The 243,793-nt window shown below is 40.2% G+C and overlaps 3 protein-coding genes and 1 long non-coding RNA gene across 14 annotated transcripts; 1 reads left to right on the top strand and 3 right to left on the bottom strand.

Annotated features, from left to right (window-relative positions):
- Positions 1–1,425: 1,425 nt before the first annotated feature.
- On the bottom strand, positions 1,426–68,320 carry TJP2 (tight junction protein 2). 8 transcript variants are annotated; one of them, XM_026097767.2, is made up of 24 exons: positions 68,156–68,320; positions 55,541–55,661; positions 26,131–26,184; positions 23,957–24,081; positions 21,609–21,711; positions 20,255–20,828; positions 18,714–18,817; positions 18,407–18,560; positions 17,139–17,247; positions 16,903–17,042; positions 16,351–16,417; positions 14,104–14,254; positions 12,696–12,804; positions 11,702–11,912; positions 10,254–10,441; positions 9,052–9,147; positions 8,860–8,939; positions 7,526–7,736; positions 7,000–7,100; positions 6,391–6,603; positions 5,864–5,974; positions 4,572–4,907; positions 4,100–4,185; positions 1,426–2,330 (listed from the first exon to the last, which is right to left on the bottom strand). In XM_026097767.2, the coding sequence occupies exons 3-24, from the start codon at positions 26,173–26,175 to the stop codon at positions 2,162–2,164; spliced, it is 3,483 nt and encodes a 1,160-aa protein (XP_025953552.2). In that variant the 5' UTR covers positions 26,176–26,184; positions 55,541–55,661; positions 68,156–68,320; the 3' UTR covers positions 1,426–2,161. The 8 variants fall into 8 exon arrangements, with proteins under 8 accessions (XP_025953552.2, XP_064357820.1, XP_064357821.1 ...); XM_064501750.1 differs by lacking the exon at positions 68,156–68,320 and adding an exon at positions 66,661–66,681; XM_064501751.1 differs by lacking the exons at positions 55,541–55,661; positions 68,156–68,320 and adding an exon at positions 67,356–67,530.
- Positions 68,321–68,669: 349 nt separating this feature from the next.
- On the bottom strand, positions 68,670–82,829 carry FXN (frataxin). 2 transcript variants are annotated; one of them, XR_010386071.1, is made up of 6 exons: positions 82,648–82,829; positions 81,772–81,869; positions 80,287–80,407; positions 76,723–76,820; positions 73,125–73,330; positions 68,670–69,036 (listed from the first exon to the last, which is right to left on the bottom strand). XR_010386071.1 is itself a non-coding variant. In XM_064501752.1 (5 exons), the coding sequence occupies exons 1-5, from the start codon at positions 82,762–82,764 to the stop codon at positions 73,177–73,179; spliced, it is 588 nt and encodes a 195-aa protein (XP_064357822.1). In that variant the 5' UTR covers positions 82,765–82,829; the 3' UTR covers positions 68,670–73,176. The 2 variants fall into 2 exon arrangements, 1 of the variants encoding a protein (XP_064357822.1); XM_064501752.1 differs by having other exon boundaries at positions 68,670–73,330.
- LOC135324809 (uncharacterized) lies at positions 70,598–74,724 on the top strand. The gene is made up of 2 exons (XR_010386072.1): positions 70,598–70,867; positions 72,170–74,724. It is a non-coding gene; the product is annotated as an uncharacterized LOC135324809 (long non-coding RNA).
- Positions 82,830–86,510: 3,681 nt separating the features above from the next.
- Positions 86,511–199,512, bottom strand: PIP5K1B (phosphatidylinositol-4-phosphate 5-kinase type 1 beta). Of its 3 annotated transcripts, none has more exons than XM_064502800.1 (16): positions 199,469–199,512; positions 162,454–162,535; positions 160,314–160,409; positions 160,149–160,217; positions 146,904–147,034; positions 136,879–136,996; positions 132,348–132,500; positions 130,005–130,304; positions 117,757–117,968; positions 115,273–115,356; positions 115,116–115,164; positions 114,491–114,575; positions 109,492–109,647; positions 108,592–108,736; positions 94,146–94,263; positions 86,511–87,254 (listed from the first exon to the last, which is right to left on the bottom strand). In XM_064502800.1, exons 4-16 carry the CDS (start codon positions 160,215–160,217, stop codon positions 87,252–87,254), a joined length of 1,623 nt encoding a protein of 540 aa, XP_064358870.1. In that variant the 5' UTR covers positions 160,314–160,409; positions 162,454–162,535; positions 199,469–199,512; the 3' UTR covers positions 86,511–87,251. The 3 variants fall into 3 exon arrangements, with proteins under 3 accessions (XP_064358870.1, XP_064358869.1, XP_064358868.1); XM_064502799.1 differs by lacking the exon at positions 160,314–160,409 and adding an exon at positions 196,094–196,889 and having other exon boundaries at positions 199,469–199,505; XM_064502798.1 differs by lacking the exon at positions 160,314–160,409.
- Between the last annotated feature and the right edge of the window lie 44,281 nt (positions 199,513–243,793).

Below are 243,793 nucleotides of genomic sequence, written 5' to 3'. Positions count from 1 at the left end.
AAGCAGAGCAGGATATATTAGCAACATCTCATAAATTCTCCTCACCTCCTCAAATTCCTCCATTACTCTGGAGTTCAGACACCCTGATTCTCCAAGAAGAGCAAAAGCTGAACATTCCTCCCTTGAAACTCCACTGTTACTGTGAAGGAGTAGTAGTTTTTCTGCATTACATGGCACCTTAATAAATCTTCTGAAGCGAGGGAGCCAACAGCTATCCCTAAAAACTTGACTGAGCAAAATAAAGCCACATAGTGCCAGCAGTGTTTGTAGATTCCAAACTCAGGAATAGTTTAGGAGAAATGGTTCAGTTCTTTGCTTCTGATTTGTTCCCACGTAAATTGTACACTCCCCTCTACTATCAACCCCCCCAACCACTCCCTTTTCATAAGGACAGGAAAGAAAAAAAGAAAAAGAAGGATTTCCAAATTATTTTCTCTCACTCCTACACCAAAGAAAGCAAATAGGCTAGTTTCACATCAAGACTTAGTTTTGTGTTTTGCCCACTCTACAAACATGCTCTGAAAGTTTGTTGCCTAAAGTTTGTAGACCCACTTAGAAGCAAGCATGTAGTACTGTGTAATAGTTTGTTCAGGGAACACTATACTTCAGCAGACATTTCTCTCTAGAATTGCAGAGAAAATTAAGGCTGTTAGAGTGCACTGAGGATTTTGTTTAAAATTATGAAAAGAAAACAAATACCTATTTTTCTATTACTTCTTATTTGGGATGAATGATAGGGCCACATACTGGATACCAAGTAGAAAAAAAGAACTAAGCAATTGCCCGTTAAGTGAGAACTGTCCATGAACCGAATGTGGCCAGGATCCCTGGGGTAAGAACCTGATGATCGTGACTATGTCTTATTTTAGCTTTCATATTGCACAATCAAATTATATTCTAATGGAGGTAGTACTCAACCATTTCAAGGCATGAGTTGTGGGACTCAAGTTCAGAGGAATACACACTTAAAAGCATATAGCTGAAACACAAGAGTTTTCATGCCAACAAATTCTCTCCAGCTGAATGTAGAAAGTCTTAATGAAAGTAACCTATAGTGAGCAGTACAAGTTTCCTCCTCTGAGATGCATCTATTTCTTTGCGCCAACATGGAAATTGTACCTCTGTACTTTGTTTTAAGAGTGTGTTAGAAAATAATTTTTTCTATCACATAAGCAAACAATAAAAGAAGGTTCTTCATGACACTTTCAAGAATTTCTTTTCTATGTAGCAGAATAAGGGATAAAGAACAGGAATGGAGAGCCAGAAGTTAATGATCTAAAAGAGAAGTGTCTTACAGGAAGTCCATAGTCTGTGTTAGTATAGCAGAACACGTGACCTTGAAGTGAACATCGTGCCACTGTAAATACACTTATGAAAGCCAGAGGCTCTAGCAGACTATTTAGTGTTAAAAAAAAATGATTGAGATTTGTCTAGAATATATTCTTTATTATTTTGCAGTCTGTGTAAATTTTAATACATGATTGAATTTCTACATCGTTTTCTTAGTTTCAGGACATCCTGGTCTCTCCAACCCACTGAAGTGCACCTTTATTATGTACAGTCAGTATTTATGAAATATTGCATATGCTTCTATGAACTTATAAAAACAACATGAAAGGAAAATTGTTGCCATAAAACTGATCAAAAGTTAGGTAAAACAGTCAATCACTCTTTAGTGTGTTATGGCTTTGCACAAATATCAGATGTCAAAACAAACAATCTATGATGCTTTTTATTAAAGGCACTTACTGTCCTTCAGATACTCCTTCATATTTAACTGTCTTGCATTAAAAAGCATATCTCTTGGATCATACTTTCATAACACAGTCCAAAAAGGCAGTATTATAAGATGAAGAAAAGGGTTTTTGCATTAATACATGAAAATATCAAGAATTAACACACACTTTAAAATAGGTTTTGGTCCTTTTAAAATAGGCAATTGCATTCAGGCAATAGTGATTTCTATTCCTAGATGCTCACAAAATAGTATCCCCAAAAGTGAAGTCTTCCAGTTCCAGCGTATGGATATGTCTAAGTTGGGTAGATCACCCTCTAACCATCCCCAACAAAGATACAGCTTTTCAAAACTAACTAGTGTTCCACTTTGGCTGTGAAGGAAGAGAATCTCAAAACAGCATTATGTATGCAAATACTAGCAAGCCTACAATTCTGTGTCTCTATATCTGGATGGCTGTCCGTAATACCCCTTCTTGGAGTGGTCTGAGAGCTGCCGACGGTACTCCTCCTCCTCCTCTGCATCGCTGCCGTAACTGCTTTGTTTCTCTAGGTAAGGTCTGCTAGGAGGTTTCTGGGGTTCTGGAGGTCTGGAGCTGACAGCGAGAGAAAAAGAGAGAGAGAGAGAGATAAAGTTTACGTCCATTCTGAAACCTGAAAGAACAGTTACAGTCAGTATAGAGAGTATCTATTTTATTGCTGTGTATAACCTGGGAAGGCATAGAGAGTAAATGAAGCCTCTTCTAGCCCATTCTACCAAAATCAACATTTGTATAGCCATGGTAAGCCTATCCGGAGAGACACCTTACTGCTATAAGCAGAGCTTGATGATCCAAATCTGATTCACAAAACATACCTGGAAGAATTTGCAAACATTAAAAAAACCCATCCAACTCAAGAGTTTTAGAGCTTTTGGAGGCATTTCCTGAGCAGAAAGATGTCTTCAGGCATTGCTGCTACCCTAGTTATGACCAGGGCTGACTAATCCTTTCCTCATTCTTCTTTAAGCACCACGTTCTTTCTAAGCCTGCTTTCTCTTTTGTATCTGCAGTTTCCTGCCACTATGTGTGCCAGGTCTGAAGACTCCCCATGTGACACATTTCTTAAATTGGTACCCTTCTCTGCCCACTCAAGGCTCTCTCTATAGCTGGGCATACTTAAAGCTGGGCAGAAAAACCCCATACATTTACTTTTTATATATTGTGGTGCTACTCATTTAATGTGGCATGAAGCAGGTACATAAAAATAAGATCTACCAAGAAAAGGAAGGGCATTTCGCCAGTTTTGAGTTACAATTTTTCAGATCACATATTGTACAAAACCAAGATGTCACTCATCCCTCTCATATCCCCTCAGTGCTTGAACACTCTTCCTCAGTCAGTCATTAATGTTCCTCTAAAAAAGCAATACCACTGATTTCTGTAAGTAGTCAAATAGTCTGCATATCTGGTTAAACAAGACTTTTTACTACTTTCTAAAAAGCCTCTAAAGCTATATAAAAAACAGCATGCTTACTGTCTGGAACCTACCAAGAAAACCCTGAAATTATCCCTTTTTTGATTTCCATTTTTTCATTTTAGATTATATACCATAACTCCAAAGGAACTGATTCATTAGGAAAAAAAAAAGTCCTGTTTTCCTTGGCTATGACTAAGAGGCAAGAAAAAACAAGTTCTCCAGAACAGAAAATAGGACCAGCATATGGTGTATTAGCTCTTGCACAGGTGACATTCCAAGTCATACAAATACACGCTTCTTCAGAGTTAAGATGATGCACTGAGCAACCAGTTCAAAATGCCTTGAAATTTAATGAAAGACTCCCTGACTTTAATGAGACTCCAGTCATATTCAATAGAATAGAGTTCTCTCCCCAGCTGTGCCTTGATGAGTGACCTCAGGCAAGTTTCATACTCAGTTTCCCTACCCACACAATACATCTGTAACTGAACAAGTATTTTAAAGTAATTAAGTATTATTAAGTAATTAAAACAGCAACTATAGACTAACAATCACTGAGTCTCTAGAACTGAAAGAATAGGCATCAAAGGACATAAATGCCAAAAAGCTTCTGAGTGAGACTAACTGGGGCAAAAAAATGGCTCTGAAAATCACTCAGTAAAAGAATATAGTGTTTCTTCCTAGGTAATTCAAAAACTATAAATGAACTAAAAGAAAAGAGATCTTGAAAAACAAGAAGAGTTCTCTGAAATTTTGCCCCAATTTTAGAGCAATTTTTGAGGAACACCACAACAAAGCAATATACCAAGAGGTGGCAGGATTATTTGTATGAGTAAAAACTGGCAAGATCCTCTTGCTAGTGAAATAAGCAATCCAGGCAGAATGCTTTAAACTGGATGCACCTTACCTTATGGGCTGTGGCCAGTTCTGATCTGACTTCTGTGTTTTGACAGGGACAGCATAAATATCCGGGTGCTTCTGGGCTATTTCAAGCTTTAAAAGAAAGCAGAAGAAAATAACTATTCTTTTTTAAATCTATCCATCAGAAATCCTAGACTGACTAAAGTAGGTCACAGCTACATCTGAAACAATTAAGCCACAAAGTGCTTACTGATCCTACTTCTATTCTGACAAAGATATAATCTTCTGCTAGAGTATGAATTCAAAACACATGTGAAAACAATGGATTGCCAAAAGCAATGGGATTTTTAAAAGTTTGCTTGCTATAGCTACAGTAGGAAGGCTTAACATATGTCCTATTTTTTACATCCGCAGTCCTCCCTCCAGAAGTATCATGATGCAAGGGCTTGATTTTCATTCTCAGTGGGCAGGAAAGGACACTGGAAAGGACAGCAAGGGGAGCATGCATCGCTTCATACCCTGGCATTCTGGGCTTCTTGTAGCTCTTGCATTCTTTGCATCCTTGCCTTATGATCCATCTCCTCAAATATTTTGACTTTCCTCAGTACAGATTTTGGAGTGTTCTCTTGTTCACTTCCTTCCTCTTCCAACTTTTCCTCCTCCTCCTCTGTGGATGGGACTGCTGGTTGAGAGTTTCTCACGATAGGACGCCCAAAGACAGGTTTCATAGAAACAGGTGGTGGTACTGGTTTAGCTGATACAGGTGAAGCGTCACTGCTGACAGCTATGTTACTTGGTTTGGAATCATAGTTCTTGGGAAAATCATATAGATCCTCTTTGCTCTGTAACTTCCCCTGTAAGCATGAAAAGCACAAAGTTTCTATCAGCAATTCCAGAACCTTCAAATGAAGGTTTGAATTTGAAGTCAGTAATTTTGCCTATGTATTTAAACAGTGTCTATCTTTGTCCAAAGTAATATTTGAAAGGTATTTGAACTGCTACAACATTTTCTCCAGACAGTCATACACCAAATCTGATGTGCACATCAAACTGTAGAAGAGACATTTAGATATATTTGTCATATTCTTTAAAGATTTCCAGAACTACAGTATGTGGGAGGGGATAGCACAGAGAAGAGGTAACTCCTAGATGAAGAATAGATTTGTCAGCACTACTGAAAGTAGAATATCACCACCTGGAGTTTAGAAGTGCACAGAATCCAAGCCTATTTCTATTCCATCTTTATTTCCCTTACATGTAGTCCTACTCTGCCTGATCCCCATTGCCAAAGCATACCTGAAAGTATTTTGAACAATTGTGAACTGCAGAAGTAGAAGTTGGTCTCCAAGTAACATTAATCTTTTTTCTTTATCATTCCTGAGCAAGTTTTGAATAGCTAGTTTTAACAAAGTCTATTGACGGAGACTGATTTCAAAGATAACGGATTCTATTTTGTGCTGCACAATCATGGCCATCAGAAATTTTTTTTTGACAGTTAACCTAAGTTTGTTCTTGCTGCACTAAAAAGGTTCCTTTACATTCTTAACAGACACAGAAAGGAGTCTAATATCCGTATTCGCTGTAGAGATCACACATATTTGAGGAGAACTGTATTCCATTCAATTTTCTCTCTGCTGGACTCTGCAACACATTCATTCATTCATTCACTCACTCATTCTTTCTTCCTTTCTTTCCACACTAGTCATGTTTTCTAGTCTCTGATAATTCTTGGTGCTCTCGCTAATGTGCCACCCTGGAGGGTTCTCTAAACAGAAGAACTTTGCATTCAGATTTGTTTCTACAAGTGTACCTTAGGTGGTTCAGGCTTGAATGCTGGAGGTGGACTAGGTTCTCTGAGGATCTCCCTGCTGCCAGCCGTTCTCATCTGAACTCTTGGTTCTGGGCTAGATTTCTTTAAACTCTGTTAAGGAAAATAAATTAGAGAGAGAAATTAAGAGAGACAAATTCACTGCAGGATCCAGTAATTCAATCATTTTTGATCTGTTTCACGTTTACTATTTTGGGAACTGTAACCAGGAGTCAAATGACTGTCAGTATCCTGATCACAACCATTGGAGAGGTAATGGCAAAATTCAAGGTGACAAGACATCATCAGGAAACCTACAGAGTTAGGCAGAAAAACACAGCTATTATTACTTTTGCTCAACACAATGTACCTTTAAAATGCTATTAGAGGTAAGATAATACTGCAGCTAAAAATCAGATTGCTGTCAGCAGCAATTGCAAGAGGATCCTTCCCCTTTTATTTTTAAAGCATACACACAGGGCTTTCTGAAAATCCAAAGTGCAGCCTGGCTCATAATCCAGGCATCTCACCTCCTCATGATGCACGGGCTCAGAGGATCGGCTAACAGATGAAATCCTTGGTTCATCCAAGGTCTCATCAAGTTCATTGTCAGTGTATGCACCTCCTTCTCCATCTGTATCTTCTAAGTCACTGATCAGCCTGCTGTCACAACTCAAATAGTCAGCACCCATTGCAGTAAGGTAAGACATGCGATCATCAGCATCATCTTCCATACCATCCATCTGCAGAGAAGGAGGTAAGAATTAAACAAAAAAAGAAAGAAATTTAAAGATTAAAGAAATAAGAATTAGAGTCTAGCTAGGTCTTAATATCATGCTAAAGAACTTCTTAAGAAATGAAAGTGCAGAACAGAGAGAAACACTACTCCAGAATAGAAAAAGAAAGTCCTGTAGTCCTTACCACATTCTCCCCTAGCCACAGCATTAGTGATGAAAGCTCCAAAGTATAACAGAAAGAACAATAATAAATCAGTTTTGGTTACCAAGCAAGACATCAAGTGACTACTTGTCCAGTCTATCCAGCACAGGCAAACAACACTTTGAGCAATTATTACTGGTAAGAGATGATCTTCAGACATCTGCACAGCTTAGTACATACATTATGGACTGATTGCATACCTTTCCTTCCGATACCCATACTGCTTCACCTTGCTGTTGCTGAATTGTATCTTTTAGACTACCATACCAGCTATCATTGGCTGAATTCAAATTGATGGTGGCTGTAAAAATTGAAAGAAAAAGTATATATATGCAGCAAATGCAATGCAATCCTTTTTCTAGTCTTTTCTATTTAACGTTTTTTTGTTTTGGTAATGTGATGAACAACTATTCCATTTAAATCGCCGACAAAGGCACAGTATTTCTGTTTGTACTGTTTGTTCACTCCCAAAGCCTATTAAATCACTTATTCATCATCTTTTAATGACAGAATGCTGACTCCCAATCTCTTATATTAAAATATGGCAGGACAAGGAACTTTGAAAAGAAATCAGGGAAGAGATTACTCATGACCATGCCTTCATACCCCTTTAGTTATAGCCTACATATGATTTAATATGCAGGGCAGCAAGTGGATATCTCAAGACTTACACATTCACATCCACAGTTCTCTTGGTAAGCCAACTGGACACACATTCTTCCTTACCTGTAAACAGGTGGGAGCAAGTTTTCTTCAGCTTGTTTGCTTGCTCATAAAGCTTTCTTGAGCTCTTGTTAGATGTGGAACATAGCCTTTGTCTCATGGTTTTCACACCCTGCTTACTGTCTGGGTTAAAGAAGACTACAATTGGAAACCATTGGGTATAATTTAGGAGATCCACTGCTTTAGGAGTCACATCCAATAGAGCATGTTTGTCCTGTTAACAAGAAAACTCGCATCAGTGTTCTCCTTCAGGAGGACAAGAGGTGGTGATGAGATGGAGAGGGAATATGGTAGCCTAGGAAAACTAGGATATTTTCTTCCAAACAAGGCCATAACTAATTGGATTTTTTTTCCCACAGTTACATCCCATTCAGGAAACACAGCAGGCACCTTTTTCCCTTCAGATCTATTTTTCTGAATGGTTTTTGCCTGAATGTCCACATCATTGTGTTAATAAAATAACTGTTATGTTAATTAAAGTATACCTATTCTCCACCCTTGTTCTTTAAGTAGGAGGTGAACTCTCTCTGTACATGTCCCTACCACAGCTTCCACTGCCACAGCTGTTCTTTTCTGCAAACTTTCATCTACAGTAATAGATTGCTTCTGAGCTACCTATAGTGCCAAGATGGATGGGATTTTCAAACATGTGCTCCAGGGGTGCCTTCTCATTTAACTGAGCTCTGAAGAGATTTCTCTGTGACATTCTAATCCCTCTGGCACTGATTTTATTGGGCTTAGGATGATAAACTTCAGAATACATTCTTTTTGCCTAAGTTTTTTGGGTTTGGGGTTTTTTTGGCTTCTTTATTACCACCTATTTACTTGATCTCTAAACAGTATATTAAAAAGTATTTAAGACGGACAATGCAGTCACAGCAAAAATGACTTAGTTATCACAGTCATTTCCTGTTCAGTGAACATAGTAACAACTCTGAGGTAAACTAAAATGTTAAATTTTTGATGACACTACAAGCAAGTAGAGCACTAAACGATGATAAGGGCTACCCTGGCAAATTCAGAAAGTACACAACAGAGCACAGATGCCCCTCTGTTCAATTTTAGAGTAGACAAAGAAATAAGTTAACTTCTAATAGACAAAGAAATAAGTTAACTTCTAATATCAGGTTCACCCTCCCACTTGGAGGACACCTACTGAAATAATAAAAATTGTTGTTCAACACATTTCAGAACAGCCTCATCCTTAAGCCACATCTACTTAACATAAAAATAAATACAGTGAGTATCTAAGGACACTCCAAGTTTTAGGAGCAAACAAATCCAATAATATGCAGTTCAGTGTAAGCAATTTTCACAGAGATATATATATACTCTACCTGTTCAATGATTTGCCTCACAGTGTTCAAGCGCACTACCCCAGTTGACTTCTCTGAACCTGCATCTCTGGGTTCTGTCTCTGCAAAGACAATATTTTATCTTATCTAGAGTAGCTGTGAGGTTGTGATTCTCAAACTACCTATCCTCCCATTTAAAGATAATAAATAAGCTATGTTAAAAGGAGGACTTACTTGCAGTCTGGTACAGGTGAGGCAAGTCATTTGACAACTTCTCCATAGCTACATCTGCAATAGGGCCGAATATCACCACAGGTCTCTTAAAACCAGCTGAAAGAAAAATATTTAGAGAAAAGACAGTGTTATCAGACTGGCTTTATACATAGATATGAAGAGCCTCAATTACTGTAAAATGCTAAGGATACTTTAAGATATTCAAAACACCCATTTTACAAAGTTTTATCTCCTGGAAGTTTGTGTAAGAGCCTAACTCTTTTTTGTACAGAAAGCTATTTTTATCAGTGGAGAAGGCGTAAAAGATTGTTTTAATTAAAGAAATAGAGAAGGACAGAAAACAGAAAATAGATCAGCCTTCATATTCCATCTAATGATGATAGGCTGAGAGGACTCCACATTCTGAAAACACACAGCACGTCTTCAGTAGTCTTCCCATCTAGCAAAATAGGTTGAACCTTCTTTCAACACAGTGGGATTTGTGTGAATAAAGCTACAAATGCTTAACTAGCTGCATGGCAGCCTGCAGAAGCAAAGAAACGCAAATTCTGTTACGTTTTGTCAAAACAGGCTGCAATCACAGACCTCCTAAGCCAATGGGGAAGGCCATTCCATTGCTTAGTCTTTATCTTGGCATTTGGGAGCTCCCTGAAAATACTTCTTACTATTTACTTTGTTCCACAGTGCTGACATGTGCATATACCCAGGGAAATTATCTTGACCTGCCCAACATGACTAGTACCATTTAGAGTCACAGAGATGAACCACATCAAACTCAGTTACATTCAGACAATCTACTGAAGATACTTGGGTTTTATTTTTTCTGAAGATATTGTTGAATGGTGTTTATGAGCAAGCTAATGTCTCATGCATATGGATTGTACTTGCAGAGCCAGCCTAAGAGAGACTGAGAAAACAATAAAACCTTTTGTATTTTTCCTTTTTCATTTTAAATTCTGAAGTTGGCATATATAATTTGGAGGCAAAGGACAGCAACAATGTATGCTGTTAAAGCAGTCTAAAAAGCCCCAAAGCAATAACACCCAGAAATTTGCATCCTGATAAAAACATCGTTTCTTTCTGTTGCTCAGAATTAACCCTGAAGCCCAAGGTGTTTGAAAGCACTGACTTAGCTGACCAAACATTTGAGCACTAACACAACAAGCAATAAACAGGCAGCAGGTTCTCACCAGTTGACTTACCCTCACGCAACTGAACTCTCTCATAAGCTGGGAATTTTGTGCTCACAGATGCAATAGCGGTCAGATCTTCACGACTCTTCCTCAGGTTCTTTTTCGCTCCAGATCGCTGGCCACGTGTTCTCCAGAAGTCTGCCCTGTCACTTGAGCCATCCTTCTGGGCATTTTGAACGCTAGCCATCTGCTCAGCTCTGACAGAGAAAACACAAAGTTCATTTATACACAGCTAGTCAAAAAGGGCAAAAAGTCTCTCTCTGAAGAACTATGAATTTTGAATCCACAACAGATAATTTGGCAGGTAGGCAGCCTTATGTGGAGAAAAGAGTAGAGAAATCCAGGTTCTTTTGCCTTGAAGCAAACACGGTTAGAGTCAGCATGATGCTCTGACTCACTACACCTGCAAGACTGATGGGCAGGAATCAGTCCACAGCCCTTAAACTGCTAATACAAGCACAAATAAAAGAAGGCAGCTGCACAGAGATGGCAGAGTGGAACTCAGAACTGATGGCCTAAAAACTTACCCTCATCCTTTTCTCCATCAGGCTTCTTAAGTTAAGTCACTATAGCACACAAAGAAAGGCCTCTCTAGTCAGATCAATGTAACAGAGAGGACACAATGCACTAACCAGGAGAGGTGGTAGCATGGGAGATGGGTAGGAAATCAGGTAATAAGCATATTTCAGGAATTTCTGTACACTACAATTGAGAGATTTTTGTTAAAATCACGACCTCACTGAAGAACTTAAAAGCTACAGTCTAAAAATGCCTTTACTGGTTTTTTTTTGCTGATGAATTTTAATATGCACCCATTCAGTCTGTTTACTATAAACTTATAGTAATACCTTACATTAACTTTGACTGGAGGAGTGTATCTAAGCAAAAAATATTGTTTGTGTTTACTGCACATTCCACACAAAAGTAAGAACTACAGAAACAATGAAATGTTAGCCTTAAAAAACAAAAACAATTAAAACATTTTCCCTAAGAGTATACATAAAAAGCTGATGTACTAGAAGCTCTTTAAAACATTAATCAGCAGAATATCCTTGTACACACAGTAGTGAACTTGCTGGATTTTTTTTTTTTTTTTTTTTTTTTTTTACTGTTTTGAAGAAACAAAGCCTCCTGCCCCATTTTGTAGAATAGGAACTGAAGCAGTAAGTTGTCGAAGCTCAGCTGATAGCTAAGTCAGAAGCTCTAGCTCTGTGTATGCAATTTAGTGCACAGGTAACGCCATCTTCCCTCATCCACTCCTTACATAATGCCAGGGTTCTAAAATCTACAGTTTTACAGGCTCAATTGTTGTGAGAGTAAAGATAAGGCAATTTTTTCATTCCTGTAAGGGGGGAAAAAATGGAAGAAAAGTTGTATGAGATACAAAGCAAGAACCATTTGAAAAAAAAAGACAACTTACTTCTGAAAATAGGTTAGATGACAGGAGGCCAACTTACCTGCTCTTATTTGGAATGAGGCCTTTTTCTAGTTCATTTCCAATTCTCACTGCCAGCCAGTTTCCCAGTTTGCCATCATACAGTGTATCAACTACCCTAAAGATCTCCCCTCTGGTGAATGCTAAGCTCTGTGGTGACTCTTTTTCACACTCAAAGTGGCTCCTGATGAAGAATGAATCTCCTCTGCCACAGGCCATGATGTCTCTGTAGACTAAAAGAGGAACTGCCATTTAGTCTGTCCTTTTTTTTGTAGCCGTTCATCTGGACTGTAAAATACACAACAATGCTGAACAGCATTCTCCCCACTTTAATTTTAGGCTTAGTTCCCTCAGTATTTTACACTTGAAAGAAATAGCTTAAGCTGTCATTCTAGCAAGGAGTTTTGAAATTTCCCCCCTACATTCAAAAAGATAACATTCACAGCCATTACAAGAATGTTCCATATTCATATGCATACAGTGCTTATAGCTGAGGGAAGCATGTGCTTTCACTTGGATAGCCAAAGCAAAAGGCAGTGATGGTACTTCAGTAGTACGGTAGGCTGCACTTGTAAACAAGAAAGCAAGAATGCTTGCTCCTTATCTACTCAGTGAAACTGTCCACTTGCCAGATACTATCTGACTGTGAATCCCTTATGACTGTCAAGGCACAAGAGAGAGGGAATGCAAACAGCAGATCTCATGGATGCTAAACAGTGAAAAGCCGAAGTGATAAGCATTAAGCTGCCACTCTTCAGGGTTAAGAGACGATGTTTGCTGAAAATGAAAATGGTGGAGAAGTGCTCTGATAAACACACTGCAAATGTACCTCTCTACAACCCTTGTGAGATGGAAGACAGTTATTTTCTAAACTACTGAAAAAGAGGGCAATTAAAATGTTATCAAGAGTAGCAAGAGGGATCATTTGTTGTTTTACTGACAAAACAGAGCTTAACATCCTCCTGACACCTCCAAAGGCTTCGTGGATACATGCATGTTTAGTTAAAAGCACCTACCTTCATATTTGCTCTGAGCCAATATGGTCACTGTTTCACCTTTCGGAATTTCTAATAGGTATAAAACAGCATCTTCCCGAACCATGCCTCTGAAGTCTTGAGTGTTTACCTGATGTACAAAAAATTTAACAATAAAAGGAATATCCAAAGATTTTTATGTTTCATCTGAAAAGCTTTAATATTATACATCTTTTTTAAAGTCAATATAAATGTTTGTTGCAACAAGAAATATTTTAATCCATCCATTAACAGTAATCATTCTGGAAATAGCAAGGTCCTGGATGTGCAGTAATAGGTTATTTCTTCTAGGAAGCAGTAAAATACACCTAAATATGGAAATAGATAGCAATTATGAAGAGATCCATTTGAAAGTATGAATATGACTGTTGCTGCACATAATGGAGTACCGGCACTCAAGTCTTACCTATTCAACAGTGCCTGCTACCAAATGTGCTGATGTCTCCCTGCTGTTTCTAAAATTCAAGACAGTACTGTAATCCAGTTTCAGCATCACTGATTCCTTCTGGTAATGTATACTACACAGGAACATAGTCAGGAACACAAGCTCGGGTTCCCAGTACTGGCCCTCAGTGATGTTCATCCCTGATCCTTCTGACAATGTTCATTGCTACTTTCATTGGATAGAGAAATGGCTGCCACTCCTTATCAGGCAAATTAAATCCAATTAAAAGCATCTGTGCTTCCACGCAGCATGAACAGAAGGAAAGAATCAGGCTCTGAAGAAGAACAACTCTTTCAAAACCCACTCAGGACAATAACTTGAAGACAGGAAAAAGAATACGGAGCAGGGACCAGGGGCCTGAGCTAAGCTTCATTGTAAATCAACAGGAATATTTTAACTGGCTCCTAAAGGCAACAGAAATCAAGGCTATCACAAGAGAAAAATCAAACAGAAGAGAAAATGAGATTTTATCAGTGTCCTAACTGAATTTTGAGAAAAAAGGAGAACGTAAGACAAAAAAGGGCTAGATAAAATAATTTGGGAACTAGAAAAAAAAAACCAAATTGCACAAGTAAATTCAAGAAAGATGAAAGAAAAGAGAAAAACATGCTGGCCTCAATTTTCACCCTCCAAGAGCAGGAGGAAGCATTGCATGGAGAGTTTATTATCTTCCATCTTAAGGTGTTTTTCTTGATTAAAATTTCTGCTAGCTACCTTTTTACAGAATTAAAAAACAAAACCAAAAACCTAAAGCTTGATAAATAATTTGAGTTCTCCTTTATAAACTCTGATTTCAGTAAAATCCTCCTACCATACATACATACTTCAGAACCAACTCCTTGACTTCCTAAGAAAATAATTTTTCCCATACTTCCACTAAGAAGCAAACAAAAAAATACAACAGTAAGTGGTTTGAACTTCAGGGGCACATGTTTACACTGATACCTTAAGAATCTGGTCTCCTTCCTGCAGTCCTTCCTGATCAGCTGAAGTGCCTTCTTGAATTCCAGCAATAAATATCCCCACATCATTTCCACCAGCCAGTCGTAGACCTACACTGTCCCCTTTCTTGAATTTCACCATCTTCGTATTAGGACTACAAGATTCATGTGCAGAAAAAGACAGTCAGGCCAGACATTAGGCACATTATACTAACAGGTCATCAAGAGCAAAAAACCACAACCCTCTCAACAAAATTATCTCAATATTCTTATCCCCTTTGTCTCACTAGGCACAATATATTTACCCATGTAACTTCTCAGTGAGGGGAGAAAGCACAGTACCTACATTTTTCAGAGGGGAAACTGAACTGGAAAGAGACACTGAGTGACTCACATAGATTTGGAATAAGAGCAGGATGATGAATCCTAGTTCCCAAGGTCCTGAGACAATTTCTTACCTATTGGAACCCCTCTTACATGAACAGCTGGGTTTTTGTGAAAGTAGCCTGAGTTATAAATAATCCCACTCATTGTTTTTTCTCTATACACTTGAAAACTGTCATATAAATTAAATTTACACGTGTTTTCTTTGCAGTTTAATTGTTTGTCAGACCACAGGAAAGTCTTCAAGTTCCTTGCAATGAGAAATATGTCCAAAAATACTCTACTGGTACATTAACAATCATACCTTTCATATTCTAAGGAGGGAGAGATTACTGGACTAGGTTCAACTTTTTTCCTGCCAGAAAAGCTGTTTGCCTGAGTGACCTTCCAACACAGAGGACAGTGCTTATCTGTCAGCCTTTACTCAGTAATACCATAAGCCTATATTATAAATTCACCTTCACCAAAATAACCACTTGATTAATTTATATATCAGTGATAACATACGCAGGGTCCAGCACAGAGAAGATTCGAGAATATAATCCAGTCGAGAGAAAAGAAACTCTGAGCTACAGAGTATCTTCAACAGCTTATCTTTAGGCCACCCCTTACAGTCTCAGAGTCATCCCCCTTCAGTTTTTATATTTGGAAAAATTATTACAGAAAACACCATGGCTCTCATGTTAATAAGATTCACAATTTTTAGTGTCTTTATTCTTAAGGGACCAACATTACCAGATTCAACTTGACCATTTATAAAAATCTTAAAAAATGAAACATAAAAGTAAACATTAAAAGCAATATTTTGCTCATTTCCGAGCAGACAGAGACTAGAACTAAGTAGGGATGGCACAGGCTTCGGTTTTAGGGAAAGATGTATATTTCTATACAGAAGTTTCCAACTTGTACGTGCAGTTCTGGGACAGATGAACAGAAACCTGCACATGTTTGGCCCTGCCTTGCAATGAACGTGTCTCCAAATTCTATAGAGGACAGTCTCTGTGTACACTAATGTTGGGGGAAAGGGGAGGGTTGTCCTTTGTATACGTATAAAATAATGGAAGAGGTGTAAAATACATTTCCATAGAATTGCTTGGGTTAGAATGGACCTTTGGAGGTCTCTAGCTCAACCTTCTGCTCAAAGCAGGTTGCTCACGGCCTTGGCCAGTTATGTGTTTGGATATCTCTGATAGTGGACATACCATAACCTCTATAGGAAACCTGTTCCAGTGCTTAACCACCTTAATGGTAAAAGTTTTCTTCTTTATGTTCCATATGTCCACTGCCTCTTGTCCTACCACTGTGCCCCTCTGAGAAGAGTCTGTCTCTATCTTCTCCACACCCACTCATTAGGTAGCTGCAGACAGCAATAAGATGTCTCTTTGATTATCTCTTCTCCAGGCTGAACAAACCCATTTCTCCCAGTTTCTCCTCATATGTCACACGCTGCGGCTCCCTGACCACCCTGATAGCCCACAGCTAGACTCAATCCAGTATGTCAATGTCAATGTCTTTCCTGTACTGGAAAACCCAAAACTGAACACAGTATTCCAGATGCAGTTGCACAAGTGCCAAATAGAAGAGAATAAAAATGTAGAAAGATATACTATTGTATATGTTCCTATGCAAACACAGGGTGTTCTATAACTTTCAGGCAGAAGGTAAATACCTTCCAGGCAGATACATTTAAAACAGAATTTGCTCCAAATACAGTTGGATAGAAGCCACATCATCTCTTCTTGGCACTAAACTATGAAAGGAATATCGCTCCTAATGGCCAAAAAAGAAAGAAACCAATGCAACCATGAACAACCTACAAGTGGTTAGAACACTCTGAGTGCAGAAGAATACAGAGAAAGCCTCTTACCCATATATTGCTTCATCCTCAGGACTGGGTTTAAGAACCGTTCTTGCAGCTGCTTTTGGTTGAGACACTGTATGTAAAAAAAGACAACTGAAGTTACTGTTAAAAAAAAGGCATCAAAGGCAGCATTTTTAGTTATCAAATGGCAATCAAACTCCCCCATGCCAAAGATAAAAGCAGATTTAAATGGCCAAGAATCTCTTTGGCTAGAGTTGTATTTACTTCCCTTCTTTTCTCTTAAAAAATAACAAAAAGATCCAATGAAGGAAGAGACAACTCTTTCAGACAACCCACCCCAGACTGCAGAAAGAGCTTTACTTGGCTGCTTAGCCAAGTTACAGTGGGTGAGTTCTTGCTGTTGAGGTGGAAATTCTAGTAGGCAACTGGCTTCTGGTAGTCTCAGGTGTCTCTCTGTGGCACAGAGCAAAGACAGACCTGCCTGTGCAGCAGAATGGGGTAAACAGGAAGACTGTATGAGACACATGGACATGGCTGGGAGGATACATGCTCTGTGGGCAGGAAAAATAACTCTTCAGTGAAAGTTTCAACTCTGACCTGCTGCATCATCTTGGTATTTTGGTTCTTTGTTTGTGTCTGCAACTGTGACAGCATTAGTAGCTATGTCACCAGTTGATTTAAAAGGTGTAGGCATTGCTCCCATTCTGGACATCCTATTGGATGGATCATCTTTTGCACTAGAAGAAAGAAAAAGAGTTCAGTGAAATGAGGTAAGAATATCATATTTTCAGTTTTATTTGATAAGCAAAGGACCAGCAAAGAACACTTCCTACCTTGCCTTCTCTTTTAGCTTTTCGTTGGACGAATGTGAATCTAGATCAGAGTGATGTAATCTGTCATCTTGAGGGGAGAATGATCGGTTTGACTCTATTTCAGAAATATCTACAGAGAGATCAAGAGCACAAGAAATGAGGGATTTGTTTGTATTACCAGCAGATCTAATCGCCACACTCATTTACAGGGCTTTCACATATTTATATGCAGAACCTTCAAACCTATTTCCCTTCCAAGTAAAAAAGTGTTGTCTCCCAGAAAATATTTCAGGAAACTTTCACACAACCTTCAGGAAACACACACACTCACACCACACAGCTACTTTGTGCACACCCTGGACTCTCACTAACTAGTGTTAACAGCCTTTTTGTTTGAGCTCTCACTGGAGCTATCCAAACAGAAAATGACCTTCACACTAGCAGTTCTCACATTATCATTACAGTAAGGGAGGGCCAATATGTGTTGAAATAAGAATCATACAGACTGTAAAGCACGACAGAAGAAGTTAACAGCTCCCCAGATGCTTCCTCTCAACCTCCCACCTTAAGTATAGTGACTATTAGTCCGTGCATTAGCTCTTCAGTGAGAAAAAAAAACCCAGGATAGTCCTCAGATTTAAACCATATCTCAATCTTTACAGTAAAACCTGTAGAAAGTTGCGAAAGTACTCTGAAGTCAGAGAAACAGACATCTTGTACTAATTAACATAACATCCTGATTCCCCAAACATCCTGCACCCTTCCAAAAGCAAGATTATGTTGCGAGATGCAGCTGATAAACTGTGAGAGACCATTCGTATGAAACAGATACTGGAAACAGAAACAAGTTGTCTAGACAGACTTCATTTCCTCTTGTCCTGGCAATTTTCCTCTCCCATTGAATGCTGAAATGAAAGTTAATGCCCTCAGAAGGGGAGAAGAGAACAGTCTATTCCACTGTTTTGTAATTCAAGCTTTGTATTAAAGCAACTGAGTTTCCTGTTAAGAGAAGTAGGCCTGGTTTTCTCTCATCAGCACTGCTTCTTCCATCTCCTCCTCCAAAAAAGTTTAATCATATGATCACTGCAAAGTGATGCAAAATTCTTCTGTCACTTAAAGGAAAAGGGCTTGCTACTATTTTGGCTATTATTTAGGTTTGGGGGGGCTTGTTTTGTTTTATTTTCCTCCAGGGAACCGAATACCATTATACTATAGCAAAACACTATATATTATAAGTTCCATTTTTGCCTCTATACACTGTAGAACTTTTTATCCACAATAAACCTCACCATCCATTTCTGAGTCACTGTCATTCAACGAAGGGATGTTGAGCAGCGTCTGCTTCCTGTCCCTAAGGACAACCAGCTGGAGTTTCCCCCGTGACTTCTCAATCAATTTTCGGGCATCAGCTAAAGACATGTTCTCTGTCACTGTACCATTGATCTGGACATAAAAAGGCAACAACGTTACAAGCAAATAAATGAGCCCATATTGCACTCAATTTCAACAGTTGCTGCAGTGATAAGCATGTCCTATCCCAGACAAACCATTTTCTAAGGTACCTGCCATGCTGCTATCAGTTTAACTAGAACACACCTTGAGAATGATATCCCCTTCATGAAGGTTGCCATCTTTGGTTGCTAGCCCAGTACTGGTCATTTCTTTTATGAAGATCTGACTTCCAAGCCGCAGACCATATTCTGTAATTAGGGAAATAATCCAATATATCTCAGAAGGGCAAGCAAAGATGCATTTTTAAAAACTATACTGTGTACATGCAGCACACCTCATATACCACTAGAGACAAAAAAAAAAAAAAAAAAAAAAAAAAAAAAAAAAAAAGTAGAGACCCAGTAACCCACTTAACAGGCTAAATCTCCCATTTCTGTGCTGTCGCAGTAGTAAGAACAAGCAGTGGTCTGAGAACAATAAAGGACAGAACATCGGACTGCACCTTCAACAGCAAAACAACGCATTCATTCTAGAGGTGCTTGTTAAGGCGCTGGATTGGATTCTCTTCCTATCATATTTTGCATGGTATAGAACAGCACAGAGAAGGGTCAAAAGTATTACAAGAAGAGGTGGCTTTTTTACTACTTGCTCCATGCTAGCCCTGTCCTATCTGTGTCTCAGTAAGTGTCTCAGTTGTTTCAGGCAACAGGAAAAAAAAATGAAGTGGAATACTTGGATCAGTACCTTTACTACTTAAAAAGGTAACACTGGTTTTCAAACAAGCATGACCTAGAATAGCTGAAAAAGTAAGAGAATAAACACTGTTATCTGCATTCCAAAATCACAGCCTTTGAGAGAGACTGCAGAAAACCCAGAGGGATGGCAGAGACTATTATGGACTTACTAGCTACATATAAAACTGCTTAACAAAGCCACCTTAAATTTCTTTTTATTACTTTATACTTGTCTGCACCATCTTAACAAGCAGAAACATCACATGCAGGAGAAGAAGAGGAAGAAAGAAGAGAGAAAAGAGGTTTTCTCCTGCATTCAAAGCTTACAAGGGCAGAAAAATTCTTATGGATCACAACAGAGCAGATTCAAAAACACAAAAAGGAAGGACAGACACAACCCAATGTCAAATGCACTTTGCAGCACGACAGCGGTTATTTCATGGCACACTAAAGCTCATGCCTCTGGCCTCCATCTGCACAAACACTCCAACATTCAGCAAGGAAAGGCTGCTTCAGTGTTTGCTGTTCCAATATTCTTTAACTATATCCTGAAATGTTCAGAACCAAAGAATATTTGGAATGACCTCTTCAGTATAATCAAATTAAACCCACTATTAAATCACAATTCCACAGAATCATGATCAGGTCTGGGTTTTCTGCCAGAATCAGAAGGACAGGCAGGAAGAAATGGAGAGCCCTAGGACTAAGTAGCTCAAAAACAGTGAAATCATGTGGGTGAACGGAGTCCTTTGTTCAAAGGTAAGGCCCAAGATGCCATGTAAAAAAGCACCCAAACCTGGCCAGGGAGAATAAAAGAAGAACTTCTGTAATCAGCTAGGTAACTCAACATTTTACCTGTAAAAGCAGCAAATATCCAGCTCCCCTTCATGCTCCCGCCAAAATAACATATGCTGTGTTAAAAATCAGTTCCTCTACCCCCTGTCCACCTACCTTCATTATGTTTGCCTTTTGTTAACAGAACACTGATCGGTCCATCCTGATCCCGTGGTCCTAGGTACTCATGCTGGTGCCGTGTTTCAGGTGAAGGGCTTCGGGAACAAAGCCTGTCCCGACTTCGGCTCCTCACTTCCCTTCCATATCTAGGATCAGTTTGAGATCCATGACCGTAACGGGGTGGGCTGTAGTCTCCCCTGTAGTCCCGTTCATAGCCACCATCCCTGTCAATGCTCCTGCCTCTGCTCTGATCTCTTCTGTACTCTCGGTCCAAGCTTCTGTCAACGCTCCTGCCACGACTTCGATCTCGGCTGTAGCTGCATTCCCTACTGTGGTCTCTGCTTCGGTTGCGCCCTCTGTCCTGGTCACCTCTATAGCTCTGATCGAGGTTGTTCCCCCAGCTTTGGCTGCGCCCTCCACTATGCCAGCTTCTTTCACTGTAGCCACTTCGAGCACTTCTGCCATCAAACTCTGCATGGTCATCCATTACGTCGAAAGCTCTGTCCTCATAGTCAAGCGAAGGGCTTCTCCTCAAAAGAGCAGCCTGGACTTTGCGTGGTCTTTTCACTACCTGTCCAATGCAATATGAAACAAAGAAAAATGAAAATGACCACCTGAACGTAAAATTTAAGAGATGAAAAGTTCTTCACACCTCAAACGGAGGGGCAGGGAAGAGACCCAAATCCCAAATCACTTCACAGTAGCACTTCTTACTTTCCACTTCTTAGTGGAAACTAATCGATTTACAGAACAATCAGTAAAGGGGATTATTAAGGATTGCAGAAGAAACTTTAACTAACTGGGAGGATAAAGAAGAGCAGGAGAGTACAAATCAGATCAGCAACCGCATGTTGTTACAACAGTTTGCTGCAACAGTTCGAATAAAGAATATAGGTTTTCCTGTGTTAAGAAGAGTGCTAGGAAGTGTGTCAGCCCCCCCCCCCAGCTGCTCCTCCCCACCCCCAAAGTTTTGTATGCCTCTCTTAATTAAGGAAAACCAATCTGGACAGCGAATTCTTGCACAAGGTCTGAGCTTGTAAGATATCATCTGCTTCACAGAACTTTTCTATTTTCCAACTGCCATTCACTATTTGTTAAATTTAAAGATTGGGGACAGACATTTTATTTACAGTTTTTCCAGAAGATAACTTTCTGATACTGTCATTTAATTTCCATTTGCTTCTCTGTAAAACACAGGTCTTCGTTCTGGTTTATTTAGTTTGTCTGTTCTGTCTCAAAAAGGCTTGTGTTGCTCCATGCATTAATAGTACACTTTACAGAAGAAAACTACAGCCTCGATTGGTCATGGATATACCACACTGCACAGCAAATGGACCTGTAATTTACTTACAATGGTGGCCACTTTTCCACTTTTTCTAAGCTGTTGGACTGCAAAAGAATGTGGAACATTTTCCATTGGGGTCCCATTAACAATGACCACCCGGTCATTTTCTCTGCAAGAGGGGAGGAAAAAGAAAAAAGATTTAAGGAGAGTCTTCATGAAAACATTGAAATGAAATTTCATGTTTTTTGGGGGGGGGGGCAGGGGTGGGTTGACATACAACTAATTTCATTCGCTTTGATAGGGAGCTTTTCCTCAAAAGACATGTTTGTTATGTAAACACTATAATATCTTTGATAACAAGGAAAAGTTTTCAGTATGTTTAAAAATCAGAGATCAGACTGCGGTATATCCCTGTACCTATATTATGCACAGCTTCAGTACAGTGACAGTAACTTTCAGGAAGACTTTGTCTTTTAAAGCATATTCTTGCTGACCCTTAAAACTTTCTTTTTTTTTAATTTTTATGCTCTTAGTTCTTTTAGAATTCCTAGTCTATCACACCTCGTGGCAGGTTTTTCACAGCAACATAAGATTTTCAAGAAAGCTTCAAATTTCTGTAGTATTCAGACAAGTCTGGACAAAGGCCAGTGTGCACTTTCCTGAAAAAAAGTCCTCCCTGCCCTAAAACACAGGCCAAAACAGATTACAAGCTCATCTTTTCAGACCTCCTGCATTTCAGTCATCCCAGGAGACAGCCCCATAACACATGCTTAATTAAAAATTGTATCTACCAGAAAGACATCTCGGATCAAAAATGGCAGAGATTTAAAAAAATAAATAAAAAAGCACCACTTTTGTTACTAGTTTATTCTGGTGATGACTCAGTTACTAACCTTACAGTCAAAGCATTAGTTTGAGCTTAAATTTGCCTGGCTTCAGCAACCAATTACTCGTTGCCATGCCTTTTTTCTGCTAGATAAAAGAACTCTTTAGTACCCATTATTTTCTCTTCACTGTAATCAAGTCACCTCACAATCTTCTTATTTAAAAGAAGATTACATGCTTTAAGCCTCTCTTTGTAAGGCATTTTCTCTAACTCCTGAATAATTTTTGTGCCTCTTTTCCTACCCTTCCAGATCCTTTTACTGAATGACTTTGCCAGGACAGCACACTATATACCACTATCAGTTTCATCTGGGCTTTATATAGAGATAAAATAACTTTCCTCCCAGTTCATACATGCAAAAATGGCACTAAACTTAATACTACAGCACTACACCAAGAGCTCATACTGACTTGTGTTCACCCAACCCTAACAAGCTGTTCAAGGACTGAAGGATTGTAATGCCCCCACACTCTGAAGGTTGGACCTACATTCTCTAGTTCTTCAGAAGAACAGCTTTGCATTGTTTTCTTAAGAAGGTGTTTTATCTGAATGTGCCCAAATTGCTTGTCACTGTCCTGTCTTCATCCTTTTCTATTTACCCAGTCCCTTACATAATTTATGAATAGGATTTTATTTCCAGATCACAGATGATTATTAAACAGTATTGATCAAAGATGTGTTGCACAGGGATGATTGCTATTTAGATGAAGGTTTTTATGTCCATGCTTGAGAATTGTCTCTCACCTGCTTCCAAATACTCCTTTTATCTAGTACTTCATTAGCTATTCCCATGTCAGCTTCTTCAAAATTAATATCCGGCAAATGGCCAGAACATACCCTTTTGCTTTACTGCACAGCTTTAGCATTCTTCCAAATCATTTTGTCCTCATCAGACATTCCAGGTCAAAGGATAAAAAACTGATCAGCTGTTGGCTGAAAACTAACAATTTATTCCAGCCAACAGACTTAAAAATATTTGTCTGTGATAGATGTTATGTAACTAAGGAAGATGGTATCAGAAGGACCACAGAAGCACTTCATTTCCAACCTTGTTTCTTTCAAATAAAAAAAAAACATATTTAGCAAACACTTTTGCTTCTCTTCCCTTCCCCTGCTCCTCACACCTTAGGAGTGAAGACCAATAGTTCTTTGGACTATATGCCTGACTTAAGTAAATCTCTTCAAAACTAATGACTGATCACCTGTTCCCTGTAGGAGGAACGGGGAGTATGCTTAGAGATGCCAAGTATTTCTACTGTTTCTTTAAAAGAAATACAACCTTAAAAGAGACATACTTGACTATGGAAGCTTTTCAACACCACTGAAATTAATGTCCGTACCAAATAGCAAAGAAAAATATCCTGGTGTATGTTTTCATTTGAAACAGACATCCAGGTCTTAAAAGAAGCAGAAAATTTTGAATAGATTAAATCAATGGGGTCTCTATCAAGCCTGTATGAAGGCTTTATGCATTCTACAGCTATGGCCCTCAAAATATATTGGACAAGGGAAATAAGAAATTGCTTACTGAAGTAATCCATCTGCTGGACCACCTGGGAGTACATCTGAAATGACTATAGATGTTTCACCATTTTCAAAATGAGGGTTATCTCTGCCACCAGAAACTGCAATCCCAAATCCTCGTTTTGAATCCTTTGATGAGAAAAACAAATACAACAGAACTCAGTTCCATCCATAGGCATTCTGACAGGGAGAAAGAATATGAGTAACACAAATGTTCCTGTGATGGCACTCTGTTTGGTTGTGATTATTTAAAAAAATGATAGTTCTGTGCAGAGCTCCAGAAATATACAATACCTATAGATTTAAAAAAGAATGGAATTTTATAAACCATGCAGCAAAGATATATTCTGCTGTCCTCAAGCCTCAAGCAGTCTGTGATCTTGCAATGGTTAATAATTGCAAAAAAGACTCACTAACTTAGTCTGCATTTTGCGCCACTATCCCTTTGGTTATTCACACTAAATTAATTATTGGATAGATGGTTCTATTTTGTGAGTGATGCTTGGAACCCTGGAGCAGTTTTTCTAGCATCTCATGTTCATTATAATTACTACCTAGTTTGTAATTACTGCTTACTCCTTAAACAGACTACACAAAAATCACAGCTGATTACCAAAAGCAAGCAATGAACTTGTGAAAGGTCTATAATTATCCTCCCTCACAATCAAGTATTTTCACTAGGTAACTGATGATAAATCTGTCTTCAAAGAAATGTTAGATACCTAGAATCCCTATGTTTGGCATTCATAAAATCAGAGAAGGGCATGATAGGGTGTGGGAAGCATGCCTCTAATGCTACAGCTGAAGTGTTAGTATAACTGGACGGCAGACAAGGTGGTGTGCACAAAAGCACAGATTTAGTTAAAAAAATAGGTTTAATACTATCACCTATTTCATACAGCTAGTTACACCTCCTGTAGTTAAAACTACATTTAAAGAAAATACTTTTAACATAGTGACAGAGAAACTAATACTGCAGTGTTACTTGCAACCTTACAGTGATGCTTTTCCCCCAGCTCTCACTCACCACATGCATAACCCGCTAGCCTACATTTCACTAATGTCAATACTGAGTGGTTATTTCTTTGGGGAAGGAAGAGCAATGCAGTTCTTTAAAACAGTGTTTCACTTGCTAAGCCTTAGTTTCATAGGAGGGAGATTGATGCTTCAAGCCAAAACAATACAGAGTTAAAAAAAGCAGTAAGACAAAGTGGCATCGGTCAGCTTGTCAGGTCCAACAATCCTGTGCCACTAGTGTAGTGCAAGTCCGTCAGTGAGGCAAAACAGTAATGCTTATTTACAAGACATTCATGATCAGGAAAGTTAGAAAATACAGTAAATAATTACTACTTCTGCAATCCTTCTACCACCTGCTTCTGTAACCTAAAAAGCAATCCTTTCTCAACAATTCAGCACACAAAACAGGTTGTGTAGGAAAGTTGGCTGCTTTACACTGGGTCACCAACTTGAGGTCTTTGCAGAGCACATAAAAAATTTTAACAGCTCAGGACAACCTGTGGATTGAACCCATACCACCAGAGCTGCTGGAGAGAACACCACCACTATCACAGCACGCATCCCATACCACTGCGTGGCACCTTAGCTGCTAGACAACTCAAAAGCAACAGATCTACTTTCTTTATCATAGGGGTCTAGAGAATAAGGTATTTCAGCTTTTCTTAGATGAAGTGTTAAAAGTGACAATGGTTGTCCACATATTTTAAAAATCATGATGACAGTAATTTTCTACTAGATTCTAAACTGGCAGATGAGAAAGTATACATGAAAAAAAAATCAGTGGAAACATGTTTAGTGATGATTATAAAGCTCTGACATTAACCAAAACCTCTTGACAGAGCCATCTGCTTTGTCATTAAGGTTATTCAATGTTGAGTTCAGTTATGCAGCTAGTACATACTGTATTAGACTGTCATTACAAAGACCAAACAGTAGCAAATGTAGCATTTAAATGGTTAATTTAATTTACTCTGTCATTGAAGAGTCACACAGTTGTATGACTACCTAGCAATTAAGCTTTAAAATGAAACAAATATCTGATCTGGACAGTGCACTAATCATATTTTAGACTCAAAGTTGATATTAACACCTACTGCAAAACATACTTAGAATAAAAAAGTGCTCGAATATTTGAAAACTAAAAATATAACAGGCACTCACCTTTTGTAAGGTCACAGTGTACTGTTCCCATATCAGCTCTTCCATGCCTGGGGCCTGTTACACACAAAATCCAATTAGCGAGACAGAAAGCATACAACTATCTAAACTAAAATGTGAAATACTCCATCAAAGTACAGACATAAAAATAATACATATATTCTGATCATTTGGTAAAGCTAGAATAAAATGTGTGTATTTTGGTTAACAATGTTTAAAAAAAAAGGAGGAGAAAAATATTAATCCGTTCTAGGGTAGCAGCACCCCTTAGAATTTCACTAATTAGAAGCTTAGTCTCATTTTCAGGAAAAGCCTCATTCAACAAAAGCATTCCACTGACACTGCATTAGCATTATATAGCCCTGATTCAAGTAACACAGACTACTTAATGAAGACCTCCCCATTCCAATACACAACAAGTTCAGTAGTTGAACCTGAGGTCTTCAGAACCAAAGAGCTTTCATATCTTTTCCTTACTGTTCATGTGGATCCAACAAAATCTTAAATTCACTCTAGACTACACACTTGAATATTTAGATTCCCCTGAACAAATCTGATTTTACAGAAGACCACAGTGTATATAACAGAGATCTATCCATTTCTGTTTCTCAGAAACCGCTTTCTTTTATTTACACAGAGAGGTTCAAATTTCCAGTTAAAAACTGATCCTGAACTGACCAGTTTATCTTACTTAATATATCCTGAAATCTTTCCAATCTCACAGCTTAAAATATAATACACAATAATCACCCAGCTGTGACCCATCATATAGTACGTAGCCACCCCTTTAAGAGCCTGGCCTGCAAAAAGGGGAGAAAAATGAGCTGTGATATCTCATACTGTACAAACATTTCAAAGTGGAAAGCACCCACTTACAGATTCAAAAAACAAGCACTGTGTGGGTACATGCATGCGCACACTCAAGCCATGGGTTTATTTGCTTTACCTGCTAGAAGTGGATTTCTGTCTGGAAAGCTAAGAGTTTACACAAGAAAAGCCTAGAACTTCAGACAGGCTTTTTAAGAAAGCTAAGAGTTTACACAAGAAAAGCCTAGAACTTCAGACAGGCTTTTTAAAGGCTTTAAAGGGATGACTAGCAACAGAACTTGGAAACAACAGATAAAGAAGCGACACACAGAAGGCTGTGCCTGTATTTTGAAGCGTCCCTGTACCTCCAAAGCAAGTGCTTTCTGGCTGTTGATGACTCCATTTAGCAATGGAGTTGCTTTAGTTTCTTGAATGCAAAGCACCCCACGATGCATTCCCCCAGTGCATTCTGAGCATCCCAAAAGGAATTATTTACATTTTTCACTGCAGAGTCACCATATTAAAAAAAGAAACAGAAACAAAAACGTAAGTCCTACTTAGCATTCCTAAATGCATACCCAAGGTATTCACCATACTGAGCAAGAAATTTGCAACATAGAAACACATTAACGCACTGATATTGTTCTCACAGAGAATAGACAATGCTTTCCGGTTCAGAAGTTTGCTTGACCTTTTGGGTCTGGTTAAAAAATGTGTTTTAACATGGCTGGAGGAGAGGATGACCTATATTAAAATTAACACAGGTATTTTTAAATGTCTTACTTGCTTAGATGAGATGAGAATGAGTGGCATTTATAACTGCTGTTATTAAAATGTGTATGTCTTGGGTCAGTGAATTATTCCATTTGCTGAGCGCACAGTCAGTCCAATAATTTTCTCTACAATTCCCACATTACCAGTGAGATGTATAACCCTTCAGCTGACATTGAGCTGTCTCACTATGCTTGTTCCATCACACAGACAACCTTGCATAAGTAAGAACTTTCTCCTTGACTAAGTGCTTTTTCTGAGCTGCAGTGATGCAGTGGTAAATAAAAGTGACTGAGCTTGCTTGTCTGACATGTATGAAAATGGGTAAATAGTTTACCTGCTACTGACCCTTGGCTATATCATGATTGTCCTACTTTTCTTTATGGTATTTTTAAGCTCTGCAGAAAGCCAGTCTGTGCTAGAGAAGAGCCTCAGAGTCATTTAGATTCCAGCTGACTGCACTGAAGAGAGTTTTGGGAAAGAAAGACAGTACCAAACTATGGGTAGATCTAAAGGACAAGTGGCTGGTTTCAGATTTTGCAGAAACAGGGAGGATAGAAAACCTTTTCCATCCTTCTCACCGTATGAAAGCCTGAACAACTTACGTTTATGACACGAGCATCACCTAAATTCAGTTTCTTTTCAACACCACCTGCCAACCCAGAACAGCGAGCCCAGGCCTGTGCAGGCAGAGCAGCAAGGCAGGCAAGGTGCCACAGACAAGAGCCTGTTACCCTGGAGGACAGAGGGCAGCACGGTCACCTTGCTCTTCCAGAAACTGTAACACCACTTCTTTCAGTATGCCATCTACTCAAAGAAGGCCTGAGAAGTGACTGCACTCAGTGCAATGCCACAGAAAAGAGACTGAAGAAGGCACAGTAAAGATCCTGGGTGTGGATTTATGATACAAAACAACTAAAGTAACAGGAATTTCCTTCCAGAAAGTTAGGCTTTCATGAGTAGTGGCAAGTGAAACCCTGTGCACAACACACAGACACCTCATGTAGTAAAGCAAAGCACCTTAAACTAATACAGTTAAGTTCATTTTGCTCTGAGAAATAAGTTGTATACTATCTGGTTGCAAAAATAAGAAGTGAAAAGAAAATACTGCCTAAAGATACTGCAGCTGAGGCTGTGCAAGATGTTGAACCTATAGTATCATCTCAGCTTTGCCCAGGAAGAGGTCGTCATAGCACCAGTGACTGTCTCAGGTACCTCCTGTGTAAATCTTGGGGGGGGTTTTTTAGCTTGAAATTATTAGCAAACATTCAACAAAAGCTAATTAAGTAATTCCATTTTAAAGTCAAAAATACTTGTTAAAGTAATACATTTTTAGAAACTGCTCTTTGGGGAAACTGCCTCTCAGTTACTGTATGCTACATTAGCAAATGAAAGTACGCTATGTACTTGTAAAGCTGATTTTCTACATCATATTTACCAGGACAAAAGGGACTATTTCCTGCCATACTGATAAAATTACTCAGGCTGTGTAACACAGTTCAGAGAACTAAATGGTCACCTTGGTAGCCTATAAGGCACAAAACACATCTGTACTCCCTTAAATCTCTAAGCAATAATCTCTTTAACATCATAAAATGTACTGCTGCTTGCCACTGCTGAGATACTAACCCATACTGGCAGACTAATGGAGAAGAGAAGACTGAGGGGGAGGGAGAGACTACAAATTTTATAAATCACCACTTGAGGACTTGATCAAAACTAAAATCAAAGCCTCTCCCACAGTAAAATAATTCCTGCTATAACAGTATTCCAGGGCTAATAATATGACTCTCGTCCATATGCATCGAGCGATGGGTTACAAAAAGCCTCCCTCACCCCTGCCAACTTCCTCATACTTCATCCACAGGGAAACACAGAGGGATCCTGAGCATTTTGTATATCCCTTGCAGGACCACAATAGTTAATGAAGTAGCACATGCCAAAACACTGGAGACAGAAAGGCAGGCAACATGGTAAGAACACCATGGCCACTTACTAACAGTAACTGCTTTGCATGTCTATCCGTGTTTTATACAGATAGCAAGCTAGCTGCAGTGAATGCAAATTACTGTAACTAGCTAGTCTAAAATCATTACTGACTAAAGTCAGTCCATCTCTAACTAAACACAGTAGTCAGGATTTGCTTATATCTGCCTAATGCTCATATGCCAAAATGAAAGATGCTTTCTGTGTGCCCAAAATAGACTTTTAATAGGATCTTTGGCAGAAAACTGATCAGAGCCCTACAATCATTTCTGTGTTAGGAACAGGCAGCTGTTGCAACTCTCACTGACAGACATCAAGAGATTTATGCAATTACTTGCTACTGGGAGACCACCGTAGACAAGTTCATTCACACTAAAACAAAAAAAAACAAAACCAGACAACCTGCAACAACACTATCCGGCTGCAAAAGTGAGTTGGAGAGGGGAAGGATATACAGTGGGAGGTGGGGGGGAGAGCGACATGACTTGGAGCAAGAGGCAACAAAAAGCAACTCACGTGTCCTTTTAAAATCCTCAACATTTTTACTGCATGTGACCACATTCTCTGTAGAGCTTGAGCTGTCTTCATTGTTGCCGGATATAATCTGTTTGGGGACGCCGTGCGTCCCAGTCTTTTCATCTGTTTCTACCACTCAACATGGTTATGTAATTCTAATACAATAGTGGCCTACATACTCAAACAAATCCTGCTGTCAGTTTCACACAGGAACACATCAAAACCACAGTCAAGAAATCTCTTAATAGTTAAACTAACTCTCACTTTAAGATACCCCAGAAAAAAGCAGCAGAGTAACCTTAAATTAAAAAAAAAATGTCAGAAAAAGATTAATATGCAGCAAGTTGTTCTTATTCCAAGCACATATTGGTTCCCCCGCCACCAGGAACCTATTTGAAACTCTAAAGAGCAAAAGGGTTAAGATGCAAACCAGAGATTATTTGAAAATTCATGTTCCAATGATAACATTTGACAGTGAAAATTACCATTTGACTCCATTCTTGTGAGTGTTTTAAACTGTGGTTTAGTAACTTCTATCAAATCTTAACAATTCAGCTGCCGAATCCAGGAAATCCTTATGCAGAAATAACTGTACACATATGAGTAAGCCCTTTAACTCCATGTGTAAAATTATGCATAAATGCTTGCAAAACCGGGCCTTGGTTCCAGCGAGCAAAAAAGGAATGAGAAACAACATGAAAACAGCTGCGAAGTGCAGTATTCCCTATGCCCTCACACATTTAATAAGATATTCATAAGAATGATAAGCTAATCACATAGCCAAACAGACTTTACAGGAATATGTGTCAAGCTATCATTCCTATCTATGCACCATAAATGCTGTAAACTTTAAGACCTAACCAAAATTTCCCCCCCAGACTTTACAGAAGTAAGCTTCACCAACAGCTTAAAAAGCGAAACAGGTATGGACACATGCCAGGTTCAGCGCACCATGCTAAGCAAAAAGCCCATCTGTAGATCGCATTTTTCAATTTTTGTCAGATTTACTGAAGCAATTTTAACTGCAGAAGGCTAAGAATTCAGATAACAGTGGAAAACATAGAGGGTTTTTTTGTTGTTGTTTTTAATAAACAGACTGAATACAAGTTTCTGTCCTTTAACTGTGACCACACTGACCTCTCATCTTTCTCTGCACTAGCCAGAAGAGCTAGAAAAAGCAGGTTTGAGCCGTTTCAGCTCGGCTGTCAAGGGTGAACATCATTCAGTGCAAACATACAGTGGGGAGGGAAGAAGTGCACTAGTTTTGCCTATGACTGTGGTTTTCCACTCCAAGAGCATATGTACTGAAGGAAGCAATTTAAAAGATTATCATTAGAGTTTGGTCAAAATAGTTTAGAGTCTTTATCAATGTTGGTAAATAAAAACTTATTCCTCTCAATAGAGTCATATTCATAGTTTCTGAAACTGCTTGCTTTTTTTTTTTCCTTTGGCCACAAGCAGCAGGAAGCAAAAGCAAATGCAAGGATGCATTTGAGACCTATACTCTTGTCGTGGCTCCCCTGTTCTCTCCCTCTCTCTCTCCAAAGCTTCAATAGCACTCCAAATTGTCAATCAGAGAAACATGACAGGAAACAAACTGTGATGACACTGAGAACAAAAACACTGACACACTGTCCATGAGCTGAAGTGCTTATAACAGCAGGGACTCTTCTTCCTTGGTTTTGGTCTGTCCTTTTTTCAAAAGGAAAACAAGAAAGACTGATGGATAGACTCCACCAGAACCTAAAAGCATGCCGGAAAAAATTCAGGAAGTCTAGGAATGTTACTGCAGGTCTGGGGAGTTTTCTTGTGCAGTCAGGACAGGAGGTCCCAAGAGACTGATGAGTTAACAGGAGGGGCAGGCTCTTGGATTTGGACCTTTCACTCTGCAGGAAAACAACTTCTCCAAAATCAGAACTCCTCCAGCAACTTTTAAAAGTCAGATTGAAAGCAAACATTCTTTTTAAATTCATTGTCCTTGATGCCTACTTTCAAGGGTACAACACTGCTGTTTGACCTTCACCTTGCCTCTTTGCAAAGGCTAAAGGAAACTAACTGAAGGCTAAAAGCTAACTTCCCCCTAGCCTAGATTACAGATGCAATTACTTTGACATTTGAAATTTGACATTTGAGATCTGTTTGATATCTATTATCCATATATATTTTAGTCTGAACCTCTTTTTGAAAAAAAGCTAAACTCTGAGGAGAACCACACCTTGGTTCTTTGTAGGAGCCTAGCCAAACTGTAAAATATTTGTGAATCATGTGGGGAAAACAAATTATGAACTAGCCATGATGATCTGTTGTAGAAACGGGCACTGAGAGAAGAACAGCAGAGCTTCCTGAAGACTCTAAAGAGCAAGCTCAGAATGTCACAATAAAGCCTTACAACAGGACACTGCGTCCTTCCATTGACCCAGGTGCAAGAGCTTCCTTATTACAGCAGGGTCTCCCTAAAAGAAAAATTAGTTACAAGTCTTACACCTAGAACTGACTGCTTTGACCTTTTCCTGTCTAGACAGAGAAGTAAAAGGATCCGTTTCCTCAGATGTAATCTGGACAAAGCTACATAAATAAGCAGGAAGGAAATACAAGATGGTCATGTTGGATCAATTATAGAAGTGACACAAAAGAGAGGGCCTTCTTTTTTTAAAAAAAAAATTTATCTGGTACCATGGCCTTAAGCTTAAAAACCTTTAGAGTGGAGTCTGAGTTTTTCCTAAAGATAGACTCCTATACTGAAGATGACCAAAAACTTTAACTGAAAGTCATCCACCTGTAAAGGATGGGGACAGAGGCTATTCTGGTCACTGAGAAGGACAGCCAGCGAAGAGAATCCAGAACTGCATCAAGAGATGTCAGCAGCACTCTGAAGTTGCTGCACCCTAATGCACTTTTCGAGCAAGACAGTGAAAAATGAATGAAGAGGAATGGTACCTCTTCTGTAGTAGCAAAGGATGCTCAAATCACTCTGAAGTAGAAGGCTCCAATTCAAGTGCTTTCGTCAAATATTTGCATAGGTAAGGCAGATCCTTGATTAGGACCTAGAAGGGTGAAGAAATCTCTGTCTTTTCTGGACCTTTTACAATAAAACCAACATCTCATGAAAAAGGAGACACCTAATCTACTAATAAACCTTCTGCTCCAGAGGAACATTTCTGTTCAGAGGAACATTTCCTACTTTCTGTGTAGGCTCCTGCACCATTAAAGGAACCCCCGCCCTGTAACGCAACAGATGGTCATTAAGAAGCAGGATCCCAGAACAGTGAATGGCTCAGATTAATGGAAGAGAAGTGATAAAAAGTGGTTCTCAAAGGATATCCATTTAGAATTCACCTCTTCTGGTCACTAGGAGTAATATGCAATTGCTTTTCAACAAGGCAGACACTCCTTTTTTCCTAGTCTTATGAAGGAGAAACTCAATGAACAACTCCATGTTAAATGATATTCTGTATTTAGGATCATCAATTCAACTTTCTCATTCAAGTAAAGTAGCATCAAGATGGTTATATACCAGGATGCAGAAAGTTTTAGAAAAACATGCCCTGTCACTTACTAGACAAATAAGTATACCTACAACATGGCACTGGAATGACAGTCTTTGAAGGAGAAAATAATTTTCACATGGAAGAAGCAGTGTGGACTGTCCTTCCTTCCCCTTCCCTCCAAAGGAGAACTATCAATTAAAGACCATATATTTGATATAACCTTTGCTATCTCCTGAAATACTTCACAAAACAAATACCTTGCAAACAGGACATAGTAAAAGTATTTTGCTTGTAACAAGCAAATTCATCAAGCATTATCAGACTTTATTCTAGGTACATCTTTACAAAAACACATTTAGAACCAGTAACCTCGCAATACAGTTTCTCTGAAAAGATCTGTTTAAAGAAAATTTAAACATACCATAATGTCTCCATTCATTCTCCCAGATTTGATAAACTGCATGGCCTTACACAGAAACACATCAAAGTTGTTCTTAATACAAGAAAAGTGATGACTTCAAAAGCTTTCCCAATCATATTTCACTGAAAAATTACACTATTTACCTGCTAAGTTTTGTAAGTTTTACCTATAACAGTACTGGCAAGTGCTATATAACTACAAACACCCCTTACTCCAGGCATTCTCACAGCAATCTCTATTTCTTATGTTGCATGAAAGCTTCAAAACTATCAAATGAAAACTGTTCACTAGGCAGTAAAGAGAAGTTTTCTGACTTCTGTTAAAACAAATCTAAACTGGTATGATGACAATCACTACTTTCACTAAGCATTTTGCTTCCAACTAGCAATACTTTTTGCTTTTCAAAACCACCCAATCTCAAGGCAAGTCAATTGCAGAATCAGGAGCATAATTCAGACTTCTTGACTTCAAGTCAGGTAGCCTGACCACAGAAACATGTTGTGTCAGGAGGCAACCACCCAGCTACCCCCCTTTTCAATCATACAGGAGACTTGCACCAGAAGAACAGCCGTAATAGGACAACAGGACCCAATATTCTCCCAGAGTGGTCATCATAGCCAACCAACAGATAGGAAAAAATGCCAGGGCTGCAGAACGTACATCCATTTGTACCTCTTTTTGCATTATGGCACCCCAAACGCCCTCCAGACTGCAAACTGAACTACAAAGCAGTCCTACCACAGAAGTGAAGTGCTGAGTGAGAACGATACTGTCACCAGACTACTGGGAACGATTAGGTGACAAACACATGCAGGTCCCATTTGTACTGTAGCCCTGTTGCTGGCATGCACAGGAAAATGTCCCAGATACCCCAGGGCACAAAATTTTTTGAAAAAATTTGCTGAAGGAGATGGAAAAAAGTTACACATGCACACAAGATTTCCACTGATCCAGAGCTGTGACAAGTTGTGTGCTTTTTAATTCAAAATGTATCACTTAATCCTGCTCACAGCAGGTCTATGACATATGATGCTTAAACACAATGAGGGGTATCACACAATCTGCCTATAACAGCAGTCCCTGCACTAGTACTCCCAGAATGGTTAGCAGTGATGAAATTAAAATGGCATCTGCAGTGGAAAGAATTTTTGCAGACATTTCCCTGGACACAGGAAAAAAAATACATCAAAATAGAGACCTGGGATTTGTTTTTTGCAAACATTTATTTATTCTGCACTTCCATAAAACAAAAGTAATAATAAATAACGTGGACACTGCAATGAAGCCACAAGAGATAGTGGCATATATAGCATCTTTTTGCTGGATTACTTAGTGGAGCATATAATCTCTGAATTGTTTTACCAACTGTCTATTAAAAAAACTCATATATAAAACCGAGGAGGCTGTAACATGTAAATAAGTGGACAGTACACTAGTTAGGCTAACTCAGGAAAAATATTAGTTGTTTTTCCATGGACCTTTTTTCTTGCGAAGGCTAGCAAGACACAGTCTTGGGAAACTTTGTTTCTCAAATGTTTAAAACCTAACATTACCAATTAGATCAAAGACTTTCAGAAAGCAGGCCAAGCACTTTGAAGGGAAGAGGAGGATTATTTTCCAAAAACATTTTGAACTCAGGTCACAATTCACCTTAGAAATATGTAATAAAGAAATCAAAGCTTTTTCTCTTTGTTTATTTACTTGTTTTCTTAAGATGCTTCTCTTTTACTCAGGCTCATTAACATTTTTGTTTCCTTGCTTCTAGAAATGAAATCTTGAGAAGGTTCAGAGACAACCAACACCCCTTCTCATCTTTGGGAATTCAGGCTTCTCCTGTCACACACACATCCACCTAAATGTTCTGGGTAAGGTTTCACAATATACGCACAAAATAACTTCCTTCTGACAAAAACAATCTTGAGCCTCCTCTTGCTCATCATAGATGCTCCTTTTTGACTCACTCCAAGAATTTGGGTGTTTGACCCTTGCAAAAAGCTATAACAGCTCCCTAGAGCATCAAAAAGCTATTCACCTTTTCCCACTGGGTTACTTTATTGTCATTTTCGTGAGCTGAACTGCCCTACTCAGGCCAGTGAAAACCAGGAATGGAACAGGAGAAACATTACACTGTGTGCACTTAAGATCAGCTTAATCATCACAAGAAACCTCACTATCAAAGATGCATCAGGCTCATAAAGCTGGATCACACTGAAGGGACAGAATGTATACGCCTTTGTAGTATAGATGAATAGACGTAAGGTCAGCTTCTTTTCCCCTCATGCTAAGATGACATACACAGAGGATTTCCATCTCCAGCTGAATCTGCACGGCAGAACAGATGAGCAGAACAGGCAGGAAACCTCATCTTTCCAGAAAAACCCACCATTATTTCTGCATCGTGGGGACAATTCATGCAAGTTAGCACGCCACAGAGCCCAGATTCAGTGTACAACCCATAAGCAATTTAGAGAGCCACTAGATGGTGCAGTGATGCTGCAACAGAAGCCAAATTTCCTTGTCACATATACAGACAGATGTTGAATTAAGCATTTCTTTCTAACCTAAGAAATACAACTTCAGACCAATGCTTTGGCAGGCAGCATGGTATTATTGCTCTGAAAAGCTCAGACTCTCTGTTATAAAGTATCTTCATTTATTTATTTCTCAATCTGAATAGGTTGACATCTGAGTGTTTTTCATAAATTCATATAAATTAGATAATTCTGAGAAATGGGGCTTATTTCTATAATCAGTATAAACCCAGACAGAAAGAGCAGACAAAAGCTTGCAGTACTTAGGTTAATGTAAATTGAAAAAGCAGGTAGAAAGGTGTCTTGTTAGGCCAGAATTTATTTCAGTACACTTCTTCCATGCTGAAAAGGACAGGAAATACGATTTTAAAACAAAGTTTTTGTTTTTGTTTTGTTTTGTTTCTTTAATCTCAGTGTTTAGGAGCATATATCCTATCATCAGTCAAAGAGGCATTTGGGGGAAATTCTGGCTTTATTAAGTGCCTTTCCACCAGAATGATTTCAAGGATTAATTGCTCTTTTTAAATGAGGGAGATAAACATTTTCCCTGAGCAGTTTTATGTTCTGAAAAGAGAGAAATGTTTGAGACTTCAGAGAGATGAACGATGCACGTTGCTTATCAATCATAGGAAAAAATTCTAAATGAGAGATTTTTGATCCAGTACCAAAGGACAGTTGCACCTAGGGTTAGAAACACTGCATTTCGGCACTAATAACAAAGAGAAGAACTATAGTTAAAATTTTAGAGTAAAGTTTTTTGTTTCAGGCTACTTTTGACCAGAATATAGAAAGTCTGATACTATTACACTTGCAAAAGTACAATGAGGTCTTTAGGATACTGATTCTATGGACATAAAGGCATGGTTTCTCATTAAACTTGAAAAGTCAAGCAAAACATACACACTGGAATCATCTAAAATTTATTCACTTATATTCCACAGTACTTGTAATCTCTGCAATTAAGAACAATTGTTAATCATTTTAATTCAGTATCTAAAACCTATTCAGGATTATATATATATATATTTTAAAGACTGTGATGCTTATTGAACAACTATGTTTTTAAAAATGCCTGTTCCCTCTTTAACTGTTGAAAGGGGGTAAATATAAAAGCAGCCACCTAAACTACATAATGGTGTGCTATCAGGAGCAAGTCTTCATTCATCTTTACTGTGAAAAAACACAGTGAGAAGGGCAAAGAGACTTAGTCACCCCAAAGTGTAGCAAGTCATTCAGAACACAAACTCCACAACAGTGTACAACTTTGTCAAGCTAAAAAATTAAAATATATATGCAAAACTTCCAAACTGGGAGGGGGTAGAAAGGATAGTCAGAGCTGCTGTAATGCTACAGCTGCATTCTAATGAGTTTAGATGCATACATATGCATCACCAAAACCCAAAACAATATCCCATTACAAACTAAACAGAAGCCTATTCAAGATGGAAAAAAATGAAATTGATTGTAACCAGAACACAGCTGCAAGGCCCACAGGTCATACCTACAAAAATCATAAAATTCATAAAAATATAACTTAGATCTATTTCAGCAGCAAGTTCCCTGCACTGTCTTTTGCCCAGAGCTATAAGAACAGTCATTACCCTGTCAAAATTATGCTGCAATTGTTCCAGTGCTTCCCCCAACAGGAAACAACCAATTGTTCAAAATTTGTGCAGGGAACAGCTTCAATTGAAATATGAAATTACTTTTTCAGAGAAGAAAATATATCCTGTTTCCAAAAAAGAGCAAAAATGTTTTATTTTATTTTCTAGGCAGCAGTTTCTGCGTCTTTAGGAGTAAGCCTGTGGGAACTAACATTTTTTCATCAAAATTTTCTTCCCTTTCAAGTGCTGTTTCACAGAGGAAAGCCTGGTTTCCTGAGCATTCTGGGATGCACAGCATCCACTCTAATGGAGAAACCTTGAAAATGGTAATTCATTCTCCCATATGTGTTGTAGAGGTTCTAGAGAACTGAACGAATCCCACCTCTCAGACTTGGAGTATGCTCAGTCTTGCAAGAAGGGTGGTTTTCCCCTTTCTTAAAACCACTTTTTAAAAACACAGTAATACTTTAAGAGATAGAAAGCTGGAAGTCAAACAGCTTCAGATGAACATTAGAATTAACCTAGATAAAAGGCTGAAAGATCAAGTTTAGTTGTGTGTGCAGCACGTGGGGGAAGCATGCAGCACACAGGAAAGTGAAGAGATGATTTATTTTCCGTTTTTCTTTCGTGATAGTTTTGCTTGCTTTTCATCCTTTCCTACACCACCAATTAAGGTGTTATATTAAAATTTTTGTTTACACTATAAGGTAACTTGACTGAAGGGATACTAAGCTTTTAGTCTACCTAATCAAAAAAAAAAAAAAAAAAAAAAAAAAAAAGCTTTAACAGTTGTCTAACCTAACCATCTACATTCATTTCAACTGTAAACATAAAGCACTACTTTCCATTTGCCTCACTTCTGTATTTTCTGCTTCTTTAGGCACCCATGCAATCCAAGTCTGAGTGCCCAAATACACAAGCAGTTTGTGCAAAAGCTTAAGTTCAACAGGACCACTTTTTTGTTTGGCATTCATATGAGAAGTCTGCACTGATATACTTGCAGAATTGGAGACTGATGGAGATGAAAACAAAACACATTCGTTGTGCTTGATCAATCAATTTCATTATTCTGGATGGCTTAGATGTCTTTTACCAGTTTAACTGTAGAAAAACATGAAAAGTACAGCTGCCATTCTTGAAGTGTCTTCATTTCATTGCAGTTATTCTCAGCAGCCAAAGCATGGCTTTTACACTAGTATCTTAAAATATAAATACGAAAGGAAAAAACAAATGAAAGCATCACATCTATTGTGTGATTCAGAGCAGTGACTACAATTCTTATTGAACTACAGCGATATATCTTCTAGTGTTTCTGCTGCTAAATGCTTTGGTTTCTTTCCCCATGTTCAAATAGCAAATCAAGCATGAGAAGTGACCAGTTCTAGCATCAATCGACTACCAGACAAAAACTGCATTTCTACTGTTCCATGATCCTTACAGATTCTGTGATTACATAAATTTTGTTATCCAACAACTAAAGCTCCCGACTCTGAGAAAAACAAGCTGGGTATCTGCCTACTGCTTCATGTAACTTGTTTTTAAAAGGCCAATTCACTGCTGGGATACCATCCAATCAGGTCAGCATTTATATTTAATCATCCGGTCATAATGCAAGACAATTCAAACAAAGGTACAATTGTTAGTTTCTGAGCTTAGTCACAAACCAAATTAGATTTTTCTTTCCCTGTTAAGATTTCTAGTACCCTTTGTTCTAACTCTATTAGTAGAAGAATGATAGGCCATATTCTTGCAAGCATTTACTTTTCTTTAACATTCCTGTGGCAATAAGATTACGTATTGTCAAATTAGTTCTCTTTTCTTGACTGGTGGAAACAAACCTGAAGAAGGTTCTGTATGGTCCAGTAGTTTTGATGGTGTATTTGACTGCGCTTTAAGACTGAAACTCCATAAAATTCACAATAGTCGTTCATACGACTATTGATGTCCTGTCACAACCCTCCCAAAACATAAACATCATAGAGGAGGTCTTAGTCACATGAGGCAGATAAGTAAAAGCTTAAAGTTAATTTGAATGTCCATAATACTAAAAGCCTAATTCAGATTTCTGTTAAAAAAGCAAGTCAAAAACTGATGATTCTAAAAATCTCCATCAATTCTCTATGATTAGATTTATTAAAGTGAGTTAAGCAGTTCTGAGCTTGAAGTCCTATGTTCAGCATCATTCAGATTCGGGAAAAGGATGAGCAGTCACAACAAATACACAACAAAGGTGTATACCTTGTTTGATTTATTAGCAAAGTCTTATGGAGTTACCAATTTCATTATCAGCATGCACTGAAGCTATTGATTGTTCTGCAGTCTTTGTTTTAAAGGCACTTCCCACTTTTCAAATATCCCATCCTCAAAGGATTTTTACAAGTCTGTTTTCAATCATGTCTCCTCCTTCCCTTCTTTTTGCGATGATACTGCTGACCTCAGAGTCTTAAGCAATCCACCTTTCCTCACAAGATGTCTCAATTGCTTACTCTTTCACGCCAAAATTCTTTGCTAAATGTGACCCCTAAACTTTAACACAACATGCACATATTTAACATGAGAGTTAAACTGTTGCACAAGTTCAGCATTTATGCTGCCACCCGTAAAATTATTCCTGGGATTGCATTTGAAGGGACTGGGTCTGAATGCCTCATATGGACTGTCCTGCCAGTACATTTGGAAAAAGAACCAGGAACACACAAACAAACAAAAAAATCACTTAGTTTTGTCCCTGTCCCTCCCTGACGTATCAACTGCCGTGAGCTAATGGATTAAGCCAGCTGCACCTGCTTCAGTAACCCACATTCAGAATCCCTTTGCTCACAGTAGAGCTTCTACCTCAGGGCTTCCAAAGAAGTATAACTGCTTTTTCAAGCAATAAAGCTATGTGTAAATGCTCACCTCAGCCCTGAATATTTCTGGGGCAGCGTCATCAGCAACCTATCATCTAATATAAAGCTGAGTTACACAAACTCACCACTTACCTGATCACACTGATAAAAATGCTTTGAGATAAGGAAGCAATAGAAGGGCAAAAGAGAATGGAAAAATTCAAGTATTTTCCATTCCTTCTCCCCAGTCCTCTGGCAAGTGAGGAAGTGAGGCTGAATTCACTCTGCATTCTAGCACATGACTTTGCCAATGTCCAAGCACATTGAGACAGAGACCATTTCAACCAAAATGTAGAAATTACTACTGCCAATGGTTCTAGTGACTGCAGTCGATCAATAACCCACAACCAGCAAAATAATGGGGGAAGTGTGGAGAGAAATCAACTGCCCCTCCATCTTTTTTTTCCCCAAATATCAATGTAGTGACTTTCACTTGGTTGATTCATTCCCAAAGAACTAATTCAAGCTTATCTGCAGCCATTCTTACTTTACTTGACAGGATGCCAGCAGAACAATTTGAAACCAGAACTCTTGATGCAATCCGTTACCAGGCCAACACTTCACATGCATATAATGTCAATGTAAGGAACTTCAGGCATCTCTTCAAACGTTAAATGAAACTGAACTGTCACATTCTTCTGAGATGGAAAAGGCCATTTCCGCTGAACTGTAAACTGAAGCACATAAATGATAAACTGACCAGAACAAGATCGGCAAGTGACAGAACAAATATTATTCCTCATTTCCTGACTATTAGTCTCTTTCAAAAATCACATGAGGTTTTGAAAGAACTGGGAAAGAAAAACAAGAGAATCGGTCTGCGTGTGGCTGAAAAGGAGTTACAGGGTTCAGAAACTTCAAGACTTAGAAACTTTTTCATTAAGTTACCACTTAGGTATTGACTGAAAGTTCTCTCTAATCTGAAGTTCAGAAGGGCAAGCAGTTTGAGCAACATAAAGAACATTATATACTCAATGACCCTCTGACACACAAAGCAGAAACAAGCCATGAGGAAGTGTTCAGCTTTTCCCTTTTCAGAGAAAAAGAAGTTATACACCTGCATATAGACAATCAACCCTACAAAAAAAGTAAGAAAAAATTAAGAAAAATGTAATCCATTTTCAAATCAGTGTTAGCCAAGAGTTTTAGTCCTTTCTCATTATTGTAAAAGACATGCGCAATATCTACTGGCTTCTACAAGGTAAAACAAGAAAAGCAAGCTTAGAAAACAGTGTTAAATTGTTACAAGAGACAAAGAAGATAACTGATAAAATTCAACAGTTTAATACCATAGTGATATAAAAATTAGGAAGGCATAATAACCTCGCAAAAGAAAAGCCACACAGAAAATGATACAATACATCCTTGAAGAATCCCCATGTTGGACTGGATTATACATATTGCCAACAGTTTTGTGTGGGGCTTTTCACATCTGATAAATAGCTTGGTAAGTATGTCTGAGGCATGTGACATGAGATCACCTTCCCCCTTCTTACCAATCCTTAAACCTTAATTTTTAAGTGCACTGGGCACTGCACATGAATAGCTGGGGGAGTGGATTTGCCAAAGGGAAACTGGGCATATAGCAGCATTTGGAAATGCCAGTAGGTATAGGTATGCATCTGTGATCAATGATATGTCTTTAAAAATCCGACCTCAGGCCTTTTAAAGCATGATGTACTGTAACACATCAGCTTGAAGTAAAGCACACACAAATATCTGTTAACTCGGGAAGCAACTGATGCGGACTTCCTGGCAGAAAGGTAATGGGTCAGGAACAATATACCCATTTTGATGCTAGGCAGCAAAATTTTGGGGAAATTTTAAGTACTGGAAAGTAAAAATTTAAAGCCAAAGCACTTCTTTAACTTCAGCCGTTACCTAAGACCACAGACAAAACATTAAGTGTAACTTTTCACAGAAATAGGAGTTCTGAAGGCATGTCTAGGGAACACAAACACATTAGCAATCAGCTGAGCTAGTGCCATTCAGTTGCTGAAAAATGTTTTTCCACAATTCTGCAAGCAGAAGAATCCAAAACAATTGACCACTGTTTCTATTTCTGAGGGAAAAAAAATTATTCAGGGAAACAAAGTAACAAGTAAAATAACTTGTTTTTCATCACATTCTGCAATTCTTCAAAAATCTTCAGCCCTGGCCACTAGAAGAAACCACACTATCCAGCAGATTTTTGCAGCGCTGGAACACATAAAATAAGTGCAGTCAGTGCCAAGCACTGACCCAGGCAGCAAGCTCCACAGTTCAATCAAAGGTCAACAATTTGCCTCTGACAGCTCCGTTTGTAAAGCCTGAAATGACAGTCTAGCTGGGCATCCTGCATTCTGTTGGAAAAGTCCATATTGACTAAGAATCACAAGAAGCGAGCTCCTGAAATGCTTTCTCATCACAGCCTAGATAAGCATGTGCAAAGGAAAGACATGGCAGGCCGAATGCATACGTTATTAAACAATAAATAAATAATAGATAGGTGTATCATTTCTTGTAGCTGGATAAGGAAGCTGTTAGACCACAGCTGGGTTTTTGCAAGTCTTTCTTTTTTGATACTGTTGTTTTAAAAAGAATTGTTTATCCAAAACTGCTAATACCATATTATTAATCAGAGCTAGAGACTCAGCATATGTAAAAATCATATTGCTCTCTTACCAATTAACAGGGCACAGCACAAGGCATGCACACATGCGCACACACACCCCTGCTGAATGCTGCTGACCATCATCTGCCTGCTTAGTTAACTGTCACCACTCTGAGCCTCAGAGGGGCATTTTCATCTTTATTGTGTTGTTAAGTTACTGGACAGAAAAGCCTGGAGGATTCATGAAGGCATCTCTCCTGCTGTTTAATAGGTTAGAGGATATTTTATTCTTCTATAGCATCAAAAGTAATCACATGTAGGTATGTATGTAGTAGCTTCCACTGATCATTTCAGCTAAGATGCACATATTCAGGAACAAAACTCTGCCTTAAGGCAGCTATTTGTAGAAAATGTTTGTCCTACCAGCATGGGTCAGGTCTGAAATCTTGGTGAGTTCTGCATTTTGATGGTAAGAAATAAATTCCAAATAAAGTGTTAAAATATGAATTCCACTAACCTATTTGGTTTGTAACTCTCTTAAGGTGGCCAGTTCAGGTCATTTGAAAAGAGTTCTGCAGCATCACTGACATTAAACTCTTAAGAAAATACTGCAACTGACCACTTTCTACTACACCTAGGATTCCAAAAATGTTTCACAGATCAGCTGAATCCTCATTTGTTTTATCTTTCTAGCAATCACAAGCTGTGAAAAATGGATTTCCTTGAACTATAGCCATAAAATTTATCCTGTTTGAATAGTTTCATCAAGGAAAACAGAGAGGAAACTGCAAATCACAGCTGTAGTATCTCTCCATTTTTCTATCTTTTCCTACAAAACAGTGAACAACAGAAACAAAACTATGGCCTTTAATATCCATAATATACAAAATATAACCACTGCAGGAGACACACTGACAGTTTCTGCCTACTTTAGTATGAATATGATCCAAAAGAATGAGCTTTCTCACACTCTCAAATGCAATAGGTTGGAGGAAAGCTCAGCCCAAGCTTCCTTTCGCTGACGCTGAAACTGACACTGGATTGCTGGCCAGTATAGTCTACTTAAACAATGTATGGGTTCACAGTCGCATAGCATAAAGAAGCTGCATCTATCAAACCACCTCATTCCTACTTCTTTACATGAAAGGCAGAACCTACTATAGTTTTAAGAAGACCCATACATTCAGTAGAGACCTGAAAACAGACGACTTTTTTTTAAAAAAAAACACGCTTTTTCCATTCTTTTTCTCCATACGAGACAGAGATTGTGGTACAAACAGGGAAGTACAATAAAGGGCAAAATCACAGATCAAACCAAATCAACACAAGCTTTGCCATTAACTTCAAAAGGCACAGAATTCCCCTAATACTGATGAAAATAGGACCAATATATGTTGCCATTTGAGGAAAGGAGGGGGAGACTGACAGCATGGTCTCCCAGTCCATCATTTGGTGCAAATACACTGTGAGATCTCTTAACAGAGAAACCATTTCATTTTTCGTTTTGAATACATTCACTAAGATTCTGTTTAAACAAAGTGTCTAAACGATAGCTACACAAAATGTAAATTTGTAGATACAAACTCTGTAACTATTGTACCTGACACTGCAACAGTGCACCATCAGGCTTTCCACTCACCTCACATCAACACATCTAAACCGCTTCCTCATGAAATTTGTGTAAGACATCAATCCATTGCCATGGATATGTAAGTTTCAGCAGAAGTATCAGCAAATGACTGTATCTACTTACTATTTGTATAGCAGCAACAAAAGTGTCCAATACAACAGAATTTGTGTCAAGGAGTTTACAAGACTGACTTAAAAGAGATGAAACAGCCAAATGCAGTAGAGACTGAAGAGCAGAGGACAAGAAGGGTGGAGTGACAGTGGGACAGTTACCCAGAGCAACTGCACATAGTTTCATTGTGTTTTTTTCTTCATTTGTTTTTTTGTTTTAAATACACTCTGGAAATAATCACACAAAAGAAAGCACCAATTGGTAGTACACTGCTGGCTGGTAAATATGCATATTGCATATTACTTATAATATGGTTAACACACACAAACCCTGCACACCAGAAGCATACTTGCAGTACTAATAATCCCACAAGCCACAAAACAAATTATTGGGTGTAAATTACTTCTGTTTACTATGACTTCCATTCGTGTTTTAGCAGAGGGACTGTGTGTGTGTGTGTATATGTGCGTGCATGCATGTGTGTGTGTGTGTGCGTGCATATAGAAGATAACAAATAAATTCTGCTTCTTACTCACAGGCATGGAAACCACACAGGTTCTGCAGTTCTGCTAGGTTATATATTTATTGCTCAGGTGCTTCATGCTTGTATTAATTACTCCTGTTCAGCAATGGGCACAGGAAACATACTTTCCCATTAAAACTGCAGGTTTTTTTTCAAATGCTAGTGGGAAGCCAGGATTACACAAAAGCAAAACCACACATGCATCTGAAAACAAAACACTCCTTTGCTTTTGCTCACCAACCTGAAACTCCCAGCTCTGATTTAAATGAAAAGCCCAGGAGTTCCCTAATCTTCCAACTTCAACAACATCGACAGCCAATACAAAGTTGTCCCCAGTGGGGGCGAACCAAACAAACCTCACCTCCACGCTAACCACAAACCAAGCCTTCTTCCTTACAGTAACAGCTTTTCTGCTTAAAAAGCAGGTGGCCTCAGGGACTGTGCGTGTGCCACGCTGTGAGCAAGAGAAACCCGAGAAAGTTTCACCACCGGTGGGAACACAAGAGCATGGCCAGCACAACACTTCCTTCGGAAAAGACACTGCAGCAAGTTTGAATGTAACTTTGAAATACACATTTTTATGTCTACAAATAATATATATATACATAGGCTTCTCACACATATATATAGATGCATGAGTTCCTCATGTTTCACGCACCCCCTTCACACCCCTCACACACACCCTTCATCCCTCCATGCCCCTCCACACACACCCCCAACCCGCTTCATACCGCTCACACCCTCCACACACACCCCAACCCCCACACCCCTCACACCCTCCACACACCCCTCAACACTCAGACACCCCTCATGCCCTCCACACACACACAACCCCCCTTCAGACCCCTCACACACACCAATCCCCAGACGCCCCTCACACCCTCCATGCACACCCCAACCCCCTTCACACCCTCCACACACACACACACCGACCTCCTTCACACCTCAACCCCCTCCACACACACCCCAACCCCCAGACACCCCTCACCCCTCCACACACACGCAACCCCCCTTCACATCCCTCTCCCCTCCACGCACACCCCAACCCCCAGACACCCCTCACCCCCCCACGCACACCCCGACCCCCTCCACACCCCTCACACACACCCCAACCCCCAGACACCCCTCACCCCTCCACACACAAACCCCCCTTCACACCCCTCACCCCTCCACACACACACAACCCCCCTTCACACCCCTCACACACACACCGACCCCCAGACACCCCTCACCCCTCCACGCACACCCTGACCCCCTCCACACCCCTCACACACACCCCAACTCCCAGACACCCCTCACCCCTCCACACACACACAACCCCCCTTCACACCCCTCACACACACCGACCCCCAGACACCCCTCACCCCCCCCCCCCCAACGGCCGCCGCCGCGCACCTACCCGCCGGCTCCCCCCGCCCCGCCCCGCCCCGCCCCCCCCCGGGGGGACGCTACCACCGCCGCAGGGGGACAGGGGCGCAGCGAGGGGGCCGCTGGCCGGAGGAGCGGGGTGGGCGGGAGGAGGGGGGGTCCACCGACCTGCTCCGCCCCCGCTGCGGGTCCGCGTGGTTGGCTCCCGGCGGAGCCCTGCGTCGCTCCCATGGTAACATCGCCGGCCGCGCGCGGCCTGCGGGCAGGGGCAGGGGCGCCGCCGGCCGCCCTCGGCCCCGCGGCAGCTGCCGTCAGAGCGCCCGGGCCCGGCGGGGCGCCGCCGCCCGCCGCCGCCCCATGGCCCCGCGAAGCCCCGCGGGGCGCCGGCCGAGCCCGCCGCGGACAAAGCCGCTACTCACGCAGCGCCCGGCGACAGAGCGGCTCTGTGCTGGCGGGGCCGCCCCCGGCACCGCGCCGCCCGCCGCCCCGCGGGGCCACGGGGCGTTCGCCTTCTCCCCGGGAAGAAAAGCGGCGCTGTTCTCCCCGACAAGCATAGTCCTTGTCGTCCTCCCCTTGGCAGGCGCCCGCGGCGGGCGGCCGGGCCGCTGGTCCGAGCTCGGACAGCATCTCCGATAAAACCCGCGGCCCTTTCATCGAGCAGAAGTGCTGCGGTAGCTTACGTGTATATTTACACACACACGTATATATAAACATACACTTCAGTATGTATCTGCACCTTATATATACTTAAGAACTTTTCAGGTGTGTCCTGGCTTTCAAATCTAAGTCCTATATATAGTATTTTTTCAAAGAACTTTGATTTGAAAGCCCCTGACACACCTGAAAAGTTCAAGTCTGCAGCCTCAGTTGGTTTTCCTTCCCATCACCTAACATGGTTCATATCAGTCTTAAACTCACCCTTTTCCCCCCTCAATTCAAAGACTGAATTGACTTACTATACTTCCAAGGCCATAACTTTTTTTTTTAAGCATGCTATTCAGGTTATGGTATTTTCAGGAGCCTGCAGAAATGACTGGGCAGAAGCGCTGTAGCAGATGACTGGCAGTAGCTCAACCACACTGCTGCAGCCAGAAAGAAGGAATTTTTCCCAGCACTACTGTCTTCCTGGAGTCGCATTATTTTGGGTGGATGAGTCAACACCAGTAACTTGAAAGGAATCAGTTCTTGGAAGGAAAAAAATAAAAATTAGGATAAACTGCAAGGGAAGAGTTTTCCTAAGCCAACACTTTAAAAGAATGCAAACAACATGTTACTTTGTATGGCCTACTCTCAAATTTGAAGGGAAAGAGGCAGAAAAATGCCCAAGCGTGAACTTTGTTCTTTCATACACTCCTTCATCTCAGCGCTACAAGTGAGTGATAACTTCCAGCTTTGTCACACCACTAGCAGCCGGGTATCATGATGTGACCAAACACCAAGATCCTTTGGAGAACGAAGCACAGCGGGGCCAGCCCCCTCGCTTAAATGGGGCTCTGCAGAGCGAGGTACAACAACAGCATCTGGCATCAGGAATTTCTCCATGCAAACCAGCTGCCGCTCTGGGCACTGCTGAGCACTTCCACACACCTCAGATCTGGGGGCAGCTTTCCAAGGGAGTTAGCACTGGCTGGCAACATTAGCGTAGGATGTTATTACACAGCACAAGCAGAGAAAGACACTATCCAATACTTACCTCCCTGAAAAGAGACATGATGAAAAGAACATGAGCTAGTTTTCAACTTGATAGGCTATGGTTGGATTTTGCTGCAAATACATAGATCTAGAGGCCAGAATGGTTTTTGTTTGTAGGCTGAGGGCCACGTGTTTTTTCAAAGAGGGCAGGGGACGCCCAGTTGTCCCACAGAGTGCAAGACGGAAAGGAGAAGCCACTTGATGCCTGCAGATGTGTCCTCTTACATGCAGGTGTCAGGTTCTTGTCAACACATGGTAGAGCACCGCGCTCCCGCAGGGCCGTGGTCAGACAGCCGGCTCTCCCGGCTCCCCCTGCTCACACGCCACCCCCGCGGGAGCGCAGGCAGTGCCAGCCAGTGCAATGCATAGGCCTGCCTGTCCCAGAGCAGGCCAGGGAGGATTACTCTCATTCCAGGCAAAAACTGAGGCTTCAGGCTTAAGCCACAATTTTAACATACTTTGTGCCTTTATCAAAGCCACATGGCGTTATCACTAACAGTGGGGTTATCAGTCTGCACTTTGCTGGGCTCTAAGGCAGCAGCTGAGGCTAACACACTTGGCTAGCCTAAGGTGCTGCAACACAGATGTAGGAACTGACCACAGTTATGCAATCAAAATAGATTTTGTCTTTTAATCCCTTGCCACACATCACCTGGGAAGGGGCTATCAGTTTGTCTCCATTCAGTTTTCTGCAAGAGGGAAAACAATTCATTTGGACTTACCAGAATATCTCTTACAGTTGTCTATAAAACTAGGTTCGGTTGTAAGAGTACAGAAGGCACATTTCTTATGCCTGCTTTCTTATTTCTTTTCTCAAACCAAACAGCTGCTGAGCCATAATGTACAGATAAATTGTCTCGTGCCACCCTGGAAATGCAGACGGTAAGGGACTCCAAATGCTCAGGCTCACACTGGATCTTGGACAAGTGCCCAGATGTCTGTACTGCTGTTAAGGTCTGGGGTAACATTAATGCTATCATAATTTACAAGTTACTTATCCTGCAATTAGACCGCAGAGAAGAGACTTTATGGTCTTAATGGGCACCTCCATCTTCCCTTTAACTGGGCTATCCTCCCAAGATGGGATCCGGGGAGGCTGATGCAACTTAAACTGAAAGTAGAAGGATAGAGCACAGCAGCAGTCTGAACAGTGCCAGAGCTGCAGGAGCTCCTCCAGCACCACAAGTTAGAGCTGCTATGGCAGGGGTAGGAGAGCAGGTACTCAAAGCACCCTGTTCATGTAAGAGCTGTTCCTCTGGAGGACAGCATCCCCATCCTTTTTTCCCAGCAAGCTGTAGGTTAAAAAGAAAAAACAGCCCCCACAGAAATACCAAAACCCCAAACCACAGCTCAAACAAGCACATAGAGTGTGTAATTAGATCTATCCTTTCCTCTTGACTCAATTTCCCTTAAAAACCACATGGCCCTGCCCTATGTATCATGAGGGACTACGTATAACACCCACAGTCCAAGCCAAAACGGACCTGGGACACCAGCACAAGCAGAAGAGGGCAGGAGACCCGGGACAATGGCCTGTTCTTTCCATGCAGGCTGCCGTGTGCTTAGCGTGAGTGTTTGGAAACGGGGCTGCGTGTACCTCTCATGCAATGCCTAACTTTGAACGGGTGGTGTACGTACACTCGTGAGCAGCTCTGGAAGGGATACTGTAGCACAAAGAGTAAAGGTAGAGTGCCAATACCATTTCAAAACTAAATGAGGTTGGCTGTAAGTGTGCAGCACTGTCTGCTGCAGCGTTTAGGAGCAGCTAGTAGTCTATATGTGCAATAGCTGGACAAAGCAGTGTCACGTGCAGGGGATTTTGTTTTGAAGGTGTGGACAGACATTATGATCAAGAACTTCCATGGAAGGATTAATTGCCATTAACTATATGAGAACCATGCAAATAATTTCCAGTGACCACATTTCCCATTGAAACTTCCAACTTAAGTAATCAAGGCAGACAGCTCATCTACAATCAGATTCAATCTACGTTCTGTGCAGCAGTTAATTAAAAGAGATCGCTTGCTGCAGCCTGAGTCACACAAAACCTAGGATGTATTCTGTAAATTAATGCTACTGTGAATGAAGCAGTTGTGCTGCTTCCAGCATCAGCAGAGGGAACACCCATTTAACATTACACTACATGATGCAAATTTAAAATGAGCAGCTGCCTCCCACAGTTATTCCTGCCAACCAAGTAACTCCATTCAGCAGCTTGCTTGCAGCAACCAAGACTGGTTACTGTGCTGTCATTCAGGCTCTCTCTGCCTTCCCCTCCTCCCCCCACAATCAAACCTTTTAACTGGCCCCTCTGACAATCACATCTAATCTTTTCTGAAAAACATTGGAGTTCAACACTGAGTAGCGCTAGATAACGCAGCAGATGGGTAACCTCAAAGATCTGGAAACTGACTTATTTGGAGACACTGGGTATGTAGGATGCTGGTCCAGCTGTTGAATTGCCTGAACAGGAATGTCAGTTTTGCTTTTGTTTTTAAGCAAGTGTTTCTGATCCTCTGATGAAAGGCACTGTAGAAGTTTCTAAAAATACCGTGGTGCCAAACAGCCTTTCCCCCCTCCCTGCCAGGCAATCTCTTCAAAATACTGGTTCTCATCAGCTTGTAAAACTACACAAATCAGTCAAGCCCAGTCTTAAAAGATTCATAAATCCAATTATGGCTGTTTCTTTATAAAGCAATCTGAGCCCTAACAGATCCAACCTTCGGGATTACAGTACATGCGGGTTGCCGCCTTCTGACTCTTGAACTGCTCAAGAGCCGCATATGGTTCCAATACACAGCTCTCCACTGGGGCTAAATCACATGAAGGGCAGGGTAATCTTAATCTCTGGAGGAACTGGTGAAGAGAAGACGCCAATGCAGCCTTGGCACTTGGGGAGGAGTGAACTCCGCGGAGGGCTGCTGAGACGGTCAGCGGTGGGAGCCTGGCGCTGCGAGCAGAGGCTGTGGGGATGGGGCAGCCTTGGGGCACCGCTCAGCAGCTCTGGGCATGGATGAGAAGGCAGCTGGGAAGGTGCAGCTGGGCTCTTCTGGGATGCAAGAACGGGAGACAACAGGCAAAAGATGAAAACGAGAGGTTCAGACTGCATATAAGAGGTTTTTCACCCCCAAGGACAGCCCAGCAGTGGAGTCAGGGCACAGAGAGGCTGTGCCATCTCCATCTTTGGAGGTTTTCACTCTCTGACTTGGTAAAGCCCTGGGCAGCCTGGTCTGATCCTGACCCTGTGTTGGGCGGGAGGCTGGGCTAGAGACCCAAGATCTCCTTCAGCCTGCATTACCCTATCATTCCTACATTAATCCGTGATTCAAATGCCAGTGCCAGCATAAATGTTCCAGTGAGGAACATTGGTCATCTCTGGTCTGGGGTAGGGCTGTCCAAATACAAGCAATTTCCAGGTTTCAAAACAGCATTTCTAAGGCTGTTATTTTAGACTGCAGGTATGCACCTGGAAGACACACAGGGCCCAAAACAAACAAAATCCCGCATTTCATACATACTTCTGCTGGGATAACCAACAGTACAGAACCCTGCATGGCAGAGGTGGCCACCTATTTTGACCTTCATATGGTAAGGATTTTTTTTTTTTTTTTTTTTTGCAACCTAGACAGGCAGATTAATGGAGATATTTCATATCAATTATGTTTTAAAAATATGTATAAAGCTCTACAATAAAAAGATGCACATTTCTAAGCATATGCCAATCATAAAACCTCAATTTCAAGCTCACAAGAAAGAAAAAAAAATCACTACTGTGAGAAATGCTTCTATATGATGAACAATTAGGAACAACACTACAGAAGTGAACAATATGATAAGGCTTGACATTTTTACTCAACAGTTTTGAAATATTTTTGGTCATCAGTTCTACTAGCTCTCACATTAAGATCTCAAAGTTTTATTCTGCTGAAAAGCAACACAAGACACTTACTGTTTGCTTTATGTTACCACACCTTTGCAAAGAACATGCAAATTAGAAAATATACATATGTAGCATGTGTTTCACAGGATAAATACAATCAAAACCAAAACAAAGCAGCATGAGAAATATGCTGAGGGATCTGATAATAGTAAGAAAAATGATAGTGGAGAGAATAAAGAAATATAGTGTCCATTTATTCTGAATATATTCTCATCTGCACAGTGTTGTGAAGTACGCTGCAGAGTTTAAAAGGAGTCTGGTAAAGCAAGCAAACAAGATAGCGTGACCTGTTGCTGGAGTACGAGAAAGGGACTTAGTAGTGACTCTGCCTGAATTGCTCTCTTTTCTTTATAATCATTTGCAATGCTGTGCAAATTAAAACAACTTTCTCCAGCACAAACACTTTAACCTCCATTGATTTAACAAGCTATAAAAGCTAATAATGTTATTCTAAACAACGAAATAATGAAGTAGTTTAAGCTGACCCAAACCACATAAGTATGCACTGCTTTTCTCCTCAAACATCATAGAAAAATACATATACAACACTTCAAAGGAAACCTATTTCCCATCCCCAACTTTTAAACATTTTAAACAGAAAGCACTGCATGAATACATTCTATGAACGTTCATTTTGCTTACATTTCATTTCCTTCCTCTTGCCTCCATGTTTCTTGATTACTCTTTACAAGGCTGTGAAACAGAATCTTCTGCTTTTAGCAATTTATCTGTCTTCCCTTACCAGAAGGCAAGCTCTACGACATCAAAAACTTTACCACGGTAATCAGTTCTTATGGCACAAATTGATTAAGACATCACAGTACAGAAAACAAAGATCTCATTCTCATGGAGATCTTAGTAAGTATAATTACTTACTAAGAACAAGCAAAAGAAAATGCAGAATGCACAAGACATAACATACACAAAATTTGCTTATTCATTTTTTCTGACAGAAGTTAATTTAAAAAACAAAGCTCCAGACAGCACTCCTTCGGCCAACTTAGTCCTTTAGAGCATTAAAACTCTGCTTCAAAGCTCTGCCTCTCCCCATCCTATTTATACTAGCAAACCTCCTGCTGAGGAGCTCATTAAGAAACAAAGCAGTTATTCAGCCCTATTCAGCAACAGCAAGGTCTCAGCTAGGGCACGGTGCCTATTTTGGGTGCTACACTTCAGGAAAGACTGAAACTGGCTGGTGAGAGTCCAGGGAGAACACAGGGAGGCACCACCGGGGAGAAAGCATGGCTCGGAGACAGACGGACGCAGCCCCCCAAGCCTTTCAGTCGCCAGCCCACAACTCCTGGAACGCCATGGGTACATTGGCTGGATATAGCTTTGGAAGCACCTTTTCCTAGAGGATCTGGGTTCCAGGATTCTGGCTACTGGAGTTTTGCCCAGAGCTGGGCTTGCAGGTACCCAAATTCCCTAGTGTGAGGTTTGCATGGCATACATCACTCTTGAAAGGTGCTTTTTGAGGATTAATCTTTAAAATGACACCTGCTAGAGAGCACAACTGGGATGTTCCTACCCATCTATGTTTCACTGACATTCTCACATCATATTCCCTCCCCAACTAAATAGGGCTGTTTTGTTATTTTATATAATGCCAATGCATTTTTATGTCTTCTTATGGTGCCTCTAGAGTATGTTAACTAGCGTGCTCTCCCTTCAATCCCCAAACATTAAACTAACAGATGAGTAGCTTTAGTTAACAAGTACGTCACAGGTTAGAAAGACGGAACGACAGACATCCACATTTCGACGTAAATCTCTAAAGCAGCAGTAGCTATTCATCTCCTTAGAAATATAGTGAAGTCAATTCTACCTTTTCAAGATGTGCGCCTAAAGACTCTTTGCTCTCTTGAAATTGTCATGTTAATCACTTGAGAAAACAAGCCAAACACATTTGATTGACACGTAAAACAAAGCATGCATTTTATATTCTCCACAGAAGTATTTGAGAAAAGGTTTCAAATGCAAGGTTAAGAAGCCAAAAGGATTGTATTTACCTTAATGATGTATCACAAGAAAATATGCAGCAAAACAACTCTCTCTCTCTGTGGCTATTGTGTTTCCCACGGCTCTACTGAGTCACTAAGAAATTTCCATTAATATTACCCCTCTGTGCTTAAAGAAATTTATTTATCCCCAAATCCATGCTAAATATTTATATTTGCTGAAGCCACCATGGAATAAATTCATTCTTCAGCAATGTTTAGCTAAGAGATGAACTAGTCCAGGCCTGTGCATTATTATTTGCATAACTTCAGCAGAATAGAGTTCACTGCTGAAGTCTCTCCTCTTCAGGAGGCCTGTTGTACACCACCAAGCTTTCAGTGGATGTGCGTGAGCTCATTCTAGGTTGTTGTGGGAATCCAGAAGAACTAGTTCTGATTACAGCATAATACTCTATCAAGTACAGCTTCATAAATCCATTTACAACCATAGCTAAAAGGATAAACATTATAGTTAATACATGGCAAGAATCCATTGTTTTAAATTAATGGATTAGGCTGGTTCTAACTGAACTAATTGGATCAGTACCTTGTGAGGAATGTCGATTTTGGACAGTCTCTGTCTATTTCCTGTGAGATGTTTTGGGCTTGATGTACAGCCGTGCTCCCAGTCCCACTCACAAGGAGATGGCAGTGCAGTAGTTTGCTCCCTGAAAAATAAAGTCATGCATAACTTCAAGAGAGTGACTGTGAAGCCTGGAACCACTGAAATCCTTAAGGAAAAGAGGATTTAAAAAGAGATTCCCTGGTTAGTGCTTTATCTGTTCTGGCAGTCCAGCAGAAACAGTGTTTAAATAAAGGAGATACCCAGCAACATTTACACTAGCAGCAATCCAACAGTAACTTCAGGTCAAGCACCCTCCCTCATCAGGCATCCAGGCAGGCCTGCACACCAGGGAACAATGCATTTTTGCAAGCTAAATAAGATGTACACAGGAAGCATGCTTATCTTCCGTTTGTTGCACTAGTCTTTTCCCCAAGTCATTCTGGATTTGTTATTTTAATTTGGTCTTTCTTTTACACTACTCAGTTAAAACAAGATCATGCAAAGTTAAACTAGTAACAGCACAGTTTCTTGAAGCATATCCTCAATAGGAACAACTAGACACATGCTCTCTAGTGGTTTTAGTAGAGAAGTTAACAGCTCCAACTGCCAGGTGATACAAAAGAACTGCTTCCCAACACCATTTTCTGCTCCTTTCCCTCAGGAATAGCTCAACAGGCCCCAGCTGCACCTCTCTTGTGCAAGCGGCATATTAGCTCCCATACATCTTGTCAGAGGACTCCTCCTCTCCCCTATCCCTTATTATAGCCTCCTATGTAGGAGAACAGAAAAATGAATGGTTTAGCCAAGCTGAAGGAGGATTTTCTGACAGAAATAGATACAGAAGCTTTTTTCTCCCCCCTTTTTTTAAGCAACCATTCTGATAATCTCTCTTCACTTGTTTCAAAAAGCATCTTTTCAAAGTGTTCCATCTTTGAAGAAATAAGATCCTCTTCTAGGGAGATCTGACAGTATCTTATTCATACTTGTAACAGATTTGTGGGGTTCCCCCCCCCCAATTAATACATTCTTCTGATTAATAACTCAAAGCTCTTCTAGCTAGCAGGAGAGTCATAAGAAAGAGGCAGTAAAAGAATTCTGCAGAACTTCCTCAATTGTCTACAAGTCTACATTGCATTTTATAGATGTGCCTCACGTGTGGCACCCACTTTTCCCTGAGTACAGCCACAATGAAGTCCCAGGTTCAGAAAAAGAAGCTTAAAAGTTCTAAGATATTAAAAAATTAATTTAGTCTCAGATGAACTTCTTAAAAAAAAACAAAACCCAAAAACCTCACAAATGCAAGCACCTCCCAGACATCACATTAAGACGACAAAAGATGTCCATTTCAGTCTCTGCTGACTCTTCCACCGTCAATGAATCTTTCCAAAGGAAAGACTCTACTATTTTAAGCAAACACTTAAACATGAGCTTCCACTATCTTCAAAGAGCAGCAAAAGCTATGCATTATGTACAGACATCAGCTTTACTGCTCCAGGCTGTGTGCAGAATAACACTCTTTTCCAGAAAGCAGCAGAAAAGTTATACAAGAAAGTTAAAACCAAAATACTATTGCTGTCATCATTTTCACTCCCTCTGAAGATGCTGACAGTTACAAAAATCCATCTGCCACAGAAATCACATCATTATTCCAAGTAAAATGGAAAAATATGCTTTATAATGCCTTTGATACAGAAATGAAAATATATGCCTTATCCAAATAACACGCTTTTCTTCCCTGTCCTCTCTCACACCTGGGTTACTGTCAGTATTTTCACTTCTCAAGTGATGGCACTGGAGTTGGCATCACACTCTAATCACACTTTAATGCTGATTTTCATTTTAGGAGATGGTTTAACTTAAGCATGCATTTGAATTTGTGTGGTGAGGAGGAGACAGATACACCTTACATTCAGTATCAGCTTTTGGAAAGTGTCTCATGTTGAAAATTGGGGGAAAAAGTGGCTGGTTTTAAAACATTATTCAATTTGATTGGATTCTCTTTTATACAAACCCGACAGAGCACTGCTAAAAGGTTAATGACAAGCAGATGTTAGCAAAGTGAGTTATTAATTTGCTTATTCCAATTGTACAGACCACAGTGTGCAGCTGCGAACAGAACAGTGATCTTTTCTTCAAATCATGCTTCACTTTGTGGCAACTGTTAGCTCCCAACCTTTATTACTTGGAAAGATCTAATAAAAGGATATAAAGTGAAGTCCTAATGAAGTCCAGTGCCAAAAGCTTTTCTGCTTTTGTTGAACTGTCAGAATGGCAGTTCTGTGATCCAAATACATTTCAAGCAGTTAAAATTTAGAGTGAGTACAACAATTGCATCACTTTAAATCTCTGTGAAAGGAGTGAGATGACTGATTGATAATGCTGGAAAGAAAAGTATTAACAAGGTAGTATCTTTTTCATCTGGCTATTGACTAACACTCACTAGTAGATGAAAGTTAATCACTCAGACATTTAAGTTATAAAGCAAAAAAGAATGCATGCTAAAGTTAATATGGTCCATTTTAAAATGATTTGTTTTGAGCTGTGCCACTAGCCAAACAAAGCTACTTGAAGCACAAAGAGAAATTCTGTAAGAACATGCCATTACAGCCCAACACAGTTGCTCCAAGGATCGACAGCCGTCATGTAACCTTTTATCAACATGTAAAGAGTGGCTGCAAAATTCAGAGAGATCGGCATGCAGATAACTCACATGAAACAATCAAAGGAAGTCACAGTCAAGGGAACATGGGAGAGTGATGTCTAAATGCATTGTACTAAGGATGCCTTTAAATGAGCACATTTTAACAAAAAAGCCGAAAAGCACTCATCAATGCAATCCGAGAACCCCAACATCAACTTGAAGAATTCCTGTGTCAATAAGACAGCAAAAACTGTTGGCATCTACTTTTTTGCCATTTAGGTGGTGCAACTAAAAATCATCTGGGTGCTTTTTTTGAGTTGGCATTACTGTTGCTACCACCATTAGTGGAGGAGCTCTTGTGGAAAGATTATGAACAAAACCAGAGTTCAGTCAATCACATTTTTACACCAAGCTTTTCTTCGAAATCCTCACACGAAATTAATCAAACCCAGTAGAAACATGTCTAGTCCTTGATTTTGAACAAGTTTCTCAGATTTTGTACTCCTCTACATCCTAAAGAACAGCACATACAGAAAAAAAGTGTTTTTCTTTTCCACTTTTAGAAGCTGCTAGCTCTCCCATAATTAAGAATTAAAATACATATATTCTAACAAGGTGAGGAGAAACCCACACACAGCAGGAGTAAGCAATGAATACAAAATAACTATTTCATTTTCATTCCAGTATGTACACACCTGTTCATCTTTTTTATTCTTGAGCAAACTTCTAATTTAGAAATTACACCTCCTTCCAATTATCCTGCTAGCTGAGGACAGTATATGCAAAGAAATCTCTAAAGAAACCACAGAGCTTAACCAGAACTGTAGAAGATACACTGCTTGAAAGGTACACAAGGATTACTTGTTTGTGTGAATGACTTCCCCTTTTCTTGTAGAAGCTTTCAAATTGCATGCTTCAAGGTTAGCACAAGTTTTCCCACAGTTACTCATTTATTTCATTTGTAACACTTACCTGGGATGTTGCCAGAGGTTTGCATGTCTACCCTCAGGAAGCAGTTCCCTTTTGTTAAGGGGAGTAATACCTATTGCTGCTTCTAAAATAGTTATATATTTCTTGTACCGCATTCTGCCTCTCTCAGGAGCTCCACCACACTAAGTTGTCATCCAGATGCAGTCATGCTTCTTCACTTATATGAGCTGTTGCTTTTCAAAACATGCTGCTGGTTTCAAGCATAAAAATAACGCCTTCCTCCCTCTATCAGGCATGGAGAGTTAGTGGGAGAGAGAAACCAAAGAAAAATTCCTACCAGATTCCCCTGAAACGTCATTGTTACATAATTTGATCTTTGAATAAGACACTAATGAAAATGATTGAAGAGACAATCACGGGTCTAAGCCTGGCCGGATAATGCACACTCTCCAATTTACTAATCCTTGGCTAAATCTCTGCTGTTTATAATCTTCCAAGTACTAATGGAGCACTAGGTAACTTCTCTCTCAAATCAACTGAAGGAATGAGATCTGCACAGAAAAGTTGAGAATTTTTTGCATACTCTGAAAGATAATAATGGCTTTTGCTTCAACTTTTCTCCTCAGCACCAGGATTTATCTGTGATCTGATCAGAAGAGGAATGGCGAAACATTCCCTTACTTCACTTACGCAGAGTTAAGCAAGCTAAAGACTCCATTATGATACCTACTAGTCATCAGACGTGCCTCGTACAATGCCAGAAGCCACTTTCTGTGTCAAAATTGTTCCAGCCATGAGGTAAGTAACTGTACATGCCAATGAGCTCAGGTATTAGCTACAAGCATGGAGACAGATGTACAAGTTGAGGTAACAGTGACATTTTAGATGTGCTGCAGCACTGCCAAACTGCAGTATTGAGAGACTTGCTTGACTGCAAAAAGTCTAACAAAGGAAATGTTGTAATGCTACATAGACACTAAGACACTACAAACGTTTATATATAATTTTTTATGTAATATTTCTATTATTTTACAGCTATATTTCATATAAAAATGCAAAGAGAACAGATGGGACAAAGTATTTCTCCTAAAGATCCAGCCACAAGCACCTCTGCAAACTGTACATTTTGGCTATTATCTAGTACTGAAATGCCTATATTTCTGTTGTGGTAACTTTGAATGGAATGCTACACATTTAAAAACTTTTAAGATGGAAATCACAGCTTCTAAACTTATACTATAGAATTTTCACCTTGACACAATGAATTTTTGTATAGTTATTGCCGGGTCCTGTATTACTTACTCTTCTGTGTTACTTATGCCCTACCTAATGCTCAATATTTAGTTGAATTTGCAAGTTAAGTTCATGCACACAAGACACGTACACACTGAACCATCTTAAGTAAATTATTAAAATTCAATCTACTCAACTGATCTTAGAACAGCAATAAAAAAATTAAGCAGTTTACAGATTCAGGAAGTACAACTACAAATAACTGACAGAAAGAAATATCCAGTTTACACCTACCTAGCTGTACATGGATGTGTAAAGAATATGCAGTCTGGAAATTTGAGATGTATTAAGGAAAGCAGTTTCATATATTAAAACCATAGAAATGAAGTGAAGCTAAGTATTACTTTTGCAGGACAAAAAAAGAAAAAAAGAAAAAAAGAAAAAAAGAAAGGAGAAGCACCGAACTACAGCTTCAAACATCTGTAGACAAAGTATAAAGAAGCTTTGGTAAGTGAAATGCTAGTAGAAGTCTGCAAGTGCAGCTAACGTCATTGGGACTGCAGCACCCTGACTTTTGATAGCTTTGGCAGCCCTATTGCTCAGGCAGCATAGACTAGCAGTTCCCCCCTGCCCCCATTTCAGTTTTTAAACACCTTCTGAATGTAGTAGTTGAATGTATTCAATTTTGCTTAAGCAGAGAAACATTTTGATGAAATCAAATCTTCCTTTGAAGTTAGTTTTGTTATCAATGTTATCATAATTTCTCTTCTGTTTTGACACTTCTTTCCACCATCACCACCCCTTCACCCTTTTTAACCCTACATTTTCCTCTTGGAGATCTGAGGAACAGATTTTTTTCCTTACAAACACTTCCCAAAAGTACACTTAGAACCGCAGTTTTGAAAAAAAGTGTAAAACTGTTTTAGTGCAGCTCTGATTCATCTGTTCTTTCTTTGAGCAAAGCCAATTCTGACTAGAATAGGAGCCCCGTAATCCCGTGTACACAGACAGCTCATAAACAAACTCATAAAGTAAGCTTAAGTCACTCCCAAGTTCTCCTCTTAGCTAACTTGTTCATGGATCTTCAGATATCCAGAGGGAGTAAGACTGACTCAGAGGTTATCAATTTCCTTCAACTTTGTTTGAAAACAGAAATTCAAAGCTATTAGTACATCCATTGTTTGCTCTGCGAAAGCCATCCCTCAGTAACAAAGGGTCTAAAATATGTCTACGTCCATTGTTTCCTGTTGAGGAATATCATCCACTCCCCTTCTGGCTTTGTATTTTTTCAGGCAGAAAGAACACCAAGTTTTAATGGAAAGAACACAGACTATCTGGAAGCATATAAGCGAACAAAAATAATCCAATAATTAAGCTGTTAAAGAAAAACATTTGTGTCAGCTTCAGGAACTTGTGGTCCCCAGCCACGCTCACAAAGAGAACAGCCACGAACAGCCCTAAGTTCAGCAAAAAAGAATCTTTGCTTATTTACCATACTTGTGTTCTCTGCTCAGCCTCTTCTCACAACACTGTTAATTACTTACCAGTTTTCAAGATAAAAAAACATACGATAACATGCATTTCTATGAAATTGATATAATGCATTATGGCAATATATCAAAAGACTTGGAAACTATGCTGGCTATAGAGAAAGAGAACCCCGTGAAAACAGAAAGCTTTCTTTATGTCTGTTTCAAAGTCTCCTACTCTTTCCTCTACTTTCTTAGCTGAAACAGACAAAAATTTTCAGTCTTGTGGCAGTGATTACAATGCAAATAAAATCTTATAGTTGATATTTGCAAAAGCATTTCAGATATTAGCTTATTTGCATTCATTCTATACAAATTCTGGACTCTATTGCAGTGGATAGTTTGGCAAGTAAATCAGAGAAAGAGGAAAGAATGACAAGTGCTCTTTTCTGCATGAAAGAAACATTTATGAAATCAAAGTGAAAGTTTTCCTTTGCTCGATCCATGAAAAGAAAGAGTTATACTCCCTTAATTAGCTGTGGAGCATATTTCATGTAAAAGCTGGTGACAGAAGCATGATTCCCTCTTCAGCCACCTCAGACCCAATTGCAGAAGAGACAGCCATTGCCCAACATATCCACGAATTACTTTCCACCTTAGGAAACAGAAAATTCTTTTCTTTCTTCCCTCTCAACAAAAATATGTCTATAACACCAGCAGGTTAAAGAACTCTCTCCTGAGGAGAAAAAAGAAACAAAAGGATTTTCCTACATGCTTATTCTTGGCTGACAAAAATAATTATGACAGACAATGTTAACTTCCAGTATTACTTAAAGTGCACGTGTGTTTTCTTGTTTGGGCTGTATAGCTAAGAAACACACGTGTTAAGCTTGTTTTTTTGAAATAATTTTGAGGCAAAGGAGCACCAGGGATCAGATTTTTTTGTGGGAGAAGGGTAACATGGAAAGAGCAGGGGAGGACTTGGAAACTTTTTTCACACTGCTTCGCAGACAGCAGTAGCTTTCGGCTCCTCCCCAGGAAACATCCCTCGCCTGCACAGTCCATATGTTCCCGGAGATTCTCAGGATCAGCTTATACAAAGTTGTGCTAAGGAGGCTAGAGACACCAGCAGCCAGATCTGCTGGCTATTAAGCAGAGCGAGATGATGAAGCAGATGTTAGAAGAGAGAGTGCCAGCCGGAATACAGACAGCACTGCTGCTAGCACTGACGTGCGGGATTTACAGGCTTTCTGTGATGATTTCTCTTTAAAAAGTGGCTAGCAGGGGCAGGGCAAATAACAGACAGGTTGAACAAACATGTGAAACCTTGGCTTAGATGAGGCGGAACATTGCTGAGTTCAGGCCCAGTTTGTCAATAACGCAGTGCGGACTGATGTGAAATAGTTAATTTTGTCATGACGGAGTAATGACAACTAAACTCTTTTGAGAGACGTACTATTGTGCCAAACTGAGGAATAATCCAAACTGATCCAAAATACCTGAACAGATGCCCTGACTGGATAATGAAAACACACTTAAGCAAAGGTCCTGAATCCGACATTTCCCGTACATACACAGGCCACACCTGAGATAATCTGCAAGCCTTTAAGAAATAAAAAGAAGCACCATTTCTCAAAAGCAACTCCAGATAGCTGGTGGAAAACAGTGGCAAAGAAGACAGCACGGAAAGGAAGCAGGCACTGGGAAAAATCAGAGCAAAAAGCTGTTCTCAGGCAGACTTTATATTGTTCTCACACACTTATAATTGACCCCACTATTATGTCGCGAGGTGTTTTTGTTTGAAATGTTATACATATGAACTAATGAGCTTCCTTTTCTCCACAGCTCTAAATTAGGAACCTTGGTAATCTCTGAGGTGCCAAGACTCAGATACACAATGACAACATTGACCTAAATTCAGGAATACTTGAGTAACTTACATTTTCTAAAAACAAGGCATGCGGCTGATGAGTATATACCTGGGAAATACCAAACAAGATTTTCTCCCATGGCTCACTCCATTATTTCTAGGATTGGTTCACAGACATTCTTAATATGCTCAAAACTTCAAAAGAATCATGTAATGCTGGATAAAAAGGAGTTGCTGTGAAGTCTGCATTCTTATTTTGAAATAAAAAATCTAAAATATTCTTAACATTATGAATTTTCAAAAAAAGCAATTAACTGGTAAATAATTAATGTTTGGTAGCTTTGTTTGTTTTTAAGTTGTGACGTGACCTGTAGCAGTTACTGCTATATGAAGCTGTTTAATTCCCATACAGCAGTCAACACTGTGCAATTATGTATTAAGTCAAAACAACCTCAGCACTTTAACTGTTAAATGCATGTTTTTTGTTTTTTGGGTTTTTTTTAACCACTTTCCAAAGTGGGGCATAGCTGTAAGGAGATCCTTAGTACGGGTAAAGTATATTGACTGTTAAAGGGCAGCAAAAAGCCCTGAAGACTCTGGAGACAATAACTAAGCATGCTTTAGAAATGAACAGACATAAAGGATCCAACACAGTGCTCTTTTTTTCTAAGGTAGAGGCGAGGCTAAGATGATTGAGAAAAGCACCCCGTGGTAGAACAATTCTGTTCTGACAAAAGCATCGGGGAGAGAAATCTGCCTGGGTAGTAATTCTAAGCCTGAGCACTTCTCTGCGGATTCACAAACAGTTTCTATTATTTGGCCGTGGGACCGAAACCAAACCTTTAACTACGAAGGGTGGCAGGCACTGATGTGCCTTGCATCAGCACAGACAAGCAAATCTAGTAACACTCACCCAGCGCTGCAACCCCTGTTTGTAGCTCCTCATTTGTAAACATTCTACACTGTGGCAAGATCCACATCAGAAGACAGACCGAAAAATTACAGCATATATCCTCATTGTCATAAATGTTTATTTTATAAATCAGTTGTCTCATTTTTGAGAAGCCATCTAAAGTTCATTGAAGTTCACTGCAGTTTGGGATTAAGATTCACAGGCCTTATGCAGTTAGCTGATATTAAAGATCCATTGTCAGATTTAGTGAATTAATTTTGTCCCCGGTAATCTTAGTGCCTTCTTACCTCTTTGAAAATAAACCAAATCTGAAAATCCCTAACCTCAACAAACTGTAGCTGTTTCACTATGTCTATGCTTTGTTTTCCCTTTTACTAGAATGACTGATTCCAAGATTGCCACAAAAGGATGAAATTGATGCAGCCAAGGCATGGCACAAGTTAGACTGTCCTTGAGTATGCAAATACCATTATTTCAGCAATTAAAAAAGAACAGTCCTATAACAACAGATTTCCTTTACCCTGCGAGGAAGTTTTGGAGACAGATAACGCTGGCAACTATTAAAACACCCACACACTTGTTATGGTCTCAAGATGCTTCAAGTTAAATGCAGTTCTGAAGAAGTATTGGAATATTATGTCATTCCTCAGTTCCAGATTATGATCCAGAAACTTTCTGAAGCGTTTAAGCATCCATATTTTGTAACCGTGTAACACATCCCGTTTTGTGAACTATGCCAATACCTATGCGCTATTTCCATCATCAAGAAAGATTTCTTGGTTGTCCTTACAAGAACCAGGAAATGGAGGATTAAGCAATCAAAAAAGTATCTGGCACTTAATTACTTTGATGCTTTATTCTGAAGAGCTCTACTAAGATTACACTTTTATACAAAGTATCAGAATCACCCTAACCTCGTTGGGTAATTCACAGTACACATCCTTAGTCCTACAAAAATCCAGCATAGTCACGCTGAGTCCAGTTGCAGCTACTGATATTATAGTACAGGGCAATGCAGGAGGTAATCAAAGTCAGACCCAGTTTCAGTATGACTTTGGTTTATAAGGCAAAGAGGCACTAGAGTCACTACCATACTTGGGTGCGATGTTTGTGACAGAACAAGATGTTTGTGACAGAACAAGATGTTTGCATATAACAGTCTGCAAGCAATTACAGCAGTAAACTCACCTGAAAGTCAAACATATGCAGAAAGCTTCCTCAGAAGCTTGATGAAAGCCCACATAAACGCTAGGTTACAGAACTAAGTACAAGCCTTACTATCCATCTCTGAATAGCACCCATATGCATACTGCATGCAAATCACCTGCAAACCTTTTCAAGTCACCTGATGCCCTAGCAATGAATACAAACTTCAGCAGACTCCCCATGCTTTCTAGTCTGGGTGACAAGGGGCAGAGATCCCATGGACCCTGGCAAGGATCATTGTCTGGAAGAGTTTACTGACAGAGCCTTGAACTGTGAATTTTTCAGAAAAGAAAAGGAAGCAATTTTATCACTATAGCGTATGTGCCCCCTTTTTTTCCTGAGTCACAGTCTCAAATTATTACCTTTAAAATCAAATCTTACCGAGCAAAGCACAAGGAAACTCATTCCAATTTGTCTCAGCACCATCCCACATGGAGAATTACAACAGAGGTTAAAACAAAGCAGACCTTTGGTGGCCTCTGCTGGAGCAGAGCTGTGGGGCTTAGAGCTTTCTAATACCATCCTAGCTGTTGAATTCAACCTCAGTTTGTCAAGCGAAGCGAGGGAGTAGATTATTCAGAGATTTCAGCTGCTTTAAGTGAAAAACTACCAGCAAGCAGCATGGGTAGCAAGGACATTTTCAGAGGAGCAGCTCGGAAGGTCGCTATTTACGACTGTTCGCACAGGTAGGAGCCCAGGGAGTGCATACATCCCGGGGAGACACAGGGAGGAAACAGGTTTGAAGGAGGGGGAGAGAAGCAGGGGCAGAAAGGCCCCGCAGCACAAGCAGACCCGCTGGCGGATCAGCCTGGGCGCTCGCTCGGCGCCAGCCCGACGTACCTGGGCGGCGGCACCGCGGACGAGGGCGATGCCAGGGCGCTGGGCCCCCCGGCCGAGCACTTGGCCCCCGAACCGCCTGTTCCTTTGTTTTAGGAGACTTCCCCTGACCCAGTTAGTCGGAGCCCGAGGCACGGCTGGAATCCGCTCGGGACGTGCCAACATAAAGATTTCAGGAATTTTGTGTACAACAAAGGCGGCACGGACCCCCCCTCCCGCCCCGTCTGGGGTGCGTCTGCCGAGGGACCCGCCCCTCCCGCGGCGAAAAAAAACCGAGTAAACAAAAACCCTGATTCATCGGTGACATCTCTCCCACCTCCCACGTAGTATCGGAGTCGCCCGGAAAGCGCTCAGCATGGAAAAAAGACACCGAGAGCCGCTCAATCCTGTTAGAGGAAAGCCGATCCCCAGCCCCCCCCGGCCGGGCGCGCAGGGCCGCGGTGCCGCCGCCCCAGCTCCCGCGGACAGGGCGCTCGAAGTGCGCCCGGGGACAGGGGAGGGAAAGGGGAGCGAAAAGCGAAAAAAAGAGGAAAAAAGGAAAAAGGAAAAAATAAGAAAAAGAAAAAAGAGAAAAAGGAAAAAGAAAAAAGAAAAAATGAAAAAAACGAAAAAGGAAAAGACGAGGAAAGGCCAGAGCACGGCGCGGCGGCGGGTCGGCACCTGCCGGCGCGGGGACGGCCGCCCCCGCGGGTACTCGCCTGCTCGGGAGGCTGCGCGGGCGCGGGGCGGGGGGGGCGCGCAGCGGCGCGGAGCCGGGGCTGTAGCTGCGCTGCCGCCGCCCGCCGGGAGAGGCTGCGACTGCGGGGCCGGGCCGCGCCGCTCCCCGCGCCGGGCGGCTTCCGCCGGGGCGGGCGGGACGAGACGGGACGGGACGGGACGGGGCGGTGCGGGGCGGCCGACGGGGCGGGCTCCCGCCGCAGGTGCCGCCCGCGCCCAGGTGGGGCGGCCGCGGCCCGACGGGGCGGCGCGGCCCCTCCGCGGGCGCGGCTCCACCTGCGGCCGCACCCCCCGCCTCCCCCCCCGCGCACACCCGCGCGGCTGCGGGCAGGAAATACCGGTCCCGCCCGGGCTGCGCGGCTCCGCGCCCGCTGAGTCACCGGACGGCACCCGGGAGCCCCCCGCCCCTCACCGCAGCTCTGGGCTCCCCTTGCCGCCCCGCCGCTCTGTTTCCCACTTTCCATCCACTTTTCGTTAGCAGCTCGGCACGATTTCCCATGCTTTTCAAAAAAAAAAACAAAAACACTTTAAAACGCGCCGCGCGTACTTCTGAATCTCTATTTTATTTATTTCCTGCATTTCAGCGCAGCACAACCACGGCCATAGCTTCCCTCAGCGTTACTGATGAGCCCTGGCAGCTCTCGGGAGCTGGGTGTTCACATCGCTGCTCGCAGCTGAAACACCCGAGATCAGCAGAAGGCTGAGCAGCTCCATTTTCAGGCCAAAACACGCGGTGTCACCCTGCGAGTCTTGCCCAGACGGTCCTGAAACCTGAACTTACCGAAACTGAGCTATCCTTCAGGCTGGAATTCCACAGATATCGGCTTTCTGGGATCACTGGTGTCCGAAAGGGGCAAGGCAAGGCCAAACAGCCCTAACAGGATTCTTTGGAGTCTTATTTCTTGCCCACTGTAAAGCACTAAAGTCACAAAGAATTCCTTATCTCCTCACTTTTGCGGTTAAATCCGATGCGAGCCTCGCTGAAAGTAAACTGTAAAACTCCCGCAGTATCAGAGCTGTGAAACAAAGTCACTTTCAGACTCACAAGTTTTTTAATAATTTGTTAGTTATTAACTATAGTTAATTATCAACTACTAATTATAATTTAGTGAGAAAGGGCAATTATTTTTCAGCAGTTGCTAAAAATTTTAGGTTCCCAAAGCATTCTTAATTCAGTCAGTTTTCTTCCCTGTTAGGTGAATGGTATGTTAGTGCAATTGCCTCATACAGAAACTAAGATAAAGAAGGCAAACAGTGCTCTTCGGGAAGTCGCTGGACTTTGGAAGGAGGCACAGTGAGCAGAAAGAGCTTATTTTATTGACAGCAAACACCAAAATGCATTCAAATGTTATTTTGAAAAGGCCTGCTTGTAGCTCCAGTTAATAATTAACATGCATGTGCATACACCAGTCTTTCAGTGAGTTACAGACTGAGAGCCCCAAAGAGGAAAAAAAATCTGAGCTATAAATAGGATCTATGATCGATAAGTAACACAATATTACGGCATTCAGGCAGAGTGAATCAAGGCATGAGGAGTGGAAACTTAGTCTTACTTCCAGGTATGTGTCTTTTTTTTTTGTTTTACGTGGTGCTTTGCTTTACACGGTGCTGGATCTCTGTTTCCTTAATGAATGTTTAAAACTTCATGTATTACTTCTCTCGCTACAAAAAAAAAGAAAAGGAAAATATTTATTTTCGTAATACTGACATTATGATGCTTAGTTAATGGTTCTAAAATACGCTAAAGAGGAGTGATACTGTTGACATATTTCAGGTATTTCTTTCTTTGTTTTTAGTAGAATAGTAGAGAATATTGATGAATAACAGAAGAGCCTAGATCTGGAAACTAACAATGCTTACAAAATTACTCATTGTAATACTGATCACATAGCATAATTACCATGACTAAAACAATTTTTAAAACAATTCAGCAAATTAGAGAAGGCAGCAACAGCACAAAGTGGCTTGGTTTAAATATCTATTGTTTCCCTTCCTAAATTTTGTCACCCTTTAGCATGAACTCCAAAAAAAGTTTGTAATTAATAACAGTTTAAAAATCCTCCTATTTGTTCACAGGTCTGTGTAAGGTAAGGAGCCTGCATGGGTCATCTTCTGTGGAGGTCATGAATCCTCTCTTTGTTCCACAACTGCCAACCATGCAATTTACATAAAGGAGAGTTTGGGATAAAGGGGAATATCATTCTGAACTTTTTCGTATCTTTAAACAGGAATTAAAAAAAAAAATCTCAACAGCAACCCAGACTGGAACATCCATGTTACTGGTTACAACTCTAAGTAACAGTGTGCAGTAAATCTAAAATATCATCCCCTAAGGTGCTGAGACATGCTGCAGCTTGCCCTTAGCCTCTTTTCATTGCCCTGCCAACAACACCAGCCGTTGGGCACTGTTAATCTCTTCCTGATAGCCTTTTCTTCTGCCACTCCCATGCTTCCTCTTTTATTTTGAATGTTCTTCCAGCTATTTTGGCAAGCCTCTGCCTTTCTTCCAAGGACTCACTGCTGCAAGACTCCCACACATTTCAGAACCAAGTTCTGAAATCACACACAATCACCATGTTAAACCGCTAACTAAAAGCTGAAAGGCAAACCTGAGCCAAGTAACCAAACACAAACCTTTCTCCAAATCCCCCTTCCCTTCTTCAGCTACAAAGACCTTCAGGACAGGTCCTTATCCTATTTACTGAAGCAGCTAAAAGACTTAGGGATTTATGAGGAAACAAGTTGGGATGATTCCATTATCTGCAGCAGCCTTTCACGGAGGAGGTAAAATTCCTTGAAAATTGCTGCAATTAGGAAGGAAAAAGAACCAAGGAACACCAGACAAACATTTAGGGACACAGGTCCCATGAAAAAACAAAAGTAGGTTTGTGACAAATGCAGGCTGAGAGCAGCTGTGAGCTTAATTCAACTACATGGATCAATGAAAACGATCAGCAGAGCTCACTGGCACGCAGGGAATGAGGGACTTTAGCTTGGGAAGAAGTGGTAAGACCTTCACACTGCAGGACAGAAGCAGACAAATACAATCATCATCTGCAGAAAGAGGCTACAGAGAGCTACTGGTGAAGAAAACTAGTACACCTTTAAAAACTCCACTTTCTCCACTGAGTCCCTCCTTTGAATATCCAGTATAGCTACAAATGTCAACACTTGCCTTTCAAAGGTATTCTGTGTGTTTCCCTTGACTGAAGATGGAGCAATTTGTTTTGTAAGAATAAACGCTGCCAGAAACGTGACAATTCTCCTTCTTACTATTTGTAGCAAATATAAAAAAAATTTCTTTCAGCTACTTCTTTTGAGAGAAGCAAAGCAAGAAATTACTGTCGTGATGTCAAGTGCCTAACTATGGAGCAATCTGTTAATACAAAGAAGACACACCAGTATAAAACAGTGCGGAAGACTTACTTGTCTTGGGACAATAAGCAAAATCTGACATCAGGATCAGAGCTCCTCTTGTGCCTCCACTGTACAGGTATGAAGACTGATGGAGTCTTTGCCCATACTTACAGCTTGATACAAGCATTAGGACAAAACATACTTCCTGCCCTAAGATTCACATTGTACCTTGAGATGAAATCCTCTAGTTCTGGCTTACTGATGACATTCATCTTCATCACCTAAACTAAATCCATTTTTTACTCAGCTACCTAAAACCAGGAAACTGTTTGCATAAATAACAGTAACATTATTGTTGAAGGGGAAAGCATTTCAAAAGTGAAAGTCTAAATGCTCGTATAAAATTCATGTTGACAACCGAATTTTGAACAGATTCCTGCAATAAACATTTTAAGAATGCAAAAGAATTTAACACAATATACATGGCTGCAGTGCTTTTCCTTTATCATCATAGACTTAAATATCACTTTTATATAATGAATTCCAAATTCCACATACAACTTTATTGTGGTGTAAACAATCATTCAAGATGAAAGGGAATGGCGGATGAACCTCCAAATATGTGTCTGATGTACATCAATGAATATAAGTTGCATGCACATCACATAAGAAAGTAATTTTTGAAAACAATTACACAAGTTATATGTGAAAAAAACAAAGGAAGAATCAGGAGGAAGTACCCTCGCTTCAAATATCAGTTGATTACTGTCTAAAAAGATGTGTCTAAGTAAGTGCTAATTTTAATTTTGCTTGTAAACTGGTATCTTTTAGTCTCTTTTATTCATACCAGTTGCTAGTCATTGTAGTCACCTCATCTGGTAGAGATGAATTTTCAGGTAAGTGTCATCTTTTTTATTTTGATTGAAAAACATGCAAACACTGTGTGCACAGTTAATCATGACCTGGCTCCAGTGAAACATTACTTTTGTTCTATTTAATGTTGGGAAATAGCTGGTAACAAGACTTGTACTTTAAATGCAAGTGCTGGGCAAAGATACTATATAGCTATTGTTTCTCTATGACAAATTATTGCACCTGTAATAATTCTAGCTAGCCAGAAAATCATGCCAAGCTAAACACAAGCATCAGAGAAATCAAGAACCAGAGGGAAAAAAAAAAAGTAATAAGAAATGTCTGCACCGGACATCTTTTCATACAATGATAAAATTTAAAAGAATATGGTTTAACCATTTCCTCAAGAATTAGTGAGTAACTTTGTGCTCCTATTTAACAGACAATTTAAGCCAATTATTGGTGATACTACAACAGTGCCAAGTGTTATAGTGTTCTTCTTGCATTTCACAGTTTTTTTGAAAAGCTTTTTTTTTTGGCTTAAGATCTGCAGTATATAATTTATTTCATTCCTATTTCTTAACAGTCTGGAACAGATTCAACTTCAGTAATTCTAAGAGGCAAAAGGCAAATGTTTCTGCATCAGCATGCTACTAACGGAAACCTCATTGTATTATGGTCGGAAAAAAAAACAAAACTATATTCAGTTACCAGGAGATGCATCAGTACAAAAATTAATGCAAATTTTTGTTACGATGTGAGGATCTTCATTTTGCTCAACTAAAAAGAAGTCAGTAAATTAAATTATGTATTTTTACTCTTCAAAGAACAAAAGCAGGAAAAATTCACAGTAACAGAATAAAATGTTTGTAAAGTTTTTGCTGCACAGCTTAAACACGATCAACCAGCTTTTTCAGTTGCATATACTGCTTACAACCACAGAGACATGCATGGAGCTTAAAATTTAGTTCAAAAGACAACTTTAAAGAAACCAGGAAATTGGAGAAGAGATGAAATTCTGCAATACTGAGAGAAAAACTCTTACTATATTCATTACGCAGTATGAAAAAACTCTACCTGCCACACTCATTTCCTTTATCATGTGTTCAATTAGACTGTGACGCCTTATTCATTCTCAATTGCACCGCACTCCCTTCACTAGCCTCAAGTTTTAACACAGCCCATTTACAGTACCACAACTCATGCCAATGCAAACCACTAGTATTTCTTCTTTTGGGTGAAGGCCCCACCACTGTTGGGTGGCAATTGTGCACTGGTCAGACATCACCAGACAGGCCAGTCCCTACATCCAAACAGGGCTATGGATGACAGGAATTCATGACTTCCTTCCTAGCTAAGAGTAAGAAATGCAGTGATAGAAATGGACACCTCAACCATCTGTACTACATGGGTACAAATTCTAGCAGTGACACAGAAACCCAAACACTGAGCACTAAAGAAAAATATATTATTTTCATATTGTTACACAACATAGAGATGCAAAGAAAAACAATAGAATTGAGCTCAGATATTTCAGAAACCTGGGAAGGGCTCCTGGTTAAAGTCTTTTAATTTCCATGAGGTAGAAAATCATCAAGTATCTTCTTTCCCAGAATATATTAAGCAGGACAAATCTAGTTTAGTTTTTAATGCTGTTGAAAATTCTTTTGATAGCAGTTCATGAAGGGATACTCTGTCATGAGAATACACCCAGTTCCGTCCTGTCCAGTCATAGCGCTTGGGCCCACTGGAAAACAAAACACACAAAATTTAAGTACAGATTATTGCTGGGGGGCTGCTGGGAGCAGTATGCATACTGCAACCTGGTGAATACCCAGGAAAAGAAAATAGACTGCATGGAGAAAGATGGGTGGGCAGTGTGGGGAAGTGAAACAGGAACGGCCAGGCCTGCCAGGAGCTGCTGAGCCATCCTACAGATGTATCTGAAAGATGACAAGATGTATCAGTCATTCCTGGCAGGCATGAACTCCTTCCCCTACTTCTTTCTGCACCGAGTTTCTTCCCCTACCCTCTTTTTCCCTCACCCACATAATTCTGTTACACGCAAGCATTAAAAAGAATATTTGTAAACAGCTGAATCAATGCTGTTTATTAATTGTTACAGCAGTATTACATGCAGATACACTAAACACAGAGCAGAACACAGACCAAAATTCTCACTTTCCTTTCCAATGAAATAAAGTCATTTGCTAACTGAAAGCAAAGATATTCCCAGGTTGGAGATTTGACTTTAAAAGCCTAATGTCCTCTGTGTGGTCATAAAATTGCTGGCAGGTGAACTTGATCCTTCCAGCCTACGTTTACGTATCAAGAAAGAAACTCAAACAAACTGGATTCCACTCCAGACCTTCCTACACACTTAATTCTCCACTTGTAAAACAGGAGCAATGATAGAAAGGCACTCAGTGCTGTTAACATTGGTTAGAGAAGCTAAGAAAAGAGAAAGGAACGAAGTGCTTGGCACAGCAGGGGGGTACAGGTGACCCATTCTTCTTGCTTGCACTTCCAGGAAAAAATGCCTTAGAAGTGGGACCAGCCAATTATCATGACCTCTAGGAGACAGACCACCCCCTTGTCCACAAACAACAAAAGCACTAGCTGAACGTCGAATATCCTGAATTATTCACAATATTCAAAGGAGTAACTTTCAAACCACTAACCCAACTATCAGAAGTCACAAATGCAAAAGTAAATCAAAATGACTATCAGCTTCCACTGAAATCTCACCTGCTGTATGTGAACTGATAACTGTTTTGAATCGAGATTATGTCTCCAGTTACTTTATTATGCATTTCTTACTCTGTCCTTGCAACAAAAAACATGTTTTCACTGTCCTACTCCTAGAAAATGACAGAATGGGCTGAAACTACGAAAGAAAGTGAAGCTAAGACAGGCCATTTAATCAACACATATAATGAAAAAAATGCAGTAATAAGACATGTGAACTGTTTTTGAACATTATTTAGTAACTATCAGTGATATGATCAACATATTAAATAACTTAGTTGTCTGGATCTTCAAAATGGTGTACAGATATGATGTCATTTAAATTTATCATGTCAGCAAGGATCTTCTGTACTCTAACAAATGCCTACAAAGGTTAAATATAGAATAAATATATTTCTCATGGAAAGTCTGAATATCTTTTTAAACAATAAAAGAGAAGAAGTAAAATGGCACATGAAGATATTATTAGAGACATTGTGTAATGTTTAAAATGCCTTTTTAGTTAAAGGAGCTACAAAAAATTAATGCAACCACAGTAATGGTAGGTTACACATCGGTTTTTTTTGGTCAGCTAAATAAAGTTTTACCAACACAGGCTTAATTTCATGTGAGTGTATGCAACAAAGTAGTGCAAACCAAAGGTTAAAAGGATTGAAGAGAATTTCTGTTTCTCCCATCTGAAGCAATTGTCTTCCTCAGGCTATGTTCATAAAGAATCAAGAATTCTACATTTACTGTACAGCTTTCCCAGATATAACATTCAACTCCCCGCCAACCCCAATCACCAGCACCAGTGTTTGTTTCTTTCACTTTTTTGAACATTGCATGTAAGAAACATGTCACTCTGGACCATACAGTATTTGCTGGAGTTGCAACATGCATTTTCAGAAATTAGGAAATACATGAACATGTAGCATTTTCTTCCCGGAAGCACCAATGTTTACCATATTACCAGTTAAGGAAGCACAAAACTGGATATTTGTTGGTGAATCATATCTCATCACAGACATCGAAAAACTCCATCAGAGAAAGTTCAGTTTATTTATTTTATCGTGCGTTTTCCTCAACTGCAGGAGCAATCAAAAAATGAAAACAGCTGACATTTTTCGCAAATCCAGTATTCTGAGCTAGGGTTGGCTCCAAACATATATAAACTCTCTGACTTTAAGTTTCCAAAAGCAGATGAAAACTTTGTGTCAATGAAACAAAAACCCTATAGTCTACTTAGGCAGAATCAAGGTTCTTGAATTATACTTGAAAAAAATACGGAGTGAATAAATTATGATATGCAGTCTACATCTGTCCAAACATAAGTAAAAAGGTTTATTTATTTACTAGGCCACTGCCTTGTCAAGTCAGATCCCTGTTAAATAAATTATTTAATATGAAAAAAGATTCTGGGCGGGGAAAGGAGTTAGTAGTAGTGAAAAATAGCTTACCTAATATGCTGTGCCAGTATAAAAGTATACTAAGACAGAGTTCAAATTTTCTTCAGGTAAACTTTATTTTCTGTAATTGTAATTTCCTCAAAATTGTTTATCTTAGAATCTTAAATTCCACTGAGCTTATCTTTTCCATATGAATCCTACTTTGAAATTGTACCACTGAAAAACCACTCCTGGTTTAGCAATTAATACGCAATTTCTGAGGACCTTTAAGAGATACGCCTCATAGTTACTGTGAATGCTTATAGTTTCCAGCTAGGCGGTTCCTTTACCAGTAGCACTGATAGACTCCCTCTGTTCTTTCCCCAGGACAGTGGAAGAGAACATAAATTTTGGGGGAGGCAGCTACAACACTTTCCAATGCATGTGGCTGCCCTCCCAGCTGAAACCAACCGGAAAACCTGGAATGGATCGAACCACAGTATTAGAGAAGGTAGAGGGAACGGCTAGCGAAGGCTCTCATAAAGCACAGCAGCTCGACAAAAACAACTGTTCACAGAGAGAGCACATAAACACATAAAGCAGGAAATCCCACAGGCTTAAAGGGGAAGGAGACACCCTGTTTAAATACAAAGAGTGGTTTAGATCATAACATCATCATCTCTCTTTTTCCAACAGAAGTTTTGGGTTGTTCTTTGATTATGACTGTGGTTTTTTTTTCCCTATGAATAGGCTATACTCCCCTGTATAGTGGTTTTGCCCTGGATGTGAAAATTCTGTATTATATGTTTACTGGATTAATTAGGCTATATAAGTACACTGCACTGTGTCACAAACCAACATAACAAACCCTTATCACACAGTTAGAATAGATCATGTTTTGAATATACAGTGAAGGAAAAGGTTATTTTTGAAAAGGATATTACGAAGTCCATGGCAGGCTAAGAGAAAAGAGGAAATACATTTCAACCCAGTCTTCAGGCATTACGTATGACACATAACTTACCTAGTGGGTGAGGAGAGCCAAATCTGCCGGTTTGGTGTTTGCTTATTGATTACATACGTTCCCATGTCTCCACCTAATTTAACTGTTAGAACTCCACTCTTAAATCACAAAGGAAACAAACAGATGAGAAATTAAGTAAAGTTTGTGTCCTATTGCTTGACAAGAATTACATCATCTACGATAGGCAAACAGAAATTTACACCCCTGCATCATATTTTCAATAATTTTCCATAAAAATAATAGCTTGGAAGAATTATCATCAGATATCAAACATTTGTGACAACCTGCCTATCTTTGAGTCTGATCTAGACTTTAAACCCTTCTGGTCAGGGTATGATTTAGTGTGTTTGCACTACTCACAGCACCACTATTTAAACAATACTCTTCAACTTTGAACCGTCATCTTGAAAGGTCTGCTAACTCATTTTGCAAAGACCACAACATCATAACCAGTAACAAGCCTTTCTGTTCATGAACAAAGCAGAACCGATGCGGTTCAAAGTCAAGAAGCTTGGTGTGTCATTAGTGAATTCCTGAGCCATGCAGTTTCACCTAACTTTTTTTTAAGAGAATAAACAAAACTCTTTGTGCAGTAATTCTGATAAAGTGCACAGATGCTGAATTACTCCTCAAGAATGTTTCTCATCTAAACTCCTCGAGCTCTGCTTTGTTTTAGTTTTGCCAACTTTAGACCATTATGCTAGTGAACATTTGTTTTCTCTTTCTTACTCACATTTCTTAGCCACAACATGATTAATACGTCTACAGCATTTTCAGAAATGTATTTTGAAGAGCAGCTATAACTCTGACAAGAATATTTCTATCCTAACTTGAAGAGTAGAACAATGATGCTACTTGGATTTGAGTTAACCTGCAGATGATCTGAAATATGCTAGTTAAAAGAGCATCTCTACAGAATGTAATTTGATGACTCAGGTAATAGGTTAGTCACATTTAATCTACAGTTTCACAAATACATTTCACCCTACGGCATGACACAGCACATTTTTGAATCCATACCCTCCCCCCCTTAGTCAGGAGATATTATTGTTAGAGCTGCAATTATTGCTAGGGCGATTTTCTATGTATAAACACTTAACTGTGGGGAAAAGATATTTTCATTTCTGACTACCTACGGCCTGCGATCTTACTTGGTAGCACAGGCAGTAGCTTAGGCCTTCGTTCCCCTATGAAGTAATCCAATGTTACTGGTTTCTGACATATCTCAAGAAGTATCACCAGTGAAGTAACCCTCTCAAGATCTGAATTCTTTACTCCACTCTCAATGCTGTTGCTGTGCTTGATAATGGATTTACAGCTGTCAGCAATAAAATGGAAAAATTAAAGGCATCCCTGATTAATAGTGCCATCGGATTGTTCTGCTGGTTGTACTAATTGGATATTGGTTTAGTCTAAAGAAGGACAAAACCAAACTACTTCTCTGATTGCCATGAATCCAATCTTTACTATATCTCAGCAGTCTCTGACCTGTAGAGATACAGCAGAAAAAGAGCATGTTGGGATCATTAACCCTGAATAGCTGCATAATGGTGTCAGTATTCTTTTATGTGCTAATTAGAGCCACTTGTAGAAATTCAATGTGATTAATGTTATGCCATACATTAAATAAACACTACAAGTAAATAGGTTTCCAAAGAGTTAATGAAAAAGTTATATTATTGCTTATATTATATGTCAGCCATTGGAGAGCACTGTTGCTCTATTATTTAAAATTAAATAAAGCTTAACTTCTAATGCTGGGTTTAAAACATTTACCCACACACTTTGCAATACTTTTGAAATATCAGAAAACATAGCTGGAAGTTTTAAGAACTTAAAATGCAATACATTTTAACCCTATTTTGACGACTATCACTGCAAGTGCTTTGTACTACTTTATGAATGCTTGTCAGTTCCTGGTAACAAGAATATTCTTCACATGAGATTTTTTCAACCCGTACATTAAGATATAAACCACACAAAGAAACAAAGTTCCTAAGAATTCACAGCAGTAGCCAACCTTTAATCAAGTTCGCCACCTTGTGGCTTGCTATAACAGTAGCTTTTTTTTGTTTGGAATTAACTTTGGTAAAGTTGGCACCATTTAAGCTTTTACTCTTCACAGAAACTACAACAAATTTTCAGATAATCCTATAGCCTATGCAACACAGGAGTACTGATGGGTGTAAAAGCAATTCCTCAGAGCCTTGCAGTGAGCAAATATCAAATACAATCCACTGTAAATTTACCAGAGATAAAATTATGATATGACTTAAGACCTTCATGTAATAAAGTATGTAAAAATATTAAAAGGGGAAATGTTATCTTTTTGATAATTTTTGTCTTAATGTCTTTACGCCAGCCTAACAGATACTGAAGTGCTAACAGATACTAAATAGTAATGGTTAAACAATTCATTGCTGTTCACCAGCTAAGTAATTAGCTATAACATTAATCCATATGTAATTAAAGAAACAAATAATATTTGCTAATTGCAACAACAGGGTTCGGCTAACAAGATGTTGTCTTCTATTCTAGTCATGTGAAATAAAAAATTAACGTTATAATCACACAAAGTTACACGTGAGCAGGTCTGAAAACTACAGGATTTTTTTTCACAGTGCACCCCAGACCATCTGCTGCAACATCCCAGAGCATAAACCCACATCTGACAGAGCTAGAAACAAGTAACCTCCTCGTGGTAAGACACGAACAGGAAGTAGCACTTACATAGTTTACAAAAAACCTGTGTTGCAGACTGAAATGTAGGGAGAGTCTGCACCCTCCTCCAAGTCATGCAGAGGGCTATGGCATATGACCAACTCCAGGAATTTTATATAAAGCTAATAAATTCCTTAAATAAACAGAACTGTCATTTGTAATATGAGTCTGACAGTCCTGTAAAAGAAAATAAGTAGGCGGTCTGTTAAATGTTTCAATTATCAGGCTTCCCATTGTCCCCTGTGACAGTAGTTTTCACCCCACACGTTCTCATTTTTGCAACCCCTCATCCAAACATTACATGCTCTACTGCTCCTCTCCACCACAGGCTGAATCATCAGTGAAGCCAGGACAACACATACTCTGCCTGGTCAAGATACATGCTGCCTCTCCGTACTCAGGATGATCAAAAACTGCTCTACCGATTGCACCTAAGCTACACGTGACGAGTTACGCAGGCCTGTCCTCGCATTTTTCTTGAGGGAACTGACAGCTGATGTCAGAGATCAAAGCGAGATCAAAAAGTTTTAGGGACCACTGTGAAATCAGAAACGAGTTTCTGCCTCCTCTCATGCTGGTTTATTACTCTGTACTCTGTCCTTCTCTATACACTACACATTTTAATTTTCATATAACAGCAAGTGTCACTTTTTACCAAAATAGCTGCTATACTCAATAAAACAAAACATAAGAATAATTTTTTACTTAGCATATTTTATCATTAAAGTAGTAAAAACTCACTGTATTTTAAGTGTGGGCACTAAGGTGACAAGTTTAAAATTCTCTTTCAAAGATAAGATCTACAATAATTATAGCAGTAATAACAGAAACTTAAAAACATACCCCTAAAGAGACATCATAATCTTCTGGGGTAAAAGGCTTATCTGTGAGATCCTCAAAGAAATCTGCTAAGGAGTCCAGTGTTTCTTCAGCCAGTTTTTCGTAAGTGGTCTCATCTAAACAGCTGTAAACGACATATAATCCCATAATTAGAAAGAAAAGGTTTTTCCTTTAGAAGGCAGCATTTCCTCTGTAATAAAAACATAACAAGACTGTGATCTTGGAGGAAACAGAGATATCACATGAAACAAAAAGTTATTTCTCTTAAGAAAATGTAAGTAACAAAGCACCTCATAAACAGTGGTGGAATTTTGAAATTTTGGTAGTAGAGATCACTAACTGAAGAATGTGTACTTCCTTCCTTTAGATACATGGACTACTGAGTACTAGGAGGACAGAGCTGGTTCCAAATTAAGCATTTTCATAGAAGGACTTTGTACAAGAATTGCTTAGTTGAAACTCTTTGAATACATATAAACATTTCTTGTATGGAGCGTATGTCACCTGATTATAAGAAAACTACTGTAGGTAAAGGCAGAGGTTTAGAAACCAGTATCTGTATCAAATGCCCTATCTACATACAGCATTTGACTTCTCAGCTGGAATTCCCAATGCAGTCCAGTAATTACACACTATTTAAAATGTGCTTATAAGCTAACACTTCTACAATTACCTTCTTCAAAGAGTCTCAAAGCACCCTAGTGGCCATTATGTAGGGCTTAAAACAGCTGTGAGATTGCTTCTGTTATCCTCTTTAAATAAGTAGAAAAAGGCAGTGCGAACAAAGTCTGTAGCAGTTTCTTTAACCAGATGTCATTAAATTACATTATTTTTTGTATACATATCAGTGTCAAGTTTTAATAGTGTGTATGTAGGTGGGCGTCTCTAGCAACACATAACCCAGTGAAATCATTTCAGCTTTTGCTAACAGATATGGCAACACAACATGATTACAGTTACTGTGAACTACCGTGATGTAGTATCTTTCAACTGATGATATAGAAAGTTTCCTACCAGGGAATTACAGAAATACGCTGCACATCACTTATGTGAGGGCCACCACAGAAACACCTAGGGGTATGAAGGAAGAAAGACCTTTGGGTTGGGATGTAGGATGCAGTTCAGGTACTTAACGATAAGGGCCATTTTTGACAGCTGCACAATACTTTCTTGGCCCTCCAGCTCCTGCATCAAAAGGGGAGAAGTCTCCTACAGGTACTGTGTCATGTCATGCCAGGCCAAGCCAGCAATTTCATGCACCTTGGGGTATGTAAAATGCTGCTGCTTAAATACCTATGTTTAGCTACATGAATTATTTCCTAAGTGACTTCCCAAATTCATCTAAAATGTTTTCCTACAAACCTACACTTCTCTACACTATCATACCAACACTAACATTATGTTAGTTTTATGGCCTACTGTGTCTAGCAATGATTTATTTTAAATGCGCAGCCAATATTGTTGTATGAATATCTCAGTAAAATTTACCTTTTGTTGTTCAGAGTTCCTGTGTTTCTTAAATTCATAAACTGAACAGTCTTGCTCTTCACCTTTGAAGCATATTCTAACTGCTGTAGAGAAGAATCCTAAAAAGTAAGATGGAATCAAAAGTTAAAAATCAAAGAATTATATATTGCATATTGTCACATAAATAGATTCTTGAGGAGCATTCCATCCCCAAGTAAAATATTAATATTTAATGTTACAGAGCCAAAATATGGGGCTATAGTCCTTGGATGGTTGAGGCAATCTCATATCATTGTGCTCTGTAATGAGAAAAAAAATGGAAAAATGAGAAAAATATTTTATTCATGGAATAACGAACCAGGGAAGAGAAAAACCTTTTTCTTTTGCTCTGCCACAGAGTTACCGAGCAGCCTCGCACAACTGGTACGGGCCAGGGTTTCCACAAGCGTGTTTATCTCGGGCACTCCACTCTGTGCCTCCCCGCCAGCGGCCTCGACATCAGCAGAGGCCCTGCGTGCTGCTCGCTTACGCGCTTCCAGCCCGCCTGGGGATCCTGGTCGCTTCTGTGACAACTGTGAACCGCGTTTCGGTTACGATTTGTTAAAAAAAATTTAAAAAAATTTAAAAAGCAACGGAAAACGGCCCCAAAGGCCGGTCACCACACCCGCAACGCGAGTGCGGGCAGAGGCCGCCCCCACCGCGCACCCGGGCGGCTCGGGGGGCTCCAGGGCGGCAGCAGGCGACATGGCGCCGCCCGCCGCGCCTGGGCCTGGGCCTGGGCCTGGGCCTGCGCCCGCGGCGGGGGCGCGTTGGGCCCCGTCCGCGGCGGGGTCGCCCGCCGCCAGGAGGGCCCCGGCCCCACGGCCGCGCCGCCCCGCGCCCTCCCGCCCCGCTCACCGCCGCGCCGCCCGCCAGCGGCGCCCCAGCCGCGGCCGCGCCCGCTCCGCCGCGCCGTGCCGCCAACGCCGCCCGCCGCGCGGCGCCCAGTGCCCGCGCCGCCCCCGGCCGCCACATGCCGCCGCTCGCTGCGGAAGCCGCCGCGGCGGGGCGGAGCCAGCGCTCGACGAGGCGGCGGCGGCGGCGGCGAGCGGCACCCGGAGCCGGAGCCGGAGCCGGCGCGGCCGCTAGCGCCCTCCGGCGGCGCCGCTGGGCCCGGCCCGGGCGGGTGGTGGCGGCCGCGGCCGGGTGAGGTAGGGCCTGGCGGGGGCAGACCCGGCCGTACTGGAATAATCACATAGGCGCAGCAGGGCAGGGAGCGGGGAGAGGCCATTCTGATGAAAAAGCGTCTACAAAAAGCTTGGCTGCAGCGGCACAGAAAAATTTCCCTTCAGCACCTTCCCCAGGTCAGCACTGCAGGAGGCAGCACTGCCACATAAACCCATAAATACATGAAGCACACAGGAATTAAGCCCTAACACTGAGGACTGCACACATTTTCCCGTTTCTGCAGGTCTTTCTCTTGAGTGAGCAGCTGCCACTTGCCAATGTATCAGGGAATAATTCGTTTATGCAAGACAGGTGATTTCTCACCACGGTTTATATTCTTTTTTTTTCCCCCCCTCTCTCAGCTGAAATTATTTTCAACCACCTAAAGGGTAAAACCCCAGATAATTCAAGCAGGTTATACAAATTTTAGCAGAGAGTGTGGTGTCTGGCATAATCGAAGTTCTCCACCCCAAATCATGTTATTTTTTCCCCAGTTTAGTCAGCTTCTTGTCTCTTCCTAGCAATGTCCTGTGCGTGGCTCCACTACCCTTATCTTCCCCCAGACCTTGTCCGGGTCTGTGATCTTACTGCATTTTGAGACTGAAACTTTTATGCATCAAGTGGATACAAGATACTCTATTTGATTCAAGATCAATCCCACGTTCTTACCACTTTTGGAAGAACTTAGTTACGTTTTTATAGCTATAGTGGCCTACAAACTGAGTTAATGTCAGTACAGAGAAACAGTAACTTTTTTTCAGACCAAAGAAAAGATCAGTAAAACAAAACCTAGTTTGCATACCTTGGTGGGCAGAGGGCACAGGCGCTATATTCCTGGAAGAATGTCTTTTTTTCTCTATATCATTTCATCTCATAAAAGATATTGCTTGTTTACATACCTTGGCATTCCTATAAAAAGGGTATCAGAGGATATTTATTTCATTTTCTGGGTAGCTCCATATTGATTTTTCTGTAATCATTACATGTCTTTTGTAGGTGTATGAAAATGTTGGTTTCTCTTATTTCTCATATAATTACAGATCAATGAATTCTTACAGATGAAGTATTCTTCAGTATTAGCACTTCCACTACCTATTAAAAAGAATTGTGGACAATGTTAAAGCTAATGAACTTTACAAGACGGCACTGGCAAAGAGATTTGTTCCCACCACTTCCAAAGGCCGTGAGCTCCTGGATAGCAATTTTGACAATTATTTCTTACTGTTTTCCATCTTGATCCTTGTCCCTTAGGTGAATGTCGTCCATATCACAGCGCTTTGGTGCCGGTATCTTTTTGCGCGTGCTCAAGACAACTGCCAAGCAGCAATAATTCTGGATGCAAAGTAGCTGCAGGGTCAGGTCCTACACTTTCAGTCTGGAAAGAGCTGGTATCTTTTTGCAGGCAAATATATGCACCACTGCAAAATGAGTCAGCAAACAGCTTCCAGGTGGAGTAGGCAGAGGGCACCACAGACTGCTCTTTATCGCTATCCTTCAGTGCTTTGGGGCAAATAGCACTGGCTTATATGAAATTAAGTTGCCTCAAGTATAAGAAAAACCAACAAGAAAACATATTGGGATAGAATTCAACATTTTGAAAACACTAATTCCTAGTAGAAGGACATAGTCTTTTTTTTTTTTTCTCTTTCTTTTTAAAAGGCGGGGGGGGGGGGGGGGGGGAGAAAGGAAGACTATTAAAGCTATTGCCAAAGGCAAAACTCTCCCTCTGAATGCCACAGGATTAAGTTACAGGGTCAGACACAACCAGATTTACAGTTATTCCCTATCCCTCTATCCCTATCCCATTCCCTATATCTCTAAGTGGGCATCAACCTGTGCTTTTATCTTCCTGGCAGCTCAGAGGGCCCAAGTTTTGCACACTGATAGTCCGCATGCCTATGACCTAATTCTTTGTATTTTGCTCCCTGTGGTGAGTTCCATCTGTTTAGGTCTAGAGAAATATACCAATACATCACTTTAATACCCCAGGGAGTTGATTATTTATGCCCATGGCCTTCTGTGTGTGTTTTATTTTTACTTGACAAGCATTCCCTTACCAGCTTAGAGATACGTTTGAATGTCTTTAAATCCTCAAAGAGCCACTACCGATGCAAGCTAAAGAGAAACCAAATTTGGGCATGAAAGGTACACATCCTTACAGGCCTTCTGTCCTCTTGGATGTTTGAATTTTTACAACATTTCACGCACAAGGGAAAGTGTGCCAAGTTATTGGTCATTAACATTGCTCAGCTGTGGTCACACTTCCCTCTCAGCAGAAGCACATATTGATAAAAAGAAATTAGTAAGAGGACAGGCTTCAGGGGTAGATTTACCACTAGGCTCCATAATCTATAGAGGATTTCCTTTAGCAAGGATTAAAGGACTGTTTTCATTTATAAATGACCTTTTTAGAAGAACTGTACACAAAAGATGGTTCATTTTCTGAAACATTTAGTATAGACACTATTTTTGGACAGAATGGTCACACTTAATTTTTTTGCCCTCTGGATTCTTGCTAAGGATAAACAATTTGGATACTACAGTCTGCTAGATAACTGGAAAAAGAATCAATTTAGTATATACCTGCTTTTGGAGTTTAACCTGATGCTTAAACTAATAACTTTAAACTTTTTTCTCTTAATAAGACTAATGAGAAATACTTTATATAGAAACACATTCTGAATATGGCATACACTGTGCATGAAGGAGCAGACACTTCTGTGCAAGTATAAAATTGTTTTGCTTGCAGGGCATACAGATTGGTCTCTGCATTTCCAGGGAGAATGCTGCAGAAGAATTATCTTGCTGAGATTAAGCCATCTCATTGTAAACCTGGAAAGGGACAGTAATGAGCCATAGTTTCTAGGTTCAGCCAGAGACTCTACATACTTGGAAATTCTTTTTCCCTTTTCTGTTCTGTGCAGAATAGCCCCCCTCCTTGTCAGGGGTATATGATCATAACAGGGTGTATGATCACAACAAGGTAAGAAAAAAGAAACCTTAAATGAGAAGTTCTAGAGAGAGGTATAAGGCATGATTCTAGGAATAAGAGTGCCAAATTTTGCTTATTTGGTTAATTAAAGTGCCAAATTTTTGCCAGACCATCAGGTGTGCTAGCACTTACTTCTAGAAGAAGTAAGTAGCTTTCCTAGCAGCTTTCATATACTTCAAAGTGACAACTGTTTACTTTTTAAATACACTGCTGCATCGAAGTGTGAAATCTTGGACTGGTGGTCATTGGTGCTTCTGATCGTGTCCTTGCTGTTAGAGGAATTAAGGAAACCAGATCAGTTTCTGTATTTACCTCAAAATGATCGCCATACCAAAAATCCTGAAATGCTGCTGTTGAGCAGTGCCTACTGAGTATGTTTCCTTTGCCTTTTCTACTGTAGCTTAAAGATTCTCCTCTTCATTGAAGAGCTGGTAAAAGGTCGAGACAGATGATGTCTTGTGCAATGGGTTGGCCCATCTCTTAAAGACCATTTCTTGAAGGTACAGAAAGACCAGAACAGTACATTTGGTATGAATCACAAACAAGTTGATACTTGTCAGAGTCTTGGGAACAAAATATTTTATTTGTCAATAAAACTATAGTTTACAATAGTATTTACTAAATAAATTATATAATTTCTCTTTTACAAGCAATAAACTAAAATCAAAAATATTTCATAGACAATATATGTACACAACATAAGGCCTTGTTATAAATAACAACTTTCTCTTCTTTTCACCAACAGTGAAAATAGCTTTAGAGGCTCATCTTCATATAGTATGTGCAGAGACTTACCTTAACCCTTGCATGTAATCAATTCCAATTTCCACCAACATGGACTTAAGTGATTAGAACTGAAGGGTGAAAACAAGTGAAGTTAATTTTACTCACCACCGGGCTGATTTTTAAATAGGTAAAGCAGATAATATACTTTGCTTGTGCATAGTTACAGAATGCATGCAAATGAAGTCACCAGAGAGTCAATAAGAAAATACCACTTTCAAGTCCAAAAGGATGATTGGCAGGGGACTAGAAAGCAGCTCTAACAGTTCTTCACAGTTCAGCAAGCAACAGCACACGAGAGCAGAGTGTGGAATGTTTCATGTCACATTTGCCAAGTCTATCAATCTTCTCCATGCTTCAAAGATCCTGATATTTCTTAGAGATAAGTTCAGTTGATTATTATGCTTTGTCTAGTAGGCTCAGCAAATTCATCCTTTTTAAACCAAGAGTGCAGAGAGTGCTGCTCATCTACTGTGGTCACTTCTTGTCCATTGTAGTTCTATTCTTCATGTATTCTTTATTACTGGAAACACAGAAATAAAAAGCAAAAAGGTTGTATGTGTTTTCTTTCTAGTAGAGTTTTAAATGAATAAAGTCTCAAGGGGTTGCAGCACAGTTCAGCAGTGATTCTGCTCCCACCTCACCCCCAAGTCAAAAGCACTGGGTCTCTGTTCTTGTATAACAGCCAACCCCTAAGCTTCTGCAAACATTTCAGCATGCTTTTAACACATGAAATCCAGCCACTTGCTGCTGAAAAATGCTGAACATGAGGACATCACAGAAGACAATCAACACCGAGAGGACTTAACAGTTCCCAGCAGCTTTTATTACTTTGCAGAATCAACTGGGGCTTTTGTAACTTGGAATGCTTATGGGGAAATAACTGCAGTCTTACTGAAGTCATTTATGAAAGTCCTGTGAGCTTCCACAGGATACCCCTCCCCAGCTGTAAAGTTATACCTATCTGAAAAGTTTCAGGCACAACTAATGTTCCAGTCAAGGTCATAACAATCATATTCCATCACTAAGAAATTACTTAATAATATTAATAAGTTAGAGTTTTCTACAGTATTTTCTACAGAAGCAGCTGTTACATAATACAGTCGATCACTTTTTAGTACCTTTATGAAGTCAGAGGGGAAAGCAGTGCTGTTCTTTGCTAAACACTTTACTACCATTATTCAAACTAAGGATAAACTGACTCCTGAACAAATCTTACGTTAAAGTCAAATGCACCTACAACTACTGTTTCCAGCTTGGAGGAAAACACAGAAACAAAAAATAAACATCTGGAGCAACCTCACTTTAAAGGCTTCTAAAAAAAATATAAGGAGGGCACAAGTCCCCATTTATTAAACTGATTTTGCAGGTCACCTTTAAATTGTACTTTCAGATATAAGCATTTAACTAACCTTCAGACAGTTCAACAACAATCTAATCTTAGCTATGAGCAACAACAAGAAAGCTCCCAGGGCATTTTGAATGTTTATCTTACAAAAATGAAACCAGTAGATTTAAATCAACATTTTGGTTAGGACTTCCAGCACTAGACCTTGAACTGTGAAGAAATGTATTAAACTGTTGCAGACCTTAAAACTGTTGCTGTGTTGTGCACTGCTGGAACGAACAGTCGGGGGCTCACAATCACTGGTGGTCAGTGAGCAAAGCACACATTTCTCAAAAGCTGTTCACTTTCTCTAGATAGCTGTGTTATTCTCGCCATATAGCCTACATACACTTAAAAGTGCTACAGTATGAAATAGCACATCCTTAAAGGGTGCAGAACAATTTAACAGGTAAAATGGAATTGTTGGACAAACGAGTAAAATTAAGGTAGGTAGATGATATTTTAAGAATGGCATGAGGCTAACAAGGATGTTTTGATGTTTTTTAAGAATCAATGTAGCAAAAAAGGTTGAAAAATGCTAGCGTAAGTAAACTTTTTTTTTTAAATGAAGCTAGGATAAATTAGTTAAAATTTTCCACTGCCTTCTACTTTGTGCTTGAAAGCTCAGATCTGAATGTCTGCAGGTACGTTTTTGACACAGACGTAATAGTCAGTCAACACAACTTCAGATACTTTGGCTTTATCGCTACTTTTAACTCTCAAAGGATATTACCAATATTGCCGACGTTAGCTTTGTGCTGTGTCAGTAAAACAATTAGTGCTAGCTTTCTCCTGCTCCCTTTCCTCTCATGTGTGCAAAGTATTTCAAAGGCGTCATGGGTGAAGAAAAAAAGACTGCAAAATTTGCATAATAGGACAAGATAGACTAGACAGAAACTGATAGCAACAGCTGACTACCAGAGTCAGTCACAGACACGCTGTTCAAGGCACTGATGCCAGTGTAAGGATCTGGGACTAAAGTGTTCAACTTTGTGTCAGGTACAATCCAGTCCTGTGCATTTTAGTCTGACAAAAACTTCCATCCATTTTAACGTGCAGGACAAGATCCTCTGAACAATTTCCATTGCACAACTGCTGGGGTTACTTTGATGCAAGAAACAATTTTTTGATAAAGACTGAGTTTGGCCATAAAATCAGGGCCAAAATGATACTGAATGGACAAATGACACTACATGATGCAATCCTGTGATCAATGTCTGGGGTGTCTAGCACTGGTTATATGATGGATTTAGACTTGCTCTACTACTTGACTTTTTTTGGACTCTACTTCTCTTTTCATGGATTTGTTTTTGAGAATATTAATTTCCTCATACAGTGCATTAAAAGCTATGGGCACCAAAACTTACAGCTTAGTGACAATATATGCTGGTGTTTTAACACTTGGCTAACTCAGCTAATGTATTAATTGTAATCTGAAATATTACATTTCAGTCTAATCAAGAACATAATTGCTATCTGATTTTGATGCACAAGAGACTGAAATGCTGCTCGTATATTGCTTCCTAAAACTTCAACAAAAACAGTTATCTGTGCCGAACTACATTCAAGTGTTGTTTCACCTTATACCATGCCCTCATATCTATGAGAGAATTAGGCCTTTTTTCCCCTGTTCCTTTTTAAGATCCTGGGAGAATGGATGGATACAGGGATAAAACAGATAGCAGAGGAAAGATGTGGTTATCTCACTAAAGGAAGCTATTTCACAAAACTACTAGGTTTTCCCTTAAGCCTTGCTTAGGGTTTTCAGCCTTAAGTAAACAGAATTCTGCTTTGAGGAAAGAGTGCTTTGTTGGACCCAGAATGTGCACATAACTGTGATGAACATTTTAAGGGTTTAAGGACTGGTTGTCTGCCAAACTTTATGAAGTCTATGTAGCTTTGATTGTTTCTAAAGAGCTAATTAATAGACCAATTACTGTTCATCTACTATCTGTGTACCTACAGCAGTTTTAAGATACAAAATTAATCTCCAGCTACGTTTTAAGACTTCAAAATCCTAAATAAAACTGGCATTTAGACATAAAACCACAATGGGTAATTCTGCATGTAATAGTGTTGTCTACACAATTAATCTGACACAAATCATAGTTACACTAACCAGACACTGAACAGGTAGGACTTGCTCATCACTACAGTTACTCCTGTCTTTTATTTTACCAAAGCCCTTATCAATCCTTTGCAATCAAATTTTCAGTGGTAGGGATTTATAAATGATAAACAAATTTTGTGTACCTTTCCTCCAACAAAGGAGGGCAATGCTGTTTCCACATAACTATTCCTGTACCACCAAACTTCCATTATAATTAACATATAGAAGGACTCTTCAGGCAAAATAATTTATTAAGAAAAGCTATAGCTAAGTAGATAGGCAAAATCCTGTATACACTATCAACTGATTTAATATGCATAGTATCACAACAGAGCAAACTGCAGAGCTTGTCACTGTGCTATTTACAGTCATGCTCTGCACTTACACATAGTAACTGTAAAGGAAATCAAACTTACTTATTCTGAACCAATTAGCCTAATACTTAAACCTCACTACTCTGATTTTATTGACAGTGTAGTCTGTCAAAATAATATGACAGCTGCCTCCCTATCAATAAGTCATTTCAGGAGTAGGCAGACAAAACACAGTTCATAATTCTGTTCCTGAAAGAGTAGCAAATGCAAAGCTCAAAATAGCTGAAACTTTGTTGTAGAACAGAAGGAACATCTTTATGTTCTTAAACATCTGATTTACATTTTCAGCTCTCTAGAGAGTAACGTTTCAAATTTCAAATTATTTTATATATCTGCATCTCTCTTTCTGCAATTTTTCAGTAATCATTTCTTACTACATTTCTTACAGTGCTGGAATATTCAGAAATAATTTAGATTGCCTCATACTTACTGCTCAGTGTGGAACATAGTCATGTTTTATTAATAAAAGCTAGATTTCTTAATTTACTATCTGGTTTAAAACATTTAACAGAAAATTAGCCAATGGTATTTTAAAGTAAACTTGGATCTGATGATGTTCATAACAGTAATGTTTAGAGTGACAGGTGCAGAAAACGCTCATTTGCTGAACCCACTCTGCTCAGAACTGAGGATTTTCCAGACCAGCATTTAAGCTGGAAACTCAAGATACCTCTGTACCTGTCCTGCAACAAAAATTCTTGCTGTTACCAGGTAAATTCTGAGATGAATGTCAGTTTTGACATCAGCTGCAGGGTGTGGGTCTGCATAGGGTTTCCTAACATATCACCCAACAATATCAGTGCACTTACCTACAAGAAGAATTTCACTTTTACAGTGTCTGCCCTCCCACCTTACTTGACCATCTGAATTTGTGCACAACACTGTTCAGCCAAATGCCATTTAGGAGTGGGTTTTTTATAGTGAGTTAAGACAAGGTCATTTTATTACAATATTTGATTCATTCATGAGATGAAAAGAACATAGCTCTTAATTTACTATGGGACACAAAGCTGTCCAAGAACTTCAGTGTATCAAAGCAAGAGGCAAAGACAGCAAAGTGGGCTGACTGAAAGCAAGTCAGAGATATTATTCATTATAATATCTAACAGATAAGACTACAGCAGCTTGCCTTGCAATAGAAACACAGATAAGGATTATTAACTATGAGCTTAGAGAAGAACTTGGGAATGACATTTAAAGCTACATTTTTCCCCTGATGCTCTTAAAAGGTCAAAATGTAGCTGGTAATGTTTTCAACCAAGGCTGAATCAGCTACTGTAATCACAGTTGATTTGCTTCATTTTTGAGGCAGATGTATTAAAAGTGACTGCCTTGGTCCTAATGTTTACGAAAACATGCATCTTTGCATTCCTATCTGCATTTACTTATCAACCTCCACAAAAATAACGCTGCCTCCTGCCTCAGCAGCAGTGAATCAAGCTGATGACACACATCCCTGATCCCTTCACCTCGGACCTCCCAGCCGGACTGCTGTTTCCAGCTACGCTGCAGGATATGGTGGGGGGGGGAGATGCAGCTTTTGGAAGAAAAAGGTTAGGGCTCAAAACAGTGCATTACTCTTCCTTCCACACACAGGACCAGTAAATTAGGGGTAGGCAATTTCTCCAGCCGGTTTTGCCACCTAAGTAACTTAGCTTAGCCACAACATCTCATTTCCTCAAAATGGCCATCCATTGCCCATGCAGACCCTCGAGGCATGTACCGCTACTTTGTCCCTGAGACTGCCTGTCAGGTTTGTTTTTTGGGGGGTGCAGGGAAAGGGTGCTGCTAGGACAAAAGAGAATGTATAATTTCTTCACTTAAGACCTATTTATTCTTCCAGACCTTTGCTCAGGGGAATAAACACTGGGTGTTTACCTATCTCTAGAATAGGGTTTTATTTATTTTTCTGTTGATATAGCACTCAATGGAATATATACCTACTGCAATCTCCCAGATATGAAAATAATGCGTTACCAGCCACAAACTAACTAAAGGATCACCATTGCACTGAACCTCATATGGACAGGATTTCAAGAGAGCACTTTGCAGTGTTGAGCAGTGCTAGCGGTAAACACATTTTTATTTAATAAAGCAAAAATTTTCAATGAGAAGTTGTTTTTGTGTAGACTGGCAGACGAGGAGAAAAGATGCATGTAATTGCTTTTTGCCTATCCATTTCCCATACCATTTCAGGCTGTGTGTGTTTCTTTACAGACTATTCACGTCAACATCTTACTAGCAGCAAGCCTGATTAATGCAAGTCCTGTAGAAGTAGGCTAGTTTAATGGGCTACTTGAGGTCACAGGTAGCTAAGTCAATTTTACGTCTAATTGACCACTGGCTGCTTGCTACTGTGTTATTTCAGAGAAGGCTGGAAAGACAACTCCTCCCCTATGTGGTTGGACTATTAAATTGTAGCTACTGAGTGGGACCTGTATATACTCAAACACTGCTGGCTGAAAGAAAAAAAAGAAAAATAAGCGTTACAGCCTACGGGGAGAACAGCACGGGGATCAAACACAAACATGTGATATATCCTGGATCTCATTAGACAAAATCAGGAAGCTCTACAGGTCAGGAAAACAAAGAATGCAATGAGCCTTATCTAAAAAGAAAACAACCATGCCTTTATGAAACATTCATTAGAAACCTAAGGAACAGACTTTCCTTTTCCCTTCTTCTCTCCAGTGTAATTCTTTCAAGAAAATCATTGACATTTCTTTAAGAACAGAAGAGGTAATAGGATAATCAGGCTTGTTTAATTTGTGCTTTAGGAAAAGAAACTTCAGGCAAAAAACAAAGCTTAGCATGCCTTCCTCCTATCTTTATACCGAGATTTGTCAAGAGGGTCCCCAGATTTAGATGCACAAAACTGCATTCAAGTGCAACCACAGTTGGGTGCCTGATGCCTTGACATCTGCAGAACAAGAGCTGTACACATTGGTAGAATTATTAAAACTCCGCCACGAATGATACAAGAACAACCAAGGATGTGGGCTTATCTTTCAGCAGTCGGATAAACTGATGAGCAGGAATCAAAACAACAAAAAAAGGTGCATTTTTCATCATATTCTTGCCACCACAACTGGATAAACAACTAAGAGCTATTAATACACTTCATATTCAGCTATACTTAAATTATTCATTGGCTTCAAAAACATTAATGTAAACACCAGACTCTCCTTTCTGGGAAAATGTACTTTCTCCCTTTGGCAGCCTTCAAGACAGAGAGCAAAAAATTCATTCCCCCCCCCCCCCCCATATGCATGGTAAATAGATAATAGAGAAGAAAAAAAAAAAGCTACTATCATAGAAGAGCTGAAAGTAATGTTGGCATATTTCCAAAACACAGCAGTTAATAATCACTTACATTCTTGTAGGATGCAGTTTGGCAAGGTACTTAAGCATAAGCCATTTAAGGAATACCTAAATAAACCTTTGGTTCTTGAAGTCTGCATGTACTTAAGTTTCTTGCTAAGCCTGGATCAAAGTTAACACCAGGGAAAAAGAAAGCCCACCAAAATTGGTTTGAAAACTTACTAAATAGACATCCAAAACTGAAGCATTATCATTCTCCATTTCCAGTGTGCTCTGTTCTGAAGTCAAGTAGATGGCACTGTCTTCTAAAGTGAACGTTGAACTTGAAGGCAGCCCTTTACTGGAAACAGAATGGAGAATACAGTCAACAAAAAACATCAGCTGCAATGAACTTAGAAGGGTATTTTAGAACTCAGCTATGGCTCTCTCAAATGCTTTAAATACTAGGTGAAAAGAGGGAAAGTAAATGGGCAACTATAATGTGTTGACAATTCACGGCTAGATAATGGGGGGCTCATTTCACTAATTTACACAAACCACAGTTTCTATCAATTTACTTGCATTAACCAAAATTCTCATGAAGAAAGAATACTATTTCTGAACTCTACTGTTCATTGGAAGAACAAAGGTATATCACAGTAAATGTGGAATAATTTCATTAATTTCAAAAGAGGCTAGTTCCACATTACAGTGGTCTAGATTTTGGCGGCATTTTAAAATTTAAAATAGCATTAAAAAAAAGCAGTATTCAAGCACAGCAGCATTGGACTTTCTCGTGCCTAGAGGGGATCATTTGCAGCCAACTGTTTAGAAGGGAAAGTATCTGGAGTCCAAAAAGGTGGGAGAAGAGTAAGAGCATAATGTAATTAGTGCAGCTGTGGAAAGAAGTAGCACTTGCAAAACAAGTGTACTGTATCATTTCATTCACTGATGTGATTTTTACTTACTGCTACAGAGAAAGCACGTGGAACTGCAAAAGCATCTGCACAGGAATCTTGTTTTGTTTTGCAGACATGCTTGGAACCACAAAGCTGAAACTCTCAAAGGAGCTTTATGGGAGTTAGGTGCCCACTATCAACTATCTTCCCTAGTTACCAGAAACTGGCTTCAGGCTGCCCTGAAAATCCAACAGTCAGTTTTGCAGAACCCTATTTTTAAGTGTTCTCCCTGTTTACACCCAAGCTTAAAAGCAAATAATTCTGCACCATAACAGGATACCAAAACGTGGTCACAGCCATCAGTCCATAAATGAAGAAAGGAGAGTTAATTCCCCCCTCCCTTTGGAGTGCTTCATGGTTTAGTTATATTTCAGATTGGGTATAGTTTCAAAGCAGGCAAAACGAGCATACAAAATAGAGATCAAATCCAAATGCAGGCAAAATGAGCGTACAAAATAGAGATCAAATCCAAATGCTCTACAAAATAATGAGTTATCAGTCACCCTCATGTCACACTAGTATTAGGTGCACAGCATTACATTTGCCACATTACAATGTTGCTTTCATTCCCTAGCATATTAATCATCTTTCCAATACCATGACTATTTCTTTTGTCCCAAGAGTGGTCCAACTCCCATTGGTGTACTGCCAGTCTTCTCACACCCTCCATTTGAATTCTACTAAGCAACATTTCAGGCATAACAGTTTTCTGCCAATGCTTCACTTCAATTAAGAGAAGGGGGCAAGCGGTAAGGAAAAAATGGGCTGTTTGCCGAAGTAATACTAGAAATGCTTCCCAAGTGTTGACTACGTTTTATCATCTCCCACAAAAGAAGCAATGGCATGAAAGATACTACTCTTGGCAAAGGAGGAAAAAAACATATTCACTTTTCCTTGCAAAATTTTAATCACTTGCGATGCACAGCTCAGGCCTCAGAATGCGAAAAGACCCATACATGAAAAACACATGACAGAGGACGAATGTGCAGTGAGCAGCTACTACTGCTATGAAAAAAACACAAAGCCCAAATGTCAACCCTTCGTTCTGAAAGACTGTGCTCTGCATAACTAGCAATAGAGCAACTGTAGGTAGGCTGCTCTGTATGCCCAGCTTTCATTCCTGCATTATGTTATGTTTAAATGAAAATAATCAAAATATTTAACCCCTTCATACACTTATTAGGCTGCATCACTGCCACCTCATGTTGCTGTATTTTGAGCTATTTCCAGTTTTAGAAAACTTCTGGAACCTGTATTCTGACCATGTGAGGATTCTGCAGTTCACACCCATGGCATTTTATTTGACATTCTTCACGTATCAGAATGCCATGACCTACTCCTCTTTCTCCTTTCACTCCTAGCTGGTTAAATTATAATCTTTGTTGCTTCATGGCCTGCCCTGGTTAGTCAACAGTAGCAATGTGTTTTTATCTATAACATGCAATAAGGACCATACCATCTCCACTTTGGGGTATGCTCCTTTCTATAGTGAGCAATGTCATGGGGGGTCTCCACGTTACCGAAACCCACTACAGAGCCAGGCAGCAAATGGAGATAGAAACAAAAACAACACAAAAACAAAAGCCAAAGAGAAGCTACTATTAATGCCATCGTTTGGTTATTTACTAGTGAATTTCTTTTCAGGCAGAGTAAAAAAAAGACTTAATATATAACAACATAGAATATAATGTATAGAAAGAAATCTAGATATTACTATACAGAAAGAAAAGAAAAAAAAGGGGCAGAAGGAAGTACAAAGACAGGGTAATCTTACAGACAAAAAACCAGCAGGAACTTCAGTTCCTTGAACAAATGTAGGCATGAAGGAAGAGACCAAAGCAGCACAAACACACCAAGATGTTAGTCCACATTTTTTTTTTTTTTACAGTCAAATCCACCCCAGTTTATTTCCAAGTAGCAATCTCCTTGCTGCTGTGACTTTCACACTGAACAATTAGAGCTCAACTCTACAAGTAAGGGAGACATCTTCTACATGAAGAATTGTTTGCTAAAAGGAGAAGTATAGGAAAACTGCTGCATATACCTCTGAAAACCTTTGGAAGTTCAACAACTGGAACTTACAGAAAATTACAATTCTGTAAGAAAAATCTTAATTGTATATAGGAAATGAAACTAATTTCTTTACAAAGCTTGAAGATGGAACAGGTAGAATGTCTACTTTTAAACCTAAGAAACTTATGTTTTATTTTTAGACAAAATAAATGGGTTTGGGTTTGTAAATAAAGACTGGAAAAGGCAAAAGAACACGGACTGTGCATTTGGGGAAGCTAATCTCTAAAGTGCATAAAGGAGAAATTGGAAATTCTGAGTCACTGGCATGTTAATTTGCATCTGGAGCCCATGCTGGTGTCAGAATGAAGGCAACTGCTTTTGCCAAGAGCTGAACTCTGCCACACATCAAGCTGCGGTATACTGCTTAGGTGTAGTACTGTAATAACACCTTAGAAACACTGTCAGTTTGCAGCAAGTATACACAGAGATATCCTCCAAACAGAAATAAAAAATGCAGTCTGTTGTCAACAGGGCTTCTCAATTAGGAACCATTTTCATGTCAGAATATCATAATCGTCTTGTTTACTGCAATTACCTTCTAGTGACACCATCCAGTCGGTAAGGTGACTATGAAACACAAGAAGATACACTTAGAAAAAAAGCTTTTTGCTTTTCCTCCTTTTCATAGGAAAATGGAAAATCTTGTGAAAAGCTTCATCCTTAGTGTGCATGTATATCCTATTTTGAGAAGCACTATATTTACTCTCCTTATGCTGAAGTGAGGAGAAAAGCCATTCTCCGACCCTTTCCAAATCAGCATACACCAACACATTTAGTCAGAAAATAGGTTCAAGTTTTTTCCCCTTGAGTAGAAAATAAAATAAAATCTTCATTTTCCAAGGTCCTTCTAAAATGCTCTCTGGGACATAAGATGCAGAAGAACCTCATCCAAAAAGTTAAACTTACTTAGAGATTGCAATGTACAAATAAACATGGAGCGCTGGACAAAAGTTCTTCAGTAGGAACAATCAAATTAGACTTTGTCAAGAAACTAGCATAATCTGGCAGGACTATTTTAAAACAAATAAACTCGAACATCACCAAACATCCACCTGAAATCCTCCAAGCCCTCCTAAATTTTGTTATATCTGTCCTTCACCACATTTTATTCATATCGAACTGTAACTAGTCACTGAAAAGCATGAGAAGTGACAGTTTTAGAAACTGAAGAATTCTGTTTTACTCATGGAAAAATAAAGACGCATCATCACAATGCATCTACTTGCAAGTCTGCCTTCAAGACAAGCAGGACTATTCAATCTCCTTGCCAAGTCAATATACAGCCTTTGAAGAATGCCAGAAACCACACCAGTTAGTAACAACTAACCAAAGCTGAAATTTGGGCTTTCTTCTTCCTGTTGTTTTTTTTCCCCCCCTCCACTGTGAAGACAGGATCTTGTAGGAGCTTAAGCAAAGCTACCAGCTTCTTTCAGGCAGGCCAAAATAATGTAATACAGCAACCATAAATCAGAACAGAACCACTCAATCTCCCCCGCTGTTAAGAGTTATAATAAAAACAGACTTTATGAGCTGGATGTCAAATATACTTTCCTGTAGCACATCCCACAAAATATTTACCCTCTAAATAGCTGCGTATTTGCAATGTCCAATGAGTTTGAATGCTGTAAGATAAGCTTTTAAAAAAATTACTGCTTACTGCATCATGAATTTTCATCTTCAAAAGTTTCTGTTTATAGAAGTTAGTCAGAAAACTGTCTTGCAAGGTAAATGGGCAGTAAAACTATTGTTCTAAGCCATAATGCAACACCAACTGTTGCAGATAGTTTATCCTGGCTACATATAAATGTGAGTAGGTATTTATGGTATTTATAAATGCTTTAATTAGTCTAATGTTTTTACAACGTAGAAATATTAAATCACCTCTAAAACCCACTCTTGCATTTCAGTTTATAAATATCATCTGCTGCTGGAACAAAAGGTAGGTCAAACAGTAAAACTGCTGTCAGTAATATTTTACTAATGATGCTGAAAAGCATAAAACTAGAGACCTGAGAAAACAGTATGTATGGCTGACCCTCTAAATGCTGCTGCTGTCTTCCAAGAGAAGAGGCCTGGCAGTGAAAGTCAGTGCTACTCAAGCTAACTACAGACCTATAAATCAGTAAACATCACAATAAGCACATTAATTTCATGCAGGTGAACAAGCCTATACTTCTTTGCAGTTGCCAATTAAAATCATAAGACCTGACATTTTTTACAGGTATGTCTGACCTGACATACATACTTAGTTGAAGAGAGACTGCAGAAACAATCATACTTTAGGAACGTTATTAGGATTGCAAAATCCTCAGCAACCACAGCCAAATCCACTGGGCAGCGTGAGTCAACATGTATCAGCCCTGGGGGGAATCCACACATGGAGTGTGATCCAAGAGGCTGCACTAGATCCTCCTCACCAGAAATAACCAAGGTCATGAATCAAGACTCATAAAGATGACTCATGACATGATGACTCATGGAAGACGAAAAGCAGCAGGCAGAGGGAGAAATTCACACCCGGTAACATTTGCTTGTATGTTAAATAACTACTATTGACACTGCAGTTTCACAGGCACATCTGTGTATTTAACTGAGCAACAATTTTAAAAAATACTCCCCCTATCCCACCTCAAAACCAAAAAACACAAACACGCCCACGCAAACACCCAAACCAAAAAAAACCCCAAACCTCTTTTGGATTTTCTCTTCTTTTCAACAACCAAACTGTTCCCTGAAACATTCAGCTAAATCATTCTAAAGCTTAGTTTTTCATGAAGAGAAACACCCACATGCTTTTTCTAGATCTCCATTAAAACGAATTCTAACAGAAAGTACTGTATGCAGATCAGAGCCACTTAACTCAGTAAGCACAGATGGAGGCATTCCTATTTCACCATATATGCAGAGATCTTCACAACGAAGCTCACAGCAACCTAAGGGGTTGCTTTTAAAATGTACTGAAGAGAAACAAAACCCAACTCTCTCTGTTCAGACTACAACATCAAGAGATGCGACTCTGTTCAAACAGCATAAGGAACAAAGGACACATGAAGGACCATCAAATTAGGAAGCAGAAAAAGGACATCTGACTATTTAAACCGATGCTAGTTGACAGAAGTTTATGATAATGCTGCAGACTGGGTTATGATGCTGCAGTCCGCTTCAAGGGAAGATATTGCAGACAACTAAAATATGAGGCAATATTGTACAGTTTATGATGGTGCAGTTCTGTGCAACTTATGGGAAGGCTTTTGGGTAATACTGTTTTTGCACTTTTAACAGTGAGCTAGGCAGGAAAAAAATTTGTAAAAAAAAGTCATATATATTTGCTGGTGAAGGAGATATTCTTGAGATAATATTAATTTACAGTGCTGCCAAATCCTGTTACCTAACAATTGCTAATGCCAAATACCTCATAGTAAAGCTGGATAATATCACAAATACTAGAAGAACCTCAGACCTACATGAGCCTGCTGCAAACAGAACATCAATTTTTTTTTTAAAGAAGTTTTCTATTTTTCTGAATTGGTGAGCAACCTTGTGAAAATTTTGACAGGAGAAGGGTCCCACAATTGGATTGTGTGGAGAACTACATGTTTAGGTTCAATACTTTTAAGATAAGAAGAAAATACTTCTCCCTGTGAGAGAATACAGACTCTTTCCCACAGCACTAGTTTATTTCTACCCCTTAAGAAACAGTTACAGAAATTATCTTTGCAGTTACATAGTAATTTCCATTAGTGGGCAAAGCACCCTACCAAGATGAGTGAACATCACTGTAGGTCTTTGCAGACTGAGAATCCAAGCCATGAAACCGGTGAACTCTGTAACAGAAAAAATGTTTTCTCATTCTGTCATGAGACTGCCTACCTATACAGCACTATAGACAGCGAAAGACTCAAAAATAGGAGTGAAATTTCTCATTATTCACTAGAATTTTATCAGAAACTTTAGATAGGGCATCTACTGTCAGTATATCTTTTCATTGTAGACTCCCTCCAAGAACCTTTTTTCAGGAGATTACCTTTGAGCTAAAAAGTAAATTAAACATATGATGCAAACAGGGTGCCATATTTATTTACTGAGATATGTTATATTTGCTATCTCACCTATTCATTATTAAGTTCACTTAATGTCCTGTAGATTTGGCAGTACTCCTTCCAGAGATGTTTTGACAGGATCAGCTTTTCATTTCAAAAGGAAATATGGTCTATGTAATCACATAGGCTATTTTAAAAAGGATACTTCTCTGTTAAAATGCAGTACCTTTTCTATATACACTTACATATACATAAGGCTGGAGGAGGAACAGGGGAAACTGAATAGTCCAGTAAGGCAGATTACCGAACTCCACACTGCATTACTTGCTCTAGATACACCAAGAAACTTGCATTCACAGGGGTGTCCTTGTTCTTCTCTTGGTCCTACCTCCACTGTGAGGGATGCTAAGCTTTGCCTTTCAGGTCAGCAGTTATCCCCCGAAGTGACACAACCTCTGCTTTACAAAAGACTTGCCCATTTTATAAATTTTCATTATGGAAATACTACCATTATGTCTTCTGAGCCTCCCCCCCAAGTCTGTTGCTACTTTCTCGCCAGCCTTCGCAGCTAAATCTTGTTATTTGGGATCTCCAAGGAGGACAAATGTTCTAGGGCAGAACATTAAGTCCCAAGTTCTGTCACAGATACTGACCATTTCTATTTAAACTTTCTAGCATTTGATTCATATGTGTGCCTCATAGTATCCATGGGCAACCAGTTTACCAAACAATTTACTCCTGAGAACCAGCCAGTCCTCCTTGCCTGGCTGAGATTAATGCCTGTCTGCTCTTCCTCTGAATTCGCACTTGCTGTGGTATTTAATCCTGAACATAAACACCTACACAAAGGGACTGTGTATAATAATCTATTTTGAGTAGCTTCACATGCTTAAATAATAGTTCAGCAGAGCAGCATGATAACCGCATAGACTATTTAAAATAACTCTTATAACAAAGCAACATTATTTTGTTCCAGACTTATACATTATTAAACATCTTCTAATGAAGTCCTACCAACTAAAAGATTAAGTGCTAGTGGCTCAGAACACTTTAAATGGAGAAAGAACTGGATTTCTTTTTCAGGAAATCTAGATGCTTCATCAATCCCTTGGTACCAGCAAAAAGGACTGCTTCTTAACCATTTAAACTAAGTTCCGGGATTACTCAATATTCCTCTGGCTGTGAAAGTAACTCATAATACAATCCAGACATCAATGAAAAGCCATTGGGCAAAGCACATTTCACAGTAACCTTTCTTAAAACTACAAACTATGCTAGAGAGAGTCCATCTTACTAGGCATATGTCTGAGGAATAAAATACTGAAAATCTAGACATGACTTAGAAAAGGCATGGGGCCTTATCAGTAACATTTGCTTTATACTCACCTTTGAAGCCAGAGACTGAAATTTTGGATTTTGGTGTATGTCCAGGACATGTATTTAAATGTATGAGACAGATTGTCTCTTCTGCTTCCACAAATACTTCATAAAACAACTACAGTAGACCCAAATACTAGCTTTCAATTTCACTGTAAAGGGGGGAATTCTGTTTATTTAGCTAGCATTGTTCTTCTAATGCCAGCTAAATTCTTCTTAACCACATTAATGTGGTTAAGAAATTAATGAACTGTAAGATTAAATGAAATTTATATTAGTCTTTTGTCCAACAATGCTTTTTTGATGCTTCTTCAGGCAATGTTCTGCTCTTTAAAGGAGTGGTTTTCAGTCTGCTTTTCTGCTAAGTGTCTTGCTCTGTTAACCTTATCACACTATTGTTCCAGTGGAACATAATAGATAAACAGGTAAATTTTTTACTTGATTAAGTCCCCATGAAAACTTTTAGACATTGTGCCTGAGCATCTAGATATGTGTTATTAAGTACTGTAGCTGTAATCTTGTACTAGGGAAAAAAATAGAATGACAGTGAAAGCCTTTAAACTCTACGAAGTTCTGCAGATAAGACAAAATGTAACTTCGACCAGCACATTAATGATGCTAACTTGCTTCCTCAATCAAATTAATAACTTAAACAGTTCCATGTAACTTTTGCACCAAAAGAAAAAAAAAACCCAAACAAACAAAAATCCCCATGACACTTGATGCAACACAGTTATGCTGTCCAGCAGCCGGTAACTAAAAGCTCAAATTCCTGCAGCAGAACCTTCATAGCTACATTGCTCGTCATTCAGTTTTAATGCAAACTTTTGCTGGCACGTTAGAAGACGAACTGGGCTGGGGAGACAACAGGAGAGAATAATAGAATACCGTATATACACAAAGTATCAGAAAGAACACATTACTGCAAAAGAGCTTTTGCTCAATTTCAACAGTGCACTGAGTTCTCATACTTAATTTTTAAACTGAAAAACTAAAGAAAAGAAAAAGCAAGTGAAAATATACTTTTTACAGTTACTTTCTCCCACTCAATAATGATCAATCACAATGAGGGGAAGAGGAGCTTACTCTCAGCTGTGTTGTTGCTCCCATCTTGCTACAGCAGACTATTTTATCTTAGTTCTTAAAAAAAAGAAAAAAAAAAAACCCTGAAATCATTCCATCACAGCAAAACTGAGAAAACTTGGTTCTGTTTGAGCCATTCATTACATAACTCTATCACAGTCAAGTTTTGTCTCCCGTGGGGATTCCCCAGTGTTTCAGTGCACCTGTTTCTAGCATCAGCGCATTCATTTATATTCTCTCCTCTACCTGGTTGCTTGTTTTCATGAAGCTTGCGTGAATTTAATTCTCTTTGAACTAAATTCAGCCAAATGTGTCTCAGAAGCTGAAGGGGGATGGGTGGACAGACAGAACATTTAAACATAACACACACAAATCTGCTTACCTACAAAACCAGACTGACAAAAGATATGGTTAGACATTTCTCTAACAGAAAAACTAATACCCACAATTCCCTTCCACTGGAAAAAAAGCAGATTTGTATTTTCTGAGCTGTCTTCAAAAAGGATGTTTGTTAAGATGACAAGTCATGGGACATTTCAGTTCAAAGCATGGAAGTTTCAGGAAGTTTTAATTGTGCAAGAGGAAAAAAAAAAAAAGAAAAAACAATCCCTCAAGCCTTCCAAAATTTCAAGTGGTTTGCACTGAAAAGCAGCAATGAAGAGGTAAGAAAAAAAAAAAAACTGGAAAAGATACACAAAAGCAGCAATGAAGAAAAAAGGAAATAAAACAATTGGGAAACATACAGAAAAGCAGCAAAAAAGAAGAAAGGGAAGGGGCCAACTCTACAGATACTGCGTTCAAAAAGAAGGTACAAAATACTGATAAAGAGGAACAAGAATTAGATTTTACACAGATTATTTTCCTGTGCTTAAACACAGCAGAAGGTTGCAGCAATCCTTGCCACATTATCCTGCCACTGCACTGCAGGTTATCAGCAGAGCTCTACAGGCAGAGATGCGAAGTACCCCCTACTGCACCATCGGATTTTATTTGGGTTTGTGACTGTAAGCTATGAGACCTTCCTGAAAGATATCTTGGAAGGAGACTTTCTGTTGTATTCTCAAACTCCTGTTTAAAACATTTTAGGAAGCACATCTGAAGACAACAGCCTCCTTCGGCTCTTTGCAATTGTAAAAGCACTGTTAACAGACATGTCATTCATACTGCTTGGGATGTTCCATTTCACTGTTTTTAATGTAAGTCATCAGTATTCATTATGAAATCTTTACCTCTAGGAAAAAAATATTTATCATTTCTGCTACATAAATAATGTCTGATATAACCTATTAAGTGTTGTATTGCCTAGGTTAAAGCAGATCTCTTGAAGAAGTGTATTTGGACTCAAAATTGAACATATATTCTAGCATAAAACGGACCTTTTGAGTACTACAGTAGCTCTGCATCAAATGTAACTCTACTTGAGGAGGGATGGAAATCTTTGAAAATGTTAACATAAGCAATACCTTGTTTTATTTTCTTGCTAAGCGAATATTTGACACTGCTTATGACACAACCACTTAACTGAGAAACAGCTTTACAGAACATAGAAGCCAGCTGTCATTCAACAGACAAGAAAGCCAATTTTTACTGAATAACATACATCGCATGACATTTGTCCACTTTTCGTTTCCCTTTTGTAGATAAAGCTCTTCAGTGCTGGAAAATATGGCCATCCTCCCTTGCTCCATACCCCTTCATTCACTTTTGCCACTCCTTCTTCACACTGCCTTGCTAACATCTTAAGTTTCCTTCAGCTTTTCAAAGACTCAAGAAAAACTTGTTTAAAAAACAAACAAACAAACAAAAAAACAAACAAAACACTCCCACAGCCCTATATAATCAGCTGGCAATCTGCAGAAATGCTCCTGGTTAGTTACGTGTCCGTGACTGCTGCTCAGCTTCCCCTTCTTGCTTTAAGCTAAGTCCCTAAATGCTGCTCCACGTTACCTACCAAGGGTAATCTCAGAAGATTACCTGCACCCTCCTCACGTGGTGCAGCCTCAGGAGCAGTCTCCAGCTCAGCAAGTCCCCTCTGCCTAGTCACGCTCGCGGCAGCCCCACGGCCCCCGAATCAGGGCGGCCCCGGCCCCGGCACCGCAAGTTCCTCACTCCTACCACGGGAGTGCTGTGCACCCCCAAGCAGATACAGTGCTGAGCTTCTTTTTCATATAAAATGCTGTTTTCCCCTCCTTGGAAAACAATTACATCCACGGCCGATAGAAGCAGAGGTATTTCAGAGAAGCTGACGTTAAAAATACAATGTGTGCCTCAAAGTAGTCAAATGTATTGCCACTCTTTTTAATCAGGCAAGTAACAGCATCTGTCTTCTCACTGATACACATGCGTACTCCTCATTAGCAATAATGGGAGTCAAGGAGCTGTACAGATACAGCATGCAGGATTATCTCCCTTCATTACCATGAAACACAGATTTCTGACCGGTTACAAGGAATTTCTTGTATTCTTTAATTTATGCCAGGACACTTTGAAGGAGTGGGGAAAAAAACTGGCAAAGATGACGCCAAGCTGTAATTCTATTAACTTCAAGTAGAACTTCATAGTTTGCTACATATTTAAAGATGGAAGGCAAGCTCACATTTGTAAACAAATCATTAATTCAGGCTTTGTTTAAAAGCCTGCTCTGGGCTTGCCATTTATCAGAGAGAAACTGCACGGTGATGGGTCCTGCATCATAGTGTTTTGTACTACTCAAAAGTAAAACTCCAGTGAGAGAAATGGCCTCTACCACTCAATTTGTCACAGTGGGGTATTCAGTTTATTTACTTATTCATTCATTCCCTGGCAGCTTTTTTTTATGGTAAGACTGAAGTTCCTTATATGTACCATAAAAACATACATACAATTTAAGCTGCATATATTACTTAGTGCCATCAGGAAGGAAGGACCTTGCTGCACTCGTGCAGAAAACAGGGCTGGGGTGAAGCTGCAAGTGCCCAGAATCATCTTGTAGAAATCAGTATGATACCAAACATGCTTAGCAGCTCTCTTAAAGCCTGAGAGAAAGCCCTTTCGCTATGACAGGGAGGCTAATCTTTGCAAATCCGGCATGCTTAGACTGTGACATGAACCAGAGCTTGGTAGAGAGAAGAAAATTAGTCTCCAAGCCCTAGGGAACTTGGCTGAAAAGGTTATAGCAAGGCCAGGAAGGATGTTGGACGCGAGGGCTGAGTCACCAGCCCCTGCAGCAGCTCTCCTGGCTCCCGGGCGAGATCTTGTGTTTTGACACAGGAGATGGAGAGACCTGCACGCCTGTGAGTACTGCTGCAGGCACTTGCTGACTGAGGTCCTGCATGCAAACCTGGGCTGCAGACCCTACAGCTCCATTCTCATTTTATAACATAATGGTGTGTAAGGTAATCGCATAACTGAAAACAGGCAGCATTTTTTTTTTTAATTAACTGAGACATATCTGGACATTAATAAGTCAAAATATGCACTTGATGTATAGATATGCTAGAAACTTGTTTTGTTTTAGAATGATTTTTGAATACTTCTACAGGAAAAAATGATGGACCTACTCACAGCTTTTTTCATACAAGTAACTTGTAGAGGGTAAAGAGTATTTGAAAGGTTTTATTGGCATTAAATCTGAACTGTTTTTCCAGTCAACCATGCAATTTTTCTTTTCTGACTAATGCTAATGCAAGGTAATTGTGGAGTTTTACTTGAGGCTTACGGAAAATATAAAAAGAGAGTACTCTCTAATCTTATTTTTAGCAAAGCTTAAATTTGGCATGAGACCATGGAATATTACAGCCATACCATCATAAATTGGACAAGACTAACAGAAGCTGAATGGAAGGAGCTCTATTTCTACTAGCATTTATTAATTAGTAATTTTATTTCTTAAAGTTTTTAAGAGGCATTTTTGGACAGTTTGTGGTAGTCTGTAAGCAAAACTGAAGTTTTGCTACACCATAAACCATACCTCTTTTAAATTTTTTATAGTGAAACAAAGCCTGGCAGAAGATGCTCCATCAGCAAGACTGATTTCAACTCACTGAAGAAGTAAGCTGCACATATCACTTTGATCAAGTAACTCTGCATGTTATATTACTTCTTATAAAATGCAATTGGTCAAATTTTAATAGGGAGAAAAAAATCCTACAGCCTCAATACTGTTTGTAAACTAACTTGATCTTTTTGGACAACAAAGTTAAAAGCGAAGATCTACATCTCAGCACATAGATAAGCTTGTCAACTGTATATAGAGAGTGTGTAGCACTGGATTCAAAATACTGAAATGCAAGATACTTGAGTTCCCAACAATTACCCTCCCTGGCAAAAACAGATAAAAAAAATGGTTATCCTGTGATTCAACATATGGCAAAGAGATCCCCAGGCAGGCACGACCACACAGCACAGCACCGCACGCTTCCTTTCAGGCATACCAGGTAAAGGCCAGGTGCACACAGACCATCAAGACCAACAAGACTTACCAGCTTGGGCATGGTGCTGGGTAGGCGTGGTTACAACGCATTCAGACACAACTCAACACACCCCCAAGCTCACTCAGGAGTGTCTGCACAGCTTTCCCTGACTCTGTCCCATTTTTATCCCTCCCAGGTTAAGAATAGACAGGCTGTAATCACAGCCACTGGGGAAGGTTTGCAGATATTCACTCAAGAGAATGGTCATTTCAAAAGAACCATTCAGCTCCGCATATTTAAAATAAAGATCAACTTGAAAGCAGTTCCCTTCTCCTAACACAAAGTTACGTAAAACTTTAGTCCTGTTTGTTCTGTAGCTTTTTTTATGGTGCAGACAACTTACAGCAGGTATTTCCTACCCTGATCTTAGTGTAGCTTGGTTTGTAGCACTGACTAAAGCGAGAAAACACAGACTGAGAAAACTTTAATGTCCAATTTAGTTTTGGAGCATAATAAAAATTTCAGAGCACACCATAACATCTACACTGTGTTCATGCATTTTGTTTTGTGACTGCAATGCAAAATAGGTACTAACTCTTATGGGCTTATGGCACCCCTCCTTCACTAGAGGTGCTCAACACAGAGCTACAGAGACACTCGCCCTCCAGCTTTTGCTTTTGCAGAGCCACCTTCCACTTTGCACATTGTCAGACTCTTAGCAGAAAGGTGCTGGTGGGGAGTCCTCTGCCACATGTACAGCCTTTACCTGCTAGAGAAGAGCACAGGTTCATCACGTTGACAGTGCTCATCTACATTCAAGGAAGAGGAAGAAATTGTAGTTGCCAAGGAAGCTGCTTCAAACAGTGATGGAGTACTTGGCACTAGATCCGGCCGGTGCCGTGAACTTAGCACTGCATAGGCAAAAATAAAGAAGAGTATTAACAATTTCACTTCAAAACGAATCCAAGGATCTTTATGGAGTCACATGGTTCTCTCAACAGTTTTTCTGAAGCTTCCTAACGTCTTTGAATTGATGAGGTTATAATATTCGCGTGCACATGCCCACATTCTTTCTCTCTACAGGGCAAATTTTAGTGGCTAGGCAGTATATTTAGCAGCATACAGAGCAACGCAAGGGCATATCTTAAAAAGCGGTATGAATATCTGGTGAACTCTTCAAGTATCAGGACCGGTCTCACACTACTGGGGCCTGGTTTTCAGGTGGGATTAGGCGGTTGGTTCTCCTTTGAGCCCAGCTGCAGATGAACTCTGAACGGGGCAGAGTCTGCATCACTTCCAAAGACTCTGGGAACGATGAACTGAGCTTCATTAGCACTTTGCATCACATGTTTGCTCACAAGGCAGAGAGAAAAGAGTAGCACTGGCTCTGACCATAAGCTGTTACTTGCATTGTACAAACTATTTTAAGATCTCCCCAAAACAAGGAGAAGATTAAGACCATTTTGTAACCTTGATTCTGAGTGCCTCTTGCTCCTGGAGGCCCATTCTGCCACGCCAGAGTCGCAGCTCATTCCAGGAGTAGTAACCAAGAATAATCCCACTCAGAAGTTTTAAAAGATCAGCCAGATTGGAAGCCTTTTATTCAGGGCTTATACTAAATTCCTTTATAAACATCATTTAGGCTTACTGATTCCAAGGACATTACCTTCCTCATCAAGGCTGGAATAGCTCTGTCCTTCAGTAAGGATGCCATGCTTTTCATCCTTCCACTCCTGGCTGACTGTACACACTATTTCTTGTGACGACGCCTTTAGGGCTGCGATGGAATTGCACCGTTTCTTGGAGGGAGAAGTCTTTAAAGCTGCATCACCAAATGAAAGCAGGCAATAAGCATAGCTGCTGAATGATGTCATCCTATCATCTTTCACAGGGTATACCATTTTTAAATGGAACAGAAAAAGGAGCTAACTATAAAGCTAGAGTTTCTGAATACAAACCAAGAACACACCAGATATAAACACATTTATCAAATATTAGCTTAAAATTAAAGCCACAGGCATCAGTGTCTCATCTGTAAATAAAGTATTTTTATATTTTCTTGAGTTTTTTTTTTTTTTTTTTAACTCTTCATATGACAAAACATCAGGTCAGTTAAACAATTTTGACATTGTTAAATTACAAATCTCCCATGGAATACTGGCCCATGTAATCAGAGACAGAGTGGTATAGAAAGAGAAACAGAAGATAGGAAAACTGAAAGATGTTTTAGAGTATTCTGACAGGTTAAGATCATTCCCTTGAGCTGTGCGCTTCTTCTATAAAATGATGTATGTGTTATACAGAATTTCCAGTTCAGTGGCACATGTCAAACATCACCTTTGGGTAAAACGAACACTTTGAAAATGCTGATGGTTTATACTCAGGTACCTCCTTTATAATTAATACTGGGGTCTGCCTATGTACAGTGGCATCTTGGCTGAAACACCAGGGTCTGACCATTGTTACTGCTACTGATCTATGATCCCTTGTTTGTAGTTCTTCCCTCAAAGGAATGCCAACTACCTCATGCACTGTTTTTAAATTGCCAAGTGCTAACTCCCATGCATTGACTGCAATGTTACCAGACGAACTGAAATAGTTGACACCATGCTCTACTACAAAATGCAAATTAAAAGCATCAAAAACAGTTGGCTAAAAACTGACATATATTTGGAAGAAGAGATTCAGATGCGCACCTTCAGGATAGTGTTAAAAAATGATGTAGTAGATAGCTGTTGAACTGGCCTCTGACCAAGGCTGAATCTGCTTATTACATTTTTATTGTTATTTATGGAGGCTTTTTCTGTGCATTAAGGGAAAAGCATACATTCAGAACAGAGCTTAAGAGTTCAAATTGAAATGTCAGTCTCAAAGTTTAAAAGCAATGTTCCTGAAGACAGGAACACTCTTACTTCTTTATTTTTCAAAAGAATGATAATGCTTTTGAACTATTAATCCATATAAAAGTAGATTAATGGTCTTGCATGTAGAGCAGATCAATAAAAGTAGGATATTAAAACAGGTCAATAGTCTGGAAAAATGAGACAGACATTAACTTCAGAGAGAAAATTAGGCATGACATTCTTTATTGTACACTGTGGTTTTAAACTACAGAAAGAGTTGCATCTTTGCTGATATCAAACTATCAGTCAAAAGCAGAAAGAGCTGAAGAAAAAAAACACTCAAAGGTTCAGGAAACATATCCAGCTGCAAAAGTAATATATCTCATTCTATAGACTGGAGTAAGTCATCTACTCCTTGCTCCCTATCAGTGAAGAGGAGTTCCAGGAAATGCCTGCGAGTATCGTTTTCAAAAAAAGAGCTCCCACCACTTCTCTGGGAAAAGACCATTGTTCTGTGGCTTAACAGATCTCAGCCTCAGGAGGCTCATTCTTCCTTTTGGCTGAATTTATCCTCACTATTTTATATTAATTCAGTTCCTATTATTCTGATATTAATCACTATGTTGGGTCACAAAGCGTTAATTCTAATTATAAGCTTATATACTACATGATTTAACTTTTGCCTAAAATGTTAGGGCTGAGTTAAGTTGATAGTTTGTGCTGCTATTTGTTGTCATTTTCTTTTTCCTTTAAATCTCATTTAGCTTGTTTCTTGCTCTACATAATTAATAGCAATGTTAAAATAGACCAACCTAACACTGGCCACGAAGGTATTTATAAAACAACCTCCATTAGTTTGACACAATGCCACATGCTTACTCTCTTTCTCTGTTGTTTTTGAGTCAGGGTCCATTCAGCATTTCGACATTGATATTCAACCCAAATATAGTTACAAAAGATAGGATTATCATATTCTTAACTAGCATCCATTTAAGAGTATACATTCCCCTATCAGCTATATAGTTCTAACCAGTCAATTCATGTATATTTGTCAAAAACTGCACTTTATAAAAAGCCATGAAACTTGCAGAACAATTTTCTAGAAGATGAATGTCAGAAATGAACCTTTGCACTTTTTAGTTTTTGTAAGCAATGTCAGCACCTTTAATATGGATGCTTATTACATAAACTAACTGGTCTGTATCTTTTATACTAAGGTTTTATAATTACTGCCATAACTACTGGAAAAACCTCATTACTCAGATTATCAGAGCAGGCTAAGACACAGTGAACCCTTTGCATTGCTGATATATTCATCCTATTCCCTACAGACTTCCTTATGGTGCACACACTGAATAGATCTCAGAGGTCACCACCATTCTCCTCTGCACCTATGGTGCTTTAGACCAAATTTCCTTTCACTAGCATGACCAACCCATACAGAAATTATCTGTTAATTCATTAACATTTCTAAGACTCTCCAAAAGTCATAGCTCCCTGACTAGCTGTCATCATACATATATGGAATCACTAACTAGGGTTAATTCCACTTTTACTCTTTTTCTTTTAAAGATTCCCCCACTCTCCTTAAAAGATCTTATTCCCCCTCCCCCTTTTTTAGTTGGGCTACTCTCAGCTTTCTTCTTTCATCGATCTACTCCTATTCATCTTATTTAGAAACTTCATTAAGTACTTCATTACTTATCACCTACTCCTCTGATTTCTTATTCTTCTTAGTCATCACAGTTTTCCCCTCTTCTTCCTTGCTCTTTTATACCTAATCACACATGTTGTTCTGACCTGTCATGTCTCTGACATTTCTTTTCATGGACAGGGTCACAGAGTTTCACAAGCTCACTCCAAACAATTGGCATCTTTCAAAGAACAGTTGGATACTGTTCTTCAGAAAAATTATGATACTATCTTTAGACAAAATGCAGAGTAACATAGGCAAGTATAGTCTGAAAAATACAGAGTTTCAGTGGTAGAGATTTTAATGAAAGTAAAACCTGAGCTGAAATTTTGACAGAAGTAGTCTGCAATAAGTTGAATCTCTACAGTTAGATTTTCCAGTTAAGCTCTTGACCTAAAAATGAATTAGTGATTATACTAGATCCTGTCCTTTAATCTCCAAACAGCCTTAAGCTATCCTTAAGTATTTGGATAGATACGAACAAAAGCAAAGAGATCGATGCTTTGTGCTTTCCAACTTACTCTGGGGTCTCATGCAACTCATGTGCAGCTATATATAACATCTTTGATTTCACATAATATACATGATAACAGAAGTATGGTTCTTGGTGCAAACTGAAGGTTAGCACATTTGGTTTCCAAACACATTGTTTCTGCATCTTTTAGCTAATATGTTGTTCCATCAAAAATCCAGAACTACTCTTTTGCTTTTAATTGGCTTCAAATTCTTTTTAGAATTTTTTAAATTAAAGAAAAAAAAAAAAAGAACTAAAGTGCCTAATCTTTGTATCAGGATGAGGCTATTTTTATACTACTGGAAAACCTAAAATACTGGAATGCTGGGATTACACTGCATTGTGCTATTCAAGTATGATGCCCCCAAAAGCTGTAGATATACCCAAGGTTCTTCTTCAGTGAAGACAGGGAAAATTGTACATTCAGGGAGGCACAATCAAGGTAGCTATGAACATATGAACTCATGTTCAAGATACCTATTTTTGCTTAATAGCTAATTTTTCCCTGTTGTTTTTCAAAGGCAGACTTAATGCAGCAAGTCTGAAAATAAATAACTTCCTTAACACTTACAAATTCTTTTGTTTTGCTTAATAGCTTGGCCCAAGTTATGAGAAAAGATCTGTCCTGCTCACTTTGGCAAAACAGCAATATTCATTTGCTCTTTTCAATTTGCAATCAGGTCACAAAATGCAATAGCTATTTGTTTAGTCCTTTTCCTGAAATCTAACTCCATACACCTATATAGAAGGTAGTTACTGCACTGTTATTTGTTTTACTCTAATACTAAATACCTTCACAGTTTCACCTGTTACCTCTTGAGAAGATTCAGGAAGATACCTGCCTACAATCACCTTCCTCTCCTTTCCCAGTGCCTTAAGAGTGGTTCAGAGTCTATTTTAAGTTTTATAAATCAATTCTTTATATTTCATAGAAGTGGCAATAATTAATAGTTAAATTATTACTGAAATACTTATTAACTCTTTGCGCAACTCTCAGTGATAATGTTCAGTCACAGTGATGGTGAGGTTTGTTTTTGTCATTCTTCTACGCAGCTAATAATGATACGCATCCTACCTTTGAGAATGAATTAAGGAAAGGAGAAATGTAGAAGAAAAGTTGAAACAGTTGACAGTCAAAGACAGAAGATTTTAATGATATTCAACTTCCATTTTTTTCCTGTTAAAGCAGAGAAGAAATCCATGCCAATGGGAAGAATGCCTGTCCTTTCAAACATGCTAAAGTCGGTAGGCAAACAATCTTTTCTTATGAAAATGAAACAAATCAAGTCAATGGGGGGTGTTCCTATGAATAGCAGATACAGGACTGGACACTTAAATAGCTCAGTGAATTTATCTTTATATCAATGGTAAAAGAAGGAAATCTGTGTAGCTTTTAGATGCCCTTGGTGTGACAAGAGACACATAGCAAATAATTTCCTGTAAGTCTGCAATTAGGGTGCAATCCCATTGGCTCCAAAGAATAAACTCACTCGCTGATAATCTTTGTAAAGTGCCACATGATCCTGGACAAATGGCTTTCTATTACCAAGAAAGCAGTGTTATAAAGTAATGATTATTGTATTATCTAGAAGAGTAAAAATGACAACTTTCTTACCTTGAACTTTTTTGAAAACTCTTGTACTCATAAACTTCAGAAATCTGTCAGCATAAAAGCTTGGTCTGTGAACTGAAACAGTGTCCTGCAAGATTTGAAAAGGTCTCAGTCACATTCTCCATAGGAAAATCAAAATTAAATTGTTGAGAAAAAAGCCAGACATCTCAGGTAAACTGCATCATGCATTTCAGGCATACTCAAAAATAAAACCCAAAAGCTTTTTCACTTTTAAAGGTTAACTCTTCAAGAACTTTTCTTTAAGTTAAATTATTTAATTTATGAAATTACATGTTTTGAATGATATAGCCACATTCCATAAAATCTTTCTAGCATTTGAAAAAACCCCTTTTCATGTACATTTTTTAACTACAGATCCATCAGTGTTCTGCTAAATGGCTACTGTCCTGTTTAAATAAGGATAATTTGATCGCTTTATTTACTTCTTGAAAGATCAATAAATACAATTAGAGCATGTTTCCAGAAATGTACCTAAAAAATTATGGCAGCAGCCTAGCTGTTGTAGCGAGGTGTAGATTACAAAAGTACCAGAGCTTTCTCTTTTGTGGTCAGTGGAAGTCAAAGTTCCGTTACCTAAAATATCAACAACTAAAAGTAATCTACTTACCCCATCATAAACAAGAGCTTTCCAGGAATGTTCCAGCTTCTTCATTAACCTAAGCATATAAAAATAAAATCAGAACTGCCCTATGAAATTTCCATATTTGTAAGTAATATCAGAATAGCTGATTGCAATAAAAACTTGAAATACAACTGCCACTTACCTATAAGACTGCAGAATATCAATAATGCCCATAAATAGAAGCAACTTTTCCCCTTTATGGCTTTTAGCTGGAATACCTCCCATTCTGATGGAAACAACAAAAACATTGCAAGATCATCCTTTAATACATCTCTGATTATCACCTATCAGATGAACTGCATCTACTTACAAACCCAAACAAATCAGCACTAGGTGCCACACTGCAAAGTCAGCTGAATGTGGGTCACTTAGCACACAACTGATTTTAAATGACAAAACCTGAGGTATGTGGAATAGAGTGGTAAATAACCACTATAAGCAAGTAATATTTTGGGATAACTTTTAGATGGAATTATAAATATTTAGATGATTTGAAAATTGGAGAAGTTTAAATCAGTTTATTATTAAAGGATAAGAAAATGTTTTGCCTAGCTAAAGAATAATCAGTTTACTTCTGTTAGCTTTTGTTGACCTTCCTGTACCCACAACAAAACTAGAAGAAAGACTGAAGATGCAACACATGCAATACTTCTATACCTTTTCTAACACTGAAAAACAAGCAATACGCACCTGAGACTGCTAGCAAAAACAGAATTGAGAGGCTACTCCTCAGGAGAAAAAAAAAAAATCCTAATTCCCACAATGAAATTCCCAAACAACTCACATTTGCTTTGCATTTCAGAAAAACAAACATACAAAACAAGTATTGTTTTCCACCTTTGTTGATTGTTTCTCAAGTGTGATAATTAGTAAACAGTTTACAGTTTTGTAATTCCTCTCTTGCTGAAGGAACTCAAACTTTGTTATTCATGTTTACTCAAATTAGTCATTCTGCTACTAAAGCACAGCAACCTCCTCCCCCCACAGAACAGGATTACCATCCATTTTTTTTTTTTAAGTTTTTTTTTTATTTTAATTTTAGGCACAAAGGAGACTGCGTAAGAACACATGGAGTTAGATTGGTTGTAAAGACCCATTACCATAAACTCCAGCTCAATTAACTCCTCAAGTACACAGAAGAGTTAAGTGGTTTAGAAAACTAATTTCTACCAGCTTTTCCTGGAAGTCATGCCATCGTTTAAACAAGAAGTTCAATCCAGGAGAAGTAGCAGCCCTGGCCATAGGGTATCCATTCCCATCTTTATGCTTGTATGGCCATTCAATGAGCTGAAGTGGGAAAGTGACCTGGCTTCAATTTGTTTATTTATTTACTTTTATTAAGACTTAGGTTCGTTTTAACTGACACCTCCATCAGTGCAGTCTGTTGTACTATCAGCTGGGTCAACAGAAGACAGGACATAGTGCCAGGGGCCAGGGAAGGATGGAGGCACTATGGCACACTTTCGGCAGCGGTACTGCGCTGATGGAGATCAGGGAAGCACCACGTTGCACCAACTAATGTGGACGCTTGCGACGAGTCCCATGTGTATCACCACTGGGACTTTTTTGGATGACCTATGCAATCAGCTTTGGCTTGTACTACAAGAAACTTGCCAGCACAACACTTCTGCTACCGTACAAGAGCATATCATACAAATTAATTCAGTATAAACTCTCACCATCTTCTATGTGAAGGAGAGTAATACTGAATAAAATAGGCAAAATTCAGCTCTTTTGTCTAAATTTATATTCTAGGGCTCTTAATAGCTGGAAATTCTCTGTAAATACTAAGTATGATAATTTACCCATTCATTTGCTGAAGGTTTAAGCATGTTTCTTTATCATTAATGGTATTTACCTGAAGAGGTCCCTTGAAAACCAGCGACAGAGTAAATCCTTTTAATGTGAAATTAAATCCTCCTTAGTCCTTATAATCAAGGACTAAATACATGAATGCAGAATGAGAAGGGTGATTAGAATGCTAACACTGAATGTATATCAAAGGGCATAGCTGGTTAACTATGGTCTATATACATAAATTTCTATTGCAATTTCTGCTAGACAGAAAAATAGGAAAAGCATAGCAGTTCTTAAAATCAGGAAATATCCTGAAATACCAACATGGATATGACTGCACTTCAGTCGTTGACAATACAGTTCTATGTATTGAGTATACTACTCTGAGATGAAAATAACCCCTGCAGAAATAGCCATTTCAACGTTAACATGGTTTTTGCTCATGCCTCATGAGGCTGCTTCCAGTTAAAATTAGATTATACATGGAACTTGTGCAATGGCTGTCTCATAACAGCTCATTTACGAGTGAATACACTTGTGCCTACATAAGTCATTTTGAACTAATGAAATTTGCCACCATATCTTTAAAGATGATCAATCAACTAATCTACTTTTTTATTTCCTGGTCTCCAGCCAATCTCAATGGTGCAGATTTGAAAATGTTACAACACACAAATGAGCACTATTCAGCTTAATCTTTCAGTTCCTGAAATGCTGTATACTCTTGAATGGTTTGCCAACATCAGACTTAACAGAAAATGGGACAGAACTGAAGAGATGGAATGTACAAATTTTAATAGTCTCTTCAGGAGCAGGTTATGGCACTCACGTATTTGTTGCCTCTGTGATGACCGAGTCCCCAGACTTGCCAGGGCCCTGTATAGACTCCATGGCTGTAGAATAGAGAACTTTCTGTCCTCCAGGCCGTTTCGCATCAGATGTGCTCTGGGAACTCTCCCCGTCTTTTTCTTTCATGTTACTGTCCAGTATGTGGATTCCCAGTAGCAGACTATAATCCATGATCTTAAAACTTTCTAATACCTATCAATAGAGAAGAACTGGTTGTACTGAAACAGGAAAAAAAAAGACTACATACAGTATCAACTACATAGCAGCATCTTGAGAAGTTAGGAAAAAACAAGCCTTAAAATCAGAAGTTTCTCTCATGAGGAAAATTAGCAAAATGGTAATTAAAAAGTTTTTTTTACTACCGCCTACAAGTCAAAGTGGTAAGAAACTAATTATCTCAATACGCTTTTTACAAGTGGGAAAAGACGACATACAGCTGAAATGAGACCTAATGTACTTTGTAGTTAAGGAAGATCTGTCTAGTCAGCAATTCTTTTTATTTATAGCAAATTATAGGTCCACTATGTACTTCTGTACCGCAAAGATTTTTAAAAGTCACCTCTACAGCATGTTCTTCACTGAGTATTTTTACCCACACTGAAAAACTCCTCTCTCCCTCCACCTCCTGTTTATAATCGAAAAAGCATCCTTGGAGAATTTTCAAGTGTCAAAAAGAGCATTTGTCACAACCTAATCATTAACAGCTGATGGGATTTGGGTACATAACTCTTGTGTCTTTCCTTAATAGGCTAAATAGGGCCCACCTAAACTGCAAAGGCAGTTATATCTGAAGCATAGCTTTTCAACCAACCTCCTCTCCTAGCTCTGCTAATCACTTGGCCTCTGACAGTAGGAGCTTCCCTTTCCTCACATGTATTCTCATGAGATTCTAGTCGCTTACGTCATTAGGAATTCTGGCGTACTTCCGTTAAAGGGAGAAATTGTTCAAGTCAACACATAAACATGCAAACCAAAACAAGCCGTTTGATGATATCACATTTGATGATATAGCCAAAATGCTAGCAGACAGCCACTGTATTAAATATCTTGCATGATTGATAGCAGCACTAAGGAGGGAGAAAAGTCAGTACAACTAAGAATAATATGTTGTGACATGCACCCCTCCTTTACTTCACGCAGCTCAGCAATGACTTGTTTTGGCACACTATACCCTACTGATAATGGTGTAATTCTTGGCACTGAATCAAGAATTACTACGTCTTTTTACCTGAACAAGAACAAAATCCAATTCTGCAGGGACAACAAATAAACAGCAGTAACTTTGGGTACACCAGTTTGATGAAGACAATCAAAGCATAAATATTTTACACGAAACACTGAGCTCACTTGTGAACTCTAATGCACATTTTGCAAATCCGAAATGAGATTTGTTGGCAATCACCAGGAAAGGGTCTAAGGGTCTGTGAACTTGTATTAGGAGGAAAAGGAAGTCCCCCAAGGGGACTTCACACCCCTCCCCATCAGAGATAATTTTAACTACTGTCTAAGTCCAAGAATATAAGCAAAAAGGTAGGAAAGATCTAGTCTACTCCATCTGTATTCCTTATGTACTCATTGTAGTAAGTAGAAACCAAACGTACAATACAGCTGAATTGTTCTCAAGCTCTGTTGCCTTCTTCTGCACTTGTTTTCCTGAGTTTCCTGAATTCACTTTTAGCATTTATCTTACATGAGGAAGATGGTGGATTACTCTTACTACCACTTTTAGTACGGAAGCCTTGAAGAATGAAAGATAGCCTTGCACACAGTAAACTATGTGCAAAAAGACATCATTTTTTTTAAAAAAAGACAGAGACCAGAAGAAGCTTAAAGTTTGATCTTGCTCAGAATAATCCTACAGAGACAAGCTAGTTACAAATGGACCTGGAAAACAGCTGTTATATACGTTTATCAGTGCCCTGTCCTTTGAAAATGGGACTTATACAGGATTTCAGGACACAACCAAAAAGCATATTCTAGATTACCACATGACAAGATAATGCAATATTATTACTCATTGTGTGGGAACACTTGTGGCTAATAACTTCCTGTTTTATGATGATGATGATTTGCAAAAATAGCACAGCTAATGGATATAAAGGTACAGACATATTCTCTCGAATTCTCCTACTTGCTGAATAAATAAAACCAAGTTTTACTCAAAGTTTCTGGAAAAAAAATAGATGATGCAGCCATTAAAAATATGTAACAACTGGATGTGTGCAACCACATATTGAAAGGCAGATGCTGGGTACACTGAAAGAAATGTACTACAGTTCATCCTCTCAAAAATAATTACTTCAGTAGTACAGTCAATAGCACTGTTCACGTAAGGCAGATTTCACCTGCTGATCAGCCTCAGAAAGAGAACTACCACTTTTATTTTACAATTACAAAATAAGAGCTTAGCCTCCGACAGTTGTGTTCAACCTACTCTTTACTCCCTTCTGAATTAGACACATTATGACTTTATGTGCTAATTACATAACCTACATTTAGGATTGGCTGTAGCCTCTTGGAAGGCTCTTGGATATAATGTGCTGGTTTTTACACAGGGACCTCCTTTATGACAAAATTCAGCTTTCTGACTACATCAGTTCACCACTGTCACTTAAACCCACATGACTTAGACTAAACAGTGGACTAAAAATCTCTCTGCCTTTGTTCTGAGGTCACTGAAAAGCATCATAAAAAACCCAAGTAGCTATTTTGTCATTCCGGTGCATTATGAAGTTGAAACACCCACGCCTCCAATGGATTAATTATAGCATGTATTCCTACAGGCAGCATGCAGCATATAACCGCCCACCTCGTCCCCCAGACATCCTATTCTTGGTCCTGTTCAGAGGCAGGATTGTCTATTCTACAATGTACTTCCAGGATACTCTTAACATGATTTGGCGCCCACCCCACCTGCTGACTGCTTTGATACACATTTCCAATTTCTTCCCTTTAATAATTTGATAATCAAAACAGCCACTCCTAATGCAAATACATATCTTTTGGCAGATCTAAGCTATATTATATGCCCCTGTTTGTTTCTAAGGAAAATGCTGGTAAGGAAATAACTAACCAGAAAAACAAAAAAAGAATGTGAAATCATCAGTGCTGAACAAGAACTTATTTTGTGCAAATTATTCTGTCTGTACAAAGACAGAACTTTTACTTCAGTCAATGGGATTTCCAACCGAACATAACCGAAGGGTTCCCACCTATATCTCACTATTAACAGTTAATTAAAAATGCCAAATTATGATATTTTTGAATGTGTAAATAACATTTTGCACACAAATTTGTAAAAATTAATCTGGTTCCCCAAAGCAAAGTTACATGATGCACACATCAAACTATGTACATGCAGAGAAAACACACAAAGGCCTAAGCCTTTTCTTATGCCAAGGGTTTCTTGCAATCAGTTCTGCTAGTTTTAGATTGAATTGCTTTTGAGGCGCAGCAGTTAACTTTTTGTTATAAGATTAGGATCTCATTTTGCTACCTTTATGAAGAGAAAACCCTCAATAAGAGTGCTATAGTACTATATGGTACTATAATGGCATTCATTCATAGCAAAATAAGGCAGCATTGCAATACACCTGATGTCAGCCCTGTGGGATCGCTAGATATTGACATTACTCCCAAAAATGCATGTCTTGTGTAGTTACATGAATAAGGATTGAATTTCTGTAACTACTCTAAAATCCACCTTACTAGCATAATGACACTGGAAGCTTTCAGCAATAATATTTTTGTTCATTAGTAGACTGCACAATTAAGTGCTGTATTTAACAGAGATAAATGAATGTTCAGTTCATTAACTCCGCATCAAATTGTTCTTCTCATTAGTATTTGTATATGTGCTTTTTTTCCTAGCAATACATATTTTGTGAACACACTGTTGTCAACCAGTCACCATGTACTACTAACAGGGCTGGCTTTAGCTGCCGTGACAATTTCCAGGTGTAAAGCCTCTCTTACTCCCTTCTCATCTTTGACTCTACTTTGCTCTCATACCATATAAAAAACAATAAAATGGCATCACAAACTACATTGTTTTGAACACGGAAACTCCTTTGATCAGATTTCCTCTCTTCTTGGAGCTAGTTGGATGTTAAAGCATTCTGTGAATCATCTTAGACATGGTTACATTGAACTTTCTCAGCCCGTGACTAATAGAACAAACCAAGTATTTCTGCCATGGGACTTCATCTTTATTTTAGATGCAGCACAAGCCGTGTACTGTCTGCAAGTGAAATCTGCATTCACATTACTAACTATGAAAAGCAACTACGAGTCAGCAGGTTATTTTCATAATGTAATCAAGGAACACATTACTCAACAAAAGCTAATTTCACAAGTTTATGAAATACAAAAACTTAAGAGGATAGCTGTGCAAGCAGGCATTTCCTCTAAAAAAACTTCTAGGAAAGAGACACAGGAACTAATAGAACCAAAACAAAATGAATTTTACAGTGAATCAATAATCAAGCTCCAAAATAAGGAAATATATGAAAACACAAACTAAAACAGTATGTCACAAAATAAGCATTTCTTAAAATATAGGCCTGGTTTAGCAAATAAATATCACATGCCTGATGATGGATCTTGATTTAGAAACAATCTACTCCAGCCCCCTGCAAAACACGTGGGCTGTCATTTCTGATTTCAACAGAATTCTGGAAACTGACTCTTAACTAACACTCAAAAAAAAAAAAAAAAAAAAACCAAAAAAAAACCCACACTCTGGTTTCTGAGTTTCAAAGTAGAAATAAAGAGGAATTCCAGATTTCAGTTGATCCTGCATGTCTTGTAACATACAGAGACACAAGAGAGCTGCATGTAGGTCCATGTCCATTCTCCTCCAACTAGCTTTTCCGCAGAGGTCCTTCACCTAAAATCAGCACCTCTGCCGCCTCCATGCCATGCCATCTACTAGGTCTGCCCTATGCTGCAGTTCAGCACTCCTTCCAGTTGTGCCCACGCTACTGTTTGTAAGGATATTCTGTAAAATGAATCACTGACATGATCCAAGTTAAAGAATAACCTATATAATGTGGAAAAAAGTAACAAAAAACATTATTAAGGGTTATGAAAATCCTGTGAATAAGTTTGACCATACTAGGTCTCTATGCCCATTACTTCAGTACAACAGAGAAGTGGATTCACATCATAAAGCTTCAGATTTTTGCAGCGACTGGTTAAAACCAAAGTGACAAAAACACCACACAAATACCTGGACCTGAAACCTCTCTGAGAAATGGCCCTCTTTGTCCTCAACTCTGAACTTCCTTGTCCTTATACACTCAAGTCAGGCCATCCATACCACGCTTAAAATATAACTTCCTTAGACTTCCACAGTGTTCTTTGATAATGTAATAAAGGAAAAATGCAGAATGTAACAAGGAAATCAATTCTCGCTAGTAAAAATAGTATGAAATGATTGCCCTGTTCTTCAAAGACACATGAGCACAAATGCATTAACTACCATTGCTTCTGCAAGAGATATTTTGAAATACAGGCACCAATAAATTAATTATACTATTGTTAATTTGCAATGAAAAATATGTAACCATGTACTTATGTTTAGAATATTTCTCAAAACTTGCATAAAATTCTTACAAATGTAGAGAGCACACCTTAGCAAAATATTCCTTCTTGCTTTGCTAGTTCCAGCAGTAGGAGCATTTTCAAGAATTTCTACTGAATGTTAGAAAAGTAAAAAACAAAACTGAAACCATAGTAGCGTTGCATCAAACTAAATAAAAATCATGCTGAACTGTATCATGCTGAACTGTATCTTTGAAATAAATTGGCTCAATTTCCATTGAAAATATTAAAAGGGAAATCCCGTAATTCAAAAGCTGAACTCAGCTGTTTGGTTTCCAATCCTAATTAAAAATTTTAGCAGTAGTGCACTTTGCCCCTCATGTCTAGAAAAGTCTTAGGCAATGAGGAAGAAGAAAACATTACTTGAACCCCTGCTCTGACCACCAAGCAAAAACGGTATTCAGAAACTTAAATCCTCCGGATATTGTTGAGACATAGTTAAATGATGCCTCATAAGAGCATTGTGAGGCATCTAATTATTATCCTAGTTTTAAGAATCAAAGATACAGTGAAAAATTAAGTGTTCTGCCACATAACAAAACTGAGTCAATCTTCATATGTCAGGAAAGGTTTGGGTTTCCTCACCTGCAGTAAGACATGTCTTAAGGAAAGGGATGAAGAAGGAAAGACTGAAGACAACTTGAATTCACTTCATTGCTATATTCACAGAAAGAAAAAGAAACTTATTTCCCCTGCTGCCACCCCTATGAATTGTGATGAGACATCCTCAATGAGAAATCATAAAGCATGCAATATCTCCCAGAAATGCTTAGTCTCTTGCTATGTCATTAGCACTACTATTGACAACTTGGAAAAAAAAATCCAAACCAAAAAACCCCCTCTTCCTATTGAAACACAATATCTAATTACTTAACACAGGGCAAAATTCCTTATTTTTAAACAGTGGGCTGTCTTGACTATTTGTGCAAAAATCCATATTTGCTAAATGTAATTTTAAATGTGACAGGCAGCCTTCTTAACAGGATCAGGGCCACTAATTTAACTGAGAAGTACAAGTTTTGAGTTTGCAGGTCAACTACTAATTATGCTTCATTAAGCAAAAATGTTATCCTTCAGTAGCAAAAGAAGACTGCTAGTGCTCTTATTATAAACTGTGGTTTACTTTTGATCTAAGTAGAAGTGGGGAATAAATTCTAACTTCAATTTTTAGACTATCATGTGTTTGCAATGTCTTTGTAGAATTCTATTCCAAATCTCAGGATAAATGGGTATTATTCACTCTGCATCAGTTCCCCCCTCGCCCCCCCCATTGCAGGTATTTATATACCTCAAAAAGTGTTACACAGGAGACAGGACAAATATTGAGAGTTGAGCACTGACACTAGCCCAGTGCGTTCAGGCAAATACCTTGCTAAGCGGACATTAACAGCAAAGAGCAAGAGGAGCAGGCGTGGGAGTCTTATCCATTTTCCCGTTTGGTGGAGTCCAGTGCACGGGGAGTGCACAGAGCCACGCGCACCCCTCCTCTCAGCCCTGTCAGTTTGCTTCTCTTGGATTCAGCAGCAGATGGGAAGGCAAAGACAGAACAAGGCCATTTTCAGCAAAACACCCAAACCTCCTGCATATGACTAGCTAACACTCAGGAACATGATGTATCTGTTTGGGTGTGTGAAAAAAGGATTTACAAACACAAGGCCCTGTGACTAACCCCATCATCCCAGAATTCAAGTTTCTTTGTTAAAGCTATGTTAATGCGCTTTGTTAAGTAAATAGATGAGAGACAGTTTGTCAGGCCTTAAGGACTTGCACTTGAAAAGATTATCTCTCTGTATAGTCATGAAACTATCAGATCTAAAACGGATTTCCTTTTTTCTTTTTGATGAAGAGTTAGTGCTTTTACCTCTTCTGCACTTCAAAGGACTACAGGGAAGATATTAGAGGTGCCTTCATAATTAAAACACTGGGCCATATTCTGATGAGATGTTCCGATATATCCTTTCTGTAGCACTTTTCGATGAGTCCTTCCTCAAGACTCTACCTTTGCTTTCCGAGGGACCATCCAAGACAACCTTTGTTACTTGGGTGTTAGGACCATGAACTCCCTGCCCAGAAGAGAGGTAATTTGCATTTACAGCATTGCTTAGGAGCTCCAGCAAAGATCAAGTAAGTAACAAAGGATGCGTAGCTTTCCTTGGCTTCCATATCACCTATAAGAATAAAATACTACTACTGATTCACTTTTAGCCTTTCTCATGTAAATAGAGCTGTGCTAATGTTACTTTTACCTAATACATCTGTTACTCTCAGAGCCTGCCCTTCAGCCCTATGTCAGTATTCTTCCACACATAATTTCTGCAGGATTAACTGTTCATAAAAACCACACCAGCAGGTAAGTTTGACTTTGAATTCAATTTGTCCACCTTAAAAAAAAAAAAAAATCCTCAAATGCACTTTAAACTGTCTTCAATGACCCTAATGACTTTGTGTTTACTTAGCATGGGCTTAAGTGATACAAAGCTTTTAAATTCTTGGTCTCATAGACAAACAAAACAGTTTCTGTTAATATTGATAAAACTGTAATTTTTTTTGAAATTGGAAAATCTGCTCTATAATCTGCTCTATAATAATATAATAATAATTTGTAACTGTATATGATCACAATAGTTAACAGCATGATTATTAACAATGAAATTTAGATGTTTAAATTACTTATTGAAACGGCGCCTTCCAGTTCTCTCAGTATTTACCATTATACACAATAAAACCACAATGGCTTTACAAATTAGAACACCCTGAAGTGAGAAAGGCTTCAGAACAAAGATTTGTAGGAAATATATTCAGATGAAATCTTTCATATTAGTACCATTTACTCATCTTTTCCCTCAAGCAACTATGATAGTGCACACTGGGAACAAACGGATACCCATGATAAGTTTCAGTGATATTTTGGAATTTGAAAGCCAGTTCAGTTTTCAGTTGCGTGCACCAAAACAGAGGACTCGGAGCAGCTGCCACCGGGACCACCCTGCAACAGATGACTGCACACCCCTCAGCTCCATCCACCTAACTACGCATGATTAATTCCCCGCTGGGGCTGCAGGGAGCGGGTGGTATACGAGAACGGGTGCTCCAGGAGGGCCCACCACGGCCAGAGCTGCACTACCGGGAGGGACCCAGGCAGCCTTTCCCCAAGGAAGGGAAAGGAGTGACACTTGATAAAAAGGGTAGGGAAGAAACAGACTTTAACTGTAAAGGAATTAGTTTTTCTATTCTGAAACAGTATCTCTGTTCTTTCACATTTTAGCTATAGAGTACTTTGGACATACCACGTAATCTCAGCATAACGAGTGGAAATAGCATGATGATAAGGGATCACTAGTATAAAGAAGGGTTGAGACATGGTACTGAATGGAATGAAACAGTTGAACATGAAATATTGATGAAACTGAAATATTGTGCCAGACAAGCACTGAGCAGAGCACAGTGGTCACAATCTGCAGCACATTTTACTTTTTTTTAGCTCAGTAACACATAGCTTTTAAATGCTACACTTTTAACTTCATTCCTTTTGAGATTTTTCAGAATTTCTGTTAGAAAATAGTTTTAGAAATAAAAGCTATTTAGAATGTAAGCGACATTATTTGCAAATATACTGAAAAACTCTTGTGTAGAAACTGATTTCCCTACAAAATCCGTACAAGAGTCCTGCTGACTACATATACTGCTTCAGGTTTACATTGCTGAGGAGTCAGCACTCTTTTTTCTTTTTGACTATTTAAGCTCTAATGAAAATACAGTGCTTGACCTCATCCTTACACCACTCGGCTCTGCAATCATTTCTCAGTGCGGACATATGTTGACATTAGCAACCATGAAATGGTGGAGGCCAAGATCCTGAGGGGAGGGAGGGAGGCAGGAGAGTAGCAGAGCTCAGACCACAGACCGTAGGAGAGCAGATTTCAGCTTATCAGGGAGCTGGTAGATGGGATCCCATGGGAGACCACTTTGAAGAGCAGAGGAGCTCTGGAAAGCTGGTGGCCTTTAAGGTGAGTGTCTCAAGCACAAAAACTGTCCATCCCAATACTCAGCAAATTCAGGAGATGTATCACGAGGTCAGCTTGGTAAAGCAGGGAAGTCATGGCACAGCTCCAATGCAAAAAGGCATCAGACAGGAGGGGGAAGGAAGGACAGGCTACAAATGAGGAAATCAGAAACACTGCCTGGGCATGTCAGTGTGGTACCAGGAAAGCCAAAGCTCAGCTGGAGTTGAGATTTGCAAAGGACATCAAGGGTGGCAAGACCACCTTCCATGGCTTCATTAGCAGTAGAAGGCTGAACAAGGAAAATGTGAGCCCACTGCTGGATGGGGATTTAGCAGCAGTGATCACAGAAGAGGCTGAAGTCCTTGCTGCCTTCTCTGCTGTCACCAGCAAGCTCTGCCAGGCATCTGTGCTTAGCCTACCTGGCTCTTATTATTAAAATTCAGCTCTCATTCTTAGATAAGCATTTGGTTGACGAAACTGTAGTTTCTGTCTACAACAAGTACAACAAAAAGTTGTAGATATCTTATAACCTTTCTGCACTAATGTATACATTACAGAAAGGGAGGTGCTGCACTTAAAAGATTAGGCCAAGGTTTCATGAAGTGTGGGTATGCCCATGTGGGAACAGACACAGAAAAACAGTCAGTGGTTTCCTAGAATCTCTGTTTATATATTAGAGGAAAAAAAGCATTGCTTACTGATCCTGACTGTAAAAATTACAAATGAAAATATAACCCAAATTTAAGTGGTGCTACTCAGAATGACTTTGTCCCAAAGTATTGGCAGGATTAATAATTTCTTCTCTTTAATGAATTTTTATTTCCAGCACCTACAGCAACTTTCTCACTTCAAAGTATAAGGAAAAGGACAGAAAATTATAAAGTGCTAAAGTCTAAGTCAGTAATCACTCATGTTAGGTAGTGATCCAAACACCACATGGCCAGAAAAAAGCAGTGGCAAAATTCATTTCCTTCTCCTGTAAGGGCAGCACACTGATCTTGTCAGTATTTTTAAGCCTGTGAAAAGCATACTCAGACCCAACCTGATTTTTTAAACACAATCAAACATGTGAAAGATAACAGTGTCTGCTACCTTTGTTCTACAGTTGAGGTTAAGGCTTACTCAAATAGAAGATAACTGGTAGTTTTACATTTTATATATACTTAAAAAAAATTATAACCTGAATATTTAAAGCTAATTTTCTTCTTTTCCCTTAAAAACAGTAAAATTTAGCTGCGCCTCTAAGAACCCCAGACAACTTTAGAGTTGTTAATTTAAGATTAAACAGTAAAAATACTGGAAAAGCATTCAAACAACATATTCCAAGAGTTTACCCAAGCTTTCAAAAAAAAGAACCAGTAAGAATCCCTTTAACGCGTAACAATTAAATGATTGATTCTCATTTTGTCTACTTTTCAGCCCGGCTCTTTTTGATTCTGTTAACTACTTTTTTTCAGTGGATCCCCCCCAAGCTTTGCCTGGGCAAGTAACCTGTGACAAGCGGCGGGGAGGCACGGACGGGTACCCAGATTGCAGATGTGACAGGCTGATGCCTGCTGCGGCATCACAGGCGGCCGTGAAACTCAGCGTTTCAGGAATCGCGCGCTGCAAGAGGCGGGGGAGAGGACAATGCCCGGTGTCAGACCAACCTCCCGCGCTGGACACGCAGCTGAGCCTTAGATCACTCGGCTTTGTAAAGCGAGCGCGAGGCATTGCGGACTTCTGTGTTAATTAAACAAAAAGTACCATTCATGTGCAGTAACAAGGCCTTCCATCTCACGCCACAGGTGGTGGCGAACAAGGCGCTCTGATGTCCAGGATGCCCCTTCTGTGTGATGAGCTCACCCCACCCGTTCTGCTGCTCTGTTATCAGACCCTTGGGATTCCCTCAGGGAACCCAGTCTTTTCGTTCTGCATCCTCTGGGAATCTTGTGAACCTCTGAGAGACCTCGATAATTCTTTTTTCCCTTCCTTACACTCTCTCACTTCTATTACAGGGACCAAAAGAAAAAAATATATATTTTACACCTCTGTCTGCAAAGAGGCACTGATTTCATCTGCCAAGGTCCTCTCAAAGAGCAGTGGCAGCCATTCTCTCTTCCCATCAAAAGTTTATGTACAAATCAAGTACTTTACCTTCCAGCTTAGGAAGAAGTGACTTAGCTCCGGAACTGAACTTGTGCCCGCTGCCACAGGACCCCCACCCATACAGCTTGTCAGCTCCCGTTAACTTACGAAGAGTTGGACTTACCAAAGCGATGCTGAGCCTGAAGATTTACAGACACTTTATCATATGTAACAACAGTACAACAGGCCTATTTGCTATGCCTCAGAAAAAATTGATGAAAGTCTTCAAAACCAAGGGAAAACGAGAATAAAAAACACCCCACTACTAAGCTACTTTCCTAGATGAATCTGTATTTCCACAAATGGATCTGAGACCTCAACAGCTTAACTAAACTATAATCTTCATCAATGCCTTGACATCTGTAGTTTTTCCCAAATAAATTGCATGAAAAGGATTCAGAGGTTAAACAATATACAGAGCCATGCCCTGCTCCCTGTTTGGCTAAATGTAGGTGTGAATACAAAGTCTAAACAGTCATTAAATTTTACTCACTCGACAATCCCGCTGTAGTGTTTTCATTAGTGCACTGTGAGTTTCAGAGTCAAAATACAATGCTTCATGCATGTCTTGCAAGAAATCCAAGTCTTTGAACGTAGGGTTGGACTTCTCCCTTTCTTTTCTTGACGCTCTCCGCTTGTATGTGGAGCCCTTCAAGTCATACGTGAAATGCATTCTCAAGGCTCGTGGCAAAACATTGTTCATAACAACAATCCTAATATTAATGCCTCCTGACTGAACGCAGTACAGCCCATAAAATTTGGGTAGGAGAGTCCTTGGATTCTGGTTCAGATTCTAGAACAAAACAGGTATTATTAAATAGGCCTATTTTAAATAAACTTCCATGCTTAAGAAAGGGATTTGTATGCCAAAGGGAATTAACAGCAAGAATACAGCTCACATTTTCCTATCCCACATAGTTTCTTTGACCAATTTCTTTCCTTGTGGGTCTGTATTTCAGAAAGCTAGCACAACCATAGGGAAGAGACTACACTGAAGAGAAGCTGAGGAAGTGAAAGAACTGCCATGGAGCAAGCCAGGCATGAAGCCCAGAGAGCCACAAAACTCAGGCTGGCTGTCTTTCCTTCCAGTGTGAAGGGTAAACAGAGGTTCAGCAGGAAAAGCAGTAGGTTGCTGCCACCATCATATATTGCTTTTAGGCATGGAGTGTGATTGTATGTGTACTTTAAGCTCCTGTCATGATCATACTCCTTTCCATGCATTGTTCTGACAAATACTATTGAATATCTGATTCTTGCACACCAAAGGTTTGCACTGTCTTTTTGCCAGGAACTTATATAGGCCAATAGCAGAGCAGTAACTGCACTTCTGCCAGATTTCTTTTTCCTGTGTCCTATCGAAGAGCAGACTGGGCCAAGCCTAGAAACATCCTGAGGAATTAGTTTGCTCATTTTGAATCAAACACCCTTCTCATTTCATCTGCTGGAAGCAGCTTAGGTCAAATGTAGTTCTCATTACCTTGGCTCGGCTTCTGAAAAACAGACCCCCTGCTCCATGAGGCTTTTCACTATGAGGGTTAGTGCCAAATGACCAGGTTGTCTCCCCACGAGTCTGAGGTCATAACAGAATCACACTGGCCATCAGAACAGAAAGCTCTGAAATGTTCCAAATTCCACAATGGGGGGGGGGGGGGGAAAAAACCTAGGAGAGGATAGAGAGGTCCTCGTTTTGAATGCAACCATTCTGTTTTTGGCACAGAAAAGTGAGAAGGAGAAAACTTATTTTAAGTCTTACATGATTACCACGTCACAACATACAGCTATGGGAAAAAAAATACTTTCATAAGAAACAATCACAGAGATTACACTTTACATTCTGTAAACCTTTGCATATAGAAACAATAAGAATAATATTGAAGGCAAACTGGCCTTATATTTACTTGGAATAACGGTCAGCTCAAACCTAAGCTGAGCCGATTATCACGATAACAAAAAACAATGAAAAACAGTACCTGCCCCTATTATTCTTTTTGATGCTTTCAGTGCATGAAATCTCTTTAAATAAACATTGAAGCCAAGTTACATTAGTGTAATACTGGCAATACTTCTCATTTTTAATACAAGTAACTTCCCTAGTGTTTATACAAGAGAGCACAGCAGGAAGTCAGGCCAATAGTAACAGGTCTAAAACTCCAAAGTCCTGCATACCACTTAGACCAGTCTCTGTTGAGACAGCTTTTGCCAAGTGGCTTTTGTTAAAAAAGAGAATTTAGTTCTATTTACTTTGCATGGATGGTCTTTTCCCCCCCTTTCTGATGACTGACACACGTAAAAGCAATACAGCTCAGCATTAGTCCTCAAAAAGCTCTACTTAAAAATAACTTTTGAACAAGTTAAATGGATAAAATTATTTTTAATATATCTTTGGTTTAATTCACGAGAAATGGAGATTAGAAGTAGTCCAGAAACAAAAATGTAACTGACCGGTCTAGTTTCTTTGTCCACTGAGTGAAATGCAAAAGGGTAGACAAACACAAAATGGAAAAAAAAGTTGAATTAGAAATTTTATTTTTTTTATTATTAACTTATTAGAAAAAATTTGGTATCAAGTCAGAAGATGATATTCAGCTTCATCTTGAATGCTAAAAGAATAATGGTCATCTTAAATTTTATGCTTGATCTATATTCATTTTGAGGGGTGTGGGGGTACAAACTTGCACGAATGGTAAAACCTGTCAAAAATATAAAAAATATGGATGCAGTCACTGAAAGAGTAGAAGACAACAAGTGAAGCCAAACAGCCAAAAGCAAGATGTGAAAAAGGAAAAACACGGGTTATAATTTACGAAGCTGAAAAAAAAAATCTTCAGTTACTTACCATATAATAACCTGGTAAGAGCTTCTGAAGAAACTCAGCCTCTTTGTGTTGAACTGTTTTGATGATGAACTCGTCATCACTAGTTACAAAAAAGAGGGACCCACTGGCACCTGGATTAGATAATTCAATTAAAGGCTCACTGCAGATTGAATACTGGAAGAGAGAGAAAAAGGGGAATTCATGGCCAATGCAAACGTCATTCAAAACACAAGTTTAACACAAAGAATTGTAGGTGCAAGTGGGCACAGGGGGATCAGGGTGCTGCACCACTGGGGCTCCCACTGCAGCAACTCCTACGCAGCAAATCAGGTCATGGAAACCTGGCCGCTGCCCTGCCAAATCACGGCCACGCTGTGCCCCGGGTGCGCGGCGCAGGCGCGGAGGAGCCGGCAGCTGAGTGCATGGCCCCTCTCCACGTGCCCCCGCAGCAGCCAGCTCTTGCTGGAGAGAAGCAAGCGGTCGCCCTGGAAGGGGTCCGTCACCGCACGGCAAATGCCTCCGCCACAAGCCTTGCGCCGATGTTTTGGATGCAAATTTCACAGCCGTTTATGAAAGATGTACTGGAGGATCATGTTAGACAAACATACTGGGAGAACGGATTTCTCACTATACACAAGTGTGCAAGTCCTCTTCTGTGCAATCGGGCTTGAAACCTTTACGTTAACAACCTCGGTAAATTTCTAATGTAGTTTTCTAACGACTTGTTGGCTTAAAACAGAAAAACAAGTATCAGTAAGTAGAGAAAAAAAATGGGGTTTGGATGCTTAGACAGACTCTCTTCCACAGGCAGACAACAGTATGTACCATCAGGTCTGGGAGCAAAAAGATAACACTTAGTACTCTTTACTGGTAGAACCAGGTCTCACACACTTACGTACACTTACATACATTTATTAGGCCTTCATTAATTCACACCTTATGCTCCATTCAAACTAAATGGAGAGGAGATACATTAAGTCCAACAACACGGAAAAGTCTGTTTCTATTAAACTCAAGAGCTTGATTAAAACATGCTAATATAAAAATTTTGTTCACAACCTCATTTCCTCTGTTTAATATCAACATCTTTTCCACAATTGCAAATTTAGTGTACAGTCCAATACACTAAAAAAAAAGATTCTTTCAAAGAGACAAAACTACACAAGACCTGACCTATGAATAGCATAAGCACCAGGGAATTATTCTTAGCAGAGCAGTATGTCTTCTGGTCTTCTTGCAACATAAGGAATAACTGTTTCAGTAAGAAATATCTGCATTATTGGGTCAGTGCCTGAGATGAATTGAGCAATTCCACAAGAAAAATGCTTTTATTTGCTGAAAGCAGCTTTTATTAACTTTAACTGGAGTCTTGCCAGTGATTTCAGAGGGTGGTGATAGCAAAGAAAATTGATATAAGAAAACAGAATGAATATGTACTTTTGTGAGCACTTGAACTAATGAAGCATGTTTCCTACGGACTCGAATCAGTGCCTGAATGCATTTTATTATACTGGCTCCAGCTGAGGCTTTTCCCATGCTTGGAATTTTTAAAAGGCTTTTGCATGCCATAAAAATTTTGTCTGTTCTTCTCCCTCTTTTTCCAGTTACATCAGTTCTACTTAGTAAGAGACACTTTTTCCATTTAATCTTAGAGCTGCAATAGACTAAGGATAGAACATCATTAGTGGTCTATAACACAACAGGCCTTCAGCGAAAATCAGCAGCTGTGTTACAACCCCAGGGTTTTTCTTGCCAAAATATATAAAGCTTCATTGATAGTTTTCATTGTTGTAAGCATTTGAAACCAATTATCTTGAACATTCAAGCTCAATAAAACAGCGTAAGCAAGAGTTATTAATCTATATTGTATGTTTGCCATTTCGCAGTTGAGTTCTGTAAAAGAAAGCCTACCACACAGTGCTGCTAAACAGCAGCCCACCTAATTTTGGCCGGGGATTTTTTAAAAACAAATCAAAACAAAAGAGTAAAAAAAAAAAATCCAAATCCCAAACAACTAAGTACTTTATGATCAAGAACTTTCGGTGCAAAATGCTAGTGCTCTGTAAGGTTCTCAGTGAGTATTTAACTCTATAAGATGTTCAAATGCATTTACTCTTGTCATCCTGATCAATCCTACAATGCACTACTGCTCAGCCTTCTTGGAAAAGGTGAGGCTGCACATGGGCTCAGTCATTGGAAACAGCATAAACCTGCACATGCTTGCTGCAGTTTTTCCTCCCTTTACTTTTCTTCCCTTTCTCTTCAGTGTAGATAGCTCAATAATCAATTGGCATATTGTTACACAGAAGGGCATCGTTCTGGATGTTGAATTATAATTATGATCACTGCATGACAGACAGTGGCAGATCCAGATTCTATATAAATAAGAGAGACTATTCAGCCAGACTCCCTTCACATGATATTGGAGGCATACCTTTAATTAGGTACTTTGGTCATAACCAATAGGAAAAGAAGGTACCAAACTAAAACTAGTTTTACTTTTTGATCACCAGATGCCTCTGGTCACATCTCCCTCTGGACTGAAAGTGATCAGTTGTAACCTGCTCTGCTGAAAACGTGATGCCCATTTAGAGTCAGAAGCAACAGAAATGGGTTCTAACTTCCTTGCAGAGTAAGTATAACCCTAACAAAGGAACACATCAATTACAACAACCCTCCCACACACTGAAATTCCAACTTTATTTCACGAAGCTACCTATCTATTGAAGGAAATCCACTTTTGTATATATAGGAAAAGTTGCTGAGCTCAGTTTTAAGATTGCTGAACTCTTAACTCTAGAAAGAGTACTGGACCCAGCCTCCCTTTCACCTAGGGGAAGAGGAAGCTGCTGCAACTGGGGAAGAAGTGTCCCAGACACATTGCTCCAGACACACTGTCCCCACACAGTGATGTACAGAAAGCTCTGTCCTATTGTCTCACCAATAATGAAAAATACTTCCTGAAGTTTCTCAACACCTGCCCAAAGTGCTTGCCAAGTTGGAAATAAAAGCTGAGTGAAGCTAGGGTTCTCTGACTGCATGCAGACAGCACAGATGGGCATATTGTTTGTCCGCTGAAACATATACCTGCTCCACTTTTAGCTCTTCTGACAGAGCAGCTCTTTCCTTGGAAAGGCATTGCTATGCTAGTGTGTTTAGCTGGGGAGCGGGGAAAAAGAATCTGTAATAAGTTACTGGGAATTTCCCTCAGGGATTAGTCATCTTGTACCTAAGGTGAATGACACCAATCTCTATCAATAGCAAACAAAGTCTGTATATAATCTTTTCTTCACACTGCTGCAAATGCGTCTTACGAGGGAATAAAAGTTGCATGTCTCAATCGCTTTACTCTAGGAAGTACACATTTTTCAGCAGCTGACAACATAGCCCAAATTCTCTCTCCTCCCACAGGTCCATAAGAAGAAATACGAAAAACCAGCATATTACATAAGGACACCTTTACAAAACACCAATCCAAGAGCATTTCATTGCAACTAACATCTATAATTCAAAAGAATCATTTGTTTTGAAATAAAAGTTTTGCCCTGAGTGCTAGTTATACAAAATCCATACACAGTACCACAGGATAGAAGTTAGACACCAATGTTCAATAAAGGTAAAACCAGCTAAGTTTCGCTTTTATGCTCATTGTCCAAGCAAGAAAAAAGCTTATAACGTACTCAAAAATAACAAAAGTCAGTTAAGTAATATTTCAGTTTAAATCTGTTTTTACTTCATACTCATTCAAATTCTTCTGTCTTTAAAGAAGCTCAATTATTAATAACACAGAAATATCTGAAAACACACTCGAAATAAGTTATTAATAAGCTTTGGAAGCACAAAATTGCAAATTGTATGGGGACTCTGATTTTTGGGGTGGATGGCATGAGGTGAACCAGTCATCTAGAAAACAATCCAGCTCTTAACTTCCACACTTCCTTCCAAAAGCAGAACTACAGGAGATGTAAAATAGCAGATCCTTTTCTCTGGCAGTGCACAAAGTGGTTCCACCAAGCAAAGCCTACTCTTGCGCCAAGGGAAAATTCATCATCTTCCTCTCATGTGAGCACTTGTATGTTGAGAAGAACCAAGACTGGAGTAAGGAGAACAAACAAGATACTCTGTAAAATGCTTCTTTCCTAGGGCCCCCAACTCTTCTCAAGACTGAGGGGGAGAATGTCTGCAGGCAAAACTCTTTTTAATGGAGGGAATAAATAAAGCAAATAACAGAAAAGCACTGTTAGAACTGAATCAGTTAAATTCACACAGGTACTTAAAACTAGTTATAACTTCTGTAGAAACAATGGCCTGAATAAGCAGTAACACTCAGGTTTCTCTAGTCAATTAACCTGTCACATTTTTACAGGAATCATCTCCAAGCTGAAGAATTACAAGTTTTTGTCAAATGCTAAAAATATTCACTAGTTATAAACCACTTCACATAAAATTTACTATCTCCTCCAGTATCATTAAAGCACCTTCCTCTGTCGCTACAAAACTAGTATTTACATTACAATTATTTGCAACTCAAAGGAAAAATGCAAGCTCTTACCAAATAATCATCAGGCTTGATACCAAAAAGTTCTCTGAAATAGCGGAAGGCAAGAGGTGCATACGTCTTAAATCTGAAGTCAGGGTAATGATGAGCAGGGGTGAGATTGCTCCCTTCACTGAAAACAAAAATAAACCAAACCCAGTTATTACTGAGCAATTTTCAGCAACTTCCTTCTTGCAGCTAGTTGACTTTAAAGATGCCTAACTTCATCACCAGCCTCCTGAGACAAGAGTCGGAAATTCAGACAAACATTGGCATCACCAGTGATCAGTGTAACAGAACTGGCTGTGAGAGACAGAACACTTCCACCAAATTCCCTTCTCCCTCCTTTAAGCAAGGGACAACATAAAAGACTATTTTCACCACCCATATCTACTTGCATAAAGGTTATGTTTAAACTAACACCACAACTATTGACATCCCTTAAACATAAACCAGTCTAATAGCTTACTGACATGGAAAGGGTCACTCCCCTACTTTGCATAAGCTCCTGCAAAGAGTTAGGAAGTTAATACATCAAAATACAGTTTTACACTAGTTTGGTGACTTGAATGGGTTTGCAGGGGAGTCAGTCAGAAATTAGAGGTAGTTCTGCCCCCTCTGTTGTGCTGAGTGGCCAGGGCAGGGGAAAAGTAGCAGGATCACATTTTTTTTTTTTAGCACCAGCAAGCTTCATCTGGCTTCATCTTTTCTACAAAACTGCATCCTCAGCATTATTCTCCTTAGCAGGCTCATTACAGTTATGGCAGCTCGCTCCCCCTTGCTAGTACAGCCCAGAATTGGAAAGCTGCTCTGGCTTTGCTGACCCTAAATGTAGTTTTCTGTTTGTTTGCCTGCCACATCACATGCTTTACTCCACCAAAGTTCAAACCAGCACTAGTTTACAGGCTCAGCTGGTTAAATAGAAACACAGATTACAGACCTTGAGAATTTGGGAAAGTGATATGCAGGTATGCTCAAGAAACAGACTGAAACTGGGTGACCAGTCTAGAAGACAGATCATAAAAGAGGAGACTAGAAGAATGTAGCTTCTTTAGTTCTTCTCCTGGTTTTGTATTTATACTCTTCCACTGTATTTCTAGGCTGCAGTTGTAAAACAACCACTGAAATGACTGCTAAGGGAAAATGCTGTCAGAAGAACAAATACATAAAAACCGCTTGTGGATATATTTATGCTGGAAATTAAAAGAAGGCTTTTGAGCACAGAAATAAAGTTCTAGGCTGTGATTTCAATACAAGCAAGAACAGCAGAAAGACTAAGGTTGCCCAGTCTGTGAATGCAGTGATAGAGTTGAGTATAAAAAGCAGAGGACTGGACACAGTGGCCAAAGGCAGCTCTTCCAATACTACCTTACTCCATTTAAATTCTTCAGTCATGCAGTACACACCCCTATGCTTGGCAGTAGGAATATCCATAGAATAAGAAAAAGAAAAAAAGCTAGGAAATCATACAAATACAAAAGCAATGAACCCTAAACAACATTCATACAAAGACTAAATTAAATCTGTGAATATACTTAAGACCTTCAACACTGAGCAATCAATGCTTGTCCTACCAACTTTTCACCTTCCGTTGGTAACAACTTGATGTCAAAATTTCATCCAACCCACCGAGCTGCCACAGCATTCACGCCACTGAAACCCAGCAGAACTGAACTGCTGCTAATCAGACAGTAGGAGCTGGAGAAAGAGATTTCTGAGGTTCCAGAAATACATACACTTTAGACTCCTGAATAGTAAATCAAAGGAGGAAAAAAATGACCTAATATTTGGCTAGAAATCATAAACCAAAAGATACTTCTGGCTGGCCAAAGACATATGCAAACACATTAGACTACAGGTGTTTTCCTGAGTGCTAAACCATATGGTTAACAGCTAATGGAGCCTGCCTAGTTCTAATTAACTCTTCTGCATGGTTTATGGCACAAAGTATCACAACTCTAAGGTATCAAAATCAAATCCACATGTATTTTGTTGTTCCATCTTATAATAAAAGGAAATCAGTAGGCTTTTCCTTGCAGTTAAGATTGTCTAATGCTTTTTCTTATAGAGTCGCCTTTTCAGCTGTTCAGAACATTGCCCATCTTGTTTGACATTAAATTTTATATAGCTGGATATGTTATTCACTGAATTTTTGAGCAGTACAAGGATTGCATAATATCTCTAGGATGCATTCTTCAAATAACTCAACAGCTAGGATAATGTATCTCTCTCTCTCTCTCTCTCTCCTGAGAACTTGGGGCCACAATTGTAAACACATTTAATCACTATAAGATGCAGACAAGAACAGAACAGAGTATTCTTTGCTGAAGCACCGCATCATTGTCAGGGAACACTAATCATCTAAACTTTAGTAAAAGCAAACAAACAAAAACCCACACAGCCTACCATTCGGTTCCTACATACCTTTATAAATCTGCCTCTTGCAGTCATAACTTGACGGCTTCTTTGGTGAATGTGTGACAGTGAATACATTACATGGCCTGCGTACACTAGAACATGTTTGTGGAAACTTCCCTAGGGTTGAAACAAAGACAGGAGCCCTTCTATGACAACACCAAGGGCCCCAGCCATTTCTGAAACGTGTGGGGAGGAAATCGACCAATAGTGAAATAAATTGTTCTGAATAGTTCTGCAGGTGGACATTAATTGATAATGAAGGGAAATTTATCAGAGAACCATTGCAAAACAGAGCTATTATTTTGGGATGATGTCTACAGCGAAAGCAATTCCACCTACTTAGAGCAGATGAGCTTACTTTGTTACAGCTATGAGAGTCAATTTCACCATGCAGTCGAGTTGCTTAATCTTTGTAATATGGTTTTTAAAAGTCCCTTTTTACCAAGGGTCTGCAGAGCTTATTATCATACCCTGCTGTTTCTATTAATTATATTGATTAGTGTTAGCTTTGCTGTCTAATAGAATAGCTTATAGGATCAAAACAGTAAGCTCTTCTGTGATGCCAGAACCAAGCTTGACACAGATTTAAGATTCCCAGGTGACTTCTCTGGAAGAAAGTTGCTAAGCATCTTGCTGTTGTTATTTTTAACAGGGAAAGCACCCAGGTGTAAGCAGTTTCCTACAGTAAAGGAACCTCTTCAAACTCCCTGTGGCTGGGCATGTCCTTGCTCTCACCTAGAAAGAGCAGCTTCCGCTGTACAGAGCTCTGGTGCACATACACCTCTGTCTCGTTTGGACATGAAGTTACCTACTGGAGCAAGTGCATTTCACTCTGGCCGGATTAAAGTACATGTGGAAAGCACCTTGGATAACAACTTCTAACCAGGCAAGGGGGTTTCCTGTGAAGGATTAAGTCTTTGCAGCCAATCAAGGAAAATACCTGCCCTTTGTGGAAGAAAAGCTTAATCTGCAAAACTGAGCTTTGGACATTAAGAGAGAAGTGTACTCTATAAAGAAAGGAGGCAATCTCATAAATTTCTTCTCAGTTTAGAGCACATATCTAGCAGAAAAACAACTGACTTTTACTGTTAGCTTTGACTCCTGTCACCTTCAGTAAACCACACCATGTATGAGGTATGAAAAATAATTTAGGCTTTGGAAAGATTAGGAAGGAAACATAACTTATGAGGTGTTTTAATAATCATAGCTATAAGACTACATAAAGGCAAAACACTGGTAGGTGATACAGAAAAGAGATTAAGCTTATCATGTGAGTTTTCTTTTAATACTTAAATAATTTTTTTAAAACAAAAGCACCCAAAATGACAGTATGTGCATCTTAGCACTGTCTCCCAGTAAATGCTCAGTGACTCCAAATGATTCAGAGTGTAAGCGGTGCAATATCAAACTAAAAATGAACTAACGTAATTACATTTTTAAAGGCTAACCCTGTGGCTTGCGAAAGTACTGCTAAACAGGACACTCAGATATGCTTCCTGGCAGCCTTGCTTTTCTGTGGCCTCACACTGCAGGGGAGTGCTGGGGAGATAGCCTGCCTATCTCAACGGGCAGGGAAGGCTGGCTGCATCTCCTGGGGAGCAAGCCTTCCTCACGGAGCAATGTTAACAGGCTCTGGTGAAACCTGCTTTTGACAAAAGAAATGGTCATACTGCGGTCTTGGGACCACGTATTACCTCCCCTCATATGCAAGATAAAAAGAGTGAAGAGGGAGAACGAAAGAAGGGAATACCTCAGTTCTCTCATTTGGAATCTACTCTCTTTTTAAGCTTCCAAAAATCAAAATAAAACATCCAAAATTAATGCTCTCGACATTAAAAGCTAACAAAGGGTATTCAACTTCAGTTTCATTATTTTTGGAAAAAGCTATTAATCTACAATACATTAAAATGTGTTTAAACTCCACAAATCATGCATTAAATACATAAACAGACCAGTGCCGATGTACTTCAGGTACTGCTTTTACATATTCGCCTCCCACGTATTATTTCAGTAAAGCAATTGCTTCCCACATGATGGAAGCAGGTATCAAGGCTATCTGTATCTGTACAGCTGTTATTTTACTTTATGGGAAAAAATCCAGCAGTAATATCCTTATTTCTCACTGTATGTTCTTCTGCACTTTCAGTTACTGTATGCTGTGCTAAGGAGTCCCATGTAAAGGCAGCTTTAAAATACAATTGTGTATAGTAAATACCTCCAAAACAAATCAAGACAGTCACATCAGTGTAACAGCTAAATACACAGACTTACTTTCTTGCAGTCTTGTTAAATCTATTTAACAAGCAACTGGAGATGCAGGGATGTCAGAACATTTTGAAAATAGGTAAGTACGTCTAAATATCCACACAAATATCCAGGTTACCCAGGTTTACCAAGAATTTGATACTAAGTGGCTAAGATTAATATTCCATAACAAACATGTCTTTGCTTTTGTTGCCACAAGTATTTCCCTTCCAAATACTGATTGTTTAGCAAACAGAAATGACTTTGTCCAACTTGAGCTGTCACTCTACTCACAAGCCCTAAAAAGTGTGTCATGAACTTGAGTCATCCTGCACATCTCTGGAACTGAAGCTCCAAAAAAAAAAAAAACAGTGCTTTATCTAAGGCTTCAGGCCACTTTCTTAGCTGTATTGCAAAACCGTGCAACTGCAGACAAATACAGTGATACAAAGTACAGCATAAGAAAGTTTTAGTGTGAACATTTGAGTATTGTTCACACAAAGGGTTCAGAGTGCTGTACGTATATTTTTTTAATTACAGGGACACTACTAACCTATAGCACAGGTGTGGTGTAAAGACGTTTCCAAGGGCAAGGGTCAGTTTTCCTGTTTTTCTAAAGCCTTCCTCAAAAATGTATCAGAAAACAGTGCATTTCAGTCTTAAATGTAAGCTAAGACCCAGATTGCTTAAAATATGTCCAAGCTTATAATTTTCTCAGTAGTTTTGCCTACTCATTTGGGCTTTCATCCAAACGGTATCTTAAGGCAATATTAAGCTTTTGACATTAAATGGTGGAAAGCACTGAATAATCTTTCATTAGCAGGACTTCAGAAGAAAGCAATTTGTACCTGACTGGTTCATTTTACAGATGATTGTAGCTGCAGGGTGCCTACAGGTGAACAGCTTCTAACAGACTTACCAGTTTAATTAGAAACCTCAGCAAATGTTCTTAATATTCAGGGTCGAGACCCCGAATATGAAGCATATTAGCAGGGGAAGTGCACAAGACTGATTAACAGCTTGCTGCAAAAAGGTCAAACTCGCAGCAGTGCTTGGCAGAAGCCTCTGCCTGAGAAAGCACAAACCGAGGGAGTGGAAACATACTGCCTTGCCCCAAAACGCTCCCTGTTTCTGAAGCTACATGCTACTGCCTCGCCCAGGTCAGCCCAGGTGGAAGGGAATAGCTCCCGTTTGGCCTGTGAGGCATCACCGTAAAAAATGCACCCATGTGTCTGGGGGGGAGCCGAGCACACTACCTGCACTCCCAGCTCCTGCTGGTTCACGTGAGCCAGCGCGACCCAACACGAAGCCTAGCCCGGGCGGACTGGCTCCTCATCCAGTCTTCCCAGCTATGGCCCCGTTACACTAGCTCCAAGCCTGGACCAGATGGCTGTCAAAGTACTACTGTACCCACACTGCACAAAAAAGCAATCTGGGGACAAAATATGACCCCCCAGAAATGGGTCCAAGGAAGTCAGGGTGCTAAGTGTAATGCAGGAAGAGGAGCAAACAACCTGCACCGCAGAGTTGCAGGACAGGAGATGAAGCCTGGGCAGGCTGCACAAGAGCTTTCCCACCCGGCCCTGCAGCCTTCGCCATCACTATTGCTGCAAAGTACCAGCAGCAGATAAGCAACTCCTTTGTTGGATTTTCAAAGCAGCATTTAAAAGCCAGAAGAGAGGCTATTCGTAACAGTTTCCCAAGCAGTTTCACACTGTTCAAGATGTTAGGCTGGTGCTTTGTGCCTGATATCATCAAAATCAACTGGGTCAGTGCAGACTGCATTTTTCTTCTTCTTCTTCTTCTTCTTTTTTTTTTTTTTTTTCCCTGTACAAGGACACATTTGCATGCTGCCACTTAAATTCTATCTGGACTCTAGTTCTAAATGAATCCTTTTATAGCAACCCCTCATAACAGCCCAGTTAGTTCCCACAGGCAAATTGTTATAAACTCCTTCTGGGCAGCCCTAAGAGGAAGGAAAGAAGGGGATGCTGCAGCGCGAAACAGAAAATAACAAAGGCACGTTTCCACCCCTTTCGCTGCCAGAATGTACAAGTGAAAGCAAGCAGCTTTGCAATTCAAATCCACTCACTGTGCAAAGATATCTGTATTTTATTGAAAGTCACTTTCTAAAGCAAACATCTAAACTAATCTGGGCTAAACTCTGATCCAATTTAACCCTGTTACAAACTAACTCTGGCTATACTTAACTTGCAACCCATGGAATTTTTCCTGAATTGCAACAGTAACCGACCATAAGCAGGCCAATCATGTTCAGCTTTAAACTATTTTTTCCACTGCCAACGTCTCCCTCCTTCATGAATTTTGAATACTGCTGAAAGTATTTTGCTATGGTTACCAAAGCTGAGGTACAGACGGGACTGAAGTTTACTTCAGGGTTTGAGAGATAGGCAGAGGCTATTTCTTTTCGCTTCCTGATTAAATTTATAAAACACAGTTTGTTATTTTTTTCCCTAAAAGGACACATATATTATTTTCCTTGCTGGAATGCAAGCTGTTGTTTCATTGCATTTCTACTAGCTGAGGTCTATTTTATAAGTGCCATTAAAGCAGTGCTCGTGTTGCTGTCAAAACAGCAGACATGCTTATGACTCCGCAAAGCAACTGTCTTCTCATCTCACTGCCCTTTTCACACCCATTAGACCTGGATGTGTCAAGAGGGCAGCAGGGAAAACATGGGAGTAAGGTGGAGCAGGGCAGCTTGCAAAGAATCAAGACTGCTCTGAACTGGCCACAGCAAGCGGAGGTTCAGTTAAAACCTGGCTGGGGTTGCAGCTAAGTTGTGTGTACTGAAAGCTTATGGAAAAATGTAGTTTCTTGCTTGTTAAGCAAGATACTTTCAACATCACACTTACTACAGTGCCAGGTTCCCTTCCAGCTGCAGCTTTTGGGTGAAAAGATTACTCACCACCACTTGCTCCTGCGTGCTCATCACCTCCCCGCTGGAGGTTAGCCCCTGGATCTGCTGGTGTAACTGTTAAACTAATTTCTTTCAACCAGAGCAGCCAAAAGGAGGAGGGGGGGGAAAAAAGCAGCTAGAAGAGGTTCATCTCATTTTCTCTAAAGTGGATTATAGCTCTAAAGCTCAGCTGCATCCTGAAAGGACATGCAACCTCAACTTTCTTTTTACCTCCAACTAAGGTAGTGAAGCTACCTGCAGATATAACTCAGGAGTGTCCCATATAACACCCTCGTGAAAGACTCAACATCCCAACACGACCAGTCAGCAGTAAAGAAGCCTGTATCACCATGTGCAATCCTAAATTATTACCATTTATGCCAATTATTCCATTTTGGATTGATATCATTTTAGTCAGATGAACACGCATTTTACATCAAGACAAGAGTAGGACTTTGAAGTTTCTGTACATTAGTGTAAGAAATTGAAATGTCACCGCTGGTTTTTAGGAGACCAAGATGGATGGCCAACCTTGAGCTGCACAGAGAACGTTATCAGCAAGTGCTCTTTATAGAGAGGCTCTTTGTTGCACTCGAGATGACTCACTTTATTATGTACTCTTGCTTACTAGATAGCTATACAAGAAATGAAGTCTGATCATTTGCTGCCCTGACCATTACTTTAATTTGTATCATTTTCCTCATGCTTTGTTTTGGGAAACTGTCCAGAAAGGTCCTACTAAAGCTTTTATAATAAATTACATGTTAATACGAATAGAAGATTCCTTCTGCCCTTGTTCCCTTTCTAAGCCAGAAGGGATCTGTCTCAGTTCTCCCTTAACACCAGCACCAAACAGGGAAATTTTATTTCTAAGTGAATATGCACATACGTTTCATAGGAGAGATGACCTGTGATGCTACGGTCTATGAACTCTTTTATTTTCTTGTTCCTTTACAAATACATTTAGATAAGATAGAGATTAAATTTCTTCCAAAACCATGCTATTAATTAATACAGTTGTAGTACATACATTTCATTTAGTTTCAAGAACTACAAAGGTGGTAGCCCAGCCAAAGGACTACCGAAGGAGGCACAGCTATCTGTCAGTTACACACTTCTCTGAATATGGTGTCTCCCCCCATTTTTCAGAACAATGACAGCTTAGTTATAGGATATGTAAATGTTGTAATTTCTCAGTTGCAATTTTGACTTTTTAAACCACTCAAACACTGAGATTACAATGTCTGAAAACATATGTGCTTGATTAATAATTTTATATTTACCTAATCCGCAACAGAAAGACTACAGAAATTGCATACAAACTTATAGTTAACACCAGAACATAAGATACCAACATCCTCCATTACTATGAACTACAGAATGTCATGTAAAAGCTACATTTCACTTAAGAAATACTTTTTATTCTCCTTAAAGACTGTCTCAGATCAGAGGAAATCAGGAGCTGAATTGAGCAAATTTTAAGTTGATCTGTTCTCATGACCTTCAAGCATTTTGTACATTGTCAGTTTAACTTCTTGCTTTAGTGGTAGCAGTAATTTCTAAGGATTGTGAATTATTAGAAAGGGTTTATGAAGTAACACTCAACCTGCATGTGGACCAAACTTTCAAAATACTGACAGAAAACATGCCCAGGTTCAGGGAATGCCACATACATAGCATGCCCTTAAGAAAGTGATGGGCACTACTGGTACTCAGAACTTCTAAGAACCCAGTCAATACTGAACAGAATAAGTAATTCTGTTTTTAAAATAAATTTCCCCCCTACCTTCTTTGCCCATTCCTGCCACATGGCACAACTTGGGAAAGTTACATGGCATTGCATGTCAGGTTCTGAACCCAAAACAGGAGTATGACATTGATTTCTCAGATCAAGAGAACTGTATTAAAAATTCCATCACATCAGGTTGGCAGTGATACAAACTGAGGTGGCCAAATGCAAGGCAGTAACAGTGCACAAACTGTATTCAGTTGGAAAGAGCTGAAAAAAGTTGAAGGCTGAAATCTTGACTAAGATTTTATGCCTAAACATAAGTTCTTATATTACTTTTAACGCTGAGGGACTTGAATTTTCATAAATTTTGATAACACTTCAACAAAATGGTAAGTATTATTCTAATTTTTAGAGATAAAATCATGCACGTGAATGTTACAGACAATTCTTGTTTACATATAGATCCACAGATTCCTTTCAATTGTAGTAGCTGCTCGAGTAAATGAAAACATCACAATTATTTTCCTTCCAGTTGTAATAAGCCTCAAACTTGCTGTCTTCATTTTCAAAGACAATATGAAGATGGAATAATTTTCAGGTTCTCCTAAAACAAGTTTAGTCTAATCCAATTTTGTCAGAATGGGAGAAAACCCTTATGTAAAATATCCACTTAGACTTTCATTATGAAATTCTCCTAGAAAATAAATTGAATGGGCTTGTCCTTACCTGGGTAGAAAAACACTTTCCACTACATAGAAGTCTTGCATAAGGACATCTCTGTCTGGTTTTGATGTAAGGTTTCCTACAGTGTATCCTATTCCCAGCTGGATAGCACCTTTAATAGCTGAGGATGCAGTCTGCATAAAAAATAAGAATTCAAGCATCAGTTTGCTACAAACAGATTTCTGTTGTTTATCAGTAACATTTCATACTAAATTCTTAATTACTTTCCTAAGAACAATTCCTAGTTATCTTTTCTCTCCTAGACTTGGAGAGCTGAAGAGAACTTCTAAACAAAGATGACTGCTTTTCAGCGGAATGATTTGAAGAATTACTATGATGGAACAAAAGCTACAAAAATCAACTTTCTGATTGTACAGACTGAGACTTTTCAAATTGCCCACAGAATTTAGACATAAGATTCTAACTTAGACATTTCCAGTTTAACTAGGCATTCAAACCCCTTGAGTAGTTTTGAAACAGCATGCACTATCTTATGGAAAAAGCACTGAAATTCTAGAGGATTCTAGAGGATATATGCATGCAGAGGTATAATTGATCACAATCTTTTGAATACATATCTAAAAGATATTTGGATACAAATATACTTGTTAAGTTCTGCTTTCAAACAAGAGGTGCATTGACTGGGAAGAGTCCAGAAAGAAACAAAAGTGATAAGAGAAGAAAAAAGACCTGTGTAGACAGAGCAAAGAACTTAAGCCAGTTCAATGTAAAGAACAGGGCTTGGAGGGTGAAAAAGGGTTGTGACTCGTGCTGTAAGTACATAAATTGAGCTCATCTCTGAAACTCTCAGGCTGAATAGACAATCTTGCTTGTTGGATAAAAATGGTAGCACTAGGTCAAAGAAAGAAATTAGTCAGGAAAGGAATTCTTAAGAAAAGATGGAACTGGTGAATAAAACAGACCCTTGGGAAGGAGAAAGGAGACTAACAGTAAAGGAACATATTGCCTTAGTAAAGCATATTTTCACTACTTTGAAGATACAATTTTGGTGTCTATTTTCAGATTTTACTTCTCACCTACCAAACAAACAAGAGATTACCTCCATGAAGTGAAGGCCATCAAAAGCTCCATAGTCAGAGCTACTGGTGCACTTGAAAAAAAAATATTTCAGAAGCAGTGACTGGGAATTATATAAGGAAGGGTTCAAGTATACAAAATTACTCCTATTTTAGTTCTCAGAACAGCATATGCTATAGTGACTGCTTATTTTTAGAAGAGTAAAGAGATGTGTGACTCTTAATTATTTAAGACTGCACAACCGGCAGCACTTGCATAACAGTTCAGAAGAGGTGATTTGGTGGGAACAAACAACACAGTCATTCTTAGAGTGCTACTTTGATTATTAAAAAGATTTGGCTTGTGTGGTAAGAAGATTCACATTTTTCTTTCCTTGAAAGGCCTCTATTCATGAATGATTAATACCCAACAAAAGCAGTAATTATGCAACTTTGATCAAACCAATACACATACAAATAGAGCTTCTGGTTCATAGCTGGACATCCATTTTGTTCACTGCTAGGGAGAGGGATAAGGGCTGAAAAAGCAGCAGATAACACAGTATTTGCCTTTTATTAATGACAGGGGACAAGCCATGCAAGAAAGTGGCAGGTAAACTGATAATGTGATTCCAAGAGAACAACTCTGGATCACTTTTTAGGCACATAATTTCTGTAGGACTTCTGCAAATTCAGAAGAATACATACAGCCTTGGGAAGGCAGAAGGTAAGGCTTTCTCTGGTACAGATTTTACCTACAAGATTTTGTTAATTTCCACTCTCATTCAGGAGTGCAAAAGCAAATCACCACTAGTAATCACTCACCATTTTTTGTAGCAATTACAGCAATGGATTTAACAGAAAAGCAATGTTATGAAACCATTCAGGACACTGTACATCTTTTCAAAACAAACTCCTAGCAGATACAGCATGCTGCAGGCAATTGCTGACCCAAAATCCACTGTTTGTGAATCACTGTTCTGAGTTAACATCCCCCCACAAAGGGTAGTTACCCAATATTCCTTTAATGGCAAGTTTTTATTTTTACAAGCCTTAAAATGAAAACAAAACAAACCATGAAATCTCTCAGTGCAAACACTTGTTTTGTTTTATTTTTGTTTTATTATTTTGTGATTGGGAACAAAATCCAAGAAGATGATAAAACAGCTGCCCCTCAAGCCTTACGGGAAATGGTGCTCTCGATTCATTCATTTTATTACTATGAAAATATATTTCTTGGGAGTCAGCATCTCCATATGTTAGTGGAAAAATTCCACTCCCCCCATGCATTTTTCCTTGTTCAGGCACCTCTTCTACTGCGTGCACAGGCAGCAAAGTCTAGTTTCAAACCTAAGCCCATTTTATCTTTCAATTCCACTTCAATACTCTACTGCTGTAGAGCAAGCAATAAAGTTGAGCAACCTTCTGTGCCAAGATTTCTCCCTTTTAGAGACAGAAATCAATTTTTCTTCACATTAGTCTCATGCAGAGGTTCAGAAAAGGGCTTTGGGCCCATCTATCAGCCACAACTGCAAAGTGACTCCAGGATTATTTAACCTAGTATCAACACCTTCTGAAGCTCTCAGAAATGAAAGGGTAAGAATAAGCAGCAGGATTAACAACTTCAGTTCATGTATTTTACACTACAGACGTAACTGGATTTTTAATACACGGTGTACATTGTGACAACAGCTGTGTTTGCTCCTGAGAATGGCACAATAGAAAAAAAGCTCTATCCTCCTTCTGCCGATTAGGGAATTACTATTTACTGCACAGATGCATTGGTGGGTTTTGTACAGCTAATGAAGACAGACACCCATAAAACTGTTGCCAGCCTGCTTTCACACTAGTCTTCATCTTTCAGTGGCTCTAATACAGTGGATCCAAGTGGATCAGCCCAGGATCAGCCGTGCACCAGCACTCTTCCCACTGTCCCAGCAATAGCACACACACGGCCTGCCAGACCCATCACAGAGCTGATACAGCTGAGAGCGTTCAGCTGGGCTGATTCCCTAATCCACAAGAGCAGCAATACCTGCACACCAACCGACTGCAAAAACTGCAGCCTCACAACATAAAACAAATTTTGTTGGGTTTATGGTTGTCCTTTTACTGGCTGCAGGAAGACAAGAGAAATCCGAACTGGTGAAAAGCCTACTTGTTCTAACCTCATGTATAGTCGTTTTCTGAATATAGCTCAAAGGACAATGAATTTATGCCAGATCAGTGCTGTGTCATGTGGCCACATACATTCTTGATTTGACAGAGGGACTCCTGGATTTACCCTCCAAGCCACAACCACAATCAGGTATATTTTCTCCCCACTCTGGGTTTTCAACAGAAGTTACTTCAGAAGAGGAAAGTAAGACTTCCACCTATCCCTCAAACCAGGTTAAACTTGTACCTTACGTAGCTACTGAGAAGAAAAGCACGAATCTGTAACTATAATGTAAATTACAGTTTCTGCAGCTACAAGCACCAAGGCACTGCCCATTTCCACAATTCTGCCCTAACCTCCTCCATTTATTTTCCTTAGGTGCTAATATTTCAAAGCCAGTAGGGACTTCCACCTACAAGTAGCGGCCCATTTAATCAGCATAGGCACAAGAGCTGCATTTCACGAAGATGTGTGCTGGGAATAAAGTGTTCCAGCAAACAGATTAGCAAATTGTAAAAACAGTGATAACAGTAGGATATACTGTGATCCCTTTGTTATTTTCCCCTCAAACTATAAAATTCCTTCATTGTAATCCATTACTTTTAAGTTACTATACTTCTATCATGCCCAAATTTTTGATTCTAGTCAGATATCTGTCTTGCTGTCCTGCTCTCTGCAGATGATTTTTCTGTTTTCTCTATCTCACTCCAAGCTGAAATCCTGTAACTAGCTGACTTGCAACCTATGTCACAGTAACAAAATAACTGAGAACTTAATACATGATTTGAAAGGATTTAAGTTTGCACATGATCCCATGAATGTAATAAGTAAGACTTTAACACTATGTTGCCTTCAGACATTCTATTTCAGGCTAGTTCTGTAAAACTCAATTTTTTTTATTTTCACATATTTATATGACAAAGGTGTTTAGCAGACTCATAATACATGTTAAGGCAGTTCGCATCGAGCTAACAAATCCAATTGAGATGAGGCTATTTAACAACTGTGCAAGTTAGCAACAGGGTTATAGAAAGGATTGGAACTTAGCAAAAGGGTTGTCAAAAGCACTGTCCTTAACAAAAGTGGAAAAAAACAGGGATGACAAAAGGTAGTTACTATAGTTACCAGAAAGTACATTACGTTGCCAAATAATTATTTCCATTACAGTGTGAAGGCCATGACTGCTCTCATCTAAATGGCTGGCAAACCTAACTAAGCATTGATTTGACGGTAAGAGATTGGTTCTGGGCACATAGTACACAAATACTTGAGATATGGCAAATAGGTTTATTGTTTCAATAAGTTTTCTTGCATGTTTCCCATATTTTTATGAGACTGATAGAAAACAATTCCTTTAGAACAAAGAAGCAAACCATAAACTAAGAGAAACAGTGTTGGACATAGGCTTCATTTAGTTCTATTTATACACTCTATAGAAGCTCCCTCTACTATCATTCACAAAGTTATTTTCCTACTCTTTTTTTTCTCTCAACTATTCTTTGCTAAGGCTTTATGTACTGCCCACAAGCACCTCCTGGAAAATCCAGCTCTACCTTCTCGCCTTCCTTAAAGGCGGCCACCCTACAGAACACACGGCTGAAACTAGGTACCTGACTGCATGGGTGTAAACTTTGCCCTTGTTTATCTGTCCTCCCTGTTTATCACTCATTTTACTGTAAGTGAAACTTAGCTTATAAACTTGCTGGGGCAAAGATAGTAACTCTTCCAGTAGACACCTGGCTTATAGTGTGTGCTATAAAGCAATGAAGGTTAAAAAAAAGCCTCTTTGCCTCAGAAACTCCACTTCATTATCAGTCTGTGAAGTCTAGATAATATTTGCTTTCTTCCACCCTCTGAACTACTGTCATACAAACAAACATCAGTAAAACAGTCCGGGTCGGAAATCAGCCTAACGAAATGGTAGGGACTGCTTATTATCATAGCCCTCTGTAAGAGACGGGGAGCAGACGGCATCTGAGGAGAAACTGCCCCTGATGTACGCTGTACGGCAGCCGCGCTTACTGCCAAGTAGCTGCAGTTAGTTCACTTGTCTCTACCGCGGTCTGTGGGGAGGACTGCTCTCACCTCACGCACCAGCCCGTGCTGCTGCTTGGTCTCGCTTGATCAGTGACCTGGTTATCTGCTTCACAGCACCCTTACCTGACAAAATACCAGGTAATACTCATCTTCCTCAGTCAGTGGAAAAGTCTGGCTGATAGAAGTGATCGCTCCTCCCTTCAGTGTTCAGAGCCCAGAGCTTGAACAAACTATGACTCTTTAACATTAACTATATAAATGCATTTGTACAAAGATGACTGTAAATCTGTTCGGATAACCTGAAACCACAGTGAGCAGTGTGAAGAGCTTCTGCTAAATTGTATTACCCCAACCTGAGGTTGGCGGTATGGGAAGAATGCCTGCAGAAAGACTTTTCGTGACTCATGATTTAAGTTAAGACACATGGTACAGACTTTAAAAATTTCATGCACGTGCTTTTTGAGATCATCAGCATAACCATAACACAATGACACTTGAGAAAGGGACCAGTGTAAATATCTTGTATACAGCATCCTTCCTACAGGCAGTGAATTTAAAAAAGTGAAATCCACAGGGGTTCATTTAATCAAAAATGATTCAAGTCACATGGATTAGAATTGATTTGAGTCACATTCCTGTCCTAGGAATTTTCTACTACAAGCAAGCATTTGTTCTTCAGTTATACCGGTTATCGTAAGTACCAGGAATCCACACACACTACCACTCCTATGCAAACACAGTTTATCTTTTCCAGACTCCTGAAAAGAAACTAAGCCTCTATAAGTTTTGTAAACCCTTAAGCCAAACCGCCTGAGGAGAGTGCCTGCTCAAAAGCAGTATTTCCTCTTCAAGCTATACTTAAAGGGAGCTCTCTTTGAGCAGTAAGCAGTTAGTTATATGCATGATGTATGTGCAGTTATTCCTAGTTCTTTTTTTTGCTCTAGAGCTCTGAGTGGTGCTAACAGGCACAGACAGAGCAGACAGCAACACCTGCAATTCCTTTAACTGAAGTTTCTGGAGGTGGCTTCCCCACCTCAGCATGCTCTCGGCCGCTGACATGTTTGAGCAAGTAGTTTCCTTTTATAGCAAGTAATATGGACAGGGAGATAAAAACAGAGCTACTAGAAAACCCCAGCAGCTGAACCAGTCCTACTGTTCCTCCACGACTGGTATCTGTGGGTCACTCCAGCTGCAGTACTCCTGCACTTCACAGTGCCTCTCCCCACCAGTCACTCGCCCGCTGCTGCAGGCCAGGCTCTGTGGGGCTCGACTTCGGCCCGCCACTCTCGCCTCTAGATCTGGACGCGGAGGGATGAATGTCTATTTCTAAGTTGCTCCTTCTTCCCACAGAACAAGTCCCTCAGTGCTGCTAGTCTGCTTCACAAGTAGCAGCTGTGACCTCCAGACGAAAAGGCTATCCCAACATTTTTGATATAATAAGGCAAGCTGTTACTCAGAAACAGCAGATAGACAAGTACCTATTCCCACAGGGTATTATAATTAGGGGAAGTGCCACAGATTGAGAAAAGTAAGGGTGAGCAGCAGAGGTGGAGAGTCAGCAGAGGTTAAAGGTCAGCAGAAACATCCAGGGTATGTCTCCTCTTGCAGAAAGCTATGCGTTATACAGGCCTACACCATGTTCTTGGCCTACTCCTTTTCACTGCATCCTGGAGTCATCCTTGAACACAAGCTAATGCAGCATTACATGCTGCTCTACAGTGTTGGCTGTGCTATTACACATATCAACAGCACTTCTATTAGAACATAAATAGTAGATTGTATGCTTTTCTGGCTTTGGTTTGTTTTGATATGCTTTGGTTTTTGGCGCTCTCTGAAAAATAATTTGATTCCTGTATGTTTGGCAGTATCCGTTGCTCCAAGCAAAGCCATAACAACCACTCATTTCAGTGTCTTTGCAGAAGTACAAAGCACTCAAAGTCTGCCACCGAAAGCAGGTCCCAGTGGAGCACAAACTCCTACAGGGAAATTTCAACGTCTGTGAGAGTAAGTACCCTACCTGCAGACATCAGACATAGGGCATAAGCTAGTGCAAACAGTGACATAGCAGTACTACTCATAAGTTTAACAGCAGGTAGCTGATTTCCCTTATTCAGGTAAATTCCATTTGCTCCTGGGCAAAGCGATGCACACTTATGATATGCAATTTTGAGTAGGTTATGTAATGCACCTGTAGTATGCTAAGCAGAAGAACCGCAGGCTACGCAACAAAGAGACACAGTCTAGTTGTATATGTACGTGGCAGCCTTTAACCTACCAGCAAAGATTCTGATAATCTAGCAGCAGATTTCCACAACACAACCACTATGTATACCTGCTTTGTTTTCTGGTGTGATTTTCTTCTACACACTTAATGTGGTCCAACAGGCCTATCTGGGCCACAGTCTTGCCACCATCCCAGTATTAATTGCCAGGATCCTCCTGAAATCTGGTTTACCAGGAAGCAGAATTAGGGGTTACCATGTGGTCTGGGGACATCACAATGCAAAAGCCACATGTGCTAATCAGAGTCAGGTGCAACTATTATGATTTTCACAAACAAAGGTTGCAAAAATATTAGGAGGAAATTAAAAGAAGTGGCTATTGTATCCTCCAGATTTGAGTGACAAGATTGTGATAGATATTCAAGAGGAGTTATAGTCTGGTGACTGCATTGTGTTGCCGAGGTCCTTTGCTTAGAATTTCAAGCATCAAATGGAGGAAGTATCCAGAGCTTCTCTTTGTCCCCTCAATTTCTCTCTCGGGGGGGGGGGGGGGGGGGGGGACACCACAAAACTCAAAGAGCTGGCCACAGTTTGCAAAATTTCAGATCTCTGACCTCAAAGTTATTTGAGTCCTGTACCTTAAAAGCTGCATTGCACAAATATCTATGAAGTTCTTGTTCCATTAGCCAAATTCTTTGAGTAGAGTGATTCAAATTTTTCAGATGGTATCTACACTCTTTGGAAGCTCAGAAACTTCATGAAATTTACAGGTGCTGACAAAAACCAGCAGGGGTCTTAGAGACTAAAATGCTTGTAGTGAAGGACCACACTGAAGAGCGCTATAGACCCACTTTAAATAAGACCATTTTAGAGTGAAGATGTTCAAGGAAAAGCTGTGGTTTTCTAAAGCAAAAAGTGTCACAGAAAGTTGTGTCCCATCATCTCTCATGGACATCTTGACTAAGTAATATCATACAATTAAAAGCTAGCAGAACATTTGTGTCAGATTGCAGTGGCAGGAAAAAAAAATCAAAAATATTACAGCTCAAATTGATAAAAATGATTCAATACAGAAACTGTGCCACTGCCTTGGTTTAGTTACGCATTTTAGAAAGTGTACAGTATCTGAGGATGTTCTAGTAAAGCTTGCATAAGGCCTCTCACAAGCTTCTGGCGATCCAAGACATACTCTTGGAGCTCCCAAGTGTTCACATCCATGCAACTGGCAAGTCTGATTTTCCTCTGCCATGAAAGTGGACCAAAACATGAATGTTGTAAAAAATTGAAGAAAAACTGATTCAATGAATTAAGATGTTACCTACCTTTGTTTTAGCAGAGCTAAACAAAACCATAAAGAAAATATTTGAAGAATTTAAGAGTCCCAGGAACATAACTGATAGGCCTACAGAATACTTATTATTCCAGGAAGTCTTAGCCTGGATGAAGTCTGAGATAATCTCATGGAGAAAAGCTCTTTTCTAACTACTTATCTACATAAATTCAGTGCTTGTCTGGAACATACTGGTAATGCACAGCAAAGATACCATGGGTCCAAAATGAAACTTTTCCATTATAAACAAAATTCCTTTTCCTGCAGGATGCATGGACAAGTGATCCCTCTGCAAGCTCTGTCAAGGCCAAGCTATGCCATAAAGAATTACAGCAGGCCAAAGTACATCGATGCATACACACAGAAAGGACATTTCAAAGGAAACCACATTTTGAGGAGCACCCATTTTCGGCAGTGAAGGATTCAAGTGCCTTCTCTTGACACTGAGCTACAAACTAATTTATCCCCGCTAACCAGTCTTCAGAGATGAGGTGCACTATGTGAGAATATCACCCTCAGTGGTGCACACCCTGGCAGTGCAAACAGAATGCAAAGTGCAGAATTACAAATTGAGGAGGAAACAACAGAAAAGGGAGCGGATTAAGGGGTCTTTGTCTCCCCCTCATCCCCCAGCTGCTGCATCTAGCAACATGGCACTCAACTGCTGCAACTGCAGCTGCATAGCCTACTCCCTTCCACCTCAACCGTGTCAGCTCAGCTGCTGCTCAAAACTATACCTACAGCATCTGCTTCACAGTCTTTAGAAATGAGAAAGGCAAGTGATCCAAGAGAAAAAGAATGTGAAGTTTTTCTGCATACCCCAGCAGAAGAATGTTTTTCCTCAATGAGCCATTAGAAATCATTTGTTCTCTGATGAAAATGGGTTTTAGTAAGCCATTATTCATCTCTGTATCAATGGGACAGATTGTATTGCACTAAGGTAAGCAGTTTCATTTACACTGCATAAAACCACCTTTATCTCCAGGATAAAATACCTATTTTTCATGCTTACGTAAAATAGATCTAAACAAAAGTATCAATTATTTGCAGTTATCTTCTCTAATTTTCCTCCAGGTTTCCTTACTGTTCACAGTTCTTATTAAGGGATATTTACATTTTCAGATCAAGCAACTACAGCATATTGTTTAACATATACTGATTAGTAGGCTTATTTCTCACCAGATCTGGCAAATAGAAAATGCTTTGGAAGCCAAGACATTTATACCTCTTCATTTTGTCTTATGGGTCGTTGGATTTTACATCACAAACAGATGTATTTTCCATGCATCACTTTGCCCTTTTGTATGTACTAATGCTGCACAAACACAACCTCTGCATGTCACTATGGGAGATGACTGGACACAACATATAAGCAAGCAAAATGCAAAATTATTTGAGACACAAGCTATTATTTTGTTTTTTAAATCAGAGTTTGAGGAATGCCTTGGTATTTTTTCCTCAGGCATGAGGAAAACGTAACCCTTCAGCAAGGCAGTACCAGTGCATTACTTACCCTAAAAATTTAATTTTAGCTTTGGCATTATAGACATTCCAGCATGCATCTGAATATCGGGTAACTTTTGTCACAAAGTCACTTCAGATTTGTAATCGGCAAGCCCCTTTGCAGTTGCTGAGACAAAGAGGCTAAAGAGGCACTTTGGGGCATCTGCTCTGCGAGACGAGAAAGAGCCCCAAAAAAGGATTTTAAAGTTAAGACCAAACCACGCAGCCTAGGGGTGCCACTCTTAACACGGAGTTACAGCCTTGCTCGTGACAGGGTCACTGTTACCGAGTCCCACCACGTGGCCAGCAGATCCCACAAGGGGAGAGGGGAGGATGGCATACACTCTGCCTTTGCTAAGCTCTCTGCTCTAGAAGAGAGACTGAAACTGTCAGGATATTTCAGGAAGATTATCTCCTCGTATTAACACGAGACATCCCTTGCATCATCCACATAAAATATGAAGTTACAAAAGATTTCCAGTGTGTGTGTTTCTGAAGAACGCGCTAATGACTCACTCTGCCTCCGGGTACAGTATTGCCCTGTTGAACCCACGCCTCGTGACGCAATTTCTTTGGCTACCAGACCAGCCAGCGCACCTCTTCAGAGCAACACAGGACTGGCAGAAATATTGCAGGTCCCCAAGATATATATACCGCTGTCACAGGTGCCATGTCACACACTCCTTCATGAGCTCACTCCGTCCCATCTTGACAGCAAACGGTATGTCACTGCCCTTGGGCTGCACATCAGGGGTCAAAGCAGAGCAGAGACAAAGCCAGAACTGGTACAAGTCAAGCTAAGATACTGCCCTTTGCATGTTTTAAGATGAACAGCACAAGTGTCCTCATCTTTATTACGCATAAATAAAAACAAAGAAGGGGAAGTGAGCCCTCTGAGCAATGAGGGTGGGTTAGCAAGTACAGATCGGCTCCTGAACTACCGAGTACCTTGCCTAAGCGTTTCCACTGGCATCAAGGGCATGGTGGGATGGGAACAGTAACTGTCCCAGGAGCTGAACAAGCATCAGCTGAGGAAGCAAGCTCTTCCGCACGCCGGGCTTCTCAAGGAAGTGACACAGGAAGTCACGGGACAGAGCTGCAAGTATTTCCCAGCCAAAACACCGAAGTACAATAACACAGGACTGGAGAAATGTAAATGCAATACCTGTGTCAAACAGGGAAGAAAAGTGATTGTGAGCAGCAAGAGACAGACAGATGGGTCTGATCTTAAGTACGAACAAGACTTTAAGTAAGCAACATCTTGTAGGGAAAGTTGCCAAAACCTAGAATTAAATGGAAATGGTACAAAATGCCTCTGTTAAACACAGATCATGAAAGGTTAGCCTCATGACCAGCTTTCTGGACAAATACAGCTAGCTTGTCTGGACTTCAGTAAAAAATGTGAAACAATGTGGCCTGGGAAATCTAGAGAGGGCCTGGAAGAACAAAAACCGCAAGGTATGTAAGGTGCTTGGCTTCAAAGGAGATACCTTGTTAAAATGGAAAGCATCAGGCAAAGGCATGCTGCCAGTAAAGTTCTTCATGGATATATCACGGGGCTAAACTTGATGAATTTTTTTTTTTTTTTTTAATTAACAACATTGGCAGAAAAAGCAGGAGCTTAATGACAAAATTTGCTGGTAACACTGCGCTGTGGGGCTTCTCCTACACAGGATCTCAGAGAACACTTGAGGATATGAAAAGGAATTAAATTCATTAACATAAGATGCAAGTACGGAAAATTGGAAGCTCAGGGGAAAGCACAGAATTTGGAGGTCATCATAAGCTGACTGACCTCCCAGTGTGATGTGGCTGGGATTGCTAGGCTTGGTCAGAGACATATTTCCAGTAACGATACAGGAGAATCGCTGCCACAGTAAGACGTCTTTACAAGGCTTCCTCTGGAATATTGTGAATTTAAGAGTAGCACAGGAACAGAGAAGGGCACATAGGGTGACCAGAGGAATGGAAGCTCATCTGGGGAGGGTCTACCTGGATTTGTCTTTCTGGTTTAGCAATATAAAACTGTATGCCTGTCTACCCCAGACACTGAGCTTCGTTCCTTTCTAGTACCATATTTCAAGAACAATTTTGACTTCAGTATTTTAAAGTCACTTCTGAGAAAAGCAGCTGTAGCTTTAAAGCAACCCAGAAGCTGACAACATGGCTCTCAACAAAAGGGGTGGAAAAAGTTATAGTTTATTATTCTCCTTGACTTCGCTAGCAGTGCTGTAGACAACACTCAGAAATGAAAAACCTTAACCTATTATATACCACAGGAGCATGTGGATCTCTCTGCTGCATCTTGTATTATTACAAAAAAAACCCCCACCTCTTCTGTGAGATGGTGTGTGTGTGTGTGTGTGTATGTATGTGTGTGCATGTACGTGCATGCATGTATATCCCTGGTGGCATCTCCACTGCTAGGTGAACCTAAATAATGCTGCTCCTGGAAAATCTGCTACTACATTAAATGTTACCTATTAAACATTTCTTAAAGAAAAAAAAACTAAAAAAAGCACACACACGCGCACACACACACACACACACACACACACACAGAGTGCACCTTTGACAAAGTATGGAGGAGGGTATAGGGTAAGTTTGTAGTTCAGAAACATGATATAAACATGCAAAGCATCTGAGAACTTACTGTGCTAGATTTCTGACAACTGTGTCAGAATGACACTGATGAGTTTATGCCCAGAGATATCTCTGTTGCTAGGAGCAAAGCATTTCCCACAATGTAGCAAGGGTGCATATTTTAAAGAGGTTGTATTGAACTAGCTTTCAACTAGTCAGCCCTGCAGAAATGTCTTATGATTTCACAGTAGGAATAAAATACTTTTGACTGAATCATGGCATATCTTTTGTTCATTTCAGTATTTAGTCAGTTCTGAAGTACATTTCACTTACAGTACCTTTCAATTATGCAATGTGAAGGGAAAAAGAGGCAGAGAAAAGTTTACAGCTCTTACTTACCTTTTTATATGTTTTCTCTTCATTTGGCTTTCTGGCAGAAGCATTTCCATTTTCAGTAACAGACGACATCTAACAACACAAGCTTAGGTTACAAACAAATTTACTTTAGAAAAACAAGTGTTCAGAATATACAATTTATTAGCCATTTTTTTGCTAAATTCATACAGTTCAGAGGACAGCAAGTCGCCAAGATCAGTCACACTTCATGGTGATGCTTTTCCAATGAAGTTATCCTTAGTTTTCTTGTTTTAATTGAGTGACCTAAAAAAGAATGTCCAGAGGAGCTGAAGATGTTCTTTTTTTTTTTTTTTTTTTTTTTTTTTTTTTTTTTTTAATTAAAGTAACCTATTTCCTTCTTTGTAGGGGCTACTTGCAGCTGCACTGACATGTCCTATTCTCCTACTGTATCCAAAGTTCACTTATCTGACACACTGAATTCATTGCTAATTAAGCCATTATATATTTTAGAATATTTTACGCATTTGTTTCTTTGAGCAAGAAACACACTTTCAAGCATATACACATGCTTTGCTCCTGGTAATTCCTGCTCTACTACCTTTAACCACTTCCATATAACACCTCAACTCTAGTTTTGGGGCCCAGACTTACTCTGTTGGCTGATGCCATCAGCATCAATCAATATCCCAGCCCTGTGCAGGCCACCAACAGATTCAGAAGGAACCACACCTCCAGCTTCACCTTTTCTTTACCAAAAAGGTAGAGACTTTCGCTATGAGCACTGATCCTGCATCTGACATCTACTGTTTGGCCCTCCCCCATCGTAAAGCCTCCCTTCCCCAGGAGCTGATGCTCCAAGGTACCTCCTCGCCATCCAGCTGTGCACACTGCTGGATCATCTGATCTCTCCCAGCCCTGCTGCCATCACCACCTAAACCTCCTAGACCCACCCTGAGACGCAGCAAACACTGCCTCCCCCATCAGCGGGTTATCAGCTGCCAGGAGCAGCAGCCCAAGTGCTAGGTCTGCCTCTGTCTCCCCAACTCCTTCACGGAGGCAGGGTCAGGGGTGGCCACTGTTGCTGCCATCAGCACATTCCTCTGCCACCAACTAGCAGTCACTGCGCTGGGCCATTCGCAGCGCATGCAACATCTGCCCTGCTAGCTCCATTAGTGAATTTGATTACTATTCTGCCAACACACTTTTGGATTATTAAAGGAAAACTTTATGCAAAGACCCGCAGTAACAAGTTAAAGGTCAAGTTGTCATTTCTCACACCTTTTCTTTATGGGTACTTCATTGACTTTCAAACCACCCTCTGCCACTGTTCATATTTAAACCATGTTTTAAAGAACTTTTCTTAGCTTCTAAATTACTTGACCTGCGAACTCTTTAGGGAAGTGCAATGTCTTTTTATTAGATGGTGTAAAGTGGCAAGCAAAAACAGGAGCTCCTAGACAAACTGCTATACAAGAAAGATAAAGTTTGGTAAACCGACTAGATGCAATATTTACTGGAACTCAGTGAAATTTTGTTTTCTATGTCCTTTTTTTCTTTTAAGTTATGTCAACGATGCAGTCCTTCTCCAAAAAAATATGTTTTCCTTTATTGTTCATATAGTATGGTCACTTTACAGTTTCCATGAAAACATTAAGTTGACCACAGTCATGCAGTCTCTGAAATTCTGCTTTTCCAAGGCAGCATTTCTTCAAACACCTTTTTTAAAAAAAATCAAATACATGAGATGCAAGTTACCCTCTATCCTCTTCTCCTGAACCACTGTGTCAGCACCTCACATGTATGCAGTGCAGCACCAGCACTCATGAGGATGAGTTTGGGAGGGACTTTTCCAAGCAGACTAAAAGGACAGTACCTCCTCAACATGACCCTCTGCTGCTGCTTCCTGTGCTAGTATGCAGACAGACCTACACATGGCAGTGGAAAACCTGCTCCCCCACAGATCCTGTGAGATGAGATTTAAGGTGCAGTGATGGGCAAAAGCATAAGACTTGTGCTTATGAGCCAGATTTTCAGCAGCACAAAGCCTTTTGCTTCCTTAATGCACTGTGCAAAAGCATAAGACTTGTGCTTATGAGCCAGATTTTCAGCAGCACAAAGCCTTTTGCTTCCTTAATGCACTGTATCCTCAAAGCTGCAAGAAGATATTTGACATTACATCTTATCATTGCTGTGAAGCAACAATAGATCAAGAAAAGATCACTAAATTAGAGATCACTTGGGTCAGACACTCTTGAGAGTGGCTGTCAAGGTTAAAAATACCCACAAGGATGTGTTCTAAAAATCACACTAGATTTTGCCAACAGTTTCACAATGGAAGTATACGTACCCTTCTGAACTACAGGGCAAGTCATCTGGAGCCGAGAGCTATGGTCAGCCCATTCATTGATGCTGTTAATATTTTCCAGGACCTATTTAAAAAAAAAGCCTGTTATCATTATACCATCATAGATTTATATCTCACAGAATAGCTTTAGAATTCCTTTTAATAATATTTCTTGGCCCAAGGAGGCAACAATCCAGGTAGAAGCAATGCTGTTCAAGAGCCTTCTCAAATATCTTGGTTACTAGCAGGTCTTTTAACATACTTAGAAATGAGCAGTGTTATACAGGATAAAATCAGCACAATCTAATTTGCCTTTGCCCTGGATATTTCACTACTGTGGCACTAACCACCCTACCATACAATATTTATACAGAGCAATAGACATACATGCCCTGCAGTATCATGCGATTACATGTGCTCTTCTACGGAGAGTTAAAAAATACTAAAACTTATTATAATCCCCACTCACTTGGAACAGCCCATATTTCTACTTCCATCCAAGTAAGAGATGAGCAACAGAAGTGAGCAGCTGGAGGACTGAGCACTGATTAGTTTTAGATAACAAACTCATTTTGGAAGTCTGTAACAGTAGTTTCTATACAGTAATTTTTGCGAGTGATGTTCTTAAGGTGAGGAATTAACTAATTAAAACAGGTTGACTAAACATATGACAGAGAATATTAAATGTACAGATATTATTTTATAGCTCTTGGGAATCAGCTCTTCTCCCCATCTTCCACATCATCTTTAAGCTATACCGATACAGCTAGTCTTCCATTTCATTTCTCAGCTACATTGGAAGAAAACAGACCTCATTTGTCTTTTAATCAGTAAAAATGGCATTTTGTACCCAACTAAAAATTGATTTAAAAAAATGCTTCCTTCACTGAGTTTAATTTTCCAGTAATCAGAAAAGTATCCATAACACCAGTCAGAAGTCTTTTTATAGAACACTTCAAAACAGTATTTCCCCTACCTCTGCTAGCTACACTCTTCATCGTAGCCTTCAAGCAATTAATATATCTTAATTAATAATTCCATTACTTGGATATGTATTTCCATCATCCTGCACTTCAAGCTCCTACTAAATACAATGACTCAGTTAACAAAAAAAATTAAAACTGACTACAACTTATTTGACTTATCTGTATTCACACATTTTGTATTGCTAGTTAACAGTAACCCAGGTTTGTAACTATCAGTACAAGAACTCAGCCATCAGGCAGTCTGGTTAAAACCACTTTTTTTTTTTTTTTTTTCTTTTAAGAAAAAAGGGATCTATATTTGAATTTAATCACCAGTAGTACAGACTGCTTAATTAGACTGACCCCTTGGGAAAGCTTTTCCAAAAAAACCCGAATCATCCCCTTCCTCCCCCTGCCCTCTCCCAAAACAACCTAGATACAGTAATATTTTCTGCTACTCCCCAAACCTCCTAAGATATGGTCATACTCAGCAGAGGCTGAATATGAAGGCATAATAGAAACCTCCTTTCAGTAACATGTTAGCTGAAGAAACATCAATGTCAGATGTGGAAGAAAAGCCTGTTTATCCCTATATAAACTATTTAAGAACACTTCATTCATGTGAAAATATGCCCCTGTAATGTTGCCAACATGCGGAAGAGAATGAGATCCCAACTGCAGCAACAACTGGCTACACAAATTAACGCACCATGAGGAAGGTAAACTCCTCCTATACGAGCCAGTTTATTTCACTCCTAGAGGCATCTAGGAACGGAACGGTTTCAGTTCACAGCCTTTTGAGAAACAGCATACTCAGCACTAACTTAACCACTGCTGTGTTAAACATCTTTCAAGACCTTCACTTTGACAACCTGCCCATATTCCGCGCAGATAATTTAACTAGGAAGTATAACTTGGTGTATTCTCCCTCTACTTGGCAGACACCGAAGTAGTAGAGCGTGCCTCCTCACGTGCTTTACAGCATGAGTATTAAGAGCTACTGTTTCTGTGCTGTAAAGGTTTATAGTGCAAAGGTAAGTCAGAACTTACAGACTTGGAACCTATTTCCAGGGTAAGCTGCAACTATTTATTTATTACAATGCAGGCAAACCACCTAAACTACAGCACTGGATGTCTGCAGGTGTCTGACAAGGGACAGACTCACGACAAAGCGAGATTGGGAGCTGGGGGCGGAAAACATTTTCAAAATACTGTAGGCATTCAATGAAAGACTGGGCTAAAAAGACCTCTTATTTAGCTTCTCTGGGACAGATCCAAGCCGGTGATAATAAAGAAAAACATTGAAATGCAGTAAAAATATAAAGAACATTTTTCCAGAATCCTCTCAGAGAATTGGCAACCTGGTGCTGCGTCTGATCTGCAGCCAAAACTAGTGTGACCTTTAGTTCCTGAGGCACCAGTCTAAAGCCTGGAACTCCAAGTGTCAGTGTACACTGTCTTAAGTGCAGATTAAAACAAATCTACAACTACTTTAAAAGAAAATGTGTGTATTATGATTTAGTTTCTCACTGGAGGTGTCGAATCCCACATCACTCAAGCTGCAAGTCTGCTTTACCCACCACACAGCTGGACTTTTGGGAACAAAATGAATATGACATTTACCATGACAACGAGCAAATGTGAGCTTCCTATCCAGCCTCTCTTTTTCCCTTGAATTTGTAATGGCATATTTCTTACACTTCAGAAATTCATCTTTTACTGAAAGTAGAAGGCATTCATATTGCCAGCTTACAAGTAATTACCTGTTTTTACACAACCTTAATTTATAAGTTACAACTTACAGGAACAGAAACTATTACTATTACTTCAATGGTCTTTTAGCTCAATTTCCTGTGATCATCAGAATTCCCACCAACTTCAACAAAAGTAGACATCCATGACAAACACTAAAATTACATTTTTACAGGCCTCACCTGCAAATTCAGCCAACCAAAAATTAGTTTGGCTTTCTTTCTTCCATTTGAAGAACACATTTCTCAGCATCTTCTGATCACTTTTAACGTAAATTGTTTTTTTAAAAAGCAGTGTATTTTGTGTGTGTGTTTATGAATCACATCCCAAATTTTCTAAAGGTAGTTTCTCACAACAATTGCTACCATGTCCTGGCTAATAGTTAAGATGTGCGTTTTTCTCCTAGCTTTTGTGAGAGGCATCATCTCAGGTGTACCACTAACAGTTTTCTGCACCAGTATACTCACTAAGAAAGGGAAACCTCATTTGAGTGAAAAGGTATTCCTATCTTTTCATCTATCACTTTAAATATGACAAGTAAAAAATAAACAAAAAGCAAAATAAAATTACCCTTTAAATTTCCTGGTGAGCATAGGGAGAGGTAAAGGAGAATGCGAGAAATAATTATGCTTCTTTATGTCTGGTAAGATGTAAATACCCATAGACTGTTTGGTGCAGACAGATTTTGCATGCTTAAGAGTCTGAAACAGACACAACTGGGTTTTCAAGAAACACTAGGAAGATTTTTCTAATGAATGCATTAAGATGGCATATAAAATTTTGGAATTAATCTTGAAATCTGGTTCTCACACTGTTGTGCATTTCAGGTAACATATTTATTAGGGATAGCCACTCATAAAGCTCTCTCTCTCTCTCCAGGAAGATACAAAAATACCAGAAATGGAGCAGCTGCATCCTTGGAAAAGCATATATAATTTCATATTAAATTCATATCAAACTTTCTAAGTTAACACCAGACACAAATGGAGATGATCATACTAGTATCTGCCCTAAACAGCTGGAAGTTTTCAACCAAAGACTGTATTCTTGACAAAGGTGGCTTGTCAGAACTACTTGCAAAAATATCACAAACAGTGCTTCTAATTACAAAGAAGAATTTGTAATGTCTTCCATTCAAAAGAGTCATCACTGTCACAACTAAACTCTCTGGTAGGCTTTGTCATTCCTCTGTTACTGTGACTTTAAAGCAGCATCTTTTAAGACAACTGTGAAAATCATTTGTTGCAAAATTCACTTTTACTAATAAAATTTGCTCAGTCATGCTTTTTCCTGTGGTAGCAGTTGTGAAAGTCAGTTCCTCAATTCACTATAAAGACTTTCAGATCTATATAGTGATACACTTCCACCAAGTCTCTTGAGAGAGCATGTTGAACTGCCAGACTTCAGCTCCAATGTAAAACTGGAAATCTTTGTTATGCTGGGATGTAGAAAGACAAGAAACTTCCAAACAAAAAATGCTCCACAACGGAAGAAATCCAGCAACACTTATTCAATAATGAGAAACATTCTTTCTAAATACTTAGCTCAAATAATCACTCCCACCCTGAAAGCATTCATTGGATTCTATTGTCCTCCTCACCTCCCCAAGCAAACAGGGTGAATAGCATCACATTACACTCCTGCTTCCTCATATCATGTAATCACAGAATGGTTGAGGTTGGAAGGGACCTCTGGAGATCATCCAGTCCAAACCCCCTGCTCAGACATGGCCACATGCAGCATGTTGCACAGGACTGCATCCAGGTGGGTTTTGAATATCTCCAGAGAAGGAGATATTCTCCACAGCCTCTCTGGGCAACCTGTTCCAGTGCTCTGTCACACTCACAGTAAAGAAGTTTTTCCTCATGTTCAGATGGACCTTCCTGTGTTTCAGTTTGTGCTTGTTGCCTCTCGTCCTGTCGCTGGGCACCACTGAAAAGGGTCTGGCCCCATCCTCTTTACACCCTCCCTTCAGATATTTGTATACATTGATAAGATTCCCCCCCACACTCAACCTTCTCTTCTCCAGGCTAAACAGGCCCAGCTCTCGCAGCCTGTCGTGATAGGAGAGATGCTTCAGTCCCTTCATCATCTTCGTAGCCTTCCACTGGACTCGCTCCAATAGGGCCACATCTCTCTGGGCAGTGCAGAACTGGACACAGTACTCCAGGCGCGGCCTCTCCAGGGCTGAGTAGAGGCAGAGGATCACCTCCCTCAACCTGCTGGCAACGCTCTGCCTAATGCAACCCAGGATACCACTGGCCTTCTTGGCCACAAGGGCACATTGGTGGCTCATGGTCACCTTGTTGTCCACCAGCACCCCCAGGTCCTTCTCTGCAGAGCTGCTCTCCAGCAGGTCAGCCCCCAGCCTGTGCTGGTGCCTGGGGTTGTTTCTCCCCAGGTGCAGGACTCTGCACTTCCCTTTGCTGAACTTCATGAGGTTCCTCTCTGCCCCTCTCTCCAGCCTGTCCAGGTCCCTCTGAATGGCAGCACAGCCCTCCGGTGTATCAGCCACACCTCCCAGTTTTGTAGCACCACCAAACTTGCTGAAGGTGCACTCGGTCCCTTCATTCAGGTCGCTGATGACTAAGTTGAACAATACTGGACCCAGTATTGACCCCTGGGGGACACCGCTATCTACAGGGCTCCAGCTAGACACTGTGCCGCATATCACATTTCCCCCTTTCAAATCTTTTTTACCCTTAATTTCTCCTCCTTTACCAAACTCTCCCAAGGTAAGGTGCATCAATCAGATGACATGCTTAAGAGATGCAACTTCCAGCGGCTTTTTAATTTATTACCTCTGCTACAGTGATAGACATCCACTAAGAATCATTGTCACAACATGGAAGATTAAAGAGATAACAGTTCCTGGACAAAAAGGATTTTCAAAGAAATGACTAATAGGATGACCATATTCTCATGCCACAAAGTATAAAAGAGTAGCTCCAAGACCAAAGGTGCTATTGAAGCTAGCTTTCCTGCCTATTTGGGTTTTAGGGCAATGGAGGTTAGAGCTCACATCTTCTTAGGCACTGAACAAACTTTTCTCACATATGATGCATTTATAATCTCCCTCTCATGTGGGCTCTCTGCCACCTAATACAGAATTACCATTGGTAACAGTTTTCCCAATTAGAGGTCATCTCTACTCGCCTATTTTTTCCATTAAATTTGTTGGAATCCTAGACGACTGTCAAATTTCATTGACATTGGTCAAAAGATTTCCTTTTCCTTCTCCAGGAAAATTTGAATAGTAGGATTATTTAGAAGATTATTTGCAAAGGAAGAGACTCCAGACACAAAAACCATCCTCTAACACACACAAAACTTGCCTGCATACATCTTGTTTCCATAGGAAATCCAAGTTAAAAATATCAGCATACCTCTGGGTGTCCCTGGAAACAGGAACTGAAGAAGGGACCTCAGAGGGTTTTTTTGCATTAATTAAATAAAACTCAGAAGGTAGCTGAATTTCTAACATAAAGGAAAGAGTGTGACCTAAATTGTTAGAACTTGTCAAAACTATTAGCATTCCGAGACAGAAATTGCATTTTTACTTCTTTACAGAGTATTTCACTATGCTTGAACACTGCTGACTATGATCTGAAAGATTTAATTGACTCTGTTGTGAGGTGGCCGAACAGATTCAGAGTGCACAAGAACCAGCGAGCGATACTAGGCAGTGCGCCACTAAGCAGCTGTAAACAAGCAAAAGGAAATATAATTTGGCGTAGCGCACAGAGCAAGAAAGAAGGCAATACAAGAAACATCCTACAGCTTTCTCCATCATCGTGAACTAATCCCCACTCTAGAAAACCTCGTATCAGGATAGTCATATAGACCTTAAGTAAAAACTGAAGTAATTTAGTTGGCCTCTCAATCATATGAAAATATACTTAAAAAAAAAAAATCTGAACTGTATGTGTATCAGACGCTAGTTTGTGAAATGGATTCAATTTTTGACAGCAGAAAGCATGTAGCCATCTAATGTCAAACATGCCCATACATCCACATGCCTGATATACTTGAAGAGTAAAACCTACACTTTAGGCCAACATATCCTGAGAATTAAGTAAACGCTTACATACTGCGATGGACAGGACCACCATTAGAAGTTCCGGAAAAAACTTTTTTTTGCCCCTTCCATAAATTTCCAGTTTCAGAGCTTCAGTCTGAGAATCTTAAAACTCAACAACTTCCTCAACGACGGTTGGTTTGTTGAGATTCCTCCACAACGGTTAGTCCACTACAACCTCGAAGGTCAACTGCCGTAGCTTCGACGCTTCCAGAAGCGCCGGATGAAGTCCTCCAGAAGCACTGCCTCTTTCCAGACACCATCAGTAAAAGCTTTTTACTGCATAGGAGGTACCACCGATTTATCCTGCTAAAAACTTGGCAGTGAAAATATGTTGTATGAATTGTAAAGAGTGGTTAGGCCTGTTATCTTGGCAAACTCCCCCGCCTCCTTTTTCCGCCCCCCCTTTTTCCCAAGCTGATTATGGAGGTTGAAAGTGTGACTGAAAGTCAAACTTGCTGGGTGAAATCTGTGGGAGAATTATGGAGGTTGTTCTATTTGCAAGACCAGCCTTTTCCAGTTTTCAGTAATTAACATTAGGATACAATTTCAGACGGAACAACTTCACCGAGTTAAAAAAGTGCAGATAAGAAACTGCATAGCTTGTTGTGCCCAGCAAAAAATGAATTATTCCTAAGACATCCCTACAGTCCAGCTCATTTTGGCCAGTTTCAAGGTCCTATTAGCCTGCTAATCTTTCTATTTACTTTTTTTATTTTGCTTCAGAAGTTAGAAGGACACACAAACTGCAAATAGGATACTAAGAGTAATGAAATTCAAGTCTGAAACAAAATGGAAAAGAGCTTTTTTTTTTCCTTGATAGTCTTATGTTCATAGTAATGACAGGACAGCACTAAGGCTACTTCTGAACTACACAAACGAAGACACAAGCACAGGCATCGTGAAGCTGCCATTCAGACTGTTCACCTCCTCTAAACCACATCAGCTGTTCATGTCACTGCCACTTACTTAGCATAAAAACCTCATTCTAGTTTCTGTGTCTTGCCAGATCTTTTAGGTTCTCAGTAAATAACCTTAGCACAGTGCTACGTTTCAGATGCAGTTTGATTCCTTCAAAGATCCCTATTCTCAGGGAGGCAGTACAGTATTTGAATGAAAACTAAAAAAGGCAGTAAGAGGGGGACCAGTTCTTTCTTAGTTTGCAAACTGAAATTGAGAATTAATTCATCAGAGGGAGTAATGTATACTTTAGAACTATAAATGTTTACATTTTAATGCTTGGATTTACAGCAAGAAGTACCAGATCATCTATTCTTTTTAGCCTTCAAAAAGGGAAAGCACATAAAAGATAAAAGAACATCAGCAAATATCACCTCCATCCAAGTTTACAAATACTTACAAAAGTTCTGTCCCCTTTGAGGAAGTGCCATTAGTGCTTTAGGCTGCTCTCTGATGTGAAACAGACTAACCTACAACTAATATGCAAGCCACAGAAACAGCCACAGTAATATCACAGGTTACAGCTGCATATTATTTTCTGTATGTACACAAAAAAAATCACATCCTTTATTTTGAAAATAAGTGCTGTGACTTTTTTCCAGATGGATATTTGCTTTCTACAATGGAAATAAAGCTGATTTTTCATTAGAAGAAGCAAAGTTTACAAATTCTTGGAAAGACAGCACACACAGTTCCTCCAGCAAATACATCCCTTTCCATTTGTAATTTGTGTATTTTTGAAATTCTGCATCTTACAGATAACTTGAAAGTCCTGTAGGAAGAATACATGCACACCAGTGCTCCTAACCACTATGAGACTTTTCCAAATCACTGGTCCTGGACTAGCAATCAGAAAGAATAAACATTTGATCCCTGACATGATTGACGTCACACTGTGTACTTTGCAGAAATTGCTAACAGGACCTCCTTTTATAAAGTGAAAAGGCCTCATTAATTTCTTTTCTTTTTTTTTTTTTTTTTTTATAAGAGACTGAAAAGCATACAAAGTAGAAAGCCACATTTGTACAAGGCCGAAGGAGAACTCCAGAACTCCTAGTTCATTCTTCTAGTTTTGTAATTGCAATTTCATGTGCCAACAACAGTAGCTTTTAAGAGATCAGCAGTTTTTCTGTAAAGCCTATAGGAGTTACAAATGAGTAAAAATTGTAAGACAGGGTCCTGATCTTCTTTGAAAGAAATGAGAGAAGAAAAATACCTGCACACTGTATAAAATTACACAACAGAAGAAAACAGAAGTTGCTGTGGCATTATAGGGATGGGCAAGGGTAGAAGACATGTCACATTCAGAACCACAGCTCAGTTCCACTACTTTTGCATCTTTAAACGACAGTGGTCCTAATGCTACTAACAAACACATCCCAGATGTAGGACTGAGATAACATTACCACACAATGCATACTGTCCAACAATTGCTGCAGTGTGTTAGGAAAAACTGTTGGTTAGGCAAGTGAAAAAAAAAAAAAAACAGAGGGAAAATTTTTCTTCATTTGACTCTGACAGTACATGGAAAATTGAATGACAGGAATCACATGACAGATAGCAATCACGATTTTTGGAGGGAAAGTCAGGCAAGCAGAAGCACTTAGATAATTGGTAGGCAAGATCCAATAGGAATGAAGTCACACACAAGAGGGAAAGGAGCTCAGGGGAAGTGTGACTTTCTAAAGGTAAAACAGAGAGGTGCAAACAAACTTAACTTGTTGGGAAAGAGGAATTTGATTAAACCAAGATCTTCAGTGACCTAAAACTCCAGAAAGAATCATGCAGAAAATGGAAAATAGGTCGAAATGATAAGTATAAAAAGCATAGAGTGAACATACAGGAACAAGAGAAGAAAAGCACAGAATAAGATGCAAACAGCCACATGTGAAAACAGGCAGTAAGAAAATATTCTTTTAGACAAAGGAAAAGGTACTCCACAGCACAGATGTGGAGAGTCAGCCAGCAGTAATGTCTGGATTTCAAAATACACAGTACACTTTTGGTTCAGAGTTCACAACAAGGGACTGGAGTCGCTTCAAATGATCAGATGTGATGAGGTAAGTACTCAGGCTAGAGACACCATGGGAATTTTAAAAGTTTTTAAAGTCTGAAATTCATAAAATTTAACTTTGTGTTCTCAAAGCAGCAGCTGAAGCACTGAGATGTTAGAAATTGCCCCAAGTGCTCACCTGGGATGTTCCAGAATATAGTATCTCAGAAGAAAGATACGGATAAGCACCATGCCCACCTTTTAACGAGGAAGAGAATGACTTAGAAAACTGTGACAGTTCAACCTAACTTCAGCTTACAAGTCATGAGCTACAGCTTGTACATATTCTTGCTGTAGACAGATAGAAGATAAGGTGACAGGTAAGAAACAAATAGATTAGATGACAGCAAGCCCTACAAAGCTTATTATCTAGCAAGTTAGCATGTGAAGTGGCCAGGGGATCTGCACTGGAGGCAGTAACGAGGCCTCAGTAAAGCTTTCAGCAACATCCCACACAGCACTCAAAACTAGTTAAGAGAAGACGGTCAAAGTGAAGCTGCTCTAAAGCATTAAGCAAGGCCTCAGCTGGAGCACTTGTGTCCAGTTTTGGATACAGTACTTCAGGAAAGACAGAGACAAGCTGGTAATCATCAAGCAACAAAAATAAGAGGTTTAGAGCATGAAAACTATGTCGGAAGATGTGAAAAAACTGGAATTCAGTCTAAATTACAAAGAAAAAAAGACTGAAGGGAGATATAGTGATCATCCTCAAATTCATAAAAGGAGGGAAGGAACAATCTTGCTCTCACAATCAGCAAAACAATGACTAGGACTGGAAATTTGCATGAAAATTAAGAACTTCACAACAATTGTAATGCTGTATTTTGACAGCTTAATTTTCTCTACTCACCCATCTTTTTCTATTTCAACAGAAGCACAACCATACTGTATTTTTCTTCTAACCAATCCAAAATTTGTGTGAACTTTACAGCAAAAGTACATAATGAAGAAAGATAACAGATACGATTTTCTTAACTAACAAGAACACTCCCCAAAAAGACTTTCGAGACACACAAGACGTAGAACAGCTGTGGTCAAAAAAATTAGTATGTACTAAAGCATACGGCACAGTTTGTTTACCTGCTGTCCATAGGTTATTGGCAATTTCTAAGCCACAACCAACTGGGAAGCATTCATCCTGTTAGGACGTGAGCCTATAATCAATCATATTAAAGTTTATAGAAGAAAGTCATGTTGTCAAAACAATAGCCTCAAAGCTAGAGTGGATTAGCATGATCTTCAAGTCATCTATGCCTTTTTTTCCCCCCTGGATCCTATAACTTTTATACATACAGCCTCCACTGAATGCTAGCTAAGCTTAGCTTTTCAGCAGCCGGTTGTGATGTAGCCTTTACCTAAAAAATGTGAGTCTTTGAAGTCCCACTTTGGTCTTCATTAGAAGGCCTTACCATGCAGGTGTAAAAGATACTTGAATGCTGGAACAGACTGTCTTGGAGAACTGTGATCCCTAATGCTGTAGATTTTTAGGACAGATTAAACAAATGTTTCAAATGTAGTTGGTCCTGTCTTGAAGGAAGGGACAAGTCTGGATACCCCATCATGATGCCTCCCATCTTCCACAGTATCACCACATACAGCTTTGGTTGTAGACTGTGACAGTTTCAGTTGATCTAAGTTGGTGCTGCTGTGATCCTGCCTTTCAGACAGGCATTTGCCTCCTCCCTTGTTCCAGCACTGATGCTCCTCTTACTCCAGAAGAGCTTGTCCAGGCAATTAAACTGGGGGTGGGGGAGAGGACTACCAAAAATTATTCATAATGGAACTGCTTATAAATGCAAACATAGTTTTTGTATGGACTGCGCTGGGATCAAGCAGAAATTTGGAAGAGGATGAAGAAGGTGATGCAACATGTCAGAACTTCAGCCCATGCTGAACAAGAGATCCTTTCTCTCAACTGTTTCAATCCCTTACATGCTTTCCCACAACCTCGTAGTTGCGAGTGGACTTGTGACCAAACTGGGAAGGAACGCTGAGAAACAGTCACACAAGAATTATTCTCCATCTCAAATAGGTGACAACAAGAGCACCAGAAGCAAGCTCAAAATTAAGTTTAGGGAAAACAGATGTTGAAGGTTAGACTCCAAAATGTATATTTTAGCAGTGAGTTGTCTTTCAGGTGCTTAGCCTACCTGAAAAATCAGATCACTCAGGAATGGATATAGAAGACTGATGTAAGCAGCCAATTTGAAAGTCATGTCTAAATTCAGGTGAGAGACTCTTTAATTAGGGTAATATGTTGAATAATAAAAGTTATTAAAACTAATTTTAAAAAAAAGCTATTTTACCTCAGGAGAGTTAAGACTGCAACTAGTAGATTTCTGTCTTAACAGAAAAGCAGATGCTTTCCTTGGATCCCACCACTTTAGTTAGAATTTAACAGAAAGTTGACTTTATCCTTGGAAAATAGTAACATACCCTTGCACCATTCTCAGCAGAGAACAAATCTTACATCAATAAGATCCTTCCACTAGATTAGCCCGTCTCAGCTCCCCATACAGCAAAGCTGCTCAAAGACCTTTCCCAATACACACACATACAAAGCCATGGAAAGGGAGAGGATTATCCAGTTTTATGAAAAGGTTCATAAAGTACAAAAGCTACAGTCCTCCTTGTTCAAATGAATCCTCTAAAATGTTTCTTTTTAAACTATAGAGAAAACTTTGAGGAGAGAAAAATAATTTCAGAAGCTGCATCAGACAAGAACAGTTTAAAAACAAGAACAGTTAAGGAAAGATTTGCTCAACATGTAAGGAAATAGCTGCTATTTTTCATGGCTGCTGTCTAGTTACCACAGAATGGAGACAGCAAATTTTCAGCAACTGGAATAGAACTACAACACGAAGTACACCAAAATGACTGCTAATATTTTAAAAATTTATGCCACACTCTACATATCTACTTTAAATGCAAGGGATACTACTCTATTTAGCAGGAACTCTACACTTTGGTTCTCTCTGAGTCAGACTTACGTGGGCAGATCAGAACAACCAACTGACTACTTTTTTTCCCTGATGGCAGCCAGACAATGAACTGAGTTTAATTCTTGTCTGAAATTACAAATAAGCTTGTAATGTACTTTAAGAAGCAATTATGCATCAGGGTACATATGCGTCCTACTGACATTAAGAAACATGAGGTATACACTGGGAAAAAATATGTAAGCAGCTATTTTAAGGTATGGAAACCTAGACACAGAATTTTTAATGGTGATTAAAAAATGTTTATTTGAAAGTGTTTGTAAAACCTTTTAAAACCTACAGGTCTTTTAAAACCAATTGATATAATGGAATTGCTTTCCAACACCCTTTCACTTGCCAAACCAAATTAAAAAACCTGTCCCTGAAAATTTTTGGCAGGAAGAAAGTAAAATGAAGTCATTATTAAATATTTTTGCCAATTACCAGCCTCCCCACTGATTTTCAGATGTGGCTCATACTCTACAGCATTGCAGCAGTACTAACATTCCTATGTGCAGATAACTCAAATTCATAAACAATACATAAAAAATACCACCACTTTCTTCTCCCCCACAAAGATCCCTACAAGTGGCTAATGGGCTATTCTTTACAGCCTACCAGGAAATGTAACTGGAAGATTCAAAACCATAGGCTGTGCTGCTATCAAAGGATACATCTGCACATAAATTAATTTTAAACAGTACACGGAAGATAGTGAACATAACGAGTGGGACTCATCACAAAAAGTCAACTTCTCCAGCAACCACAAGTGCAAGCAGTGGGTGAGCACTCTGCAGGAGGACACGCGCTGCCTGGCACTGCTGCATCTTCAGCAGGAAGACCAGAACCTGTCAGCTTTTCCAAAGGAAAATGACTGCGAGTTTTCCCACAAACAAAAGAGGTCCTCAGCTTCTTTAGAGGTCTGAATGAGAATCTGTTCACTCTACACAGAAGACCTCTGAAAGACTCTCTCTCAATGTACCTTCATGACTAGGTTAGAAAAGGCATGCACTGTTATCTGTAAGTCAGTCAGTGACCTCCACCACTGTTTTCAAAGGTAAAAATGCAGCTTTCAGCATTTAAGAAGAGAAAATTTGTTCATCATGCTAACAGAATTAAGTCCATTTCTGCCTAATGCACTCTTTTTCATGAATCATTAGCTAAAAGGAGAACAAAATCTCAACAAGATAAAATATATACACTGGCTATGAATTGACTCATTTACAGTTTCCATAAAGAACATTCAAAAAAAAAAGATGAATTAAGTGTAGAGGTTGTTCATAGGGACAGAGTGCTCTTATGATTTAAGCTACATGATATTCCACTTTCTGATGGGCCTTACCCCACATGGATCAGCAGCAATGTCTAATTACATAACCGTATCTTTTTCAGCATGGCAGTGTACTGGTTATTGGATTGTTTGTTTTTTATCTTTAGTCTGAGAAGATATAAATATGCATGATGAACAGCATGCATGCATTAAATGCATTCATATAAAATTGCCTTCCGACAGCTGCTGTTAGCAGTGTGCTCTTATTATCTTATAAACCCCTCTTTTTTGTGTCCTCTCCCAGGAAGAAGCCTGATGATTAGTTATTCAAGTGAAAAGGAATACTCATTAATATTTTGGACTGGCTAGCTAAGCTTTAACTTCACAAATTAAAAAAAAAAAAATCAGTTTGCTTGTAGTATGATCCCATTATAAGAGCATTATCGAACAGTACTGCAGCCCTGAGCTAGTTCTTAAAGACCAGAAAATAAAAGAACAAACCAGACTGCCCTATTTCACTACCCTTTCTCATCATTCTGGCAGCAAGTATGGACCACAAAAAACAGCCCCTATGGTCTCCTCATTGCAGAAGCAGGGGCAGCAGGCAGTTATAAAAATGGTGGTGGTGGTGGTGGGGACAGTTCTCTTGCAGAGCGCAGAATTAGCTTAATGTGTGTAAGAAAAGGCAACTAGGTTAAGGAGGTGACTGCCTAAGACTTTGGCTGAAGTGCTCTGCCCAGCGGTGTGTGCAGGGGAACGGCAGACAGACAGAGGGAGAGGGCGAGATGTTGTAGGATGCCTCACAAGGCCAAACCAAAGATGCTGTACCATGCAAAACCAGCTGCTGTTCATCAGCAGTGACTGGCACTGGTCCTGCAAAAAAGCCAGGAAAATGGGGACACTGTCTTGTCTCCCTTCATAGCAAATGGCTCTCAGCAGAAAGCACTGGTTTAGAAACGTAGGACTAAGGTGGCACCTCGTCTGAGGAGGAAGGAGTTGCTGTGTCCATGCTAAGGGAGGCTATACAGGACAGAGACACTGAGCCTTACGCCAGCAGCTGATGGCAGCCACTGGTCCCCTCGGGGTAAAGCACAGTTTGGGAAGGAGCTCCCTCCAAAGCGCCGCGCCTGCAGTGGCACGGGTACTCCGTGTCGAAAATGCAGCTTCTGAGTGCTGACACACCCCAGGGTGGGCAGAGGAGGAATCTTTCGAAGGGGTGTACACATGCGTGACAGGTACCTTACGCCGGGAGGGCATCCACTCTTCTGTGCTCGGAAAGCGACTACGCCTATGGAAACCCTGCCCCTCCGTGTCAGCCTTCACTTTGCTCATTTCCTTTGCTGTGTTTACGTGCTCCCAGCAGGATGTAAAGTAAAACTAGCTGAGGAGCACACTTGGTTTCACTTTGAAGTCCTACAAGCACAGGAGAGACAGGAAGGGCTGTGAACACTGAAGCAGGCGAATGGAAAACAACCTGGGACAAGGAAAAAGGAGAAAACCAGGAAACAAGTGTGTGGTGGGGGAGACTTGGCAAGAGACTGTGGACTGCTGAACTGGAAGGAAAGGAAGAATGGGAAGGAAAGAGATGGATGAAGGACAAGGGGGCCAAAGGAGAGGGAAAACATGTGGAAGTGAAAAAAACGTGGATGGGAAAGGCTCTCTCCTTTGGTCTATTAAAAAACAGACATGCTGCGCCATTAACTTTCAGTAGTCAAAAAGGATACTCGAAGTTGCTAAATATCTGATAGCATACAGTTTTGTTTAGGAAAGAGGGCAATGAAAACAAAATCTAATTTTTATCCCCAGGATGATGGAAGTATTTTTGTGCCAATAAGCAGAAAGATCAATCCATAGTAAAGCACAGATATGTATACATATAATGTAGGTCACAAAAAGGGCTTCAGATACTCAATCTTACCTTATTTGCCCATTGTCAGGTGATTACTACCTATATAAAATGACTTAATTCCTTGGTCAGAATTAAAGAGGTAGGATAAAACAAACCAACCAACCCCAGTACTCAGCAGGTTTTAGGTGCAGGGGTGATCTCTCTGACCTGCTCCTGAGCTGCAGAAAGGCTGTGAGAAGCCTTATCTGCAGACACCGCTGGAGGGGTCTGCACGAACAAACCCGAACCAGCTCCTGCAGAGGCCCATTGTGGGTCAGCAGACCCCAGCAGCACATGATACCAAATCACTTCTGCATGCATCCAGCTACTGGGAGAAGAAAGGGCTGGCTCTCCTTCTCTGCATTGCATTCAGGGATTTGCAGCTAGCTATTGTTAGGTGGACTATGAATTACACAGAGAAATTTAGGCTTCACATTCAGTGAAAAAGCATCTCCTCCATCCCATATTTTCCCCTACAATGTAGCACCAATCTGTAAGCTTACATACCTCTGTGAGATGTGATGCTTATGAGCCTTAACAGTGCACACTGGTACACAACTTTGTGCTCCCAAACTCTTAAATAGGATTTTAACATACATCTCATAATAAGCACAGTGCTATTATGAAGAATGGTTGCAGTTTTGAAAATGGCTGCAATTCTAAACAGCGAAAACAGAGAAAAATCAAGCTCCTACATGCCTCTCGAAAAGTTGTGACTTTTAACTCACAACCTTTTCTAATTACCAGCCTGCCTGATCTTCTTTCCATAGGTACTGAAGTACCTATGGAAAACCCTGAAGATAATAGCTTTATTCTTTCTTACTGCCACTTCTTTAAAAAAAAGAAAAAACCCATCTATGAGCCACTGCAAAGATCAAAGCATCCCAGTGAGGAATACATCAAGTAGAGGAATATTTGCAGAAAGATCAATCTAACCTATTACCCACACAAATAAGTTTGGCTAAGACAAAAGCAATCATACAAAGAATTCTGATACCAGGGAAACAGAGTAGAAGGAAAGAACAGTTCTATAGATTAATAAACAGATGTAAGCTGCAAAAAAGCAAAGAATTATTTGAAGAATTCAGCAAGATTTTAGGTACTTCTTCTAAAGCCATTAAGCATAGAGTATTGTAATAGTTTTATGGAGCTTACCTTCTATATTATTAAAACAGGAGTAGGTCAGGATTTTGGAACTGTTCCTCTCTCTTAATATTATTGCTTTATTTTGCAACACCTACTCAACGTATTGTGTCAACATTTGGAAACATCATCCTTCACTGTTACTGCAAATATATTGGTCTTGAAATAGAAGATTTTGGTAAATCATGTTTTAAAAGCCTGTCAAACAACTAAAGTTGCATTACTGTCCACATTTGTGATGGCCTTCCAAAAGGTGCCTTAACAGGTTAAAACAGAGAGAACTGAAAGTCTAGGTGCACAGTATTCTGTAGCAGAAAATAACATTCGCATGCAGAAAGATAGCTTGCACACTCTCTGAGCGTGATAATTTGAGAATTACAAAAAGAGCCTTTGAGCTAAAGGAAACTGTCAAAGGAGTGAGATGAGAACCTGACCTGCTTGAACCTGTATTTGTTTTGCAAAATTCAGTGTTACACTGCACTTACGAAAACAAAGACAAGTGTTTCAGCCCGTTTCCTATGTCTGTTACCAGAGATCAAAACTAGCCTCACAAAGATGAGAGGCACAACCACAATAAACCAGAAAAAGACTCAAAAAACTGAAATTACCTCTGCAATGTGTTTTTGATAACATCAAATTATCATCATGGACATCTAGGCATGTTACACACTCATTTTCCTCCAGCACTATGCTACGCAAATCTGATCACAGATTAAAGAGAACAGAAAGGTTGCATGCATAGTATTTTTCTTCTAACTCACACTGAAGTTTAACGACAACTAGAAATACATGATATCATTATTGTGATATACCCACATTTACATCACATGGCCACATTTTCCTCCCTCATTTTAACAAATGCTTTCTCGTGCAAGTTTTATTATAGCAGTTTATAGCTGCTGCAGCAGCACACTTGTAGTTTTGCAGAGAGCTCACTTACACTCTGCTCTGTTGCAGGGCCAAAACTGCGAAGCGCCACATTCAACATGAAGTCCTTGGAGCCTGCGTTCCCCCATCCCACAGGAAAGGATGCCACGTAGAAGCCTAAATTTCTCTCAGTGTCTCATCCTGGATATGATCACATAACTTCTAGCAATAAGTATATCATTCATGAGGCTTGTTCCTTTATGCGCCATCTGGAATTGTTAAAAGGTGATTTTTCAGAGTGCTTTCCTGTTGATAAAACGGACTCAGACTAACTTACCATTTCAGCTGAGACTCACTCCTACTAGACAATTTCTAACTTGAAGATGACTGAAAACCTACTTTTAGGGCAACAATCTCAAAATTCCACCACTAAAGTGTATTAATGCTGTCAGGTTAGCTTGAAACACATTCATTTTAGTTCCCCCTTGCCCCTTTTGCAGCTAACTTACGATTCTTACCAGACAAACCTGTATTTGATAATTAGGGAAAAAAAGACAGAACACAATTTTCTCCTTGCCCCCTCCAACACTCCATGCCAAATGAAATTCTTTAACATTTTTGAACTTCAAGATAGTTCATAAATTCATTTCAACTAGGCTTTTTGTAGAAGGCACCATTTTGTCAATGTCAGATTTGAGATATGAGACCAAGAACTGCCTTTGCTGCTCATTAAATCAATGCCATGTTGATTGCCTTGGATGCTGCAGTATGCATGATCGTCTATCAGCAAGCTTCACCGCTACATTCTTACACTCCAACTTTGTCACTGCGTACTTCTCCAAATATAGCTTCCTCCTATCACTTGGCACCATGCAACATTATTTCCATGGGCCTATAATAAAAAAATGCAATGACAATGCCAAGACTGACCGAAGTGAATGAACAGCCAGCACCCATTCTCTTGGCATGTTTTTCTGGACAGTGTGCAGCAAACACGTAGGAACATGGTTAAGTGTCACAAGAGGTGGCTCGAAAATAAGGTGTGCAATCTTTAAAATCATTTCTGAAGAAATGTGTCTCTCCTTGCTTCCTGCATTAGCCTTACTTTGGATTACTTCACCTACACACATTATTTGCATGTGAGAAGTCACAAAATGAGAAAAACAAAGGTAAGGGAGCCAGTAAAACTGCAGCAATTTTACTGACATTTCACTCATGAGACCATGAGAGTAAAATTATTCCTATGCTTAACTGCTTGCAGAATCAGGCAGTGCGTTAAAAAGATACATATTTTTTAAAGTCATAAAGTGAACAAAGATGTCATCTTTACCACAACAGTTGCAGAAGCATCCTCATAGAATAGGAACAGCAAGATTTAACAAGGAAAAAACAAAAAAGAAACCCACAGTTCAAAGCTGTCTAAAAAGGAAACTGGCACACTTTCATTAGTCATAAGTGTAAAGACAGGCTTACATATGAAACCTCCATTTACTGAGAAATTCTCAAACGTTATGCCATCAACACTCAAATTTTCAGATAAGAAGCAGGTTCATCTCTTATAAGAAAAGATTCTGTATTTTAGTCAGAGAGTGCCCATAACCAGAACACATAGGACAAACAGATAACTCCAACCACAAAAGCACAGACTCTGACATCCTTATTTCTGCTGCAGACTTGAGCATGTCAGTGCTTCTGCTACTCTGATTCCTCACCTCAAAAAAAGGAAATTATGACCTAGCCACAGAGCTGCAAGGATCAGCTGTTATTTAAAGCATTGTAAAAAAACACTATTACTGCTATTGCCTCTTCTGACTTTGCTTTGGGAGTAGTTAGAACACCACCAAAATCTGGGTGCATTGCCAACAGTTTGAAATCACTGAACTCACACACAGGGCAGCAGATTTAATCACCTTGTTCTGGACTGGACTTTGGCAGAGCTGTGATTTCACTCCTTGTAGGTTCCTGTAAAGAACCTACATATGCCATAATATGGCATGGCTTCAAAAATAATACCAGAAACCATTTTTTCCCCCTACTGTATGTTTATTTGTCAACTCTGCTGGTAAACTGGAGAATAAGTGCCTTATTAATCCTCCCCTCCCCCCACCTATTCTGATTTTTCAGATATCATTTCTGTCCCATCAGTTCTTACGACGTGAGGTTCAGCTGGGTTAGTACCGCTCATCATGCAGTAATGATGGCCACAGCAGCAATGAAGAGAGCAGCATGTTAACTTTCAAGTCATGGAGTTTAAAAGGCAAGGGCTACAGAAGAGAAGCTTTATTTATTTATTCTGTACATGCACAAAGAATCAAATGCATATTAAACACATTGTTTTCTTCTAAGTGAAAAAAAGCATGCATTAAACACAGGGTACAATTCATCTCATTTCCCATTTTAAGGGGTTTTGCAACAAGCCTGAACTTAAAATCAACTCAAAAGAGCAAGACAAGTAACTGAAGGGTTCTAAACTGTTCAAATTACCTCCTTATTTCTAGTATCATTTTGACTGGGTATGAGCTTCAGCAAACAAAGTTTTAAAAGATGCTTGTAAATCCCTTAACCCTCCAGAGAGATCAAGCCACTTTGAATGTTTTCTCAGAATAAATTTTGTTAAACATGTACATTCAATTTGATTTTACTTGACCCTAGTGATTGCAAAGAAACTGCACATCCTCTGGGACAGTATATCAGCCAATCTTTAGTTAAAAGTATGATTTTAAGATTCATTCAGATTTAGGTTTCCTTTAGAACTTGTAATGAGCTGTAATAAAAATATTCACCTAAAAATCAATTTCAGGAAGGAAGGAAGGTTACAGTTTATGGCATAAAAAATGCTTACATTCACAAAAAACGGTGGGGGGGGGGGGGAGAACAACACTAACAACCTGGCAATTAGACTCAGGCCTAAATTGTAAACATAGGGAAAAAGTAGCTCTCAAGTTTCCTTTATAACAAAAAATAATGTTACAACACCATTTTTTAGCTAATTATAGACTGCCTTGAACAACAGTAAGAATACTTGCATTTCATCAAGACGCCCATTAAAAGAAAGATGTAGTTTGACACCGAACTTTCCACAGGCTTCTGTTATTTCTTCTCTCCATATATCACTTCACTGACAAATACACATCTCTGTTTCATTTGGTAGTATTTAACTGTGTTAATAATTATTAGTGAAAGAAATTAATATTTTACAGTTGACTGACAAAATTCAGACTTCACGATACTCCTAAAAAGTTACTTTTATATGATTATGCATACATTAAAAATATAATTCCTTGTATAATTAACATTTTCCTCTGATAATTCAGGTTATAAATAATAGAAGTCCCACATACTTCAAGCCTAGTACAGGAGCCAGACCACCAAGGTGTCTGTAAAATGTCACCCCATACAAGTATATTATGCAAGTCTCAAGACAATAAGGAAAAATTGAAGGAAAACACAAGACGAGAGGAAGGTCCATTGTCTAGGTGCTCATGAACGTAGATATGGAGCAGGCAGGGGCCTCGTGGACGCACCGTCCTGCAGAGCAGAAGACTCATGGGAACCACACGGGGTCCCGAAAAGGGATTGGAAAAATGGAATCTCTTCATTTTTCACCCATTTTAATCAGATACTCTCTCTCCTCCACAAAGAGGATGCCCCAAGACATCTCTACAACAGGCACTTCATGTCCTGTCAAACAGCAGGCAAAAGTAATAGCACCAAGAGTAATGGGAGCTGGTATTTATGGAAGCACTTTAATGGAAGAAAATCCAAGCTACCTCACATGAAATCATTTTTGTGATTAATTTTTTTGTTGAACAAGTAGTTTCTGAAACTGTTTATAGCATGTATTCAGAACAAGCACAGTCCTGTTTTTAAGAAACACTGTTTGGAACAGCTTATTTACTGGGAAAAACAACAAAAACAAAACAAAAGACCAGACCATAGCCCTGTAGACTGCATCTGTAATACACTGTAGGTCCAGACAGGACTAACCTGTATCACTTTTTACAAGAGAGGGCCAGAAGTAAGTGTACAAGAGATTAATTTAAACTGACAAAAGAAGGTCTGTTTCTTACAATCCTGTAAGAAAATAGTGCATTTTGACAGCTTTAACTACACTTATTCTAATGATTTCAGGAGTTAAATATGCTTCCTGAGACAGTATCAAGGAAAAATGATCTTTTTTTCCCCCCCCCCGATTTCATATATCACTGCTCACTGACAGAATTGTACGCATACCAGATAAATATCTCTTTGCAGTCTGTCTGCATCGGGGGCTGGATGAAGAGGGGGAGGGTTAGAGAAGAGTGAGATGAAAGCAGGCTTTACTGAAAATAAAACATCTTGTCATTCTAGGTCACTGTTCTCCTTATAGTTTGCTTCAGCTTTTCATTAAACTGATATACTGCCTAACTTTGCAGGTAAGGCAAGGAGAAGCTGCCAGTCTTCTCCAGTGTACTGGGCAATACCATTTGCAGATCAGAGCAACAAACTAGCCTATCACTTCAACTCCTTTGCTAGTAAGAGGGAGGAGGCAGGTAAACTTTATAAGAACACAGAAAAACCACCCAGGTATCCATACTTCAGTTCGGGAACTAGAAGTATCACACTTTAGAAAAGTTGTGGCTTATAAAGCAACCTGGACTTCATGCAGAATACAAGCATCTGGTAAGTTTTCACCACCCAAAAAGGAGACCCAAGACTGGACTCCCTGACAGGCTATCACCTTATGCTTTCTAAGCTTATATGGAAAAGAAGTTTTCATCACATGTCAGCAGGAAAGAGGTTGTTATCAGTTTTTGCAAACAGGAAAACAGCAGCTTCTAGCCCTTCTGCTGGACACTTACCAGTGGTGGCAGGAATAGGTAGCACAATTATGCATGTGTTCAAATGTTATAAGGGGGTATACTACTTTTTCTCCATGGTTTACACTTGGCTGGAAAGACAGCAGGGAAATACTTCCCCACAATACTTTTTGCCCCAGCACTAACTCTTTCACCAAACTTAAATGCCAATGTTTGCAAGTGCCTAGGGTACACTTTTGCCTAGCTTGATAGCTGAGAACACACCACAAAAGAATATGTATTAGTTTCTTGGCAGCACAGCAAAGCTCTGCTTAGTGGTTCAACAGTTTGACTTGAAAGGGTGTTTTTGAATCCAGTACCTTGGTTGCACAAGAAACACGTAAGAGCTCCAACTAGCTAGCTGCTCACAGGAAGCTCTCGCTTGTGTTGTGGTCTCAAGATCCCACACACCATACCAAATATTCTCCATATTTGCTTCTAGTGGTGGGACAAGTAGCAAGAGATAGTGATCCCCGTGAATGACGACACCTATAGCTAAGACCACCAGCCTAAGCAACCCATAAAGTTTTCACATTCAAAACTATTAAATTATGCACAACGCATTCAAATATTTACATGGTCAGAATAAGGTTGGAAAGAATACCATCCAGCTTAACCATCCTCTCATTTCAAAAGAAAACGTCACTCAAAGTGACTTCTTTAACAGTCCTCCTTTCAGCATCAGTACACAGTTCAAGACAGAAAAAACTATACCAAAAGCATTCACAAACTCACTGTCGTTGCTTCCATTTCACTAGAAATAGTCTTGACTGTGATTCCTCTAAGGATGATGCTATTTAGAGCAGACTTTTGAAAACACAGGAAAACAGTATATGCTTTTTATCTTAGTAAAAGTACACATTTAAACCATATGTAGGCATATTAGCCTGAAAGGAAATACACAAAGCATAAACCCTACCTGACTCCAGAAAGACCTTTCAGAAGTTGAACAATGGTTTTTTTAAATAGGCATGTTACATATAAGATAAATAAAAATATGTATGTGTATAAATATATCTCCATATACACAGCATATTGAAATATGCATATTTATATTTATGTATGTACATATATGTCTATAGATACATACACAGATGCACACACAGAAGGTTATACAATACAGTAATATTAAAATGAGAAATTACAAAACATCCTCAAAAGAATATAACATCGGAAAATAGTTTCTTCCCATATAACTCTTTCATACTAAGAAATTGATCTTTTTTTACTGAAAAGTTATTGTTTAAATATTAGCATGTTCTTCATACGTCAGGAAACTAATGTTGTTTTGTTACGTAACAAATACAACAACACATTCTCACAATTTTTGAAATACAACGAACAAAGTGATTGACTGCGTTTGTAAAAAATCGTATTATATAATATGAATCACAAATTAGTGAAAAACAAGATTGTCTCTCCAATATCATAACTGATATTGGAATTCTGTGGTTTTTCATAAGAAGGAACTGGTCTAAACTTAGTTTTACACTGTATTTAAATTCATCTACAATTTTATTGTGTGGCACTGCAACACAGTACTAAAACTAAATTAACTCTGGCTTTTCAAACACCCAGATCTTTAGCATAGCAACTAAGGAGACAAGTGACTTTGTGCTGCATTTGTGTAACGCCTTGTTCACCTGAACTTGGTATTGATGACTGGCATTCTTATGCTGTATTGTATACAAAAGGAAAACTTCGTATTCTGTCTTTGCAAGAATGCAGAAGGTCTTGTCCATGGTAGAAGTACCATGCTGCCTTTGTGCAGGTAGGAAAACTTCATTCCCTAGGTAGGGGCCACTTCCTCCAGGAAATGAGGTTCTTGTCAAAAAGATGTATAGGAGACGCTGTGCTAACCACATTCACAGAGCATGTCCAAATCAACTCCATTCTAGTTGAGCAGAAATGGGAATTTCTCTGTCCAGTGAAAACCAGATTTCCAGAAATACAGTTTGTCTCTGTACACAGGTTCATACAGAAGACCTCATTAATAGTCCTTTGCACTTAGTGGAATGCAACGTGGGGGAGGGTATTTAATCTCATACAGAACATGGAAATTGAAACTGAAGCAAAAAATGCTACGACCTGTATATTATCTCATGCATATATATTCCTATGAAGAGGTTTGAATGCTTAGACTTAAAGCAATTTAGAGGACCAAAACCCCACATGTTACATATGTAACACTATAGTTACCACTACAACAGCTATAAGGCTTGAAGATGTTATGGTGAACACTGACCCGAAGTGATACAGAGGGCCTCCAGCAGTCAACTTCAACAACTGGCAAGAAGCACAAATGACCCCCCCTAAAATCCATTAGAGGAAATTCTAATGACATAAAACACATTAATGAAGGATCATTAACCTCAGCAGTGACTAGTCAAGGGCAGAAAAAACAGCGAAGAGGAGGGTCTTCCAGCACGGGGTTCAAGCACTTTGGCTGCTTTATCCCACATCCAAAAGAGAAGGACCTTGGACAGGGCAACCTCACTTTCCATGCTGTCTCTGGTGAGACACCTAGCAGAGGGGAACGGGACAAGACGTTGCCATTGGGTTCCTTCTCATCCTAAGTCATTCAGCAGGGGAGGACCCTGAAGCAGCTGCAACGCAAGAAGCTGGAAACCTGGTGGCAGTACTTGCAACACCAGGAATGTCTAAGCAGAGAATAAGCACAAGCTAAACAGTATCCTTGTCCATGCAGCCAGCAGCTTATTAACTGGTTTACCTGTCTGACTCTCTTACTGCAACAGGAGTTGGCATCTACAAAAGCAATACTTAAAACCCAAAGGAGGATTCGCATTTTAAACCTCTTTTCAGAGTCCAGATAACAAAAGCATTCCCAGGCTAGAGTAATAGTCCTGCAAGCGGCCTTTTGCTACTGTTGTGACCCCACTTCATTATTTGCCATCAGCTAACACAAGAAAGCTAGAACTGAAACAAATGGAATTATTTTCTCCCTCTATATTTAATAGCCATTGTGCATATCTGAAATGATAGTTCGTTCTGAGGGTTTAGTTCACTGCAGTGTCTACTTCTGCTGCAAAAATCTCTATGCTTTTGAATACAATGTAAATGAGCAGATGGAAGGAGGGAGAATGACTTTTCAAAGTCTCATATTTGTACTTATCTTCCCTTCACTTTACTTCATAAAAACATTCATGTTTCTAACAGGTTTCATATCAATGTGGTGCTTTAGCACACTATTATAATGTGGCACACACCGAGAAAAATGTTTGCACTTCAACAAACAAGTTCAATCCTGAAAGAAACTGAAGTTATTGTCCCTGTCATTAGATCAAAAGTTTCAAGTTAGTTCCTTCTATTACAATGTTCTACATAAGAATCAAAAGACTGCTCAGTAAAAGCCAGCAAAAACATCCTAAGGCATCTTTTCTTTTTAACTCAACTTCTATGAGCTGGCCTCCTTCAATTAAGAAAAAACAGGTATTTTCACCATGTACTTTATCATCATTTGCAGGTATAGAAAAACAAAGCTCACTTCCTGTTCTATTAATGTCATACTGCAACTAAAATAGTTTTTACTTATAAATGACTTCATACCACATCTGTTATTACACACCTAACTTCAGTGGAAGGCAGCTGAAATTGTCTGTACAAAATAAGGAGGTTAAAATGCCAGTGGCAATCTACAAGCATGCTTTAACATTTTCTAGAGCTGACGATGCTATCCTGACAGGAACAAAGACTGGACATCAAAGAGAACAAGCCTGCACAGGCAAGTGAGTGTAGAAAATCAAGGGAATTTCAGATTGTGTATGTTAGCTACAAAAATTAATTTTAATTCAAAGTTCTGTAATATCTGCATGTACAGTGTATGACTGAACTAGATAATGTCAGATTGAACACACTGATTTTAGATTTGAACTCTTCCTCAAGTCCCTCCCCACGAAAAAGGGGGGAATTTCCCCCCTTTTTGCAAAGGCTTACGAATTGCCTGACCTTACAGTTTTCCACTGACCTCTAAGAACTTTCTGATCATAAAGTTAGTCTGGTGTTAAGCACACAGGGATGCAACTGTATATAGGTAAGAATCAACTGGAGTAACAGCTGGTATAATGCTATACAAAAAAGTTTTAAAGAGATTTTTATCATAATTGCTGCAGTGCAAATTTCATAAGCAAAGCACTCAGGTGTGCTGGTAATCCACCTCAAGGCAGAAGAAAAATCTGTCTGTAGTATCTCCCTTTTGAAAGGCAGATGTACAAGCAAGGTGGGAACATGATCTGGAATATACATTATTTAAAATGACGAGGATAATTGACTTGGCTTCCTGTGCACAAATAATATGGAAGCGTGTTTTATTACTAAATTCTCTGTAAATGCCCTCATTTAATAAGAGGGTATTTCTGTTCATTATCGATTTTGTTTCAAACAGAGCTTTTAGTTACTGAAACACAAGCCTGACATGAGAAGAACGAAACACACAAAGCTACGCTTCATTACCTAAAATCACATGGTGACCAAAGAGACCAGACAGTCCTCCAGCATGGGTGGCTTTTATAAGTCAACCACAGACTGAAACCAGCCGGAAAGTCAGTACGTACATCAGCTCTTCACGGTGATATGTGACACGCCACAGATACACTACGCCCTAACACTGACCAAGCGTGCAGGCAAGGCTGCCACTGGGGAGGCTGCTAGCAGGGGCCAGACGGGTCTTTGCCCACGTTAAAAAAAAAAAAAAATAGTTGAGGACAAGCTTGGAGAAGCAGTGGGCATGCGGGAGCCCCGTTTCAACCCCTGCACCAGGGTACATGGGGGCTCCCACCTAGCCCAGACCATCCCTGGACATGGACCCCGCCACTGCAGCAGGAGAGGCTGTAGATGAGAAAGGCTGCAAGGCAAAATAACGAAGGGAGCACCAACAGCGAGCGAGCACAGAAGGGTCTTCGTCAAGTTTCAGTGCTCTGTGTTTACAGGCTGCCACTTCCTATCAAATTTGAAACCAAGATTAAAGCAATGAGACGTGAAGGGCAGTTCTGAATGACAGGTAGTCTTTGCAATGAACACACTCAGCCTGGGAGGAGTCAAGCCGAGTGCCAAAGGTGACTGCACTTAATTGTACAGATGTTCATGACTGCTTACTAGTTAATGATTGACCTCCACATAAGGTCAAGCAGCTGCTAAAAAGTTCTCATTCTTAAAACACAGGCAGATAAATTCAAGCAGGAAAAATAAGAGGTAGGATACTCTGATGAAGCACAACTGCTTTCGGGCTGCGCTGGTCAGTCTGAACAAAAATCCTCTTAAACTAAGGTCCCCTTTCTTGAGCAGGTTGAAAGATGACTTCTGTGGTACACAACTAATGTAGGGACTCTTACACAACTTTTCTGTTGGATAAACTAAAGTAAACAGGGGATCACTATCTGAAAGGAGCTTGGCCAGGTCATTCATTCACCTTCTCAAACTTCAGATGAATTTTCCACCCTGTGGAGCTGCTATCACCTCTGTAACATAAAGCATATGAAGCAAAAGGAAGCTCAGTAGGTTTAAACAATGGAAAGACTGTCAGAATAAATGCAGAGCTCAGTAATATGTAAGGGGTGTTCTGTTTAAGTACAATGCAGTTCAGATCCCAAAGAAATTCAGCTAATTCTAGAAAGAGGAGGCTCTGAGGGCAGAGCAGACCAGAGCTCACTTTTCTTTCTGAACAAGGTGTTTCAAACTATTCATGTTCATCACCAAAAGTTAGAGAGAGAATGCTTTCCTTTCTTACTGTCGCAAGCTACATTCATCTGACAGCACAACCAGCCTGTGTAACGTAAAAACAGCATCCTCTAAAATTAAGAGTCAGACAAGTGAACATCACAGACCCTCTTTACAACTAAGTTTATAGAGGGAAGGAAAAAAGTGACAGTACTAATTAGCTCTGAACAATCGTTCAATGACTTGCTGGACTACTATGGGAAGGAGTAAGCTGATTGATGAGTTCAGTTGCTAAGAGAAGGCAACAGTCTCAAGATCTCAATTTGAGAGCATGCAGGAAGAGCCAGCATCTCTGAAGAGTGGGCTGAAGTGTCTCTTCACTGGTGCTGCTACCGGTGGCTATTCAAATAACGTAGACACTGTTAGGTGGGGTTTACCTGTCTGCAGGCACCCTTCAGACTCCAATGCAAATGTATACAAAGTGCATAACAAAACTCTCTTTGAGGTATCCACCAACACACAAAAAGAATCAGTATGTTCCCTGGCACTACAGCAACCTAAAGAAACTGAACCAGCCTTCTAAACCCTGAACACACGCACAGCACAGCCTTAAAAATATGAGATCTGACTAGGTACTGGTATGCTCCTTAGCTATTTCGCATAAGAACACCACAGTACACCAAATCTGTGGCTGAACATACACAGACGATTAAATTGTTTCTGCACAGACAGGTCAAAACAAGTTGTCTGTGTGCTACATAGCTCCAGGCAGAGCACTTTGAGCAGTGATGACCGCTTACGACAACCTAGGACTTAAAGTTTTCTGGGTTAACAAGCAGGATGCTCCGCATCCTGTTCGAATTTCTTATCACAAACACTGAAGCATTAGAGGAATGAATACAAAAGTCTTTAAGATGATGTTTCACATGTGAAATGGCACGTGAAATATCTTAACCTAAATATTTGTAGTTTTGAGCTACTGGTCCATTCAGTCCCAGCTTTGAAAAACTATGTTTGTTTGAAAAAACAAAGGAAAAGTGAATTTAACAGTGAACATTTTAGAAAGTATTCCTACAAAAATGAAACAAAAGCAGTTTGCCATTTATGTCACTATTTAAGGAGGTCCTGCTGAATTACTATGAATTCTTTTATTGAAGAGCTCTGAAACTCTTAAAATTTCCTTCTCAGAATCAACATCAGTAAAACTTCTAAATTAATTGTTTCAAAACTAATTACAAAAGAATTCTTAAAAATACATAGGAATTTAAGTTTTCATTTTAGGCGTTTTTAGTATTGCATACTTAATTCCATTATTTGCACACCAAGCAATAACAGTGTGTGTCAGAATGCCTCTTTGACAATGATGTCTCTGCTTTCTGCAGTATGTTTAGAAGAATTACCATATTGACATGACTCAAGATTAAGCAGCACCACATCTCTGTAAGGGATCACCAACACACATTTCAGTAGAAGTGTGACAACCTGAGAAAAGGCCATCATGAGACAACATGATCCTTATCCACCCACACTCTCAGTAGTTTCAAACCAATTTCTAGTGTAGACTGCCAAAGCCTTGAGGCAAAGGTTCCAATTCAGTTTCTACTGCTAATAAGAAATACACAGTAATATTTTTTTCCATCCGCCAGTGCTTTTGTGCCCTAGTATAGTGGTCTGTGAATAGCTGGCAAAAAGTTTATAGTGTACATTTTATGTTATCAAGTTTTGTTGACAAGTATCATTATTTAATAAGATGATTTGTTACATCATCATGTTTGTATTAAAAACAAAACCAGAAGCTGTGGACTCAAATGAAAAGGTCTTCTGTTTCCTAGCCAAAAACCTCTTCATAATACTTCCTTTGTTTCTGTGTGGAACAAAGTGAGTGAACTTGGTGGGACTTCTCTCTTCTCCCAGGATCCTCCATTAACACTACGAATCCGAAAGCTTCTAACTTCTTTTCCTGAAAGAATACATGAGAGAAGTTCCAGGTGGAGCACAGAATAAAGGAATAAAGTAGCAGTCTATCAAATGCTTCCGCAAGTGCCTGCCTTCAGGCATTGCAAGATGCCTTGTACGATTTTTCCATACCAACTTCCCCATCAGCCAAAAAAAAAAAAAAAAAAAAACCCAAAAGCATCAAGCCAAGGCCCAAGTCTTGGTAGAGCTGGGTACCCAAGTTTGACGTAAGGGCCTGCTCTTCTCTGCAAGACAGGTCACATGTGCCTTTTTATCAGAGTCCAGTTTCCTTCCAGACTGCTCAGCCAGAGCACGAACAAGACCCCTCAGAGCCACAGATACGCCACTTGATCCCTCTGCATGAAACTTATCAAAAAGAAGAACAGAAGAGATCCTAATCAGCACAGGCAGATGTGGATCTCCTGATTATGCTCTGTGTTACAAAAAGAGTAAAAGTACAGTTGTCACTTTTATCTTGACTCATTGGCCAAAACATGACACTGCACGGCAACCTCTTCATCAGTGCAGAAGGTACGTTTTCACTCCTCCATCCTCAGAGGAATCTTTCCTAATATGCCTAGCAGGCACATGTGGAGAAAACAGGCCTCCTTAGTATACCATTGAACAGGATTATTTATTGTTTTAGCAATAAATTTTTAGAATTACACAGACAAAAATATTTGTACATTCAAACAAAACATGTACACAAACCCACTCAAATTTGTAAGAGATTAAAACAAGAGAGGAGTACATCAATGACAAAATTCCACAAGACATCTGGCACATCTCACTCTTAATTTTGAATGCCAGAACTGATACTGAAGTAACTTGAAATAAGCAGTGATCCAAAAAACGTAATTCACATACCATTACTGAAAATGACACTCAGTGTCGTTATCTCTTTCAGAAGAGGAAAAGGTCACTTTACTACTATTACCAGAGATAGACAGAAAAGCTAACTCTATACCACAGAACATCCACAGCTGTCTAAGAAGAAGGAAGCATCAACAAGCTATGTCGCGCTACCTGCTGCCTCATCAGCCTGAGCATGGGTTCATACAAAGATCTGCATTACTTCTGGGCAAAAAGAAGCTGGCACAAGTTAAAACCAAGATTTTACTTAGATAAACAGGGAAAGACGAGGTGCAGAATCTTTCAAAGGCAGAAAGTTATCTTAGTCATATCCAAGGAATCTCAAAATCTTTCCATTTAATTCAACCATCCTCAGAGGATTTTGGTGTGAACTCTTAACAGGAAGCATATGAAATTTTCAGCTCCTTTTTAATAACCCTACAACTTTGATTTGGAAAGGTTCATAACCATGAAAGTTGCCATGCTGACTCCAAAGAAGTATTTTCTTTAGTTTTCTCATTGGGGATGGGTAGTAGTGGTGACTGCATGGGATTTTTGAGTTATCTAAACAAAAACTTAGCTGCTCCCTATTTCTTTGGATCCTTAGGATAGTTTAACTCTACAACTTACTTCTATGGGGAAGAAAATAACAAAACAGAAAGACAGCATTTCCCAAATTTGGTGAACCCATGAATTAAAAACAATCCTCCAAATCACTCAGAGACCAGACACCATTAGCAGGCTAAAAAACCCATGAGACCATTTCATACACAGCCTGTGTCCCTACCATCCCTTCAAAAATCATTAATAACCAGTAAATCACAGCTTGAGACAAGTCATCTCATGCAGTTAATCCCTTTGCAAACCTCCCACGCACACAAAAAAAAAGCCCCTTAGATAGCAGGGGAAAAGATCAACCATTTGTAATGAAGTCAAGCAGAGGACTCTCACATTGGTTCCCACAGTCTGTGTGGGTAACGGTAGGAGTCTTCATCAGAGTTTACATAACTAAACGGGAGTGGGACGCCAGCGCTCAGCAGCTTTCCTGCGCATGCCGGCACCAGGACACGGGACAGAGCCCGGCACAGGCCATCACCCTGAGCTCCCCTGGCTCGGCATCCCCTTGCTCCCACAGCCACCGTTGCTGGTGCTAGGCACGTGGTGGGCACACCCCTACGGCAATTAAGCTGTCATTTAGGGGCACTGATGTATCCTCTGGCACTGAGATGACTCACGCTGGTACCCAGGCCAACTCAGCCTTGGTGAAAACCAGCTCAGCAGGAAAAGAAAGCAAACGGCTTTCCCAGATGGAGGGGGACAGGAGGTGTTGGATACAAAACAGCCCACGGACAGCCTTGGCTGCTCCCCCACCTTAGCGGACACAGCTCTGCCATGGGCTTTGTCACACCACAACTCTCATCAACACAAGATAAAGCCCCAAAAGGTACAGCGAGCAAGAAGCAAGATGTAGACCAAGCCTAGGATGCAGACTGGGAACACAGCGTGGACAACGGCTGGTAGAAGCAAGTGCATTTTCCCCTCTTGGCTGGGACAGCAGAACACTGACAGCAACCTCACTATGGTTTTCTTAAGAGCAGAAGAAGATAAAAGGTCTCCATCTGCTAACTCCACCTCCTCAATGCAGGTCACATATCCCCTCAGTTTCGTAGCACAACTCTACAAATGGCTATGCCAGCAAAATGCATCAGTGAAAGACTGTGCTGAAACCATCTTCCTTCCACATTAATTTTTTTTGTTCTTGCAAAGTTATATTTAACTCAGATCATTTCTGTGATCCAATTTTGCCACAGAGCCTCACCAACACTTGTGCAACCACAGCCAAAAAAGTGGCAAACTGCCACAAGAGTGGCGATATTTTAAGTCAGCTTTGGTGCTGAAGGCAACATCCCACTCAATTACACTGCTCGTCAAACTACAAACTTAATTGCTAGCAGTTTCCTTCAGTTCAAATGATAGGGCCCTGTGTTTCTGGAGTTGCAGACATGACTTAATAACTGCATTTGGAAATTACAGCTACAATCCTAGTGTGGAATAATATTCAACTTATTAACTATTTGTGCAATCAAACCATCTCTGTATTTGTGACCATCACACTTAACATCATTCCAAGCCACCCACTTGCAGCTGTATCCAAAGGGCTAAGGTAGGCCTTCTGACTTATATTTTCATGTGCCAGAAAACTGCAGCTCAGGAAGTGTGTACAGAGGCAAAACGAGCCAAGCGGAACCAGATTCCAGATCACTGACGCTTCACTCATGACGAGTTTCACGAGTCACAGTGAATTATACTCTAGGAGAGGATAAAAGAATCAATATTATTAACACTGGACTGTGACCAGTGGACACATACTTCTTACACAGCATTAGGTGAATCTTCCATCCTCTGTGTCTCAGCGCTGCTCTTTGTAGTATGGACGTTCCTCCAGCTCAAAGGGACACTTTAAATGATACAGCACTTTCTATAGAACTTCAAATACTGCAGTAAGAGTAACATCAAAAACAAGGAGTACGAATCCCAAGGTGGTGAGCAGTATGTAATACCATATGACATGAGTCTCAAAGACAGAGCTAACTATAAAAATGAGCACTGTTAATTACACAGTGTCATCCAGCACTTGCTCTACTTGACAGAAGTGTACTATGACTATGCACACACACGACACCACACAGTCAGGATTTTATAGAGAACTTCTTGTATTTTGACTAGGATGCAGGTCATTGCTGTAACACACTGAAGAAACTAATGCTGGCTTACTATTAAAGCGTAAAAATTTCGTATTTCAAAATACAAAAAACAAGCAGACCCAGATGATGGTGAAGACACACAAGGACACTTCCAGTACCTTCAACTTTTGCCTACTTTGTTGATTACAAATAAAAACTCCTCCTTGCTGCAAAACTAGTTAACAGGAAAATGGTAGATAAGTAGCTTGCAACAGGTTCATATGGTTTTCTAGTTCACAACTGGAGAATGAAGAGGGAAGGTAAAGATTTGGATTTCCAGCTCACAGAGGAAGTAGTTGCAGTTTCTTGCCCCAAAGAAGGAGAAAAAGCTGTTTGTGGGTTGTACAAACGTGAAGAATAAGACAAGATGCATGACCTCATAACCACAGCAGGAATCTGCGATGACAAATCAGACACTTGATCTATTTAGGGAAGATAAAATTCAGAATGTCAGTGGTTTGGGCCCACAGCAAGCAACACAACACAAGATGGATTCAATCACAAATTACACCAAGCAGATGAGGAATGCTCACATAGCACGGGTTGGCCGGGAAGGTACAATGTACCCTCTTCTCAATCCCTGTCTAGCACTGTCAGCGGCACTTATTTTAGAAAAGCATTTTATTGAATTTAACTTGTGCGGATTTCCTCATTCAATGCTAAGCTCTGTGGCATTCTGAATATCTACAACATACACCAAACTGCTCACCTATATGCTTCTAAGTGCACTTTTTATTTAGTTCATTTTTGTTTATTCTGCACTTTATTTTATTCTGTCCAAGCAGTGAAGTTGGCTTTTTAGCTTCTGCAGCATGCAAGTTTCACCCGCAGCACCACGTAACAACCAGGAGCAACGAGACGTTCACACGGCAAGGAACGAGCCGCGCACGCACTGCCACCGCTGCACCAGGCTGTACTTACGCCCTCAGTAGCTGACAGCGCAGCGCTGTGCTCCCGGCGCCAAAAACCATGCAGAAACCCTGCCGGCAGCTTGGAAACCCCATGGGAGCTGGGGCAGGAGGAGAGGCAGCACCTTACCAACAGCTGGTCGCGCCCTAAAGAAGGGCGATTGCCAGCTTCTGCCCTAAACTCCCCGAGGATGCCAAAACACTCGGTGTGCTGGGTTACACGGACGCGAACACGTGGAGTGGGTGCTGTATGCGTGGAGCTGCTGGAGACAGCACGCAAGCTCCTACGTGCACCACACTGTGCAAGTCACAGAGAAAGCAGTTTCATAGCTTCTAGCTCATCCTGCTGGCGTCAAAAGGAAAACAAAAAAAGTTTTCCTAAACAACACACAGACTAGATAAGAAGCACTTCTTTAAGCCTATTCCATAAACACGCACTCTTACAGCAAACCATGTGAGCATGCACTTACTTCTAAGCACGTGCTTCCATTCTCCTGATACCAGTCAGACCTAAATACGCAAATAAAAGACCGCAGGTCTAAACCAGCACCAGCTGAACTCTGTGAGGGAAACCTCACACTGTTTTTAAATAGTTTAAGGATCAATCCTTCAACTTGGTACACTGATTTTTGCACTCTATGCCTATCTAACCCAGGGAGGGGAAGAGGAAATACAGTAAAATATATGCACACCTAACTTTTCCTAGATACATTATCAGAAGCAGACCTTTAAAAACAAAACAGGTATTTACCTATTGAAGCTTCCCCCCCCCCCCCCCCCATGAATCACTTTCTGAGATGGCTACATGGCAGCAGAGTTCATTAGAGATGGGAGAAAGTACTGGGATGGAGGAAGAGATGTGACAAATTTAGAATTAAGACTTTTTCTTAAGTTCTGAAAGAGCCAGAGTAGCAACTCTATCAGCCATTCATCAGACTATGTATTCTCTGCTTTGAAGATCAAAGAAGTTTGAGAGACCATTTAATGAATTCTAATAAAAAGCTTCTGCACCATAATAAGCCATAGGACAAATATCCTAATAAATTTATGCTTAGCTTTAAAAAACCACTGCGTGTTACAACAGACTTTTGTGAACTTGCAAACTGCCAGTGCTCCTTATACTAGGTTCAGTTTAAGAAGAGTTTATCTGTTTTTTTCTTTCGATCTGAGCCCCCTCCTCCACCTTACGTTGTCTGAATGCCAGCACAAAACATTATGTAAATACATAATTCTCTACTAAAACAGAAAGTGAGCAAAACCTGTGTTTCTTCATCTTAAACAATATTCTTCTAGAAGGAACATGAGACGCACATTTACATTTCCTTTAGCAGACTGAAAGTAAAATCTCCATAGATTTTTCCTAAGCAACAACAAATACTAACAGGTCAGTTATAAAGAAGTCACATTAAAAAGAACGGAGGAAAAAGCTCAACCGCCTGAACAGTGCATTGGGAACTCGGCTGTTTCAGGAAAGCCGCCCCACGGCACCAAAAGGTAAGTTTACCCAACAGTTTCCTCCTCCAGGACATTATTCAGCAAAATTAAGTCTCGTGAACAGAAACGCCTCAACCCACCCCAGTCCTTTCAGAGGCAGAGAAATAACGAAAAAATTCACGCCGCTGCTCCCGCAAACACCTCCGCGGCGCTGGGCTGGGCTGAGCTGGGCTGGGCTGGGCTGAGCTGAGCTGAGCTGTCCCGCTCGCCCGCAGCAGCGCCGGCTCGCCCTGCGCGCCAGACCGCGCTCCGCGCACCGCGCCCGCTCCCCGCTACCGCACGGCGGAATAAATAAATAAATAAATAATAAATAAATACATAAAAATCACCAAACCGGGCAGCGAGCCTCCTCGCCGAGACCTTCCAGCCCATGGGGGGGGGGGGAGAAAAAGAGATAAAACCTGTATACGCGTGCACATATACGAGCATACATATATATATACACGTATATATATATATATACACACACGTATGTGTGTATCTCTGCCCTGCCCGCCGGCGAGCTCGCCCCGGCGGGGCTGGCGGCAGCCTCAGGCGCGTCCCGGCTCCGCGCAGCCCCCGCCGCCCCGGCCCCGGCCCCGCGGCGGCAGCGCGCTCACCTCCAGCCCCCGTGCGCGGCGGCAGCGGCGGCGGCACAGCGCGGCGGCGGCAGCGCGCGGCCGCCGCCCCGGCCCCGCCCCCTGCCCCTCGCCCCGCCCCCCCGCGCGGCGCCCCGCCCCCCCGGCGCCCGGGAGCAGAGCGGTGCCGCGGTGGTGGGCGCTGCGCTGCCCTTCGTCGTGGAGACGGAGCAGCGCTGAGTCCCCGGCCCTGGAGGAAGGGAGGCCGAACCTCCAATTCCCGGTTCTGCAAAGAGGAATCCTAAAAGAGGAGGGAGCTTCCTCCGTCTTCGTGCCAAACGAAACGGGTGCCTAAAGGCACCTGTGGGTACCCCAAGGTGCTGCTGCGCCCAGGTACCCAAACATGCCTTTTATGTAAAAAAGTTGTCAGTAAGTGAGAAGTTACTGATCTCGATGACCACTTCCTTCTCACGCTGCTTGGGCGGTAGCTAAATGACCTGGGGTCTGACCGAAGCATACTACAGGGACACACGAACTGTCCTGATCAGAGCTGCCACTAGCTGCGGTCACAGAGTTCTTGCAATTTTCTGCAGTGCTCCTTGCAGTAGCTTGCTCTGCGCTGCATCCCATGCTAACACATTATGCTGCTTACATTATATGAGCCAGTTAGGTAACTGCATAAAATCTGCAGCTGTAGCGGTGGTCCAAAGTGTTCATCAAGTAACAGCTGTGAGATGGAATTGATGGCAGTATTTATGCAGAATGTCCATATTTTCCAAAATATCAAAGCATCTCATAGCCTATGAAATTCTTCTACAGAATGTCTGATAAAAGTACTACTATTTGGCTTTATAAATGGATGGCTGAAGCCATGTATTGACAATACACTAAACTCAGTTTTAAGACCCTTAGTTCCAGGTCAGAAGTGTTGTGGCAGAGTGCTGATCTGGTATAAACTCACTCTGCCAGTTCAAACTCCTCCAGACAGTTTATATGGCTTAGCTTTATGCTGATGAACTTATTGCTGGATGTGATACCTTTCCTTCCACAGCAGCATACGTTCCTGACTGGGTGGGACGGAAGCGCAATTGCGTTTTCTGCCTGAGCCAGTCCAAGTTTGTACTAGCAGGAGCATCGGTGGTGCGCAGATCTGGGATGAATGTTCCTGGAACTGTCTGTAATTGCAGCTAACTGTTTTTGCCAATGCAGAACATTGAAATGGTGTATTGCACCTTCACGCCGTCACAGCATTTGTGTGAGGATGGCTGTGTAGGCAGCTCAGTCACCGCGGGATGCTTACGCGAGATCTAATAGTCTGTAATAAAGGAGGGAGATCAGTGCTGATTCAAGCTACTACACTCAAGTGAAAGAGCTCAGCATACAGAGTCCAGCATCATGCTTGGTAGTATTGCAGGCCCACATTCATAATTTCACTTTTACATTCCTGTGGCTTTCCATAGGCAGTAAACATAGGCCAAATTTTAAAAGAAAGTCTCATGTAGGAAGCTTTACTTTTCTCAGCATTCAAAAACAGAAGCTGAGAAAGAATTTCCAGAAGTCTGAAAATGCAGAAGGGGCCACTTAGAGCCTCCTGATTAGGAGTGGGTAACCGAAGCCTTCTGCGTCAAAAGCTTCTCTCTAGATCATGATTTATGCAAGAGTAAAGACTCAACGGGCTTTTGAAGAACAACAATTCTACGATATGTTAATTTGGAGAGGATTTTTTTTCCCCTAGAAACATATATAGAACTACAAAGTGTTCTATTTCTTCTCTTAATTAAAATAAGTAATTCTGTGCTCTCTGATATGTTCAGAAACATCCTGTCCCACTATGTATTTCACTGAAGAGTCTGGAAGGATATATTTAAACAAAAACTGTATTCCAGTACTTCTGATTTAATCAGCTTATGAAAATACATATAAAAGATATGTATTAAAATGACATTAAGCATTCTCAATGAAGATGCACTTCCCAGGGAATTCAAACTTAAATTTGCAAACTTATTGGTGTCTTTTACTTGCCCAAACATTGAGTTCTTCCTTTCCATTCAGTAATTGCAGTCATCATGAACTTCTTGTATTCTTATGTACTGTCAAGGAGATGTGGGCTCTGGTGTATCAACAGATGAACACTAAGCCCGAGTTTCGTTCGCTGGAAACAAGGATAGGAAAGAAAGCCCTATAACAGGGCCCTGGACACTTTTATGAAAGCAGACAGTGTTCTGTAAGGATTACCTAGATTTCTGATGATTACTTCTAGGAAAGCACAAGTCCTTGGTAGCTAAGAGCTGGTTGTTCATGTTCTTCCCTTCTTCTGCTGCTCCACAAGCAACTGAGATAATTGAGCAAAACTAGGAGCTCAGCTCTGCTCTAGAAACCAAAGAGCTCCTCATGCAGATATTCACATTAGCTGTGGTAATTAGATAAATCCAGGCTGCAAATTGACAAATCAGTTATCCTGAGGCCTTCCTAAGAAAAAAAATTAGATACTTGTACTATTAGTCCTATTATTCTGAAAAGAACTGATGCACTTTTCTGGAACCAATGATATATAGGAAACTAACTCCTTGCATCACTTCCTGTAATCCAGCCAAGTTTACAAATAAATTCACTCTTTTTGGATTCCTCATCCATGCCTCCACCCTCTTAGCCATCAGCAAATCCTTGCTTTTTAAAGTCCTTGCTAATTTTAAAAAGTGAAAGAGGGGGAAGCATCTGGGCCGGTTAAGATATCAGCACTGCCAACCAGAAAGCATGCAAAATACTGGCAACTATATTAACTTTTGCCACATGTTCACTCAGAAACTGAGCTGTGTTGCTCTCTCAAAGCTGTCAAAAATTAGACAACATTGATTCTATTCCCTAGTTAAGGAAAGGTATCTCAAGTTATTAAATGTCTGGGGAGAACGGTCATGGAAAAAGTTGGAAAATAGCATTATCTTTTCATATTGATTTTATTCTTTAGAGGACATGGATGCATACTTGGCATAAAACCTCAGTGAAGGGAAAGAAACTAGTGAAGTGTACTAGAGCAAATGTCAGCTGAACTTTTTTATTCCTTAGTCTCCTAGTTTCATACCCTTTAAAATAACCACTGAAATTACTCAACAGTTGTAATTTTAGATAAAAGAATGATTTCAATTCCCCCCTTTTAAGATGTGAGATCTTAAACTGAGATTGGATTTATAAAAATTGCATATGTTTGATAATAGTACATTAGCTGATTTACAATAAACTGGTTTTGGAGTATCTGAAGCAACCTGGAAGAAGAAAATTTCCTTTGAACAAAAACTAATCTAGATGTGTGCACCTTTAAGTTTTACAAAAGCAAGAATTACACAAAACAAATGAAAATGCAGGTACTAGCATGTGTCCTCCTGACTTCTTCCTTTCCTGGCTTTCTCCTTCTGAAAGCTATACCTTCTCTTTGTGGTACTGAATCTAAGTGAACTGATCTTACAGTGCATGTCACCCGTGCCTCTGACAGCAGAGCTGGTACTTAACCCTACAAAACTCCCAGTTCATTATCTGGCTGAGCAAGATCCTTTTTTCAGGGAAATCTAAATGCTCACAGAGAGATGCCCTCTCCCATGCTTGGGATTTTGCCCGCTGAGATAATCAACTATTTTTTCTTGTCTTTCTGTGCAGTTTTATGTTTTTCATTTTAAAGAGTGTCTCATGTTCTTGAGAGGAATATGTACTCAGGACTGATGTTAGGGAGTTTAACCATGAAGTGCAGCACGTTTTCAAAGAGCTTCAGTGCTCTGGTTTACTGACAAAATCCTTCTCTTGAAGTGCTCTGAGCATGGTTGTAGAGCTGTGCTCACATACATCACTGGAGAGGATAGAGAATTCAGTTTCTAAAAGCATGCAGAACTGTGTTATTGTATCAGTGTGATAACTTTAATATTTCAAAAGAAAAACTTACATCTAGCTTTTGCATGTGCAAACAGTTATGTGCAAATTTTATATGTATACATTTCAGAAGTCTTTTGAAAGTGTGGTCATGAGTGCTTTGTGGCAAGTATAGCAAATATGTTTTTATTCCCTAACTAAACAGGAGCTCTAAACTCTGAGGGGCCTCCTCTCCTGGATAGAGGTAAAGAACAAGCCCACATGTTTTTCTAGTCACGTGCCTTCATAACTGCACAGGAGGAGAGTTTCAACATGCTACCTTTTCTATTACAGTATCATACCACCATATGGAGGAGCAAATGCTGGTAATCAATACTCCTGTGCCTTGTCAGCTCCTAAGGCCCGTTTATACAGCACAGTGCAGTGCTGTGCAGATATACTTAGGTGAACTCTGGTACTAGAAGCAACACAGGTGCATTAGCAACTTAATTAGCCCATACAAAGAGCCATACTAACATGCCTAACAGCTTGGGCTGCATAAGCAATCCCTTTGAGCACAAGTGCCACTATCTCTAAATGGTGATAGCTGTGTGGACCCTTGACTTTCCAACACTGCATGAGGTGCTGCATTAGGCTGTGTGTAAGCAATTCAAGCAAACACTCAATAGTTAATAAGCTGATTTTTCTAAGACTGACATGAGTAAGCAAGTACTACAGTGAATTTTCTGTTAGTGGAAAATGCTAAGAAAAGTTTTAATAATTGTCTCCCTTCACAAAAGCAACAACCTGAACAAAATAGTAAGCAAAATAAAGAACAAACAAAAACAGAAGCATGCAAAACAGAAACTTGTAAGACTTCAGAATTTCCTCTCTTCCTCTACCCTCAAAAACACCATATGTGGGAGAATTTTTGTTGTCTGAATTTGAGTGTCTGAATATTCTTCTGTTTCTAATCAGCAAAAAGATACATCTGGAAAATCTGTAATTACAGAGAAGTAAGACATCTGTCATGATATTCCAAAATGTTTACAAGAGAACTCTGTCCTTCAGTGAGCTCTCTGCATTCAGGTCTTGAAGTCTGGACAGAGTGCTGTTGAAGCTCATGAGCACTGTGCGGAAGAAGTGTTTCTGTGTGGAGCTTGGTAAAGGGCTATAGATAGTCCCATTTGGACTGTGCATTCCTGAGTTGCACATATCAAATAGTTGTTAAAATTTGTCATACTTTTGATGGCATATCTCCTAAAAACACTTTTACATAAGATGATGTTAGAATAAAATTTTCTCTTTAATCTACTAGTTTTGCTACAGAGCATTTCTGTTTCAACAGCTCTGCTGAGCTGCTCTGTGTTATCAGTATTCAGACATTATTTAGGTCCAACTTTAAGACATTAAGCAAGCAGTTATTTGTTGAATGTATGGAAATGGGAAAAACAGCTCCAAAATTTTTTCCCTTCTTGGGAGTTTGTTACACTCATGAATTCACTTCATCTTTTTGTGGCTTAAAATTGAAGATGGGTCATTATACGAAGAAGAATTTGAAGAAGGGAACAGGGAAATTTGATGGGGTACAGATCTTGCATTTCTGTAAGAGCTGGATGCTCATGACCCTTTCCTCCAAAAAAAAACCTGTCTCTGAAGGAACCCACACGTTTCCTCCATTTATTTCAGAGATGTGAGAGCAACAATATAAGAGGATCGTATTCTTGACTTTCAAACCTCATTAGAGTTCTTTATGCACTAAAGAAAAACTGTTTTCACTTTATGTGAATTACACCATCAAGAGGAAAGAGCAGCCAAGGCTCTTGGATTTCTCTAGGAGGGAAATCATCCTAAAGAAAATTGGTAAGGAACAGAAAAGATGTGTTTCTTTAGCCTATAGGTATGCATTTCTCCTCTTCATGGGAAAAACCTGCTTAATTTTGTTGAGGTTCCTGACTTTCTTAGGCTAAACAGTCTCTCACTTGCTATTGGCTTGGTTATAGTAGTTGTGGGGTGTTTTTTTGGTAAGGTTCTCATCTTTCTGCCCAGTATCTCCTATTAATACATACGTAGACACATCCAACTGAGAGTTTAAGTGTCCCTATATAGCTCAGGGCAAGGACACTTTGCCCCTGCAAGTTTTTTTCCTAGTGAAGTCACTGTAACTGTGGTTGAGTTCTGTTAGCAATGGAAGGGAGGCTTCTGCTGCATACTAATGTATGATGAAGCTTTGGAGCTCATTGGTACAGTTGTTTGCTTGTTTCTTCATACAGCCCCACTGGCTTGCTGTGGGTTCCTCACGGAGAGGAAGGGTCTAATGTGCATGGAATTGCAGAAATATTCCAAACAATATTCATCATTGTCCATGAGGAATAAGGTTGTCATTATGATCAAATATTCCAAATTTATTCATTTTAGTAATCTTGCCAATCCAGATCAATCCAGACTTTGCTATTGAGTTAGACAGGATTGCATCGCAAAAGCCTGAATTTGCAAGAGGTTATGTATGTGAGTAATGCCAAAGATGTCCTTTTTCCAGCAGAGTGAAGACGGATTTCTACAGTGGTGGTGAAAAACCTAAGATCTAGCTAATAAGTACAGGTCCCATAGCTATATCACTTGTTTTGATAGACCACAGTGAGCGTATTGCCTGTGTTCAGTGAGGCTGCAGTAATGCTGAGCTTCTCAGCATAGATGCCGCTAGGGTCTTGACCTTTCTCTTTTGAAATGTAACTGCTCTTATGAAACAGAAAATGGGTTAATCTTTGTGGTTGCTGCAAACGGAAGAGAAGTCTTTGAAACAAAACCACACTCCCACTCCCACATGCAGCATTTAATACTTAATTCTCTGTAGGAAAACTTCCAAAGATACACACAAAACTTTGAAAGACTTACTCCACTGTTTTTCTCCCATATTAATAATCAATTTTCAGTTTTTCCAATGACTTCCATTTTCATTCTTTTTCCTATCCTTTACTTTCAGTGTTTTTCATTTGATACCTTCATTCTCATCAGTTTTCCTTGCATGCTGTTTTTATCCCTAAATATTTATCAGGTATTTCAGATTTTGCTTTCATTTGCCCAAACAGAGTTTTCTCAAAGCTGGATGTTGTGATTTCCCTCAACTTCTGCTGATTTTTCTGCTGAACACAGATATTCTCTTCTCTAATAGGTTAAATGTGTGCAAGTTTATTTGTTTTACTTAAATATCATACACCTCGTTGGCTTTCTGGGTGGGGCTATGATCAGCAGTAAAATGGGAACTAGGCAGGAGTTCTTTCACAGTGACTCTCTTACTTAAGTGCTGCACTTTGCAACAACTTCCTGTCAGTATTTCACTTTGTCACCTAAAGTGATGCTAATAATCAGAAGTCAAAATGCTAACTTTTATTATTAAAAAGGGGTTGCAAGCTTCCATTTAACGTAAGACATAAACATTTCTCTTAAAATTCCCAGCTTCTAAACATCAGGCACTTTATGAAAGGTGGAATTAATGCAAGCAGAGGACTTTCTTGCCCATACTGCTGTGAGGCCAAGTTGCAAGGATGCAGCACCCGTGTTCTTCCTGAAGGCAAAGAGAACCCGCAATACTTTATTACTTTAAATGCCGTGATCTGAAGTTGGAAAGTGTGCAGCTTTGCATATGTGGGATTGGTAAATCTGTAGTAAGAAATATGTATATCAAGATCTCATGGAATCTTTTCGTTCAGGTTCTGCATCATCTTTTTGCTCTGATTTTTTTTTTTAATTCAAATTGGACAATGAACACGAACTGATCATTTAACCTTTTTGGATGTACTTACCACTAAGTTCTTCTGCACTGTTGATTGTATTCCCAGGGCTATAGAGAAATTTTGAGTTGCTTACCCTTGAAATAATTAAAAACATTAAACAGACCAGTTAGCCTGTTTAGCTACTGAAATCCATAGGAAGACTGATTATTTTAAATTCAGTTCAACAGATTTTAAGCCTATAAATAATAAAAAAAAGCAGTGTGATACCTGAGAGGTACTTGACAATGTCTATTCTGGTTTTCTTTCTTTTTTTTTTAAGTTATATATAAATTTGTTTACTTTTTTTAATTCCATATTGCTGTAGATTCAAATCCAATATTTACTTGTTTAAATATACCAGCAATTTCATGCTAGCTAAATCTGATCTACTTAGGAAAGGGAAGAGATATTTTACCCTCAATTCTGTAGTGATGAAGGCAACGAGAATCTAGTCTTTCTTGAAGTCTACAAATTTACTGCAGTGTATTTTGGAGTGTCAGGTTCTTCTAAGATATTTTCAGAGTTTTGCAAATGATCATTTCGATTTGTGTTTTTTAAGATATCACTGAGCCTGATGCTATGATGATTTCATGTTGGACAGTCAATATGACAGTATTGATTTTCATGACAAATGAAAATATCAAAGAGAAGTTATATATATAATATTCATTATCATGAAGTATCTGTAATTCTTCCCAGTATGATTCTAGGTAGTAAATATTTAATCTGTTAGTATTCCTGAAACACATACTTAACAACTTTGAATGATTAAAAATAGTCATTTGTTAAATATTTTTATGATTGTCCTTTAGCACAGCCATAAAACCTTACCCTAAACACTCAACTGAGGGTAAAAACAATACCTAGAGTTGGAGGACTATCATAAACTTTTATTTACGTGCACTCTGTGTTATAGAAAACAATTGCTTAAGTAAGCCTGTGCTTTGGACTGTTGCTTTGGCCTCATCAAAAGTTATTTCACAGTGATTATGAAATTATTATTATGACTGTTGGTAACCTCCAGTTCCTAATTGTGTTTGTATTGCATTAACCTGTTCAATAAAAATGTTATCTTCTCGTATTCACAGTGCAATCTAACACATTTTGAGTAAGCAGTTTGTTCAGTGGATAGAGCATTTTTGGTGGAGGTTAACATGTGTGGTGTGCTACCGAATTCCTGGAAAGCCTGGCTCAGCAAACTCTGTGTCTGCCAAGTTTTCTGGTGAGTGTCAAGGGTGTGTGGTTGGAGCAATGTTATATGCCACAGCATTTGTTGCAAAGGAGAAGGAACTTCTCTTTAAGAAAAAAAAGATTTGGGAAAACTGGAAAGATCATTATTGTCCTTGTCAGCAGTTTCAGCCTGGTGAGGAGTGGATCCTGCTGCTACTGAAATCGATAGCAAAATCCTCGATTATTTTGGTACAACCAACCCCAAAAGGTAATGAAGTTCTATGACACTACCAAAAAGATAATATAAATTTAGCAACTCTAAACTGCAATCAATACGCTACAATCAATATAAACTACAGTTGATTAGTAGCCAAGCTTTTTACCTATCTTTAAGATGAATCAGAGACTCAAATGCAAATCCAGCATTTAGCACTATTGCAGAGTCTGGCACTGCCAAAAGTCTTGGATACAGAAATATGGACACCAATTACTAAAAGCTATAAATACAGTTTTCTTCCACCCCCAACCCTCTTCTGTGACAGATATTAGTCATCAAATAAGTCTTTGAAGGCTAAATTTACAAAGATTGCAAATTAAGCACTCAGTAAGTTTCCATTTGTTACAATTTCATGCATAGGTAATTTCAGAAAAATGATGGACCAAAGTTGCCATTATTTGATGATTAGAACTGAAGGTATCTGCTGATTATACCCAAAGTATTGCAAAGTTGAATTTTTTATTTACCCAGAAAAGATGATACGTTAAAGAAGGAGTCAGAGCAGACGTGTGCCACAGTCCAAGTGCTGTCATTGCCAGGGATTGTGATTAATGATATCAATCATTTAAACTGAGACCAAGGACTAGGAGTTTGTAATACATCATCTTTACAACAAGAACCAGAATGAAGGCAACCAGCATCCATTCCTGTAGTAACCAAAAGCTGTTATGTGTGGAGGAGCAGATTTGAACTACTGACCCAGAAAGAAATTATATCCTATTACTAAGCCCTGGCCTCTTTGGTTCCCAAGATTTCTGGTCAATGGAATTAAGAGTAAGGATGACAAAGGAATGTCACAGGACCATAAAAATGTGTGCATATGGATTTGTATGTTGGGAAAAGACCTTTTGGAATCAGGTTAAGAAGAAACCATATGCAGAAACATCAGGCAGTGTATAGATGTGGATTTTACATTGAGAAAGGATGGAGAAAGTATGCTTTAGAGGAGTTTGGGGGAAAATAATTTTTAATTAAATCAAAGTTATTAAGTCTCTGAGTGCAGAGCTGATGAAAGATAAAAATTAATGCAACAGCTCTTTCTAAATAATTTGATGTCAGTAGCCAAGTTTTCAAGCAGCCTTCAGCTGAGAACTCAGAATATGCAAGCATTGTTTAAGGATATTTAGAAAGGTCAGAAACAGCATCATCCCCGTTTTATCTCTATCAGAGTGCAGAAGCAACAGTGCCTACACATGAAGCAGAAAACACGTCAAGAACTTCCTAGCTGTTCTTGCAGAAGCTCTATTTCTCCTCAGGCTACATGCAATGCCACTTTTTAAAGGAAATATTAAATAACGAATCATCACTTTATCAGTGCAGCCTCATGCAGTTTCACAACCACTAAAGTAAGACTCTTAGTTGAACCTCCTCAACAGTCTCCTGCCTAACAAGCTGTTTTTTACCCATATTTCATTGGCACAAGCTGTCTAAGAAATCTTCTGGGAAGAGAGGTAAGCCACATCCTCCCTTCATTAAGCATCTAATTTAGGGCAGCCATTCAAGTCTTCTAACCTTTTAAGGCACTGCATCCAGTGAGTTAGGCCACCCTTTTATTCCGTAAGAGGCCCAGTTGCTCCTCGTATGCTCCCATCACCTCTCTGCTAGAGTAATGCCTGGAACAGACACAAGGAAAACTGGGCCTAGGACCATTTAAAAAGCTCACTCACCTTACAAAAAGCCTTTTGACAAGTGACTCATTTGTTTAAAATATGTACACAGTATCTTGAAGTTTACAAATAAGAACTATTATTTTTCTTCTTTTCTCTTTTCTTATTGATTTTTCTCCTTAGGAAAAGAATGTTAAAATGGAAGAGTTTTCATGAGCTGTTACTTAAAAAGAGAATGAAATAAGTCATTTGTCCGTGTTTCAGTTTTACGTTTTAAATCATTAACCCACATTTTGTGGTATGGAACATAAGCATTTGATGCAACTGTGATAGAAACAAAATGAAAATTGACAGGGGAGGTTAAGCAAATAAATGAGAGATAAAATAGTATTCAGTAAAACAAAATGGAAGTAGAAGAAGCGGTGGAGAGACATAAAGAAAAAAGAAGTATAGGTACATCAACAGGGAAGAAGAAAAGCAGAAGCGGTATATCTCTGTGCTTGCTGTCCATAATATATTGCATCCCTTCCACAACTCCTCAAGTGCAGAGAAGCTGGGATGATTTCAACCTACTGTTTCATACCTCCACTACTGGGCAGCTATTGTTACGAATTTCAAACTAAAATGACACAGGACATAAAAGTTTATTTCTGAATGTCCATGTCTTACATAAGACAGTTAAAGCAGCTACACAAATACGAATAAATTAAGAAAATTCAAAAGGAATGAGAAAGGCTGGAACGACTGCTGCCAGTTATCTGATTAAGGGCTTGAGCGCGCTTATCTTGTGCATTGTAAACGTGTACCATGACTCAATATGAGATTTGTCTGCATATAAGAGCTATACAGTTATATGATTAGTCAGGAACTTAATGACACCAATGCTATATGCTCCCTGCTATAGAGTGAATTTCACTGCAGCTGCATTTTAGCAGCTGGGGAACTCTCCCAGGATCCTGAACTCAGATCTGGGCAGACAAAGAGCAGCGCTCCTTAAAATCTGGGGAAAGTTCAGATTCAAGTTTAAAAACAAAGAAGTGTTCTCAAAATCAAATGTATTTCTCTGCTAAACCATCTGAAGGATCTGGAAAACATTTGTCCGTACTTTCATGCCTTATTTTTTATTCAGGTACACAATTGTTTGTTATTTAGATGGCACCTGTTCATAATGGCATGCACATACACCATAAGTTTTAACACGTGTAATATAGCATCATTTTAAATCTAAACTTTTAGATTCTCCAGGGGATGGCATGCGTACATGCCATAATGAAGAAGTTTAAGATCGATTCTTCAGAAAATCAAAGGTTAGGTATTCGTATTTGATACATTTGTGGTACTCCCAGTGTGGAGTGGAAGTTGCATGTTCACATCAGAGGACAAAACCTCAAAGATTTTTTTTCCCTCTACTTACCAATACCAGCAAAACATCCCAACATCCCAAATGATGCTCTTCTAAGCAAAGAGTGGTATTTCACTGCCATACGCTGAGATAAATACACACTCTCCCCAGCATCAGGTACATCATTTGGAGAAGCATGTGAAGGGATGCATGTGAGACTGCTATGAACAGTAAGTGTTTGAAAGAGGTGGCCTTTACCCCCTTCTTTCCACAGGTGCATGGGAAAGGAAATGTGGGGGATTTAGAGTTCATCAGAAGAGACTTAATCTGCCTCAGAAAAAGAGAAATTGATTATGAAAATAAATGCAGCTTTGAGATACTAAGAGCTTGTACTTTGTTTTTTGAGTTTGGATGAAAATTTGAAGTATTCTATGTCATAATAACATTTCCCAAGTGCTCAGCATGTGCTGTTGTTCTGGAATAAGTTTACCAGTTGATACATGAGATAGTATTCCTGAGATATTTGTGCAATGCATTTTTCAATAAAACTCATAATTATCAAATATTAAGAAGCAGGGTACTGAATGCCACAAAGCAACTTTGCTGGCAGAAAAAACCTTTGGCAGAAAGGGGAGCATCATTTTCCTAATACAGAAAGGAAACTTAGGTGTGAAATGAGCAGAGGAAAAATGCAGTGTTACGCCCAGTATTGATGTTTTTAATGCCCTCCAGTAAAGCGGTAAGCTCTGTCATCCCAGCCATGAGCTGCAACTTGTCAGTAGTGGCTGCACTACTGGTAAGAGTGACATAGTTTTAGAGAACATGAAAGTATTAATTTGTTTGGAGACAATGTTTTTGGAATAGCATTTGTGTAGTCTGTTACCTGAAAAAGGAAGGGATTTCTTACGAGGCCAGCAAGCTAAAACCTGGGTGGAAGGGAGTGAACTTCAAGGTATGCCTTAAAAATCCTCTGCAATGTCAGGACGCCGTATAGTCAGCTACCACAGCAACAGCCGCGTTCAGCAGTTTTGTCTAACGCAGCATCCCCGGGACAGCGGGGCTGTTATAGCGGGTGGCTGCAAGCGCCAGGGCCCTGCGTGGAGGCACCCCAGCCCAGCAGGTCCTCCTGGTCCTCTGCACGGTCCCACCACGGCTGCCTGCTGCTCTTGCCCAGCTCCTGCCTGTGCAGGAGGGCACAGACATCTGCCCAGACCAGCACTGTCCTTGCAGGCAGCTCACTGAAGGGCCCCGTCTTGCTACTGGGAGTGAATCTTTCCATCGTGCTGCTGGTGGATCTGTTTATGAGAGAAGGGTGGAAACTTTCAGAGCAGTGATTCTTTTCATTTTGCAGTGCCTGGGTGCCTGAGGCAAGAGGTTTATTATATTTTTTAATGGGTTCCCAAGTGTGAAAGAATGAGATTTGCACAGTAAATTATAGGAATAAACTGCACAGGAAATTCTGCGTGATGTGCACAGAGACTCCCTGAGCAGAACAGCAGACATCCTCTTGGGAGGCACAGCTTATGCAAAATCCCCACAGCACTTTTGTCTTATGTAGCACTGTACGAAGAGGCAGGGGAGAGGTGTGTAGGGCGGAAAAATGAGGATGCCACACTTTGTGCCTGCTCAGAAGACTGTTCTTGCCAGGATCACAGAGGCTGACAGAGAAGCGTTAGGCTCTGATGATGTTCATGCAGCATTTCTAAAACAACAGCAGCCCTCTGGGGAGGGCAGCCTGTGGCCTGGGCTAGAAGCTGCAAGAGGACTGCTCAACAGCCCAAACCCAAATTTTAGTGTGCAGCACACAAGCAAGGCTGGAAAGGGGCAGGTCAACGTGATGCTGAGCCCAGGCTGATATACCCTGCTTCTGAGGACATGAAGCTTTTGGTTGCCTCAAAAGATAAGCAGAGAAAGCTTATGTCTGCAAGGAGAACAGCAAGAGGTGTGAGCTTGTATCTTCCCCAGACAAGCCTTGACTGTTACAGAAAGGGATCCGAATACTTGTATGAGGGCAGAGGACTGGAAAAAATATCGCTGTACTGTCACAAAGATCCTCAGTGGTGTGATGGGAACAGACTGAGCATGTCAGGATCTACCAAGAGATAATCCAGCTGGTTTGCAGTCTGCAAGCAGCTATAACCATTCCAATTTTTAGCCCTCTCCAAGAATGTGATGCACAATTAATCCTTTCCTTTGTGGTGGAAATGGCTTGTTGTCAGAAGCAGACAATCATCATCCAAAGGTTAAATAATTTTCTGGGAACCAAGTACTATTTTTAACAGGTTTACACAAGAGTAAGTGACTGTTACAGTTTCCCTGGTTGCTGTCAACAGAGGTGCCTTGTTGTTACAACGTGTTGTGCAATTACATTGAATTGTCTACAATGTCACTCTGTAATTAAGCATTTAATGTAGTGATCACAGGATGAAATTCTTTGGTCTGTCCAATGGGAAATCTGGTTAGATGACCCAGCTCCACCTCTGGTCTGTCCTGTGTAGACCTGAGTATGTACTTTACCCCCTTCCATATATGGTATATATTGCTTTCAGTATGTCATTCAGGAATCTGTTTCACTCTTAGATACAGTATTGCTCCATTATTTAAAATGTTGCATTTTACGATTTATTCGATTTAAACATGTGATATTTTCTCAGTTAAGACTCTCTTGCCATCTCAGGTTGGCTGTTCATTTCCATATTTGCTGTAAGCAGTGCAACCATGCAAGGCTTAACATTTCATGAGACAATGCCATGACCAAAGCCATAACCACACCATTCAAAAAACATGAAGACTTTGGGAACAAATGCTACTGATCTCCAAGAATTTCAACATTACAATCAAAACATGAAGTCTTGGCCCTCTCATGTATTGTAACTAGTCATTGCTGAAAATATTTCTTTTGTATAAAAAGCATGAAGGTCAGAGGAGAAACAGCTGGACCTCTATTATTAATTAATTTGTCTCAAAGTTATAAATTCTGCAGGCTTTATCCTCCTCAGTCAAAGCCAGTAGGGCTTTTTATTTCACTTGAACAAGAGCAGAACATAGCCTGTTTTCCTGTTTGCTAATTACTAGGTTACCTCCTGTGATCAGCAGAGCGGTTCAGTTGTACCCTGCCTGAACAAGCTGCAGGGACAGCTTACACAGAGACTGCCCACCAAGAAACTGCCACATTAATTGCTACTGCTTTCTGTTGCAGGAAAAAACCCTCAGATATCGTGATTGGCATCAGCGGTGTCATGACTGCTCTTCGCTGCTGTCATTACAGGAGCAGGACTGCTGCGACTTGATTGCTGTGAAATCACATTACAAGAAGCATGGTGGAGCAGAAATCTGACAGTTACTCTCCTCTCTGCAGCACAGAATGAGCCAGTACCAGCAGCGTTGTCAGTGTTAACACAGCCATGTCCAATAAAGAAAGCATACTAAATGCTTTGCCAAGCCGCTGCCCCAAGGAACTTTCAATTTAAGTTAGAGAAGCAGATCAAGCACAAACTGGAGAGCATCTGCTCCCTGGTGGAATGCTTCCCAGAACAGATGGGTTCCTAGGACCATTTCAAGGAAGGGAAGGAAATTGGCATAAGCTTTTTTGGCAGTTTCTTTTTAATTGGCATACACAGTGTTATCATGAACAGTACAAATTCAAGAGCGCACATCAGAACTCACTAGCTTTCATTAATCTTCAGCAAACCTGTGGATATGGAAAAGATGAATAAAATAAACAAACAGACATGCGTTGGCAAGTTGCCAGGTCCTGATGAATTCTCAAGTGAACGTTATTAAACTGGAGAAGGGGCTCTGGCTCCCATGCTTGCCAATTTATTTAACAGTTTCCTAGCTTATTCTCAGATTCCAGAACTGATGGAAGAAAATACCATTTCACCAGCTTTGGAACCAATAAAACCCAAACTGCTTCAGCTTCCTGTAGATCTGCTTCCCTAGCAAACAGTGATTAAAGCTGGTGGGTGCTTCTAATCACTAAGAGGTCAGACAAGGCTCTTATTTCCCTCCTCCTACCTCCAAGTCTGACAAATAGTGAATCTTTTACAGAGTTGCAGGAATGATGCATGTTGCCCAGGTAAAAGATTTGCTCATTATGTTATTGTGTCTTGCTGGAGAAAATATCTTTATAGTCAAGAAAAGAAGCTGCACTGGAGAATTCTTGTTGTAAAATGGATTAAATTTCCTTGTAAAAGCTGTAAAAAGTTGTCAAAGTATCTTGGCAGGTGTCAATCTGTCAGGTGTCAGAGAAGGATCCACCAGAGACCTATTTGTCTCTGCTTTGCTTTTTAATGGTTCTAACAATATTAATGCTCACACTCAGGAATAAATCTGAGAATAGGCAGAGTGGTAAATAGAATAGATATGAAAAGAGAGGGAACGGCAAAAATAGCAGAATCCTCATTCTGTCATAGGAAGCGAAGGAAAAGGTAAACTTGCCTAGAGAACAAGAGTTTAAAAAACAAATCCATGATTTAAAAAAATGTTGGTCTGTGAGATACTGAATGGAAATTAGGAGCCTGGGAACAGTACTTGCTTTGCAGAAAGCAAACAAACATGCCAGAGGGATTAGAAAGGCTTTATCAATTTGTGGGTGAAGGAAGAAAGCAGGGATGTGACTTGCTCTGGAGAGATTTCAACAGCACCAGGGGGAGAAGAATTGCATGACCCTTTGGGGGATTTGTATTGGCATCTCCCAAACAAACAGCAGCTGGCAAAAATAAGGCAGCAGGCCCTGCAGCCCATCTTCTCTGAGGAAACCAAGTCTGATAGCAGAGAGAAAGATGAGACTGGATAGTCTCCAGAGAAAAGAATGATTTAAGGTTTAGGAAGTGGGATAAGTACTTGTGCTACTCATTTTTTCAGGTGTTGCACTTATAAGTGCAAAACATAGCAGTGCCTATTAAAACGCCACCCAGAATATCACTGTGTTTATCATTTCAAACCCAGCACTTTCCCAGTGTGTTACTCTTGTAGGTACTCTTGCTGCCCTACTTACAGAAGGGATCCCCTGGGAAACATAATTATTTGCTCAACATGATATTGTTTCTGTATTTAACCCGTAGCCTAAGGGATGCCAACTACATATGCATCACTGTACTGTGAATGGATTATTTCGCTGCCTCAAGAAGTAGTTGAGTTAACTTACAGAATCAAGGTGCTTTTTATTAGGCATGATACATCCTCACTGAGCATGACCAGAAATAGAAATATGAAGTTAAATTGAATTCTTACTCTGGAAAGTTATATCTGAGGAGGGGAGGACACAGGGAAGGCATGGGAGAAGGGGAGGGGTTTTTCTGTTTTGTTGGTGGAGGATTTTGTGTTACCCTCAATTGCTTTCAAAAGGAAAGTTGTTCATCACAAAATTGTGTTATTTTAAAAAGCTATGACTGGAGATTTCAGTCATTTTCTCAAAATCCAGTATGTTAAAAAATACGTATAGGGCTACCGAGTTTTACAGGAACAAAAACCAGTGGTGTCCAGTTAATTAAAGAGTAAAACTCTGTACATGGAGGTGTATATAAGATTTCCCCACATTTCCTACTGAGACCTTATCTTATAGCTTATCACACAGACCAAATAAAAATGGAATTTAATTGACGTCACTTAACTCCAGAATATTAATGGACCCAGAAAATATCTGCCTAAAGAACCTGCTGATCTTAATGACGTCTGTGATATCTTATCTAGGGAAAAATTTCATACTTGTTCACATCATAGTCTGAATAAGCGAAATAAGGAAATGAGTAAGGTCATAAATTCCAATTAAAATTTTGCCTCATGAAAGCTGTATGTATGGAGTAGGGAGAGCAAGTTACTTTAAACAAATTTCTACAGGAAAAGTTAGTCATCCTATTTATTGCCTCTGAATTAAATCCTCCCTTGTTTGGCACTATTTTTAATATATTTGAATGGTAAAATAATCAGTCTTTCTGCTGTAAAATGTTCAAAACCTTATTAAAGCTTACAATTGCCATGAAATTAACATAAATAAATTTATTCTGTCATTAACCTTGTCCAGCTCAACAGCACTTCTTAAGTGATTGTTTATTCCTATATGCAACTTGCAACTACAAGTCCTATGTTAATATGCAAACATATTCTAGTTTGCAGAGGGTAAGCTCCTGAAGACCTCAAGAAACTACTGTCTGCCTCATCCTTCCACTCAAGAAAAGCACCATGCTTCAGTGGCTCAGGCAGGTCAGAGCTAGGAAGAATGAGCCACTTTGGTTAAGACACAAGTTCACACACATTTGCAGCCTAACATTATTCAAATTTGTATTCACATGTGTTTCTCTTTATTTTCATCTTTGACTTTTTATTATCAGTCATGTGGCTGCACTTCCTTGTTTTAGCTGGGAAGCAGAAGTACCCACAGAGCCTGAGAAAAGTCCTTGCTGCCTTTCCAGGCTAGTTGGGAGGTACAGACAGTCTCATGAGAGATCTGAGCCCTGTTTTGGTTTTCTAAACCAAAAGCATTTAAATAGGTTGGGGAAAGATTTATTTTATCCATTCGCTGCCTTGTATTTTAGTGGAGCTGTATTTAAACCGAGCCCTCAATTATTGAAGTTGCAAATACGTTCTGGTGATCTAAAAGAAGTTTAATTTCAGAATGTGCTGTTATTTGCCTTTGTCGAGGCAAATCTAATAGCAGGGGGTGATAGGGAAAGCAAGGCCTGACGTGGGGCAACCTGCTGAGGGTACTGTTTGTCACAGGAAAAGGGAGACAGCCCACAGCTGGATGCACACCTGCTGCTCCTGCAGAAACTTAGCTCCTGCCCCTTGGTTCCTGGGCTTACGGGCACCTTTCCAAAAACCCTGCCAAACACCCCTATTAAAAAAAAGAAAAAAAAGAAAAAAAGAAAAGAAAAAGACAACAACCCTAACTCAGTGAAACTGCAGCAAAAGATAGAAATAAGATGGCAAATAAAGGTAGTAAAAAGGGGGAAAAGAGTCATTTGTCTAACACAGGAATGCATTATGACTATAGAGGGCAAGAATGATGTATGTGAATCAAGCTGGGTGTGCTTTTAAAATTTGCTACCAAACGGACCAGAGAGTTAGATGCACCATGCAATTTGGTTTCTCTGATCAGGCTGGATTTAGAGTATGATGCAGGGGAAGACAGTGGATAGCTGAAATCCCCAGTTCTGGGGTTAAATACAGCTCTATGGTTCTCCTAGGGGGTCTCCTGCCTTACTGGTACTTTTTCCAGTATAGGAACCTGCCCACAGGTTGGTATTTTAAGCCTGCGGGCAGCTTGAAATTCATTAAGATTAAACTAGCAACTCTGAGCCTAGTTCGGTATGTGCAGGTCTGCTTCTTTGAGAAACAATAACAGAGTTCATCAGTGACAAATCAACTTCATTAAATATGCCACTGCTGACCTAGGGGCAAAACCATCGTATTTTACATCCTTGCTGGGCTTGCCAGGCGTTATCTACCATAGCTGCACAAGCGCCAAGCAAGTGCAGAAGTGAGCACTTCTTTGTTCCAAGGAAGGCACAGATGTGCCTGGTACCCAAGTCTTATCTATCATGGTATACAATTCAGGGCTTTGTCCCATCAGGCCTCCTGGTGGCTACTCCTACAGGGGACTAAGTTTAAAAGTGTTTGATATTTATATAATCATCATTAGGAGTTCGCACTACCTATCATTCCAGTGGTAGTTGGTTTTAAAATAAATTCCCCACTGGGCCAAGAAAGATATTTACACATATCATAGAAATGTTCTTGTCCAAAAAAAAAAAAAAAAAAAAAAAATCCATACATTCATGATTTCACATTGGTCACAACTGGACTGTTACAAGGATTAAACCAGACAACAGATTATATTCCTTGAACTCAGGAGGTAAAAGTGCTTGCAACAAAATTATTGTTTTATTCATTTTTGGTCTAAATAAGAAAGAGCTGACAGTTAAATGAGGCAGGAACTGAGAAATGCTCATATCACACTTGCAAAACAGACTGGATTAAAAAATCTGAATGTTCTATCAGCGCTTAAACACGGCTGAGAGAAAACTTCAGATCAGGTCTTTGAAAGAGCAGTTTACTTCTTCTGATTATTGAAAGATAAATGTGAGGTGTAAACTAAAACTAAATAATTTTTCCAATATTACTTTATTTGCCAAATGCTAAAAACCTGAGACAAAGACTGTTCCCAAGATGGTATCTGAGGTAAGGAATTTCATAGAGCAGCATAACAGTAAATTTGGATTTTTTTCAACAAATACCAAAACCTCAAATTTTTGGTGGCATGAATAAAAATGTAGGGCCCCAGAAAGTACCATATTGGATCAGGCCAATATTTCTACTTTGACAAAGAAATGCCACACATGTTTCTGGAGCAGCCCATTTTAAGTCTCCTTATTCAGCCCGTGATTGTGCCCTGAAAACCCTCATACATACCTGAATATGTTTCAGAAGGACCTGAATCAATTTATTTTAGTTATACGTCTAATTTGCCTTTTGACAAAATAAATACTTCCCATGTTTTCCAACTGGCCTAAAACTAAGAGCTTTCCAAAACTTGTCAGGATTTGTCAGAAACATTTTGGGACACCTCGTACTCCTGCTACCTCCTATTGGAGAAGGGGTGTCTAGAAATGATAGTAGTATTGCTGTGTGAGGTCATATTACTGATATTAATGAGAACTGGCAGTGTCTGTGTCGCTTTATGGCAGTCTGTACGCAGCGGGCTGTTCCCAGTAAGCTCCAGATGACTTTGGTGCGGAAGCACAGAGTAATGCCCAGCACACCACGGGACAGTGGCATACTAAAAGTCAATATTCTGAGAAAGAATGTTATAATTTTGTCAGGTAACTTAGTTGATTTATTGATTTCAAAGACTACAAGAGTTACTGCAAGAGGAGGAGAAATCCTGAGTTCCCTGCCTTTCCTCTGCATTGAAATGGTGTATAGGTGGCCTTGCTCCTTGTCCTCCCCACGGGCCAGCTGAGGCAGAGGCAGAGGCCGATCCCTACTGCTCTTGGGGCACTTGCCTCTGTTTCCAGCCGAGTCAGGTCTGCTGAGCATGGAGGCAGCAAGAAAAACAAAATTCTCTTTCCAAAATTACCTTTGAGAGGCGTACACCTGTTAAGATTGGAAAGCTATAAAAAAATTGGTTTTGAGTGAATTCTTGCTTTCTGTTAAGGAACAACAGGATTCAAAAGGCCCAGTAACTCCCCTGAACTTGAAGAAAAGGCATCAGGCTAGTGTTTGAGGAAACGAACCATGGAAATGCAACAAAGCTTTACAAGCAGGCACAAGGAGGAACTCTCACTCTTAAAACAAGCAGAGATAACGTAAATGAGAGCATCCATTTTAGTTTTAAACTGAGTAATTGTGCGTGTGCACATTTATAGAAAGTGTGAGGAAAAAGTGCAAGAGACCTGTGTCTGTGCCCGGGTGTTGGTCTGCTAATATGAAATGTCCCTTAGATGGTGCTGTTGCCATTCCCCTGCGCACCGGAGCAGCCGTTTCCCAGCCCGATGGCGTAGTCCTGGCACTGCTCTGTAAGTGGGAAGAGACCACTTTCAGACACGTCATCTCAAAAAATCCTCATCATTTTTAGCTCGCTTCTCTGAGAACATAGCCTTTGGTGAAGGCACTTGCCAGTGTTTTGCTTCAACTCACTCGTTACTAGCTTTCTACCATGACCAGCGATGGGTTGATACTGAATATATTTTTATCGCTGCAAGAAGGCCTTCTCCTCTCCCACTACCTGCCCTGCTGATACACAGGGGAATAAGAGAGCTAGAGACAAGGAAACTGAAGAGATTTCCCCGCACAGTGCGGTCCTGTCCGTGGCCCATCCGTGAGTTCCTGGTCGAGCTCTGGAAGGTGCCTTCACTGTTTACTGAGTGCGGAGCGGGCCGGGGCCAGAAACAACAGGGTGGTCATGTGCCTTGCATTTCAACGTATTCTCTTTCTAAATTATTGATGATGTTTGCTGGGGAAAAACAATTTGGTCACCCAATCATCATAGTTTTCAAGGTTATTCACTTTTTGCCCTGTCACTTTTTTAGCATAGAAATTCATGTGAGTGTTGAGGTAACATGAGTAGACAGCTTTTATTGCAGCAGTCTTAGTACTTCCTCATACTGCTGTTATATTGCAAAAGCAGGAAGCATCACATATGTACAAAGGGTGTAAGAATACAAATACAGTTCTCTAAACACTCTTGCGTTTGTGAGAACAATAGCATTTCTCAAGACTGTGATCATGGTGCACAAACACAATGAATGCTGTCTCTCTCTCTCTCTCTTCAATACTCACGAAAGAGAAGAGAATGAACTGCTTCAGCTGAGTGCGTTTTTCTCTGGCTATGGTCTGCAAAAGAGAAGTATTAGTTTAGTCAGTTTTTCCAGGTCAACGCAGAACGCTAGCTGACAGCATTAGAAGCACATTCCTGCTTACACTTGCCAGGGGAACAGGAATGTCCTGGGCCCAGAAGGAAGCCCCAAGTTACGGTTTTCCAGCAGGGATCATCTTGGAGCCCAGCTGGCGTCAGCAGTGCTTAAGCACAGCAGTCGCCAGAGGATGCCCAGTTCTCCAGTGGGGCTGGCCTCACTCTGTCTAAGCGTGCAAACAGTGTTAAAGCTTGTCCACCCTGACCTTGCTCCGAGGGCATGGCAGGGTCAGGAGCACAAAATAACCCTGCCTCCCCTTTACCTCTGGTGGCCGGCTGGAGCCACGGGTGGAGGTGCTGCCGCTTTTGCCGCAGACCAGCTCCTTGCCCAAGGTGGGGTGCATGCCCACCAGCTGCTCTGCTACCCAAGCCACACAGGCAGCATGTGGGTCCCTGAGACACTGAAACAGGGAGGAAATGGGCTGAGTACAAAGAACTAAAACAAACCTTCTCATTTTGAGTAGACCTTCCTTTTGTCTGTCCAACTTGAGATTCATGAAAGGGGCCTAATTTTTGGAAATGCCTGCCAGACCTCTCCTCCCCAAACAGATCCAGGTTTCTTTACACATTGTGATCTCTTAGCACATTTACAGGGAAACTCTGCTTTTGATCCTGTGTTGTTTTGGTCCTCCATCTAGGGTGGCAGGTGTGGATTCCTACATGGCATCAGGGCTGTATCCTGAATTACCTGTCGCACACTAATGCAACAGGCCACACTGGATTTGACAAGCTTGATTTTTTTCACATGGCAGAATGATCAAAAACAACTCAGATGTGAATGCTATTTATCAATTCTCTCCCAAACGTGTGGAGCAAGAAGAACTAACAAAGGGCTGCATACACTCTCCCTTTACCTTCTCCATATGTGACAGCTCTGATCTGCTTTTGATCAGTTACCTTCGCAGACACCTTGTGAGAGGCCAATTGCTTTGCCCTTCTCTGTGTAGTTTTCAAGTCTGTCAAACTGCCTCGTGCTCTGGTCACCATCTTTTGGTCATACAAGGATCTCCTTTTCTTAATCCAGGCTTCTTGTAAAGTTTTTTTTCTTTCTTTCTCTCTTTTCGCAGCACTGGTAGACATCCAAGTCAGTAAACGCTCATCTATTCACTCTGAATTAAGCTGAGTGTGGTTGTTGTTTACTTGATTGTTTTTTTCTGAAAACTTGGATCTGACATATGGAAGCATGCAACATGCTTATAAAAATGGTAGGGACATTTTCTAGTTTATCAAATTTGCCTTCATTAAGGGAAAGGACTGAGCAGGAATACTCATCTACTACTACTCCTGAAAACATCTTCCCCTGCTCTGGCATGCCTATAAGTTCTTCCTGTTTCCTCCATCTCCTCACCAAACAAGCCACATTTCTGAACTCATTCGCAAGAACCTTTCCGTCTAGACTTTACAGTTAGGTTGCAAATGAAAACGACTTCTTTTCTTTTTTAACATTGTACAGCTCCTCTTTGTCACCCCTGAGTGCCTGGGCATTGGGGAGGGACCGGGTCCTGCCTCTGCCTCCCCTGGCTGTGCCAAGAGCCGCTCCTCCCCTTGCGGAGGTGTGGGCAGTCCCCTGTGGGAGAGCAGGGCCAGAACAAACCCGACGACTTCCAAGGGGGGCACGTGCCACAGTAATTTTCCTTTCTTTCTGCGCAGTTAACAGCAGATGGACTAAGGCCCTTCCTTGCCTCAGCTTCCATATTTTCCTCAAGGGTTTTCTTGTAAAAATCTACATTCCTCGTAAAGAGGAGTGGATAAACATCTCCAGAAATTTAGAGCAATCATTTAACCTTTGCACAGGACTGATGTTTTGTGGCCTCTTCACAGCTTCCTGATCTCTGAATCACCATCGGGTCATTTCTCTCAGTGTGTAGTCACTCCTTTTCCTGAGGAACAAATTGCTCATCCCTCCTGTTTCCCATCTGCTGAGTTTACCACTTGGACTTGTGATTCCAGAAAACCATAATAAATGAAGTGTGGTGCTGCACCTCATGCCCTGGGGACTCGCACAGCCAGCACCTTGGTGGTGTGGGTGCAGGATGACCTCAGCGAACTTACAGGCCTCCAGTTTGAGATACTCAGAAAAACATCTCCTGCACAAACCCATTTAACTGAGGGGACCAGGTTTTCAGCTCAGTTATACGCGAGTCTCCCTGCACTTTTAACACCTTGTTCTGACCACCCTGGGCTGCCTTTCACAGCTGAAGTGCAATGAAATATCTCCCCATTGCACCTACTTACTTGCTGCGTGAATTCACCAGCCGCCACCAGGAGCCAAGGGTGCCCTTTCTGACCTCCTGGAAGGGTCCCATAAAAGTCCTGTCTCCGGAGACACGTTCCTTCGCTCCAGGGAGCCTGTACTTCAGTGTCCTCGCAATGTGTTGTGCTACCTGTCGGGAGGATTTACACTATGCTGGCTTCTGAGGACCAGTTCAAAGGTTTCCACCAATAATTACTCCTGTGCCTCAAACTGTGAAGGACCACCTTCTGAATGGGAAGGCCTGGGAATCAGACCTTGCTCCTGACACCTTCTCAGCTATAGGGAAAGCTAGGACCTACTCATATGATTAAAAAATTATGCATATGTGGAAACACAGTCAGATGATACAGAGGTGGCCTTACTTCTGTCATTTCCAAACCAGCAGGTGCGTAATGTTCCTGTCTCAGCATTTGCAGTGTAACATTTAAGTGGTGGATATCTCATTTTACCACTTATTTGCAGAGTATTACAGAGTCCTTCATCTGACAATGATTATATTAAATTCAGCCACTTTCATTAAAGGTTATCTCCATGGCAAAGATGTTTTATGTCCTCCAAGCCAAGTTTTGTGGGTTTTGAGTCCATGAGACACATGACAAAACCACTCACTGAGCTTGTCTCTATTGAGCTCACCAGTGAGACCCCGGGAAGGAACTGGAAGCTGCTACAGGCCGGGCTGAGCCATGCTGGGAGGCTATGGCACTAGGAGGCTTGGCTAGAGGTTAGCAAGAAAGAGAGGTTTTTTTAATTTTCTGGCATTCACAAGTTAAAGCATGTTATGAACACCACTTTTTAAACTGGAATGACTATGGAAAAATTTATGTGCAATTAAAACAAAATTGGTAGCCATCCTGTGCTGGTTCGCACAAAACAGTCTGTTTCATTGCCCCAACAAGTTTTTCGGCGTCAGAATACTTCTGAGCGGGACACTACTTGCATGAGTTAGGATTCACAGCAACTTACTGATGGGTTCCTTGCCCAAAAAGAATTTTAATTGTCAGATTTTTTAATACACTGGATTCCATGACTTTGTCTCAAGTCATTTACTCTTTCAAACTAGGTTACCTACTTCTCTAAGCCTTAATTTGGAAGGCAGTCAGGCTTTTAGGAAGTGCCAGAGTGTCAACTAAAGTACTAGGAAGATTCTTGTTAGCATCAGCAGACTTCAGACCACTGGCTGTTTTCTTGATGGTAGAAGTGGTTTTCTGATCTTAAGTCTGAAACAACAAAGAGTTGCTGTGTTTTATGGCTTTATCTTGCTATCTAAAAGCAAAGAAATCTTCCTATTTTACTTTCAAACATTTCCCTGCTGACAGTGCTGACTTAGGACTTGTAGAAGTTTCAAAAACCACGTTTTTTCAATAGACCATTAAAAAAAAAGTCCTCTCCAACTGCCACAGATCTGAGTGCATTGCGAAGAACATGGATTCAAAATAATTTTCAGGGTAGCATTTTAAAGGGATTAGAAGTTTATCTGGAGTATCATTATGAACTGATTTTTAAGCAATATAAAAGTACAGTAGCATTGGTGTGGGCATGATGTCTAAGGGCAGAGGCCAGAACAGGAGGCAGAAATAACATCTTTTATTAGACCAACTAGTTTAGTCTGAAAAGAAGAAAAGCTTTCAAGCACAGAAACCTCCAGGCCTGAAATAGAAGCAGCAACTTTCAAAGCAAAATACAAATTGAGAAAACTGCCCAGGGTTTCGAGTAGATATCTATGAACCAATCATCTTTTAAAGAAAAAGCAGCTGGTAAGTGTGAAGTAGAGGGACTATCAATTCGAAATAAAGAATAAATGGAAAAGGATTTTTCTTCTTGGAGAAACAGAGGGAATGTTTCTTGGCATGTTTAAATTACTAGTGCAGATGTAGGCAGAGAGGGGTAAATACCTTGAAAATTTACTAATTTTCATTCCCTGATTTGTGGTTGGAAGGAAGTCCCACTCTGCCTAACCACCTAACTTTCTCCTTGGGTTGGTTTTTTCTTGACCAAGTACCTTATTGTACCAGTCTTAAAAGGATTATAGAGCAAAGTGGGCAGGATAGCAGCTTGTGTTGTAAAGCTGGCTGACGACAACAAATTCAGCAGTCTGCAGCTGGAGCCCTGGCAGGGGCAATGGGAGGCTTTGAGGACAGAGCTGAGCACCTTTCAGGAGACTGGCTGCCAGAGGCTGCGAAATTTTCATTACAACAAAACGCCCTTTCCATATTTCACAGGGTCAACAGACTTTGCAAAGGTATGCAAAATGTAATGACACGGGAAAGGCAGGTAGAAGACAAACAATTTTCATTTGCACTAAGGTCACCCTATGCGCATTGGCAGTAGGGAGGAACTTTGGAGGAAAGACACTAATCTTAAGGTGGTTTTAAGTTACCAAACTGATGTAAATGCTACTCACTGAGCACATATTTGTCCGCCACAGTATCCAAGGACTTAATCAGATCTTCTCTGTGCTGACACTGTGCAAACAGAAAAGCTTTGCCCTGATCTTCTGGCAGTCTTTACACAGTTTTGCCTCCTGCAGTGCTTGTCCTCCTTGCATGCTTCTTTTCCAGGGAGGGAACACGACCCTTGGCACATAGATATGCAGAGAAGAGCATGTTGCTGTAGCAGATGGGTTTCCATATGGATGCGTATCGCTACAGGCAGCACGAGATGGCATGCTGTGCAGCAAAGGAAGGTGCAGAGCAAGGGAAAATGCATGAAAGGGAGAAGAACCACAGAGAACTAGGTGCCAAAAGTGTGCTGAGCACTTGCAAGAGAGACAAATGCCAGATGAGCTTCCCTCACATTGTGTTTCCTGGATGAAACTACTACATGCCAAGCAGACGTATTGCTGTCAGTGCTTTCTGTGGGAAATGATTGCAGATAGATACAGCCCAAGCACATACACTGAAAACTCCCTGAAGGGCCGTCAGGGAAAGGACTTATCACTGACAACCGAGTGTGGAGACAACAGGCCAAACGTAGCTGACCTCAGGGACTGTTTACAGTACAGAAACAGAGAGGTGAGGGTTTTCTGTTACAACATCAATGATCTTCATTGTACTGACAGCTACTGCTCACACCATTCATTTTAACTATGCCGTAGCAAGCTGGAGACCAATTATTTTGACAGAAGTTACCACCAAGTGCTGGAACTTAGACACTGCATGTAGGCTTTGTTAAAAGAAAAGAAGCAGTTGCAAAACATAATATCCTGAAAAATTTTTGGCTATGTTATATGCATTTTTCCACATAAAAAAAGAAACTGAAGGCCTTTGGTAACTTTTAAATACGAACCTGAAACCTCCTAAACCACAATTTTTAGGTTTTCTAAAACAGAACTGGGAAAAGGGAAGAAAACTGGAATGGCCTTTAGAGAGATGAGGTACCCAAAATTAATTCCAACTTTTTAGATGACTATATTTCAAAGTGAGAATGCTCCTGATGATAATAATGCAGAGCACAGTACTGATGCATCTGCACTGCTTCCAGCTGTGAAATCAGCTTGTCTCACACTGGCTTCCTCAAAACATACTGCACTGCATGGGTGAGACCTGCACACGTACAGCAGCTAGTCTGGCTGAAGAGATCACCCACTGCTTTTGTTTTGTGCTTAGGAAAGACAATATTGCCACTGCTTGTGTATAATCAGAAGTTTTCATGGCAACAGGCATTTTAAAGGAACAGGGAATTTTGAACTTCTTTAAATAGTTACAAGATTAAATACTATAAAAGCTCTGCCTTTCTTGGCTCCCAAACCCAGAGCATCTCAAGGGCTATCACTGCCAAGAACCCCTTATCCTGGTGTGACACCCACCTGAGGAGGTGATGGGAGAGGCTTCCTGGATCACCTTACAGCCCAGGAGGGCTGTGCTTCTGAAGCAGCGGAGCTAGCACTGCTGCAAAGTAACTTCCAGGGTGCTTGTGACTCTGTGTCTGCCCTGAAAAGCCTAAAAGCAGGCGAAGGGAAGGGGACTTTGCTGAAGAGTCTCTTGTAGGTGTCCAATGGAGAGAAGCTATTTTCGGGTCTGCTGCATACAAGAGGAAGGGGCTGTCAGGGCTATGCTTGCTCTTCATGCAATAATAGGAACTCTTTACTGGCTGAAAAACTGTGTTTAAAATCCTACCTGCAGTATCAGTTTTAACACTTTGCTATGAACCAATACTTGACTACAGGGGAAATCAGATCCAAAGCTTATCTTGAGTTGCTCCCCACCAATATCATCCATGTAGTGATGGGACTGGTATATGCTCACTTGAAGTGAGCCAAAATTCACTGTTTTCCTATAGAAAATGGTCTGAGTCAGTTCATTTCCTGGCACCTCCTTTTGCTCCTGAAGAAATCTGTATTGACACTTGGGTCAGAGTTTTTAGCAAATCTCTTATCCTTTACTGAAAACCTTCAGGGCTATGACATATATTTAACAATAACTTGAGTTTAGGGAATGTAATAAAAAATGTCCTGTTGCATTGCAATTTTCCCTGTGTATTGATTATATTTTGAAGTGCACCAGTGATAATTTCTCCTCTTTTATTATTCCTGTATTTGTTACTCGTAAAACTGGATGTGAAATATGTTTATTAAAAGTGATGGCTGGGTACGTGAGAAGCTAAGTAAAAGAAAGATGTTATCTATCTTGTCTGTTGTGCTCCTGAAAGTGTTCTGCTTCAGGCTATGCTGCGTCTTTCAAGATTTCATGATCTAAGAAGTGATTATTACAAAAATGTGTCCCTGAACACATGGATAACAGAGCTGGTACCAAAAAACACAAGGAAAAAAATCGTCAATTTTTTAAGTGATTTTCAGTCTACAGGATTTGAAAGGAAATGATTTTGTGTGTATCTGTTGCAGTTAACAGCCATTTTCATACAATAAGTTATTTTGTCTTCCTTTTAGTGTTCATTCTCTTATGTCCTTTTCTCTTCCCATTTTTTCTTTCTCAATCTTAGTATCTGCTGAACCAAGGAAAAGCAATGAGGGGTGTGGAGGGGATTTAGAAGATATAGAAAGCAGGTTTTGAAAGAAAGAGAAACATGATAAAAGCTACGCATTTTCTCTTCTCCTACAGAAAAAGTAGGAAATTGAGAGAAAGAACAGAAAAAACTTTTCTCTCTTTAAAAGTCTTTAGTCCATAATTTCCATAGTAACTGTAATTAATTAATGGCATTAGTCCTTCACACACACACCCCTTCCCAGCTCAAGGGCATGACAGAGGCAACAGGAGAGGACGGAAGGAGGAGGCTACGTCCTGGCTCTGCATTGCGGCAGAAGACTGGGGTGAAGGGAATAAGCATCTGGAGAAGCAAGCCCAGCTGGTGAACCTCAGCAGCAGATTTAAGCTCTTTTTTCTCTTTTTGTGGTGATGTGGAAGGTAGATTAGGGGCTGGTGTCACATTCAGCTGGGGGGGGGGGGTGGTGTAAAACCATACTGCTAGAGCATGTGGTCCTTCACCCTCTGTCCTTCCTGCCTCTGACAGTACTAGCACTTCTGTGGCGAGGGGGATTTCTGGCTGAAAATGAGCCCCATGTGGGTGCTCTACAGACACGTTCTATAAAAAAAGCTCCTCAGATATTTGTAACCACAAGAAAAGGATTTACTGAGGATTACTCTCTGTGACTAAAAGTGAATGTTCTTTGCCATCAAAAAGAGTATTTTGTCTTTGTATCCACAGTGATAGCAGCTCAAACTTTTCCCAGCAGAGCTCAGACAAATTTTCTTTCATTCCTTTAGAATATGTTTCCTGTCACTATAGTACAAAAAGACATTTACTTTCTATGTTCACCAAATACAATTTCCCTGAAAGAAATGATGCTGGGTTAATTTGTATTACATCTGTACTGTGTTACTTGGTCTCGACTGACATACAAAAACAAGGTTTCATGAATGGGAGGAGTTCCCCAGAGGCAGTCAAAGTTATGCCAGGCCCCTTCATTGCACCACTGCAGAGTGAAAGAAATCTGGAAAAGCACTCAAACAGTGAGTTTCTTCAGCTCTGCCAGGAAAAGGTGGCCACGACTTCGGCGAGCGTGCGCCCTTGGATGGTGACCCGCAAGAGCAGGCCTCCAAAACCCATCTGCTCCTAAGCCTGTCTCTCCCTCCAGCAGCCGACAGACCTCGGTAGCTCTCCCCACCAACCTGCCTGCTCCTCTCCTGGGCACAGGTCCTGCGTGCTCTTGCCTTCTGCCCGTTAGGAAAACACCTGTATCTTTGAAGCCCTGGTGTCATTACTGTACTTTCTGGAATTCAAAAAGCAGCCTCGATCCAGAAGACGGGCTTCCAGGCTCCTTTCAGATCAGCACATCCTTAAAAATAAACCCGGGGCAGCAGGAGGGGGAAGGAGGAAGAATGAAGATTCAAAAGCAGAGGTATAATAACAGAAAGACCAGTAGCTGTATGATGCTTCACACTGGATCTGGATGTCCATCAGGAAAGAAACATTTCCCACCAGCATTAGCAGCCTTGGTGTGTGTCAGCCAGGGCGCCCTGCTGTTCTCCACCGAGCCATGTGGCCCAAGGCCTTGTCTGAGAGGAAAAACCTTTCATACCGCCTTGGTGGGACCTGGAGCAACTGGAGCCGTGGGGGCAACATGGGGCTGTGAGCAGGCTGGCCTCTGCAAAGCAGAGCGCGGTGCTGTGCTGCAGGCAGCCCTCCATCCCTGCATCTGGCCAAGAGGGGTATTCAGTGCTTGTGGCTTTGCCCACACGATATGCTCACCTCGAGATAAGTGATCTCATGTTTGGCCAGATCAGGTGAGGCACTCAGACCATCTCCTCCTCTGATTTTTGCACAGTGCTGTCATGCTCCCTCCTCTCCCTCTAGATGTTTGCACTGGTGCTGTGTGTGACCACAGCAAACCAGGCAGCTCTACTGAGGCTTGTATTTTTCAGCTATGAGAGCAGCTACCAACACAGAGCAGTTTCACTAGGCAGCCCCACCTGACTAAGTCCAATTATGTACAAGATGCTGGGTGTAGCTATTGTTCTACAGTTGGTCTACACTTAACTACTCCATTCATTCATACTGTAGGCAAGATGCCTAAGTAATCACCTACTGCTCCCCTCTCTGTGTGTGAGACTTAATTTTCTTTTTGCTGTCTCACTATTCATCTTAAATGAAGCATCAAAATTTATTTTTAGACTTTTTCAGATTATATCTTGTCATTATTAGTCAGCATGCTAGCAAACACAAAAACTGAGTATAATTTAAAATGAAATATTGAAGAGCGTGGAGACAGGCAGTTATGAACACATGAACACCACAGAAGCTAGATTATTTCGTTGGTACACGCTTCTGCTCTTCCAAAGACTGTTTGCTGCTGGTTCTTCTGCAGTATTAAAACACTGGCATTCACCCAGCCTAATATATTAGTGAAGGGAGCAAGGAGACCAAACCTTTACCAATGACCACTTATAAACTGCCAAAATTGCCAGTGACTGCACACACACACACGCGCACACACACGCGCAGGCAGACAAATGAGCACGCACACACGCGCACGCACACACACACACACACCTCCCAGAACATACAAGCCCATCTTTTGCAAAGACTATCAAACATTATACATGTAAAGATTGAAACGTGCAAAAATACTTTGCAAAATCTTACTCATGCATGTAGATATGCCGTGTGTGTGTATAAGGCTTACACGAGTCAACCCACAAGAATTACATGTAGAGCCTTTAAGATACCCTCCTTTTTATGCTCCAAAGCCAGGGCTTACTTTACAACTCAGCCAACAAAGGATGCTGTGATAGTGTGGGTTTTTGCTGGCGCGGGGAGTTACTGAAAGTGACTCCAACTGGTGAATGTGTTATGTCCTCCCACACTGATCCAACTTCCTCTCTTCTCTCAGATAGCGCTTGCATTAAATTAGCCACAGCCTGGAAACTAAGTGGCAGACTCCTTCAGTTGGATTAGCTCTTTCAGTCATGTAAATTGCAGAAAAGGGTGCTGGGCATGTTGGGCAAAGACCAGCAGCGCACAGGGAGCACCCCTGCGCCCCAAGGTCTTACAAGAGCGGAAACAGAAACCTTGCAGCAACAGTGGGGCAAGGGGGTCCCAGGGAGGGCCCTCACATTTCTCCCAGAGCCCCTCCAGTGCCTGTGCCCTTCCCCAGTGCCCCAGCCTGCCTGTCCCTATGTGCCCGTGTGTCACAGTGGGGGCCTGGCGCTGGCCCGGCCACCAGCGTCCCTGCAGACCGCACCAGGCCAGCATGGAGCAGAGCTGGGCAGAGGCAGGGGCTGGCCGAGCAGCTCTGCCCCGGCACGGGAGCCACTTCCCGGCCTCACTCAGGCCTGGCTGGCCTTGTCCTTCACGCCCGTGGGTGCTTGCACACACGACAGGCCTGCCGGCCGTGCGGCATGGGATGGCTGAGCTGCTGCTGCAGCTCCCACTCCAGCTCAGGCACATGCAGAAACAGCCAGGGCCCACGACAGCCCCGTGTTTCTCACGCCTGTGACTGGTTACTTTGCAAGGTGGCCTCTGGTCCTGCGAAGCAGTGCATGTTCGTATTGGTTTAACCACGAGGATTCAGAGCTGGTCCTCAGTGAATGCGTGCAGGTCACTCAAAGTCTGAAGAGTAAGGGAGAGACACCTTCTCCTCTTCAGGGATTCACTTGTTATTGCCAAGTTAAAGTAATGATGTAAAATTACAGCTGCCTTTCGTCCTAACCACCTTTCTTGATAGCAGGCCCCAGGAGACCCTCCAAGAGCCTCTTCCAGCCTATATTTCCTTCCTGAGCCATTGCTGTATTGCAAGACTGCCATGGAGGATCAGACAAGGGAATCCTGGGCTTTCATCATCACACGGAGGGATGGAAATGGTCCATTCCCACTGTGCCAAAAGGAACATGGATGGAGTCCAGGAGATGCACCCCAGTGCAGTCAGGAGCAGAGAGAGAGCTACAGCTTTGGAGAGCAGTCTGAGAGCAAAGGGTGATGGCGATGCGGAGTGCAGGATGGGGGAAGGAAAATGGTGGTGTTACTGCCCGAGAGTTGCACTGGAATAATGCCTCTTCCTAATTAGTCACAGTAAGCAGCACTTTTCTATAGCAGAGAGCAATAGAAACAGCTCTTTTTTCTCAGCTTACTTCTTCATCTGGAACATAGCTGGTTCCAGCTTTTCTCTTAGATCAAAGGAGGCATGCTGCTCTGTTGGTTGTGTGTGCTACTCTGTAGGTAGTGTACATGGATGATGTTGTGGGAAATACTCAGAGCTGTTTGGACATCCAAGCTCAGGTGTCCACTCTGTGTCCTCAGCTTTGGCTGTAACCTCTTTGGAGAAAATCTGTTGTTTTGTGCTGTGCTTGAACAACACCTTGAGCAAGAAGAGCTCTAGTCCATGCTCTTCCAGTGAACTTTTAGTATTATTCAGTTTCAACTAAGGGTAACCATTGCCTCTAAAAGGGAAAGTATATGTCTGAGGTGCCTGAAATTCAGGTGTTGGATACACCAATGCCTGCAGAAATAGTAGATGCACGTTGGAGGTCAGAAACTGGGGTATGTCACCATGTGCCCACAGGGCAGTGATGGGAGCTGGTATCTATGACTGCAGGCAGGGCCACAATGAAATGGCCCTGCCAGGCAGGATCCCTGGGGCTGGCCCCGAGAAGTCAGTCCCTGCTGTTCCTCTCTGCAGACATGGCACAACCTTCTGCATACAGTGCAGGATGGGTCCCAGTGAGCTGCAGGTGGTGTGCAGTGGGAAGAAAGCAGCTAGAGATAGAGCAGGGGAGGAGGAACTGAGCACTGAATGCAGCAACTCCCTTGTCCTCATCAGGCCCACCAGCTTCTGTGTTGTCCCTTTCTGGTGAGCCTTGGCGACAGCAGAGTTAGATGGTATGGTGCAATGTTCACCCTCTGTCCTCTCTGGGGTGTGGCAGGCTCAGGCCAGGGTGTCGGAAGTGAAAGAGGAGGTTTTCAAGTCCACATAATCTTTGAATTGCCTCTCCCCTCTGTAAAGAGCCTAGGCAGTGAGTGTGGAGCATCACATGAGCAAGTCTGGGCTTGCAGGCAGAGTGGGGCTGAGAGGGGAGTGCACAGACAGCTGGAACAAGAGGGATCAGGTGTGCATGGCCTCCCAAAAGCTGTAGAGATCCAGAGTGCAAAGGGATCACCAAGAAAACTCCTTTTGGCATTGTGAGCCTTTGCATCAGGCAGACGCTTGGTCATTTTGTACTTCTCAGCCCCTTATCTGTCACAGGAGGACAGGAGTATTTCCTTTTTTCCACTCTGTCTCGTTTGCCCCTCTCAATTCATAATCTCCTGGGAGGTAATGGCAACCTCTGGGGAAGAAGTTCCCAGAGCAATGGAGAGTTGGTCTCAAAAAAATCATGTAAGTTTCCACCTTTTCCAGTTCCCTGGTATTTGTGCCAAGGGTCTGAAATATCAAAGTGTAGGTAGAGAAGAAATTGGTCTCCTCAATAAAAACAGGATGAGCTATTCGTGTAAGAAATTTTCACTGTCAGATACCCCATGCTACAGCCCCCTTCACGCAGGCCACCTCATTATGGTGATGCACCCTGACATCATTACTTGGCAGATGCCTCATCTCTTCCCTGTAGGACAGCTACAAGGGCTTTTGTTTAAGGGGAGAAAAAAAGTAAAAAAAGGTAACTCCTCTGAAAGGAAAGAGGGAGTCAGACCTTTAGCTGTGTATCTGTCCTCCACCATGATGCTTTGTCCCAACTCTGTGACCTTCCCCATGGTGTGGAACTGTGCAGTCACCCGCGCATGCCCAAAGGATGAGAAGCAGTGGTGCCTCATGCCATCTCTCCTTTTCTCTGTAGTTCATGGACAGTGAAAGAGCCCTGGTTGGACACCCTCCTTGGGTAAGCCCTGCCTTGGAATTAAATCTGTGGTGTCTGTGTTGGACTCAGTGGGATGCTCCAAGTGCAGCTGTAGCTTTGGAAATATAGCTCCGTAGTTGGGGGAGAGATGCACCTGCTGCTGAGAGCAGTTCCTGGGTACAGCTAAGTGAGGTGCTTATCTGTGTGTTTGCAAATTAATACCAGCCTAGTCTAGCTGTCATCACTAGCTCATTTTTGTGTGGATTGGAAATGGAAAGCTGCTTCCTTTCTGTATGTTTCAGACAGAGGCATGCAGAGCAGGAAGACTGAGTGCATTGCAGAGAGGGACTTTTCAGGGAGCACTGTGCTATACTTGTCTGCTGTGGGATGTCTTGGTGTTTTGGGATTGCTTTTAAATGCTCTCCTGGCTTGCAGAAGAGAGAAAAGAAGGCTTTTGTGTTATGGGGCTCTTTATTTGTGCCTTGCCTGTGCATGGGCAAACAGCAGGAGCTGAGGGAGCCAGACTGATGAGACTTCCCTCAATTAAACTCCTAATGAAGGCATTAAGCTGCTGTAATGCTGTTGTGTCTTTCTTGTTTAAGCTCTGTCAAGAGAGTGACTGTGAAAAGCACTGATCCTCAAATGCAGCATCAGATGAGTTTTTCCTGTTTTTTCCTTTCCCCTAGTCAACCAGACTAAGTGCCAGTACCATCCAGACCTTGAGCAAGTGTCAGGCAAAGGTTTGAATCACTCCATTTCAGCAAATTCTTGTTTTGTGTTGGTGCAAGATACCTTAGCCGAGTGGAGTCAGCTTCTGCAGGCATATAACTTGGTCCCACTCAGCAGAGCTCAGAGGACCAGGCAGTGGAGGAGCTGCGTGGTGCTGTCTGCACCTGCCTGTCATTGCTGCCTGCAATGATACCGGGATGGGCAGAGCTGTTCAAAGGGGCACGTGGACAGCAAAGCCCAGAAAGAGCGAAATTGCACCAGGAGTGGCAATCATGTCCCAAGGCTTCAGGAGAGATTTAGGAGGGCATAGGGAAGGGATCAGAAACCTCCAAGACAGTTGCCATTTCCTCACTAGAGGAATCTGTCCCACCTCTGTCATGGTCAGTATGCTTGTGCCTGTATATGGCTTCTCTGGACTGGAGTAGCAGCCCAAAAAAGCACTAGGGTTGTGGCCCGTTGAGCAGGTCCTAAGTCACTGGCTGCAACGTAAGTCTCTTTACAGTCGTAACTCTCACAGATTTCCAAGTGGCTGACGCAGCTCGGTGGTAGGCCTTTCTGCAGATGGGCTGCTCTGTAACTGTGGCATGTGTCTTGCAGGCTTGTAACAAGAAATGGCCTCCACTGGTCCCATCTGTGGATGGACTTTGCCACTTGACAGGTAAGTTTTAAAAAGGAACGGAAATGTCCTTCTTACCTCCTCTTACAAGCTGGTACTTCTACAGAACCCAAGCTGCCTGCTTCCCTTCAGGCAGAGCAATTCACAACCCTCAGCACTCTCCAGCATGAGAAAGCTTAGCTGTCAGAGGGACCCTCCTTTTCAAATGACCTCTCTTCCTTGCGCTCAGGACCAGGGAGGACAGCGCTGTGAGCTAGAGGTATTGCATCCCCCAACACACGCTTCTGCCGGGCAAGGCCTGAGGGGCAGGTCCCAGCCCAGATTTGGGGGTCCGCTTTAGCCCAGGCCACTTCTATTGTGAGGAAGCACCAGGGAAGACATCCCAGAGCCAGCAATAAGAAAAGTAGATCTGGTTCTTAATGTGAGTACAGTCTCACAGAAATCCTTCAAAGAACTCTTTCAGGTCTATAAACCTGCAGAACTTTCTGTGTTTCCCTGAAAAAAGTCCTAAACTGGCCATGAACTGACTTGACAAATAACTAAACGCTGCCTGTGGGCTAACCAGAATCTTGTGTGTTTCTCCACAGGTAGCTTTCCCTTTTAATCACTCTCTTTTGGACATCTGCCCTAGCTTGAACGTGAAGGCTTGACCTGCGCCTTGTTTCCCTCTAGAAGGAAGCATGACTGGCTCCATGGAAGTGGGTGGAGTTCACTAGTCCAAAATTAGTGTGGGTCAGGGCAAAACCAGGCTCCTCCCAATGTAATTTACTTGGAGCAACACCTAGGTCCACCCTAGTGAAAGCAGAGTGTGTCTTTCCATCCAGTCTTTTTTCTGTCTCGGAGGAAAGGTTCACCTGCCACAGGGCCTGTTTTCACTGAAGCAACTGTTCTCCCAGCCCTTCCTGTGTTTCCTGGCTATATTGTATGTGGAAGGACAATTGATGGAGGGGGTATTCGGGAAGGCTGCTAGCAAGAAAGCACTCAGGGAGCTGAAGGAGAACCTACACAAAAGAGGGAATGTTGACGTGAAGAGCAAGTCTGTGCTCCTGCAGGCAGTGATCTCGGAGGTGATTTCTTCTGGCTTTCTGCTGTAAGAGTTCCTTGCTATCCTGCAGGGCCTCATCTCCGTGACTTGGTTTGACTTAGCTGGGACACCAGGCTAAAACCACTGTGGAGCCAAATTTGTGTTTCAGGCTTAGAAACGTTTGGCATTTTTCTTTTTTTTCTCCTTTTCTGTTCCTCTTCTTATGCCCCTTATTCCTGGTATCCCCATATTTAGCCTGTGTAGGTTTGACTTCCATTTTCCTGAGATTCTGCTTTCTAGCTGTGCTGCCCCAGTTCCTCTTTTTGTGTGCATGTATGGGGAAAGTGACTCTGAAAAAGCAGTTCTTGCTGGAAGAAAGTTATGCCTCTAAGCAGCACTGTAACATACAGTTTTGCCCTAGCAATCTGTTTTGGCCCCTTAGCTGATGATCTGTATCCCAGTGTCTTCCACTTCCCTCTTCAGTGTTGCAGGTGATTCCCGGCTGAGACCAGCAGTGATGCTATATCTGGATCTAGTCCCTGTTGACCGCATGTGAGCTTAACTGCTATGAATATGGACATTGATGTTGTGGTTGTGGAAGCAGGAGAGAGCAGGGTCCCCGCAGTGCATAAAGCTGTGGTTCCTCTGCTCATCCGAGCAGGGCCAAAGCTTTTTGCACCTGCAGGAGCCCAAGAACCAGCAAGAGCTGTGGCACCTTCACTCCCAACTGGACAGGAGGCCACCTTAGGGATATCCAGACATTTCATAAGCTACTAATTCTTATGAGAAAGGTTGAAAAGCCAAAACACCTAGTTTTCTTTAATTTTGAAAAATAAAAACATAAAAAATCTCTCTAGTATATGTAAAAGGAGAAGTAAACATATCAGATTCTCTGAAAAGTTATTGTGGCCTTTAATGTTAGATATGACATAGCAGGGTGTGAGCATGTGAGAAAACATGAGCAAAATTTTGAGAATAAGTTTTCCTCCCATGGTATATGCTTTCATAACAACCCCAGCAAATTAGACACAGGTGAAAGGCTCTGGAGAGGCTCATAATATCCTTAACAATGTACTGACAGACATTTCGACACCCCCATGCCCAATGATCAGTTAACCTTCAGATCTTCACGAAAAAGAGAGAACAGCAGATTTTAGAAACGTTTCAGATATTCCGTCTTGGCCTTCAAGTTGCGTGGGGCCAGTCCTGTTCAATGCCTTCATCGAGGAGGCGATGGTGCAGACTTCTGCCAGGTTTACAGATGGCATGAAACCAGGGGAGCAGTGAATATACTTGTTCTGTATTTGGGAAAAAATAATCCCTGGCAACAGGTGGGCACACAGCCCGGTGACTGAGCGGCTGAGGAGCGGCTCAGCGGAGCAGCGCGGGGCTGGCAGCAGTGAGCGGGGCCGGGCCGCCGGCACCAGGCAGCGCGGAGGTGGCAGCGCCCGGGGTGGTGCATGCAGGCCTGGTGCATGCAGGGCCAGCCCGAGCGGGGCAGGGAGGCCCTGGCCTGGCCTGGCCCTCCTCCCCTGCCTTCCCGTCCCTGCTGCTCGGTGGTGCCGGCCCGGGGCGGGAGGTGCTGGAGGAGGCGGCGGTGGGGTGGGAGCGTAGTGGGAGCGCGGCACAGGAAGGCAGCGGGGCTGGGGTGGGGAAACAGAGTGAACAGCACTAGTGACATCCTGTTCCTCCCTCACCCTCCATCCCCGTTGCATTTCCCATGTCAGTATCCTCTAGTGGTTCCAAGAGCTGTGGCTCCTCTGCAGCAAGACAGCAAAACTGAACACCTCTTCTGGCAGTTGCGCCTGCATACCCCAGCTGCCGCAAGGGCTTTTGCTGCAGTACAAGTGTCCAGGGCAGAGTACTCAGCTGCACCAGCAGCCACCCCATACAGGTGCACCTGCATTTGCTTGTAATTGCCCAGTTGCCCGTGTCCTGCACATGGACACCTTGCTCAGTGCACCTCCCTGGGGGCTGAGGGCGTGCGGTGGGACACTACTCAGGATCCACGTCTAACCTTGCAGTCTGCCAGGGCACGCAGCAAGGTATGCCTTGCTGTGCCAGAGGGAGCTTGCAAACACCCGCTGGGACTTGCGGTTCAGGGACTGCCCGAGCTAAGTGGCTGGGAGGGGAGCGTGGTCTCCCAGCTGTCTGAGCTGGGTGGGAGAAGTAAAAGTGAGATCTCACAGCAGCAGCTTGTCTTGAGCCAGGAACAAAACTGTGCCCTCACAGCTGTACCTGTGCTAGGGTCTAGCCTGCCCTGAGGCACCGTCTGAGTGTTTGGCCTGAATGCTCTAAAAGCACTGGAGGTTCTGGATTTCCACCAATGTAATTCAGAGCACAATAGGGCCTCCAGTAGGTAAAAACTGGCAATATTTACTGCTGGGTGAGACATTTGTCAAGGAAGAGGAGCAGTTATATCTGATACTGTTTTCCATCTGAATCCTGGCCCACAAGTCTGGGCTGAGGGAGCTGTTGTCTAGCATACTTCTGCAAGCTTCCTGGCAAAAAAGCTCTTCTCTCCTTGTTAATAAGTCATACTTCTTACCTCCAAAGTTGTTTCCTTTTCCATTGTTTCTTTAGATTAGTCTTCTAAAAATATGAATGAAATATGGATGAAATACAAATATGAAACACTATGAATGTATCCTTTCGTTTCCTACTCAGATGAGATTAATATGTATGAGTGAGGTTTTTTGTATTGTTTTCTGACATCTGAAAGCAAACTTTAATAAGCTAACAGAAGACTGGAGCAGAAAGTAGGTATTTTGGAAATCATCTTGTAATTATAGATTAACTTACAGAAGTTAAGAAGGTATTTTTTTCAGATGTAGTTAGTAATTTAGTCAGAGATATTTTTTCCAGGTTAGTCAAAAACAATCATTTCTGTCTTAAACAGAAGAAAACTGTGGCTCTTAGATACGATACATCAGAACTTAATTCTAACTATGAATCAGACCTAAGAACTTCTATGGAAATATACTTACTTCCTCTAAATTTATGTTGGCTCAGACTCCATAAAGGTTTTTTGGTTTGTTTTCTCACCATGGTTTGGCTAATGGCAAAAACGGTATTTTAGCAGCTTTGAGGTATATTTTTTCTTGAACTGTAATCAAATCTCTTGATCTCTAAATTAAGAAAGTAACCTACACTTTAAGTATGTCTAAAGCAGTGAATGAACCTGTGACCTAGCAGAATGCTTCACATATTTTCACACATCATCTAAGAGTCTTACCCTGCTAGAGATCATACCAGATGGTTGATTTTCCCCCTTCCAGAGCTGGAATTCTGGCATGACTATATTCACTGATCTGATCAAAGTAATTTTATCTGACTGAACTGCCAAAGTCTTCCTAGTTTTTGAGCTTCTCTTGATCAGCCCCTTAACTCCTCAGTATCAAACAATGCCATTTAAAGAATGTTATGTTTTACTTTATTGGGTTAGGGAATGGTATTCAGACTTATATAATGGTATCACCATTTTGAAGTATACTCTTATATGCTGTCTCAGCTGTGTATTTATCTGGAACTGTTGCTTTTTCCAAAAAAATCAGTAGAGTAGATATCAATTTTTTCAGTTTTTATTTCTCTTCAGAATGGTGGGTGAGTTTAGGAGTATTTGCAACCAAATTTTAGAATTCTCCCTAGAGACTAGCCACCTTTTAATTTTTATCTTCTTCCAATAACATCTGTGAGGAATATAAAACAACACAGAGACAATTGAGAAATGTAGTAATTAAGCATTAAAAGGTCTGTTCCCTGCCTTTCAAGCCAAGATAAAACTTCCCTTAATTTACAGAGATGTTTTCTATTAGTTTATTTAAAGACACCAGGTCTTTAAGGAGTGTATTGCTATAATAAACTTTGGATTAGTTTTCAGCAAACCTGCTTACTTCATTCAGCTTGGCTGCTTTAACTCAGGAAAAATAGACTCAAATATGTTTCAACATGGTCATTTTGCATGATTTAAAGCAGTCAGAGGTGATTTCTTAAGTGCTTTTAACTATATTAACCACAGAGATGAAGATTCTTTGATGTGTGTGCACATGTTCAGGGAAATAGATACTCTGCCATAATTCCTTGCCCCTATTTCCTAATCAAACCTAATTCACGTCCATTTCAAAAACTTTTTCCAGAGCTTACTAGAAGGGACTATCTTCCTCAACTGCTGTTTGCAAAAAGTCAAGTATAATTGCTAAAAGATTGTGAACGTGAACAAGAATGTTGGTAGATATTGTCTGCTTATGCCAACTTAAAATCTTGCACCAGAAGTTTAGTTGTAAATTTATTACGAATAAATAATATTCAATACTGTAAATGCATATTTACATATAAGGAAGCTTGCCTTTCCACAAATGAACTACAGGAAAATTTTTAAGTGCTTTATATGGCAAGTAACAGGATTGAATAATTGTACATACTTATTATCTGTTACCTACTTATTCATACTATCATACCCATTATATTATTATGTAGAAATATTTTGGTTTAGGACCCTTATCTCCCCATCATCACAAGAATATTCACTAGCCTTCACTAATGTAGGTGACAGAGTGATGAAACAAATAGTGCTACTGTTAGTGATAGCTGTTAATGTACCTCATTGAAATGCTCTTTCTATCTTTTCTCTACTTTCTATCTCAAGGCATTCCCTAACCCAATAAAGTAAAACATAACATTCTTTAAATGATACTGTATGATACTGAAGAGTTAAGGGACTGATCAAGCGAAGATCAAAAACTAGGAAGACACTTTCTTTTTACTTGGTTGGGTTTGCATTTCTTAAAATGCAACCTAAATAACTCCATAAAATTGTCTTGCATTTTGTTTTTTTTTTACAATTTCATGTTCTTAAGCATCAACATGCTCTATCTGGCATTGGATCATATTTCTTTCATTGATATTTCCTTCCTGTTTTGCAGTGAGTTTGTCATATTTCTTCACTAGGTCTCTCACATAAAATCCTGAACATCAGTTGTCTCCTTGTTTTTCTGGTCTGTTGTTTCTGGAAACAAGCAAAGAACACTATTTAATAAAAGTTTGATTCATCATGGTATAATTCAGCTTTCTGTGCTGGGGAAACCATGGGAAAGGTGCCAGTGTCTGGTATGATCTTTTACTCATATGTGCAAATTCAGATTTCCCAGGTTGCCTTTTACTAGCATTTAATAGTATACTTATGCCCTCACCCATAAAAAAGGTAAGGTTTCAGATTGATGTGCACATTCTTGCCAAATGGTGACCACTGAAATAAAACTAATGATTGCATAGCATTGAGATTAAATCAAATGCAACTAAAATTAAAATTACGATAAAAAGCGTAAAGCTAAACGAGAAGTTATAATTTTCTGTGTGCCATGCCTGTAGAGGATGCTTTACAAGCTGTAGTTTTATTATAACCTCACCTCTAGTTTGTATTGGTGGTACTAACACTGCCATCCTTGTAAGATGCAGCAGGGGGTACTATTTTTCTGCATATGAACACGGACATTTTAGAAAATACAGTAACACTGGTAAACTCACCTGCATAATTGATCCCTATAGTTTGGCTGTTATTTTATTCAAGCCAGTTCTGGTAGGCTAAGGCTAAGGTTATGTGTTCTAAGTCTTTTTAAAGTACAAAATAAAAGATGGATTAGCCATTTTATTTGTAGCAGCAGGTATGACACAAAAATAAAGTAACACATTTTTCCTCCTGAGAGTATAATAGAAATATTAATGGTATAGCTCACATTTCATAATGCATCATTGGAGGCTAATGGTGGTGAGGACACACCTCTTTGCCTGTATGCACTATGAACCACCTAGGGTGGAAGAGCAGGCCGCCAGCTACTCATCTCATCAAACCCATACACTGCTATGTTCTTGAAACAATTTAGATTATAGCAGTTTTGAATATGTCATATCCTCAGTTAAGCTGGCCTAGCAGTTTTCAGTATGCAATATTTCACCCTCGTAATAGACATAAAGAACGCGATGGTATAGAAGACAAAATTTTTTTTTTAGATTGTATTCATTACCTTTACGGGTAATCAAGAGACAATGCCAGGTCCGGAAATTCCACCAAAGTCCTTTCTATGCTACTGAATTAATAACTGGAGCTAGAAGTAATTTCTTCTCTAAATACATCTGTAGCTTGTCATATTCAGCATTATTATTGCTTCTCATATTTCAGAATATACTTTCTCTCTATTCAACTACTGCAAACCTTTATACTTTATTTTTACATGTCACCTTGTGAATTTGATATAGATTTACCTAGTTTTACTAATATTCTTCTTTTATTGAAAAGTTATCTGAAACTTTACAGTTTACCTATAAAAGCATTAATACAAAGTTGATAATATATGGTTATATCCATATGAATACTGGGACTGACTTCTTCATTCATAGAGAGGCTTACAGAATGGAACTGAAAATGTGGAGGTTCTTGGAGAATCACTGCAGTGCCATGGGAATGGCATCTTTTCTATATAATTCTGTAGGATGACTTTGATAAGCAGTGGAAAACATGCAGTTGTTTATTAAACTCTGCAGTTATTGAGT

This window comes from Dromaius novaehollandiae, chromosome Z, assembly GCF_036370855.1.
Source record: "Dromaius novaehollandiae isolate bDroNov1 chromosome Z, bDroNov1.hap1, whole genome shotgun sequence".
Taxonomy (NCBI): domain Eukaryota; kingdom Metazoa; phylum Chordata; class Aves; order Casuariiformes; family Dromaiidae; genus Dromaius; species Dromaius novaehollandiae.
Note: the sequence above shows the minus strand (reverse complement) of the source record. Positions and strands in the feature narration are given on the sequence as shown.

Excerpts from the sequence above, each read along its gene's own strand:
- FXN (XM_064501752.1), bottom strand. The coding sequence starts at position 82,764 with ATGTGGCGGCCGGGGGCGGCGCGGGCACTGGGCGCCGCGCGGCGGGCG. Across the intron at positions 76,821-80,286 it reads ATTATGATGTCTCTTTAGGG|AGTGGAGTTCTAACAGTTAA; the intron begins GTATGTTTTTAA and ends TTGTGATTTAAG. Across the intron at positions 73,331-76,722 it reads TGGCTCTCCTCACCCACTAG|TGGGCCCAAGCGCTATGACT; the intron begins GTAAGTTATGTG and ends TTTGTTTTCCAG.
- TJP2 (XM_064501745.1), bottom strand. The coding sequence starts at position 46,618 with ATGTGTGAGAAGCCTATGTATATATATATTATTTGTAGACATAAAAAT. Across the intron at positions 20,829-21,608 it reads GTGGAAAAGTGGCCACCATT|GTAGTGAAAAGACCACGCAA; the intron begins GTAAGTAAATTA and ends TGCATTGGACAG. Across the intron at positions 8,940-9,051 it reads TCACCTGTACCAGACTGCAA|AGACAGAACCCAGAGATGCA; the intron begins GTAAGTCCTCCT and ends TTGTCTTTGCAG.
- PIP5K1B (XM_064502800.1), bottom strand. The coding sequence starts at position 160,217 with ATGTCGTCTGTTACTGAAAATGGAAATGCTTCTGCCAGAAAGCCAAAT. Across the intron at positions 115,165-115,272 it reads GATATTCTGCAGTCTTATAG|GTTAATGAAGAAGCTGGAAC; the intron begins GTAAGTGGCAGT and ends TTATATGCTTAG. Across the intron at positions 109,648-114,490 it reads AGTTTTCAAAAAAGTTCAAG|CTTTAAAGACTTCTCCCTCC; the intron begins GTAAGAAAGTTG and ends TTGGTGATGCAG.